We start from the raw sequence: 288,358 nt of genomic DNA, 5'->3' as shown, positions 1-288,358 counted from the left end.
TGCATTCAGATGTTTGGTTTAATACACATATGCGTCAGAAATCTGTGGTCGATATTTCTAGCATTGCTCTCCACTGTAATTGTTGATTTTGCCCTGTTTATTAACAGTAACTCTTCTATGTGAACTTCAAAGTTCGTTTCGTTTAAGACGTTCTTACAAGACAAGAAAGGAGAGCCAAGTGAAGGAATTGATTAACGGAATCAACGAGAAACATGCCGAACGACAGCACGCCGAAAGCCGACAAAAGTCGAAAGAAAACAAGCTGACGTCAGTTTCTGAGAAGGCAGGATGCTACAAACTGAAAGCACTAATCATGTCTCTAACACAGGGGCCTTCTAAACAGTGAACATTAAAAATAAAGATTAAGAGGAAAACCGTAAACGCCTCAAGGCGTTACTTTTTAAAGTTATTATAGTCAAAAGTCAGGATGGCTGCCTGGTCGTGCGGTTTGCGCGCTGGATTGACGTTTGGATTTATCGATGGTCCCGGGTTCAAACCCTGCCCGCTCCCATCCCCCGTCGTCCTGCGGGAGGTTTGGACTAGGAAGTAAACTATCTTCAACTCTGAAGGAACATCCAAAACATGTAAAACATTTTACAAACAAAAGATTAAGAAATATTTTAAAATAAAAGCGTGACAGTGACATTGATCGACTTTTTTTAAATGAAAAGCGTGACAGACGGTTCAAAGAGGGACAGTTATGCCTAAGTCGTGACGTCTGGCCAATTTATCATAAGCGACCCTTGACAAATGGTCGTTCGTTTGATCCACAGGCTGAGAACCCCTGATCAAAATCCGTGTCAGCCCTTTCAGGTGGGTGTTGGCGGGAGAATTCCTAAAAATTAGGACCAATTTCGTTGCCAAGTACACAACCGGCACGTGTAGTTTGATCGTGTAAACAAGTAGATCTAGATCTAGAATCTATATTAGACTAGGAAAAATAGCGCATACTAATCTAGCCTATATTATAATATTACCTAGATTAGAATATATTTTGTATATTTAAAAAAATGCACGACTATGAAGCTATAAGAAAAAAGAATCTAGAAGATAATAAAAGAATTTTAGCATCTTTCGGATTATTGGATCCGGTATGTATTATCATTTATTCATTTATTATGTTTAAAATGGAAAATTTAAATTAGATAGATCTAGATTTTATCTAGATACTTTAGATAGTGATAGATTATCATAGAATAGATGATAGGATAGATCTAGACTAATCTAGAGTCTACTATCTTATCTAGATTCTAGATAAAAATCATCTATCAATCAATGTTAGTAATGTTACTATCTACTCTAGATCTAGATTCTAGATCTAAGTCTAAAGACTTTACTTTAGTAATGTTTTAGTAAAGTTAAAAGTTACTAGATCTAGAATAGATAGATCTAATCTAATGTTAGTTAAACTTAGTTGAAACTTGAGACACTTGACTTCACTGACTTCAGTTAATCTAGATTCTAGAATCTACTCAATCTACTCTAACTATGACTAGATTTATAGACTAGAGTCACTAGACATCTACTATTATAACTAGACTTATAATGAATAATCTAGTCTAGTTTGAGTCTATATTATATTAGGTAAAACTTTACATGCCACCTGCGTAATATCCTTCAAAAGGGTCCTGCAATGTAAAGTTTTACCTTATATTATATGTCTTCTGTATAAGTAGAGTCCAGTATACTAGACTAGACTACTAGTAGGCCTACAGTGATTCCCAAAGTGGTCTATATAGACCCCCATGGGGGGTCTGCGAAAGTGAAAAACAAATTGAGATCTATGAGATTCCACGGGTGTTACGATAATAGATTTCATTTAAGCAGGTCATGACTTTAATTTTTACATCCCATTAATGTAATTCTTCACACTAATAAAAATAGTAATATATTATAATTTATACCTTAGTCTTAGTAACTGCCTTAGACTTAGTTAATCCTTTAAATATTATATATATCTATATCCTCCTTCTATTCAAACAAAAAATTGTTGTGTATTTAATTTAAATAATTATTTAAATAACTTAATTTTGTCTACATCTTTATCTAGAAGTAATTTAGTAATGTTTAGCAAAAAGAAATGTAAACTGTATAGCGTTGATTATTTAAAATTGTTCATATTCCTGCCTTATCAAACATGTATGCCAATTGCCTTTTTTATGACGATATGAAACTAATTACGCTGGAGGATCATCTGAGACAATGTCACCCTGATAAAAAGATTTGAAAAACTTTCGAACATTCAAAGATAATGTTCAGAAGAGACCCACAAAATATCTCTTCGACATCATATTATAGAGAAGATAATGGTTTGTGGGCGTCTTACAATATCTGTTTACTTATATAGCAAAATAGGGTGGTAGTGGTTAAGCGCTTGGCTTCTGAACCTGGGGTTCTGGGTTCGAATCTCCGTGAATTTTGAATTTCAGGATTTTTAGGGTTCCCCTAAGTCCGCCCATGACCTCCGTGTCAAAGGTGCCGGTCCACCCAACTCTAATGGGTACCTGACTTAAGTTAGGAAAAGTAAAGGTCGTTGTGCTGCCCACATGACACTCTGCTCGTTAACCGTTGGCCAAAGAAACAGATGATTTTAACATAATTAAGAGGTCTGATAGGGGACCTTTTCTTTTTTATGACAAAATGCAGAAAACGCTCTATATATAGGTAAAACATTGATTTTACCAGCCATTGTAGTTTTAAAAACTGTTTTACAGAAACCTACATCTGATATTAAAAGAATTGCTTTAAGCAACACTAGAGTTCAAGGACACGTCGATGGCATGATTTATACAATTAAAAGCTTATGTAATTCTTTTCAAATGATATATAAAATATTTATACAGTTTGGGATCAGCAGTGTCACAAGCTCTGACAGGGTGTAGTGATGTGTGCGAACTGCATTGGGGTCGCTGGCTCCTTATTTTTACTCAGGATTGACCCACAAAACCTTTCCCATGTTTGAGTTGCAAGCCAGGAGAGTTTTGAATTTAGTTTTACTTCTGCTAGGTGGGTAGCCAGCCAAGGCTAATAAGCCCTTCTTGCTCGAAGCTTACTGCCTTCACCCCTTCTCCTGTCTTCGCGGACATTTGAGCCACACTTGAAAAATCAAGAAATACACGTTAAATTGCTCTCTGGGAAAACTTTTACAATGATATTTAAGGCAAATTAATTAATATTTAATGTTTGAAGCACTACTTCATAGAACACAAATTCCTATTTGAAACATAATATCCATAGCAATGGATGATAAACCTGCAAAAAGACATTTCCAGTGTGTCTGGTGATTCCAGCAATACATATTAATTTTTATTTTAATAGGTTTAAATTTGAATCTCATCAATAAAAAAAGATACATCTCTTTAACTTAGTATGTAGCTTTAAATTTCTTTTTCACTTTTCAACTCACTACAGATAGAAATTAGTTTTTAAAAAATGTTGATGAATTTGAAAAAATTTACAAGTTAAACAGGGAGTCTACAGAAAACCAGAAAACATTGCAAGGGGTTTACAAGACAAAAAAAGTTTGGGAACCACTGGTCTAGTAGATTAAGAAGACAAAGATCTATATCTATATAGATCTAGATATATAATAATTATAATATATAGTATTTATATAGATCAATATTATTATATAATAATATCATCATATTCATATCTTATCTTATAATACTTATAATTATAATAATAAAGACATTACTTTATAGATATTAGAATACTAGATCTATTATCTATTATATTCTAATTCTAGGTCTAGCTATCTTATCTCTTAGATATTTTCTAGATTCTATCTACAAAGTAGACATAGATTCTAGATAGACTCTAGATCTAAAATTGAATCACTAATCAGATAATAAATATATAAATCTAGATTATTCTAGATTTAGATCAATCACATTGATGACACTGTAGAGTGTCTTTACTAGACTAGTTAAGACTAAAGTACTTAAAATTTGCATGTTTCGGATGTTCCGTCAGAATTGAATATAATTTACTTCCTAGTTCAAACCTCCAGTCCAGCAGGACAATGGGGGATGGCAGTGGGCAGGGTATGAACCCAAGACCATCGACAAGTTCAAACGACAGTCCAGTGCGTATACCGCATAACCAGGAATCCACCCATCTTTCTAGAGTCCAGTACTACATCTAGAGTCTAGAGTAGAGGTATAGATTTATTAATATCTTACGGAATACAGTCACTCTGGCCTCTTCGCCAGATTTTCCAGTATTGCAATACCCAGATAAGCTAACATTCCCTGGTGATCTTAAAAAAGCAATACAAAGCATGAAAAATAGAAAATCTCCAAGAAGTTATATGGCATTCCAATGGAAGTAGTTAATGCCAACCTAATACTCCTGCTCTAAGAACTTAATAATCTCCTCTGCAACTGCTGGGAATTGGATCATGGGATCATTTCCCACAGGATATGGTTGACACAAATACAGTCACAATATATAAAATATATATAATAACAAAGGAGATTGGAGTGATTGCTAAACAATTATAGAAGTAACTCTCTCCTCGGCATAGTTGGCAAAAAATATTTGCTAGAGTTTCACTATCTATGCTGCAAGTGATAGCTTTTGAGTCTACCCAGAGTCTCATTGACATGATATCCACTCCAGGAGAAATTCAGAGAGAGAGACAGACATGATCAGCAGAAGTGTAGCATGCCGTCTCAAACTACTTAAGTTCATTGTGTGTTTTCATGAGGAAACAAAATGTACTGTGAAATTCAATGGAGCCCAGTTAGCACCTTTTGAGGTCAGCAGTGGTGTCAAGCAGGGATGTGAGCTCACACCTACTCTGTTTGGCATATTCTTCTCCTGCCTACTGCATTATACTTACAGTGAAATCAAGGAAGGTGTGTTTCTACATATAAGATCCTCTGGAAAACTCTTCAATATATCAGATTGAGGGCAAAAACCAAAGGTAGGATGGTGCTAATTATGGAACCCCCTCTAGGCTGTTAATGCAGCTTCTCATCTTCAGACCCTGCTTGACAAACTAATTATATGCTGCGTGCCAGAAGTTTGGCTTAAATACTAGTCAAAGTAAGACCAAAATACTAGTTCAGAACACAAGCACTGCACCTTACTTGACCATTAATGTTGAACTACTGGAAATTGTTGACCATTTTGTTATCTTGGCTCCATCATCTCCAATGTTGTGCTACTGGATTAATACAACAATGACACAATAGCCAAGGCAATGACATTTAGTGTAGGCTGGGTGTTTTCTCAGACTTTAAAAAAAATTTATATATACATATATATATATAGTATAATCCCCGCATTTTAAGGAAGTTTTCAGTCTTGGCAACTTGCTCCAACACTGAATTAAAAGAGCATCTGGGCCTGAAACTGTAACTGGAATATCCATGGGACAAGGTGGGGTTGGCCAATGGTCCATTCTCCGCCATCCACAGAACTCTCCAAATGTAACTATTTTGCAGTAGTAAAGCTTAAGGTTGACTGTGCCCTGGGTATGCCCTGTGGAATCATCACATCCAGGATCCAGGCCCCTTCACACCATCACATTCATCAGTTCCAGAAAAAAAACTTTGTGATGGGTTTATATCCAGTAGTTGAGTGTAGTGAGACATAGACCTCTGTCTGGGGTAGTGCATTTCAGACCTCCATCAAAAAGCAAAACCTAGAGGGGGGGGGAAGCTCCACTATTATTCACCTTAGTGAAATGAAATGCAAGTGGAAAGGCAGTGGGGTTAGTATTACACTTGGTCATTTCCAAGCCCTGATACCCACACGGGGGAGTATCGCCACAAAGTTGAGGTTTGGAGTCAGAGTTTTCCTTCTCCTAGATGGGTTGCATTATTCAGGCTGACGTGCCCCATCAACACGAAGCTAAACTGGTTTTGAGGCGCCAGTGTTCCGCCTTTCATCCCTTCTCCGTTCAGTTTGTAAGAACAGGTTCCGCCGGATTTTTGGGAAAATCACACGTGAAGGCCAGGAGCTGGATTTGACTGTCAGAGGCAATTAGAGACGCAAGCCGTGAAAGCATTTCTTGGAAAGTGGGAGCTTATCCCCACTTTCACCCCCAGGCATTGGCAGTCCTTTGGAACCCTAACCAAGGCAAGGGGCACCATTTCATGGCTGCAGAAAAGAGAGTGAGACAATATCTTGCTGCTACCAATACTAAAGCCGTTGTCTACCGGACATTCGTGATGAGTACTTTGCTATATAGTAGTGAACATCTTCGACCTCCAATGCTTAAGGCCGATTTTCAAAATGAGGTGGTGAGATAAAATAATTAATGGTGAAGAGCTGGATTCCAGGACATCGCACTGTTATCAGCAGCAGTAGATGCCTTGGCTGCTTTGGTCATGTTTTCAGAATGCCATAAAGTCAACTCCCACAAGACATTCTGTACGGACATGTAACAGAAGGCAAGAGAGCTGCTGGTCACCCACTTTTAAGGCATACTGATGTGTGCAAATGCAACATGAATCCATTGACACTAACAATTTGGAAAAAGAGGAACTGGATAGATACACACAGAGAGCAAGCATAAACAAAAAAGGTTGTAGATTGCAGATGGCATACATATCAAAAGTAGAAAGAAGGGTGAAAGTGCAATAGCCTCTGGTGATTGCAGATGGCCAACCTGTAGCCACAGCTGTGTATCAAGAATTGACCCCTTTAGTAACATGAGAAGTTGCAAAGGGAAAAGATGGTCTCTAGAGATGTAAAAAGCCACAGAATATCTTAATCTAGATCTATATCTAGTCTAAAGCTAGATATAGAATCTAGAGGCTAGTTATCTAGTCATCAAAAGTTGATTAACAAAATACCAAAGAAAAAAAAAGAGTGTGATCTCTTGTATTCAAAAAAAAATATATATATGTATTTTAAACAAATCATAGTGACTATGATTTAATATAAATCTGCTATTTAGCTTGTTTTAGTTTCCAATCTAATTTTTTTTTTTTTGAGCTTTATAGAATAGCTCAGTAAAATCAGCATAACTAATAAGTGGGTTTCCTTTTTCTTGCAAACCAAAGTAGAATGATGTGATGTGCCAGTCTATATCTATATGTTTTATTCTTTATGTTGTTTTTTTTTCTGCTAGTTTAAATCATTACCAAGCATTATAAAAAGATGCAATCAGCCAACATTGATTAAACCTGCTGAGAAATCAAGGAAAAGAAAAGCTTCTTCAGACTTTGACAATTTTGTGGGTGGCTCAATTCATGGCTCAAGACGTAAATCTGCTAGACTCCAAGGAAAAGTGAGATATCATTTTATATAAATAAAAAAATTTGTCATCCTTTGGAGTGTACATGCACTGATAATTTATATTTTAATTTCATATTTTAATACAGATACAATATAATCATAAAAGAAGTAATATATGGTTTCAAAGTTAATTTTAATTTATGTATATTATAGGTGGTTAGTGAAGTTTCACAATCTTTAGATCAGGATGTAGAATCAGATGAGGACAAGAAATCTGTAATAAAAGTTCAGGCCAATAGGCCAAATTTTCATGGAGCTGTCCCAGGTATTACAACTATAATTAGACGCTATGGTAGTTCAGAACAGATGGCTAAGTAGCAAAATAGTATTTAAATAGGCTCAATTCTGACCTGGCCACTTCGGTCATTTCTTTATCCATTAGATTCTAAGGGCTACTCTTTGGTTCTTAAGAATCAGATATATGCTAATGCAAAAATAAATCTAGCTTAGCTGAAAGTGATGCAAATATTGTTTGATGATCATGCTCTAAGACACTAGTAGCCTTCAGACATCATTGTCTATATATATATATATAAACTGGTGAATCCTGCCTATATATATATATAAACTGGTGAATCCTGCTTCAGTTGCATTATGCTATGAAGGCAAAGAGGTCAATTTTTTTTTCTACAAAACTGAAGATGTGAAGTTAGGACTATCAGACATTCCACCAAGTCTATGTGTGTATTTCAGTTTGTTTGTTTTACATGTTTCGGGTGTTCCTTCAGATTTGAATATTATTACACCCTAGCCCAAACCTCCTACAGGGTGACGGAATGAAGCAGGCAGGGACCTTAGGTACAATAGTCCAGAGTGCATACCATATGACAAGACAGCCATACTGTCATTAGTTTGATTAGCAAACATCACCTGCTATATGAACCAGATGATTTCAAAGAATTATTTAACTTTTAATATTTTTTATTACATTTTTTTCTTCAATGCATTTACATACTAGAACAAAATGAAAATATTTTTTAATTAATTCATTATTATTTAGACATTGAAGTAGGCACTGTGTGGAGTACCAGGATGGAATGTTGTCGTGATGGTGTTCACAGGTAAATAAGCCTCCAAATTTTCTGAACAGGTTAATCCAGCCCCAATTATTGAATAAAATATTTAGGAAAAAAAATGACTATTTATGTGTATAACGATTGGAAGAATTGGGTTTATTTTTCATCAAGTTAACTGTCTTATTAATGTAACTAGCTTTTAAGCTGGTCACTACTTTTTCAAATTAAAAAAATTGTTTTGCAATCAATCATGTGAAAGTAAGAATTATTTCAACTGTAACATATGTACTTAAAGTCTTAGATACAAAGAGAATTTCATGGGAAATTTCAAAATCAATATTATCTTGGTATCTGTTTTCTGGTTGTAATGCTAAAAAAAATTTAATTATGGCTTTTATATAGCTCTACTTTCATGCTTATAGCATGCTAAGAGCGCTATTGTCCAATCTCATTTGTAGACCAGTGTGGGGGATTAGGCGCTCAGTAAACACAACCTAAATTGTGCCAACAACTCAAACTCAACTCTGCTTGAGTCAGGTGTTGACTCTCGAGCCCCCTTCATAGGTAGCCAAGCCAAGTTCAAACGTACTTAGTGTCACAGTCGAGTCTGTGACCTATTTCAACCAGTTTCGAGAAGCAAGTTCAAACCAGTGCAAGTGTCCAGCGTAAACAAGTTAATTTTAGGTATCCAATCAAAGAAAGAGGTTAAGGGAAAAAAATAGCACATGTCAGCTTCTAGAAGGTCAAAGTTACTAAAATAATTATTGGAGAAGGTTCCAGGATTCTGGAATGTACGATTAAGAAAGGTATAAATTAGAGGAAGGTCAGTTAGACAGGGTCCTCGCATAGTAGTAGTTCTTGTAGAGCGATGATCCTCGCTTAGTCCTTGATTAGTTATAAGTGATATAAGCGGGTCCGTTTAATTAAAGTTTTATTAGTTGAAGTAATATCTGAAGTTATATTACCTGAAGTTGAAGTTATACTAAGTGAAGTTTCGTGTATCTTTAAGTTTTAATTAAGAAGTATTAAGTCAAGTTGTTATTGAACTGAGAAGTCATTTTATGTGAAAGTTGAAGAAGTATTATTAAAGAAGTTTTAAGAAAATAAGAGAGATGTTTCTTTCTTCATTTCATTGAATTGTCAAGTTTGATAATATAATCCCCGGCAAGTGTAATCGTCACACTTAGTCTCTCGACCATGCTTCCCACTATGTTGTTCTGTAAGGCTTTTGTTGAATGATGTTAAGAAACCAGATTCTTCAGACTTACAGTAAAAATGATATATTTTGTCCTGTCAGTGCTTCATTGATACAAGTTTATTAATAGAGTGGAGTCATCATTCTTCCTTAAAGAATACAGTTTCTTGTCTCAATTTAGAACACCCCAATTTATTGATTATTGCACATTCTGGACATTTTTTAGCATCTATTTCAAAGTAAAATTTTTTGTTTCAGACCAACAGTTGCTGGCATTCATGGAGGTGAACTTGGAGCCTACTCAATTGCTCTGTCTGGTGGCTATGAAGATGATGTTGACTTGGGAGAATGTTTTACTTACACTGGAGAGGGTCAGTGTCGATACAATCTCTCAGCTACTCCTTGTCTCTGATGTTAGAGGGTCAGTGTCGATACAATCTCTCAGCTACTCCTTGTCTCTGATGTTAGAGGGTCAGTGTCGATACAATCTCTCAGCTACTCCTTGTCTCTGATGTTAGAGGGTCAGTGTCGATACAATCTCTCAGCTACTCCTTGTCTCTGATGTTAGAGGGTCAGTGTCAATACAATCTCTCAGCTACTCCTTGTCTCTGATGTTATCAATGTATAGAAGAATTTAGGCTACTTTGTGCTCTTTTCTTGAATTTTTAGACTTGAAATTATAGATTCAGGTGACGTGTGCAATGAGACTCATATTTCTTGAAAAAAATATAATTGATCCTCTTTTGTTCTATTTGACATTTTCCCTTTATTGTATCTTTGTTCATTTGTGTAAAGATATTTTAATTATTTTTTTTTCCAGGTGGTAGGGACTTAAAAGGTACAAAAGCTAATCCTAAGGTAAATATTGATAACATTGTTGTTAAGAAGCAACATACAGACCTGCCTACCGTTACGCAAAATGCGTATTTCGTTACGCAAAATCTCCCAAAAATGACAGTCAGTACGCAAATACGCATTTAAGCCGTCGCGTTACGCATTTCGTATCCTTTTTTCCCCCTCTCTTGACTAGCTTACGAGCGGTCACGGAGATCACGCTAAGCCGTCCTGTTGGGCTGGAGGGGGGGGGTAACAGAAAAGGTGGGGGAACACATTGTGTCCAGATCTATATGTTGATTGGTTCTTAATAGCAATTAGATTTAGTCTAGAAATGAAGAACGCAAGAGTGAGGGAGTGGCGGGTTGGTACCAGGTTGGTACCGTCAGCTGATCCAAATGGTGACCAACGTGACTTTTTTTTTTTTTTTGTAAGTTCATTAGTAGAAATTAATTATGTTGAATCCCTGATTCCCGTATTCATTTGTATAGAAAAAAATATCGAAGTGCTATCGATTCAAAACACATTGAGTGACATTGTAGATATCAAGTCTAGATCTAGATCTGGATTCTAGATCTAGAATCTAGATAACTTGTTATACAGGAATAGATCCACGGCATCTGTAACACTTGAGCCCAGATCTAGAGTAGATTAGTAGATTATATTCATTATAAATTATATAGACATAGATCCAGATCTAGTCTAGATATCATCTCTATTGTATTGTCGTATTGATCTAGATTTAGATTGTAGATCTAATCATGACATCGAGATCTAATATTATATATATATATATATTATATATATATATATATATATATATATTATATATATATATATATATATATATATATATATATATATATATATATATATATGACAAAATAGTGGATCGCGTAAGTGTTACGCATTCTGGTGCCAAAATACGCATTTTGACCATCAGCGTTACGCATTTGGACTTTTTTTGGTAGGCAGGTCTGAACATAAAACAATTCAAAAACAATAATGATAAAATATAATTAATAAAATACACACAATTTTATATGCTAGAACAAATCTGTTTAAGCTATCTTTCTTTCCTAGTTGCATTAATACATGGAACGTGATGCCTAAATCATCCAGGAAAACCTAGAAGAGTTTCTCTAATTAACATGCATGACTAGATTAGATTAATTACTTGTGGGGCAGAATTATCTTCTTTATTTGAAGAAATGTCTTTACTTAATAAGATAAAATCAGAAACAATTAAAAAGACCTTAATACCTACAAAATATTTTTTTTCCCCAATGTTTAGAATCTTCGAACTGCACCGCAGTCTAAAGATCAGGCACTTACCAGGGGTAACTTAGCTTTAAGCAAGAATGTTGAAACAGGAAATCCAGTACGTGTCATTCGAGGTTACAAGCTAGACAGTCCTTTTGCACCAGAATCTGGTTATCGATATGATGGTGAGTTTTACTTAAACTGTGTCTCATCCTTTGTGTTCAGAAAGTTTTTTAGTTTGATGCTGCTGGGGCTTAAGAGGACTCTTGCACTGACATAAATACAAAATAATTTGTTGTAAATGTAAATTAAAAAAAAATTTGTAGATTCTCCATTTTGTAAGTGTTATTCTAATCTAATATTAAATAATATTTATTTTGCAAAGAATTACTTTTTACATTAATATTTTCAGTGATATAAAGAGTTGTTTTTCTAGATATTTGTGTAATAGATCTGTTACAATTTAAATTCTTTGAACTTATATATTTTAGTAATACTCAATCTTGAATGTGTCAGCTCATTAATGTTACTTTAAAACATGGTATTGACTCACTGACTTTGATCACCATTTTGAGATTCAGTTAACATGTCATACATGCTTCCACTGCACTTTATTGTTCACTGTGACTTAAAACATCGTTGTTTAAATACTAATGAAATAATATTAACTACAGGTTTGTACAGTGTTGAGAAAAGTTGGTTTACAATTGGTCTTTCTGGATATGGAGTCTGGAAATTTGCTTTAAAGCGTTGTGGTAATCAGGCACCACCACCCTGGACATTCACCTCAGTAAGATAGATACACACACATACTTGAAACAAATGTTGTTGTTTTTTGTTTTTTTTTTACTTGGGGAAAAAAAAGAACTAATAGAACTTAAAAGAGTTCCTGAATTTTCTTGGTTAAATTCTTATTAAAAAAAAAAATCTGGATGCCTAAAAAAAATATAATTGTATTATTTAATTATTTAGTAGATTTATTTAAAAAATAACTACTGGTCATTGTTGATATATTTTATCAACTGGCTGATTCTGTCAACCATTTTCATCCATGTCTTTGTTATGTTTTCATAACCAGGTTGAGAAATAATAAAATGTTTTAGAGCATAAAGTAGATAATGTACTTACATACAGTGAACAATTCTATACATACAATCTGATGACATAGTCTAGTCACATGTAGTGACAAACTTAGCACATACAGTCTTGTTAAATACAGGGACAATCCTGCCACATACAAGTCTAGTCACATAGAATCTAGTTACATACTAGACAATTTTGTTTTGAATAGTTTATTTATCACATATATTATATTTAATCAGAAATGTCTTAAATTATTTCAAAAATAGTATAAATATTTAGTTCTTATTAATTTTAAATCTTAACTGATCTTTAATGATTTACAAATAATTATTGCAGGAGCCTGGGTCACCTGAAAAAAAAAACATTGATGAGCCAGATGTAGAAACCACACAAAATTCAACTGATGCTGACACAACCAAAAGTGCATTTAGAAATGCAGACTAGCTTTAGTGACACGCAGTGTTTTAAATTATATTTTGCAAGAACTTAATTTCTTATGAATTAATTGCTTGACTTTTAGTGGGTAAAATCAACCTTTGTAAAATTACCATAATTTTAAGTGATATTTCGTTCCAAAAATGATATAAGACAGCTAAACAAAAAGTTGGAAATTAATCCACTCGCCAAATGCCTTATACTTTAATCTTATTTACAATGCACCTTTTCCATACTATTACTTTAGAAAATTGTAATTCTGTAAAAGTAAAATCAGGTTAGCGTAAATTTATAATATATCATTTATAATACAAATATTATTTGTTTTAATCTTTGAAATCCAACATATCAGCTTTTAATCATCTCAAACTAGACAATACTACTCATTTCCTGGTAGAGTTAATTTTATTTGGTAAATTCTTTTTCAATCCAAAGTTAAATAATGTGAAAAATTTGTTAAAAGAATCTGTTTTAAAATTTAATTAGAGATCGAAATATTTTGACTAAACATTAAGGATCATAATTTTTCTCATGGGCTACATTGATACATCCAGATTGTTTTCATTTTACTGTCTTGATTTTGTGTTGCTATGAAATGTTAGTGATCATTTTGTTTTAACTTACTCCATGCTTTGAACAAATGTACTTAACCAAATTTGTACTAAATAAACTGTGTATATATTTTCTTTTTTTTTTTTTTAATATTTTTCTCTCAGTTGATTTTATACTACTATTTATTTGTTGGAACTTTCATTCAATAAAAAAAAAACCCAGTCATTTATGAGGCTGGTGTTCACACATTAGGCCTACTGCTGAAGTAGCTTGTTATGATAGAATAACAGAAGAGTACTGAATACCCAATCATGCATCTAATATTGTGAAGGTCCAAGAAGCAGTGCTGGGTTTTAAATCAAGGGAGATAAGAAGGAGATCAAGTTAATGTATGCTTAGAGGTACCATCATTGTGAGGAGGATTTTACCCATGAGGCTCTTAACAGAGACTAAACAAGTTTGTGTAAATTATATAGATTAGACTGGAGTGGCTGAGCAGTAAAGTGCTTGGCTTCTAAACTGGGGGTCTCTGGTTCGAAGATGGGATTTTTAATTTCAGGATTTTTGGGCACCTCTGAGTCCATCCAGCTCTAATGGGTACCTGACATTAGTTGGGTAAAGTAAAGGCGGTTAGTCATTGTGCAGGCCACATGACACCCTTGTTAACCATAGGCCACAGAAACAGATGACCTTTACATCATCTGCCCTATAGACCACAAGGTCTGAAAGGGGAACTAGACTATCCTATATCATGTTGGACACTCATGCCGTTAGGTCTAAATCTGACATATAGTGTAGATGTATAACTTAACTGAAATCTTGAAATTCCATATTATCAAATTAGTAACACTAATCTACAAGTCTTTATTACGTTTCACTTACTTGTGTCATGTATAAAGATGTTTTCATATGCCAGATTATTTAATCTATTTCTATTGCTACTATGTAATAAGCCATAGATTTACAATTTCGACAGTGAATAAATCTATTCTCTCATCAAGGAGAACTATTAAAAATTTGGTCGCCAGTTCTGAACAAATGTTTCCTGCTAATAAGAGTTATTGCAACAAAGATTAGAAAACATTTGAAGTAGAGAATAGTGAGATGAATTGTACAATTTTAATTAAACACTGAAGTACAGAATGGTAAGATAAATTATTTATAATTCATTGATGTAAGAAGTAGGAAAATTTAGAACAATTTGTGACTGTTGGACAGTTTAGTATTCTTGTACGGTATCTGTCGCTTTTATTTATTTTCTTTTAAAGCCAGAATAATGTCAAAGTTACCAATGATCTCTCAATGGTCTACAATGCAGTTCACTGCAATGTTTGTTATGAATGACAGATGCCTCTAAATAGCTGGTACTCATCTAACCTTTTTTTTTACAAAGCTTATATCAACCCTATCTGGTCTGGCCTAAAATTTGTACACATTATTTCTCCAACACCCAATCTCTGATCAAGCTGAAATTATACACAATTATTTCTTTTATCTGACAATTATGAATTTAAAAAATTGACTATTAGTAATAATTTTTGTTTGGAATTCCTTTATAAAAAAAAAATTTTCTTTGGAATCTCAAACAAGGGAAATCAAAGTTCAAATACAGGTCATTCCCTTTTTTTTTTAAATACATTTTAAAAGCGATCTCCGAGATGACTCCGGTCTTTCTCCCCATACCCCTAACTGGTCCAGACAAGTGATAGGATCATAGCATATTAGAAGGCTAAAAGTTTAAAATTGCGTTAAACAAAAACAAATTAAAAAAAAACAACAAATTAAACAGATTATTGTTAGTCTAGATCTGTTCCAAATTAATTACATGATTGAGCCAATCTAATTGATACACTTAATATGAGCTTTGTTTTTTAAATTTCGTTTGTAATGAATTTTTTCTCAATATACAACACGGCAAACAACTGACAGCCCTTTTTTTTTTCCAATGTCTCCTTTAGTAATTCCATTTTAGAATTTTAAACATTTCAAAATGTGCATTTAGTTAAATCCGTAGGAATTTGGGAATTTTGCATAACATTGTTTGATTAGATCAAACATAAGAAATGATAGCCGTAATCTAATTGAATATTTAGTGTTTTATTAGGGGATAGCGCGAACGCAGTCCCCCATACGCAAAAATTACGCACCCGAGTCACCCACATTTGGGGTGATCGCAGGGTTCAGCCCACCCGAAGTGCAATGGATAAGCCTCGACCTGGGAGAACAGCCTTATTGATCACTGTATCTCCTGTGCCAGGTAAGTATGAAGTAATGGTGCGATTCAGGGGTAGTCTTTGAAAATTTAACGTAACAAATCTAAGCTTTGCTTAAATGTTGATTTAAAAAAACCTTGACAGATAATATGTTGATAAATATATTTCTTTTTTATATTCGACTATAATTATTATATAAATATATACATTTATATCCATCTAAAAATATAAATGTTATTTAATTGAAAAGCATTATAGAAGAATACTAGATTTTCCTTTGAGGTTTTAAAAATTAAGTCCCTTAGAATAGTTTCGGGAGAATATATCTCGTTACCTCCCTTGTTGATGTCCAAGAGCTGAGCCGAAGGCTCTTCGAGCTCTAAGTTTGAAAAAAAAACTGTTTGGACGCCAAACAGTAATAACTATACTAACCTAAACTAAATGAAAGCAAGATAACGAAACTTTAGTTAAGGATAAATAAACAAAACGAAACTTTATTTACATAAAAATAAATGAATCAATAATAAAATATAATATATACACTAACTTGACTAACCACTACTACTGAACCCATCAACTAACTAAAACCCTCTAAATCTACACCACTACAAACACTAACAAACTAACCAAACCAACTATCTAACTAAATCACTACAACTACTACCCTAGACCTAGATCTACACAAACTCACTACAATAAACTAGTCTAGATCTACAATATCCTACTACTAAACAATGTGCCAAAAACCCCAAAAATATCAAATATCACATCAAAACTCATGCGTAGGATCGCAAACAAATTTTCTTGACAAATATTTTTTTTTGGTGCATATATGGTAGATTTTATTTTTACAATTATGAATATAGACTCTATGATGCGAATATTTGTCCTTAGACTGGGTAGCTTAATCTTACTATAGTAATAAACCCTAATCGCCGGATTGGCATAGACAAATGTCCATCAATCCAGGCGAAATCTGAGCTGTCAAGAGGAAGACCTCTGCAACTTGAACTCGAAGAGACTTATCTCCTGGTTGTGAGACTGTTAGCTGGTGATGACTGCGGCGCATAGGACTTTGTTTGCAACGTGGCTGCATATGAACCTGGCGAACCTGCAGCTCCCTTGAGAGGCGTCTGTCGGGAGGGTCTGCTGAAACAGCGTGCTCGATCAGCGGCTGTGTTGACGAAAACAATGCTCGACACTATCTCTTTGTGTATCAAACGTCCACGTCATCGTCTCAAGAACAGCCTGATCAACTGGAGAAAGAGAAAACGGCACCGGAGGAAAACAGGGCGGATGACTTCGTGGGATTCACGCTCCCTGCCGTCTGTGACTCACACAGATCGACCTCCACCTGAGCTGTCCAACCTCTACTGCACTGTTTCTTTTCGGGACGAAAAGTGCTAGGAAGGGACCAATGTTCTAAGCCCGCCATGCACACACCGCGGTCCAAGATAGTACAGAAGGGGCGCACGACCAGAAAGTAGACAGAAAAGGATGTTGACATTATGAGAAGAGAACGATTTCCGTTCAAGTGAGCCGATATGAAGAGGCTGTGCTCAAGGCAGATGTCCAATGTGTATGTGATGTCCCCGTGTAAATAAACATCCATATCTCGTTGAGTTGCCTCCCTACAGATATTACAATATATTTCTATGTTTCTATGTTTTCTTACTTAAATTTTTAAATAGATTTCTAGACTGTAAACCTGTAAACACTAGCGGGTCCAGGATTATTAAAGGGGGGAGGACGATTTTGTCCAAACACAACCCTAATTATAAATAAATAAATAAATAAATAAATATATATATATATATATATATATATATATATATATATATATATATATATTGTCACAGCTTTTCTATTGTATTTATAATTATATAGAATCTACCTTATGTGAGCAGGTCAGGCAGGCGCGAGTGGGAGAGACCTATTCTCTGCTCAACATTAAATGATTTAACAGTAGGCAGATGTTAGCGCTACTGGGTGGGCTCAATCTGTGCACCTCGGTATGGTGACCAAGGGGCTAGAGTCGCCTAAGTAACCAGACATAATAACTATACTAACCTAAACTAAATGAAAGCAAGAAAACGAAACTTTAGTTAAGGATAAATAAACAAAACGAAACTTTATTTACATAAAAATAAATGAATCAATAATAAAATATAATATATACACTAACTTGACTAACCACTACTACTGAACCCATCAACTAACTAAAACCCTCTAAATCTACACCACTACAAACACTAACAAACTAACCAAACCAACTAGCTAACTAAATCACTACAACTACTACCCTAGACCTAGATCTACACAAACTCACTACAATAAACTAGTCTAGATCTACAATATCCTACTACTACAAACAACTCATAACTAAAACCAAAACAAGATCATCTTAGCCTTAGTACCTTACTATTAGTATTCACTAAGAACAGAAACAGACTATAACTATTTACTATAACTATGCCACTAAGCCTTGACTAAGGCAATACTAAACTAGATCTAGTACAGAAACAAAATAAATCTAGATCTACAGCAGAGTGATTCTGAATAGCAGCAGCTAAAAGCAGCAGTGTAATGGCAGCAGCTGAAAGCAGTTTAAAACAGCAGTTACATTCAGCAGTGTAATTGCAGCAGCTAAAAGCAGCAATAATAGCAGGCCGTCCCAGGTACAGAATAATACAATAATTAGACGACAGACCACAAAGATCTTCAGCTGTCACACAGACAGATATGGTACTGACCACTGGTCAAATGTACATTCAACTGTTTTCAGACAGCATGTAGTACATCACTTTTATACTATCCAGCACTAACCTATATAAATATGCGGAAGTACAATTATAAAATCTGACACTAACCTATAAAAATAAAATATATTAAAAAAAAGCTCTGGGAACGCTAGCTCACACTTAGGTATCGATACGTCTAGGTGTCCCTGGTTCAGTTCTAGTTAACGAAATAAAACAATTAAACCACTAGATCAAACATATAAACTTTAATCAGCTTTACTGCATATCACACACGCTGGTCTCTCTCTAACAAACAACACACTTCCGGTCATTCGCGCAGATTGTAAAAATAGATTATACATACATACACACATTCATCCGTGACATATATACTAGACATATTTTACCCGCGACCCGCGGGTCTTTATTTGCGTATTACTGTCGATATAGTCACCGAGTGTTTTTAAAACATTTAAACGAAATAATAATGTAATAAATAAAGCGAATGTGTAATTGTAAAAATAGTATGAATGAAGCCATCAAATCAAAATAGCTAATCTACTTTATCCATTTTTTCAAATTAAAACATTTGCTTGTAGGTCTACATATATAATATTTGATTAAAATTTGAAATGAATAGACTTCATTTTGTATGTTCATGTGTCAAAGTATAAAGTAGATCTTGAGGTAGACTAATCTAGAGTTAAAAATTGGCTTTTATAGAGCTCATTCTGTGCTGCGTGAAGGCTTTGCTCTGCGCATGCTTGCCCTTTTTTCATGAATGAATATGGGCCTATCTCAACACGGCTACGCAGCTTTAGCGAACAGCGAACGAATGTATTAAAAATGCTTTAGAAAAACAAATTTGAATGTTAATTTGATTAAAATATGAAATGAATGGACTATAATTAGTATGTTCATGTGTTAAAGCATAAAACTATCTTTGCGAAAAGAAGTTTTATCATCTTAGAGTTCAATAAAAGTTTTAGACTTAGGAATAGACTCAGTAGAGAGATGTCTTAATGTGTAACCATTCGGTAATGTCTATTGAAAGAGTGTGCATCGGGATATCTAAATTCGCAGATATAAATAACGAATTAATGTAAAAATGCTTTTGAAACACAATTTGAAGGTTAATTTTATTAAATAATGAAATCGATAGACTATATTTTGTATTTTCATGTGTCAAAAAACAACAACACTATAAGTGCAAAGTTTAGTTCTTAAAATTAGATCTAGATCTAAATCCTTTCGATCTTTTCTCATGTCAACATTGTAAACATGGCCTAGATCCTTAAAATACTATAGCTGTAATAGAGTTGGTCTTTTTTTCTTTTTTTTTTTGAGGGTCTTAAGTTTGTTTTAGGGTTACAATACATACACTACGGTCTAAGTTGGTACCCAAGGAACATTTCTGCCAAGTTTCATCAAGATTGATCAAGAGGTTTTGATTTCTATACGGGGACATACATTCATACATACATACGCTAAACATTCTGCTTTATATAATAGATATGTGGTGACCGGTCATTTCATCCCCGGTCACTTCACCCCCAATTAAATATTTTTTCTTATTCATTGTTTCATAGTGCTGTTAAGGTTTTTAAGCCCTCATTTCATCTAATATATAAATAGGATTATGTGGAATGATTTTTGATATTTTATTTTATATTATTTTATGTTATTAATGCGTTTATAGTGTTTCCACATTCCACTTTACATTCTTAATGAGAAATCTTATAATGTATTGTAAATCTGGGTGTGTAATTAGCTATAGCGCTTCTATTGGAGGTAGGGGATATAATATTACCCTGCGCATGATGTAATGATCAAAGACCAAGGTGTGGTGGAAGTAGTGAAAATCATTTAAGATATGAGAACGGTTAGAATACTTATGCCGCTGATAACTCCTGACGACCATTTTTCACTTTATTTTATTTTTCAAATGCTCTTTCTCCTGTTATTTGCTTTAGATGGAATTTCATTCTGATATTCTTTCTGATAATGTTGAAACCTGCCTTTTTACCTTCATGAGTGGACCACTTCGGGGGGCCGATTTTGAGTTTGTGTTTCCACACAAACTGTCTTTGTGACGTTTATTTTTCTGTTTCAGTAGGGGTTATCTAATTCACTCTGCCTTTGGCCTTCAATGACCTAATGCTGGCCCTGTCCTACCTAAGACAACATGGGTTAAAAAAGGGTTTGAACTTTAGCTTTAGTGAAAATTTACCTTTCATTCGTTTCAATTATAAATCACATTCATGACTCAATCAATAGGGCACAAGAAACTATAGTTTTTAATGCAAGCAATTAGTTGTCTATTTAACACAGACATGAATATTTTCATTTCACAATATGTTAAACAGATGTAAATGTTCTTTTTTTTTTTTTTTGCTATGTGCCGAATGGTGCACTAAACACACTCTTCTGTATAATAGTTGACTCCACCATACAAATAGGACGTTTATCTAGTCATTTACTTCATATGTGTCTAACCTACATTCTTGTTACAGAAAGCGCATTCATTATTACTTATAACATTCAATATGAAAATATGATCAGATACTAAGAAAATCAATGTGTGGGTTTGTTGACCAGGTCACTCTTGACAACAGATTGAATAACGTTCATGACATCTCGTAACAGTGGTTTCACGTACTGGTTCACGCTCTCCAAGCTCTCTGGGATGGTCTTAAACTTCTCACTAAACAAAGCTTTGCCATCCTCGTTGATACTAGACACTACCAGCTCCCAGTGACCATGGGCCTCGGGATTCATCGTGCCGTAAGCAAAGTCCTTGAAGGAGTGGTGTCTCAAGCCAGTGCGAAGGTGTTTTACGTCAGACTTCTCTGCATTCTCTTGGTGTCTCAAGCCAGTGCGAAGGTGTTTTACGTCAGACTTCTCTACATTCTCTTGGTGTCTCGAGTCTGTGAGAAGGTGCTTTATGTAAGACTTCTCTGCATTCTTTTGGTGTCTCGAGTCTGCGAGAACGTGTTTTATGTCAGACTTCTCTGCATTCTCTTGGTGTCTCGAGTCTGTGAGAAGGTGTTTTATGTCAGACCTCTCTGCATTCTCTTGATGACTTGGATCTCTGAATGTCTCTGTGTGGGCGATCTTATCTGTTAATGTTTCTCTTCTAGTACGTGGTAACTTCATTATTTTGCTTTCATCGGCATTGCTTTTTGCCTGATTCTCGTGTTTACGTTCATTCAGTGAATCAGCATTGCCCCGAGTTACATTCGAACGATGCCCGAAACTCTTGAAGTGCTTAGTTCTACTTTTATCTTTCATTTTCCTTGCTTCCCAATTTCGCTTTCTTCTTTGGCCCCAAACCTTTCCCCTTTCATTCTCACTGTTGATCCTAGAAACATGGTTACTCTCTGTAAATGAGAGTTTTTTTTCAAGGCTGGCTAAGAATCTGTTGAGAAATTCTTCTTCGGATCGATTCATTTCAGCTTGTGTATTCCTTAGTCCAGCAATGTCTTTAGAGTTACTCTTCTGCTCTGCAGCTCTAGTTGCTCTTACAATCTGTTGTCCATTATCTGCTTGATTTTTTTCTTCCACGGCGTTTTGAAACATCTGTTCTTTGCTTAAAATATGCTCCACTGACCTTCTTGCGATCCGATTGTTGTTGATGTCGAAATACTGGACAATGACTTTGTCCACTACAGCTGTTTTATACCTGCTGCACTTCCTTGACGTGATGTAGCCGACGTAAGTCAAGTTTTGAACATCATCATCAAGGATGTGTCGCATGACGCGACGTATGGGTGCTATTCTGTCCAGGATAGTTCGGCACACTGGGATGCCCACTCTCATGTCTAAGAACCATGGGTACTCTTGAGGACAGCCGACGATAGCGTCCAAATGAATTTCAAACAACAAACATCTTTGTTCGTTGTGGTCCACCAAGGCTGACCATTTAGTCCTGTGGAGGAAACATGGAGAGCAGGTTAGACCTTTTTAAACAATTAAGTAGCACCCCCCTCCTCCCAATTATTTGTTTTTCTTTTCTGTCTCTTATTCATAGCAGTAGGTAAAAGTTATTGATCAGTTGCTCAAATAGACACAATTATTGGAATGGCAGCTCAGGTAATCATATTTGAATTCTGTTTCCTACATAGATCACACTCAATAGCAAGAATTACCAAATGTTTCAATCTATCTACGAGAATTGTTGACCTCTAGTAATTCTTCATTAGTCTGAGGCGTGAGAAGCTTCTTTCACTAGATTCCACAATTACGGGGTATTGCATAGTTGTTGTTTTTTTTTTATCGCGCGTAGGATAGGCGTTTTCCATATTGAATGACAACCCAAAATGACAATTTTTGTCTATATATTTCAGGAGATTTGTATGAGTTTTCTTAAGATTTTAATAATTTCCGGATATTTCCAGGACTTTTTCGTATATTATGCAATTTCAGGAGATTTCCAGGAGCTCCTGGTAAATCGACAGGAGGCCGCGGGAAATCTGTTATGAGTTATAAAAAGGTTTAATTTACTAATTTACACACCTAGAATTAGCGCGGGTCCTATGAAAGTGCGGGGCACACTGCGGACGCATAGGTTGCAGTGGCCTAAGGCCGGCCCTGCAAAATAGCGGCGTATGCTACGCCGCCGGTCGACAAGTTACTGTTATTTGTATGGGCCTACATTTGAATTCAAGAATAGAAAAAAAAGTGTTGCTTTTAATATTCATTCAATACCTTTGTTGATGTTTGTTTAAAAAGTATTTTACCTAAAAAAAAAGTAGAAAATATAATATTTCCACTCCCACTTTCACTCGATATTCATAGCTGTGAGTGAATAGTTGTCACCCGCCGCTTAGCTACGTCTAACCCGGTCACCTCATTTTGTATATAGGTCATGATAGGCCTATGTAGTACACACATACGCACGCACGCACACACACATATACATGTAAGCCCAATCTATAAACTCGAGACTAGAATATTTTAAGTTCAAAGAAGGGGCAGACTATTCTTACAAACTAATTAATTTGTAGAGCAAAAAAAAAAAAAATTATTACTTGAGGTCATGGATAATCTCAGAGTTGTAAGATCCACCTTCCCATAAGGCTCTTTGGTGAATACACTGTTGCTGCGTGTATCCGGCATGAAAATCTGGATTCTGAAGGGGAAAAGTAAAATTTTTTAAAAGTCACATTTCCATAAATTAGTTCAATGCTAAAGAGTAAGTCAAGAACTCAATGTTGTAACTGTTCTGTGAAATTGTTCTCTTAATGCAGATGTTTGTAAAGTTGGTTGACTATATTTTACTATTGATCTTTATCTACTCGTTTTTTTTTTATTATTTCTTAATTGGCAGAGTTTCTTCACTTAATAGTTAATATCACATGCCTGCCAACGTTGATGTTTTATTTGAAACACGTTTCCCCAACAAACGATTCACACAAATGTCATTTAATAAATGGTTCAATGTTAAAACTCTTACCATGTTTGATCATGTTAGACTTACGTACTAGCCTACTTATGTGGAAACCATACCTAATATAACTCGTGTAAAGTTTTTGATCTCCCATCGAGCTCCTCCCCAGGTGCAAGATAAAGAAATACCCAGCATTTATGGTGGGTACCGGAGAAAAAATATACCCGGAGTTGACCAAAATCAAGCCTGTTGCCTTGCAGGAAGCGGAGGGATCAAAATAACCTAGCCCGAAACTAACAAGCCAGTCCTATGAACTATTCTTGATGGACAAACGACATAGACCTCTATGCCTGAAACACAAGAGGACATATAGTAGAGGTAGATCTACAACAACGACAGTCGCTAAGCCGAAGAGAGATCTGAATACAAGAAATACTTCAGCGCCACTGGGATGGTTGGATGCTTTATAGAAGGACGAAAAGTAAAACATAAAATTACGTTTGAAAATGTTTGAAAGTGTTTTCAAGTCTCGTCGATTGTTTCAGCTAACTCGCCCTAAACATTTCACATTCAAGTTTCTTTTTTTTTTTAAATATTTTAAAATGTCAAGTCACTGCTCACCTGAATGTGCGTTATAAGATAATTATTTTCCTTAATATTTTAAAATTTCAAGTCACTGCTCACCTGAATGTGCGTTATTGGAGAATTATTTTCCTTAATATTTTAAAATGTCAAGTCACTGCTCACCTGAATATTTTAAAATGTCAAGTCACTGCTCACCTGAATATTTTAAAATGTCAAGTCATTGCTCACCTGAATGTGCGTTATTGGAGAATTATTTTCCTTAATATTTTAAAATGTCAAGTCACTGCTCACCTGAATGTGCGTTATTGGAGAATTATTTTCCTTAATATTTTAAAATGTCAAGTCATTGCTCACCTGAATGTGCGTTATTGGAGAATTATTTACCTAAATATTTTAAAATGTCAAGTCACTGCTCACCTGAATGTGCGTTATTGGAGAAATATTTTCCTTAATATTTTAAAATGTCAAGTCATTGCTCACCTGAATGTGCGTTATTGGAGAATTATTTTCCTTAATATTTTAAAATGTCAAGTCATTGCTCACCTGAATGTGCGTTATTGGAGAATTATTTACCTAAGTATTTTAAAATGTCAAGTCACTGCTCACCTGAATGTGCGTTATTGGAGAATTATTTTCCTTAATATTTTAAAATGTCAAGTCACTGCTTACCTGAATGTTTTAAAATGTCAAGTCACTGCTCACCTGACTGTGCGTTATTGGAGAATTATTTTCCTTAATATTTTAAAATGTCAAGTCACTGCTCACCTGAATGTTTTAAAATGTCAAGTCACTGCTCACCTGAATGTGCGTTATTGGAGAATTATTTTCCTTAATATTTTAAAATGTCAAGTCACTGCTCACCTGAATATTTTAAAATGTCAAGTCACTGCTCACCTGAATGTGCGTTATTGGAGAATTATTTTCCTTAATATTTTAAAATGTCAAGTCACTGCTCACCTGAATATTTTAAAACGTCAAGTCACTGCTCACCTGAATGTTTTAAAATGTCAAGTCACTGCTCACCTGAATATTTTAAAATGTCAAGTCACTGCTCACCTGAATGTTTTAAAATGTCAAGTCACTGCTCACCTGAATGTTTTAAAATGTCAAGTCACTGCTCACCTGAATGTTTTAAAATGTCAAGTCACTGCTCACCTGAATGTTTTAAAATGTCAAGTCACTGCTCACCTGAATGTTTTAAAATGTCAAGTCACTGCTCACCTGAATGTTTTAAAATGTCAAGTCACTGCTCACCTGAATGTTTTAAAATGTCAAGTCACTGCTCACCTGAATGTTTTAAAATGTCAAGTCACTGCTCACTTGAATATTTTAAAATGTCAAGTCACTGCTCACCTGAATGTGCGTTATTGGAGAATTATTGTCCTCTGCACGTTTTGCCTCACACGTTCCAAATGGCGTGCAAATCACTCCATCGGACATACCTGGTTTCAACCAAATGGATTGGTAAAAGAAAATAAAAAATACCAGAGCCTGGGATACATTAAACACTACACGGTAACTATTTTGGACAATAAAATGTCATGAATGTTATATATATTTCTGCCCTGATGCTTTATATAAAATACTTCAGTAATTGTGTGTGTGGAATTCCTCATTTCATTTAGTCCCCCCAGGATCTGATCGTGTGTCTGATAGGGTGATTGCCCTTTGAATTGTTGACACATTAGTTTCTGGTGTTCAATTGCAATGGCTGTTATTCCCTGCATTCGAGCAGAGACCTAAGCTCTAATCTACTAGTCAATGGAGCAAATCTTATAGTCTTGCATTTATCCAACACCTCTGAGCTGACACGGGCATAAATCTGTACATTTGGAAATCAATGCGAGTTTGTTCTACGCAAAATGAACACAAACAAGCAATAGAGAAAGATTACATTAAAAAAAAAAGGCGTATGTAATGGAAAGAACCGCTAATTACTGCCAGTTGTGGCAGTGTTTACCTCCCTTTCTCCTATATAAAACATATTTAATTAATTAGTACTAATCAATCAACTAATTGGGTAATTTTTGTATTGATTCGTGTATTGTCATCCACTATGAATAATAATGCAAAATTTCAACTTGATCCAAGAATGGGTAATGGGTGAAAAGACCTGTCACAAACGTAATAATGGGATTAAATTCATATATACATTCACATCACATTAAGTAGCATTTATTCCCCTTATTTTGATAACAAACAAAATAATTAAGCACCAATACTTAATAAGCTAATTTTTTTTTATTGATTTATGTCTTGTCAGTCTCAATGAATAATTGTGCAAACTTGTGTTCGAGAATGGGAAATGGGAGAAAACAAAAATCCTATTAAAACTTTTGACCAGACAGACCTAATGAGTTGATCTAAGCTTTTTGTAAACAGTAGATTTAATCTATTTTTGTTTGACAGTAACAACTGAAAATAAGTTTTTGATGAAAATAGTTTTTTACGTCAAAATGGTAAAACCTTTAAAAAAGAAGCCATCCTGGAAGCTATTGGCTAGGGTAATCACCACACAGACGGCCAGGGCGAACAGTGAAGAGAACAGAAGCAACCATAGGATATTTTTAAACCTCTGCTGTCGTAGGATATTGGCATCAAGTAAGATCGCTTTTCTTTTCTTTGTTCTAGCCTCCTCCTTGGTCACGTGACCACAAGCAGGTAACAGCAGCGAGTGGCTCCCCTGTGGACCAACGAAACCAAAATGGATATACAGTCACAACTATCACCATTGTTCTAAACTGACTTCTTTTAGAAAACTCAAGTCACAACTAAATGGCACGCCAACCGAAGCAATGCTTGCACGAAACAACAGGACGGGGAAATGACTAGTTCTAGTTCGCAGTGTTCTGAAGTAGCAACACAACAGTTACAACAGTATCATTCCCTGCTTCCATCAAGCAATAATTGAACAAAGGCTCCGCTATCAATGTCTCAATTATTTATTTTCTGGAGCCTTGTTCTCATGCATCTTTCTGGAGTACAATTTGCAGGCATTTCTTCTATAACACTCTATGTGTGTCCTCCTTTTTTTGAAATGTCACTGCTAATCTAGGTGTCATTCTATATTTTAAATGTCACTGCTAGTCTATGTGTCATTCTATATTTTAAATGTCACTGCTAGTCTATGTGTCATTCTATATTTTAAATGTCACTGCTAGTCTATGTGTCATTCTATATTTTAAATGTCACTGCTAGTCTATATGTCATTCTATATTTTAAATGTCACTGCTAGTCTATGTGTCATTCTATATTTTAAATGTCACTGCTAGTCTATGTGTCATTCTATATTTTAAATGTCACAGTTAGTCTACATATTTTTTGTCCGACTAAATAACGATTCACGTTTCAGACATTTATTGTATTTATGAATACAAAAAAGTTCGTTACCAAGAATTTATTGTAGGATAATAATTTCTTTGTAGAATGTATAACAACAGTGTCTCCCCACTCCCAATAGTTTTTGTACATTTATTATCTTGTTAGTTGTTAGTCTCAAGCCGGATGTGAAAAGTATGTGTGTGTTTGGGGGGGGGGGAGACATAGTGACTCACCCTGTAAAACCTCATTTGCTATAGAAATGGCAAGGGCGGCCAATTGCCTATGGTCGCGTTGACCAAAACCTGACAGGAAGTCCAACGCCCGATGCAGTGGACAACATCTCGCAAAGGCCGCAGATATTTCTGGAGACCGACTATTATGGAGACAGCTTGCCGCCGAATGCTCCGAACGGCATGGATTTAAGTCTAAGTTTACAATACACAGTTGGGTAGAAATTCTTATATAATACATTGCACAAGCTTGTTTCTACTTTAAAAACATTCAAAACACCGTCTTTGTAATTTCGTCATGGTAAGTAGAACATCAAATGTGAACACTCTGAAATAACATTGGTAAGACCACCAGAGTTACAATGTCGCTTGTGAACCAAGCGAGAGAACAATACAGGGGCAATGCAGGACATGTAGATATGTGTAGGACTGTAGGACATAATGTTTTTCTTTTATAGACATACAATTAAAACTTCAAATGTATGCTGATCTGTATTATTAAGTTGAGTAGATCTGATTCTATATTATATCAACATGGTATCAACAATTTTCACACAGTTGTGTTAAAATATTTGGGTGTAAAATTAGAAAAAAAAAAACGAAATGGCATTCAAAACTTCAAAGGTAAACTCGATGAATCCACAAAAGCGGAAAATGTAGGCATAAGGGCAGTAACTCTGAAATGTGAATATACCACAATTTCCTCCCTTCTCTCTGAACTATTCTAGGTTCTGATGTAGAATTTATATTTAGACTATATCTATATACATATATATATATATATATATATATAAATGTTAAAAAAACAAATAAACTGGCCACCTGGGAACCTGTATAACTGGGTGCCGGAGAAGATGGGAGGTCTGTACTTTCATTCTTTGCTTGAAGTACGATCACACCGATATCTCCAGAAGTTTTAGTATCCGGCGTTTTGATCACTGCCATTTTGATCTGCGCAGGCAAGAAAATAATCAAAATAATCACGTAGATATGGATAGATGATAATATTCTATACTGTGTTTGAGGCCGTATCCGGCCGCCATGTGTTAATACTTAAAATTACGCTCGAATTAGCAATGCTAGGTATATCTGAATGGTGTCTACATACTAGTGATATTACATACGTAATGGCAGTACTAGATTAATCATTTTGTTTAATTGTAGTTGACTACATAATGCTTGCAACTGACTCTCTAGAGATTTATGGAGGTCTTATATGTCTATTTCTTGTTTCAACACTTGCTCATTTGTATTTAGCTTTAGGTCTATCTGAAAGTCGTTTTCTTGTTGTTCATAATCTGCTCATTACTCAAGCACACTTAGACCTATTTAGATTTAAACATATGTCTAGAATAAATGTAGGGCCTACTCTAAATCCAAATAGCAACAGTTCCAGCTTATAAAAGTGAATTCAATAGGACATGCATTGAACAAATTATTAGGTTTTATGCGGACGACCTCAGGGCTCACCTTTAAGAGTTGGACTTGGGTCAGCCGCCCCAATAGCCAGATGAAAAAAAGTAGGGGTAGGGTGGCCAAAGAAGGAAAGAGCCTTAAAAATGAGCAACCAAAAAAAAAAAACCCCTTTAAAAACTAGGCCTACAATTTAATGTCTAAAACTGTCAAGATATAGTACAATCAAAAACTGCAAAACGTTGAAATTAAAAATCAACTTTTGTAGTGTTCAACATTGAAGCTAACATGGGCTAAAATGAGCTAACACGAGCTAGGATGAGTGAAATTTCATGAATTATTTCAACTGACTCATGCAATCAATAATCTGGGAGAAGGTTTCCGTGCTGCATTTTCAAAACCCCTTTTTTTTAAAAAAAAAGTTTTCGCAATGTCCTTAATTTTTTTTTTTTTGGTTGATTTATGTTTGCTTTGCTTTTGATTTTAGGCACATCGGCACACTTTAGGCCATGTCGTGCCCGCAGTCCATCAAGGACCACTTGATTTATGTGTTGTCATCAAAAATGAATAATCGTGCAAAGTTTCAATCTGATCCGAGAATGGGAAGTGGGGGATTTGACCAGACAGACAGACAGACGGAGTAAGTTGGTATAAGCGAAGTAAAAAAATAAAAAATCCAAAGATCTCGTGAAGCTCTGGTTGCAGCTCTGGTCAAACAACTTTAGATCCAGATCTACATTGTTCATATCCATCACTTATTTTCGTAGGCAGATTCTCTAGATTCTAGGTCTAGATATAATCTTGATCTAGAGCTACATTGTTCACATCCATCACTTATTTTCATAGGCAGACTCTCTAGATTCTAGGTCTAGATATAATCTAGATCTAGGCCTACATGACAATTTATGAATGACTGTGGGGTGGACCGGTTTAGGCATAAGCAAACTAGGCTGCCGCCTAGGGCCTCCGATTGGTAGTGGCCTCGCATACCACTGAAACGAAAATTATTTTCGAGAAAAACAAATTTGCGAAACATCAAATCTCAAACATAGTCATAGCAGAACTCGATGGCTCTATGTTTACTAGCCAGCTCTAATTCTCTACTATGAATTTATTCGCGAATGTTTAGATCTAGATCTACTTGCTAGACTACATATGTTAGATGACCATTGTCAGGATTGTTTCTTCCTTTTGGTGAAATGTCGAAACGTTATTTCTAATCTGGTGATCATGAAACGTCCATGAAGCGCACGTAGGCCTATTAGTGCTATCGGAGCTCTATGAATTGAACCTATTTGTTGAGTTAGATATATAGATCTACAATAGATCTAGGTACAGGACTATTAATAATTCAATGCGTATTTTTCAGTCTTAATTATTTGTTTTTCTATTTCATTTGGGGCCACATTCGGTCTTAATTGTTTTTTTTTTCTATTTCATTTGGGGCCACATTCGGTCTTAATTGTTTTTTTTTTCTATTTCATTTGGCGTCACATTCGGTCTTAATTGTTTTTTTTTTCTATTTCATTTGGGGCCACACGATTAATTCACCCAAAGGCTTCCTTTTGTGGGTTCAAACAACAAAATGAGAGTCGAACTTTGTCACACTTTCGACTTTGGGCCAATACCTGCCCAATAGAGGAGATGTCCTCCTTTTGCCTGACGTTTGGTAACCGTACGAAAACGTCCTCTCTCTGTTATATTGATACTAGACTATCTAGATTGGAAGTGGGGATCTAGATCTAGATTAGATAGAAGGGTTCCCGGTCATTTCATTCCCAGTCATTTCATCCCCGATCATTTCATCCCCGATCATTTCATCCCCTGGTCATTTCGTCCCCTGGTCATTTCATCCCCTGGTCATTTCATCCCCGGTCATTTCATCCCCTGGTCATTTCATCCCCTGGTCATTTCATCCCCTATTCTTTTCGTCATCTGATCATTTCATCCCCGGTCATTTCATCCCCTGGTCATTTCGTCCCCTGGTCATTTCATCCCCTGGTCATTTCATCCCCTGGTCATTTCATCCCCAGGTCATTTCATCCCCTGTTCTTTTCATCATCTGATCATCTTACAAATAGTCATTGTAGAAATCATGAAATAAGCAATTATTTAATATATTCATTTCTATTTACACGACAAAAAGTGTGACACATTAGATAAGAATAAAATTATGAAAAAAAAAGTTCCCCTTTAGGGGTAGATGTAAAGTTCATCTGTTTCAGTGGTCCACGGTTTTACGAGGGTGTCACGTGGCCAGCACAACGACGAACCGCCTTTACTTTTCCTCAACTAATGTCAGGTACCCATTAAAGCTGGGTGGGCTCAGAGGCGCCCAAGATCCCGGAATTAAAAATCCCAGCCTTCACCAGGATTCGAACCCGGGCCCTGTTCTGTTGTCACAGATTAATAATAAATTACTGTAGACGTTACTAATTAATAATGATAATAACGAGACTGTCTTTATCAAGGTAGACATATATAACTAACTTTTTATTTCCGTCTGATTCTTTGCTTTCGCATAAAACATAAACAACAAACAATGACGTAATATCTTCTAATATTAACACACGGGCCCTCGGTACAGAAGCCAAACGCTTTACCGCTTAGCCACCGCGCCTACTAAGAATAAAATTAAATGCCATTAAAACTACAAACATTTAACATGTATAAATATAGAGGTCATGTAAATAAAGACAGGTGAGATAAGATAAATAGGCTATTGAAGACGATCCATCGATTCATATTACTTAACAATGTTTTGCAATTCTCTTTGCCTATAGCACAATTTCGTAGAGTAATGTTTAAAAGAAATAAAAGCAGAACTTATATAGGCGACATGATATACTGAGGATGGGTGAAGTCAGCCTTTATTAGAAAAAAATAAAACTTTATTGCAAGACTAAAAATGACGCGCCCATTTTCAAGAAAGAGCGATTGAAAAATAAAATAAACTGAAAGAAGGTCGTCAGGAGTTATCAGCGGCATGATCATAAGCATTCTAATAGTTCTATCTCTTAAATGATTTCCACTAGTTCCACCACACCTTGGCCTTTGATGATAAATTATCAGCGGCATGGTCATAATTATTTTAATCGTTCTCATCTCTCAAAAGATTTCCACAACTTCCACCACATCTTGGCCTTTGATCATTAAGTCATGCGCAGGATAATATTGTAACATTACACCCCCACAACCAATGTAAGCGCTATGCATAATCCTATTTAAATATAAGATAGATGAAATGAGGGCTTAAAGTCAAATCGTAAACACCACAATTAAACAAAGAATAAGAAAAAAAATGTAATTGGGGATGAAATGACCGGGGATGAAGTGACCAAGGATGAAATGACCCGGGATGAAGTGACTGGGGATGAAGTGACCGGGGATGAAATGACCGGTCACCGATAGAAGATCTACTATTTAGCTATCTTACTTAATCTATACTGGACTAGATTGTAGAACTCTTTAGACTTTTACTTTTAGAATTAGATTTATGTCATTGGTTTATTAATATGCATGATTAAATGAATGACGCGTAGGACGTAATCATCTTCTTTTTTTTGAAGTAACGTCTGTATCATATAGATCTAATAAGATAAGAAGATAAGATTTATAGATTAGACCGGAATAATCTAGAGTAGGCCTAGATCTAGATAAATCCTTGTAATAAATATTTTTAGTCAGTAAATGAGTAAACATTTTGTTCAATAAATGCTTCTAGAATCCCATTGAATATTCCTACCTTAAACAGGAAATAGCTTATTTCTGTCCCATATTGGCCTCGAAATGCAAACCAATATGGCCTCTTGAAGGCCAGACTCCGAGACACAACGTTGCCAGTGTAGCGTCATGAATTTGTTGCGCTTTTTTTTTTTTCTTTTTTAGCTTTCACTTGGAGTGCGAACACTTTGAAATGGGCTACTCATCTTTTGTTAAGATGTGAACCACAGACCTATATATAGGTCCCTGATGTGAACGTTTTATAGCATGAGCCAAACTTCAATTGCGCATTTCAGATTTCCATTACACTCAGAGGAGGTTTCTTGAAGAGGCAGAGAATATTTTGCAATGTGCAAGGATTAAAGAATCGCGTCAAGTTTAAGGCGTTCTGTCACCTCTCTTGGATCTAAATTTGGAGTATTTGACATTGCATTCCATCAGAGCTGGTGGACAATCTAACAAAATCGAGCTGCCCAACCTCTTTTTGTCTTGTACCTGCTGTAATCATTGTTCTGTCATTTTGTCGTCTGGAGCACTGAAAGAGAAAACATTTTCCGGAATCTGAAAATTGGAAACATTTCCTTATGGAGCACCAGCAGATAATGCCGACCAAGTCCATCAAAGTTGAATGCTTTATCGAAAGACCAAAACATATCCCAAAAACAGACTTCTAGAAGACAAAAATGAATGAAAAGCCGCTTACTTACACCATTCTCTTTTTTTTTCAATATCCTTCTGCTAATTTTTCACGTCTGCTGTCTCTCTCTCTCTCTCTCTCTCTCTCTCTCACACACACACACACACAAACACAAATCTGTTACAAACATGTTTTATTTCACATAATTTAAAAAAAATCTAATGTACACATATACATATATCTTTAATGAATTGTATGTTCTCATTAGTAATTGATTGGCCTCTTTAAGATCTATAACTTTGTGGGTGATTTAAATCTACTCTTTAGACATAATTACATTTGATTCCTTCTTTTTAGTAGGCTTTCTAAATCAATATTTAAAATGCAATGGAAAATTGAAGTCCTCAGTTTAAAGACATTTCACCAATCCGCGCACCCAACAATGAGCTGTACATTATCTTTGTCATTTTATTTAGTTCAATGACTTCAGTGGAAATCTTAAAATAATAGTAACTGGCATATTGATATCATTTCTAATTGTTAGGTATATATGTCAGTCAATATCGTAAAGTAAAATGATCAGCATGTACTCTCATACTCTCATTATCGTCTGCATGTGTGCCTTACATTAACTCTTTATCTCCGTAATTATTTACCACATTCTGGTGGAATCAACGTTGGTATCGTTAGTTAAGTTAAACCGTGTTTCAAATCCATTGTTATCTTAAAACCCCCTTGTAAAAAAAACCTTTGAAACTCAAAGGAAAGTAACAAAAATATGTCATAATGTATTTATTGTTAGCATCAACCACATGTTGCCGCTCTTGTCTACAAATAGTCGGCAAGAGAAATCTTTACCCACATCCAGCAGTCTTTTCTTCCTCCTCAGGATCTAGTGTTTCCATCCAATGGTGCGGCTTGCTATAGTACTGCAGAGAGAATAAGATTGTGAAGAAATAGATCCTAGAGTTATAGATATTGACACTGTCTTAAAAGTTATGGTTAGGGCACAGTGAAAGACGGACATTTGAACAATTTACGCCAAAGTCTGCAGGACAAAGGACATGGCTCCAAAAATGAGGATACCTTCTCCTTTTGCCGGACTAATATTGTGAATGGGAGTCTTAGAGTCATTGATTTTGTGATAGAGACAGTATTAGAGTCAGAGGCGGCCTTAGGGGTGAAGAGTGGGGTAACTGCCCCAGGCCTTTGGGGACTCAGTGATAAATAGAATTTTTTTGTCACCGTCTGGAAGTCGTGCAAATAGTGACTATTCAATCTGTTTTTAAAAAGTGTAAAAAAAAAATGGCAAAAAAAAAAGGAGGGGGGGGGGTGTATTGACATACTCCCTTATATACGTTTTTTTTTTTATTTTTTTTTTATTTTGCTTGGCTAGAGATTTATAAAACTTCAAAACACGCGTTTTAAGTTAATAATTTTTTGTTTTTGGGGAGGTCAACGAAAAACATTTTTAATTTTGCGCCAAATTCAGAAGCACGCGTCTGTAATCTAAATGTTCTATCGCCCACCTACTACTGCTACACTTAAGCCCCATTCACAGGCACCACCACGCTGAAGTGCACTTTGACTTGTACTATTTGTGTTCCACGAAAGGGAGAGAATTAAAAACACAAGTAGTGTTAGAAATAACAGACAAGCTAAAATATGACAATAAAAATGTGTAGGAGAAACAGAAACAAAGCGCTTCAGAAAGAGAAAGAAGAAAATGATTATCATATGAGAAAGAGAAAGTAGAGAAGGATTATCAAACCAGGAAAGAAAGTTGGAAATTATTATTATATTAGAAACAGAAAGAAGGTAATGAGTATAATACTAGAAACAGAATGTAGAGAAGGATTATCATATCAGGAAAGAAAGTAGGAAATGAATATCCAATGAGGAACAGAAAGTAGAGAAGGATTTTCACAACGTGAAACGTAGGATGCTAAGTTTATAGGCCTGGATGGCAACTGGCCGAAATAGTTTAAAAAATTGCTTCCGGCCTACAGTCTCTATTTCTTACATGGATGCTTGTAATCTCGTTAAATAGCCTCTGAGTCAGACTAGTGTCTGTGTCTGTTGGTATATTGAACTTCTGATCGAGGTAACAAATTTCTTGGACTGGTAGAACAATGGACGCAGTACCGGAACCAAACACTTCCATTATCTATTAAAATTACAAAACAAAAGTCTTTCTTTTAGGCTTTCATTATCAGTGATTGAATCAAGCAACATATATATATATATATATAGTGTGTGTGTGTGTGTGTATTCATGAAATCACTAGTCTATAAAAGGAGTGTGTAATTATTGTAGCAAGTTTAGAAATAGCTAGCTTTTTGGTGTATCTGGTGTACAGAAAACGGAAGTAGTTATAAATGACATGTTTTAGAAAGCATGTATCACAGACCTATATACATGTATATTATATCTAGACTGGACATGGAGATCTTTTAATAAAAAAAAAGCTGAAATAAGGCGTTGTTTTGTAGGTTATAAGAAGCCTATATAACATAATTTAATGTTTAGATCTAGATCTAATTGAATATCGAAAACAGAGCACTCTCGTCTGACAATTATTATTTTGCAATTTTTAGATACATAATCTAAAAAGATGTCTAGGTAATCAATCTATTTAAATGTACATACGATGACTAAAATCGTGAATTACTTTGATCTAGGATTTTCAAAACGTTATCTTAATGGAAACCAGCAGGAAATGGCTTCATTCCATGTATTTGCGTGAATATATGTTCTGTAATTAATAGACCATTCTAATTAAAATCCGAGTAAATGGTATTGCATTATTTCTAAACTTTGAAAATTAAAGATAATTAATTTTCTAAGACTGAAAAGATCGATTTTCCTAGATTTGGGGCGACTTCCATTACAGCTTTAAAAAAAACGAGTTACGTACATAACAACCTTTATATACCGGTCTATAAGTTGATCAATCGCGGATAAGAATTTGTTTGTTTTTCCAGGCTAGATATAATATATATATAGGTCTGTGGCATGTACTTTTTTTTTTACTTTAAGAAACAAATGTGTTTTTTCCACGTGTATCACAAAGTAATTAGTTTATTGTTTAGTTGGCAACAATGATCTTTGTCTTATTTGCGATGCCAATATTTACAGTCAAGTTATTTTCACTGTAGAAACAACTTACACGTCCGTCGTTCCAAGCCTTAATGAAAGTTTTCATTGTAATATTTCCTTCGGTGACATAAAACTCTTTCTGAAAGAAAAAAAATTTATCTGAGAAGCGTGTCTAGATCTAGAGTTATTTTTTTTTTAAATATCAAAAATCATATATCTAATTCTAAGCTATAACATTTTTATATCGTTACTATAACTTTGTTATAAACTTAAACAATGAAATAAGTTTGAGTAGAATAAAAAATGTCATTAGAAGCGCTATTAAAATAGAACTTGAAATATTGTAGTCATAATGTTGTCTTATTGTTAAATAGAGTTTAAAGTTGACTATTGTATTTTTTTAAAAACTATCGAAAAAAAAAATCAGTGACTATATTTGTATTATTTTGTACTTGTAGCCAACATATAACAATGTTGTTTTTTTATTTTACATTTTATCTTGGACTATGATTTTGATTCAATAGCAAACAGGTCTTAAAAGGGATGCATGTTTTAAATGCTAGCCAGATTTGCACAGTCAGACCTGTCATTGAAAGAGATTCTATTCAAGGCAAAGACAAAAGGAATGGAGAAAGACGCTCGAGAGATCATGGGTGTTGCCCCAACTGTTCAACAGGATAAGGGACAAGTGAAGGTGAAGATTTTAATTGTACACATAAGTGTTGGTCTGGTGCATAAATATTAGAAGAACAAAACAAAACAAAAAAACAAGATCACCAAAACAACATGACTTTTGAAAATGCTTTTATTTTATTTACCCATTGGCGGGAGAGTTCCAAGACAGATTTGCGAGTGATGCCTGGAAGGATAAGTCCAGACTCGAGACTTGGTGTCAGAAGCTCTTTCTCTGGCAAAAGAAAAATTTACATTTTAATTGCAAACAAACAAACTATTTAGTCCATTTATTTCTCGGTGATTGTCCTTATTGTTGTGTTCAAGACTCTTTAGGCCTATCGGCATGTCTGAGCAATTGCTCTGTCTGGAAGAGATCCAAGTAGATCCAATTTTTTAAATCCCTATAACCGTTGGATTGTATCTCTAGACGCTCGGGTTAGAGGCGAGGCCAAGCACACCAGGAACCTGCCTCCCCCCTCCCCCCATTCCTTCTCTGCACCACAGTCGTGCGGATGTCCACAATAAAACGGCTCCTTGAGGAACGGTTTGTGAATAGTCACGTGGTTGTTGAGGCTCTAATCCATCCCCGTCAGAGCAATAAAACTGGCCCTTAGACACTCCAAAGGAGCGGTAAAGTGCATGGTTTCCCAAACCGGAGGTTCCGGGTTCGAATCCTGATGAAGACTGTGATTTTAATTCCGAAACTTTAGGTCGCCTCTAAGTCCACCCAGCTCTAATGGGTACCAGACATTAGTTGGGGACAAGTAAGGGTGGTTGGTCGTTGTGCTGGCCACATGAAACCATCCTTAACCGTGGGCCACAGAAACACATGACCTTTCCATCGTCTGCCCCATAGAGGTCTGACAAACTTTATTTCTGTACAGCGGATACACCAACAACAAACAGCCATTTTTAGTTTTTCCGCCATCTATGAAAATCTCCGTTAATCCTCCACTAGGTGTATCAATGGTTAACGTAGGTCTTAGTTCATTGAAGAACTATTGGAAATGTTGCAGTAAAGCTCCAGAGGATAAGTTTGCAAGGAAAAACAAACAAAAAACAAACACATCTAACCTCCTTGTTCATTGACCCAGTAAATAAAAAGGTTCATGGTTCCAATTTCAGTCATCTGATGATCATCCCCGAACAACCACAACACCTGCTGGCAGCCATATTTCTCCAAGGCATTCTTCTGAACAGCAACAGTTGGAGCATAGTTGCTGCAAGCAAACAGAACACAGGAAACAAAAGACTGACGATGAAGTATTCCATTTGGTATGTCGGAGATTTTTCACGATAAACTAAACAATGTCAAGAACTTCACTGTTGCCAACTCCATCAAGAGCATTGGGCTATAATTTTAGCAATATCCCAATGCGTGATGCAGTTGATCTTTTATCGAATCTCCTGTATTGCCCGATTTTTAGTTGCTCGTTTGATTTTAAATTAGTTGTAGGTCATTGAGTTGGAGTCTAATGCTTCCCCATATTGAGAATTATATAAAAAGAAATATTTCATTTATTTTTTTTTTTTTACACCGGATACACTCAAAAGCTAGTAATTTATAGTTTACCGCCATGTATAAGATCTCCAATGGACTCTAAAGGATATGTCATTTGAAAATGTTCCTGTATATTTGTATTGACCACTACGTAAAATGTTATTATAAAACGTAAAAATTTAAGTCTCTATCCTTATAATGTTATAGTGTTTATAATTACCATAAAAAAATCATAACACATTTTAAAACTATTTACAAAATATTTGTTAAAAATTTTACTACTGCCAAAATGCTTGACATATTACCTTCCCATCTTGTAACCACCGCAACCACCTGTCCAGGCTCTGACGTACTTTGGGTCAGCCAAAAGACTGAATGGTTTCAAACCACCAGCAAAGTATGAGCCAACTGGAGTTGTGATAACAAAAAGTTTGGCCTTGTTGGAAGCGGAGACACCTAAAGTTGGCTTATTAGGATAAATAACAACAAGCTAAATATGAAAAAAATAATTTAGAAAAAAAATATCTAAGGTAAAAAACTCCGCACAACTATATCCATCAACAATGTAATATTCGATAACCAAAAAAAAAATTATCAATAATTAATTTACTAATTGGTTAATTTTTTAATTGATTCATTATTTTGTTAGGTACAATAAATACTTGCTTAAATTTGATCCGAGAATGGGTTTGGAAGAAATAACGTGTTCAATTATCTAAAGGGATAAAACCCTATATATTTAGCCTTATCTGTGAATACTGAAGGATTAATTTCCCTTGTTCGTATGAAACACAATAATTAATAACCAGTAATTATTTAACTATTTATCACAAAACGAAAATGGAGCTGGATAGGATACACCCTGCGAAAACCAGCTACCAATGTTGAAAGGCAGGCACTTGAGTGGAACCCACAAGGAAAGAGGAAAGTGGGCAGACCAAAGAAAACCTGGAAGAGGTAAGTCATCAGTGAAGCTGAGGGTACTGGAATGACATGGGAGCAGATGAAGAAAGCTGCTCAGAACCGAGTTCGGTGGAGAGGTGTGGTTGCGGCCCAATGCTCCCCTGGGAGAGCACAGGATTAAGTAAAGTAAGTAATTATTTAACTAATTTGACAGACAGACAGAGTTGATATTAACTTTAGATTAATAAGAACATGTTTTCATTATTATCATCATTATCATGTCACCGCACAGTTACAAAACCTCTATATCAATGATAATTTTAAATAGCCTCAACTTTTTGAAAGTCTGGCCACTTTGTTTCACATGTTCCTTCTGGGCTTAAACCTTGAGCAGGACGGCAAGGGACTGCAGTTTGAACCCGGGACCATGGAGACGACAGTCCAGAATGCATGAACCAGGACCCATTGAGACTAAACAGCAACGTTTTGAAAGCGGAAGTTTGAACTGTTTACAAACTATCAACTAAACAAAAAATGTCCATCTGTTAGATATATGCCGTTGAGGTGGTTTGTTAACGTTAAGGCAGAGTGGCATTAGTCAAATGTGTAATTTGTTGAAATACTACTGTTTAATACTTGTCAAGCAAGTTCAAGTTACCTCTGTTCCAATCAGTGTTGGCCTCACATAGAGGGATTGGTTTTTGCTATCTGGAACCCACTCCTGATCAACGCTGATTAATTTTTGGATACATTTTAAAAACTCACTCTGGTCAAAAGCCTTCAAGAGAAAAACAAAACAAAACTGTTAAACGAGATTTAAAGCTTCATGATAGTTTTCATCTATTTCAGTATAGGCTTTTAATACATCAATGAATCGTTCGATGCCCACTGTCAGTAGGATGTATGGTCAGTAGGATGTATGGTCTCTAAGATGTATGGTCAGTAGCATGTATGGTCAGTAGGGTGTAAGGTCAGTAAGATGTATGGTCAGTAGGATGTATGGGCACTAAGATGTATGGTCAATAGGATGTATGGTCAGTAGCACGAATGGTCATAACATGTATGGTCAGTAGGATGTATGGTCAGTAGAATATATGGTCACTAAGATGTATGGTCATAACATGAATGGTCACTAACATCTATGGTCAGTAGGATGTATGGTCAGTAAGATGTATGGTCAGTAGCATGCATGATCATTAGGATGTATGGTCAGTAAGATATATGGTCATAACATGTATGGTCAGTAGCATGTATGGTCAGTAGGATAAATGGTCATAACATGTATGGTCATAACATGTATGGTCAGTAGCATGAATGTTAAGACTGAATGTAATGTTTTTATTAGCTTGCACACTCTTTGTGTGTAAAAGGTGGGTGTTGGAACGGTATTTCGAAAACGGCTCTAACGATTTTCCTAGAAGTTTGACTTTGTTTATGTGTATGTCTGGGGAAAAAATGACTAGCTAATTGGCCACACAGTGAAAAGTTTATTTTGACTGTTATGACTTTTCGGTCATACCACTATTTCTGGTATTGAAAGCCAACAAAATGCATATTCTGAGGTATCTACAGTGCATTATTCTGCTATTAAAAAGTTTTATTTCAAAAACCTAAGGTGCTATTCTTACTGACTTAGACCCTCCCGCTCCGTTTGGCGCATTTGCCGTCAAGCTGATTCCACAGAAATCTGTCACTGGTAATGTCTGAAGCCTCTTCCCACCTGCTCTGAGGACCTCCATGAATGTGTGGCGCCAAGTTGTACTAGGACGTCATCGCAACTCTTATTATTCGTAATTTATTTTGTCGGAGAACATGTCCCGCAAACCTCATGCGACTCTCTGTCACAATCTTACTAAGGGGTTGACTCCCAGTTCGGCATAGGATTTCCTTGATTTAGACCCGATCTCTATAACTGACTCCTAAAATCTATCTTAGCCATCTTTGTTGAGCCACATTTAGTCTTTTTCAATTTCGGCAGATAACTATTCACTGCACTTTATTAACGGAGCCCCGCCACTAGTAGAAATGTGTAACCTCTCTTGAATACGCTCTTGGAATTAGGTGACTGTAGTTTTCTTTAGATTTTATATCGAAAAGGAAGTTTTAGTGTCAAAATCATTGTCAAAATCATCTGTTGGGGGTTTTAAACTAAAAAATCTCTGGAGCTGTTGCTTTTTAAAATTCAAAACCCCTGGCTACGCCCATGGAACAGTATGTACTTTATGTGGACTGATTGTTTTTGATTTTCTACGACATGGAGGAAGGGGGAGTATGAATGATTCTAGTTATTTAGGAGTAATGGGACATACCTTTTCTTGTGATAACTGGAGTACAGATTTCATTGACTAGTATCGTTATAGGTTTATTAGCGATTTATTATTAACCTGGAATGTTATATATTGTGGTCCTTTATATCCAGCTGCTAAAGTTTTACACATTAAACTGGTGAAACGTATTTTCAATTAGATTATTTATTTTATTTGTTTTTAAATCATGTATTGTAGTAAATAATGGAGTATTATCAATAAAATAACAGTGTTCTAGTTCATCCTTTAGCCAGAAAAAAAGTTCTTTGGACGAAAAACAAAAACATGACTAGATCGTACTGGTAAGCAAGCACGTTCAGCTGTAGCAGACATACGTCTTAGGTGCTCTCTGGGTCGAAACAACCTGACCTTGCCATCAACACATCTATAGGCCTTCAAGCCCTCAAAAATCTGAAATTGTGAATAAATGTAAGTGTAAGTTAATTTCTGACATATTTATGTCAAAAGTTTGAAGAAATTGGAGTTTTTTTTTTTATCAATTAGATATTTTCATCAACGAATGAAAAACTATAAATAGCTAGCGTTTTGGTGTATCCGGTGTATAGACTAAAGGACGTGTTGATAAACTATGTTTTTTTTTTGTTTTTACTTGTTTAGCATCACAGAATCACATTTTCTAAACTCTTCCGTTTGTCGCTCTTTTTTTTTTAGATTAAGTTGGCAACATTGAAATTCAATTTAGATTTTAAAAATCTAATTGTAAAGAAAGAGGAGATTACTCTGATAGTAGGAAATCCCTAATATTTGTACATTTGTCTAACGGCAATGATATTTCTATGCCACAACGAAGCCAACAGATTTCTGTCTACTACTTACGTATTACAAAGACTATACAAACCTCAGAAGCATAGTGCAGAACTTTGGCTGCTGGGTGTATGTGTAGGGGGCTGACAGGTTTGATTTGTGGGATATCCCATCCATGTTCAGCAGTCCAGTCAACTTCAAGCATGTGGTCAGAAATATGAGCCCCAAATTTCAAATGATCGTCACCTGATGTGCGAGTGGGTGTTTTGGTGAGCGTAATCTGAAGATCTTTATACTGTAGAAGAGAAATGACATCTGAACATTTTGAAGGAGAGAACTGTTATCTGAACATATTATTACGAATCTCACTATCCAGGCTCTCTGCAAACTGCACCATACACCACCAACTTAAAGAACTTGACAACTCAGGGCTCCAAAGTAACGTAACACTTTAATAGTTGAATAAATAACAGCCAATACTGTACAATTGGCAACACGTACACTGTACAAATATCTCTCCGATAACACCGTTCCGCAGTATCAACTCTTGCACTGGCCTCTCCGTCTCGTTCCGGGCTTGCACTGGGTTCAACAGTTCAGGACTGACTTCACACACTAGGCTCGTTGTGTCGGACTCGATCGCAGACCAAGATCAAGACGCCAGTCATCTCAACTGTACATGAAAGTACTCCGCACTGAACCGTCGTAATGCTCCTTACAGTACCACACCGTTGAGCTGAGCTGTAGTCGACCGTGTTCTGCACTCCTGTCGTGAACCTCCTTTCTGAACCTTGCTGTATTGAGCCCCTTTTCTCGACCGTCTTGACTGCGACACCTCCTCTCTTATATAGGGTCCCTACTGGCCTTCTCGAACCGGACAGAACTACAACTCTCGTGACGCTCCAGAGCTCTGTTCACGACGTCGATCCTTCCCGAACCGTCGTGTTTACACTCGTCTCGGCTGACCGACGTAACTCGTCACGGTTGACCGCTCGTCTAGCGCTGGCCTGGGGCGATTTGCGTCGGCTGTCTACACACACACCACTACCCCTCTCTGTGCCACCACCAGGTTTATAACAATATTTATACAGTAAAAGAAAACATAATTTTTTTTAAAAGTCAATTTTCAACATATTTCATATATCTTAAAGAGGGAAGGGCCAAAAGAGTCTTTTTTTTTTCGTAAATATTTTTTTTATCAAATTCTCATCAGGTGCATTCAAGGATTTGATAAAAAAAAGCCTTGTTAGGTAAAAACATCGCCAACTATTTCTCTTAAAGGAGTTGGTATGATAAGTAAATGGATACGTATATTATTTCTTATGTTTGGACTCCTACAATTAAATTATTGCGATATTTTTTTTCTCTTTCAACATGTTTCCTTGATTTGTTGAAGACGAGACAGTCAGACGCGATCATTGATTAAACCTAAACGTCACAGACATAATAGCCTAGATTATGTGTGATCGTGAGACGTCTATAAGGTGGAATGAATTCATAAGTCACGTGACTTTATCAAACGATTCTATAAGTGTGCCAAGCAATACAGGCGTGTCTGATCATTACCATACGCCAAATAGATACAAGAAATGTTCCATTGACCAAACTGTTTAGAAACACAAATAGAGGCTTTTACCTGACCTAATAGTATATGGATTTCAAATACAGGACTGCCAATAATTATGTAAGCAACTGAAAGTAAGCCATTCATTTGACATAATTATGTAAGCAATTAAAATAACGAAATGTATAGCTACAAATCAGAAAAAAAAGGAATTACAAAATCTTTTGAGATATACCTTAAACTCTTGAACGATTGCTAGAAATGTATTTATATTTGTAAGACTAGAATAGGGACAAGATCAATAATTATTGATTTACAAAGTAAATATTACTATGGATCCAGGTGACGAGAAAGATGTAATAAATGTCACCTGGTACCATCATTAAGGTGGTCCTCTCAGGTAGAGGGCCGTGTTGGCTTAGTGGTAAAGCGATTGGCTTTCCAATCGAAGGATAAAATTTTTAGGATGTCTCTGAGTCCACCCAAACTCAAATGGGCATCTTTACATAGGTATATACTTGATATGGTTAGTCGTTGTGCTGGCCACATGACACCGCCGTCAATAGAAATAGGCGAGCTTTACATCTTCTGCATCTATAGGCTGCAGGGTCTGAAAGGAGCACCTTTACTTCGTTTTACTATTTTTTTCACTTTTCAAGGGTCTACAGTATTTGAGATTGTCTGAAGCGGTCTCGTCTGAAGCCAGAACTAGGATTGAGTTTACTTTCCCATACAAAAGTCATATACAACAATTAATAAGCTATTTAAACATTACAGACGGATGCACTTTAAAGCTATTAAATACAAAGTATCTTTTTTAAAATCGAAATTTGAACTTATGACCCTAAGGTTTTCTACCCTTTCTAAACAGCAATTTAATTTTACAAAAATGAAAGAAAGGTCATATTCTCTGAAAAACCCAGCCACTTAAACCTGTTTCCTAGACACGAATAACCAAAGTGTACGCCACTTAAAAGCCCCAGAAAACTTACCCTTAAGGAAGAAAGGGCGCGAACACACATTTGTAGATGACGATGTAGCCCTACTTGCTTGGAGAAGATCATTTCTGTAGAACAGATAATTTTAAAATGCTTTTCAAAACCTAAAGCAATAACGTTAAGTATGAGTATTTAGTACCAGAAGTAGCGGTAGTCTAAGTGTCAGCAGAGAATCATTTGACAGAGGCGTGGTTACTAGTACGACAGTACAACAATGTCGGTGGTTATGATTCAGAGACCTGGTCATTACTTTGACAAACTAGAAGTGACTAGAACTATTCATACGTATTGTCATTACTTTGACAAACTAGAAGTGACTAGAACTATTCATACGTATTGTCATTACTTTGACAAACTAGAAGTGACTAGAACTATTCATACGTATTGTCATTACTTTGACAAACTAGAAGTGACTAGAACTATTCATACGTATTGTCATTACTTTGACAAACTAGAAGTGACTAGAACTATTCATACGTATTGTCATTACTTTGACAAACTAGAAGTGACTAGAACTATTCATACGTATTGTCATTAGTTTGACAAACTAGAAGTGACTAGAACTATTCATACGTATTGTCATTACTTTGACAAACTAGAAGTGACTAGAACTATTCATACGTATTGTCATTACTTTGACAAACTAGAAGTGACTAGAACTATTCATACGTATTGTCATTACTTTGACAAACTAGAAGTGACTAGAACTATTCATACGTATTGTCATTACTTTGACAAACTAGAAGTGACTAGAACTATTCATACGTATTGTCATTACTTTGACAAACTAGAAGTGACTAGAACTATTCATACGTATTGTCATTACTTTGACAAACTAGAAGTGACTAGAACTATTCATACGTATTGTCATTACTTTGACAAACTAGAAGTGACTAGAACTATTCATACGTATTGTCATTACTTTGACAAACTAGAAGTGACTAGAACTATTCATACGTATTGTCATTACTTTGACAAACTAGAAGTGACTAGAACTATTCATACGGTCATTACTTTGACAAACTAGAAGTGACTAGAACTATTCATACGTATTGTCATTACTTTGACAAACTAGAAGTGACTAGAACTATTCATACGTATTGTCATTACTTTGACAAACTAGAAGTGACTAGAACTATTCATACGTATTGTCATTACTTTGACAAACTAGAAGTGACTAGAACTATTCATACGTATTGTCATTACTTTGACAAACTAGAAGTGACTAGAACTATTCATACGTATTGTCATTACTTTGACAAACTAGAAGTGACTAGAACTATTCATACGGTCATTACTTTGACAAACTAGAAGTGACTAGAACTATTCATACGTATTGTCATTACTTTGACAAACTAGAAGTGACTAGAACTATTCATACGTATTGTCATTAGTTTGACAAACTAGAAGTGACTAGAACTATTCATACGTATTGTCATTACTTTGACAAACTAGAAGTGACTAGAACTATTCATACGTATTGTCATTACTTTGACAAACTAGAAGTGACTAGAACTATTCATACGTATTGTCATTACTTTGACAAACTAGAAGTGACTAGAACTATTCATACGTATTGTCATTACTTTGACAAACTAGAAGTGACTAGAACTATTCATACGTATTGTCATTACTTTGACAAACTAGAAGTGACTAGAACTATTCATACGTATTGTCATTACTTTGACAAACTAGAAGTGACTAGAACTATTCATACGTATTGTCATTAGTTTGACAAACTAGAAGTGACTAGAACTATTCATACGTATTGTCATTACTTTGACAAACTAGAAGTGACTAGAACTATTCATACGTATTGTCATTACTTTGACAAACTAGAAGTGACTAGAACTATTCATACGTATTGTCATTACTTTGACAAACTAGAAGTGACTAGAACTATTCATACGTATTGTCATTACTTTGACAAACTAGAAGTGACTAGAACTATTCATACGTATTGTCATTACTTTGACAAACTAGAAGTGACTAGAACTATTCATACGTATTGTCATTACTTTGACAAACTAGAAGTGACTAGAACTATTCATACGTATTGTCATTACTTTGACAAACTAGAAGTGACTAGAACTATTCATACGTATTGTCATTACTTTGACAAACTAGAAGTGACTAGAACTATTCATACGTATTGTCATTACTTTGACAAACTAGAAGTGACTAGAACTATTCATACGGTCATTACTTTGACAAACTAGAAGTGACTAGAACTATTCATACGTATTGTCATTACTTTGACAAACTAGAAGTGACTAGAACTATTCATACGTATTGTCATTAGTTCCAGGACTGTCTTTTCGACTTTTATACAAAAACGTTGAAGATATTGAGGTAGGATTTTTAGAAGTCCGGTAAAAGGAGGGGATGTCCTCTTTTTTGAGATTGTGTCCGGGGGCCATGGCATTAAGTGTGAAAACGTCCGACTTTCCCTGTTGTTGTTTAACTGGTATCGCTTGGAACGCAGTGTATCCATTCATCTATCCCTCTCCATTCATCTATCCCTCTCCATTCATCTATCCCTCTCCATCTTTGAATGTCATTCTTCATATCTTCTTGTTTAAAGTACAAACTAACTTAAAAATAGCAGAAGGAGGACTTCTCGTTGACAGCCACCTACTTTCTTGAACCTAAGTGTTTGCATATTTTAGGCAGTTCAAAAGAAATCTTTTATTGAGAGATCCTCAGATCTGTTATTGCAAAACTGATATCAGCTAAATCCTCAACTTATTCCCAAATCACTCTGTCTGTGACTGTCTTTTTAGTGCAAGTCTTGAACCCGTTATTTCTGTCATTTCTAATTCTCAGATCAAGTTGAAACCATAGACATAAATAAATATAGACTGGCCGATAAAAGAGTTTTATGAAACGAAAATCTGTGACTTGCAATTTTGTGTACTTTATTATACAGCATTTATGAGCAGTATAGTTTTGTTTAATCTCTAAGACTGAAGATCATGCAACTTTTCAGAATTCGGAAATCCGACAACAATAGATGTACATGTTTTTAAGTTACATGAAGTTATTTCCTTTTTTCAGTCTATATTTATTAATGTCTATATAAGTCTATAGTTGAAACTTTGCGCAATGTTTCATTGTTCATAGCAAAACATGAATCAGTTTTAAAAAACAACAATTATCTAATTAAATAATGACGATTAATTAATTTTTTTTGATAGCGAGAACGGAAAATAAATCTTATAGTATTGAGGTATATTGGTATAAATGTGGACACAAGAGAGAAATAGTCAATAATGACTCAATATGCAATGGACACAAGAGAGAAATAGTCAATGCCATGGACACTGACTCTGCGAGGGGCATTAATCTCACAAAGTACAATTTGAAGAATTGTTAAAGAGCATTACCCGCCCTTGAGCCGATGCTTAAAGTTATACTTATAGTTCCACTAAGTAGTTTTATAGCCTTTTTGATTTATTTAAATACCCATACACTGTGCTCCTAGTTTTTACAGTTTAGCCTTTTTTTTTTGGGGGGGGGGGGTCCTCCTTTGTAAGGTTTTGTGCTCTTTTTTTTTTATCTCCTCCTAAGGGTGTAGAGGTGTCCGATAGCCCTAGATCAATGACTTCAAGATCTTTGATTTTTTATTCTCAACTTGTTTTTTTTTTCTTCGTTCTCATACATATAAAAGCAAATATAAATGTATAGGTTTTTTCTTACCTTTTGAAGTCTTGTTTTAATCTAAATTGTTGTTGTGTTATTTTAGGTCATTTGAAATTCTCTTGAGCGAAAATGTGTCCTAAAGTAAAGTATTGTCTTCGATGTCTTGTAATTAAATCTACAGCTTATTATTAGTTTTCCTTCGCACAAAATGTGGACAAAACTAAAGTGTCACACTTGCTCCCAAGCTTGCAACGTTTTGACCGAACAATTTCGCAATGGTCTCACAAAAGTATCACTTTGAGAAATGTACACAGTTTATAGAGAATTGCACATTTTAAAATCCGTTACTAAATAAAATGAGTGTTTTTTTAATTGAACGAATCTTTTATTTTCAAAAGTATGATCAGAGAAATGGTTTGAAAAAATTCTTTCTTGGAAACTCGTTTGGTAAGAGCTTAAAATATATTACAATTTTAGATTCTAGACATGACAGACAAATGTTACGCTCCGTTAGATCTTCTGTTGGCACAAGGATTAGGCTAGTGAAGTGAGTGAAGTCAAAGCTGTTACTGAAACCTGTACTCCACAGTCTCCTACGTAGGTTAATGAATTTAACATTCAACTTTGTTAAAAATAAATAAACATTAATAAATATATATATATTAGTGTTTTTATAAGCTTGATATGTTAAAAGCAATAATTTTAAAACACAGACTGGTATAGGTCTATAGAACGTAGACATATTGAACACAAATGTATAATATATAAATATGCATTTCTCTTATACATTACGAATGAATTACGAACCTTCAAAAGAGTAGATCACTAGATCTACGGCCTACGCCAATCCGTGTGTTAATCTAGTCTTGTATGCCAATTAGAGAACCAATCGTGGGCTCGCAATACCAGAGCACTACAATACAGTTACCATGACTAGAAGTTATGAAAGCATTAGGAAATTCGAGGTAATTGACAACGGCAAAGGGTGCGAAACATAGCTGGCTCGATGGAGGAACTAATGACACGATGCTCAGATGTGTCCCAGTCTGCCTGTTATTATGTTGTCACATCCATGTTGGTAGAGCAGGTATGTTCTGTTGGGAGTCCCAGGCTCACAGACTCTCACAGTTCTGTTGGGATACCAGAGTCCCAGGCTCACAGACTCTAACAGTTCTGTTGGGATACCAGAGTCCCAGGCTCACAGACTCTCACAGTTCTGTTGGGATACCACAGTCCCAGGCTCACAGACTCTCACAGTTCTGTTGGGATACCAGAGTCCCAGGCTCACAGACTCTCACAGTTCTGTTGGGATACCAGAGTCCCAGGCTCACAGACTCTCACAGTTCTGTTGGGATACCAGAGTCCCAGGCTCACAGACTCTCACAGTTCTGTTGGGATACCAGAGTCCCAGGCTCACAGACTCTCACAGTTCTGTTGGGATACCACAGTCCCAGGCTCACAGACTCTCACAGTTCTGTTGGGATACCAGAGTCCCAGGCTCACAGACTCTCACAGTTCTGTTGGGATACCAGAGTCCCAGGCTCACAGACTCTCACAGTTCTGTTGGGATACCAGAGTCCCAGGCTCACAGACTCTCACAGTTCTGTTGGGATACCAGAGTCCCAGGCTCACAGACTGTCACAGTTCTGTTGGGATACCACAGTCCCAGGCTCACAGACTCTCACAGTTCTGTTGGGATACCACAGTCCCAGGCTCACAGACTCTCACAGTTCTGTTGGGATACCAGAGTCCCAGGCTCACAGACTCTCACAGTTCTGTTGGGATACCAGAGTCCCAGGCTCACAGACTCTCACAGTTCTGTTGGGATACCAGAGTCCCAGGCTCACAGACTCTCACAGTTCTGTTGGGATACCAGAGTCCCAGGCTCACAGACTCTCACAGTTCTGTTGGGATACCAGAGTCCCAGGCTCACAGACTCTCACACGCGATAGAGTTTATTTCACTTATATTTCGTAGAAGGTCGTGAACATTGTTTATTAACAGAATAATAAAACTGTACTTTGGCTTTGGTCTTTGACTATGGCCCCAAGTCTAATCCCCTTTCTCGTTTATTTGGTGACTCGTTTTCTTTCCTTGGTGAATGGAATGGTCATTCCCCTTGCTTTACGAGATCGAGGATCCCAGCGACTGGTAAAAAAAAAAAAGGTCGATGTCTGACGTATTTTATGTCATGGATTGGGGTTTCAATTCCCCCCCCCCATTTCCCCCGTGGCTCATATCTAATGCTTTTATTAGATTGTGATTAAACGTGAATAGCTCAGATTAAGATATCATACAAGTTAGCAGCATTAATTTTGATCATGCATACTCTCCCTTTATGCTAATCAGAAATGTCAAAATTTTTCTTTTGTTATCTCCCCTTTGCTGAAAACTCATTAAACTCAAACACCTTGTCAAGCTGCCTCTCTCTAAACTAGTCTAAACTAACTCAAGGAATGCGGTGAGACTAGACTTCGTCTGCCCCTCGTGACAATTAGAAAGGTTCCACGACAAATCGTTCACAGACAACAGTTTACACGACATATCGTTCACCGACAAATGGTCCACGACAAAGGGTTCACCTACGAATAGTTCAAACGATAGTAGCATATTGTTAATACTCTCTTCGCGTGTTTAATTTGCATACATTAAAAGTACATACAGAAGATTGATACATTAAACCTTTGTAAATATTATTTTTTGTTAAAAATGTGATTGCTAGAATGACACAAGATTGAGCCTAATTCGAGTTTATTTGTTAATTTTTCAAAAGCAGGACAGTATTGGATTAAAAAATAGACATTCAAATAATAATAATGCTAATAAATTGCGATCTTACAACAAGGCTTACAAGCTAGCACATGCTTTCTACACTCAAAGCCAACCTTTTGTAGGTATGAAGTTTAGAATTATAGGCCTACCTGAATATAATTAATTGTAAAATGCACCAATGATACTTTTTTTTTTTTTACATGCCTATTAAAAGTACTATGGACAGAAGTTGCGGGCCAGATGTGGTTTGCGGACCGTACTTTTGGCATTACTGATTTAGACTATGTCGTAATTCATGTTTGTTCATTCATTTCATATAAAATCTTCATATTTCATTTCCTCGTTTAGCAGTTTGAAATGTGTATGTAAAGGGAGTTAACCGAATACAAATAAAAAATTGAAATCGTTTGAAAAAGAAAAAGACTTTTGTTTTTATTTTATCATTATTAATATTTTTAAAAATTAAAAATATATGTATAAATTAAAACAAAAATAAAATTTAATATTTGTTTAAAATAATGATTTTAAAAATTTTAATTTAACAACAAAAAGATCTGACAAAATGACCAAAATATAGCTAGTAATTTGTAACGTTTATTGACATGCAATGTAAATCTTTAAAGTTCTGGTGCAACGGTTTCGCGATATTGAAACCTGCATTGCTTACCTAGTATTTTTGCGGAGGCATCACTCGACTATTAGGTGCCTCAACCTAAATTAACACCATAAATGCTAAATGACAAGCTTAAAGCCAAGACTACATTTTAAATTTCGTAGGTAACGAGGTATTACTTTCTATTACATAACATAGTCGACCCCTATTCCCAGCCAACTGGGAATAGGTTTTAACACTATTCCCAATCAATTGTGTAAAGGCTTTAACCCTATTCCCAGTCAACTGATGACACTACATTAGATAAATGGGTACAGTATAGGTGATAATGTAGGATGGACAACTACTAAATTGTCATATATTTATTTGTTACTTCCCTTGCAACATATTGCCATTATTATAACTGTTTAAAACTATTAATATTTCCAGCCTACTGACAGGAACAAAGTTCATTGCAGTCCAATAAAAGTGTCCACTGAGCATTTTTTTAATGATTATTTTTATTATTACTATATAAAATTTTACGTCATGCCAGCACAGATTCATTTAAGTTAAACAAAATTCACTTTAGTCTTTCCATAATAATGTCCATTGATGAAAATTCAGATGACGGGGCCAGCAGCAATACCACCTCTCTGATAGCTAGCAAAAATCTTCTTTGGAATGCTCATATTCTCAAGATGTAATCTAGAAAAATGCTTGAAGATATATAATGTCATATATGCATGTGTGTTTGTGTGTGCACTAATATTTTTTAATGGGGGAAAAAAAAGCAAATAAAAATAAAAGAAAGTTAACAAAATTTTAATGGCTTTATCATAAAGAATAGTTTTTAATGAAACAAGTTTTTAATTAAAAACATGCATACGAAATGAATTTGAAATTCTAGAAAAGAGCTTACTATTTTTAAATATCTAGCTCAAAATACATTTATTAAAATTAAGGAAAGAGTTCATCAAGAAGTGAGAAAGCATCTAGTTACATTCTGTCAGGGTTAATCCTATCTGTCTTTCTTAAGAACAATGTCTCTTAACCACGATCTGTGATACTCTCTTCTTCGTCATCAACATCCTCCATCCAATGATGTGGCTTGCGATAATACTAGAGAGAGAGGAACATCTTGTAATACAAACATGGTGCGATTCAACTCCATATTTTATAAAGACACTTTGACCTCTGTGATTGTTTATAAACTGTTTTTCTTTGATGCTTTTTTTTTAATGACAAAAATTAATTAAATCACATCTTGCTTTTTGATCAATAAAGAAATTTTACATTTTTAGGTTCTAATATATATATATATATATATATATATATATATATATATATATGAGTATAAGCAAAAAGAAAGCATGTGAAAGCAGATTAAGTTAAACTAATAAGTTACACCTCCAGACAAATTGTGTATATAGACATATAGAGATTCAAGTAATCCATATGTTTGGGGAAGTATACATGGTGGGTGCCTTCCATACAGAGACATAGTGATCAAAATGTGTGCTCGGGGCAAGAAACTTTATTGGCAACTATTTGCTATTACTGGATTATATTGGACTGAGTTCTTACATGAATATCAATCAGCTCTTTGTAAATTCTCTGAGTCAGACTATTGTGTGTGTCTATTTTAAGTGAAAGTTCTTGGTCGAGATATAGAATTTTGTTGACTGGACATACAACACAGGCAGTTCCTGCTCCAAATACTTCTTTAACCTGTTGATAAGTGATATGAATAATATATAGGGGTTGGTTAATACTCGTTGATGTTAAAAGTGCCACATTAGTGTATGGAATGTAAAATGGAATCAAATTGTCAATTTTTTAAATCATCTGCTCTGCTAGGATTGTCTATTTTGACCAAAAAAAATTCTATTTATCTAGAATACTCCTAGGAGTTTTTAAAATATAATATAATATAATATAATATAATAGTATATAATATAATATAGGACCTAATAATAAATATAATAATAATAATAGAGTTAAAATTTTTAAAAAATATTGAGAAAAAAATCAGACATAAACATTTATTTGAAAGTCCTGATTAAAAAGCTGTTCAGTTATTTGTTTGTTAATTTCCTAAGCAGCAATTAATTTTTAAAGATCTTATGTCACACTTACACGTCCTAGCTTTAAAGCTTCACTAAATGTTTTCATTGAAATAGATTTCTCAGAAACTTTAAATTCTTTCTGAAAATATAATTTAAAAAAAACAAAAAAAAAGATATTAATAAAAAAACAACAACAAGGCAAGTATAGAGAATATCCTGTCAGTAAAATTAAAAGTCGTCCATTGTCGTCAGTAGAGCTTTATTTGTTGACATAAAACAGTAAAATCCAAACTATGACCTACTGGTCATATCCAGTTAGTGGTGAAAATGCTGTCAAGCTCCTCAAAACTTCTACCAATAGTGCATAATGAAGCAGTATAAGCTTAGTTCAAGTTCATAATGAAGCAGTAGGCCTATAAGCTTAGTTCAAGTGCATAATGAAGCAGTAGGACTATAAGCTTAGTTCAAGTGCATAATGAAGCAGTAGGCCTATAAGCTTAGTTCAAGTGCATAATGAAGCAGTAGGACTATAAGCTTAGTTCAAGTGCATAATGAAGCAGTAGGACTATAAGCTTAGTTCAAGTGCATAATGAAGCAGTAGGCCTATAAGCTTAGTTCAAGTGCATAATGAAGCAGTAGGCCTATAAGCTTAGTTCAAGTGCATAATGAAGCAGTAGGCCTATAAGCTTAGTTCAAGTGCATAATGAAGCAGTAGGCCTATAAACTTAGTTCAAGTGCATAATGAAGCAGTATAAGCTTAGTTCAAGTGCATAATGAAGCAGTATAAGCTTAGTTCAAGTGCATAATGAAGCAGTAGGCCTATAAGCTTAGTTCAAGTGCATAATGAAGCAGTAGGCCTATAAGCTTAGTTCAAGTGCATAATGAAGCAGTAGGACTATAAGCTTAGTTCAAGTGCATAATGAAGCAGTAGGCCTATAAGCTTAGTTCAAGTGCATAATGAAGCAGTAGGCCTATAAGCTTAGTTCAAGTGCATAATGAAGCAGTAGGCCTATAAGCTTAGTTCAAGTGCATAATGAAGCAGTAGGCCTATAAGCTTAATTCAAGTTCATAATGAAGCAGTATAAGCTTAGTTCAAGTGCATAATGAAGCAGTAGGCCTATAAGCTTAATTCAAGTTCATAATGAAGCAGTATAAGCTTAGTGCAAGTGGCCTTGATGGTTGTTGATAATGTGGCCAGGAACAAACATATTGAGAAATTTTAATCGCTGTCCTTGAAAAGGGGGGGGGGGATGAAAGTCTTCTCTATAAACAATAAACTTGTGACAAATAATAACTGTACACATAATCAAGACAATAATAAACTACATCTGCATTATCATGAGTAGATCTAAATATTTCATTCAATTCATTCTGTCTAAATACAAAAAATGGGGCATGGTGGCTGAGTGGTAAAGTGCTTGGCACCTGAGTAAAGAAGTCCCTGGTTCGAATCTTGGCAAAGACTAACTTCACCCAACTATAATGGGGTACCAAACTTTGGTTGGGAAAGTAAATGCGTTTAGTCATTGTGCTGGCCATATGACACACCATTAACCGTCTGCCAATAAAACAATTAACCTTAACATCATCTGTCCTATAGATGACAGGGTCTAAAAGGGGTGCTTTTATACTGTACTTTTTTTTTCCTAAGTACAAATAGTATTTGTTGTTATTGATTTTTAATTACCTAAATTAGTGTTCTTTGTGAATCACAGAAAGCTAGACAAGAACAAATTTTTTAAAATATTAAAATGTACCCATTCAAGACAGAGTTCTAGGATGGATTTGCGTGTGATGCCAGGTAACACTAATCCTGAATTGAGAGGTGGCGTTATAAGTTCTTTCTCTGTCCAAAAATAAACATTTTGTTTCATTATTGTAATAATAGAAAATATTTTCTTTAAAAAAAAGTTCAAACATACATTCCATAAAAAAATTTCAGAAGTAATGTTGAACATAGTTTTTGTTTCATGATCCCATTTTATGTAGATATTATTGCACATGCAACGCATTAAGGAATCATTATCTATTTCAGAGAAATAAACCTCCTTGTTCATTGACCCAGTAAATAAAAAGATTCATAGTGCCAGCTTCTGTCATCTGATGATCATCTCCAAATAGCCACAACATTTGCTGACATCCATATTTCTTGAGGGCTTGACTCTGAATTGGCACAGTTGGAGCATAGTTGCTGTGTCAGGAAAGAAATTCAAATTTTTAAACTCAAAACAGTTTTAATTATTTATACTATGTTGCAAATAATCTGTAAATTGTCTGTGTCAATTTTAACAATAAAATATTAATTTTGAAAGCATTGGCAGTCAGACTTATTTCATTGATTTACACAGTAGAATCTAGCAATATTTCCAAAATAAATATATATATTATGATCTATTTTTGTTTTATGTTTATTTTGGTTAAGAAATGTTTACAATGTTTATAGCATGTACGCTATATTTGCCTGCTGTCAATTCGCTTTTTTTTTTAATTTTTAAAAAATCTATCATTTGATAATAATTTCAAATTCAAGCTTTTTGTTTTTAGGTCAGATGTTTCCATGTTGCACAAAGTGAGGAAATGCAATAACATGTTCATTTGTTCAACATAATCCAGAATCAATCTTAAGTAGCTTCAGTCCACACAGGCAGTATCATAGACTCTATATTAGCCCCATTTTTTATTTGAAGTGAAAAAATAAAGTAAGTTTAATGGAATAAGGAATTATGTCTCAATGTACTTTCTAATGGCAATTCATTTGTTGTTGTTTTTTTAAATTTAAAACTTTAACATGACTAAACTTAAAATATGACACTTTTGAATTGATTTTTTAAAACTAAAACACTAACATGACTAAACTTAAAATATGACACTTTTGAATTGATTTTTTAAAACTAAAACACTAACATGACTAAACTTAAAATATGACACTTTTGAATTGATTTTTTAAAACTAAAACACTAACATGACTAAACTTAAAATATGACACTTTTGCATTGATTTTTTAAAACTGAATCACTAACATGACTAAACTTAAAATATGACACTTTTGCATTGATTTTTTAAAACTGAATCACTAACATGACTAAACTTAAAATATGACACTTTTGAATTGATTTTTTAAATCTAAAACACTAACATGACTAAACTTAAAATATGACACTTTTGAATTGAAAATGTTATGATTTTTTAAAACTAAAATGCTGCTCTTTCTCTCTGACCTGCTAATTTTGTAACTACCACATCCACCGGGCCAAGCTCGGATGTAATGTGGGTCTGCCAGTAGACTCAGAGGCTCTAGGGCAGTAGGAAAATAGGATCCAACAGGACTTGTAATGACAAACAATTTGGCCATGCTAGAATTGTTAACTCCTAAAGTGGGCTGAAGAAATTATAAAAAAAAAAAACTATTTATAATTTGTTCTTCCCTTCGTCTATTTTTAGTTTGATATTTTATTATCATTAATGAACATTGAGCAGACTCACCTCTGTCCCAATAAATGTAGGTCGTATATACAGTGAACTATTAATAGATTGGGGCACCCATTCATGGTCAATGCTGATTAATTTCTTCAAACATCTTAACAATTCAATCTGATCAAAATCCTTGAAAAAAATATCAAAGAGTTATCGTTGGAAACAGAATGAATGTTTCTCATTACGAAAAGATTTAATCAATGAAAATAGAAATATATTATTAATTTTATAAGTAGTCACAACAATGTTCAGTTTAAATTTGGAAACCTAAATAACATGTAGGACTACTTAAAAGATACTAGTTCTAAGTGGCCTATAGAAATCCGAGTCTAATAATGTATTGCCTTGAATGTTTTGAAAATGTTTGCTACAGAATGATTGTGTAAACACAATCATTTTTTTTTTTTCATTGTTAAAAACAAACTACAAAAATTTCTGGTTGAAATTCAGAGGCGGCGCAAGGCGTGGGCGACGTGGGCGGACTCGCGGTCCTAGGAGACTCGCGGACTTCACCGTGAACACCACAAAAAATCGCCATAAATGTCAAAATTAGTTTCTCTCGAGATGTACAATAACACAGACTAGACTATCATTGAACTGTTATCGTACAATAACACAGACTAGACTTTCATTCAACTGTAATCTTCTTATCGTATATAATACAGACATTACTTCAAAAAAGAAGATGATTACGTCCTACGCGTCATGCATTTAGTTATGCATATTAACCAATGACCTAAATTCTGCCAAATCACTGGTTTTCCTGGCTAACTCAGGCAACCCATTCCATGCTCTAATAGCACTAGGGAAGAAGGAGCATTTGTCCTGGCATATCGAACGAGGAATGTGCCTTTATCTTTATCGCCGGGAATTAATAGAAAATCAGAAAATAAACTGGTGTTTATTATTTTAGAATATTCATAACTTTGTGCCACTAGAGGACCTCGCAAAATACATCTCTCCCATGCCTAATTTATGTCTTGCGCCTTTTGCAAGTTTCCCTGCTGCCCCGATTAGCATATTTACAATTCTCTATCTTTGAAATTCAAAGGATCAAAATATTTTACCGGCAAGCCGATGCGTTGGGCGGATGTCTTTAATCGCCTACAATTCTCATTAGGTCGAAATAATCGAATTTGACCATCCACACACCTGTAGGCTTTCAAACCTTCAAAAGCCTGAAACAAAGGTGGAGGATTCATTTTTCTTCAAACATATTTTATTGGTGTGTGTGTGTGTGTATATGTGTGTTAGTTTCATATAGCAATAAAAATTGTCTCAACCTTGTCTTCGATAACCTCTTTTGAAGTAAAATGTATAAAAGCCAATCATACGTCTAGAACACACACTATTCATCCTAGTACAAAAAAAGATTACTGGTCAAATGAAGTCTAATAAAGAAGGAGGCAGCGCTAGGTAGTACTAGGCCCTATTATAAGAGGGACATTTCAAGTACATATAGCGCACATACGTCTGTACTGGAAGTAATCGACAAAAGTTCAACTTCATTTTGAGTAAGACGTTAAGACTTTTTTCTTTTTGGTCATACAAAATGTCGACGACATAACAATGTAGGAATGTGAAGAGAATTGGAACCATTCTGACAGAAGAAAGTTGAGGAGACACGTCTGCGGGGACGTTTGGAAATAAAGGCCCCCAACTCTTGCGACAAAGAAAAAATTAAATTAAAAAGCCTTTAAGAAACAAAAAAATTACGTCACTAACTGAATATATTTTAATTTAATGTTTAAATATTGGTCATTTTAGTTGGTTAAGATTCAGCCAAGAACATATAACTACATGCTTGTTTTTTTTCCTTGAAAAAAAAATTTTGATAGGCTCTTCCATCCTAATTTGTCAGAACGTCGACCCCCCCCCCCACCACCAAACATTCACTTTTTGAGTAACACTGTTCTACGGGAAGCTTTTATAATTACTGAAACAATGAGTAGAGTGATTAAAGTGGATTAGTAATTTACATTGATTGAAGATTCAAAACCAGCAAGCTGATGAGGCATGCAAAGTGTTGAGTCAAACGAGTCAATGTATTGGAACCCAACTTTCTGGGGGACCAAATTGTCAAAGTTAATAGAGCAATTAAACACTCATTATGAATTTGTGAACTCCGTTAGTTTAAAAAAAAATAATTTGGGGTCGATTGCAATGTCTATCCATAGAATTATCCGTTTCCTCTTTTTTTTGTGTGTGTATGTATTGCACTCTACCAATGTAGACAGTCTATGGTCAATTGTAACTAACCTGAGAAGCATATTGCAAAACTTTGGAAGCTGGGTGCATCTGAAATGAGGTCGTTGGTTTGATCTTTGGAACTCCCCAACCTTTCTCTTCGGACCAATTGATTTCTAGCATGTGGTCCGAAAAATGAGAACCAAATTTGATGATTTTCTCGTCTGGTTTCAGGGCTGGAGTTTTGGTCATTGTGACCTGCAAATCTTCATACTGTTGAAACATTAGACGTTAGAGTAGGCCTCAAACACTGACCTGCAACGTCACAACCTGTGGGCAGTGGAACCAATAGCTCGTTGCCACGTCACAGGTCAGTGTTGAGGCCTTCGCTAACGAAAGGTCTCGGTTGGTCCGTTGTACGCACAAGTGAAAGACATTTTCAATGATACTTTGATGATACTGTTATAAACCTGGTGGTGGCACAAATGGGGGTAGTAGTGTGAGTGTAGTCAGCCGACGCAAATCGCCCCAGGCCAGCGCTAGACGAGCGTCAACCGTGACGAGTTACGACGGTCAGCCGAGACGAGTGTCAACACGACGGTTCGGGAAGGATCGACGTCGTGAACAGAGCCCAGGAGCGTCACGAGGGTTGTAGTCATCCGACACACAGTATGGTCGAGCGACGTTCTGTCCGGTTCTAGAAGGCCAGTAGGGACCCTATATAAAGAGCGGAGGTGTCGCAGTCAAGACGGTTCAGGAAGGAAGTTCACGACAGAAGGTTCACGACAGAAGGTTCACGACAGGGCTCAGAACACGGTCGACTACAGCTCAGCTCAACGGTGTGGTACTGTAAGGAGCATTACGACGGTTCAGTGCGGAGTACTGTCAAGTAAAGTTGAGACGACTGGCGTCTTGATCTTGGTCTGCGATCGAGTCCGACACCACGAGCCTAGTGTGTGAAGTCAGTCCTGAACTGTTGAACCCAGTGCAAGCTCGGAACGAGACGGAGAGGCCAGTGCAAGAGTTGATACGGCGGTACGGTGTTATCGGAGGGATATTTGTACAGTGTACGTGTAGCCAATTGTACAGTATTGGCTGTTATTTATTCAACTATTAAACTGTTACGTTACTTTGGAGCCCTGAGTTGTCAAGTTCTTTAAGTTGGTGGTGTATGGTGCAGTTTGCAGAGAGCCTGGATAGTGAGATCGTAACAATACTTTGATGATACTTTGATGATACTTTGATGGTACTTTGATGGTACTTTGATGATACTTTGAGGACAGTGTTACATTACAAAATAAATAATTAAATGATTTAAATATCACATGAACTGACATGCGCGGTAAAAAGAAGTAAAGTTTCCGTTTCAGACATCGCGATCTATGGGGCAGATGATGTTAAGGTCATCTGTTTCTATGGCTACGGTTAACAAGCACAACAACCAACAGCCTTTACTTTTTCCCATCTAAACTCGTACCCATTCAAGTTGGGTTTGACTCAGGGGCGTCCTAAAAATCCCGGATTTAAAAATCTCCGTCTTCTCGGAGTTGTGATTTTTTTTTTAAATTAATCAATTAGTTAATTAAATATATGTAATTAATTAATTTTGTTTGTTATCAAAAAAGGTAAATGATTCTTACAGTATTGAGAGGCATGTCTGTAAATGTTGGGGTTTTCATCTTAGATAAGCTTTTTTTTTTTTAAAGTATTGTTTATATTTTGTTTGAGTTTGTTTTAAGCATAAAACTATTTGGTTTATTTATGAAATTTAGATAGATGGCAGAGTGTGTGTGTTTCTTTTTTTACTATCGATTGATTGAGAAGATGTTACCGTGCAGTAAAATGTCAGCGTGATCCAGCTTGTGCAATTGCTGAATAGATGGAGAACTGTGGATCAGTAGTGAACTAATGTCTTCAATTGTTGATGTGTAAGCATTTATTTTATGTCGGCGTAATGTAGTCATCCGTTATTCGAGTAACCTTTTCATGCCCGTCTCGTGTTCTAGTCATTAACATGCAAACATCTTTACGTGTGAACACTTTCTAGATCCAGCAGTTATATGGGGAGGGGGGTTAGCAGACGGGGAAAAGGGTAATAAACGTTTCACTAAAAGTTCACGCTCATCGTTTTAAAATTCCTCTTATTAGTTTGCTAACTCTTTATTTGTGGAAACTGGGACCTGGACACTAGACGGGTATTTCGAAAACAATTTCCCTAGAAGTTTGACAGCTTATGTATATCTTTGGGGAAAACAATAGTAGCTGATTGGCCACACAGTGAAAACTCTGGTTTGACCATTATATGGTGTTTTTTTTTTATTTAATCATCCTTAACCTGGCGCCAGACGAGGCACTGATATGTGGTTCACATATGTTCTAAGTAACTTCCTGGTCAACATATTGTGCTACATGTCCTACTAAATACGAATCAATCTGGCTAAACGGTAAACATCTTTTGCAATGAGATCGTGAAGTACTGGCTACTGCACGTCAACATGGGCATTCAAATAAGTTCTATATCATGAGTACATAGTCTTTAGAAAGAATACATTTAGAACGAGACTGACGCTTTACCCTGAAGGAAGACAGATGGCGGATGAACTGATTTCTAGACTGGCGAAATACTTGCGTGTACAGCGACATCTGCCTGCAGACGAACATGGGAAAACAATATGTTTAAACGGGGCTTTGTAACTGCTGTTCTTATTAACAAGTGTGTTCATTATAAAGGCAAATGTGTAGATAGAGCTGATCAGCCTGGTCAGGTTGAGTGGAACTCCAAACCCTCAAGAGTGAAAGGGCGAGTTGGTATTCCTGAATGTAGCTTCTGTAACTGAGTTTCTGCCAAATGTTGAACTTGTTGAACAAAGTCTTAGACAAAACTTCGTTTGGGACGACAAGGGGCGGGCTGGACTCGAACCATGGAGACGAGATATCCTGATACATGAGTATCAGCCGCAATTCAGTATCCTTATATCTCAAAGCCAAGGCGTGTGCTTTAAGAGAGAAACTAACTGGGCGTATCCATAGTCTCCTGAGAATGATTGTTATGTAGAATCTACATGGAAACCAACATTTCCATATTAAGTAGACTGTAAAACAAACAATCTAGATACAGCTAAATACGTCAGGTTCAATCTTTAAGTCACTAGATGATTTGTGTCATCTTCAAGTCAGTCTGAAGTATTAACACAATTTGTTTTAAAAACATACTTATACTTATATTATGTCACTTATATCATGGGATCCTCATATTGACGAAATTATTTTTGCAATCAAATAATACAGTATGGTTTATTAAAGAGATTTTTCCAAATTAAACAAGAACATAAAACTTAAATTTTAGTTAAAATTGGTTAGGCCAAGTGCCCCCCAACCCCAAGAAAACAAAGAAAATGAAACAGACGCAGAATATAGAAATGTAGAAACGCTTCAAGACGCAAAAGTAAAGAAGCAATTATACATAAAACACTGAACCATAATCTTCAAATACAAACTAAAACCTAATAAAAATACTCAGAAAGACACAAAGATAAAGGTAGGCCTACAATTCTTATTCCATATGCTAGGACAAATTTGTACAGATGGTCCTTTCCTAGTAGCCTACTATTAGAGCATGGAATAGATTGCATGAATCAGCTAGAAAAACCAACGCCTTGACAGAATTTAAGTCACTGATTAACATGCATGAAAAGATTGACACAGGTACACAGGTAAGACGTAATCATCTTTTTTGAAGTAAGATCTGTAACTTGTAAGAGTAGATTTCAGTCTCTGGGAATTCCAAACTGAAATGCGGTAAGTCACGTAGCAAGTTAATATTACAGTGTTTGATACGTCGCTCCAGTGTTTGATACGTCGCTCCAGTGTTTGATACGTCCCTACAGCGTTTGATACGTCGCTCCAGCGTTTGCGTCGCTACAGCGTTTGATACGTCGCTACAGCGACACGAGCTACAATTTTAATGAAATGGTTCAAGAAAAAGTCTTTCAAAAAATAAAATCAACATCAAATGTCATGTAAAAAACAATTGTGAACTGGTACATTTATAAAAAAAAAAAAAAAAAAAAAAGCGAACTATGTCTAGCTTCAAACTCACAAGAAACTCTCTTCAACAATCTTGAAATCTCACTTGATAACAATTTCTGTGCTCACACACACTGCGAATCTCACGCATGTAATGAGTGAACCTTTTGGTCAAGGTAATGTGACTTCATTTGATCTCTCTGACACATATACTGCTCACTCTCTACATCTAATAGATAACAGAGCATAATAACATTTATGCTAATGAGTCAGTAATACGATACCAGACGACCATTAGTTAAATCTACCGAGATAAATTGATGGCCAGAAATTGAAGACATTCGTTTGGTCTGAATAGGACCAAAAAAAAAAAGTGTTAAAAGACCAAAAAAAAGTAGACCTAAATATTTTTCTGAACTAAACCAAGAAGATGCAGTGGTGTATTTAAGAGGCGTCTATAAAAAGTAGAGGCGGCGATAAGTCAGGAGCAGGAGGTACCTTTAAAAATATGCTATGAAGTACATGTTGAAAGGAAACATACCGGGTTGCGTCTACAATGACAAAAGGGAGATAATATTAGACCTACAGTTTCAATGCTAAAATATAGATCTAGACATTTTGTTTGTATAGAAACTAAACAACAAACAGACAGAAACAAAATTGAGTCATGGAATATTGTGAAACGTTTTTCTAGAAAATAAAAGTGTCTTCAATTTTGCTTCATTATTTAAGAATGTTATCTCTAGCGAATGTTCCTTTTTTTTTTTTTTAAAAAAACATTCAATAGTTATTAAGAGCAAAAATAATCACTCTTTAAGATGTATAAAGAAAGTATCTTTTTTTCTTTTGGTGAATTCGATAGGGACCACCTCTGAGTTTGTGTTCACACAAACTCTCTTGATAATCTTGTTATATAAATGAATATTTTACTTGTTATTATTTGGTTGGCAACAGAGAAGCGACCTTGACAATGTTAAGTAGTTCATACAAAAAGGTATAGAAATCAACAAAATCTTATTCAAACTAGTTTATTTAGTAATACTGTACATCAAGATAATAAGACTTCAATCAATGTGTGAAATAATCAACTATGTGCTACAGAGTTTAGTGTTACCCAGAACTAGGAAATACATATTGGTACATTCTGTTTAATGAACAAGTCACAAAACTGGATCTAGATTGCTAGATCTAAGTGGATAACTTATATAGATCTAAGTGGATAACTTTATATAGATCTAAATGGATAACTTTATATAGATCTAAATGGAAAACTTTATATAGATCTAAAAGGATAACTTATATAGATCTAAATGGATAACTTTATATAGATCTAAATGGATAACTTTAGATAGATCTAAATGGATAACTTTAGATAGATCTAAATGGATAACTTTAGATAGATCTAAATGGATAACTTTAGATAGATCTAAATGGATAACTTTAGATAGATCTAAATGGATAACTTTATATAGATCTAAGTGGATAACTTTATATAGATCTCAGTGGATAACTTTATATAGATCTAAGTGGATAACTTTATATCAATACAACTTTTTTTTACATCATGTACATATTTATATGAATATAATAAGCTAATCATAAGTTGTCTCAACAGGTCAAGATATATTAAGTATCAAATTTCTGGTTAAAACATAAAAAGCATTCAGGTTTATAGTGCTAATGGAAACATCCCAGCATTAACAACAGAAATTCAAATATTCAAACTGAGTAATGATCATACATTTTTATGGCAATATTTGCATTTCATAGACAGAACATGTTGGTTTTGTTTATTGTAGGAAACAAAATGGGGAGAAATTATTCACTTTTCCAGAGTGACTTTCTTTTAAAACAGTGACCAAATGTTTTGTACAAACAATGCAATAGATCATAGCAAGCAATGTCATGGGGCCTGCAAAATGGGAGACTCTGTCTTAAGACACTGTCATGGGGCCTGCAAAATGGGAGACTCTAGTCTTAAGAAACTGTCATGGGGCCTGCACTCTAGTCCAAAGAAACATTCACACTTGTCTTTAGTGTGCATTAAGAGATGGCATCTCGTTTTGTAGATACTTGTGGCACAGTCTGAGAGCACACCAAACTAGACAGAAGAAATAGTGCCACTCCTAAAGTCAAGAGATGTCAAGTAAACTGATGTCTAGTGAGTGCCAAGTGAACAGAGCATAGGAACTGTTTCAAAACAAATATTTAAAAACTAAAAGCCTGAAGTGAAACTGCAGAACAAAAAAAAGTTAGGTGAACAACTAACATCAAAGCTGTGTTTCAAGGCAAATAAAAAAAAATTCTTTTACAATTTATTTGTTGATCAAACAGTAACAATATTGAACAAACAATGAACCAATATAAAACCTAAGCAAAATATGAAGGTCTATTAAGCGATGAAACAAAGTGAATACTTAGTAACATTGTGTTAAGTCTAAGTCTCAAAATGTTAAAAAAAAAAAACATTTTTAAAAAGCGTTTTTTGTTACAGGTAGATAACAAATTAATACTGTCAAAAGTCTAATTGACTGGATTTACATTTTATTTTGAATCAAAGTAATCATACTGTTTAACAATCAAAGTGGATAAGTTTTACTGTTCCCACAGCAATCCTCATAAGAGTTTCTTCCCAAAACAAAGTAATCAGTCATTGGAACAATTTTATTATACAAAAATTAATTTGGTTCAAATTTAAAAAGTTAAGAACAAACATCCTGATTAGTGCCACTTGAATTGAAATATATTTTAATTGTTCTCAAATTTTACCAAAATGCCCACATTTTTCAAATTTCTGAAATCAAATGCTTGAGTCCTAATAGTCCTAAAAACAAATTCTAAGTAGATGATGTTTCATTGGAAACAAAATGAATTGCTGACCTAAACTTCCAGCAGGAGCAATCCATAAGTTAACAATATCTCACCTATTTAAAAAAAAATTTATAAAGTGTCTACAGCACTCATTTTAGCTTAGAATTACATAACTTAAGTTACATCAACACAGGTAACCACATTTGTTTTTAAATTTTAAGTTGCTACATAGGAAAGAAATGGGAAATCCCAAAACACATTGACCATGACACCACATTCTGTAATATCCTGGGAAGGTGAATCAATATCAGTGTGCATGGACTGAGATATGGGTTACCAAATTGAAGATTAAAACAAAAAGCATGATTGAAATCAATCAGAAATTTCTGTTTTTGATTGCACGCTTTAATTTTTATAGGGCCACTAAAAGATTCACTTGTATAGAAACATCAACACTATAAACAAAAATTCTGTGACAATGTAAACAAAAATTATATTTAATGTGGCACTGGAATCCAAACGTTTCAATCACATATGTACAGCCAACAGAAGGTGAGTCTACCACACATCATCAAAAACAATGTTGATATGCTGAGATCCTTACTCTCAATAAGTAGATCATTTGGAACAAAAATATCAAGTTGGACGTAAATGATTTCATCACTGGGAGAAGTACAAACAAAACAACTTTGATATTTTTCTATCTTATCAACAATGGACTGCTACTAGCATTGTAATTTAGAGTCAGTTAAAAATAAATGTAAATGTTCATATATATATATATATAATACTTTTCAGCCATATGTCTATATTTGCTGTAATTAATAACCTTTTAATTTAACCTTTAACCTTCATACAGAAGATTCTGTTGGTACAATTTTGAATAGCCAGATAGCTAAAACAAAACAAAGTTTACAAAATAATAATGAATAAAATAAATTGAAATATAAAACCTGAGAGTAGTGAAAAAAATATTCAATTGGATTTGTCTTTAAATGGCACAGCAGTTTGTTAGTTCCAACTTATTAAGTCATGGTCATTGGTATTATTTAAACATGTACCGGGAAAGAGAATATTATTAATTAATAAAACAATTAAAGCCAAACACAATTAAAGCCAAACACAATACATTGTTACTTGATTAAAACAAAATGATTTGAAATCAATTAATTTTGTTTTCCTAAGCCAAGCTAAGAACAAACAATTTAAGAAAATAAAGAAATTTGAAGAAATGGTATTGCATAAAAAAAAAAAAGTCTGATCATGCTGTTGTCTCCACAATGGTTTCAAATAGTAACAATAAGAATTAACTGATCCCACAACTTGTTGTTCTGATCTCAATAACTTATTCATCATTTGGAACAGTTAGACATAAAAATAGTTTTTAATATAAATTAATTAATATAAATTAAATTAATATAAATTAAAAACAAATTTCTTTTAAAATTACAATAGCTGTCATTAATAAAGTGACATTTGAATTTAGAAATGTCTACAAGTTTTAATAAAAAAAAGGTATTAGGAAATAAATACTATGAGATTTATGGCCCATGAAAGGGTATGGAAACATGAGGATACATTTTTTTTTCATTCTTGTGTTTTATTAAATTATGAAAACAAATATGAAATTCAATTAGGGCAAGACAATTATAAATACCCAATTTGTATTTTACTTTTCTCTAGATCCATTCTACCACCAGCATCATAGGCTAAAAAAAAAATCCCACCTTTATTTACTAACAGCATACAGTTTCAGGGCCATCATCACAGATGTTTAAAAAAAAGTTATCAAGATATACAAATATACTTACACTATGGCATTCTGTCATGAGATTCTGTATACTTCAACAAAACAAAAACTCAGTTGTCATGATTGTACACAATAACTTAACATTATGCATACGCTTGCATCAATTAATATCAAAAGCAAAAAAACAATGTTTGTTACCTCCGGAAGCAAAAACAAACTTTGCCTCTTTCAGACTGAGGTTAGATAAATCATTCAAAGAAAAATTTTACTATTCAAGATATCAAAAGGGTTTCATTTTAAATCAAAGGGCAAATTAGTATTTAATCAAAACAAATTCTCCATGAATAAACAAGTTACAGTTAGCTGGATTTGTTGATCAAAAATGAAACAAAATTACAGGACAGTGAGTCTCACAGAAATCATTCAGTAAAATTCAAAGCCCTTCATCTCTGATCAGGGCGATTACAGAGTTTTCCTGTCAAAATTAAATATATGTCATCAAACATCAAAACTTTCTTTCTCAGTAAGCGCTTGATGTTGACCTCACCGTTTCCTCCACATCCTCGTCAATAGCCTCCATCCAAGGGTGTGGTTTACGATAATACTGGGAAAGGAAAAAAAATATTTTGATGATGTACAAAAACAAAATGCAAGTCAAAAGTGAATGAAGCTAAAAAACAACTTGTTAATACAATATTAAAATCTATGATTAAGGTTTATAAGCTTAAATTAATATGTTTAAAAAATCACAAATGTATTTTTTATCAGAAAAAAGGGAGAAGCATTATGGTGTTATCAAGAACGTTTTGTGACATTTAGGTAATGAACTCAAAAGGGGTTTTAGATACCACTGCTGTTTTGAATAATAACCAAAGTAGAATTATTTTCATCTGCATGTCAACATTCAGTCACACTTACTTTTTGAAAAAGCCTTGACAAGGACAGGCACAGATAGTAAAAAGAAAACTTAAATACTGCTGGAAGACAATTGTCTGCATCAGATGTGACAAAATGTGCAAGTTGCAACTAGGTCTGGGTATTTGGACTTAGAGACATTGCCTAATAATTATGAGACAATGCCTAATAATTATGAGACAATGCCTAATAATTATTCTATATCAATCAGAAGTAATAAGAGAACAGATTTCTTAAAAAAAAAAAGAAAAGATATTTAACGTCACTAAGTAAAACAGACTTTCTAGAGCGAGTTGGAAACTTCATTTTCAAATTTAAAAAGAAACAATTGTAAAAATCCTTGGTTTTCAGTATACTGAAATAGGGCATGAAAAACTAACAAGGGTACAAAAATATTCTTACATGTATGTCAGTGATCTCACTAAAAAATCTCTGTGTCAGACTATTTTCTGTGTCTGTCTTAATCAGCAGTTCTTGGTCAAGGTAGAGGATTTTACTGACTGGGCATACAACACAGGCAGTGCCAGCACCAAATACTTCTTTAACCTTTATATGAAGAAAAAAAAACAACACCACTTGATTGCTTCCTATGTTAAAGTTGACTTTCTCCTAGCAAATATTTGGCACAAGGGACAAATGGTGTTACTTACACGTCCTTCATTCAAAGCTTTTATAAAAGACTTCATGGTCATTGTCTGCTCTGAGACTTTAAATTCATTCTGAAAAATAAACAAGTTTTTTAGGGGGTGAAGGGAGAGTGCGAATACATGAAGAGATGAGAATGTTGATAAAACTAAACATTTTCATGCAAGATATGATGTCTTCACAATGTACTCTGGTAACATTTCTTTATACAACTTAAAGGCTGAAATGGCTAAAAGTAACTATCTGTGAATCAGAGACTTGAGCATGCAAAAATGTGAAACTACCCAATAAATAAGTGGTTGAAATTTTACATCTTTTTTTTAAATGTGATCAATAAAGAGTATGTACATGCTATCTTTAATTAAATAACTCAAATTTAAATTAGTCTAAATATTATGACTCAAAAGGCAAAATCATACAAAAGGCTATGGCTTAGATAAAACTAAAAGGTTTTATGTTAATGAACAGTTTATAAGATGATTTATCAAAACTATTTTTATTTAACATGAAACAAGTTACTAGAAAAAGGAGAAACAAGTTTAACTTTAATGCTAAAACTTGTATCATTAAAAAAAAAAAAAAAATTAGCATATTAGGTTTAAATCCACTCACAAGATTAGTGCTTCTATTTTATATATACACATAGACAATACCTAGATATAGAAGAATAAGCCCACCTGACATCAAGGAATAAGAGCTAAATTTTATAGTAAAGACAAATCTAGTCAAGGAATACTTAGTTTCTTTCTATACATACTGGTTTAAATTCATTAATTAATGAAATAATTATTATATGAGGTTAATTTTTTTTTATTAAAGAAAAAAACGTATACATTGGATACCACAACTGTCAGCAGGTCTAGATAATAACAATCCTAGTTCAGCTTTGTCCTACAATTACATTTTTATCAATTATTTTATATTTTACCCTTTTTTTTTTTTTCAACAGAAGATAGGTCACTTAAGTTCAAATTTTAAAAGATAGCAATTCTTCAACAAGTCTAAAAAGCACCTATTGGCAATGTTCGTTGTCTTTAGCCAGTGATCTTGCATTTATATTATTAATGAGAGCAATATGTGGCCAACTGACTTTACTTTCCAGGGGTGAGAAAAGATATTCTTAAATCCATTCTTAAATCCTAAACTCAAGCTTTTAGCAAACTTTAAACCAAAGACCCTCAGCATAAGTACCAAGTATCTTACCAATCTGCCACAACGCTGCAGTGTATGAACATAAAACTTACCCACTCTCGTGATAGTTCCAAAAGAGATTTGCGTGTCACACCAGGTAAAATAAGCCCAGTCTCCAAAGGGGGTGTTATGAGTTCCTCCTCTGTAACAGTGAAATGTCAAGTTAATATTACTGAATAGTGTCCTTGATTTTATAAGTAAGCAAACATTTAATTAAATTCACAATTATATTAAATACCTCCTTGTTCATTGACCCAATAAACAAAAAGATTCATGGTTCCAACTTCAGTCATCTGATGATCTTCCCCATATAGCCACAACACTTGCTGGCAGCCATATTTGTTAACTGCTTGGCTCTGAATAGCCACAGTTGGAGCATAGTTGCTATTGAGAAAGAACAAATTTATGTTTAACACATTTGTATTCTACTCTAGAAACAAAAACTAGACTTTAAAACAATATTACCTATGAGCAGGCAGTAAATGAATTCTTGAATTCAAAAGTTTCAACAGCTTTATAAAACTTCAAAGTCGCATGTCCTAAATTTCTAAACTGCTCTTTGTCAGAATCACAATACCTCATTTTAAAGACTTATATGATACTTAAGAATAAGCATTTAAATATTTACAACATATTGATTAAAAAAACAAACATTAAGAAACAAAGTTCATAAGTCTGACTGTACAAAACAACATCAAATACTCTTCTATCAGATCTGGGTCATTAAAAGAATATTTACTGGTAAACATACATATATATATATATATATACATATATATATATATATATATACATATATATATACATATATATACATATATATATACATATATATATACATATACATATATATATTGTTATAAACCTGGTGGTGGCACAGATGGGGGTAGTGGTGTGAGTGTAGTCAGCCGACGCAAATCGCCCCAGGCCAGCGCTAGACGAGCGGTCAACCGTGACGAGTTACGACGATCGGCCGAGACGAGTGTCAACAAGAGAGTTCGGGAAGGATCGCCGACGTGAACAGAGCTCAGGGGCGTCACGAGAGTTGTAGTCATCTGACCACCTAGAAACGTCGAGCGGCGTTCTGTCCGGTTCGAGAAGGCCAGTAGGGACCCTATATAAGAGCGGAGGTGTCGCAGTCAAGACGGTTCAGAAAGCGGGTTCACGACAGGAGTTCAGAACACGATCGACTACAGCACAGTTCAACGGTGTGGTTCTGTACGGAGCATTACGACGGTTCAGTGCGGAGTACTGTCAAGTACAGTTGAGACGAACGGCGTCTTGATCTTGGTCTGTGATCGAGTCCGACACAACGAGCCCAAGTGTGTGAAGTCAGTCCCGAACTGTTGAACCCAGTGCAAGCCCGGAACGAGACGGAGAGGCCAGTGCAAGACTTGATACGGCGGAACGGTGTTATCGGAGAGATATTTGTTATCGGAGAGATATTTGTACAGTCTTGTGTTACGTGCTGCCAATTGTACAGTATTGGCTGTTATTTCTTCAACTATTAAAGTGTTACGTTACTTTGGAGCCCTGAGTTGTCAAGTTCTTTAAGTTGGTGGTGTATGGTGCAGTTTGCAGAGAGCCTGGATAGTGAGATTCGTAACAATATATATATATATACATATATATATATATATACACACACACACAAATAGAGTTGTACAAGTGATCCCCAGACAAGACATCTAAAGGTGTTTGAAACAATTGGTTGAGACATGCCTACACTCTTGTCATTTCATGAATAGTTTAACATGTTCTCAAATCAAAGGTATAGTATTACCTTCCCATTTTATAACCACCACAGCCACCTGGCCAGGCTCTGACGTACTTTGGGTCAGCCAGCAGACTCACTGGTTTTAAGCCTGTAGGAAAGTATGGTCCAACTGGACCTGTGATGACAAATAACTTGGCCATGTTGGAGGCTGTCACTCCTAGGGCAGGCTAAAAGAAAAAAGAAATTTCATAAAAGCAATGACAAAGAAATCACTCATTGATCTTTAAGCCAATTCAAAAGTACTTCAATGTATATTTTATAGAAGTACAACTATTTTTAAACTATTCATAAGTTTTAGTTTTCACCATTGATTTGACAGGAGTGACTGTAATAATAGAAAAAATCATTTTGTAGAAAAGAAATGAAGGAAAAATAAAGGAAGAGGTGACACTCTTTTCTTAGAATATCTATAGAAATGTGGTTACACTATTTGGTAAACATATTGGAATCTTTTGCCAGAAATGTTAGATAAAAATTAGCATTCATCATCCGTCCCTTGACTTTCATTGTATGGATACTGTAACAGCACAGAGATAGGCCAGTCAATTCTTTTACATTGTCCAGCCAGTTTTTCTTTGGATGACCCTTTCTTCATGCTCCCTCCACTGTACCTTGAAGAAAGAGTCATGTCTGGGCTTTCGTCTCTTCACAGTATTGAGGAGTTCCTCCTTTCTTGCCAGTCAGAGTGTTGACTTGTAACAGTACAAACTCATTTGTTTTCTTTTTTTCTGATATCTGATACCCAGCAGTTTTCTGTAGGCTTGGATTCTTCTTTCAGCCTCAGCATTCAGTGTCCAACTTTCACAACCGTAATGAAGAATACAGTTTTAATTTTACTTGGAAGCTGATTTTCCACAGTTTGCTCATGGCAGCAGATGCCAAGTTTAAGTTTTTATCTCTTTATAATAATCATTGCTTATGACATAAAAAATACACTTATGAATTTTGAGAAGAGATTTTGAAAAAAATTATAAAAATAAATGTTTAGCCTCAAATAAACTAGGAAAGCTATAAAGATTACAAATTTAGTCAAATTGAAAGCACTTATTATAGTTTTATTATCTAAAAAAAACAACATTGGATTAGTATACAAATCAGTAATATTTTTAGATCTAAGTAAATTAATGTTAATAGTGGTTGGATATGCTTTCTATTTGTGAGATTATTATTAAATTCGATAATTAAATTCTATAAAGAAATTTGAAGTAACATTCTTTAAGTGAAATATGTCCACACAAATAGCTGATTGTAGACCTTACAATGTACACATATAATGTGCTATTTTTAAGTTCTAGGTACCTCAGTTCCAATGAAGGTAGGTCTAACATACAAGGAACAGTTCTTGGATTGTGGGACCCACTCATGGTCAATGCTTATTAGTTTTTTGATGCATTTCAAAAATTCTGCCTGGTCAAAATCCTAAAGAAAAAAATAATGTGGGTAAGTAAACTTGACAATAAACTAATGTGGGTAAGTAAACTTGACAATAAACTAAGTTTTAAAGAGACATTTATATGTTAGAAGAAAACTTTTTGTTTTTACATGTTTAATGAAACAATTATATTTCATTACTTTTCAACAAATGGTTATGTGTAGGACTTAATATCTTCTCTTTTGAAGAGTGTCTGTAACCTCTAAGATAAGTTACAAGGAAGCTACAGTACTTATTACTTTGTTTAATTGTCTATGTGATAAATACATAAAGAATGTGTCAATCAGGAAGTAAAATGGATAAAGATAACTACAGTGAATTAAAGAACTCACTGGTAAGGCTGAACGTTGAGCTGTCTTTCCCATACGCTTCATGTTCTCAGTGGGTCGAAACATTCGAATTTTGCCATCAACACATCTGTAAGCCTTCATGCCTTCAAAGAGCTATAGATATTTCAAACATTTGTGCTTCATGTTTTTGTAGAAAGATTTTTTTTTTAAACTGGTTACTTAAATTAGAAACTAAACTGACAATATAAGAAATGGGTTTCCTAAAAAGGATGGAATAAAATCCTCTCGGCCGGCCCCCTCCCCAAAAAAGGAGGGGGGGAGGACAAATTTTAGTAACGAAATCACAATATTTGTATACGAATTTATTAGTTATGTTATTAATATATGCTATTTATTTATATTTCAACCTATTTTTAGATTATTTCGCCCCCCCTCCCTCTTTTGTATGTTGGCCGATTGGGTGGGATGGGGAGGTGGCAATGGCATCAATCCCGCCCCCCCCCCAAACCATAAACTTTCAAGGGGGGGGGAAATTTATTTGTAGAAATCACAGTTTGTTAACAGAATCAGTTAAATATATAAATAATTAAAACTTGTTATTGAAATTTTATCCGATCTTTATATTATGTCGTTCCCCTGTTAGCGGATTGGGTGGGGTGGGGGGCGAATACATCTACTGCCCTTCCCACCTAAACCATTTGAGTGTGTGTGGGGGGGGGGGGGGGGGGGGAGGGGGGGGGGGTTTGCGGTCCTACTTTTCTTTAGAAATCATAATTTGTGAACAAAATTAGTTGAATGACTATCTTAGGCTATTGGGTGAGGTGGATTGATTTTACTGCCCTCCCCCACTCTAGCCCTCTTAGGGGGGCGGTCCTATTTTTATGAAGAAATCAGTTTATGTACAAAATTAGTTGAATATCTATATTTTATAAGGTACATATTGATGTTTTAAACCATTTGTATATTATGTCGCACACAAACTGATCTCAAATTTTATCATTAGTATATAAAATATAATAAAATATAAAATGAAAAAGGGTAGTACCAGGTGGTAGGGGCGATACATGCAATCGCCTTCCGCTCATCGGGCAAACCAATACTTTTTTCTTTTGTATTTTAGTTAAGAAATTACACAAAATTTAAAAAATATGTCACTAATACAATTTATATATGCTTTGAATTAAATTCTTATATCAACTCGCCCCACCATTCTTTAATGCCAAATGCAATCATTATTATTATAATTATATTATAAAAAGGAGCGAGGATCAACGTTTTCACTCTACCCCCCTCTACCCTTTCCAGACGAAAACATGACGTTTTAAAACATTTGTGCTTCATGTTTTTGTAGAAAAAATAGTCAAATATGGCAACAGAGTTTATGTAATTGCACACAAATTTTTTTAGAAAGACTTTGTTTTGGAAAATTTAGAATTTATACAAAATTTTTAATTATAAGAGATAAGTTTGGATGCAAAATATTATTTTCCTAGTCACCTTTTTCCAACCTTTACTCAAACTGATATTTTTCAATTGTATAAAAATTTTTTTAGACTATAACTCTCAATGTATACTTGAATCCTAAAAATGCAAAAAAATTAGAGTACAATCTAATTGGCCCACTTAATTTCTCCTCCTGTTTAGAGCTTTGAATTATAGTTCAGTAACAAAACAAAGTTACAAACATGCCTATATTGAACAAAATGTATCACTTACAAATGAGCTTTTTTAAAAAATATTATTTTTCGAATATGTTTTTCGGCAACATCATAGCGGCGATCCTCAAAGTCTAATCTAAATATGTGGGGTATCTTATCTTTTCAAGGAACAAATCGGTTGTATTTGCAATGTAGTAAGAGCCTGTAAATTCATATTAGAATATTTTTCAAGTAAAAATTGTTTCAAAAGGACCTTTTCTAATAGGATGAATAATGCGCTGTGCATGTCAGAAGAATGCGTTTCTGCAGTGAAGAATGCAAGAAAACGCTTTCAGCGCTCCCTCAGACAACCTAGCTGTTAAGAGAAAGGCCTCAACATGGCTTTTTTTTTTCCCCCCAAAGGTTGGGAAACACTGGTTTTTTTTTAAATTCTAATATATATGCTTTACGCGCATTTATGATTAGGGTTAGGGTTTGGAAAAAAATCCCCCCCCCCCCTTTAAAGTTCTGGATCCACTAGTGGGGTATGCTATGTTATAAAGTCTGAGTGTTGAATTTCTTTTCACATAATCTGAACTGTGCTACAGTTTTTAAAAGACCTTATCTATTGTTATTTTGATAGTACTGACATTAGTTGCATGTTGGAAGAAAATGAAAGTAGTACCATACGCTTTGTATGTTAAGGTTTTTTTTTAAACAATTTTTATATTACTGATGATAAAGTAAGCTCACTTTAATTTGCAGAATGTTTTAAAATTGTTTCTCATAAAAACAAAATTTTATATTTTTAATTCAATATATTGTATAAAGAACAAAAAAAAAATACAAAACAAAAAAAAACTGCTTTTTAATTACTATATTGAAGTTATCTCAAAATATTTTCTTAAAAGAATATGAAAAGTTTACTGAAATGATCATAAGATCCAGTTGATAAACCACATTGAAATTCTATTCAAGTTTATAGTCAGCAGAACCATTTAAAACTAGAAATACTCTAGTACTTACCTCTGCTGCATAATGCAGAACTTTAGCAGCTGGGTGTATCTGAAGTGGAGCCACTGGCTTGATCTGTGGAACACCCCAACCATACTGAGCTGACCAATCCACTTCAAGCATATGGTCAGCCGTGTGTGCTCCAAACTTGAGTTTGCTATCATCTGGCTTAGAGGAAGGACTGCTGGTGAGCGTGATTTGAAGATCTTCATACTGTGGAGACATTTTATTCAAGTTATAATTGGAATTTTATTTTTACTAAGATATTAAAGACTTTTTAAAAATTCACTCAGCTTCAATCGATATTTGTTAAGAGAAAGTTAAAGGAAGCAGTCAGTTTGCTTGCAACATAAAGGAACATGCCATGACAAGTTATGAACAATTATTAAGTCCATTAAATCTTCATTGTATTTTAGCAAAATAATTGTAATCACAAGTGAAGACTTGTGTTTTTAGTTTTAGCTGGGTGCAAAACTTTACACATGTTTTGTTTTTTCATTCATGATTGTTTATTGTTGTGTAATAAAGTCTCTTCTACATCTGAAAGAAGAACATTTTTCAGGAAGATTTTGTTTTTAACATGACTTAATTTGTCAAGACTTAATTTGTCAAGAGTTGTCTTGGACTTAATTTGTCAAGAGTTGTCTTGGACTTAATTTGTCAAGAGTTGTCTTGGACTTAATTTGTCAAGAGTTGTCTTGGACTTAATTTGTCAAGAGTTGTCTTGGACTTAATTTGTCAAGAGTTGTCTTGGACTTAATTTGTCAAGAGTTGTCTTGGACTTAATTTGTCAAGAGTTGTCTTGGACTTAATTTGTCAAGAGCTGTCTTGGACTTAATTTGTCAAGAGCTGTCTTGGACTTAATTTGTCAAGAGCTGTCTTGGACTTAATTTGTCAAGAGCTGTCTTGGACTTAATTTGTCAAGAGCTGTCTTGGACTTAATTTGTCAAGAGCTGTCTTGGACTTAATTTGTCAAGAGCTGTCTTGGACTTAATTTGTCAAGAGCTGTCTTGGACTTAATTTGTCAAGAGCTGTCTTGGACTTAATTTGTCAAGAGCTGTCTTGGACTTAATTTGTCAAGAGCTGTCTTGGACTTAATTTGTCAAGAGCTGTCTTGGACTTAATTTGTCAAGAGCTGTCTTGGACTTAATTTGTCAAGAGCTGTCTTGGACTTAATTTGTCAAGAGCTGTCTTGGACTTAATTTGTCAAGAGCTGTCTTGGACTTAATTTGTCAAGAGCTGTCTTGGACTTAATTTGTCAAGAGCTGTCTTGGACTTAATTTGTCAAGAGCTGTCTTGGACTTAATTTGTCAAGAGTTGTCTTGGACTTAATTTGTCAAGAGTTGTCTTGGACTTAATTTGTCAAGAGCTGTCTTGGACTTAATTTGTCAAGAGCTGTCTTGGACTTAATTTGTCAAGAGTTGTCTTGGACTTAATTTGTCAAGAGTTGTCTTGGACTTAATTTGTCAAGAGTTGTCTTGGACTTAATTTGTCAAGAGTTGTCTTGGACTTAATTTGTCAAGAGTTGTCTTGGACTTAATTTGTCAAGAGTTGTCTTGGACTTAATTTGTCAAGAGTTGTCTTGGACTTAATTTGTCAAGAGTTGTCTTGGACTTAATTTGTCAAGAGTTGTCTTGGACTTAATTTGTCAAGAGTTGTCTTGGACTTAATTTGTCAAGAGTTGTCTTGGACTTAATTTGTCAAGAGTTGTCTTGGACTTAATTTGTCAAGAGCTGTCTTGGACTTAATTTGTCAAGAGCTGTCTTGGACTTAATTTGTCAAGAGCTGTCTTGGACTTAATTTGTCAAGAGCTGTCTTGGACTTAATTTGTCAAGAGCTGTCTTGGACTTAATTTGTCAAGAGTTGTCTTGGACTTAATTTGTCAAGAGTTGTCTTGGACTTAATTTGTCAAGAGTTGTCTTGGACTTAATTTGTCAAGAGCTGTCTTGGACTTAATTTGTCAAGAGTTGTCTTGGACTTAATTTGTCAAGAGTTGTCTTGGACTTAATTTGTCAAGAGTTGTCTTGGACTTAATTTGTCAAGAGTTGTCTTGGACTTAATTTGTCAAGAGCTGTCTTGGACTTAATTTGTCAAGAGTTGTCTTGGACTTAATTTGTCAAGAGTTGTCTTGGACTTAATTTGTCAAGAGTTGTCTTGGAGTATAATATGCAGAGCTAAGTCGAATTATTACTACAACAAATCATTACTCAGTCATAAAACAGCCTTTGACAAGTAATTGTAAAGTTGCATTGATCTTATTCTTAGGGTCACCCAACTACCAGAGATCATGGAACCTAACAAGCAAAACTATGCAGAATTTTAGAAATAAAAATATTTGAAGAGGTTAAGTCTTTTTGCTGTGCCTTAGAAAACAAATGAGTTTTTGAAATAATGTAGCAGAGAGAATGTTGATGATACATGCCAAAGAATTCATTCATTTTGAAGGTAACACACTAAAAACACTAAGTTAAATATAGTTACCATTGCAAAAGGAGCTGTTACACTTTTGTACAGGTACACACATCATGTAAATGATACATTTATTACAGTTGTAGTACAGCTATTGTATTACAGGACTATAAGCATGTATATAGTGTACATCTATAAAACTAATAGACTTGTTTATTACAGTAATGTCTCATGTGCATCTATTACACTCAGACATCATGTACGTCTATTAAACTATTTTTTTTACGAGCTATAAGTAATGGACACAAAATGTATGTATATTGGGGGGGGGGGGGGAGAGAATATAGAGCCAATTTAATATTACAGTATTTAATTGAGAAGCCAAAGAAAACGCCAGAGATTTTGTATGTGGGACTTCTTTGTTGCTGTTGTTGCAGGAGAAGGAGAAGAAGTAACACTTGAATTAATGGACAGAAAGTGTACATGGGTTGGGGGGGGGCGTTATTAAACGGGTCGCTCCAATTCAAGTCAAGGCTTTAAATAAAATGTTCCAGAGAAGGGAAGACAGGATAGTGTTCCATTTGAATGTAACATCATACATCTTAGAACATCAAACATCTTATAAAATCATACATCTTAGAACATCATACATTTTAGAACATCATACATCTTAGAACATCAATGTAGCTAGGTCAATGAAATCCTCGACCTCCTTTACCTCCTTTCACCAATAGATGTACGTGAGTCAGTGTTCTTCTACTACTACAAGTATATAACTAGACTAAAGCGGACAGAAAACCCACTTAGCTCTAAATATATATAAACAACTCAGAAACCATTTAGTGGACTCCAAATAATGATCCTTGAGCTGACACAACATAAAGCGATCTTTTTTTTCCCCCGTTAAAAATTTGTACGTAATTATTTGAATCAGATGAATGGCTCTGTCTCAATGGATGCAGCCAGATGTATCATTGGTCTGAGCAGAGAATTCAGTTAGGAAGCAACACAATGGACAACAAAAATCAAACTCTTATTAGACAAGTTCTTGGCCTGAAGAAGGAAAAGACTTTCAGTCTAGGTCCTAAAGTTTTTCTTTTACTACTACTGTTGGGGGAGTGTGGTAAAGGGAAACATTCTATTATTGCCCCTAGTCACACTTTCTACACTACACACTAGGTGAGTGGCGTGATTGCAACACCAGTGGGGGGTAACTCTAGGTTCTCAGTCTGTGGATCGCGACCCCCTTGCGGATTGACTTGCGATTTTCCAGGCGTCTCTAAGAACAACAGAGAAATAGATTTTTTGTTTAAAAAACATGACATTGTGTACAATGTTTCAAGGTTATTTACTTGAATAAAACAACAACAATAACTGTCATTGGGAGATACATGTTGCGAACGACTAAATCCAAACATTGTCGCAGCATGACAGACTCAAGAGATATTTCAATTGGCAAATATAGAATTATGAAAAGCACATCCGTCTCAATACGCCATCATTGTCGGCAATAGTTTTATTGTGCTCATAAACTCAAGCATTTCCTTTTTTTTTAATCATGTAAAGCAGTGCTTCCCAAACTGTGTTCTACATTACATTGACTTAAAGCAGTGCTTCCCAAACTGTGTTCTACATTACATTGACTTAAAGCAGTGCTTCCCAAACTGTGTTCTACATTACATTGACTTTAAGCAGTGCTTCCCAAACTGTGTTCTACATTACATTGACTTAAAGCAGTGCTTCCCAAACTGTGTTCTACATTACATTGACTTTAAGCAGTGCTTCCCAAACTGTGTTCTACATTACATTGACTTTAAGCAGTGCTTCCCAAACTGTGTTCTACATTACATTGACTTAAAGCAGTGCTTCCCAAACTGTGTTCTACATTACATTGACTTAAAGCAGTGCTTCCCAAACTGTGTTCTACATTAAATTGACTTAAAGCAGTGCTTCCCAAACTGTGTTCTACATTACATTGACTTAAAGCAGTGCTTCCCAAACTGTGTTCTACATTACATTGACTTTAAGCAGTGCTTCCCAAACTGTGTTCTACATTACATTGACTTTAAGCAGTGCTTCCCAAACTGTGTTCTACATTACATTGACTTAAAGCAGTGCTTCCCAAACTGTGTTCTACATTACATTGACTTAAAGCAGTGCTTCCCAAACTGTGTTCTACATTACATTGACTTAAAGCAGTGCTTCCCAAACTGTGTTCTACATTACATTGACTTAAAGCAGTGCTTCCCAAACTGTGTTCTACATTACATTGACTTAAAGCAGTGCTTCCCAAACTGTGTTCTACATTACATTGACTTAAAGCAGTGCTTCCCAAACTGTGTTCTACATTACATTTACATGAACATCACTGAACCTTGGGAAGACATAGACCTAGACAGCACTACGTGGAGAGAGCTGGTGACAAAAAAAACTATGGACAATGAAAAAACATGGGCCTCAGCTCTGGAAGAAAAGCGTGCCATACGAAAAATTGCTGGCTCCCCTACCACCAAAGCGAAAGCCATCTTAACCTGCGCTAGGTATATGTGGACGAGAGCGTCTCTCCAAAACAGAGCTCCACAGTCAAAGGAAAATGTCTTCTACGAGATGAACCATAGTTGTTACGTCTGAAGGAGACCAACACATATGGACATGCGGGACAATAGCATATATAACTTTTGTTTTATTGTTTATGTACCATGTTCAGTGCAGAGGAATAGAGGACTTACAAACACTTGAGCCCCGGACCTCAATAGACGGTTACAAAAAGAAAACTATAAAGATTACGGAAGAAGTTGTTTTTGTTTACAAATGATTTCCTGTCTGTCAGAACTTAAGTGCAAGACCATAGCACACAGACTGTGTTGGGTGTCTCTATAGCAACGTTCGTATGATCACAATCTTGTAATTTTATTTAGGATTGGTTAGGAGTATAAAAAAAACAGGATTACAAAGAGAATTATCACACAAACTCAGGCAAAAACTGAACCACTCAGCTAACAAATGCTAGAGGGCAACGAAGAAAAAGAAAGGTCAATAAGTTGAACTTAGAAAGTTGGCCCAGAGTTTTATGACAAAGCAAATTTCTAGAAAATAAAATGGTACTTTAGAAAAACAAAATATAAAACATGATGTGATCATGTTAATTTGAATTTGGTGAATGACCAATGACTTTAAGTGATTTTAATGCGTACACCATATGGGGGAGAATGACAAAGGTCACAATGATGACCATAAAACTCGTATGAACATATGATTCATTTGAGAAGCCAGGATTATAGTGCTGACCACACAAGTCATGGCTTGTGTAAATTGTATGGGTCAAACTGATGACCACAGAAAAAAACAAACGAACTAGTTGCGTCAATGTCCATAAGACTATCGACTAGAACGATAAACATTCCAAGTTGAGTTCTCTATCTGTACGTACAGTGGCAATGTTTTCAGTTAGGTTCTATATTAAACACCTTCATGTAGGTTCACAACCTCTTGAGAAACATTTGTCTCAGACCATCATACTACGTCATAGAAATAACTTATGCAGACAGTAATTGTACACCCCTCCACCCCCACTTGTTGCATAATAGCCTGTGTATTATATAACCAGGTGTTTTGTTTATAATACAAATGAGATCCCACTCACTCACACCAAACATAACCAAACACACACACACACATGATAACCATGAAGCAGTGAGAGCATACCACACATAACCAAACATGCACACATGATAATGAAGCAGTAAGCGCATACCACACATAACCAAACATGCACACATGATAATGAAGCAGTAAGAGCATACCACACATAACCAAACATGCACACATGATAATGAAGCAGTAAGAGCATACCACACATAACCAAACACATACATACACACATGATAATGAAGCAGTAAGAGCATACCACACATAACCAAACACATACATACACACATGATAATGAAGCAGTAAGAGCATACCACACATAACCAAACACATACACACATGATAATGAAGCAGTAAGAGCATACCACACATAACCAAACATGCACACATGATAATGAAGCAGTAAGAGCATACCACACATAACCAAACATGCACACATGATAATGAAGCAGTAAGAGCATACCACACATAACCAAACACATACATACACACATGATAATGAAGCAGTAAGAGCATACCACACATAACCAAACACACATACATACACACATGATAATGTAGATCATCATCACTCCTTTGAGTTCCTCATGGAACATAGGGCCTCATGGTAATGTACAAAGTAAAAACAAAAACAATTAAAAAAAATGGCTTCCATTAAAAAGCTGCAATGGTAGGAGAGAAAAGTTGTTTAATTGTGAGAGTTCTTACCCTGAGTGAGGACAGAGAACGAATGCACTTGAAGTGAACTTGGCGAGTCAACTGCTGCAGTAAAGCCATTCTGTTGAAATATAGTAAACAATTGTCAGGGACCATGGCGCAGAGGTCAGGTAGCTTTTGTCAATCTAGGGAACATGCACCAATGTTTATGTAAACAATTGTCAGGGACCATGGCGCATAGGTCAGGTAGCTTTTGTCAATCTAGGGAACATGCACCAATGTTTATGTAAACAATTGTCAGGGATCATGGCGCATAGGTCAGATAGCTTTTGTCAATCTAGGGAACATACACCAACGTTTATGTAAACAATTGTCGCACAGGTCAGATAGCTTTAGTCAAACTAGGGAACATACACCAACAATGATGCAAGCATCAGCTATACAATAAGGTAATGCTTGCTGCAGGTCACAGATATAACCAATGAAATGAATAATTTACGATGCAGGACACAGGTCAGATTGTACATTTATAATAGAGGTCAGATTGTATATTTATAACAGGTCAGATTGTACATTTATGATACAGGTCACATTGTAATTTTATAATTCAGGTCATATTGTAATTTTATAATACAGGTGAGATTGTACATTTATGATACTGCTGAGATCCATTCATTGTAATGTATAAATCAGACAAATGAAATCTCTACAAATGTTGCACTGCTCATGAATTGTGCAAACATGTTTCTAAAAGAGCTATTGCTGTATATTGCAAAGTTTTTGGGTCAATTCAACGAGTAAGGTTACCAGACGTCTGACATTGGCCTAAGTGTGAAATTGTCAGGATTTCACGCGATTTTATTACCGCAATAACATATCATCCATCCACTGAATTCAATCCTTCCGATCTTATAGTTTAAACACATTTGACTAGGAAACCGTAGAAAGATGACAGATTGTTGAGGACTTTCTTCTTATACAAGTTAATACCGAGTATTAATAATAATCAGTACTATTTCACAAAGTTCCTCAAGACTTGTTTCTTTTCATTCCTGCAAAACGTTTTTTTTTTTAATGGTTTTCCTTTTTTCCCGTACAGCGGACAAGAGAACTAGAGAGTCACTAGATTTTCGGTGTGACCCCTCAACTCAAGAAAAGAAATTGGAACAGACACAAAACAAAATAGAGCAGTAGGATTCATAACAAACGAATATTCACATTTGACTAACACCTTTAGTAAAATCACTTAATTTAGAAAGCCTTCAGGATAGAAGACTCAAAAGTAAAGTAGCAATTATACATAAAACACTAAACCATAATCTTCAAATACAAAATTTAATAAATTACTCTGAAAGACACAAAGATAAAGGCACATTCCTCGTTCCATATGCTAGGAAAAAATCTGTACAAATGCTCCTTCTTCCCTAGTGCTATCAGAGCATGGAATGGGTTGCCTGAGCTAGCCAGGAAAACCAGTAGCTTGGCATAATTTAGGCCATTGGTTAATATGCATGATTAAATGCATGACGCTTACGACATAATCATATTCTTTTTTTGAAGTAATGTCTGTATTATATAACAAAACACTTTGTTCTTACAAGATGCAATGTAAAGAAAATATCGTGTATAGAGTTCCATGGGTATGTCTGCAAAAATTCGCTTCGGTTGAGAAATATGACACCAGGTAGTTTGACCACTTTTATGTTTCATCAAATCAGTCTCAGTTAACTTTTTTTTTGGTCCTCAAGACTTTGTCTTCCTGTCTGTTCATCATCAGGTATGCGTGTGTGTGGTAACCCTAATAATGACATAGTTTGGGTTGCAAATGTTTCTATTGTCTCTAGGTTTGAATCCTAACACACTAACCAAGACGGCAGACGTTAAAGGTTAAGATAGGTAATAATGGACTAGTTGGAATGAGATCGATGCTTTACAAATCAATTGACGTCATTCAATTACACATGAGAATAAACATCGCTGACTTGTAGCCACCCGTTCTCAGAGGTCATGGACTTGTACACTAAATAACCCTACCATTGGCTGTAACAACATTGACAGAAATGTACCCAGAGAGAAGGAAGTAGGTCAACGCAAAGACACACATTGTTGTGTGTTTACCCCAGGTAGTCCGCTGCCGCGACAAAAGTGAGAGATTTTTTAATTTGGTTTGTCGAGGGGGGGGGGTGCTTTAAATAACAGCCCTGGTAGCTTACTAAATTGAATGTTCTAAACAAAACTGTCGCGTGTCAAGGACTAGGCCCAAGAGTCGATCTCAAACAAGAAATGCAAGCAATACACAATACGGCCTTTTTTTTTTCTTTGTGTATATGGTTCAGGAATTCCCAAAGAAATGTGTGTTGGACATAATACAGTATTCAGCGCCATTGTGTGCTAGGTCAATGTAGCCTACCTTAGGAATACAGAAACGAACATTTGTTCGATTGTTCCCCCCCCCCCGCCTCCTCCTTTTTCTCCATAACACACATTCTTGTGACCCGTCTGTTTCATTGGTCACGTGTTGCCCCAAACTAGAGAGAGATTATTGCTTCTAACTGCATAAGAAAAAAGCATAATTGTGAATTAAAGTAAAATATAGCTAGATCTCGCTATGGAAGGGCACAAAGATTATTGACTTCACAGCTCATTAAAGATGTTAATGAACTCCAATTGCGACAGATTCCCATGCAATCAAGTGATAGTTGCACTCACCAGCCAAACGATTACAGCACACAGTGAGAACATCGCTGCAGCGCGTGATTGGTCGCGTGACGCTGTGTCAACACAGTTACATCATACACTATTTTCTACTCGCGGCGGCAATAACTTACAGTAGTAGAACTACACGAGTTGAGATTAGCCTTCGCCTAAGTTCATTAAGCCCACATGACATATTATAGACAAGTGTCAAGCCAACAGACACTGAATAGAACGAAAGCTGACAAAATTGCGGTCTGAGTATGCTATGTGTAATCTATGACTGTGTGGGCTAATTCAAAGGTAGACATTACATGATCCTTTGTTCCAGAGTTGAAGAAAATAAGATGGAAGGAACCCGTTGGGTGAATCGGTGTTTGATCTGTTAGTCAGTACAATGCTTACTTTGAAGGCATCAATAGAGTGGTGTTTAGTGGTGTGATTCGATGGTCCCCAAATAAAGACATGTGGATCAGTGGTTCCCAAACTACAACACCTAGATGAATGGTCTCCAAAGGGTACGTTCGGATATTACTTAACATCAAAAAGCACGTACCCCTCCCCCCCCCCTTTATAACACATCGTAAGAAAACTCTCCCCCCCTCCCTTTTCCCGTAGCGTAACATAACAAGAAAATTCGAATTTTACTATAGACTTGTTAATCAATTTCCCAAATAACATTTTTCATCACGGTATCTATAGAAATGATGGGAAAAGTCTCTTCTATCGGCACTTCGATGACGTATTCAGTTTTTTCCCCAATAGTGTACATATACATCGGGTGGCCGCCGAATAACCCATCAGAAAACCAGTGGTGTTTAAAAAAACCGGGGTATTTTTTCCTTTAATATTTAAAAACAAAACCTGTGTGTGATGACTTTTAGTTGTTATTGAACAAAAAAACTTGTAATGGAAGTAAGAAACTCGTATAGCTCTGTTCAATATCAATCTGCAGCACTCTAGTCACGTTTGGGAACGTCCGGAGATAATGTCTCACAAACTACACCGACAGGCCGTTCAAGAGTGGGTCTGCAGTCCTCACGTTACCCCCGCTAGGTTGACCCACTCGTGACCTATGTCGAAGGTGCCGACTGGGCAGGAACAGGACAGGGGCATAGCTTAAGGATGACACTTATACTCCACGACAAACACACGTGCACTGGCATCCTGTCACAAAACCGTGGAAAGTGAAAGTCGGACCCGCGAAAGAAAGAAGGGACCACTATGTTATATTTGAAATCTAGAAATCGCGTCACAGGGTAGACTGGAGACGCTGTGATAACATAAACACGAGAGTTCTAATGACAAAATGATCTAAAAAATTATTTCAATTAAATACATTGTTGCTACGTAATAAATCTTAAGACCCCCCTCCCCCTTGTAACAAATTGTATCAAATTTGTATACCCCCACCCCCTTTAGCCGTTACGTAATCTCCAAATGTTCCCAAACTAAGATACCTAGGGGAAGCTTAAAATTAGCCAAACTCATGGTTCTTTTTTTTTTTTTTTTGTTATAACTCACTTAAGACCCTAAAAACATCTGAGATAGGCTCAAACTCGTGGGAACCCCCTGACCAGAATGGGGGGAGGGGCGAAATCGGCAGTAACGATAGCCTATTTAATACGATTTTCATGACTTGTGATCTTCCTGACAGGAGTTCACAGTAAAAAAAAAAAATGAATTTTAAAAATAAGTAATGTGATAAAACAACCGGACGAAGTTTACGCCGAATGATTTATTCCCTCCCTTTCTTCCTATTGGAGTGAGAAACCCAAATGAAAATGTTACATTCAATTTGGTGGACACAAAGAAAATGTTTGGGAAAGCAGGTTCGCAGTAACCGAGATATTTTGTTTTTACATATAGGCCCAAGAATCTGTAGAGTTATGCCCCATTGATATCTAGTTATTCGTAAACAAGATAGAAACATCAAGGGACCCAATCGTCTCGTGTTTATGTTAGTGGGTTCGGTCGAATGTGGACTGCATAGTTTAAGCACTTGAAATTGCCTGTTGTAGATGTTTCATCACCACATGATATCCGCAAAGGACAAATGATTATAGATACTGCTGTATCCTGTTTATCAGTAGGACTTTGTGAAGTCCTTTTTTTTTTGTCATACCACGCTTAAGTATTTTAGGTAAGCCCCATTATTTTAATCAAGTAAATGTCTCAGATTAGAGCGTCACAGAGTGAGGAATTAAACTACTTGTACTAAAGTCATTATGAGGTCATTGTTGTTGTTGGGGTTTTTTTGGCTGTTGTGGTAAAGTTAAAGTGAATATATAAACCTTTCAATTTGTGTTTGTTACTTTCATAGAGTCATGTCAGCAGATACTTCAACAACAACTGGAAGGGCTTAAGTTGTCCACCTAGTCTGAAGGGCGATAGAATAAAATGTTGATGGAGAATCTACTCAACCTAGAAGAAATATGTCAACTTGTACTCAAGATTATATAACTTTAATCAAGACCTTTCAAAACAAAATCTCTAATTTGTTGTTGCTTTTTATAATGTCACTTGTGTGTGATTGATTCATGTAGCGGGGGGGGGGGGCAAGTTTTAAAATAAACACTATTTAAAAACTACTTTGATGCCCTCTCAAGTTCACAGCTGTACTTGCACTGACGCATTCAGTGGCAGCAGCAGCAAGAAAATCTAAGTTTGTTAACCAAACAAATAAGAATCTTCACTACTGACTAGTTACAATGTAACACATGGACTGGTTGAAGAAATATAAAGCTGTAACCCAAAGTCTGGATTCAATTTTTTTTTTAATTAAATACTGATTTCTTTTTGTCTAAAATAAAATGTGTCTAATAAATATAATACACTTGAATACAACCATCATTATTCTTAGTAACATGGACAATACTGGTCTTTGTAACAGACAAGTCACTTCTTTCTGGCCATAATGAAACTACATCTTTGATGGCTGCAGTCCAATGAAACTACAACTTTGATGCCTGCAGTCCGGTGCTTCAAAGTTTACTCATCAAATAGTTGCTCATTCAAAGGATATTTAAGGACACATCCGTTGTTACACAAAAATAAAGTTTTCCATTTGAAATTTAGACCCAGTGAGACCTAGATCTAGTCAAATTTGTTTTTGTGGCCAACTTAAAGAGTGTGCCATATGACCAGCACATAGAAAACTATCTTGTCAGGTTCCAGAATCATCAGATACACTTGGAACCAAGCCATTTACTTTCATATGCATCAACATTAAATCACTGAGCAGTTAGATTTTAGCATTGATTTGTATGAAGGCACTACTGCACTTACTTTCCATTCCCTTCCAGGAAGTGTTTTTACTCAAATTTATTTCATTACATGTTTTATAAGCAGATCTTAATTCGGTTAAAACAAAACAAAAATCTTGCAGTCTAATGAAAAGAACATACATTAGAAGTGAATATCTAAAAATCAAAATATTTACAGTAGATTACAATAAGCATGTGGACCACAAATGTAAAATGTTATCTAGATTCATTTGCAGGCTTATCTCAAGGTCATTCAATGGGGAAAATTCCATTCCGTAGTCTATTTATAAATGCACTAAACCAAGTATGATGCAACGGCATAACATTTTGAAAAATGTTTAACACAGCTAGTTTACACAATTTCTATTGGGTTCATTGAATTTGAAAAGCATTCATCATCGTCTTGCTGAGTGGGGTAGATTACTTAGATGACCAAACAAGGATCATGTAATGTTTAAATATTAATGGAATTTATATATATATATATTTGAGATTTGGCTTGTAATTTTAAACCACAAAAAGGGTTAATTTAAAAAAAATAGAAGCTCTTTTTAATACTTATAGTGTTAAAGGTCCAAGGCAACATTTTCTTTTTAAAGTGGTTCATGTTAGATTTAATGAGTGCACCTCAGGCACCTGTAACTGTGATCACTGGCTAGTGAGAATGTCAAGGGACCAGGAAACTTGTCACTCGCCTCTCTCCAAGTTACATGCTACGGGCCGCAGGGAAACATCTGCACGAGCTGAACTCATGGGTTAGCGTTAGGATTATAACTGAAATCATGATTTTAGAATCAGTCCAGAATGGTACTCGAGACATATAGTATATCCCTTCAGATGTAAATCTAGCTAAATTTAGAATAACTTGATAACATGTATGATAACATAGATAGGGGTGGATCTATCTAATTTAAATCTGGATCTAGATTCTAATGATAATTTAAATCTAAATCTAGAATAATTTTAAGTTTCTAGATCTAGTGTATATTTATAATAAAATCTGGCTAGTTGACAATTTGGACTAAATCTAGATCTATGTCTCATAAAATAAAGTTAGGCAATCAACTACTGAGTACCGGCACCTATTTTTTTTTTATTTTTTTTTTACGGATTACGAAATTTAGCTAGATTTGACCTAGATTTAGATTCTATCCTATCTAATTAGTACTGGATCTATATAGATCTAGATTAATTTAGATCTGTTAAATATTATTATTTTTCTAATTCTACTGTAACTCAGTAACTTCTCTTATATAATATATATATATATATATATATATATATATATATATATATATAGTAATATAGTATATAGATATATAGACCTAGTGTAAAAAAAAAAAAATAGGTGCCGGTACTCAGTAGTTGATTGCCTAACTTTTAACTACTAAAAGTTAATAATATACGTTAAAATACAAGAAAAGTAATATTTTTTTCAAAAAGGTGCCGGTACACCGTACCGGTGCGTACCGTCACAACATATTATAGACTATATAGTTATAGGTATATAAATAATGTATATAACTAGATTCTAGATCTAGTCTACAAGTAGGGCCTACAGCCCCAGTACAGGGCCTACAAGAATCTACTGATGTAGACTAGAAATTTAGATACAGAATAGATTTCAATAGATTAATAGATCTAGTCTAGAATCTACTAGATTTAGATTATTCTAGATCTAGAATCTAGATCTAGTGATAAATGTATAACCTAGTAAGACCTAGTAACTATTAGATTAAATAATAAAGTAGATCTATCTACACATACTTATCGACGTATCTAATCTAATATTGTAAAATATAACAGATTCTAAATAGATCTAACTAATCTAGTCTAGATCTAGATAATAATATTCTAAAACTGTTGGGTATACCAATTTAAGTAACTGTCGTCGACTCACCTTTTAGATCTAGATTAGGCCTATTCTATACTATGTCTATAGTTATAGACTCTATATTTAATATATTATATAGGTCTAGATTCTAGATCTAGACAATCTAGATATATATCTAGATGTAGACTAGATCAAACTTTTTTTTTTTTTTTTTGCGAAAGCCTAGCCCTAGATCATCTAATCTAGTCTATAGTGACTCTATATAATAGTATATAGCCAGTAGATCTATTCTATAGTATAGCCTATAGATCTAGCAACTTCTAATTCTTGACTTCGATGTAACAATCAATAAGAAGAAAATATACGTTATATTTATTATATTAGTTATAAGCCTATAATATAATCTAGATCTACATTATTATAAAATATAATTAGGACAATGATGAAAAACTACACTACACTCTACACGTCTAGAATAGTCTAGATCTACAGACTAGATTAGTTATGTAACGTTGACTATTGGCGAAAAAAAAATGTAAAAAAAGATTACGATTAGATCTAATCTAGATCCTCTAATTTCTAAATGTATGAAATTTGTTGAGTCTACTCTACTCTAGTAATCACCTAGATCTAGATCTATTTAGTTTTAGTGTCAAGAAATTTTCACAATTTCAATATCCTCACACACTGACACAATACTCACACTGATTCAAGGTCACAATATGAATATAAATAATATAATTTGTACTCTGTAGTAATCCAATCCAAATGATATGAATATGGTTAGAATCGCAGTTAGTCAAGGTTTAGACTGGAATAAAACTATGTCGACAATCGAATGAAAAAATGCTTATATCTGTCTCTATATAGATCTAGAACACGACTCACTAGTCACTAGACCAATAGTCTAACACTAAACAAGAAATAGTGGATCTCGAGCTATAAGATCTAGACTCTATAGACGTTCTGTTCTGAATCCATCAAATGATCGAAAGGTTCTGAAAGAGCTTGCCTTTTTGTTACACTATTTTGTTTAAAATTGCACTTATTCAAAGTCAACAGTTTGAAAGGCAGAATATTACCCAAAAAGTAGATTATATATATTTGTACCAGTTTTAGTCTCTTACTTCACTTGTCAAATTAGATAACTGGAGTCTAGACCTAAAATGTAAAATTAACTTTTTGGCTTGCAAACTAAATTGTATTTCGTTTGGAACGAATCGGAAGCGAATCCCAACGATCTCAAGTAGGTTAGTGGACTAATCTATTTTATATAAACTAAAGGGTGATTAGCTTTAGTCTTGTTATTTATTTTGCATTTAAATAAAGCCAACACTTGAGTTGAGCTCAATTATAGAATATGTAAACATCGTATCAAAACAAAAAAGATTTTTATTAGCGAAAACAAAGTTTCTGATTTAATAACATTTTCATGTGCACACGCTGTTTTTCATGTTGAAATAAGCAGTGCTTAACCCAAGCACACCCCCATCACACCCCCAGAGCTAGCCAATCAAAGAATCTCATGATGTAAAAGTTCACGATAAAAAATTAGACCAAAGTTCTACCTTCGTCATTCATTTTTTTCCCTTCGCACACCGCATCACATGCTAACGATTACATGTTTTGAGTAACAAACAATCGTATAGACTAGACTTTTAGATCCTGTTTCTGGGTACTGTATATCATTTGATTTTTATTTTACATTAATTCAACATGAACATTTAAAAAATCTAGAGTTCCAGCAACCTAAAATCATTAATGAAAACAGCTACTCACTATATATTTTGTAGAATTGTTTTGTTCAACATGTATCAGATGTTCCTTCAGAATTAAAGATTATTTTATCTTAGCCCAGACCTCCCGCAGGACTGCGATGGGTGGTGGCGGTCAGGGTTCGGCTAACAGTCCAGAGCGCATACCACACTTCTTCGTTCACATTTAGGCTTATATGTTGGGGGTTCGGAAACGAATTCATCAAATATTTCCTAAGTGTAGGACAAATAATAATAATAAACGAGAGTAGAAATAAGACGTAAACATAGAAATCCAAGGGAAAAAAATAAAGATAACAAACCAGTTTACTTCACGGAAATGATCACAAACCTAAAAAATAATGCGCTAAATGAAGTCCAAAGATCCTCAAAACAAAACAAGCCAGGAAACATCTAGAAAAAAAAGCCATCATGATCCCTAGCTATACTAAAGCATGTCAAGCAAAGAAATAAACTGGGAATCTTCACCTACTATACATGCAAACTTATGGAAAGAGTGGTGAATAACAGACTCACTTGAGTCAAATAATCTACTTACTGAAGCCCAGGCTGGCTTTAGAAATGGAAGATGTACAGAAGATCAAATCGCCTTCATCACACAAGAAATAGAAGACGTCTTTCAAGAAAAGAAACCAACAACAATTGTGTGGGTTGACGGGAACAGCATTTGACAAAGTCTGGGAACAAGGCCTTTTAGGCCTACTCAAGCTAATCCACCACTGGACATCTGGGAACAAGGCCTTTTACTCAAGATAATCCACCACAGGACATCTGGGAACAAGGCGTTTTGCTCAAGCTAATCCACCACTGGACATTTGGGAACAAGGCATTTTACTCAAGCTAATCCACCACTGGACATCTGGGAACAAGGCATTTTACTCAAGCTAATCCACCACTGGACATCTGGGAACAAGGCATTTTACTCAAGCTAATCCACCACTGGACATCTGGGAACAAGGCATTTTACTCAAGCTAATCCACCACTGGACATCTGGGAACAAGGCATTTTACTCAAGCTAATCCACCACTGGACATCTGGGAACAAGGCCTTTTACTCAAGCTAATCCACCACTGGACATCTGGGAACAAGGCATTTTACTCAAGCTAATCCACCACTGGACATCTGGGAACAAGGCATTTTACTCAAGCTAATCCACCACTGGACATCTGGGAACAAGGCATTTTACTCAAGCTAATCCACCACTGGACATCTGGGAACAAGGCATTTTACTCAAGCTAATCCACCACTGGACATCTGGGAACAAGGCATTTTGCTCAAGCTAATCTACTGCCACACAAAAATCGAAGTGGCCCACACTGGCAGGTAAAAATGCAGGTTTCAATAATTTCAGAAAGAATATCAGAATGAAATTCTATCTAAGGCAAATGACAGAGAATCTTTATATTATGTCGTTCCCCTTCTTGTATCTTGGCCGCTTCTGTGGTGGTGAGGAGTGGGGGGAGGGCCCTTCCAACTCCGGTCCAATTTTTAAGCAGAAATCATAGTGCTACTTATTGATAGTTAAACCCATTTGTCTATTATGTCACACCAGACTCTAATTAAATCATAGTGCTATTTATTAATATTTGAACCCATTTGTATATTATGTCACACTAGACTCTAATTTCAAATTAAATCATTTTTAAATATAAAAAATGATAGAGGGTTGTACCAGGTGGTAGGGGCGATAGATGTAATCATCCCCTCCCCACCGGGCAAACCCATACTTTTTCTTTTATAGTTAAAAAATAACACAATTTTCACAAAATAATCTGTCCCTAATATAAGTTATATATGCCATAAATTACATTCTTATATCGAGTCACCCCAACCCCTATTCTTTAATGCCAAAATGCAATCATTAGCAATAATTATAAAAAGGAGAGAGGATTCTTACTTCATTATCGTTTCCACTCTACCGAACCCCCCCCCCCCCCGAATTCATGACGTTTAAAACAGTCGAATAGTGAAATGGGTTTAGGAGTCAGTTATAGAGATCGGGTCTCATTCAAGGAAATGCTATGCCAAACTGGGAGTCGACCCCTTGTTAAGGTTGTGACAGAGCATCGCATGAGGTTTGCGGGACAAGTATTCCGACAAAATGAATTACGCGTAATAAGAGTTGCAATGACATGGAGGCCATTACAAGAAATCGCAATGGTTATGCTTGCCCTGGATGTGGCAAAATATGTAGGTCACAGCTGGGGCTGCGTAACCACGGGAAATACTGCATTCCACATTACTCTTCGGACTTGAAGACAAGCCTTATTACTATCTATCTATCTATCTATCTATCTATCTATATATATATATATATATATATATATCATGGGCATCGGAATTTAGTGACTGATTTTTTGCTTTCATTTTGTTTATTTTATAATACTATATAATACTAAACCATCAAAACCTCTATCTTCAATATTATTCTAAAGCAAACTACAGTTACCAAATTCTATGACCGTAGCTAAATGGGGTTTTGAATTTAAAAAAACAATAACTCCAGAGATTTTTTAGTTTAAAACCCCACAACTGATGTTTTTGACGATAGGTAAAACTTCCCTTTTCGATATAAAATCTAAAGCAAACTACAGTCACCTAATTCCAAGAGTGTAGCCAAGAGAAGTTACAAATTTCTTTAGTGGCTGGACTCCATTAATTAAGTGCAGTGGATAGTCATCTGCCGAAATTGAAAAAGACTAAATGTGGCTCAACAAAGATGGCTAAGACGGATTTTAGGAGTCAGTTATAGAGATCGGGTCTCATTCAAGGAAATGCTATGCCGAACTGGGAGTCGACCCCTTAGTAAGGTTGTGACAGAGCGTCGCATGAAGTTTGCGGGACATGTATTCCGACAAAATGAATTACGCATAATAAGAGTTGCAATGACATGGAGGCCATTACAAGACATCGCTAATAGGAACATCCGAATACAACTTCACCCCACACTTTCATAGAGGTCTTCAGAGCAGGTGGGAAGAGGCTTCAGACATTGTCAGTGACAGATTTTTGTGGAAACAGCTTTTCAGCAAATGCGCCGAACGGCGCGGGAGGATCTAAGTCAGTAAGAATAGCACAGGGTTTGAAATTAAACTTTTAAATAGCAGAATAATGTTTTGTAGATACCTCAGAATATGCATTGTTTAGGCTTTCAATACCGGAAACAGTGCTTGTGTTTATATTTAGGGTTAGGGTTTACTGGCCCTTAGGGTTATGGTTTGGAAAACAAATCTCCCCTCCATTCAAAAGTTCTGGATACGCTAGTGCAGTGATGCCCAAAATACGGCCCGCGGGCCAGATCCGGCTTGCGACGTGGTTTTATCCGGCCCGCCGACACGTCGGCACAAAAGGTAGAGCCTCCTCCCTCTTTTTTTTTCGTGAAGAAAAGGTTTTTAAATCTATCTTACCTACGGATTTGTACGTTTATGAAATGAAAGAGCCGAAGAAACTACAGGTGGACTCTAAATTTAGAATCTACCAGGAAAAGTGAACGGATCTTTACTTCCTTTTTTTTTTTTTTTTGTGGAACATGAAAATAAGTCATGTTTAACCAAAATATTTCATTTGTAAATAAAATCAACAAGAAATAAACGGCTTATTAAACAAGTATGACGTCATTCTTGGTTTGAGACGCGAATATAGTTGGAAATATTTAGCTAAAAGAGACAAGAAAATGAGTCGTTGGTAAAACTAGTTCTAAGTTGCTCACATTTTAAATAGAGAAATGAAGCCATTTTCCAAAGTATATTTTGTATATTTAAAAGACAAATTTCAAATATCTCATGAATTAATGTAATTACTAGATCCACACGTATCTAAAAATAAAAAGTTTCAGGTCTATTTCAACTCATTGTTGTAGCTTGTCCGTCATGTGGCCCACGACACGAGTGTCGGAACATAAAATGGCCCTGCAAGTCGAATTAGGTTGGGCATCGCTGCGCTAGTGAATCTCCGCCACCGTGTATTAGGGCTACCCGCTGCCTCCGAGTGTCTCCTGGTGACTGACAATAATGTAATGTTCAATCTATAGTATATTGTACTAGATGGGAGATGGCTCTTTTGTGGAATAGTTTGACAAGGGAAATAAGCTCTATTAAATAACTCTTATTGTGTGGTGAAAGGAGAGTTATCTATTCTTTAGAAGGAAAAACGCTGTCGGTGTTTTTTTTTTAATGTTCAAATAACTCCTTCGTGGTTATCAGTCCTACCTTTCCTAAAAATTTCATGTTATAAATTTCAGGGTGTAGCCAAGTTTCTGTTCCTGCAATTAAGTCGGGCTTCTCTCTTTATAATAAGTCTGCTGATTCGTTATTAATACTTGGAAAGTTTATATAGGGTTTTGAGGTAGGCCTACTTTGGTACTACTGCTTTAGTGGGTTTATTTGATAAGAATGTTGCTTTTTTTTTTTTTTTGGGTGATGGTGTCGGTGGAGGATACTTTTTTCTCTTCCCAGCCTTATATATAAATAAATAAATAAATAGTATATAGGCCTGTTATTTATAGATTTTGGTAATTCTAGTTTGCATTAGAATAATACTAAAGAAAGAGTTTTTAACCTCATCTGTAGGGGGGTTTTAAACTCAAAACCATCTGGGGGAAGTTTTATACTTAATGCCCTCTGAAATCGGGGTTTAAAATTTTAAAAAATCAAAAGTCCCCTTTGCTACGTCCATGGGGTGTTGTATTAGTTTTAGGGGAGGCAAAGGTAAACATCATTTTGCTGTTAAGTGCAAAACTAAGAATAAAATACATATGCATAATGCTATGGTAAATTTGACCAAGAGGAACAATTAAACTCAATAAATGTGTTGAACATCAATAGGGACAGAATGACAGCACTATTCATGATAAATGGTCAACAAATAAGATTTTAACTGGACACAGGAGCAGATGTTAACATGATATTTAAGAAATATGTAAAAAAAAAAAAGACCCAAATTAAAAAGACTGTTCAAACATTAACAATGTGGAATAATTCCAAATTAAAAACAGAGGGCACTGCTAACTTAATAATAACGAATCCTAAGAACAAAAAGAATTATTTGGTAACATTCACAGTTGTAGAGAACCACTATCAATGGAAGTTGATAACCGTCTGGCCAGGGCCAGTAGCGCTTTTGGACGCCTTCAGGCGAGAGTTTGGCGGAACAAATCGCTCCGCCTGCCTACAAAAATCAGTGTCTACCAGGCGGTGGTTCTCCCAACCCTTCTGTGTGGTTCTGAGACATGGATATACAGGAAACATCTAAGATTTCTTGAGCGCTTCCACCAAAGATGCTTGCGCTCCATCATGGACATGCGGTGGCAAGACCGAACTACAAACAGCGATATCCTTGCGAACGCCGGTATGGACAGTATAGAGGGACTTCTTTTGGTCCGACATTTACGCTGGGTAGGGCACGTATCCCGTATGGGAGATGAACGTAAGCCAAAGGCAGTCTTTTTTGGTGAGCTAAAGTGGGTCGACGTAACAGAGGCGCCCCACGAAAACGCTTCAAAGACCAGCTTAGGCGTCAACTTTCCTTGGCTGACATATTAGAGAGCACCTGGCAGGGGCGGACTGGCTATATGGGCAAACGGGCAAATGCCTCGGTGGGCCGGTACCAAATGGGCCGGTCTGGTCGCGACCAAAGAAAAAAAAATTAAATGCAGACAACTTCAAAAAAAATGTGACAGCAGCAAGACACAATTTAAAGGCCCGAACACGTTTTCTTGTTGTTGTTGTTCTTTTATTTTTTAAATTATTATTACAATTAATTTTGTATGAAATTCAACAAGAATAAAATTTAAGAATTACACTGTACGTGTTATCATTTGTAAAACGTTGGACCGTACTTTCTGCTCTGCATGAGCGGCATGGCCTTCAACACTACTTTGATGTCTTCAAGACTGTGTTTGGCCTGATCATTTTGCTGGTCGGCATGGGCCTTTGATGGCACTCCTATTTTTGTTTTGCTCCTTCCTCGCCCGTCTTTTGATGGTTCCATTTTGAAAGTTAACGAAAAAGAGGGATGGGAGAGGTTAAGTTAGAAAACATTGATATAACGCGGCAAAAGTGGAGACAATTAGCGCTTTAACAAAACTTAATAGAAGTTAACTTAAACACATACACACAGCCGCGAAATTGCAAACCACGCAACTTATTCATAGATCAATATGGGTATAACCGTATAAAGTTCTAGTTTCTGCGATTTGAAAAGAAAAAAAGTAAGTTTCTTGTTGTTTATTTGTAATAACATAGATCTAAAAAACTAAACTTAAGGCTTCCAAAAAAAAAAATTATTTAATTAAAACATAAATCTAGATCGAAATCAATATTTTTACCGTTATGATTAATGGCAAACTTATGCTTAGTATGAAGTCATTAATAATGAATGTTATTACAATAATTTATATAGCGCTGTCACATACGATATTTAATGAAAGGGGATTTAGAATCATTTATATTTTAAATAATCTTATATTATAAAGTAGAATGTGAGGTGTATGTATGTATGTATGTTACTTATAGACATCAAAACCGCTTGACCAATCTTGATAAAACTAGGCAGGAATGTTCCTTGGGTACTTAGACCGTAGTGTATGTATTGTAGCCCTAAAACAAACTTAAGACTCTCAAAAAAAAAATAAAGTTGTCCGACTCTATTACAGCTATAGTATTTTATGGATCTCGGCCAGTGGTTCCCAAACTTTTTTGTCTCGTAGACCCCTTGCCATGTTTTTAAGTTTTCGGTAGACCCCCCAGCATTTTTTTGAAAATTCATTAACTTCAGATGTGCTTTTCTCACTGATTACTATGCGATATATATTTATTGATGACATTCAAAGCAAATTAAAGCAAAATAAAATTTAATATGCATTACAAGAAGTAACTAAGCAACAACAACAACAAAAAAAAAACGCCTATTGGTGGGCAGCTTTGATAATAAAATGTCAATCTTGGGCTTCTATTTAGTTCGGGTTAACATTCTATCTTCTCGATTAGATGATGTCTGACTGATTTAAATTTGGAAAGTAAGAAAATGTATCATTGTCATTGTATGCTTCATTAATTTAATCCTCACATGAAACACTGAGATTATGCCTTCGTGTTGATCAAATTTAGGTTATCACATTGAAGTTGCAAGTTAACCTCATTCAATTTATGAAAGTTTGTGATTATGAAACAAGTTTGTGAAATAGACTATGTCCGATTCCCTTTTAATGTCTGTGTTTTAAAATAGGATCTTAGCAACCAAGAACTCAGAAAAAATAGTGTCAAAGATAAGCCTTTCGAAAACTATCGTACTTCAGTGTGAAGGAGCAATTGATCAAAATTTCAGGCAAAATGCAATTCTTTATGAATTTCTTGATTCATAACAAAAATATAATAATACCACTAAATTATCAGGCAAGGTTAACTAGTCCAGCTTTTTAAAAAAGTAAATCGTAATAACACGATAACCATTCATTGTCCAAAACTCATTACACCTTTGAACCGTATTGTTGCTTAGAGGAATTTTTAATGATATCAGATATAGGATTGTGTAAAACAGATTGTAAAACCTCTTCAATGGTTGGCAAAGTCAATATTTTGCTTATTGTGCAGTTTTTTAGAGTTTGATATAAGCCTAAGTAAATATATTGTAAGACGCTCACAAACCTATTCTCTTCTATGATGTTTAATCAACATTTTTCTACTGTGGCTTAATTCTGAATTTAAAAGTTTTCAAAAGTATTTCAAATCTTAATCTATTTTATTTCATGTTGACTTTTCTCGATGTTCCAGCTTCGATGGTTTCATAGCGACATAGCTTCAAACTTTGTTACATAAAAATAAAGAACAAATGCAATAGTTGTTCAACAAAGAAAGAATGAAGCCAAATTTTTAATAACCAACAATTTAGGGTCAACATTTTATTTTATAGACTCGGCCATGTAAATGATTACTTTCATGTAGACACGATTAAGGTATTTAAAATAATACATTAAAATCTTTAAATAAAAAAAAAAATCATTCCACTAACAGGGTTGAAATTCAAAGGATTAACTAAGGTACAAATCATGTGTGAACGAGTCAATTTCATGAATGGACATGCTTCAATGAGATCCGCCTTCGTAGACCCCCATTAACAGGCCATAGACCCCCAATTTATTTTTTCACTTCCGTAGACCCCTTGGAAGTCCTCGTAGACCCCTGGGGGTCTATATAGACCACTTTGGGAATCACTGATCTAGGCCATGTCTACTATGTTGACATGAGAAAAGATAGAAAGGATTTAGACCTAGATCTAATTTTAAGAAATACACTTTGCGCAGATAGTTTTTTACTTTGACACATGAAAATACAAAAGAAGATCCTTTGATTTCATTATATAATAAAATTAACCGTCAATTTTGTGTTTCAAAAGCATTTTTTACATAAATTAGTTCCTGATATCTGTGACTATAGATTTCCTGGCGAACATTCTTTCATTAGACAATACCGTAATGAATCGCGTACTAAAAATTAATTCATTTAATTGTTTACTTTATAATCCCATCACTAGATCTAAAACTCTAATTCAACTCTATGATGATAAAAATTCTCTTAGCACAGATAGTTTTATACTTTAACACATGAACATACTAATTATAGTCCATTCATTTCATATTTTGATCAAATAAACATTCAAATTTGGTTTTCTAAAGCATTTTAAAGAGACTACATTCGTTTACGAAAGCTGCGAAGTTGAGATAGGCCTAGATCTATATTCATTCATGAATCGCGTACTAAAAATTATTTCGTTTAATTGTTCACTTTATAATCCCATTCATTTAACAAAGCTATCGCTCTTTTCGTTTTTAATAGATATGAATGCGCAAACCTAATTTTATTTTCGTAGCGAAAGAGAAAAAACTTGAAAGGATCATTAGCAAAGTTTAACATACATCTAAATCCAATCCACTAGATTAGTAAACAAAAACTTAGGCCCGCAGGCCGCGGGTAATGTCAGGCTAGTATTCATATATAAATCGCGTTTTTGAGAATGTAATAGGACGAAGCAAGAGCTTTTCACATTTAGAAGTAGGCTACCTCTGAAACCGTTCTGCTTTCTCTTATCTTGTAAAGGAATATATATATATATATATATATATATATATATATATATATATATATAGTTCGTCCATCGTAGTTCGATTATGACCACTTTGTCATCCAGGGGGCTGAGGGCTTTGCGCTGGGGTTTTATGTCTCCTCGTGTGGCTGGTGAGACCTATGTGAGCCCGGAAAGTTCGGCCGCACACTAGGCAGATTATTCCAGCTGGAGCTAGTGTCATTGGCCTTGCTTTTCTTCTCTGGCGTTTTTCTATTGCGAGCTTTGTTCTCTTTTTCTCAGCAACCTGTGTGCCGGTTTTCACAGCGCGACGTCATGATGCTCTGTCATGTGGCTCTGTCTCCCAGGTGGCTGGGTCTATGCTGAACACCTTCAGAGAAGCTTTCAGGGTGTCGCTGAAGCGTGTTCTTTGACAACCTTGCGAGCGTTTTCCTTCGCTTAGTTGGCCATACAAGAGTCGTTTATGGATGCGGTGGTCTTCCATTCTGCATACGTGTCATGCCCATCGCAGCTGGGACTGCATCAGGATTGTGTGGATGCTTTGCAGACCCGCTCTTTGAAGAACTTCAGTATCTGGTATTTTGTCTTGCCATTTGACATTTCGTGGTAGTGATTCAGTTTCTTTGCATGTTAACTGTACACTATCCATGTTTCTGAGTCATAGAGCAATGTAGGGAGGACGACGGCTCGATGGACCCCTAGTTTTGTATTTGTGGTGATACCACTTTAAAGGAATGGGTTGCCTGAGTCAGCCAGGAAAACCAATGACTTAGCATATTTTAAGTCACAGATCAACATGCATGACTAGATTGACACGTGAAATGCGTAGGACCTAATTATTTTATTTTTTTGAAGAAACGTCTGTAATCTATAAGTAATACCAAAAAGTTTGAAACTCATTAAGGCTGCTATTGTAGTGTTTATAGTTTTCAGGCTACATACATGTATAAATAGAATACATTATATAAGCCTACGAAAGCATACATCCAGTTTTCGATGCGTTATCAAACTTTATATATTTTGAATAGAATTAGGCTTACACCTATGATAAAACACATGGGCGTAGACGAGAGGGGAGGAGTTCAAACTATCACCGGCCTCAGATCTCATTGTCTGAAAGGGAAACTTTACTTACTTCCCCAGTGCAGCCAACTTAAGCAAACTACAGTCACCAAATTTTATGAGCGTAGCCAAAAGGGGCATATGTGGTTTCCCCCCCCCCCCTTCCAATACAAAAACTAATGCATTATACCTTTTTCTACCAGTCGCTGGACTCCACTGAATAGAAGATTTAGTTTTTTTGTTTTTTTTTAGCGGAAGATTAGCAGGCTAATTGCACTGTAGATACCTCAAAATATGCATTTTTTAAAGCTTAAAATAACGGAAATATTTCTTGGAGCCGGGGCTTCGCTGGGGGAGCTTACAGCGCTCCCCCAGACTCCCTAGCTGTCCCTTGGCGGTGTATACTGCCTTTCACTAATTATAGGAAGAGAGTATTCTAGGGTAGAAAAAACGTTTGAAAGAATTAAAGATAAGAATGTAATGAAGATTAATTACATATAGACACACACTAATATATATATACCGTCTTCCATGAGTTAGTGGAAAAATTGTAGATTCCCCGCCAAAAGTAGCACTATTTCTGATATTGAAAACCAACAAAATGCATATTCTGAGGTATCTACAGTGCATTTTCCTGCTATTAAAAAGTTCTATTTCAAAAACCTAATGTGCTATTCTTACTGACAGACCCTCCCGCGTCGTTTGGCGCATTTGCCATCAAGCTGTTTCCATAAAATTGTAGACTCCCCGCCATTACTAGCTAGGAGCTCCCCCAGCGCGGCGCAAAGCCCGCCGCCAAGCACTATTTCTGGTACTGAAAGTCAACAAAATGCATATTCTGGGGTATTTATACTGCATTTTCTTGCTATTAAAAAGTTTATTTCAAAAACCTAATGTGCTATTCTTACTGACTTAGACCCTCCCGCGCCGTTCGGCGCATTTGACGTCAAGCTGTTTCCATAAAAATCTGTCACTGGTAATGTTTGAAGCCTCTTCCCACCTTCCATGAGGACCTCAATGAATGAGTAGCGTCAAGTTGTACTAGGATATCATTGCAACTCTTCTTACGCGTAATTCATTTTGTCGGAGAACATGTCCCGCAAACCTCATGCATCGCTCTCTCACAATCTTACTAAGGGGTCGACTCCCAGTTCGGCATAGGATTTCCTTGATTTAGATCCGATCTCTATAACTGACTCCTAAAATCTGTCAGCCATCTTTGTTGAGCTACATTTAGTGTTTTTCGATTTCGGCAGATGACTATTCACTGCACTTTATTAATGGAGCCCTGCCACTGGTAAAAAATGTGTAACCTCACTTGAATACGCTCTTGGAATTAAGTGACTGTAGTTTGGTTTAGATTTTATATCGAAAAGAGAAGTTTTTTCGTCAAAATCATCTGTTGCGGGTTTTCCACCTCAAAATGCTCTGTAGGGGGATCTTAAACTCAAAACCATCTGGAGGGGTTTTAAACTTTAAAAAAAAACCATCTATAGAAGAAGGGTTTAATCTCAAAACCCCCGATTGGATTGGCTACGCTCAAATAATTTTAGTGTGTAATTTGCTTTTTTTTTTATATAGAAGTATTTTTAGCATTAAACCCCTCTGAATGGGGGTTTAAACTCAAAACCCATTTTGGCAACGCTCATAGCATTTTGAGTGGAAATTTGCTTTTTTTCTTACACTGAAGATGTATTTTTTATCCTCAAACCCCCCTAGCGGGGGATTAAACTCAAAACCCCTTTGGCTACACTCATAGATTTTAGAGTGAGTAATTTGCTTTTATTTATATTGAAGAGGTACCTTTTAGCTTCAAACTCCACTGGAGGGGAGTTTGAACCCCAACCCCCCCCCTGGCTACGCCCATGATACATATATATATATATATATATATATATATATATATATATATATATATATATATATATATATATATATATATATATATATAATTTGTTTATTTATAGAGATGTATGTAATATGTACTCTAGTTACATCACACTGACATATATATTTCAGTGACAATCTTCTTTTGTGAGAAGAGTTTAAGTAATTTGGTCCTCCATGCAAAACCGGAAATTCGTCCCCAAGCGTGTTTCCTTTTTTGAGCCGTGATCCAAGAGGTAATGTTGTGCTTTATTCGATTGAGCAAGTTACATGCTTTTAAAACCATTTTTGTGACCTATTAATTCCAGGAGTCATTATTTTTTAACAGTAGTTCTATATTTTTAGCATTAAAATATATTTTAGATATCTAAAGAATTACGTTTTACGCTGTAATGTAAAATACGCTTTCAACTCGTGTTGTTAGAAATACTTTGAAATAGCAAGTTACCTTTTTTTTTCAGTTCACATTTTATGATTTTTTACATGTCAGTATTGTCTGTGTCATGTAATGATTAGATCTAGAGTCTAGAGAGTCTAGTAGTGCGTGAGTGTGACGCCTGTCAAATAATTTAAATGTTAATTATATTATAGACTCTACTAGTCTCTAGTATCTATATCTAGAAAAAAAGAAAGCTAATCATCTTACTAATCTTAGTCTTGGAATTAATCTTGTTAGATCTACTCGTCTCTAGAATCTAGATTCTACTTGTTACTAATCACTAATGTTAGTCTTGTTACACAGTTATCCTTAAAAGTTCAACACAAGTAAGTTAGATTTAGATAAAATGCTCTATCTAGATTTAAAATTCTAAACGGAGTATATTCTAGCTAGATCTAGTCTATTAAGTCTATATTAGGCACTTCAACAAAAAAATTTGTTTTGATCATATTGTTTTGTAATTGATATCATTAAATAGAGCTTGGTGTCCCATTTACAAAAATATCAAATTTATGTTTCTATGATAAGTAGAAGCAAAGTTATGATTTTTTTTGTATTTATTTTTTTTTCCTTCTTTGGCTTTGTATTCAATAAAAAATTTTGGTACCCGAAAAATGACTTTTTGTTATTAAAGCATGCATATCTTTCTTATTATTCAATATTTTTGGTTCAAATTTTCAGAAGACTTTATGTATGTTATTTAAAACGTAATACTACCCCAATCTTTCATCTAAACCGATTTTTCATACTTTTCCAGCCGGGCGAAGCTGAAAATAGAGACGACAAATTTAATCGAAATTTGACTTAATTAATGCACAACTTTTTTATTTGTCAATATTTCCATTTCAAATTTTCAGGAGACTTTACATGTTCTTTATATCATTTTATAACCCCCAAATCTTTCATCTAAATCTATTTTTTACACTTTTACAGCCGGGCGAAGCTGAAAATAGAGACGACAAATTTGGTTGAAATTTGACTTAATTAATGCACAACTTTTTTATTTGTCAATATTTCCATTTCAAATTTTCAGGAGACTTTACATGTTCTTTATATCATTTTATAACCCCCAAATCTTTCATCTAAATCTATTTTTTACACTTTTACAGCCGGGCGAAGCTTAAAATAGAGACGACAAATTTGGTCGAAATTTGACTTAATTCATGCACAACTTTTTTATTTGTCAATATTTCTATTTCAAATTTTCAGGAGACTTTACATGTTCTATATATCATTTTTTAACCCCCAAATCTTTCATCTAAATCTATTTTGTATACTTTTATAGCCAGACGAAGCTAAAAATAGAACCGACAAATTCGGTCGGAATTTGACTTATTCAAGCACAACTTTTTTATTTATTAATATTACCATTTCAAATTTTCAAGAAACTTTAAACATGTTATTTGCTACAAAAATAAATAATAATTTTAAAGAAAAAAAGCAATTCAAAATTGTGACATTTATTTTAAAAATTGTACTATGGGAACAGCTAGATTTTTTTCAAATATTGACGAGAACTTGTTTTTATTTCTTAATATTTAATCATAAAATTAAAAGGAGACTTTAAACAGCTGGAGTATGAAAAAGTTATCTTTAAAAAACATTTTTAAAATATTGACCTTTTTTTTTATTTAAAAAAAAATGCAGATGTAAAATTACAAAATATTTGGATATGGGGGGGGGGGGGGAGCGAGGCAAGAGGCAATAGAAATCAATACAATTAGTCAAATTGCCAAGATTAGATATCAGAATGTCTCTTTTATAAAGTTTAAAATATACTGAGTCTATATATATATATATTATATATACAGACATAATCTAAACAAACTTATAATAAAACATCTAAATTATCTAATTTATAATATATATTGAAAAGCTGTTTTAGTTTTTAGGCTATTTCTCAGATTTTCTCCCATTAAATTTCACATAAAAAAATAGATCTAAATTTAGTCCTCAACATTCTAGATCTAGAAACTAGTATTAGTTTATTAAGACAATTAAGTATAGACTAGACTAGTATATATCAAATCAATTAAAGATCTATCTATCTTATCTAATTCTTATTCTAGATTTCATTCTAAGTAATCTAAGCATCTCTGTTCCTATTCTAGAAAATAGATCTAAGCCTAAATCTAAGTATTAGACCTAGATCTACACTCTAGTGTATGATTAAAACAATAATTTGATTTTTCTACATTATCTGTTGCTTCTCTAGATCTATTACTAACTAAATCTAGATCTACATTAATACGAGTTTTTTTGCTTCATTAACTATATTAATAAACAAGGAAACTTCGTTTTTATTATATTTTATAAGTATTTTATTACTACTTCCGGTAGAATTGATAGCAAAATGGCTACTTTCGATTTGGTGGTCATTTTGGCATTCATATACCAAGAGTGCCATCCAAAATAGCTTTATAATCACACGTGATTCTTATGTAGATATGGATACTACAAATTACTAACCAATATAAATAATTACAAAACAAAAATAAAAAAGTAATCATATCTGGAACACACCCTAATTTTGGAAACTTAAAAAAAAACGATCTAGTAAACCAATCCCGTCAAATTTGGTATCAAAAGAATCGCCATTTTCTCCCCGACAAAATGATACTCTAATCTAGAAGATCGGTTCAAAAATAATGACGTTTTACGCACTTTTCCGACGGTAACCGGGGACGCGACCGAAACCATGAGGACCAGAATTTAAACACACTTCCGGCGTACAAAAATAGCGATGTTGAAGTACCTATCTATATCTATAATTTTACAATCATTTGAAATGTTTTTTCTTAGTTTTGTATATCTTGATCTACACCAGCTGTGCTTGCAGGCCAATTTATCTGAATCACTGGTTGATAGCTAATGCATTTTTTATCCTTACAATATCTTTTCGTACTCCATAAATTAAACATAGACATAAAAAATACTTTAAAAAACAAAATAATAAAGCATATACTAGCGATGTTACAATATCTGGTGACACACCCCTTTTTTAGTCAAAAATTTTCCTGATATTTTTTTACCTCACCTCAAAGGCGCACAAAAAAACAAAAGACCTATTAATTCAATACTTCTTTGTAAAAGAGTTATATTTTAATTGACCAATAAGAATGGCGACGGGAAACGAAATTACGCAATCCCACATGGAGTAGGTTATTTTTTATTAGACTTTAATAAAGGTTCGATTTCCCCGTGTATAGTTTAAATTTAAAAACCTCCACGCCTTTTGACTCTCCAGCTTTGTAGAGCATTTTTTCTGGCTAAATTTCAGTGTTTTACTTTTCAAAAAACTCTAAGCACTTTGGATGCTATTAATAAGTACTAATTTTTAATATTTAGCAGTTGAATCCAATGCTGGAGGCCATTGTTATCCATTGTAATTTTAGCCATATTGTTTACATGCCAAGATAATAGTGATTGGTCAGGTGATCATGTGATATCAAATAATTTTCTGATAGGTTGAATTATTATAGCAGTTAAAAAAAAACTTAGACTGAAATTATGACAAAATGGCTGACATTGATTTATTTCTGCAGTTACGCATTTTAAAATAGATGTAGATTTAGATCTAATGAGTATATAATATGCAGCTTTGAGTTCACATATTTTAATAACAATAAACTTTCCTTTGAAACATGTTTTTGGACTAGTTTAAAAATAATTAATATATAAGAAATGGCAAGCATATTTATTCAACACATTCAAATCTCCTCACATCGTGCCCATTGGACTTGCTATGATAAGGACAAGCACACATAAATAATTGTAATTCTTTCAACCAGGAATCATACAGAGATAATTCATATAAATTTTGAAGGCTCTTTCAAATCTACAACATACCAAACAAGATTCTTAAAGTAATTTTTGTGGAAAAAAAATTGTAACATCCCTACATATATTAACTTTTAAGTCAAATTGTATCATTAATGTATTTGTAGATTAGACTAACAATAATAAATCTGTGTGATTTGAAATATTTTTAACAATTGTTTAGCACAATTTCATGCCTTTTAACTTTTAGCTTTCTCAATGGCCTATGATCCTATTACTTGTCTGGGCCAGATGGGAAAGGAGGAGGAGGTATCTTGTGGAAGTTTAACTACTTAAATGCGAACTTAATCATGCTCAAGCCTCCTCGGGGTAGGGGGTGATTCAACTTATTTCACCACGGCTGTCAGTAACAATTTCTTTTCCTATTTAGTCAGGAACAAACAAGACAGTTGAGTTGATATAAGCTTTGTAGAGAAAAAAAGTAGCACCAATTGCTCTAAAATTTTCTCAAGTAGAACTTGCTTGCTGTTTGATTATTTTAATTTAAAAATAATTAGTTGTACTTAGGACACTTTGAAATGTTTGACTTTAAGAACCATGTCTCTTTGAATATTTTATTTTTATATATTGCTGAATAATGCCATATGCATATCAGACATGCCTACCATCCCGCATTATGCAGAACCGTCCTGTAAAATCAATGAAATATCTCACATGTTCCACATTCACGTTTTGTTCTGCCAAGTCCGACCATACTTTATTAATAATGTGAAATGAAAATACTGAATGCGTAATAAATTATATATAGGTATCTGTTTATTTTTTACATTTCGTCTCTTCCAGGACCTGGTGTGTCATGGAATTACAAAGAGTTAAACTAGATTAGATTTAGATCTATAGATCTACGTAAATCAAGATCTAATTGTCTAGATACTAGATCTTTTCTTAGAATTAGAATCTATTCTAGTATGCGCTAATAAGCTAAATGCTCCATTAAAATCCTTTATTTTCCTGACAATGGATCTAGAATAGATTAGCTAGATTAGATCTAATCTCTAGATGTATTATTTATTTTTATTTCTAACCTGTTTCTAAGACAAGAAAAAGGAATTAACGATGCGTTAAAATCTAGTCTAGATTTAAATGTAATCAATTAAGGTACAGTAAGGCTATGGCGCCAAAATAAGGCTATAGATCTACTTATTACTTAGTCTTAAGAATCCAGAAACTGAGAAGTAAGGACTAGAATTAGATCCAGAGAGGTAATAAAAAATTTAGTTCTCAATAAGTCCGTATATCTAGATTAGAGATAGACTTATTTATAACTAGACATATGTTACCCGCGGGTCTTTATTTGTGCATTACTTTCGATATAGTCACTGAGAGTGTTTTGTAAACAATTAAACGAAATAATAATGTAATAAGTAAAGCGAATGTGTCAATGTAAAAATAGTGTGAATGAAGCGATCAAATCAGAATAACTAATAGGCTTAAATCCATTTTTTTCAAATTAAAACATTTGCATGTAGGCCTACATATATTTGATTACAATTTGAGATGAATAGATTAATTTTGTATGTTCATGTGTTAAAGTATAAAGTAGATCTTTAGGTAGACATAGATCTAAATCTACACTAATCTAGAGTTAAAAAATGGCTTTTATAGAGTTCATTCTGTGTTGCGCATGCGTGACCTTTTTTCATGAATGAATATAGGCCTATCTCAACACGGCTACGCAGCTTTAGCGAACAGCGAACGAATGTAGTAAAAATGCTTTAAAAAAACAAATTTGAATGTTAATTTGATTAAAATATGAAATGAATGGACAATAATTAGTATGTTTATGTGTTAAAGCATAAAACTATCTTTGCGAAAAGACGTTTTATCATCTTAGAGTTCAATAAGAGTTTTAGACCTAGGCCTAGGAATAGACTCAGTCTCAGTAGAGAGATGTGTTAATGTGTAACCATTTGCCTTGGTAATGTCTAATGAAGGAATGTTCGCCAGGAAATCTGTAGTCACAGATATCAGGAACTAATTTATGTTAAAAATGCTTTTGAATAATCTAGTGGATTGGATTTAGATGTATGTTAAACTTAGCTAATGATCCTTTCATGTTATTTCTCTTTCACTACGAAAATAAAATTAGGTTTGTGAACATGGGTTTACCCGAAGCCGATACATTCTTATCTATTAAAAACGAAAAGAGCGATAGCTTTGTTAAATGAATGGATTATATAAGTGACCAATTAAACGAAATAATTTTTAGTACGTGATTCATGAATGAATATAGATCTAGGCCTATCTCAACTCGGCTTCGCAGCTTTCGTAGACGAATGTAGCTTTAGAAAACCAAATTTGAATGTTTATTTGATCAAAATATGAAATGAATGGACTTAAATTAATATGTTTATGTGTTAAAGTATAAAACTATCTGTGTTAAGAGAAGTTTTATCATCTTAGAGTTGAATTAGAGTTTTAGATCTAGGGATAGGATTATAAAGTAAACAATTAAACGAATTAATATTTAGTACGCGATTCATTACGTATTGTCTAATGAACGAATGTTCGTCAGGAAATCTGTAGTCACAGATATAAGGAACTAATTTATGTAAAAAATGCTTTTGAAACACAAAATTGAAGGTTAATTTTATTATATAATGAAATCAAAGGATCTTCTTTTGTATTTTCATGTGTCAAAGTAAAAAACTATCTGCGCAAAGTGTATTTCTTAAAATTAGATCTAGGTCTAAATCCTTTCTATCTTTTCTCATGTCAACATTGTAGACATGGCCTAGATCCATAAAATACTATAGCTGTAATAGAGTCGGACAACTATATTTTTTTTTAGGGTCTTAAGTTTGTTTTAGGGCTACAATACATACACTACGGTCTAAGTTGGTACCCAAGGAACATTCCTGCCTAGTTTTATCAAGATTGGTCAAGCGGTTTTGATGTCTATAAGTAACATACATACATACACCACACATTCTACTTTATAATATAGATATAAATATTACATTCTGTGTCCTTAAACTTAAGCTGACTGTAACTGATTCTAGATAGACCTATTTCTAGAGTAGATCTAATTAATTCTAGAATTAGATTTAGAACTAGAGTAGAGCCCTAGATAATCAAGTAGATCTAGAATAATCTAGACTAGTCGACCTGCGGCGTAATTATGGAAATCTCCAGAAATTATTAAAAATCTTTTGAAAAATGGCATTATGCATTGGCTGTAATTGTGTAATCTGATGAAAGAAGCTTCTCACGCCTCAAGCTAATGAATTACTTGAGGTCAACAATTCTCATAGATAGATTGAAACATTTGGTAATTATTGCTATTGAGCATGATCTATGTAGGAAGTAGAATTTTTATGATATACTGTATGACTTAGCTTTACGCAAGGCTCGTAAAGTAGTTCTATACGTAGTAAAGAATAATAAAATGCAAAAACAAATTTATTTTCTAATACAAGCTTTTAAATTTACTTGGCCCAGCGAAATCTGTTTCGCATAGGGCCCCACAACTGTGAACTGCCTTGCTTTTTAGGGATGGGTGAATACAGAGTAGATTACTTGTTCCCCCCCCCCTTTTTTTTTTTTTTCACCGCTACGTGAGGTAGTGATCTTTCTTGGTCACAACGGTCCGGCCCTACTGTTTAGTGACGTGTGAATACTACTTGTTCTCCACCACCCCCTTTTTTTCCCTGGCGTAACTCTAGTTCATCCAACTTGCAGAAATAAAAGATTGATCTTTCCTTTACTTCTTATTTACGTGTCTTGAGCCATGAAGAGAATATATGTATATAGATTCTAGATCTCGTAGTAAAAAAGAAAAGTAGATAGTAACATTAAAATATTTAAAATTAGATCTAAATCTAGAATAAATTCTATAACTCATAGAATATTCTACACCTAAAATCTAAAATAAATAATCTATTTCTGTAAAATAATCTATTTCTGTAGTATAGATCTATAATGATTTCAGATTAGACTCAATATTTGTTGGTTTTTTTTTAACCTCTAGATCTTGTGTAAAAAAAAAAGCAATTGAAATCATCCTATAGACCTATTGATTTCCAATAAAAGACATTATTATAACTAGTTTCAATTATACTATTTACATCTAATGTACAAGAAGCAAACTGGCATTGTTACTCTAGTAATAATTGAAGTTTTATTTTTATTACGCGCAATATGGCTGCTGAACGTAAACATGTTTATATTCTACATAGGGGCCCAAAATTATGACTAGTTTAAATTTTCAACCTGAGTGTTTCACATTCTGGGTATTGGGGGTAGGCATGTCTGACATATATGTGTATATATAAATGTTACTAATTAGAATTTTACTTTAATGTTTGAATTATAAATAAGCTGGCTTTGATACTTAAAACTTGTATTGGTTTTATCATCCCATTGTAGTTGCCGAGTAGAGGTGTAGAATACTTAACTCTTTCTCTCCTAATTGGCTATATCATCGTTGATTTTACTCCATTCTGCAGCCTAATGGACAATATTTTCGTCGATGCTTAAAAAGTTGTTTGGTTTTCTTTCCTCCCAAAATATTTTATTGCTGGTTTTCTTTCCTCCCAAAATATTTTATTGCTTATAATTTAATCTTGAATAGTTTCCATATGGAAAAAAATTTTATTATTTTTTTTTTTCATTTTCAATGTTTTCACCAAAATAACGTTTTTAAAGAGTGGGGGCTTAAACTTTTATTTTGGTTTGGTAAACATTATGAAATGAGCCTGCATTCTCCTTAAACCCTATAACAAGTATAACATTTTCTAATAACAATCAAAAAAAGTTATTAAAGTTTAATCGGAACAGGGTAGTAAAATACATGTGAGCAAAATGAATAATTCCATCGGAACATGGAAAATAATTACAGAGAGAAAGAGTTAAAGATATTTGAATGTGTGTGTGTATGGGCTAAATCTCTATATTTAAAAATAAATATAGTATATTTATATATTTTAGGTGAAGCATTTTAATCATGGCTGCAACTGAAGAAAACTGGGCAGAGGAGTCTGCTGTTGGAACTACAGGTGTAACTGTAGCAGAACTGCCAGAAATTAAACTTTTTGGTAAATGGTCCACAGATGATGTCCAAGTCAGTGACATCAGTTTAACTGTAAGTAAAATCACAAATGTTTTATTCTTTTTAAAGGGTTGAGTAATAAGAAAAAAATTCTTTGTCCCAGAGTTAAATATGAGTTGTTGTTTCAGCCATATTTTAATATATGTGCACATTAAGGCCCTTACATAACCACTACCAATGTGAAAAAAAAAGACTATTATTTTAATAAATGTAATTATCTTTAACTTACTAGTAAATTGTGTATTTTTGCTGAACCCACCAATGTATCAACTGCCTCATTACTTGTAAAAGTTATAAGATCTAAATATTTTAAAAAATTACATTTTGACTTTAAGGTTTCAAAAATTAGCAAACTGTTATATTCATAAATTAAAATATAGGCATACTAAGCACATCCTTAACCTTATATCAATGAGCTGTGAATTTTTCATTTAGGACTACATTGCTGTCAAAGAGAAATATGCTAAATACCTGCCCCACTCTGCTGGCCGATACCAAGTGAAACGCTTTCGAAAGGCCATGTGTCCCATTGTGGAGCGCTTGGCTTGCAGTCTTATGATGCATGGACGTAACAATGGAAAGAAATTAATGGCTGTCAGAATTGTCAAACACAGCTTTGAAATTATTTACTTGCTTACTGGAGAGGTATTGATGTTTGTGATAGATATTATTAAAAAAAAAAACTTTAGTACATCACTTAAAGTTATGAATGCAAAATTGAATTTTAAACTATTTTTTCTTTAATACAGAACCCACTGCAGATCCTGGTAAATGCCATCATTAACAGTGGTCCCCGTGAAGATTCCACTCGTATTGGTCGTGCTGGTACAGTTCGTCGTCAAGCTGTTGATGTTTCTCCTCTCAGGCGTGTCAATCAGGCAATCTGGTTATTGTGCACAGGAGCTCGTGAGGCTTCATTCAGAAATATCAAGACCATTGCAGAGTGTTTGGCTGATGAGCTGATTAATGCAGCAAAGGTACTTTACATTTAAAACTTAAGACATGTATAGTAAATGAGAACACCAGGGTTGTGACTTTTCTGTTGCTTTTCATTCTGAGCTCAGACCTGCCTACCGTTACGCAAAATGCGTATTCGTTAGGCAAAATCTCCCAAAAATGACAGTCAGTACGCAAATACGCATTTAAACCGTCACGTTACGCATTTCGTATCCTTTTCTCTCTCTCTCCCCCCCCCCCCCCCCCCTTCTTTGCTAGCTTACGAGCGGTCACGCTAAGCCGCCCTGTTGGGGTTGGAGGGGACAGAAAAGGTGGGGGAACACATTGAGTCCAGATCTATACGTTGATTGGTTAATAAAGCAATTAGATTTAGTCTAGAAAAGAACGCAAGAGTGAGGGAGTAGCGGGTTGGTACCAGGTTGGTACCGTCAGCTGATACACCAACGTGACTTTTTTTTTTGTAAGTTCATTAGTGGAAATTAATTATGTTCCCGTATTCATTGTATAGAAAAAAATATCGAAGTGCTATCGATTCAAAACACATTGAGTGACATTGTAGATATCTAATCTAGATCTGGATTCTAGATCTAGAATCTAGATAACTTGTTATACAGGAATAGATCTAGCTAGAGTCTAGCTAGTCATTACGTTATGTCATGATTCTCTACATTACTCTACAATCTAGATCCAATTTAGTTGTACTGTTGTAGTATGATTTAGATTGACTAGATCTAAATCGATAACATCTACTACCATCTAGTCTAGATCTAGACTAGATTCTTAGTATAGAATAGATCAAGGATGAAGGTAGGCCTACGAAAGTTTGGAGTAGACCTAGATCTACGTTTGTAGCGGATCCACGGCATCGGTAACACTCTTAAGCCCAGATCTAGAGTAGATTACATTCATTCTAGTCTAGATATCAATCTCTATTGTCGTATTGATCTAGATCTAATATTATATATATACTAGACATATGTTACCCGCGACCCGCGGGTCTTTATTTGCGCATTACTGTCGATATAGTCACTGAGAGTGTTTTGTAAACAATTAAACGAAATAATAATGTAATAAGTAAAGCGAATGTGTCAATGTAAAAATAGTGTGAATGAAGCTATCAAATCAAAATAGCTAATAGGCTTAAATCCATTTTTTAAAATTAAAACATTTGCTTTTGAATAATCTAGTGGATTGGATTTAGATGTATGTTAAACGTAGCTAATGATCCTTTCACGTTATTTCTCTTTCGCTACGAAAATAAAATTAGTTTTGCGAAAATGGTTTACCCGAAGTCGATACATTCTTATCTATTAAAAACGAAAAGAGCGATAGCTTTGTTAAATAAATGGGATTATAAAGTGAACAATTAAACGAAATAATTTTTAGTACGCGATTCATGAATGAATATAGATCTAGGCCTATCTCAACTCGGCTTCGCAGCTTTCGTAAACGAATGTAGCTTTAGAGAACCAAATTTGAATGTTTATCTGATCAAAATATGAAATGAATGGACTTTAATTAATATATTTATGTGTTAAAGTATAAAACTATCTGTGCGAAGAGAAGTTTTATCATCTTAGAGTTGGATTAGAGTTTTAGATCTAGGGATGGGATTATAAAGTGAACAATTAAACGAAATAATTTTTAGTACGCGATTCATGAATGAATATAGATCTAGGACTATCTCAACTCGGCTTCGCAGCTTTTTAGCTTTAGAAAACCAAATTTGAATGTTTATTTGATCAAAATATGAAATGAATGGACTTTAATTAATATGTTTATGTGTTAAAGTATAAAACTATCTGTGCTAAGAGAATTTTTATCATCATAGAGTTGAATTAGAGTTTTAGATCTAGGGATGGGATTATAAAGTAAACAATTAAACGAATTAATTTTTAGTACGCGATTCATTACGGTATTGTCTAATGAAAGAATGTTCGTCAGGAAATCTGTAATCACAGATATAAGGAACTAATTAATGTAAAAAATGCTTTTGAAACACAAAATTGAAGATTAATTTTATTATATAATGAAATCAATGGATCTTCTTTTGTATTTTCATGTGTCAAAGTAAAAAACTATCTGCGCAAAGTGTATTTCTTAAAATTAGATCTAGGTCTAAATCCTTTCTATCTTTTCTCATGTCAACATTGTAGACATGGCCTAGATCCATAAAATACTATAGCTGTAATAGAGTCGGACAACTTTATTTTTTTTGAGGGTCTTACGTTTGTTTTAGGGCTACAATACATTCACTAAGGTCTAAGTTGGTACCCAAGGAACATTCCTGCCTAGTTTTATCAAGATTGGTCAAGCGGTTTTGATGTCTATAAGTTACATACATACATACTCCACACATTCTACTTTATAATATAGATATATATATGACAAAATAATGTATCGCGTTACGCATTCTGGTGCCAAAATACGCATTATGACCATCAGTGTTACGCATTTGGACTTTTTTTGGTAGGCAGGTCTGTGAGCTTCTTTTTTTTTTTTTTTATCAAAGTTCCCATGCTTGTTAAATATCTAGATTTATATTTTATCTCCTCTTTCCATTTGTTTACAACATAATTGACCTTTATTTCTCGTGACCTGCAATACTTTTATGTTCCATGCGCACTTAGCATATTTTTTAAGAATGTAAAAATTCTACACATAAGATGCTTAGATTTAGATACAAATCTTGATCTGTATTGAAATAATCGTACCTGTGCTGTGGATGGCTAGATTTGAGATCTAATGCTCCACTCAAATTCTAAAAATCTAAATCTAAAATGTTAACTGTTAAGAACTGAGACTGAGAAGTTATAGATTAAACCATGCAAGTTTTATTATCCATTGAAATAAATGTTGTTGATCTTCTTCATTCGACTATAATTCATAATTTGTTGACTGTGGTGCCCTATTTTGGAGAGATACCCTCATCCACATATAACATGTTAAGTTGGCTTTTTGGTTTGGTGTAAGATGAGCCAGCCATTGTTCATTTGGCGCACTTTTCTTCCAGACCTGCTGTCCATAGCTTTTTCACCCTCTCTCCACACATTGCAGTCTAGGGCTGTGTCTTCCCAGTAGTCAGTATCAATACAGACTGCTTTGACGTTCCGTTGATTATTCACATAGAAGAGGTTGGGATGACCAGTTTTTCTTTAAACAAGTCTCAAGTTGTCCATAAAGGATGACTTTTGGGATGCAATTGTCCTTCACCTGACAAACATGGCCAAACCATGCTTACTTAAAGCTAAGGAAATACTTGATCTACAACTAAACCCAACATTCATAACAACAGCATAGTAACTAAACCTCGCAGGTCACTTCTCTAATGAAATGTGGACTAATACTGCAACAATTTTTTTGTAGGAGGACAGATTTGTTGACTAAGTTTATAAGTTCAAGTGTCAGAATGGGCTTAGTACAAAGCCAGCAACTATTAATAAAAAGTGACTAGTAGGTGTGTGGATGGGGGGGGGGTGGACATAACTCTGGCAAAGCACTCATGATAAAGTTTGTAATATTGCATTTTCTATTAGTGTTATGTAAACATTTGTCTAACGAAACCTTTTTGTTTCAGGGCTCTTCAAACTCTCATGCCATTAAGAAAAAGGACGAATTGGAGAGAGTTGCCAAATCTAACCGATAATATGTTAATTTTACTTGTTATTGTGATAACAAGTTAATAAAAAAATATGGTTTAACTAAGAAGTTTTTATTTTTTTTTTTTTTTTTGTCTAGAAAATTTCTGTCTGGTTGGTATTAAAGTTAAATATTATGAAACACAAAAAACAAAATGTTTTTACATACTGGTACACAATTTAATACATGGTACTACTAACATGGACTAATTTTGTATAGAACAAGAAAAGTATTTTTTAAAATTCATTTTATGTCAAATAAAATACAAAAAAAAAAACTTTGGCACCATCAGTTCAATGAACCATCTCTCCATTAGGACACAGCTGCTTTGTATAATTGTCGTTGTTTTATTATTTATTGGCACTTTCATTATATTGACATTTAGATTTAGTTAGAAACTGCTGATTTAGAACTCAATATCTAGATTTTATCTGTAATAGATTTACGTATATTTAAAATAAATACACAGCTTAGATCATAAACAACTCCCATCATTTTACTGTGGTAAACTTTGACATGCTCTTTTTTTTTACATAATTGTCTTACATTTCTTTAAAAAAAAATTGTCAGAGCCATTTTGAAATCAGCTTTCAAGGTTCCACCTTCCATGAAGTGCTGACTTGGTTAGGAGTATTGTTAAAATGAACATTCCGAATCATCATCAGGGCATTCAGCTTTTTGACTTTTGATAAGTCGTATGTTACACAAGCCGTGTGATTTGTCAATAGAGCTGAGCTGTAGGCGTGTAAGCCTGCCTTAACCAACGGTTCTGCCTGGAAGAGATCCAAGTCAATGCCATTGCTATTTCCGATATATCCGGCACTCCGGGCATGGACTAGAAAGCATGGTCGAAGGCCGAGTACACCGGGAACCTAAAAAAGCAGTGTGGGTGGGGCGTACCACTTGATGAAACTAATAATAAATTTTAAAAAAAAAAAAAGGGGGGGGTCCATTAAGTTTTGAAAATTGTTCCAATGAAAATAAAAATTAACCCATTTATCGACGCAGCGAAGCACATGTATAGATCTCGCTTATAAAGTAATAGTAAACATAATAAACACTAGCGGATCCAGAACTTTGGGGGGGGGGCGATTTTTTTCACAAAACCTAACACTATGCATAAACACGCATACAGTGTTTCTCAACCTTCGGTGAAAAAAAAAGTCTTTCTCTTGACAGCTAGGAGGTCTGGGGGAGCGCTGTAGGCTCTTCCAGTGGGGTTAGGGCCAAGCCCGACGCCAAAAGCGTTTTCTTGCATTCTTCACTGCAGAAACGCATTCTCTTGAAATCTAAAGCTCATTATTGATCCTATTTTTAAAAAAAAAGACCTTTTGAATAATGTTTTACTTGAAAAATATTCTGATATGAGTTTATAGGCCCTTACTACATTGCAAATACAACCGATTTGTTCTTTGAAAAGATAAGATACCCCACAGATTTAGATTAAGGGTGTGAGGATCATCACAGAAAAAAAAATTCGAAAAATAAAAAAAAAGCTCATTTTTAAGTGATACATGTTGTTCAATATGCATGTTTGTAACTTTGTTTTGTTATTGAATGATTGAAATATAATTCTAAGCAAAATTTCGGAAGTGGGAGGAGAAATTGAGTGGACCAATTAGATTCTACTCTAAATGTTTTGCATTTTTAGGATTCCAGTATAAATTTTTGAGTTAAAGTCCCAAATTTATTTAACTAGAAAAATATCAGATTCAGTAAAGGTTGGGAAAAGGCGACTAGGAAAAAATATTTGGGTTCAGAACTCATCTCAATTAATACTCTTATACCGGAGTGCGGTATTGAAAAATTTCGTATGAATTCTTAACGAAAAGAGGTAATAATAGAAGATGTATTTATTTACAATTAGGCCTATAAGTTACGCAGACATGGAATTCACTGTCTTAAGCATTAAGTAACTGGGAGTCTCAAGTTCTACAAGTCCTTTTCTACCTAAACACTAGTACAGACTACCGACACACTTCCCAGTGTTGCGCCAGGTCCTCAATACAGTTCACTGGTAGCACGAAGGTAGGCTCTTGGTCCCAGACAGCTCAGACTCCCATAACCTGCAGATCACTTCAGCCGGATCTACAACATGCCTTCTTCTAGAATCAGTATGTCTTATATTCCTCGTGTGACCGGAGTGCTGGTGCGTAGCTATGGATTTGGGGACCCGGGGAGATTGACCTCTTTGGGTGCCCCTTGCATTTTGGCATTGAAACAGTATATCAGTAAAATTAATCATTAGGACTCTTTTAATGAATAATACCTTTGTTTCTTGGCGAAATAATGAACAAGTGACAAATCTCAATTCATATCGCTTCATGTCGTGCTTTCTGTGCAGCAAAGGCATCTATAACATCATCTACATCGATACTGTCTAGTATTTGTGACTCCACTGACATTAAAACCATGTTAAGCCTATCTTGCGTCATTGAGCTCCTGAGATAGTTTTTGATGAACTTGAGCTTTGAGAATGATCTCTCACAAGACGCAATGGAAGTGGCCTGAGTTAGCAGTATTCGAATGGATAATTGAAGGTTTGAGCACACATCATTACCATATGAAGCCAGCTTCCTCAATATGTCAATTGGTGAGTGTGGCACTGGTTTGTTGATAAAAAGTGCTCGTGCATCAATGACATCACATAACAAGCGATTTGCTGTATTTCATCAAACAGGAAAAAGTAAATTTTTTCATCAGCGTGTCATCATCCATAGAATCCGAACAGGTGTCTTGTTTCTAGAAGAAACCCAAAGGTGCCCACATGGTTTTGCAGCCTTTGGAATCTGTCCTTCATCTCCATATGAAGTCTGCCCAGCACTTTTGTCACAACACGTTTGAATTGCAGTTCTATTGACAGTCCTACATCAGAACTCAACTCAAGTATTTTCGCTGCATCTATCTCAGCAGAATGAAGAGCTGCCAGGTTGAGAGAGTGATTATCACAGTTCAGAAATGTTGTCTTTGGATTTATGTCTAAGAGACAGGCGGCCACTCAATGTGGCTGCGTTATCATAGGTTTGACCTCTGCACAGATCAAAGTCCAGTCCAATGTCTTTAAGAGTTTTCAGGACAAGTTCTTCATAATGTTGTCCATCAGGTTTCAAAATGTCAAAGTAACCAATGAATGACTCTTTTATTTCGAAATTATCAACTTACAAGTAACTATTAGGAATACCTGTTCTTGATGACTGTCACAACGTGTGTTGTGGTGCCGGGGATTTCACATGAATTAAAATAGTTGAATAAATAACGATCTAGGATTCACAATAAAGATTCTTTGTTAAAACACAACTCTGGAACTTTATTTAAATATAAAACATAAGTACAGCTTATGTACAAGTTACAGATCAACAAGCACAAATAACATTACAAAGGCTTTAAATCAGAGCTCTTAGAAAACGCGACTGTCTACTAGGAAATTCTTTCATCGACTGGCGTTCTTTCTACTCTCGTCAATTCTCTGGCGCTAAAATGTCTTTATTTATTTTCAAATCAACCAATAGATTTGCAACATCGTAATTACGTCTCGGGTAAAACCTGAGGCGCTGTCAAGGATCTAGATTTGTGGGGTAATTCCTGAGGCTCAGTCAAGGGTTTATATTTCTATTTACACATAAGCTTTTAAATGTGAAATATACAAATAAATCTATAATGGCATCTGTGACAATGACAAACATCTGAGGTGGAATCAGGCATCAGAGAAAAGTAACAAACTCAGTGGCGTAGCTACCAATGTGCGGGCCGCACAGGGCACCAAGTGGAGAGGGGCACCAAAATTCCCCCAGTGTGTATTAATTTCCTATTTCCCTGAGCTTTTCAGTAAAAACGACTAATTGTATGGACACGAACAAACATAAACTACTGTATTTTAAACATGAACTAACGATTTATAAACTAGTCATGTCGCTATTTTGTTTCATCTCCTAGACTATTTCTTCAATACAATGTAAGCTATAGAACAGTTTGAATCTAATTTACTACATTTATTTCGGACACACGGTACACTGATCAATGCTCTGTAATATAAAGAAGAAGAAGAAGATAGGCCAACCTTTTTTTTTACTTCATTGTTTAGTCCATTGGTTTAATCTAGATATTGAGTTTACAAATATATTTCTAAACTCTAGCTCTAAACAATTGTCTTAGTTTATTCATTTATGATTCTTAATAGTTTAATTTTTGAAATAATTCTATTGTAATGTCAATATTTTTAAATAAGCTAACCTTTGTTTTCTACGAGTTTTTTTTTTTTTTAACTAACTAGATAATTGTAATACTGTAACGTAAACAAAATGATGAACAGTGCTCAAGACTGACTAGTCTGGCTGGCGCCTCAAATCCTTTTAAGCTCAGACGGAGAAATTGGCATCTCTGGTTCTGTCCAGTCTGTGTAGTCTATAAGGGCCCCATACCCAGATCTATTGGGGGTGCCTCATTACCGACCCATCTGTGTAGCAGAAAATGGCATCTGATGGGTAGGACTTTAGTGTAGCTGATGCCAAGTTTTGGAGTATGGCAGGTGTTAATCGCCTCTTGGTGGCTCCCTCTTGCCCTATAAGGGACATGTTTATTTGTGGGGCTGGCAATCTCCTCCACGGAGGGCAAGTATTAATACTTCTAATAGGAATTCTATCAGTGGAGAGCCCAGATGATTTTGACAAATTGGCCGCAATGTGGAGGAACGATCGCATTTTTATGCGGTTCCTCTCTCTCCACTGTTGCACTAAGATTGTGGTGGGTAGCCTAGAGTCGCCCCTTTTGTAGCGCTCGTAGGCCGTAAGTACCGCCCTCTCCCTCCTTAAATGTAAAGGGGCCACGTTTTGTAAGATTTCATCATCTTCATTTAAATCCAAAGATGGATTCAATGAGTGGTGGAGGTTATCCCCGAAAATAGAAAAACATGAGACCAGCAGAGCTCACATTCAGTCATCGCTTGCTTGGAGGGATCACGCTAAAAAACAAATCATACAGCAAGTAAAACAAGCCAAATATTTCTCTATTATTTTTGACAGTACACCTGACATCTTAAAGCTGGATCAAACTTCCCAAATTTTACGGTACGTTGTCATGGAGAATGACGGGGTGCAGGTTCGTGAGTCTTTTATTGACTTCATCGACACAAAGGACAAGCATGCTGCTTGAATCGCTGAGATGATTCTAGAGAAACTGCGTTCGGATGGCTTAGACATAATGGACTGCAGGGGTCAAGGCTATGATAATGCTGCGGTCATGAAAGGTCAAAACTATGGTGTCCAAAAACGTATTCTAGAAGTCACTATTCGTTGCTGTTCAGTCTTTTAATTTTCTCACCTATCTTGGATTTTGGGCTCCTGTATTAACTGAAATTAGTGATGCGCAATTCTACCTTCAAACAAAAAGGATTGTCTATTCGAGACTGCTCACTCAAACTAAAAACATTAGAGACATTTTTATGTAGTAATCGAGAGGACATCGCTGAAGCCAGAATTACCTTTGCCGAAAGCGTGTGTTCAGATCTGAGAATCAGTACACAACCTCAAAAACGTATTGGCCATAAGAAAAAGATGCCTGGTGAGAAAAGAAACTACTCTGTACTTACACACAAAGAAGAGCTACGAAGGGAAATTTATTCTACCTTGGACAGGATTGTTCAAGAAATAATCACCCGATTCGAGCAACTTCATGATGTAGCAGATAGATATGAATTTTTGTCGCCTTCCCAGCTATTAAATCCTCAGGTCGAAATCAATCTCGATAGTACTCCTAGCGACATTGATAAAAACAAATTTCTGCTGGAGCGAAAGAGGCTTCAACGGTTTGTCACAGTTTCATCAGAAGCCTCCGAACTTCCAAAACCTGTTGAGCTCTTGAAATTTATAAATAAATATCAGCCTGATGATTCAGTCCCGAATATCGTCATCATGATTCGCATATTTTTTACTATTGCGGTAAGCGTCGCTACATGCGAGAGAAGTTTTTCCAAACTTAACTGATCAAGAATTACTTGCGATCAACGATGACTCACTAATTTGGCCTTTTTGTCCATTGAACAAGAGCTGGTGGAAAAAAAAATGGATTTCGATAAAATTATTGATACTTTTGCCACCAAGAAAGCTCGTAAAATTCATTTGTAGTATGTTTATGTAAAAGTGATTTTTTTTTTTGAATTAACAATATTTGATTTATGAATACATATTATTTTGAACAGGTTTGCAATGTTATTAATTAGTTAGTTTTTTTTTTGTTTTTTTTTTTGGGGGGGGCATCAAGATGAGGTACCGCACCAGGCATCATATACTCTAGCTACGCCACTGAACAAACTTGCTTGACTTTCCCAACTATTGATTCCCTAACTTTATTGCACAACAAGTTTATGAACTCATTTTGAATTTCTGGTGACAAATAATGTGTCTTCCCATATTCGATTCTATGTAAACTGGTGTTTCGTAACTTCAAATTCTGCAAGAAATTTCAAATATGCTAGGAAGTTCCCAGGATTGGAGGAATTCAGTTTTTCGTTGTGACCACGTAAGCTTCTGTTTGTTTTTGCTTAGTATTTAATAGCTGCTGCTACACGCTTCAGAATATCTCTCCAATACTGCTGATTTTTTAAAAATTACTCTTGTTTGAAGCTTTCTAGTGAACCATGATGTCAAACTTCGTGATTTAATTTGGGTAAACTCTACTGGAAACAAATACCGTTCATCTTTGTTTTGGAAAAAAAAAGCTACCTTTTAACAGAGTTTTGCTCGCATTTCCTCATTTAAAATTTCAGGCTGGATATATCCGAAGTCTTAATTACAGCTTCTTCCACTTATAGAGAACGTGATTTTGGAAAACCATCACTCGACTCATCATCTGTATCACTTACTTCAGATGTTTTCTCTGACTGTGGTAAAAGATTTTCCCCTGAAATTTTTCTTCAGCACTATGTCTACTTCTCTCATCAAGAGACATTTTCACTTCTTCGGCTGCTGTATCTTTGTATGAATCATCTGAATAGTGATACTTTTCTTTGACACGTTCATGGTCTCCTTTGTTTTCATGTTTCTTCTTAAATGATAAGGATGATGAAATAAACTGGCCTATATACCAAGTTACTTCCTGGCACTAGTCAGAGCTATGGAAGTTACTCCATTCAAATTGAGAGTAACCCCGCACGGAAAGAGTTAATTCTCTGTGTGGAATCATACAACAGGGTCGCTGACTTATATAACAACGTGAAAAGCAGGATTACATGGCAGTGACGTAATATTTAATTTATTTAAAAATTTCGGGCACCTATTTGGGGGCCCCCTCAAGTGGGAGCCCGGGGGAATTTTCAAATTCTCCCCTTTTCTCCCCACACCCTAGCTACGCCATTGCTGGTGCGCACCATCAGAGTCTGCGCGGGAGTAGGGTTATAACAGTATGTTAATTTAACACCTGGACCGCAATTAAGAACGATAAGCACATAGGGGTGGGGCGAACAATTTAGATTTATATATTAATTTAGTACCGTACACTATCTCATGTCATGGTGTCGAATGTCAAAATGCAAGGGTCCCTAAAAAGGTCAAGCCCCCCCCCCCCCCCCCCCGTGTCACCTAATCCCGGGGTCGGCAACCTGCGGCTCGCGAGCCACATGCGGCTCTTTGGATGTGAAGCTGCGGCTCTTTAGTTTTATGCGCAAATATTATTTATTTTATCGAAAATATTTTTTTTGTTAAGTTATGAATCGTTTAACGAAGATTAGGCACTGATTCTATCTCTCAACCACTTGTACTCGCTTTTCACCACACAAGCTTCGTCACCTTCGACAGTCCGTCGGATTTTCCTATGTAGGTTTTAATTCGCTTTCTACGCCAGACGAATTGGTATCTTCACCACTCGGTTTGGGTGAGACGTATAGTTTGTTGTTTTAAGTCAATGAGTTAGAAGCGATTATCTTCTCAAAGATAGAAGCAATGTACAAGTAATGCTAATATGGCGAGCTTTGCGGTACCACTAGAAATTGCACAAAAAGGCAAACCATTTACAGATGATGAGTATGTCAAAGAATGCTTCCTACGTGCATCTGAAGAACTGTATCGTGATTTCAATAACGAACCAGATATCTTGAAAAAAAAAATCGAAAGGTTTGCCACTACCCACTAAAACAGTACAAGATAGAATAGCTCAATTGTCTTCAAATGTAACATATTTGCAGGTGGGAAAATTCAACATTCTTCTTTCTTATCACTTGCTATACATCAGTCTTACGACATAAAAGACACGGCACAAGTTGCCCATTTTGTCAGGTATGTGTCTTCTAAAAGGCCCAAGAGAAGAGCTTCTAGGATTGCTACTGCTCTCATGGCAAACTAAAGGAGATGATGTAGAGCATGCCGTGCAAAAATTTCTTGCATACATTAAGCTCGATGTAAATAAAATATTTTCAAAAGTAACAGATAGAGCCGGAAGTATGATAGGAAAAAATAAAGTGGCGACAACGATTCTTCGGAGCAAAATACACCACAAAATTCTTACGTTTCACTGAATAATACACCAATAAGCGCTGTGTCCAAACATTTCGGCCGAAATAGTTGAGTTCATAAATTTGGTAATCAAGATTGTTAACAGCATCTTGTCAAAAGCACCATCATCGGTTAAATGAATTCTTAAACGAAATGTAGACTCAGTATTCCGACTTCATTCTTTCCAATAAAATGCAAGGGATTTCCATAGGTTGAAACGTTTTTCTTTGTGCTTGAATGAAATAAATACATTTCTAAATGACAAAGGCATTAATCTCCCTAAATTAGAGAACGATAAATGGTTGCTAGGATTCTACTTTATGGTGAATATATCAAAGAAATTAAATGAGCTGAATCTAAAACTGCAAGGAAAGTAAAAATCCAGCTGATGTTTTGGTGGAAGAATTGTTTTGGTTTGAAGAAAAAAAAATCTTTTTGCAGAAGATATTTAGAGCGGCTGGTTACTTCATTTTCAATGTCTAAAGTAGTATCACGATAAAATCAGTGCAACTTTTGACACGAATTACTTCAGCACAGTTATAAAAAAAATCTGAGATTAATTTTTTGACAGATTTGAGCAGTTCATAACCAACAAAACTATTAGGGCATTCCTGGTACACGATCTCAACTCAAATAGTAACGAAATTCACATTGATTCATTTAGAATTGATACTGGATCTCTAGAAATGTAATTGATCGATTTAAAAAGTAAAGTTTTGTGGGATAAAAAATGTACAGACTTGAAAATCAAGTTGGAAGAATTGGAGGTCCAGACATTTTTGTACGTAACACAACAAAAGTGGACAGCTTTAAAAGGAATGCCGAGAGTTGATGAGTTGAATAGTCGTGTTTGAAACTAAAAAACTAGTTATGACCGAAATGTATCCAAACTTTCTAAAACCAAAGCCATCGCTCCCATTGACTTTGTTTACTAAATTTTGTTATTGAAGTACAAGTTAGTATTGTAAGTAAATGTTTAACTGCTTTAGTTGTTTTTTAAATTTATAAATAATTATCTATAAATGCCATTTATATACGTTTGTATTATCTAATTTGTTGCAAAAACACTATTTATAAAGGGATAAAAAGTATAGTTGTTGTTGTGTGAGTGCTTATTGTGCTTAAATGTTGTGGCTCTTTAAAACTTTAAAATTGTGTAAATTATATTTTTTGGCTCTTCCGACTCAAAAGGTTGCCGACCCCTGACCTAATCCCTAACTACGCCACTGCAAAAAGGCCAGATTAGACAGAATGGTGACCTGTCTGATCACTTCCCAATAGAAAATGGCGTGAAGCAGGGCTGTGTATTTGCCCCTACTCTGTTCGCTTTCTTCTTTGGTGTGATACTGGGTCAAATGAGGAAACGACTGCACGATGGCATCCACGTCATTTTCGCTCAGATGGCAATGTGTTAGATCTTGGGAGTCTTCTGTACCATACAAGAACAAAGAAAATGGTCAGCTTCTCCGTGACCATGCTCTACTAGCTCACAATGAACATGACCTCCAGTTCGCGGTCAACCTGCCAGAAGTCACCCAAATAAAGCCTTCTAAGCCCCAAAGATCACAATAAACGGACTCCCCGTTAACGTGGTAGACCATTTCACATATCTAGGAAAGCTGATAACTGTTTGGCCAGGGCCAGTTGTGCTTTTGAACGCCTCCTCCTGACTACCAAATTTAAATTTAGAGGAGAGGGGTCTACCTAGAAGTGGTCCTCTCAACCCTCCTACATGGATCTAAAATCTAAGACACTGTTACTATAGCCCTACAGAAAGCAACTAAGACTTTTTGAACGCTTTACCAAAGATGCTTGCGCTCCATTATGATTCATGGACAGACGGTGGCGAGACCGCTGCATGGGCAGGGTACGTATCCCGTATGGCGTACGAACGTACGTATGCCAGGTTTGTTTGTTTTTTTAGCTGAAAGGTGGTCGACATAACAGAGGTGCTCAACGGAAAAGCTTAAATTAAAAGACCAGCTTATGCGCCAACTTACTTTAACTGACATAGAAGAAAGCACCTGGCTGCAGACGGCTTCAGAACCCCGAGAAAAAGACAGTTGGAGATCACTAACAAAGGCCGCGGGATACACATTTGCGACAAAAAAAAAATCCACTTTCAAGAACAGTCGTAGAGAATCTAAATCGATAAACGACGGACAATGGTTATGTTCGTTCTGCTTGTAGCAAATTATGTAGATCTAGCTCTCATTCTCAATTAGGTCGCTTAAGATAGATCTAGCTGCCCTAAGATTAGGCCTATTTATAGTAAGAAACAAACTCTTTTCAACTTCTAGATCTCTTGCGTCTGATTTGGCCTTTTTGTCCCACGTGAAACTGCTTGAGAATGGATAGGAACGTAGGTGGGCCTGGCCAAAATCCTCCACAAGCCATCGCGACTGACCGTGTCGAAAGCCTTGGTGAGATCCACAAAGGCAGCGTATATAGTGTAACGAATCTCACTATCCAGGCTCTCTACAAACCAGGGGCGGACTGGCTATATGGGCAAACGGGCAAATGCCCGGTGGGCCGGTGCCAAATGGGCCGGTCTGGTCGCGACCAAAGAAAAAAAAACTCAATGCAGACAACTTAAAAACAAAAGTGACAGCAGCAAGACACAAAGGCCCGAACAAGTTTTCTTGTTTGTTTTTTTTTAAATTATTGTTACAATTAATTTTGTTTGAAATTTTAAGAATTACACTATACACTGCACGTATTATCATTTGTAAAACGTTAGACCGTACTTTCTGCTATGCATGACCGGCATGGCTTCAACACTACTTTGATGTCTTCGAGACTGTGTTTGGCCTGATCGTTTTGCTGGTCGGCATGGGCCTTTGATGGCACTGCCGTTTTTGTTTTGCTCCTTCCCTCACCCGTCTTTTGGTGGTTCCAATGAAAGTTAACGAAAAAGAGGGATGGGAGAGGTTAAGCTAGAAAACATTGATATAATGCGGCAAAAGGGAGACAATTAGCTCTTTAACAAAACGTTTATAGAAGTTAACTTTGAACACATACACACAGCCGCGAAATTGCATACCACCCATCTTATTCACAGCTCAATATGGGTATAAAGCTCTACTTTCTGCGATTTGAAAAGAAAAAGCAAGTTTCTTGTTGTTTATTTGTAATAACATAGATCTAAAAATACTACACTTAAGCCACTTAAGGCTTACAAAAAAAATTATTTAATTAAAACATAAATCTAAATTTATAGGCAGAGGCACCGGTATGGTACTATGATTAATGGGAAACTTATGCTTATGCTTAGTATGACGTCATTAATAATGAAAATTATTACAATAATTAAAATAATTTATATTTATATAGCGCTGTCACATACGATATTTAATGAAAGGAGATTTAGAATCATTTATATTTTAAATAATATATTCATATACAATTGAGAATGTACTAGGAGGAAGCAAGAGCTTTTCACATTTAGAAGTGCCTCTCTAACCGTTCTGCTTTCTCTTATCTTGTAAAAGAATATCTATCTATCTATCTATCTGTCTATCTGTCTGTCTGTCTATCTATCTATCTATCTAATAGGCCTATATATATATATATATATATATATATATATATATATATATATATATTGTTACGAATCTCGCTGTCCAGGCTCTCTTCAAACTGCACCACACGACACAACGAACTTAAAGAACCTCACAACTCAGGGCTCCAAATTAACAGTAGCAATTTAATTTCAAATACAATACAACACTGTACAGTTGGCAACAATATTACACAAACTGTCCAAAAACCTAGCCTTGCTCCGCCTGAATTCACACACCGTACTGTTTCTAACTTCGCCTCGTACTGGTCACATTGCGAGGTAACGTGAAGTCCAGTCTTTCTGACACACTCGCTCTTATATACTGTCTCTACTGGCCTTCTAGAATCGGAAGGAACGTTCTTGACCACTCAGAATGATCACAATCGCAGTGACTTGCGTGCGTAATATTTACACACAGGTCGTTGCCGAACTGGCATGTACTGTCACTGGTCACAGTTGACCGCTCGTCCTGCGCTGGACTGGGGCGATTTGCGTCGGCTGACTACACACACACCACTACCCCCATCTGTGCCACCACCAGGTTTATAACAATATATATATATATATATATATATTGTTACGTATTTCTGATCTTCTGGCTAAATGTACTAGGCACACAAATAAAAGAAACACTGCAAAGAACTTGACGACTCAACTTTCAGCTTTATATAACTTTATTGAATTATAACTATAACAATTCGTCACTGTAACATGTAGCGTATACGTCTTACATCGACTGTATCGACTGTAACGGCTCAAGTCCACTCTCTTCTACTGTCTCGCACAGTAGACAACAGTATCGACGACTGTACTGACTCTTTTCACATGAACTCTCTGGTTTATAAAGAGTCCCTAATCGCTTGTCTATTGTTGCAAAAACACTGCTAGTATCCTCTGGAACAACATGGGAGGAAACATCACATCCTGTTGTTGTTTATACATGTCGATTCCAGAGGATATCTGCTGCAGTGTCATCTCGCCGAGGTCACACGTAGTGACCTCTAACTGTCACTGTTCATTTGTCACAATGCCCCCCTTCGTAAATCTGTTCGTCCTCTGGAACAACACGTGAGGCACGTCCCATCCTGTCTTTGTTTACATGCATAGATTCCAGATAACACTCGGTGCTGTGTCATCTCGCCGGGGTCACACATAGTGACCTCTACCTGTCACTGTTCATTCGTAACACTGCCCCCTTCTTAGATCTGTTCGTCCCGAACAGATTCTATTTCACAACGGTACTGATGGAGTCGGTCAACGTGGACAACCTTCAGCTTGGACCGTGGACTTTTCTGTATCCGGTAGACCACGTCGTTTATTCTTTTTACGACACGGTATGGACCTTCCCAGTCTCTTTGGAGTTTCGGGGATCTGCCTTTTCGTCTCTGTGGGTTATAGAGCCACACTAGATCATTCTCATGGAACCCCGACGTATTGGCCCGTTTGTCATACCTCGTTTTCATCAGGTCATTGTTGGTCTTGATGTTTCTGCGGGCCAATACATGAGCATTCTCCAATCGTCTTCGGAGATTGGTGACATATTCAGTTGAAGACACTGGCGTATCTCTCGGAATCCCAAATAACAGGTCACATGGTAGACGAAGCTCACGACCAAATAACATCATCGCTGGGGTATATCCTGTGGTGCTATGAACGGATCCTCTGTATGACATGAGGAACATGGGGATATGGGTGTCCCAGTCGTCTTGTCGGTCATCAGTAACCTTAGACAGATGTTGTTCTAGGGTTCTGTTGAATCGCTCCACCATCCCATCAGATTGCGGATGGAGAGCTGTCGTGTGAGTCTTTTCGATGCCAAGTGTCTTGCACATCTCCTGGAAAACTTTGGACTCGAAGTTCCTGCCCTGGTCAGAGTGCAACTCATTAGGTACACCAAAGCGACTGATCCAGTTATCCACGAGTGTTTCGGCCACTGTGATAGCTTCTTGATTTGGTATGGCATAAGCTTCTGGCCATTTGCTGAAATAGTCCATGACTACCAAGATGTATTTGTTTCCTTTCTTGGTTTCAGGAAATGGGCCTGCTACATGGATCTTGTCATTACTGCTAAACATTTTTGACCTTGCTCTATGGCATTTGTCCATTCAGTAAGTTCTTGAGGAGTGCATTCTTTAACTCCTTCTATGTTTCCAATGATTAGGTCCACTGGTAGATTGGGTGTTACTAATGCTTTTGTTTGACCACTGAAGAATGGTGTAGTAACATAAATGATGGCTTCAGGTAACTTGCTGACAGTTCCGTTGAATGCAGTGACTTGGACGTGGTTGTCTGTGAAACGGTTTGCGTGTACGAAGCGTTCATGTACTAATGTGGACGTGCTTCCGGTGTCACGAAGAACTTCCACCTTCTTGTCTCCTACAAAGCCTGGATAAAATTTGAGACCATTGGATTTTGCAATGACTGTCATAGTTGAATGCTCATTGTAATAGCTTCTGTTATATGGGCTTCTGTTTGGCATATATTGTGGTCTGGAGTCTTGTGAATGACTTCTGTAGCGAGGTTTGTTATCTGGTTTATTATTTCCAGGTGCTTTGTTGAGATTGTATTGCTCTCTATTGCTGTATCTTTGAGTTGGTGATGTGGGTCTATCAAAATTTTGATTTTTGGAGACTGCCTGTTTTTTCCAACATTCATGAGTTTGGTGACCCTTTTTATGGCAATATGAACATTCTGTGGTTCTGCTGCGGCATTGAGACGTGAAATGCCCTAGTTTATGACATTTGTTGCATTTGATTTTGTCATCTGACTTATATCTTGCATTTTTGTCTTGAGCAAAGCAGACAAAATTTTCTTCAACAGATGGTTTGACTGACTTGTTTGGATAGGCTGCTCTATATTGTCTGATGATCTTGGTTAATGTCTGGATATCAGTAGGATTTCTCTCTATAATGTAGGATTGAATATCTTCCGAGTGAGCATGGGTAATGTTGTCGATAATAATATGTTGACGAAGAGCTTGGTAACTTTCTTCTATTTTGGCCATGGATACCCATCTATCAAACCACATTGACATATTAGCTACAAAAATTTGAGGATCATCATTTTGCTGTGGCCTTTCATTATAGAATTTCTTTCTATAGTTGGCTGAAGTTGCTCCGTATTGGCGCAGTAGAGCTTCCTTGATATCAGAGTAAGTGCTGCGTTCATTGATGGACAGTTGTGAGCAAATGTTGACAGCTTTGCCAGTCAAAAGGGTGAGGAGTGAGCTCGACCAATGTGCTTCAGGTAGACCGGATGTTGTAGCTATTTCTTCAAATCTTATGAGATACGAGTCCATATTGTCAATGTTTTCGTTGAAAGCCGATATTTTGTTCATTAATCTGTATTTGTCAAACATATTTGAGTGACCTTGAATTGGAATGCTTTCTTTATTTTCATTCTTTTGTTTTTCGAATTCCATTTTTTCTTTTTCATGTTGCCTTTGTTTCTCGGCGTCTTGTAATTTTTTTTTCTTCTAATTGCATGCGTTTTTCAGAATCTTGCCTTTGTTTTTCAGCGTCTTGCCTTTGTTTTTCAGCGTCTTGCAATTTTTTTTCTTCTAATTGCATGCGTTTTTCAGATTCTCGCTCTTGATATTCTTTCTTTTCTTGTTTCTCTGCCCACTGGTCTGGCTTTGAAATTTGCTTTTCTTTGGCAAATTCTATTAATTCGAAGAATCGTTGTGTTCTAGAACTGGAAGCCATATTTAATTTTTTGTTAGTTTCTTGTATTGGAGCAAAATGTTCAATATCTGGATTTTGGCTTTATCTCAGATATAATAATAATATAGTGACAAAGTTCTTGAAGCCTCAATTTGCTAATAAATTCTTGACAGTAGACTTGTAGTTACTGGAGTCGTATGATTGAATATATAGATCTATTGAGCCGATGTACTTTTTACTGGTTTAACAGTTGGTTAAATCTGGTCTTCTGTTTACTTTGTGCTGCACAAATGATTATTTACTGGTCTTCTTTATAATGACTATAATGCCAGTTATTTGCTTTACTGGTCTTTTATATTGCCAGTTATTTGCTTTACTGGTCTTTTATATTGCCAGTTATTTGCTTTACTGGTCTTTTATATTGCCAGTTATTATGTATATTGGTCTTATTCCTTTTGGCAATTACATATAATAATAGATTTCGTGAGTTAGACGTAACTCTAACGAAAATCTTTATAAAAGAATTATCGATAACCAACTGACCTGTTAAACACAGAAATTCTGTCCTCCGTTAAATAAGAATGAAGTTCCTTTGAAGAGTTTAGAAATTGGTCCTAGATCTTGAATAAATTTCGTTAAAAGTTGTCCATAAACTTTTATTAGTCGGAGAGTGCCAGATGTAACAACACAGGTGCCAGATGTAACAACATTTAGATGTCTCGATGTTACGATGTGTTGTTATGCCGGGGATTTTACTTGAATTAAAATAGTTGAATAAATGACGATCTAGAATCACAATTAACGATTCTTTGATAAACAAAACTCTGGAACTTTATTTAAATACAACGTAAGTACAGCTTATGTACAAAATTACAGATCAACAATGCTTCATAATATTACAAAGGCTTTAAAACAGCTCTCAGAAACGTGACTGTCTACAAGGAAATTATTTTATCGACTTGCGTTACTTTCTTACACCCCGCCAATTCTCTGGCGCTAACTCTTTTCAAAAATGTCTTTGTTTAATTTTAAATCAACCAATAGATTTCAAACATACTAATCACGTCTCTTGGGTAAATCCTGACGTGTTGTCAAGTGTCTAAATTTGAGGGGTAAATCCCGAGTCTCATGTCGAGGGCTTATATTACTTTCAAATGTGAAATGTACACACAATTCTATAATGTAATCTGTGACAATATATATATATAGTTTCTTCCATCGTGATGATGACCACTTTGTCATCCAGGGGGCTGAGAGCTTTACACTGGGGTTTTATGTCTCCTCGTGTGGCTGGTGAGACCTATGTGAGCCCGGAATGTTTGGCCGTACACTAGGCAGGTTATTCCAGCTGGAGCTAGTGTCATTGGCCTTACTTTTCTTCTCTGGCGTTTTGCGTTTTTCTTCTGCCAGCATTGTTCTCTTTTCCTCAGCAACATGTGCGCCGGTTTTCACAGCGCGACGTCATGATGCTCTGTCATGTGCCTCTGTCTCCCAGGGTGTCCCTGAAGCGCTTTCTTTGACCACCTTGCGAGCGCTTTCCTTCGCTTAGTTGGCCATACAATAGTCGTTTAGGGATGCGGTGGTCTTTCATTCTGCATACGTGTCCTGCCCATCGCAGCTGGGACTGCATCAGGATTGTGTGGATGCTTTGCAGACCCGCTCTTTGAAGGACTTGAGTATCTGGTATTTTGTCTTGCCATTTGACATTCAGTATTTTTCACAGACATGTCATGTGGAAGTGATTCAGTTTCTTTGCATGTTAACTGTACACTATCCATGTTTCTGGGGCGTAGAGCAATGTAGGGAGGATGACGGCTCGATAGACCCCTAGTTTTGTATTTGTGGTGATACCACTTTAAAGGAATGGGTTGCCTGAGTCAGCCTTGAAAACCAATGATTTAGCATATTTTAAGTCACAGATCAACATTCATGACTAGATTGACACGTGAAATGCGTAGTACCTAATTATTTTATTTTTTTGAAGAAACGTCTGTAATCTATAAGTAATACCAAAAAGTTTGGAACTCATTAAGGCTGCTAATGTAGTGTTTATAGTTTTCAGACTACATACATGTATAAATAGAATACATTATATAAGCCTACGAAAGCATACATTCAGTTTTCGATGCGTTATCAAACTTTATATGTTTTGAATAGAATTAGGCTTACACCTATGATAAAACACATGGGCGTAGACGAGAGGGGAGGAGCTCAAACCATCACTGGCCTCAGATCTCATTGTCTGAAAGGGAAACTTTACTTACTTCCTGAGTGCAGCCAACTTAAGCAAACTACAGTCACCAAATTTCATGAACGTAGCCAAAAGGGGGTTTGTGGTTTCCCTTCCCCCCCCCCCCCCCCTTCCAATACAAAACTAAAAGCATTTTACCATTTTCTACCAGTCGCTGAACTCCAGTGAATAGAAGATTTAGTTTTTGATCTTTTTAGCGGAAGAGTAGCAGGCTAATTGCACTGCAGATACCTTAAAATAAGCATTTTTTAAAGCTTAAAATAACGGAAATAATGCTTGGATCCGGGGCTTCGCCCCGGACCCCACTGGGGGAGCTTACAGCGCTCCCCCAGACTCCCTAGCTGTCCCTTGACGGTGTGTACTGCCTTTCACTAATTATAGAAAGAGAGTATTTAAGGGTAGAAAAAACGTTTAAAATAATGAAAGATAAGAATGTAATGAAGATTAATTACATATACACACACTAATATATATATATATATATATATATATATATATATATATATACATATATATATATATATATTGCCGCGTAGGGGGGTTAAAATCCTCCCCCTACACCGAAAATATATGACATGCCATTTGTGGGCCGGTTTATAAGGTAATGCCCGGGCCGATTTTGATACCCAGTCCGCCCCTGCTACAAACTGCACCACACACCACCAACTTAAGGAACTTGACAACTCAGGGTCCAAAGTAACGTAACACTTTAATAGTCAAATAAATCTGAGCCAATATTGTTTGGCGACAAGTAACACAGGCAGTACAAATATTTATCTTGACAACACCGTAACGACGTATCAATTCTGGCACTGGCCTCTCCGTCTCGTTCCGGGTTTGCACTGGGTTCAACAGTTCAGGACTGACTTCACACACTGGGCTCGTTGTGTCGGACTCGATCGCAGACCAAGATCAAGACGCCGTTCGTCTTGGCTGTACTTGACAGTACTCCTCACAGAACCGCACCGCTGAACCACACTGAACTGTGCTGTAGTCGACCGGGCTGTAGTGAACCGTCTTGACTGTGACTCTCCGCTCTTTATATAGGGTCCCTGCTGGCCTTCTAGAACCGGACGGAAAATCGCTCGACCATTCTAGTTATCACGAATGACTACATCCCTCTTGACGTTCATGAGCACTACTCACAACACAGATCCTTCTTGGCTGACCGTCGTAGCTCGTCACGGTTGACCGCTCGTCTAGCACTGGCCTGGGGCGATTTGCGTCGGCTGTCTACACACATACCACTACCCGTGACTACCCCCATCTGTGCCACCACCAGGTTTATTACAATATATATAGGTTTAGGTGCTGCTCTTTGCATTTTTCTTGTAATTGTCTTCTTATCTTATATAATACAGACGTTACTTCAAAATAGAAGATGATTACGTCCTACGCGTCGCAGAACAAATATCATATCAAGGTGTACCTCTACCTAGCCACATTGGCTCTCAGATAACACCTCGTCCACTAAAGAGTGGGTTAGTCGGTCGAGCAACACTCGAGCAAAGATCTTTCCTGCTACTGACATATATGGTAGATTCTTATAACTGAACACCGACTTTCGGGAACTAGGTCAATTTTTTATTTTATTTTTTTATTTGGTGAAGGTTTAATTTACAAAAAAACTGAAAGCAGATTCTTATTCTGCAACTAAAGGACTATAAAAATAGCTGTGTTCCTTTGTATTACCACCCATAGTCAAGATTTTATTTTAAAATAAATTGGGTCACCTCATGCTCCTATTTTGAACGCAGTTTTGGGGCTTTCTCCTTTAGTTGAACAGTGAGCACCGGTGTTGAACACCACTATGTAATTGCTAATAAATTATATCTGTGTTACTTAAAAATTATTTAGATTGTAGTAAAAGAAGTAGATTCACTTTTGCAATATGTATTTATAGTCTTTTTCCTCATATACACTCTCTCTCTCTCTCTCTCTCTCTCTCTCTCTCTCTCTCTATATATATATATATATATATATATATATATATATATATATATATATATATATATGATATATATATATAGTTTGTTTATTTAAATACCTATATAATCTATGTGTAGAAACAGACAGAAATAAATTTATATAGATTATAGAGCTATACATTAATTATTTTAATTTAATAAACATGATATTTTCTACTAGGCTACTTGTATTTTCTCCCTGTCTTTCTTTTAACTCCCATCCAAGGACCCTCTTCTTGTTTTCATAATTTGGATGTTCGTTTTGTGAAACCTTAACATCCCCTCCCTCCCATAGATGCTTATAATTCTTTTCATGACTCTCTCCCCCTTCCCTCCACTGCCTGTTGGATAGTTTGTGACACTACTCGCTGAGTGTATACCTCTCCTCACCGCCAGCTTATCTTGCGTGATCACCTGCAGTGGGCATGGTCTCTGGCTTCAAATTAGCAGCCCACACTTTTTCTTTCATTTATAAGTTATATATATTCTAGATATCTCTATCTAGGTCATGTTTATTCATTGAAAAAATCATAGATTTATTAATCCCAATAATATTTCATAATACGATTTTGCTGTGTTCAAAAAGGAGAATGAGCTGAATTCATTATTATTTGTTTGGACACCCCCTTTTTTAATTTTATTTAACAGCTAATGGTATAAATGTGATTGGAATGTCTTTTTAAAGATGTTTGGAAGCTTATTTTGATATGCCCATCAGCCTACGATCAAACAGGCTCATGATATAGCCTTCATCCCTTATATGGGTATGAATTGCCGGGGGAGGTTATAACAACAGCTTTACATACATGGTTACCACGAATCTAAATAACTGCCACCTGCTTTGGAAAAACGGAACAAAATTACCGGAACTTATCTAAAATTGGACATGCGCAGTCCCGAAACGTTGTTTTTAGCTCCAAACATCAAAATAAATGAATTACAAACAAAAAAAAAGCGACCCGTTCAAAAAGGAGAATTCAATGGGGTGTTCAAACTACAAGAGCCTCCTCTTCTAGATCTAGAATCAAACTAAACTAAATTATTCAAATGAATATATTTTTAGCTTGTGACATAATCTTATTTTCTACTTCCGTTCTTGGGTCTCGCAAACTTACGTAGTAGTCAGATGTAAGTCTAGATCTATTTCTAATTCTAGATCTAGATACAACTTACAACAAACGGATTAAAATTAAAGGTGAGCTTATGACTCCTACTACAGTTCTAGACCTAGATCTACTAGTAACTTAACTAGAGTTTACTCCTAGATTTAATTATAGAATCTAGACGTCTAGATATTATGATCTATAGTGGATTAGTGGTCTATTATAGAGAAAGAGTCTAGTCTAGCTAAGGGGCTAAGGCTAAGATTATGATAAATGATGAGTTAGAATGACATGAGCGTCTCCCAGTCTTAGTCTAGTCTCTGTAACTGTAAACTCATACCACCTGGGGGGGGGGGGTTACCACTGTTAATAGTATTAATCATAATCATGTAATCACCATAATCATATGCTAGTGAAGTCAAGTGTTAGACTAGATAAGATTATTCTAGTCTAGATCTAGAATATATAATATATAGTTTAGTCAGTTTAGTGTTATGTTAAATGTTTAAAAGTGTAGTAAAAATTAATTTAAAAATATATTTTATTACTATTGACAGAGTTACCAGAGGCAGCCTTATCAGTATCAGTATGATTTGATTATGATTTATGAATATGATTATAAGGGGTCCAAGGCGTGTGTCATTCATGGGGCTCCGGTCTAGCAAACCCAGAAGCCCACCTTTGACTACTGACAAATGATCTAGACTACATCTAGTGCTAGATCTATTAATAATTTAATAATAATCATCTATAGTCCTACTTAACTAGACTAAATTGATTAAATCTATTTAAATACTCTATAGATTATATTATACATATATAGATATAGACCTAGATCTAGATGCCAGTTTTAAATTAACACAATGGACCTCTTTCACCAATCGTAAACAAACAACATTTAGCCACGTGGTTCTTTATTTCTTCTATACAAATTACGTAATACACACAGGCTGTCACATGACAGTTTTTTTAAATTGTTTTATCAAAATTATCACGTGGCTAAATGTTGTTTGTTTAGGATTGGTGAATGAGGTCCATTGTTATCATTGGAAGATATAAATAAAAGAAATTATAAAAATTATAATTAGATCTATTTGTAAAGTTTGTCACATTTGTTTCACTAGAGTCATGTCCAATAGTGAACTACCTCCTGCATCAGGGCAAGGTGGTCGAAGTGTGTTCACTGTGTTCGGATTTACTGGAAGCCACTATATAGAAGCGGATGATTTTGATCATCCTTTAGAAACTGCCCCTGACAGTTGTAACCCTGCTGAAGTACCAGAGACCCTGAGAAGCCGACAAAGAGCTGCTAAGTTTGAAGAGGCTGCTGTGGAAGCAAGATCTATATCTTATGATGCTGGTAAGTGATTTTTTTTATTTACTATCTATTTGTTTGAACAGTATGACCTCATTGGCTTCCTGTGAAAGCAAGAATTGACTACAAGGTGGCCACACTTTTTCATAAGTGCATCTACAATTAAGAAATGCCCTTGTACCTTAGTGAACTAATCACTCCATATGTCCCTCAGAGAACACTGCACTCCATGGACTCAATGCTTCTAGTGATGCCACGTTTCTCCCTCAAAAGTTACGGTTTGCGGGCTTTTTCAGTGCACTGACCAAAGGTATGGAACTCACTCCCCATTTATTTCAGGTAGACAATATGCGTCACTACATTAAAGAAGAACATTAAGACCTATCTGTTCAAACTTTTTTAGATCAGTTTGTCTTTTTAGCTCTGGTTTTTATGTTTGTAATGTTGTCACATCGCCTTGAGCCTACATCATGTTTATCAACAGTGCTCTATAAATTAAATTATTATTTGGTGTAAAGGTTTTTAATTTTAAAATGTTTTATCATTCAAGAGCTTCACTCATGAAACATTTCCTTTCTTATTAGTAGTTTGATATTCTTACTTGTATTATGACCATTACAATCCAGAAAGCTTTAACAAACATTTGTTAGATTTGTAATGATGGTCTCCATAAAAAATGGCAGGACAGTCTATAAAGAATAATATTGTGTTACCTTTTGGGGGCTTATACTGGTCTTCATTGTTTTACCAGCTACTCATATTTGGTGTGCAGTATAAGCACTTAATTAAAGTAGGGAAGTTAATCCAAAGAGCTTCTTGTCCAATCATGTACAACAAAGTCTATAGTGTAACAAGGAAAGGGATGATAATTAAAAGTGATCTGTACTGTTTGTCATACATCATAACTTGTGGACTGTTTTCTAATGTAACTTGTGTTATTTTGTAGTTTTGATTTTAGATTTATTTGCTTAGTTTACATATCTATAACTGATGAACCAAAGGAATGTCATATAGTGTATTCTCTTTAACTGTACTCCCGCTCACTGTATTCATTTCATTCTTCGTTGTCTTAATAAGGGTCTAAAGAGATCTTTGTGCAAAATTAAAAGATTTTAAATCCTTATTGACTACATCTGATGGGTCAAAGATAAGTGCATATTTGTGAGATGGAAGATCTAAAATTGTGAAGACGGAATTCATTTTGGGCTGTTCCATGGAAGGTGCAAAGTATTTAATTCCTAGAATATTAGAATTCCTGGTCCAAACATTTTGTGGTGGGAGGGCATTCAAATATTTGTTGATTGGAGGATGACAAAAAGGGTTCAGTTTTGTAAAACCGTTAAAATGTTTGAAAGGCTAGACTTAACAGTGCAAGCCATTCCACTGGATGCTGAAAAAATGGGTTGCAGCAAAATTAAATGCTCCAAGCTTTTCATTGTGAATTATCAATTAAAACTTATGGGTAAAAACAAAATGCACTTGTAAAGAAGGGAGAAGAATAAAGAGTGGGGACAGACTTTTCATATCATTGGTTTGGGTCTAAAAACAACAACACATACCAATCATTTCAATGTAACAAAGCAAGGGTAATTGCTAATATAAGAGTGTGATGCAGGAAAGTGTTTGATTGCAATCATTTAATATTAAAACCTAGAAGCAATACAAATATTGATCAGTTTTGAATGTGAAATACCAGTAGGCTTAGTTAATCTAAGTACACTGTAAGGTAAACATTTCATACATTTTTTTTTTATTTATCATGTCCAAGCTGGAGAGTTAATGATGAATGAGCCAGTCAGTGAACCAGGGCTTTGTCCATTAGTACCCTCATAATGAAGCTAAAGTTGCCTGTCTCTTGTTTAGCTATCAACCCTTCACATTTTTGTTTCACTTTTGACTAAGTTTGTCTGTATTTTAGACCAACAACCATTTTTAGTGACCCCCGAAAGGGGAAAAGTTGCTATTAGTTTTGTGTGAAATGTCTGTCCGTTCGTCCTTCCCGTTTAGATCTGGTAAACTAGAAAAGATAGTGAAAATCTGACATCATAATATTTTAGACCATTCAAAGTTTTGATGCAATGGCTACTTTTTTCTTTTCTAAAAGCGAAAAATTTAATTTTTTAAATCACTTATGCAAGCAGTTTTTTCATAAAAATACACCACTTTTACAACTATTCACTATTAATAGTAACAAGCATGCAAGGCTCTTTAGTAGGGGAGATTACAATTTACCATATTTTTAACATATTTATTCAAATGGTTTTAACCTTTTTTGTTAAAAAATTATTTTTTTTACATTTGTATTGCTACGTTATGTAAGTTCTGTCCTACTAACTACTACGTTTACCCAAAAATAATGTATAGTTTTTTTTTAAAGAGAAAAAAATCTATTTAGTATCCATAAGTTGGGCATAATTTAAAACAACAATTAATAAGTAGGTTTTCATATTATCTCGTGAACTGTAGTTCTACATTGCAGTTAAAGAATACTTAACTAAAGGAAAATTTTTTTTTTTTTTTAACGAAAATGTTTTTTTCTTTTTTTTTGAGGATTAGAGTAAGAGATTGACCCTTTACAAAACAATTAGATCAATTAGATATTCATTATAAGACATCAGTTAGGCCAGGTTTGCATTTAATTTCACATTCACTTTCACCTAACCTTTGCTCTGCTGGACCGCTGGGGCACCACACAAGATCTGTCAACCTTCTTTCTCTGTCATTTGTCTTTGATAGAATTTAATTCTGATATTCTTTCTGAAAATATTGATACCTGCCTTTTTACCTGCCTGGGTGGACTACTTCGGGGGCCGATTTTGAGTTTGTGTTTCCACTGTCTTAGTTTGTAACCTTGTTCATTGTCATGTGAGTAACTGGCCACTCAACTCAGTTTATGTTTACAGAAACCCAATAGTGAACATGAACACCTGAGCACATTTCTACCAGTTGCCCCTGCATTGTTTCCAAGTGTTAGTGCAATACATGAAACATTGTGACAAAGAAATAAGGCACCAAATGATGATTACACTTTCTTATTCAGTACTCTACACCATACCATTTACTTGTATGTTCACACTGAACCCCTACAGAACATCATGTATACAAGTGTATGCTGTCAAATCTAAAATGCCATAGCTTACAAATGATTTTTGTTAAGTACTATTCTTTTTTTATCAGTCACTTAGTTTTCTTAATTAATTACAATTGTAATTTAACATGCTAGTTACTAAGGCCTCAATTTTAATTTTAAACATCTCTCTCTCTCTAGGTTATTCTTAATTCTTATCACAAACAGACATTTGAATTTTAACAAGACCTTAGATAAATAATTATGCAAGTCAGCATAAATCTATCAGACATATTTTCCCATTTGGATTTGTATGTGTGTGTGTCTGGTCAAAGTATTGTGTTTCTTTGTTTATTTCAGTTCTTATAACTTGTGATGGTCCATCACATCATAATTATTTTTTTTTCGATAATTTTAATTAAATCTAGGAGTCTTGCAGAACTATGAGACATATGGTGTATATCTGATGTTATTAGGGGTCATTTTTAGTTGTCTTGAACTAAATGTAATCTATTCTGTTCTTTTATTGTTTTATTTTTGGTTCAGCTGTCAGTGTATATCTGCTGTGTCAGGTTTAATATAGTAATGCTTAGAAAAAAAATGTTTGAGTCTTTAGATAGAAGAATACAAATACTTTTTTCTTTAGTGTTGTGGCCATTAAAGAGATAACATACAAGGATACTTTTAATTTAACAACATACCGGTACAGAATACTAAAATTCAACAAGATACTGGTACAGGATACTTTAAAACATACAGAATACTAAAATTCAACAAGATACTGGTACAGGATACTTTAACAACATACAGAATACTAAAATTCAACAAGATACTGGTACAGGATACTTTAATTTAACAACATACAGGATATGTAACCCTAACCCCTAAACTTGTATGTTTGAACTTTTAAGTGCAGAAACTAACATCCCAGCCTACTACAGTACAATCCCTAGATTACTAGAGATGAAGACAAAAACCTTTATTTCTTTTCTTTCAACCAGTGCTACCATCAATGTATGTCCCTGGTACAGCTTCTTAAGCCCATTGAAATACTCAGGATTGGGCTTGTTTTATGGTCTTCCACTTTATACAAATGATTGTCAATGTATTTATGTTTTTCCTACAAATGATTTGCCTTTGCATTATGTGTGTTTGCCCTATTAGTTGAAGTGAAGTAATAAGATCTAAATCTGTTTCTGATCACTGGAGCAGAATTGAACTGACTAAGTATTGCAACAGTTCTGTCACTGTGTTGCTTGTGTATCTCAATACCAAAGATCACTCAAGTGGCATACATCATACAAATTTGATATCATAATGACATATATTAGTGTAACAGCAGGCCTGATATTGTCCGTAGTGATTGGTAAATGCATTGTGCTAGGTCAAGGCCACCTAGATTCGTCCGGGGGGGGGGGGAGTACATTCTTTGCCTCCATGGTTGAAATGTTTGAGGACTAATGATCAACTTTCAACTACAAATTACTTACGACCAAACTAGTTTTTGGACAACTGATAAGTTGTTTTGTTATCCAAAGGTTAGCCTTGGTTCCAAGGTCGTTCGTACCAAGGTGCACATTGATTTATAAACACGCTAACTTGTTTACCACTGTTTCCCTTCGCTTGTCCTTCGTTGACGTCAAGGTGATAACAGCATTTCATTGGTTGATGTTGGAGGTGTGTCTTGCCAAACGTGCTATTTTTAGCAAATCAGCTGCGAAGTAAAATAAGCAGTCTATTTTTCTAGCAGGATGTATAGACCAACCTAGATCTAGATCTGAGCGCAATATTAGGGAAATGTAGTCAACATCTTCTAGGTGCTCTCAGTCACTGGTAGACATTTTGTGGACTTTGTATTTCATTTGTTATTTGGACACTAGATTTAGTTTAGTCCAGTCTGATGAACAGTATATTGGTATGTCACTAATTCTGTAAATAACAATCAAGTCTATGTCCCCCCCAGCCCATCATTCCTTTGTTCAAGTTTAGCGTCATAAGAGCAGACACTTAATTCACAAACATTTTTTTGTTTAATACCGTGCTATTCTCAATCAATAAATCTCTGGTTTACTTACAATAATATACGGGGGTAGTCTATTACTATAGATCATTCCTTCAATTTGATTATGTAACATCTGATGTGAGTCCTTTGGTTGGCCAACGCTCAGCATTCTATACTATTTCCCTGTAACTGTAACAATGGAATGACATTGTCCTAGATACTAGGCGAATCGTGTTGTCTTGTTGATTTCGTTTGGGATGAACGAGTTTTGTTGGCTCCGCGTAATGCTTGGCCCCGCCTCTCTCGGTAGTGACATCCAAGGCCGGTAATCAAAACTCTTACATTTATATCGTCTGCTTGGTCTAGACTTCTTCAGTCATCGGTTAAGCATCAGTGTGTGCTGTATGTTTGGTTCATTACCTAAGTTGAATTAGTGAATGGCATCTGTGAAGACATCGATTGGTTCGCATGAGGAGTTGTCTTATGAAATCCGTAATAGACTGTCAGCTATATTTAAGTATAGCATGATCGGTAAGTTTTTTAAATTGTCCATTTCGTCTAATCTTTTAAAATAACTTGCTCCGCGTCAATTGTAATCATAGCAAGAACTATGTAAAACATAAGTCATATTTGTTCAATTTAAGAATGTATACATACATTATACAAGTGATATGGGAAAAAATAAATGGAAGTAATAATCTAGCACTGAGCTGTCAATGCCAAGGTCGTCTGCTTAACGGAATCAGCTGATCCAGGAATAGTGCTGAAGTGGTTCCTCCGATTATGAAGGAAAGTAGACGCTAGAGCGGCGTTCAAACAAATGATGCGTCTTGTGTATATTTAATTCTTGTGTCATTTTGAAATCAGATTTAATTCTATTTATACAAAATGAACAACATTTCCCGGTGATGTAGTTTTTAGACCTAGGTTTGTTAGAGTGTACATGGTGTACAAACTGGCTCGTCACTTTGATACACAGTTCAAACATTGTAGAGCTATGTGCTTACTTGATGTGCTACAGTAGAAGAAGGTTAGTGACTATTTTTTTGTCAACAAGATGTACATGGTGTACAAACTAACTCGGATCAAAGAGCGAAAACATTGTCTGTAGTTACTTGATGTGCTACAGTAGAGTAGATGTGAACACGTTCTTCAATTCAATGTTTATTTGAAATAAAAATGTCTTTAACAGCAATCTATTTTGTGATGTGTAATGCTGGACTTAGGTATACATTGAACTTGTCATTATAATTATATCATATAATTGTCTGTCAGTGGATTGCTATTGGTGGTAAAAACTGAAAATGTAGGCCTAGGTTTATCTCATCGAGGAAATTGACGTCATTTTCCTTCTCAGTAACATACATGTATCATCCTACATTTGAGCTACGTCATATATAGTTCGCCCATAGTGGTTCGATGATGACCACTTCTGACATCCAGTGGGGCTGAGAGCTTTGCACTGGGTTTTTGTGCCACCTCATGTAGCTGGTGAGGCCTGTGTGAGCCCGGAATGTTCGGCTGCATATTGGGCAAGTTATTCCAGCTGGAGCTAGTGTCATTGGCTTTGCTTTTTTTTTTACGCTTTTTGTCTGCTGTGCAATGATACATTTCATTGTATGTATTGGACAATTTTAATTGATTGACAGGTTTTAGACCTTTTTGTTTTATGTTGGGTTTTTTTTAATGGCGGCGTACAATTAGGCTCCAAATTTTTTACTTTTTTTATTTCAGTGTGGTGGTCCTATGGTCTACACGTTGGGCCAGTGGTGGTCCTATGGCCTACACTTGGGCCAGTGGTGGTCCTATGGCCTACACTTGGGCCAGTGGTGGTCCTATGGCCTACACTTGGGCCAGTGGTGGTCCTATGGCCTACACGTTGGGCCAGTGGTGGTCCTATGGTCTACACGTTGGGCCCGTGGTGGTCCTATGGCCTACACTTGGGCCAGTGGTGGTCCTATGGCCTACACGTTGGGCCAGTGGTGGTCCTATGGCCTACACGTTGGGCTGATGATCCTGAATTCGAACCGTGCCGGCTGCCTGTTTGGGCTAGGACGTAAGAATCGACATTTCTAAAGTCACGTCCGTTGTCATAATAAAGTCCATGCTCTATGTCCTTGAGTATCTCTCGTGCTGCTCAAGTTCTGTCGTTGTAGGTCGGAAACACTCAACATGGGACTTGTGGGGTTTGAGCCTGTAGTGCTCCACTGCACTCTAGGCACGCTATTCATTGCTTTTTGCTTTTACTGTTACGAATGCGCTGCATAAATAGCCGTTACTTTTGTCGTTCATATTGTGGCATGGCTACCTCGTTATCTAATGCCATTCTTGCGCCATAGCTTACTTCGTGACCACACCAAAATGTTGTCTTGTTTCTGCTGACGTCACCTGTCTGCCGCAGCCGAGACTGCATCAGAGCTGTATGGCTACTTTGGTGGGCCCCCTTCTGAAGGACTTGTGTGTTACGTCTGTGTGCCATAGATTCAAAAGTATCTTATCAAGTATGGACGTGCCTTCAAAAGAGAAGATAACTCTCTCGTATTGACTGGAAACAAAAAAATCCGGTTGATTGATATTCTCTGCTTCAGTCACTTTATTTTATACACATCCGGGCTGCAAGCAGTGAAATTAATGTCATGAAGACTTGTATTTGGTCGACATCTTTAACTTGAGGATTTTCTATCAATGCCGTGACCGTTGTGTGTACTAAACAATCGCCAATGCTTATTTGAACTCATAAGAGATCTTTCCTTCCACAAAAATATTTTCTTTATTGATCTTAACTGTTGAATCAAGTAGATATCTAAATTGTTGACACAGGAACTCTTGTACAATTTAGAGTTGTCTAAACCTTCAAATGACGTCAGCGTTTGTTTATAATTAACATTTTTTGACCACTGTAGACGCACATCAAAAGGAGTCGCAATATTGGATTGTCAGACATGTTTTTCTTTAGTAGCAAATAATTAACCCAATGTGTGTCAAGTAAGCCATACGTTGATACTACAGGTTTGTTGTGTAATTGTCTAATTTGTTGTTTGGTTACTACCACTTGGGCTAATTTAAGCACATTGTCAATGCCAACTTTTCAAGATCTAGTATTTAATTGTTTACTTTTGACGCTGAATAGTCATTGTTTACAATAGTGGTGGTTTTGTTTTTTTTCAAAGGTGTTGGCACGACCTTTGACCTAGTACTTCTGGCGCATTCTTCGCTTTAAATATAGATCTACCAGTTGACCTATGGCTAATACCAGTTTGAGCTAGTCAAGGTGGACACCAGTCAACGGGAAGGGGGAAACAAAGGAAGTTTCTCTGTCTCGCTTTCCTTGTCTCGCTTTCCTTGTCACTGCTGACCTGCCTTACAGGCAAGCGCGAAACAGGGCTTTTGGTCACGTGGGGTTTTATGTTGAAGTTGTGTACCGTGGCCACCTAGCCTATGGTGGCCAGCGCCCTCCCACGCATTCTTCACGTGATGATGCAATTGTTATCATGACCTTTGACCTACTTCAAGGCTATGATCAATTAAAAAAAAAAGGCAGTTGTAAAAAAGAGATAATAAAACCCAGCTTGCCGACTGGCCTGCCTTGATGTGTGTACACTGCTGCTTTTCAGAGCTTTCAGTGTGCTGTCTGCTTCATAGACTATCGCATATGACTATGATATAGTGCGATCGTGGAGTTTATTGAGAGATTTTCACAGCTAACGAGATAGTCTAGACTTTATGTTACGTGTAATATAGATCTAGGTCTAGAAGACTAGACGTAGATCCAGAGCTGATTCGAACTGAAGGATTAGATAACATTTCGTGTCGTGTTAGCCTAGTTTATCGGTGAGTAGTTGAATGTTTTACTTCATAGTGAGTTCATTTATGACTAGAACAGATTGACACCACTCATCGACTCCAATAAGTATTTCTATCTTCGGATGTTTTTGTGTGCAATGAACACTTTTGAACTGAGGAATTAGACGTAGACATAGACATAGGCCATGATTATAGACTGGCTCCATCGATCTAGAGTGTATGAACTTGTTTTCTGACACTTGTGTTTTAAATGTATTAGTAAGCATGTACATTGTGTCACACTTGTGAGCAACAGAGATTCTATTCTAATTCTATCTACTAGATCTAGAGCTGATCAATACATCATTATACTCATGTCTGATAGTTATTGATTCGGTGGTCGGTATGATACAATTCTAGATCTAGATTTGGCATAGAAAATGATAGTATGTAGTTTATTGATAGATCTAGTTTCTTTACGTTAGACTACAGTATTGCAGAGATGCAACTGAATTTAGCAGAATTTAGCTAAATCTATTATTATTATATAGTATATATATAATATACTGGCAAGGGAGTCCCTTTTAATTGTATAACGTCTGTACTGTAGTGATGGGTTGCATAGATCTAAATTGTGCTAAATCCATTAAGGCATTATATTTTATTTACTAGCCAAGGAGTTGCCTATTGGTTTCATCATGACTTCTGTATGAAGTAGTGTGTAGTAGAAAGTAGGTCATTCATGTGTATGTACACACATCGATCAGGATGTAGATCTGTTAGAAACAAACCATTTCATCCTCTAGGTTTTATTGTTGACTAGATCCAGAAATTGGGCCCTGTAATGGGTCTGGAGCCATTCAATATCATTTTGACTTGTCAGTTGTACATACCGGTATCTCTTATTGAAACGATTTTGTCTTATTTTAATAGGAGGCAAGTCCTACTTTCAAATCATTACTGAATCCTTCCACAGGTTAGAGGCAGTATAATTCAAAACCTAGCTCAATACCTAGCTCAATAGAATGTGTGGTTCTTGGCATCAATCCGGTAAATCAAGCCTAATGAAGGCTAATGTGATAGTGTAGGAAACAAATATCTGATCTATTATAAACTTAGAATCATTGACATCTCAACAATAATGTTGAAGTGAAAGTAGTTGTCCCTTGTGACATTCTTGGCTTAGTAGATGTCTCTACATGGTGTGTGTCTCGTTTGCTAACTCACAAAGTGAATGATGTAGATGTAAATAATCATTTTAAACATTTTTCTTTCATTTTTCAGAATTTCTACATATCATCTTTCTATGTCTCAACAATTTAGAGATTTATTGTAATCTAGTCTAGCTCGTATATTTGTATGTAGGCCCATTGATAAACTCTTTTGTTTTCTTCATCTTTTAGCTCATAAGATGAGATTGAACTTGCCAGACAATACAAAGTTAGTGCTTCAGTCTCTTGGACATAGTGGCAGTAAAGCCAACCCAGGACATCACCACCAGCAGCAACAGTCTACAGCTTTAGAGAAACATCAACATTTCACCAGGCGCTACTCCAACCCACAAGGAGAAGAGGTGGAGGACACATTTGACACAGAGGCCATTGAAAAGTTTAGAACCACTGTGTCAGACTCCTCTAGAGTCCTTCTGTCTCAGCACCATAATACACAGAAACACCTTTACAGGAACTGGGCAGCGTGTAGTAAGGACGACTTTCTCACCCAGGATTCATCATCCACATCGGCATCAGGCTTGCCACGCAGGCAGTCCTCACCCAACCTTGCAGGTCTTGGCACTTTGCAAATTTTGAACACTAGTAAAAGCTTTTGCCTGAGCCCATCAGAGTCTAGTGTTGACCCAGTCTCACACAGCGGTGCCCTAACAGCCTATATAAGTGGCCAAACAGCTGACAGCAAAGCTGTCACCAACTTTGTTAAACAGATGGATAAAGATTCTAATAAAGATTCTAACAAACCAATTAGTCAGAAGCTGACAGTAGATACCATTGACTCATCCCATTCTGGAGGCTCAGGATTAGGTATTCTAGCCCGCACTAGACAGTTTGGGGCCTGGCTGACCAAAGCTACAGAAGGAGAAAAAGTCAAAGTTACAAAAAAAGATTTGAACGTTTTAGCTCCGAATTCATTTTAAAAACAACTTCAGATCCTGTACACTAATGTTTCATCTCTTCATTTCATTTCTGATCCATCATTGATCCATTTGTAAATGTTACATATAATGAAATCTTAGCATTTTTTTTTTTTTTTTTGTAAATATTTTTTTGTTTGCAATAGTTGCATCCAGAACTTTTTGTGTCCAACTTTCTCTCCATTATTGATGAGTGTTCAATGTGTACAATAATGTAAGTCTTTCAAACATTTGTTTCAGATTTGTATTTTTACCTCATTCATCTGTAGAATTAGAGAAATTGCATTTAAGAATCCCATACATTGGAATCTCAAAGTAGTTTTACAAAAATGTACATAAAAATGCAAGTCTATGAGAAACAAAGTCATTGCCATATTTACAATGCTCTAGTCCTTGGCTTGAAATAGTGCAACTCCATTTCAAAAAATAAAATCTTTACACCGACTTTTGTGTGGTCCACTATGACACAGTCTGTGCCAAGATCTGCTAACATAAAAAACATTGCATCTTTGAACTTATTTGCTATATTAAAATAACTTTATATATATGTACATGTATATATGTGAATTTTGTTTAATAAATCTGTTAAATTAAAAAAAACAACTGGTTAGTGTTCTCTTGATCCAGATCATTAAAAGATTTAGTCTAATTGCACCTAAGACAAATGTTAACAAACACAGAGTAATCATCTCAAGTTTTATTTTGCTTTTAGTTTCAAACCAAATGGTGTGCATGTAAGAAATAACCTGAGACATCACTCCATCCTGTGGAAGTTTAACAGTCGCATATACACAGTCTAAAACAACAGAATTCAGATGTTAGGTTATTGCAACATTTGCCAATTTACTTTTGGTAGTACAGTTCATTAAATGAATTTGTTAGTTTTGCTAGAAAACATTAACACTGAAAACATTTCACAAACTGTGGATCACTACTAATAGCAACACAAAATAGAAATACTGGGTACTCAAACGTGGTGTATAATTGTGCTCTATAAAACAAAAGGAATGACCTTAAAACTTAAACCCACTGAGAATGTAATTAAAAATAGAAAGAAACTAAGAGAGAAGGACTACATAGAAATGACTCAAGAAATGTTGAATCCTTTGTGCTCAATTCAACAGAACCATTACACTTGCACTTTAAAACAAAAGTCATGTCCAGTAGGTACACTTTTTTTTAACATTCAGAATGTTTGTTACTGGTAACAATTAAATGCAAATATGTGACCAGTACATACTTTCTGTAACATTTACATTTCTGTCACTTTTGTTGCTCATGTCTAAACTTTTTCAGGGTTTTGTTTTTTAATCAATACTAATCTGATAAACTGCTACTGGGAAAGATATGTCATGTCTGAAATGTTGCTATTATAATGTCTGATGCTGGTACACATTTTTTTTCTTGTGCTTGTCTAATAAATGGGGTAATACAAGTGTAAAAAGAACTAAAAGCTTAGTTGTCCAGTTCAGAGGATTCTCATGACAATGAAGCAGCACAAGTACTTGATTCTCTGGATCTAAGAACATATTTTTGTATACACACTAGAAAAGAATCTTACTTCATAATAATTACATTTATGACTAAAATAGATTTACATAAAAAAATTGACTCCAATAAGTGTTTCAATTTTAATTACTTGTGTTACCACAAGCAGATAATATTAGCTTCTCTTTCTTTCCCCAAGGACAAACCAAAAAAAAAAAAAATCTTCCATTAAAATTATAAAAAAATCTAATTCCAACCTGTGCCACTCTGATTAAACTGAAAAATAGTTCTTGAGAAATAACTCAAATCATCATATCATCAGTTAAGCCAATACTGTACATATGATGGTAGTGTGGACAATTCAGGATTTTACTTTTCTATAACAGAATGCTCAACTAGCAGCAAAAGGCTAGCTTGTCAACAAGCTTAAGAATTTCTTGTATGTGTAACAAACATTTTAAAAATTATTTTTTAAGGGAGTACGTTTTGTTTTCTTTTTAATTGACCATGTCTTTAGAATCATCTTTCACGCTTTAATATTGTCATTGGGCTCCTGTCTTCTCTGGGAGAAGGTTTCTGTGCTGCTGGTGCTCTGCCAACACAAATCAGTTTGTTTTGGTTGGGATGCCCCTTAAATAAATAAACTATGCAGTTGATGGCACACATCCAATAAGAATAATAAACAGGTCAGTTAGTACACATTGGTCAGGATGCATATGGTATTGAATGACTTGGTAAGTTACTTAAGAGTATACTGGACTATCATCAACAATTAGATCTTCACTAATTAAGGATTGCAACAACCAGACAAAAAACAACTCACAAAACAAGTTGTCAGCAGGTATGCAGGTTTTTTTTTTTTTTTAGACTTGAACAAGTTACTAATTGAAGCTAGGTCATCATGCTCTAACAGGTTTACACTTTCAGAACTTCTTCTTAGGTTTAAAAAAGAACATCCAGTATAGTCAGCTTGATCTTTTTCCCTTGCTGATTAAATGTATTTGTTTCCTAAGTTCAATATAACTAATACTTGCTAGGACTTAAGTCCCCACCTCAGTGCTTCATAAACTATGGATGTTTAAAAAAAAATATTTTGTTCTTTTTAAGAACTTCAAAAGAGACCTTTATGTGTAACTTATGAAATCAAGGATGTGCATATTTATAACAAATAAGATAAATCCAATAAATACCATATAAAATAATTGTAAAAGCTATAAAAAAATGTCCTAAAATATATTAGGGTCCTTTATCATGAGAATGTGTTCCAGAACCAACCACTTTGAGAATCCCTAAAACAGAAACTCTTATTTCTGTAAGTTTTTGTACACTATAAAACGTTTTATAATCCCACACATCAAGTTCAATTTGTGTAAACAACAGCCCACTGTGTAGAGGTGCTGGGACACCACACTTTCAAGCACTCAATTTGCCAATTGTATGTTTATTACAACTGTAAATATGTGCATAGGGTCTCAGGCTGGTATTTGGTTCTGAGAGTAAAATGTGCACTTCATTGTATTTATTGTAATTCGTATCAACTTTTAAAATTATAACATTAATTGTTAATTTTTCCCCAATAATTTCTAAAAAAGAAACAGCAAAAGAGTGAATTTCCAAAAGCTGAAGCGCAGGATCATTGTAATTCAGCAAGAAAGCAAACTTGGTGCATAGCATCATTTCTTAGGACAGAAATAGTGCTTTCTTAAAAAAAAACAAAAAAAAACAACCCTTTAAATTAAAAAAATGGAACATTTTTTTTATTTACATTTGTGGCTTATCTCCCTTATAATGTTGGTGGAACAGGTGACAATTAGTGCGGTACCATACCAATAAAAGTATTCTCATTTGTTTCCCCAAGCTTTCACCTCTCCCAATCTATATATATAATTCTCTTCATGGCTCAAGAGTTTGGGCACCATGTAAAGAAAAGATCACTCTTTTATTCTGCAAGTCGGATGGAGTAGAGTTACCCTACGAAAAAAAAAAAGAGGGGGAGGAGAACAAGTAGTATTCACCCGTCAATAAATAGACTTAACCATTCTGGGGCCCTATGCGAAACAGATTTCGCAGGGTCAAGTTTGGGTAGGGATATGGATAATATGTGAAATTTAGAAGCTTGTATTAGAAAATAAATTCGTCTTTGCATTTTATTCTTTCTTTACTACGTACAGAATTACTTTACGAGCCTTGCGTGTAGCGAAGTCATACAGTATATCATAAAAATTCTGTTTCTTACATAGATCATGCTCAATAGCAAGAATTACCAAATGTTTCAATCTATCTACGAGAATTGTTGACCTCAAGTAATTCTTCATTAGTTTGACTAGCGAGAAGCTTCTTACACTAGATTTCACAATTACTGGTATTGCACAATGCTGTTTTTTTTTATCTTACAGGATTGGCGTTTTCCATATTGAATGACACCCCAAACTGACTATTTTTGTCTATAAATTTCAGGAGATTTGTATGGGTTTTCAAAAGATTATAATAATTTCCGGATATTTCCTGGACTTTTTTGTTTGTTTTGCAATTTCAGTAGATTTCCAGGTAAATCGACAGGAGGTCGCGGGAAATCTGTTATAAGTTATAAAATGGTTTAATTTAATAATTTATACACCTAGAATTAGCGCGGTTCCTATGAAAGTGCGGGGCCCACTGCGGTCGCATAGGTTGCAGTGGACTAAGGCCGGCCCTGCAAAATAGCTACTCAGCCGGTCGACTAGTTCTTAATATCCTAACAATTCTCTTTTTCTCTAACAAGCTCTCAATGGATGCTCTACTCACATTACAAATCAGCAATGTACCAAATAATTCAACACACAACACAGGATAAGCCTTGGGGCCTAATACTAAAGAACTTCAACACAACCACACAAGATAAGTCTTGAGGTATAGGTTAAAAAAGATGTAACATACAAAAACACAAGAAAAGGAGCTTGTATAAAGGAAAAAACTATACAATAATTTTAAAGCTATACTAAAGAACTTTAACATAACACAAAATAAGGATTGGGGCCTATGCTTAGCACTACAACACAAGGTAAGCAGTAAAAAGAAATGACTCCTTAAAAGATTGTGTACATCAAATACACCAAGCAATACTGTATATAAAACTACTCTGACCATGGAAATATAACTGTACTCTCATGAGTAAATATAGATCTAATTATGGAATCTTTGTATGGTATCATTTAAACAATCACATTCGACAAATGAAATTAAAAGGATACATAAACGATATATGTACAAGAGATATGGCTTTAAAAAGAAGTTAGAAACAGTTTACGATTGTCAAAATAAAAATCTGAGGCCATAAACAAGTCTGAACAGTAGTAGAAATATATGGCAGTGTAGCCCCCACCTATATCATATAAATATATAAATTATATATAGATAGATTTAAATATACAAGTGTATAGTGTTTTGTTTCATAAATAGTTGTACAAAAATAGAGACATCTTTCTGATCTTTTCTCTCTAAATTTGATATCAACAAATATTGATATAAGCAGTAAATGACATGACAAAAAGAAGAAATAATTCTGGTCCTTGAAGCCCAGAATCAAGTCAAGAGTCCCATTGAGCAGTGTTTTCCAAAGTGGGGCACGCATACCCCCAGGGGTACAAGAAGAGTTTGAATGGGGTACATATTAACTATGGTTCTCCTTCTCATTGATGCAAATTAATGTTATTTATAATATAACATTTATTTACATTTTTTTAGAAAAAAAAATATTTTTCATTTATTACTTTTGATAATTATTCTTTTTGGAGGGAGGGGGGCGAGTGGTACTCAGAGTTACTAAATTTATTGAAGGGGTACGCATATGTTGAAAGTTTGTGAAACACTGAGCTAGTGGTAAACATTTCACAATTTACTCCTTGCAGAGACACATGGCTAAATAACCTTGTTCTTTAGTGCATTAATTGCTGATAAAAATATCTGTAGAAATGTTTTTAATATCAAGTCAACATTTTCTAAACGGATGAGTTAAAAACAATCAATGGCTTTAGCTCTATCTTTGGATGAATGCAAACTAAGAATAATTACAAGCAAAAATGTTATACCCATGGAAGACATCAGTTGAAATGCTAGGACTGGCAATGGAGAAAGCAAATAGTACCGGCAACAAAAGACTAATTAATGTACAGATAACAAAAAACTAATTGATGTACTGATAACAAAAGACTAATTAATGTACAGATAACAAAAAACTAATTGATGTACCGATAACAAAAGACTAATTAATGTACTAAACAAAAGTGTATAAAATGTCATATAAACAATCTACTTGAATAAATGGAAAGGGGGGGGGGGGGAAGGTTGTAAATTGAGCTCAGCTTCATCCTGCTGTTGGTCTTCCTATGGTAATATAAAATTATTGCAGATCTAAATTGTCACTTTCAGGAATATAGTAAATTGAAAAATTGATTGTAACTATGCCTCTGTTACATGAGTTTGTGCTTCTTTATGTTGATCACACAAAACAAGTTTTACAATGTCCAACAAATACAGTTTTCATTAGATAGTGCCACAAACATGTGCCATGCTGTACTTAATAAGTTTTAAAATCAAAATTTGTGTTTGCAATGTGGTGGACAACAAAACCATAGTTTCTCACTGATCTTCATAAACACCACTAGTTACTTCCCTTACCCTGCAATAGATACACAATTTAAAATAATCTTTTGTGTATTTGTTTTTAAACCACTGACTATCTCACAAAGTAACAATGTAGACCTACCACAAACTCTATATACATTGAGTAACCTAAGTGTGAAGTAGAAATAACTATCTAGCACATGTACATTTCGTAGATATTCCACAAGATTTTAAAATGTAACAATTGAACTGAGCATTTAAGTTTCTAACAATAATTTGATAATTCAAAAGCACCAACTAACACAAATTGTTTAAGGTTTAAGCAGTGGAACATATTTCTCTTCTTACAGCAAAAACAGTAACTGAAGTAAGTGACAATAATTAAAAAAGAAACAATTCATGTCCATATTCAATATAATAAAAAAAAAAGTAGAATCACAAGCATGTGTACAAACCACAAAGAAAGAAATATTATAAAATGGATTGAAGCACATTTGGGTACAAATAATTATTATGGCAATTTGTTTTGTAAAACAAAAACATCAAATACATAAAAGGTAAACCATAAAAAAACAACAGTTGCCAACATTAAAAATCCCGCTGTATAAACATGTATGTCCAAATAAAATATTCTTATAGAACAGAATCCATAACACGGTTCCTACACATTTTATAAAAACCTAATATGCTGATTGCTCTTGCTTGTAATACACCTCCGGGCCTGCTGCTCATTCTCAATAATTTTACCGATGTAATAAATAGACAGGATGCCCATTGCCCCAGCAGTTACCATATAGGACACAATGGTACCTGTGATATGGACGATGGTACCCATGGCAGCGGTCATGATCACTTGCGACAAAAAGTAGGACCAGTCTAGGACAGCAATGTCTGAACCAATGCCACGCTCTGTGTCACACAGTAATGCAGGAGGTAAGTCAGCAAAATAAACCTGAAAAGAAAGTTGAGCTTAATTAGAGATTCACAAACTTGAGATAGATCTAAGTCTGTACATACTTCATTGAGTCTTGGACTCTAACAGCAGAATCAAAGATTTGGATAAAAAGTGGGATAGTTATTGGACATCACAGAGACTGCATCACAAAAAAGTTTGTGATAGGATAGAAAAGTTATTGGGCTTCTTGGGGACCTCTTGGTCATTGTTGAAAATTGCAATATCAGATTGCAAGGCCATGTCAAAAGAGCCCTTGGATATGGCTGAGAGGTTAAGCCCTTGGATATGGCTGAGAGGTTAAGCCCTTGGCTATGGCTGAGAGGTTAAGCCCTTGGATATGGCTGAGAGGTTAAGCCCTTGGCTATGGCTGAGAGGTTAGGCCCTTGGATATGGCTGAGAGGTTAAGCGCTTGGATACTGAATTGAGGGGTCTTGAGTTCCAATCTCAGTGAATGCTGGGATTTTGAGCTTTGGGATTTTGAGCACCGGCATGAGTATACGCAACTCTCATGGGTACTTGACATTAGTTAGGGAAAGTAAAGGCAGTTGGTGTCATGCGGCCAGCATAACAACCATAACAAAGAAACTGATGGCCGTTACATCATCAGCTCTATAAATCGCAAGGTCTGAAAGGGAAACTTTAATATTTTTATCCTGCAAGATAACATCCAAAGAATAAGACAACATAATACTTGAAGACAAAATAAGAATGTCAAAAAAAACAAACTGAGAGGAATGAATAAAAGTAGTTTGAAGATCACTTGTGGAGCTGAAAATAATCTCACCAAAAAATGAAGGAAGTTTAAAAGAACAACATAACCAATAAATGCTGTGTGACCAACATTGCAATGCTGCTCATGTACAAAGATAAAAACGAAAATAACAGTTGGACCAAACTAGTTGATATTATCTTTTTATCTACCCGGTACATGATACATCAGTTGGACCAAACTAGCTGATATTATCTTTTTATCTACCCGGTACATGATACATCAGTTGGACCAAACTAGCTGGTATTATCTTTTTATCTACCTGGTACATAATACATCAGTTAGACCAAACTAGCTGGTATTATCTTTTTATCTACATGATACATCAGTTAGACCAAACTAGATGGTATTATCTTTTTATCTACCCGGTACATGATAAATCAGTTGGACCAAACTAGCTGGTATTATCTTTTTATCTACCCGGTACATGATACATCAGTTGGACCAAACTAGCTGGTATTATCTTTTTATCTACCCGGTACATGATACATCAGTTAGACCAAACTAGCTGGTATTATCTTTTTATCTACATGATACATCAGTTAGACCAAACTAGCTGGTATTATCTTTTTATCTACCCGGTACATGATACATCAGTTGGACCAAACTAGCTGGTATTATCTTTTTATCTACCCGGACATGATACATCAGTTGGACCAAACTAGCTGGTATTACCTTTTTATCTGCATGATGCTTCAGTTGGACCAAACTAGCTGGTATTAGATTTTTATTTCCATGATACTTCAGTTGGACCAAATCAGCTGGTATGACCTTTTTATCTACGTGATACATCAGTTGGACCAAACTAGCTGGTATTACCTTTTTATCTGCATGATACATCAGTTAGACCAAACTAGCTGGTATTACCTTTTTATCTGCATGATACATCAGTTGGACCAAACTAGCTGGTATTACCTTTTTATCTGCATGATACATCAGTTAGACCAAACTAGCTGGTATTACCTTTTTATCTGCATGATACTTCAGTTGGACCAAACTAGCTGGTATTACCTTTTTATCTGCATGATACATCAGTTAGACCAAACTAGCTGGTATTACCTTTTTATCTGCATGATACTTCATGTGACAAGTCAAAAACTCGCTGTCAGAGTCACTCTAATTTATCACAGCATTAATTATTATTTTTCATTATTTATTTATTTTATTTTAATTATCTCCCCATCCTACCCCTAAATTCTTCACCCACGCCACCTTTTCCGCTCCAGGCTAGACTTAGTTGACCACATTGGAGATAGCTAGGCCACGTCTTTCGAGTTATCTTCCCTTGACCGGGGCAAAGATACGCACAGACTTTGATCTTATCGACAGGATGTCTGACAGCCGCAGTGGACACCACCTTGTGTGGAATGCAAGTCACTCCTCCCCCCCCCTTCTCCTAAGTATCTCTTTGATCTAAGAGATTACTCGAGTCAACACACCGCGTGATACTCCAAGGTGCGACTCTTGTCGGACTTCACCCACGTGTAAGATAATGCTAAGCCTAGGACATTTCCTGTGCCCGCCCGCATTTTCCAGGCTTATATAAAGTAAACCAACTTAAATCAGACTCTCTTTCATTCTCATTCGAGCTGAGCTATCGAGTCTGGACTACGTCATACATTCTCTCTCCTAGAGGAATACCTGGTGGTAAGCCGAACTTAATCACAAGTTCCATCCTAATTACTTTGTGTATATTTCCATTGGATTTTATCATGTGTATTTTGCCTAGTTCCTTTATATTTAATTAGTGCATTGTGTATTTCTCACTGGCGTAAGTAGAAAACATAAACATGTCCTATGTATTTATTTATGTATTGCATTAATCTATTAATGCTACGTTGCTCAATTGATCGTTGATGCAACCATGTATATATTTGTACATCTTAGTCTATTTCCTTTATCTCGGCTGACAACCGTGATAATTTTACTAGCGCACTAATACTGCGTCTAGAAAAGAGATACGAGTTATCTCCCCTGTAGTGAATTGTCTCCCCTGTACCCATTTTACTCTAAGGAGAGTCGCGCCGCTTGAAGGGACACCCTCTCCATTCAAGCGCGCTTCATTGTTCTCGACCCACGGTCATATGTAAACAAATCGTCTGGGTCGCTGACCTCCGCCCATTCCCCCCCCCCCCTTCTTTCTCTATCCACCTGTGTTGTTTATTTGAGATTATTATTTCCCCTTCTATGTACATTTTTATATTATTATTTCCCCTTTTATGTACATTTCTATATTGCTACTATCTGCCATCTATTTTCCCAAATCCCATTTGTCATCATCTCCTCATTGTGCTCTAAAGCAATTTCACCAATCTGACGAATGCACCTCAGTCGAGGGCATCGATAAGATGCATGAGAGACATGTCCTAACTTGTCTTTATTTATCCGCAGCCTCCCACAGGTGTTTGCCTATTTATTTGCTATCGAGATTCACCTACTGCCTATTTGCCGCTTAGTGTCTACTCGACACTACTCAACTATTTACCTGCCTATTTATTGGATCAACGATCTATTTACCTGCCTATGTATGTGCTTAGTGCTATTCAGCACTGCCTTTGCCTACTGAGATCTACTCAACTCTACCACTTGGCGCTATCGGTATTGCCCGCCTATTTGACAGCCCACCTGTCATCTTATTAGGTGCGACGTCCCTATGGACTCAGGTCTGTGTGAGACGTCATAGCTACGCCAACCCTCTGCAACTCACTGGACATATCCTGTCAACTACGCTGCCCACGGCAGATCAGCTCTGCCCGCAGTATCCTTGTGCCCACGGTAGCTGGCCACCCGCCCTACTGTGCCCACTACAGATATTAGATTTTGGGGATTGAGACTCCACAAGAACTATATCACCGGCGTCCCTCTATCCGCTAGAGCGCCACCTCCAGCTGCAGAACCTCAAGCCAGGACACAGCCAGCTGCGACATCAATAGGAAAACCAGCTAAGTCAGAGGACAAAGTGACATACTCTCTTATTAGGTGCAGGAGTGATGATTAATCATAGAATATACTAGAGATAGATGCAAACCCTCCCCCATCTTATTCTTATATGTATATTTATGTAAATAAATATTCTTCATTTTTAACTTTTGTATCTATCTTTCATTGCTTTGTCCCGTTGTGTGTCTGCTCCCGATTTATATGCTGATAGGTTGGTGTGTGATAGCTTTAAAAATAATCATCCCCTAGACATTAAACGCGCCAAACACACATCACATTTCCCCACCTGTCACACTTCAGTTGGACCAAACTAGCTGGTATTACCTTTTTATCTGCATGATACATAAGTTAGACCAAACTAGCTGGTATTACCTTTTTATCTGCATGATACATCAGTTAGACCAAACTAGCTGGTATTATCTTTTTATCTACCTGGTACATGATACATCAGTTGGACCAAACTAGCTGGTATTACCTTTTTATCTGCATGATACTTCAGTTGGACCAAACTAGCTGGTATAACCTTTTTATCTACGTGATACATCAGTTGGACCAAACTAGCTGGTATTACCTTTTTATCTGCATGATACTTCAGTTAGACAAAACTAGCTGGTATTATCTTTTTATCTACATGATACATCAGTTAGACCAAACTAGCTGGTATTACCTATTTATCTGCATGATACATCAGTTGGACCAAACTAGCTGGTATTACATTTTTATCTGCATGATACTTCAGTTGGACCAAACTAGCTGGTATTACATTTTTATCTGCATGATACTTCAGTTGGACCAAACTAGCTGGTATTACCTTTTTATATACATGATACATCAGTTAGACCAAACTAGCTGGTATTACATTTTTATCTGCATGATATTTCAGTTGGACCAAACTAGCTGGTATTACCTTTTTATCTGCATGATACTTTGAGACCAACATGAATGGAATGGTGGTGATTGTGGAGTAGGCAAACCCTGTCACAGCAGCCATGAGGTTGACAAAGTAGATGTGGCGTATGAGCACCATCCCCATCATGGAGAACACAAAAGATACCATGCCCAGGCTGAAGGTTGTCTTGTAGCCATAGGACTCGGTCAGGCGCTCAATGAAGAAAGAGAAAACAGCAGAGCAGATGCAGTGAAGGAGCAGACCCCAGCTGGCCACACGAACTCCCTCGTCATAGGCTCTTCCTTCAACACTCATGGGAGGAGCATTTGGGTTGCCTCCATATACAACCTAAGAATATGTAAAAAGAATTGTGAACAAGTTGAATTTGCTTTATATACAAAAACTGAGCAGATTAAGAAAGGCTTAAAGAAGCTTGAATAAATTAAAATATAAAACATTAAAATGAAAAGTTTTTTTTCTTTCAAATAGTAAGTTGATGACATTTATTTATGATAACTGAAATAGTAAGTTAATGATTTCTATCTATGATAAAGGAAATAGCACGTTAACTACACAGGGCTCAGGTCCTCTTCCTGACAGTCAAGTGAATTTAGTTCCACAGGTCTTTCCCACTCTCCCAGAGTCTCCCCCATCTTTTAAAATATTTTCCTACTCTATTAGATACTGAAAGAGAAATATTTGAACTCAATAACTGCACTTGTGTAGCCAAATGTCCGTAGAAAAAAAAACTAAAAAAAAAATGGATACAATACAAAGATTAAATTAGAAAAACTTTTACAGGATGAACAGGAAAAAAAAAGGTGTTGGGGGGGGGGGGGTTAGTCAGTAATTCAATTACAAAGACAAAAACTTTTTAGATGTTTAATCTTAAAACAGTCATCTTTAATCAATGTTATATTTATATTCTTTCTTACAACTGAACAATGCCATCTTATATCAATGTTCTATTCCTTCTTACAACTGAACCATGCCATCTTATATCAATGTTCTATTCCTTCTTACAACTGAACCATGCCAATCTTATATCAATGTTATATTCTTTCTTACAACTGAACCATGCCATCTTATATCAATGTTCTATTCTTTCTTAGAACTGAACCATGCCATCTTATATCAATGTTCTATTCCTTCTTACAACTGAACCATGCCATCTTATATCAATGTTCTATTCCTTCTTACAACTGAACCATGCCATCTTATATCAATGTTCTATTCTTTCTTAGAACTGAACCATGCCATCTTATATCAATGTTCTATTCTTTCTTAGAACTGAACCATGCCATCTTATATCAATGTTGTGTTCCTTCTTAGAACAGTGTTAAGTTCCATACCACAATTCTGGCCAATACCTGGTAATATCAACACATACATGCTATAGTGATCAATGCATTAGAATTACAATATCTGGCCAATTATTATAGCTTGGTTCAAACAGGCCAGTTACAATTATTGACAAAAAGCCTGCTTTAGATGTAAATGCCAACATCTGTGACATAAATTAACATTTGGGCATTTCCACACTATGAATTACAACCCATGGATGTAGCTGTCAAAGGCTTGGAAAAAAAAACATCAGTAATTGTGTGCATAAGGAATTCAATAATATACAGAGAAAAAAAAAGTATATTCAACAAGAGCATGGGCATAGCTGGAAGGGAGGCGGGGGTGGGTTTTGGTGGTTCACCCTCATACTCCATGGTGAAATTTTGTGACTGTTGTTTTGCTTTAACTTTTTTTTTTATTGTAGGTGAGATTTTAATGTTAATCCATCATTTGCCACAGCGCAACCAAACCGGGGTTTTGAGCTTAAAATTCCCCCTCCATGGGGATTTAAGGTTAAAACCCTTCTCTTCAATAAAACCAAAAATAAAGCAACTGACAGTCACCGAATTCAATGAGCAAAGCAGGAAAGGGGAGTTTGAGTTTAAAACTCCCTCCAGAGTTCTTCAACATTACCCCCCCCCCCCTTTTCATAAACCATTAAAGCAAACAACAATCACCAAATTCTATGAATATAGCTAAGAGGGGTTTTGAGTTTAAAACCTTTTCCAAAGGGTTTAGAGTGTAGAACCCCCCTCCAGCAGGTTTTGAGGTTAAAAATCCACCTCTACAATATAAAACATTTGGATAAAAAATCTAAAGCCAACTACAATCTCTGAATTCCATGAGCAGGGGTTTTCATGTTACCATCCCCCTCCTAAAGCAAAACTAAAGTAATCATTTTCTACCAGTCGCTAGGCTCCTAGTGCAGTGAATAGTAGATTGGTTTTTTGACCTACAATTTTTAATTGAAGACTAGTAGGATAATGCACTGTATATATCTAAGAATATGCCCTTTTAAACAGTTTTAAATACCGGAAATAAATGGCGGGGTGTCTACTGTATTTCCACTAACTCAAGGGTTCAAAAAACGCCTGCAAGAATGAAGCCTCAGAATGTAATGAAGATTACTTATGCAAACACACACACATGTGGGGGAGGGAGGGAGAAACCTGCCCCCCCCCCCCCAAGGGAAAAAAATCCTGGCTACGCCAATGAACAAGAGCCCTTATTAATTTTTTTTATAATGCATACATTCATGATAAGCAACTGCCATTTTTTTAAAGCACTATTTTAACTGTGAATAGACCTTGTTTTTAATGACTTAACTGTATAGAATTTAGCCCTTGTTATGTAAAGGGAGAGTGATCTTTAAAGGATTACGGGCACGACATGGCCTAAATTGTGTAGATGTGCCTAAACTCAAAACTCAAACTCATTTTTTACAATTGACCTCATTCATCAATTGTAAACAAACAACATTTAGCCACGTGGTAATATTGATAAAACAATAGAAAAAACGTATCACGTGACAGCCTTTATGGATTACTGAATTTGTATAGAAGAGATAATCACCTGGCTAAATGTTGTTTGTTTACGAATGGTGAATGAGGTCAATTATAAATGAATACGTTGATACAATGAATCTCTTAATGTGATGCAATAAATGCATTTCACCACACTCTTAATGCACCACACCCTCATTGTATCCAACTCTTATTGCACCACTCTCAATGCATCACACTCGCAATGCATCACACCCTCATTGTATCACACTCTCAATGTATCACACTCTCAATGCACCACACCCTCATTGTATCACACTCGCAATGCACCACACCCTCATTGTATCACACTCTCAATGCACCACACCCTCATTGTATCACACTCTCAATGCATCACACTCTCAATGCACCACACCCTCATTGTATCACACCCTCACTGTATCTCACTCTCAATGCATCACACTCTCAATGCACCACATCCTCATTGTATCACACTCTCAATGCACCACACTCTCAATGCACCACATCCTCATTGTATCACACCCTCACTGTATCTCACTCTCAATGCATCACACTCTCAATGCACCACACCCTCATTGTATCACACTCTCAATGCATCACACTCTCAATGCACCACTCTCTCAATGCATCACATCTCATTGTATCACACTCTCAATGCATCACACCCTCATTGTATCTCACTCTCAATGCATCACACTCTCAATGCACCACACCCTCATTGTATCACACTCTTAATGCACCACACTCGCAATGCACCACACTCTCAATGCACCACACCCTCATTGTATCACACTCGCAATGCACCACACTCTCAATGCATCACACCCTCATTGTATCACACTCTCAATGCACCACACTCTCAATGCACCACATCCTCATTGTATCACACTCTCAATGCATCACACTCTCAATGCATCACACTCTCAATGCACCACACCCTCATTGTATCACACTCGCAATGCACCACACTCGCTATTCACCACACTCTCAATGTGCCACACCCTCATTGTATCACACTCGCAATGCACCACACTCTCAATGCACCACATCCTCATTGTATCACACTCGCAATGCACCACACTCTCATTGTATCACACTCTCAATGCACCACACCCTCATTGTATCACACTCTCAATGCACCACATCCTCATTGTATCACACTCTCAATGCATCACTCTCAATGCACCACACCCTCATTGTATCACACTCGCAATGCACCACATCCTCATTGTATCACACTCTCAATGCATCACACTCTCAATGCATCACACTCTCAATGCACCACACCCTCATTGTATTACACTCTCAATGCATCACACTCTCAATGCACCACACCATCATTGTATCACACTCTCAATGCACCACATCCTCATTGTATCACACTCTCAATGCACCACACCCTCATTGTATCACACTCGCAATGCACCACATCCTCATTGTATCACACTTGCAATGCACCACATCCTCATTGTATCACATTCGCAATGCACCACATCCTCATTGTATCACACTCTCAATGCACCACATCCTCATTGTATCACACTCTCAATGCACCACATCCTCATTGTATCACACTCTCAATGCACCACATCCTCATTGTATCACACTCTCAATGCACCACACCCTCATTGTATCACACTCGCAATGCACCACATCCTCATTGTATCACACTCGCAATGCATCACACCCTCATTGTATCACACTCTCAATGCATCACACTCTCAATGCACCACACCCTCATTGCATCACACTCGCAATGCACCACATCCTCATTGTATCACACTCGCAATGCACCACACCCTCATTGTATCACACTCTCAATGCATCACACCCTCATTGTATCACACTCTCAATGCACCACACTCTCAATGCACCACATGCTCATTGTATCACACTCTCAATGCACCACACTCTCAATGCACCACATCCTCATTGTATCACACCCTCACTGTATCTCACTCTCAATGCATCACACTCTCAATGCACCACACCCTCATTGTATCACATCTCATTGTATCACACTCTCAATGCATCACACCCTCATTGTATCTCACTCTCAATGCATCACACTCTCAATGCACCACACCCTCATTGTATCACACTCTTAATGCACCACACTCGCAATGCACCACACTCTCAATGCACCACACCCTCATTGTATCACACTCGCAATGCACCACACTCTCAATGCATCACACCCTCATTGTATCACACTCTCAATGCACCACACTCTCAATGCACCACATCCTCATTGTATCACACTCTCAATGCATCACACTCTCAATGCACCACACCCTCATTGTATCACACTCGCAATGCACCACACTCGCTATTCACCACACTCTCAATGTGCCACACCCTCATTGTATCACACTCGCAATGCACCACACTCTCAATGCACCACATCCTCATTGTATCACACTCGCAATGCACCACACTCTCATTGTATCACACTCTCAATGCACCACACCCTCATTGTATCACACTCTCAATGCACCACACCCTCATTGTATCACACTCTCAATGCACCACATCCTCATTGTATCACACTCTCAATGCATCACTCTCAATGCACCACACCCTCATTGTATCACACTCGCAATGCACCACATCCTCATTGTATCACACTCTCAATGCATCACACTCTCAATGCATCACACTCTCAATGCACCACACCCTCATTGTATTACACTCTCAATGCATCACACTCTCAATGCACCACACCATCATTGTATCACACTCTCAATGCACCACATCCTCATTGTATCACACTCTCAATGCACCACACTCTCAATGCACCACACCCTCATTGTATCACACTCGCAATGCACCACATCCTCATTGTATCACACTTGCAATGCACCACATCCTCATTGTATCACACTCGCAATGCACCACATCCTCATTGTATCACACTCTCAATGCACCACATCCTCATTGTATCACACTCTCAATGCACCACATCCTCATTGTATCACACTCTCAATGCACCACATCCTCATTGTATCACACTCTCAATGCACCACACCCTCATTGTATCACACTCGCAATGCACCACATCCTCATTGTATCACACTCGCAATGCATCACACCCTCATTGTATCACACTCTCAATGCATCACACTCTCAATGCACCACACCCTCATTGCATCACACTCGCAATGCACCACATCCTCATTGTATCACACTCGCAATGCACCACACCCTCATTGTATCACACTCTCAATGCATCACACCCTCATTGTATCACACTCTCAATGCACCACACTCGCAATGCACCACATGCTCATTGTATCACACTCTCAATGCATCACACTCTCAATGCATCACACTCTCAATGCATCACACTCTCAATGCACCACACCCTCATTGTATCACACTCGCAATGCACCACACTCTCAATGTGCCACACCCTCATTGTATCACACTCGCAATTCACCACACTCTCAATGTGCCACACCCTCATTGTATCACACTCTCAATGTACCACACTCTTAATGTTTGCCTTTGTAAAATTAACACTGGTACAAGAAAATATGTTTCGAGTTTCTCAGCGCCCATAGTTACATCCAGAGTTAACTCTCTTCATAAGTATTTAGAATAACTAAAAAGTGTAACCAAAATAGAATCTGACATTGCGAGGCCAAAACTGCAACTATCAAAATGAATAGAAGAAAGACAGGAAAAGAAATTGTCAAAGAATCAGCACTGGTGCCTCAATCATCTCACTTGCATACAATTCAAGTTACTATTAGCACACAGGTATTTGTAAAAATAAATGTTTTTTACTACAAAGTTCTTACCTGCCCCACATAGTCAGTGTAGTATATGTTGAAGCCCATGATAGCCGTCCAAGCACAGTAGTCTGCCAAGGCCAACATCTTCAACACCAGTGGCACCTTAAAGAGCTGAACCAGCTGCTGTGGGAGGAGCTGCCTCCCTAGCCAACGAAGACACGTCACTAAATTGTTCAGAAACCTGCTCTTGGTGAAGCAGTAGCTAGTCACTAGGCTGCAGTACCTCTTGAGCGGCCTGAGGCGCAGGTCGACGCTTTCAGAGTAGCCTCGCCCCCTAGAGCCTCTTGAAATGCCCTGCTCACTGAAGGGCAGCCCTTCTTCTGAAGAGTTCCCACTGGACTCGTAGCCGCTCTCGTGGGCGATCACCTGCTTGGGCACGGAGTGATGATTGGTGGATGATATAGTGGAGATGTCGACGGGGATCATGGACAAAGGTACTTCCTTGGCAACCATAAGAGTCGCCGACAACATGGATGTGAACACAATTATAAGCACTGAAAATATAGTGGCTTCCTGTCCGCCAAAGTACTCCCCCAGTGGAGTGGAGGTCCAATCTATGGCGGTCAAGGCGTATCCAAGTATCCCACCAGAGCTGATCATTAGAGAGTAGACAGTGAAAATCTTCTCGTTCTGTTCCGAGTCTTTGGAAGCATCGTTGAGCAGAGCCTCGCAAGGGGTCAGTGAGGCCTGGGTAGTGAAGTCCAGCAGCACCACTCCCACGGTCAAGCTGATGAAACCGATTTTCTTGCTCAGGGCTGACACGCCCACCACCAGGGAGGCAAAATATTCGCCGAAAGGGATTAAGTAGAGGGAAAAGACCAGCATGATGGCCAGGGCGACGATGAACGGCCTTCTCCGGCCGAATGGGCTGTAGCACCTATCGCTGGCCCTTCCGATTATGGGGACCAAGAGAAACCCGAATAAAGGGCCCATGCCTAGGAGGAAACCCACGTTCTCCTCAGAGTAGCCAGCCTTGAGCAGCATGGGAGGGATGTAGGTGAAGCCGGCGCAGGCTACGATCTCAATGCCGCACACCACTGCATTCAGCAGCAACATCTGCACCATGGAGATTGTCTTAGTCGGCACCCTGGCGTGAGAGCCGTGACCGCCGTCCAAGACGACGGCCGAGAGAGACTCCATGGAGACGCCTCTGTGTCGAGCCTAGAACTTGGACATCATAGAGTCTGTAAGAAGAACGTAATAAAGACATACTATAGATTACAAACACAAACAAGGATTCTATACAAAAAACATTTCAATAAATCAATGCAATGGATGTGACAGTCTCGATTTTTTAACTTAACTTCTGAATTAAATCATTGTTCGAGATATGGAAACAATGTCACACGGACACCCCACAGCTCACTTCGCTATGAAACCCATTCAAACATTTCAAATGTTAGATGAGAAACACTCTTGGTTGTTTACATGAAGTTCTGGGTTAAATCGTTGTTTGGTATATAGAGAGACCGTGACACAAACATCCCATAGTTCACTTCGCTATAAAACCCATAGGTTAGATGAGAAAAGATGAATGAAACAACTAAATTGGACATCACTAGGTAGGTAGCAAGTGGTGACCAATTAAGCCTCGAGGTCCTATCATGACGGTGGCAGGGATTATTAATTCAGGATTTAGAAAATCCACTCAGCTCTATTGGATAATTGACCTTGACATTTGTTTGGGTGAAAAGAAAGGTCAGTTGGTCATTGTGATTCACAACCATCGCTGACCGATTGGCTTTCTCCGCTACGTCCTTAATGGTATCATGGATATCCACATATTTTATTTTATTTGTATTTTATATATATATATATATATATATATATATATATATATATATACATATATATATATATCATGGTTGTAGCCAGGATTTTTTTCGGAGGGGGGGGATTTTTTCCGCCCCCCCCCCCCCCCCGTTTGGCGCCAAACTGTACTAGGATGTCATTGCAACTCTTATTATGCGTAATTAATTTTGTCGGAGAACATGTCCGGCAAACCTCGTGCGACGCTCTGTCACAACCTTACAAAGTTCTATGAGCGTAGCCATATGGGGTTTTGAGTTTAAACCCCCCTTCAGCGGGTTTTGAAGCTAAAAAAAATACCTCTTCAATATAAAAAAAAGCAAATTGCACACTCAAAATTCTATGAGCGTAGCCAAGCCAAGGGGGGTTTTGAGTTTAAATATCCAATACAGAGAGTTTTGAGGTTTAAAACCTCTCTCTTCAATTTTATTCTAAAGCAAACTACAGTATCAAATTATATGAGCGTAGCTAATGAGGTTTTGAATTTAAAAAAAAACAACGAACTCCACAGATTTTTTAGTTTAAAACCCCTGAACAAATGATTTTGACGATAAAAACTTCCCTATTCGATATAAAATCTAAAGCAAACTACAGTCACCTAATTCCAAGAGCGTAACCAAGAGAGGTTACATATTTCTACCAGTGATGGGGCTCCTTTAATAAAGTGCAGTGAATAGTCATCTGGCAAAATTGAAAAAGACTAAATGTGGCTCAACAATAATGGCTAAGACGGATTTTTGGAGTCAGTTATAGAAATTGGATCTCAATCAAAAAAGTCCTATGCCGAACTGGAAGTCGACCCCTTAGAAAGGTTGTGTGTGACAGAGCGTCGCATGAGGTATGCGGGGCATGTTCTCCGACAAAATTAATTACTCATAATAAAAGTTGCAATGACATGGAGGCCATTACGCGGAAAGCGCAAAAGTAGAAATGTTCGTCCACGAACTAATGTTCGTCCAGAAACTAAGTCCAAGTAGAAATGTTCGTCCATGAACTAATGTTCGTCTGGGACTAATGGTCGTCTAGGAACTAAGTCCAAGTAGAAATGTTCGTCCAGGAACTGATGTTCGTCAATGAACTAATGTCCAAGTAGAAATGTTCGTACATGAACTAAGTTCAACTAGAAATGTTCGTACATGAACTAAGTTCAATTAGAAATGTTCGTACATGAACTAAGTTCAATTAGAAATGTTCATCCAGAAACCAAGCCCAAGTAGAACTGTTCGTCCACGAACTAAGTCCAGGTAGAATATAGTCAAAGCGAGCAATAAACTTAACAATACAACCCAAGTCTCCTCCAAATAAACATTGGTATTCAAATGAAGATGTGTGCAATGGATGGTCTGTGTGTCTCTAACATTTTACCTTCTGCAAGTAGACTACTTATACACAAGTCACAGCCTGGCATACATCCATTGGCTTCGAGGATCTGATAAAGATACATGCATAATCTGGGATCACCTGGTGAATTAATGTTTTAATGTATTCATTCCTCTCTTCCACACTGTCGTCTAAGCTCGACATCGATGTATATGTGTGTTTGGGAAAGAGGAAGATGGAGAGTCCAAGAGTGAGAAAATGGAATAGAGGAAGAAGAGGGCGAGACAGAGAGAGATAGAGAGAGACAGAGAGAGAGACAGAGAGAGACAGAGAGAGAGAGAGACAGAGAGAGAGACAGAGAGAGACAGAGAGAGAGAGAGACAGAGAGAGAGAGACAGAGAGAGAGAGACAGAGAGAGAGACAGAGAGAGAGAGACAGAGAGAGAGACAGAGAGAGAGACAGAGAGAGAGAGAGAGAGACAGAGAGAGAGACAGAGAGAGAGACAGAGAGACAGAGAGAGAGAGAGAGAGAGAGACAGAGAGAGAGACAGAGAGAGAGACAGAGAGAGAGAGAGAGACAGAGAGAGAGAGAGAGAGAGAGAGAGAGAGAGAGAGAGATGGTTGCTATATATCTCCTTTAAAGGTTTTGTTTCTCCTCAAACTTTGAAACAAACAAAAAAAGATGTACTTGTTGAGTTGCCTCCCTATTTTTTAAATTACCGTGCCCACTTTTCTGGTGATACTGCCCAGACAACAGACATCACAATTCAAAGCCATTTAAAGACCAGATTGTATGAATGTTAATCTAAATATACGAACATACAAGTGCTAGATTCTAGGAAATGTATTCATAAACCATGTACTTCGGAATATAGGTCAGACACACATGTGGAAACCAGAGAGGTAGAATATCTTTTGTTTCCTTTTTTGTGGTTTTAATTTCACCGCCGGAAGTAAAAGGTCGTGAGTAAGTATGTCTATCAATTCATTGCACTAGCTTTCCTATCCTAATACCTTGTTGCAGTATCCTCAAGGAGCACGATGGTTGCAGAGGTCGGAGCCAATCCTCAAAGGCTGGTCTTTAGATCTAGTAGCACACTGAAAACCTTCCTTTTTTTTCCTTCAAAAAGTAAAACAGATTTGAACAGGATTTAAAAATGTCACTGGAATGTTCTCCATCTCAACCATCTGGTTTAGTGGTAGAGTGGTACATTACGATAAGTAACGCTTACCACTTGGAGATACTATTTGTTTCAAGGCATTTTGGTACAAACTAACATAAGAACAGATAGTCAGCCTTAAAAAAAAAAGATGAAATCAAACTATAATTGTACTAGTATTAGACTTGACTTACAGATTTATCATTATGTAAGTAAACATTTGATGATTTAAAATAAAAATGCAGAGCCTGGATTTCGCTGCGTTACATACAAGGTCAGCGCGACTTCAACCTAAATGAACCACTGTATGATACTGTAATGCAGTGATATATGTGGCTATCTTAATGCATTACTGTCTGTATAAAACTAACATCTCATAAGAAAAAAGAAAGACTAGGAATACAATCGTATTAAATCACTACATATGTTATAATCGTACATCAATTAATAGATTTTCATAGTTAAATAAACTACAGCAAACTTGCGTTTGACCATTTAGGATCCGGTGACTGTTGTAACGACATCTCTTTTGTAGTAGTTCGCTTCATTCAGACGTAGAGTGACTATGGTTCATCTAGTAGAGCACTTGTTTCCTGTGTCTGTAAAGTCCTATTCAGGAGAGGCATTCACGCCCAAAAGAGCCTGGGCAGTATCCTTCTATCCACGCAGCTTATGTGTCCAAAGGCAAATATCCATACAGTTTGGGATCAATAGCGTCGCATGTTCTGCCAGGTTGTAGCACTCTGTGCTGTAGGTGCTGCCTGAAGTTCGCCAGCTCCTCATTCTTCCTCAGTGTCATCTCCCGAAGCTTTTCCAATGTTTGGATATAGCTTCAAGGCAGCAGAAGTTTGGATTCAGGTGAGTAGCCAACCAAGACTAACGACCCCCCCCCCCCCGCCCGAAGCTTTTCCAATGTTTGGATATAGCTTCAAGGCAGCAGAAGTTTGGATTCAGGTGAGTAGCCAACCAAGACTAACGACCCCCCCCCCCCCCCCGCCCGAAGCTTTTCCAATGTTTGGATATAGCTTCAAGGCAGCAGAAGTTTGGATTCAGGTGAGTAGCCAACCAAGACTAACGACCCCCCCCCCCGCCCGAAGCTTTTCCAATGTTTGGATATAGCTTCAAGGCAGCAGAAGTTTGGATTCAGGTGAGTAGCCAACCAAGACTAACGACCCCCCCCCCCGCCCGAAGCTTCGGTTTAGGTGCCACTTACCTGCCTTTATCCCTTCTCCAGCTAGCGACGACAGTTCCACAGGGCTCAATCTCTTATTCAAAGCCTCAAGAAAATAACTTTTCAGTAAAAAAAATTTTTTAAAAAATTCCTATAGTTTTGTGTTCCACGATGGTACAATTGCGCTACAGTTCACGCCTCCAGTGTTTGTTACTTTTAATAGTTGTAAAAATGGTGTTTTATGGAAAAACTGTTTTCATAATTTAGATTAAAAACATTTCCGAGGTTATTCCCGGTTGCAGTTGGTGAACTATTTACCGCAACAAATCATATGGCAGTTCACGCAATAATATAAAAAACTACTTGTTATATGCATACTAAATATATTTTTTCTCTTTAAAAAATAATAAATATTTTATTGTGTGTAAATATAGTACTTATTATAACAGAACTTACATAACTTAACAATACAAATATATTATAAACAAATTTTGACAAAAAATCTATAACCATTTACATAAATGTGTTAAAATTAGGGTAAATAGTCGTCTCCCCTACTAAAGAGCCATCCATGTTTGTTACTATTAATAGTAAATAGTTGTAAAAGTGGTGTATTTTTATGAAAAAACTGCTTGCATAAGTGATTTAAAAAATTAGATTTTTCGCTTTCAGAAAAGAAAAAAGTAGCCGTTGCATCAGAACTTTGAATGGTCTAAAGTCTAAAATATTGTCATGTCGGATTTTCACTATCTTTTCTAGTTTACGAGATCTAAACGGGTCGGACGGACGGACAGACAAAACTAATAGCGTATTTTTCCTTTCGGGGGCCTCTAAAAGAGAATATTCTTTACTCCGGCCTAATTCCCCCCCCCCCTTCTTTTCGAAATTCTGGTTACGCCCATGTATAAATCTACTCAGAGTATAGCAAATTGAAAATCTATATAGATCCAGACTTTAAAAGACAGTAGTCTAGACAAGAATACTGGATCTAGTTAGATATAATATTGATATTGTGTATTACTAACTTGTATAAGTATTATAAAGACATGTATATATTGTGACCAATGACTTCTATCAGAGTCCACAGGACAGGATGGTGAGGTGTCCCTGGACGTCTAGTTAGCGGTTCAGCTCTTTGCGGAGAACCTCACGTGACGTCTGCTCAAAATACAAAGACGTAAGCCAAATTTAATTTTAAGAAGATATTTTGACAAATTGTAACTGTCAAACCAGAGTTTTCCTGTGTGTTAATTAGATAGTATTTTTTTAAAATTTAATTATATACAAAAACTGTCATATTTCTAGGCAAATCGTTAGATCTCCGTGTCCAGCTCCTACCTTGTCCTCCACCCATGAAGAGTTAGCAAGCTAAACAAAGTGCCAAAAATAATTATCTGCTTTTAAAAATACATTCCACACTTCCGTATTCTGTACACCGGATCTAGCAAACATCCAATTATTACACATTTTACCTTCATTTATGAAAATGTACGATAATGTTCCTTAGACACACATTTTACAACGCTGGCCGATACACATTTCAGCTGACTGCGTTAGAGACACATAAAGTAGAGACCAATACGTATCAGGAGGAGGGTTGAGCCAGGGCTACAACGACCTTACACTAATTGTTGGGCTTAGTTTCCCCGAAGGTGCTTATAGAACCATCAAAGTGAACAGCATGATCTAATGTATTAAGTTAATGTATTAATCAATGCTCTCACACCTCTCCTCCCGCCCGCACCCTTCACTGGGTGAGTTGCACTAATGGAGAATCTATGCTTCACACAACCATAAACCATTCAGTCATCGTTGCTGCTTGGACATAGATTGAAGTACAGGTCACTCGCGTCTGCTTACATCAAGTTTGTGTGTTGAAATGCAGTTCGTGCATCTATTTCAAACAAAACAAAAAACATTTTTGCTCTTTCACTGAGCCTACCACGTGACTTTTTCGACCAATCTGAAACGCTCAGAAACAGACTAGGTTGTGTTCACCAGTTAGTAGCTTACAAGTACGGCCAGCACAAAGACTATCACTTGGAAAACGATTATCTACCTAGTCCTAAATCTCAATGCAAAAGATAACATTAAACACATTCAATCATCGATTCAATCATCAAATACATCTTACCATCAAATACATTCAGCCATCAAATACATCTTACCATCAAATACATTCAGCCATCAAATACATCTTACCATCAAATACATTCAGCCATCAAATACATTCAGCCATCAAAGACATTCAGCCATCAAATACATCTTACCATCAAATATATTCAGCCATCAAATACATCTTACCATCAAATATATTCAGCCATCAAATACATCTTACCATCAAATACATTCAGCCATCAAATACATCTTACCATCAAATTCATGTACAGGCAATGAACATAGAGTATTTCATTTTCTATCGGATCTGTTTCCTAGAGACTTACATCTACGGCGGAAAGAACTACATTTGGTTTTGGTGTAGGCGGTGTCCAGGAAGTGTTTTAGAGAGATAGAGAATCATTCGTGTTTGGCAGACAGTAAAATCAAATGTTAGAATCTCTTCCGTCTGTATATCGTGTTTACACCATTCTCTCCCCCCCCCCCTGAAATTCAAAGCGTTTCGTTGAGTTGGTTCAGATCATGAGCAAACAACAAATTCTGCAATCATACTTCCCATTGGCTTACACATTATTCATATAAGAACATTCACTTCTCAAATGTCAACACTCCAACAGAACACGTACACACAGAATTTAGTGTTTTTTTTGTTTTTTTTTGTTGAGTTATTGGCACATCTGCACAATTTAGGCCAATGCGTCAGAATCAGTCTCCCAACTTGTGCGTGACAGAAACAATACGTCGTAGTTAAGTTCTAGCTTTTAGAAATATAAGCTCAAATTTCAAGTTGCAATATTTTTATTTGTAATTTTAAAGAAAACATTTTTTGAGGACAACGTTTCTTTGTAGAAAGTTACGTTTAAAATGTAAATGTCTGATGAGAATACATTTTTAGATCTACAACAAAGTCATTGTGAGTGGACTCATGAAAAGCGTAAGACGTAATTATCTTCAATTTTTGAAGAAACGTCTGTAATTTATAAGATAAGATTGTAGACTAAAGAAATTGGCTGCAAGATAGCATAGTCTGGACCTCGAGTGGAGATGTTGGTCTCTAGGTTTGAGTCAATTATGATACTAAGAAAGATATACTAAACACTTAATAGAGCCAAACTAAACACTTAATAGAGCCAAACTAAAGACTTAATAGAGCCAAACTGAAGACTTAATAGAGCCAAACTGAAGACTTAATAGAGCCAAACTGAAGACTTAATAGAGCCAAACTGAACACTTAATAGAGCCAAACTGAAGACTTAATAGAGCCAAACTGAAGACTTAATAGAGCCAAACTGAAGACTTAATAGAGCCAAACTGAAGACTTAATAGAGCCAAACTGAAGACTTAATAGAGCCAAACTGAAGACTTAATAGAGCCAAACTGAAGACTTAATAGAGCCAAACTGAACACTTAATAGAGCCAAACTGAACACTTAATAGAGCCAAACTGAAGACTTAATAGAGCCAAACTGAACACTTAATAGAGCCAAACTGAACACTTAATAGAGCCAAACTGAAGACTTAATAGAGCCAAACTGAACACATAATAGAGCCAAACTGAACACTTAATAGAGCCAAACTGAAGACTTAATAGAGCCAAACTAAACACTTAATAGAGCCAAACTGAGCACTTAATAGAGCCAAACAAACACTTAATAGAGCCAAACTGAACACTTAATAGAGCCAAACTGAAGACTTAATAGAGCCAAACTGAAGACTTAATAGAGCCAAACTGAACACTTAATAGAGCCAAACTGAACACTTAATAGAGCCAAACTGAACACTTAATAGAGCCAAACTGAACACTTAATAGAGCCAAACTGAACACTTAATAGAGCCAAACTGAACACTTAATAGAGCCAAACTGAACACTTAATAGAGCCAAACTGAACACTTAATAGAGCCAAACTGAAGACTTAATAGAGCCAAACTGAAGACTTAATAGAGCCAAACTGAAGACTTAATAGAGCCAAACTGAAGACTTAATAGAGCCAAACTAAACACTTAATAGAGCCAAACTGAGCACTTAATAGAGCCAAACTAAACACTTAATAGAGCCAAACTAAACACTTAATAGAGCCAAACTAAACACTTAATAGGGCCAAACTAAACACTTAATAGAGCCAAACTGAACACTTAATAGAGCCAAACTAAACACTTAATAGAGCCAAACTGAAGACTTAATAGAGCCAAACTGAACTGGAGGATTCAACGAAGCAAAAACACAACATAACATCACTTATCACCTAGAGGATCCGTAAAGAGAAAAACACAACATGACATCACTTATCACCTAGAGGATCCGTAAAGAGAAAAACACAACATGACATCACTTATCACCTAGAGGATCCGTAAAGAGAAAAACACAACATGACATCACTTATCACCTAGAGGATCCGTAAAGAGAAAAACACAACATGACATCACTTATCACCTAGAGGATCCGTAAAGAGAAAAACACAACATGACATCACTTATCACCTAGAGGATCCGTAAAGAGAAAAACACAACAGGACAGCACTTATCACCTAGAGGATCCGTAAAGAGAAAAACACAACAGGACATCACTTATCACCTAGAGGATCCGTAAAGAGAAAAACACAACATGACATCACTTATCACCTAGAGGATCCGTAAAGAGAAAAACACAACATGACATCACTTATCACCTAGAGGACCCGTAAAGAGAAAAACACAACAGGACATCACTTATCACCTAGAGGATCCGTAAAGAGAAAAACACAACAGGACATCACTTATCACCTAGAGGATCCTTAAAGAGAAAAACACAACAGGACATCACTTATCACCTAGAGGATCCGTAAAGAGAAAAACACAACATGACATCACTTATCACCTAGAGGATCCGTAAAGAGAAAAACACAACATGACATCACTTATCACCTAGAGGATCCGTAAAGAGAAAAACACAACATGACATCACTTATCACCTAGAGGATCCGTAAAGAGAAAAACACAACATGACATCACTTATCACCTAGAAGATCCTTAAAGAGAAAAACACAACAGGACAGCACTTATCACCTAGAGGATCCGTAAAGAGAAAAACACAACAGGACATCACTTATCACCTAGAGGATCCGTAAAGAGAAAAACACAACAGGACAGCACTTATCACCTAGAGGATCTCTAAAGAGAGGAACAATGACAAGCACTTATCACCTAGAAGATCCATAACGAGAAAAACACAACAGGACATCACTTATCACCTAGAGGATCCGTAAAGAGAAAAACACAACAGGACAGCACTTATCACCTAGAGGATCCGTAAAGAGAAAAACACAACATGACATCACTTATCACCTAGAGGATCCGTAAAGAGAAAAACACAACAGGACATCACTTATCACCTAGAGCCGGGGTCGGCAACCTGCGGCTCGCGAGCCACATGCGGCTCTTTGGATGTGAAGCTGCGGCTCTTTAGTTCCATACGCAAATATTATTTATTTTATCGAAACGAAGAATAGGCACCGATTCTATCTCTCAGCCTTATAACACCCCCCATTACACGCGTCGTCAGTGTCGTTAGTCGTCGGAAGCTCTCAAATGACGCCGTCGTTGGGTGTTTCTATGTAGGTTTTAATTTGCTTTCGACGAAAGACGAAACGACATCTTCACTACGTGCTTTGACTGTGACGTATAGTTTGTTGTTTCAAGTAAATGAGTTAGAAGCCAATGATCTTTTCAAAGTTAGAAGCAATCTACAAGTAATGCTAATCTGGCAAGCTTTGCGGTACCAATTGAAATTGCCCAAAAAGGCAAACCATTTTCAGATGGTGAGTATGTCAAAGACTGCTTCCTAAGTGCGTCTGAAGAACTGTTTCGTGGTTTAAAAAAAAAAAACAGAAACCTTGGGGAAAAAAAATCCGAAAGATTTGCCACTATCCGCTAAAACAGTACAAGATAGAATAGCTAAAATATCTTCAAATGTAACATATTTCCAGATGGAAGATATTCAACTTTCTTCTGCCTTATCACTTGCTAGTCTTGCGGCATAAAAGGCACGGCACAAGTTGCCCATTTTGTCTGGTAAATGTCTTCTCTTAAGGTCCTAAAGAAGATCTTCCAGGATTGCTACTCTCATGACAAACTAGAGGGGAAGATAGAGCAAATGCCGTGCAGAAATGCCTTGAAGACAATAAGATCGAGTTAAATAAAATCGTTTAAACAGCAACTGATGGAGCCAGAAGTATGACAGGAAAAATTAAGGAGCGACTACGATTCTTCGAGTCAAATAAACCACCAAATTCTTACATTCCACATACACCAAGAAGCGCTTTGCGCCCAAATATTTATGGCCGAAATAGTTCAGGTTATAAATTTGATAATCAGGATGGTAAATATCATCTTATCAAAAGCACTCTATCATCTTCAGTTTAAGTTTAAAGAAGTCTTTAACGAGATGGAGACACAGTATTCCGACATCCTTCTTTACAATGAAGTGCGATGGCTTGAGGCGGTTTGCTTTGTGATTGAATTAAATAAATACATTCCTAAATGAAAAAATCATTAATCACCCTGAATAAGAGAACGACAAATGGTGCAACTATTGACACAAATTACTTCAGCACAGTTATAAAAAAAAATCATAGATGAATTTCTTGACAGATTTGAGTAGTTCAACAAAACTATTCTAGCATTGCTAATAAATCCTCTCAACACAAATCGTAACGAAATCCACATTGAGCCTTTTGGAATTGATACTGGATCCCTAGAAATTCAATTGATCGATTTAAAAAGTAAAACTTTGTTGAGTTGAAAATTTACAGTCAAAAAGCAAGTTGGAAAAGTTGGTTCAGAAATGTATGTACAAATGTGACAACTTTAAAAGAAATGTCTCCAGTTGAGGCACTTAGCCTATATTCGACGCATGGAATAGTCTTCCAGAATGCTACAGTGAGGTAAAGTTGGCATTTGACGTACTGATTATCTCCGGATCGACATACTCGTGCTAGCAAGTGTTATATTCATATATAAATAAAAGTACAGTAAGAAGTCAACTAACAAACGAAAATTTAGACTCGTGTTTGAAACTAAAAACAAATTATGAGCCAAATGTATCCAAACTTTCTAAAACTATGCAAAGCCAACCTCCCATTGAATTTTCTCAATTGTTTGTTATTGAAGTACAAGTTAGTGTTGTAAGTAAATGTTTAACTGCTTTGGTTGTTACCGAAGGAAAAAATAATTATCAAATAAAACCATATATATATTATCTTATTTGGTGTGGAAAAACACGTATATATAATTAATATATTCGTTTTTGTTAAATTAAAAACTTAATTGTGTGAGTACTATTTTTTTTGGCAAGAAAAAAAATTGTGGCTCTTTAAAAACTTTAAAATTTGGTTAATTGCAATTTTTGGCTCTTTTGACTCAAAAGGTTGCCGACCCCTGACCTAGAGGATCCGTAAAGAGAAAAACACAACAGTACATCACGTATCACCTAGAGGATCCGTAAAGAGAAAAACACAACAGGACATCACTTATCACCTAGAGGATCCGTAAAGAGAAAAACACAGCAGGACAGCGCTTATCACCTAGAAGATCCATAACGAGAAAAACACAACAGGACAGCACTTATCACCTAGAGGATCTCTAAAGAGAGGAACAATGACAAGTTTCAAATGAAGAACTAGATCTAATGCAAAACTTTTAGAGAAAGTCTAATGTATATCCCAAGCTTTAAACTGACCCGTTATAAGCATTGGTAGAATATTCTACTCACTTTGTTTTCAACAAAACTTTTAAAGAACACAATTTATCTCATGGGCCTGATGGCTGAGAATAAAAGCAACTGAGATTCCGAATCGAGGCATTGAGTTCGAATCCCGGTAAAGAGTCGCATTTAGAAAGTTTTAGGACGCCCTCAAAGTAATGGTGGATAGTTGTTGAGGTGGCTAGGTGACACCATTGTTACTCGTCAGCGTAAGATATATTTAAAAGAAACATTTAAAAAGAGCCCAATATATCTTACGATGCATTCCCCCCCCCCCCGGCCACGGGTCTAAACAGAACTGGGCATTAGGTGCCAGCTAAACGCTATTTACCAGGACAAGTGTTGATGCTTCAAGCCAGAGTGTTAATGACATCTTAGTAAAGCAGCAGCCTTGCAGATACATTAGGACTCCTCTCCCCACCCCTAGAATTCAAAGTTTCATACATAGAAAAGAACAAAGTTTCATTCCGCTACAGTTCTACACCAGTACTTTGAGTGGCACTCTTTTGTCCTCACCTGACCGTGAATGGATCGATAGTTGTGTCCGCTTTAATGCGCGCTAGGTTTTTTTTTGTTTCTTCTTTGCTATTAATGAGTCTCTCTCTAGGGTCTAAACAATAATGCACACACGTGGAACTAAAACTGTCAAGCAAATAGAGACCCACTGTTAGAAATCAGATGAAAGACTTGTGGGCATGTTTATTAGTTGTCAATAGCAACTTTGACATTTGACCTTTTTAAAAATCATTGTGCCAACTTATTCTGGTTTGTTTTTTGATGGTCAACGAAGCTGCTGTATATTAACTTACTACAGAAAGTTTTGAGGTAGACCTCAAGTCAACATCAAGTTTGTTGATCGATATAAAACACATTCTACACATTGAAGTGAGGTCAAGTAAACAAATGGGAAAGTTTGTCGACTTGAACAAGTAGCAAATGTGAAACTCAACAGATGGAAGGAAATAAGCTTCAAGTCTTGTAACGTTTCTCTTGACATTGGGAAGACAAATGTTCTGCCCAATTCTCTAGACACAAATGTTCTGCCCAATTCTCTAGACACAAATGTTCTGCCCAATTCTCTAGACACAAATGTTCTGCCCAATTCTCTAGACACAAATGTTCTGCCCAATTCTCTAGACACAAATTCACACAATGAAAGTACACTAGTTCACTTATATACTGATTGGACTTTTACAAAACGACAACAATGAGCATCATACGTTACTGCGGGACTGTTGTTGTAGGCGTAGTGGAGATAATGTAGAACGGTAGAATCAAAGTCATTAGTATTCAAAAGGCTATATAGAGTTAACAGGTTACGTAGAGTTAACAGGTTATGTAGAATTAACAGGCTATGTAGAGTTAACAGGTTACGTAGAGTTAACAGGTTATGTAGAATTAACAGGTTATGTAGAATTAACAGGTTATGTAGAATTAACAGGTTACGTAGAGTTAACAGGTTATGTAGAGTTAACAGGTTACGTAGAGTTAACAGGTTATGTAGAATTAACAGGCTATGTAGAATTAACAGGTTACGTAGAGTTAACAGGTTACGTAGAGTTAACAGGTTACGTAGAGTTAACAGGTTATGTAGAATTAACAGGTTACGTAGAGTTAACAGGTTATGTAGAGTTAACAGGTTACGTAGAGTTAACAGGTTATGTAGAATTAACAGGCTATGTAGAGTTAACAGGTTATGTAGAATTAACAGGTTACGTAGAATTAACAGGTTACGTAGAGTTAACAGGTTACATAGAGTTAACAGGTTACGTAGAGTTAACAGGTTATGTAGAATTAACAGGTTACGTAGAGTTAATATGTTATATCAGGAAGTTGTTAAGAGCTGTTTAAGTCAGCCCATGGGCATTAGTTAGTATCAGACCATTTTGCACCAATCGAATGGCAATCTCCTCTCTATGCAACATTTGTCGAATTTGAAAAAGCTTTTGATAGTGTCGACAGAGAATCTATCTGGTCTGTAATGAGACATTATGGGATCCCAAATAAAATAGTAACCATAATCAAAAACCTTTATGATAGTTTCACCTGCCAAGTAACCCACTGTGGCAAGCTGTCAGAGGAATTTCCAGTCACAACAGAAGTCAAACAGGAATATCTTCACTCCTGTTCCTTCTAGTATTGGATTGGGTCACAAAACTCACCTGGAGGATCCATAAATAGATAAACACAACAGGACAGCACTTATCACCTGGAGGATCCATAAATAGATAAACATAACAGGACAGCACTTATCACCTGGAGGATCCATAAATAGATAAACACAACAGGACAACACTTATCACCTGGAGGATCCATAAATAGATAAACACAACAGGACAGCACTTATCACCTGGAGGATCCATAAATAGATAAACACAACAGGACAACACTTATCACCTGGAGGATCCATAAATAGATAAACACAACAGGACAGCACTTATCACCTGGAGGATCCATAAATAGATAAACACAACAGGACAGCACTTATCACCTGGAGGATCCATAAATAGATAAACACAACAGGACAGCACTTATCACCTGGAGGATCCATAAATAGATAAACACAACAGGACAGCACTTATCACCTGGAGGATCCATAAATAGATAAACACAACAGGACAGCACTTATCACCTGGAGGATCCATAAATAGATAAACACAACAGGACAGCACTTATCACCTGGAGGATCCATAAATAGATAAACACAACAGGACAGCACTTATCACCTGGAGGATCCATAAAGAAAAAATACAAAACAGGATCACAATGGCTATTGGGCCCCATGATGACCTTCTGACCACTGTCAAATAACGCAAGTTAGGATTGCGCATCATGTAATAAGTGTCACGTCCCTGATGACACCTCATAGAGTTTTGTGACTGTAGTTTGCTTTAATTTTATACTGAAGAGGTGGTTTTCAAACCACCTGGAGGGGGATTTTAAACTCAAACCCCCCCTTGACAAGTTAAAGCAAAAAAAAAAAATCTGTCACAAAATCCCCCATGAATCCAATCACTCATGGGCGTAGCCAGGGGGGGGGGTCCAACCCCCCCCCCCCCTGCCGGCGGATCGGAATTTAGTGACTGATTTTTTGCTTTGATTCTATTTATTTTAGGTGAGATTTTAATACTAAACCTTCACTTGCCCCAGCGAAGCCAAGGTGGTTTTCAGTTTAAAACCCCTACCAGGGGCTTTTGCAGTCAAATCCCCCTCTTCTATAAAACAAAACCGAAAAAAAAAGAATGCAAACGAAAATCCCCAATTTCCAAGAGCACAGCTAACGAAAATTTTGATTATTAACCCCCCTCTGAAATTAGCGATAAACCCCCTCTTCAGCGGGATTTGAAGCTAAAAAATACCTCTTCCATATAAAAAAAAAAGCAAATTACACACTTAAAATGCTATGATCGTATCCATAGGGGGTTTTGAGTTTAAACATCCCTTCAGCGGCTTTTGAAGCTAAAAAATACCTCTTCAATATAAAAAAAGAAAATTACACACTCAAAATTCTATGAGCGTCGCCAAGTCAAGGGGGGGGGTTGAGTTTAAACCCTCTCCTGAAGAGTTTTTTTTTTTTAAAGTTTAAAACCCCTCCAGAAGGTTTTGAGTTTAAATACCCCCATACAGAAAGTTTTGAGGTTGAAAACCTCTCTCTTCAATTTTATTCTAAAGCAAACTACAGTCACCAAATTCTAATGGGGTTTTGAATTTAAAAAAAAATAAAATAAACCTCCCCAGATTTTTTAGTTCAACCCTTCTCGACATGATTTTGACCTTTTTGATATAAAATCTACAGCAAACTTACAGTCACCTAATTCCAAGCGCGTAGCCATAGAGGTTACACATTTCTACCAGTGGCTGGCCTGCACTAATAAAGTGCAGTGAAAAGTCATCTGCCGAAATTGAAAAAGTCAAAATGTGTCTCAACAAAGATGGCTAAGACGGATTTTACGAGTCAGTTATAGAGATCGGGTCTCAATCAAGGAAATCCTATGCCGAACTGGGAGTCGACCCCTTAGTAAGGTTGTGACAGTAATAGCAGGATTATGCACTGTAGATACCTTAGAATATGCATTTTGTTGGTTTTTGATACAGGATATAGTGCTTGGCTTCGCCCCGCGCTCCCCCAGACCCCTTTGCTGGCAATGGCGGGGAGTCTACAATATTCCAACTCCAGGAAGAACCTATTCTAGGCTACAATAAACGTCTTCCGAAAGAAGGAAGGGATTAATTATGTACATACACCCAAGCACACACATTTTTTTCGGGGGGGGGGGGAACCCCTTACCCCGAAAAAAATCCTGGCTACGCTCATGCAATCACTTACTAAATCTCCCTCAATTACTTATACATTACTAGGCCACTGTTTCAGCAGTAAATGTCACACACATCTTTATTGAAACAACGTCGATGTCAAGAGAAATCATTGAGTGTATCAGCTCAAGGGAGAGAACTGATATTAGAACCGCTGTTTCAATACATAGCCGCGTGGCAATCATTGACCATCTGATAAAGTGCATGACGTCACGCGTATACGAGTTAAGGTTTTTTTTTTCCAGTAAGAAGTAGAAGACGACACGGGGGTGGGGGGTGGTAGTCCATTTGATCTTTTAATCATCTTTATCTTTCAATCTAGGTCGCCTCTTGGGCCAGAATTTCAATGTGTTAGTGAGTAAAATAAGGGAGTAGGGCGGTGTCATGTCTTACACAAGTAGAGAGGTGTGGCTTAAGAGAAGGGGAGGTGTGGATTACCGTTTCAAATCTATTTTGAAAAGCTCTGATTGATCTACCAACTGACTTATCACTAAGTCTGACTTGAAAAGAGGTATTGTAAAAATCCTACAAATTCTCACAGTGAATGTGAGGCAAATATTAATTTAGATCTAAATTTTTTTTTTAATACTTCAATTTTTTTTTTTAAATTAACAGTTGATGTTTATCTGGGAAATTCAAATTTGGCTAAAAAAACAACAACAACGTGGCATAGTCAACCGTAGTGTACTGAGATGTTTATTAAATTTTAAGTTGCTTTCAGTTTATTGACAGAATATCCAAGCTTTGCTTATATTTATTTTACGTAAATCTAATATAGAATACATCTAGATCTAGAAGTAGACCTTAAGAGTTCTCTATAAGATGTATAGTTAGACCACGATCTAGATGCCTACAATAAATAATTACACAGTCGTAGCTTTCTTAGAAGGAAGAACACAAAATGGGAGAGATCCACGACTAAATAAACGATACAGAGCCTGGGAGAAAATCAACGGGCGTAGCCGGTGTGGAATGCTAGTAATATCTAAAGGTACCCCTTTCAGACCTTACAATTTATGGTGGCAGATGATGTACAATTCATCTGCTTCTATGCTTCTATTTGTGTGTTAGAGAACTGCCGATCAACCTTTGTGTGACCTCGATGCAAAACCACTGCCTTGGTAAACCATAGATCAAATCAACACTATATCGATATAACTCAAAGCATGAGACTCCAAGATCAGACTATGCTTCTTGAACAGACCATTGGGTCATGGACTTGAATACATTGGAGATATATATATATATATATGAGAATTTAAAAAAAAAAGCAGTTTCTCAAACTTCGGCGAAAATATAAAAAAATATTTAAAAAAACCCAGTCATGTTGAGGCCTTTGCCTTTGGGGTTCGCCAAAAGCGTTTTCTCGCATTCTTCGCCGCAGAAACGTATTCTCTTGACGTCCACATCTCATTATTCATCCAATTAAAAAAGGACCTTTCGAATAATGTTTTACTTAAAAATATTGTAATATCAATTTATAGGCCCTTACTACATTGCAAATACAACCGATCTGTTCCTTGAAAAGATAAGATACCCCTCAGATTTAGATAAAGGATCGCCGCATTAAGGATCGCCGCCGAAAAAAAAAATCATTCGAAGAATAATATTTTTTTAAACACGCTCATTTGTAAGTGATACATTTTGTTCACTAGCTGCATGTGTGTAACTTGGTTTGTTACAGAACTATATTCAACGCTCTAAACAAAAAAGTGGGAGGAGAAATGAAGTGAATCAATTAGATTCTACTCAAAATTTTCTGCATTTTTAGGATTCAAGCACAAATTGTGAGTTATAGTCCCAAATTTATTGAACTAGAAAAATAGCAGATTGAGTAAAGGTGGTGAAAAAGCGACAAGGAAAAGAACTCATCTCAATTGTTACTCTTATACTGACAAAAAGGTATGAATTCTAAATTTTCCAAAACAAAGTCTTTCTTAAAATAATTATGATAAATTCATGTGCAATGACATAAACTCTGTCGCCATATTTGACTATTCTGTTTTAAAACGTCATGTTTTCATCTGTGAAGGGGTGGGGGCGGTAGAGTAAAACAATTAATCCTCGCTCCTTTTTTTATAATAGCTGCTCATGATTGCATTTGGCATTAAAGAATAGGGGTGAGGTGACTCGATATAAGAATTTAATTTATAGCATATATAAATTATATTAGTGACAGATTTTTGAAAAAAATTAGTAATTTCTTAACTAAAATACAAAAAGAAAAAGTATTGGTTTGTCCGATGGGTACCACCTGGTACAACCCTTTTTCATTTTATATTTACGAATAATAAAATTTGAGATTAGAGTGTGATGCGACATAATATAAAAATAGGTTCAAGTATCAATTTGTAGCCAATATTATATAGATATTCAACTAATTTTGTTTACTAACTATGATTTCTCCATATATCGCTACTACCGCCCCCCATGGATCCGCCAGTGAGATGACCTGATGGTTAAAATAGTAAGACTCGGGAGGGGGGGGGGGGAGAAGATGTTACGGCCAAGTCACAGGACGATCCACCTACAGGGCACATGGCAGAAAAAAAAATGACTGAGAGAGAATCACACATCTACTTCGATGCAGAATGACAATCTAGTTCGATGCAGATCGACAGCTAGTGCCTTCCACTGAATCGACTCGCCACAGCCTCATATCTACAACGAAGAAATGCCCTTGTAACTTAGCGAACTGGTCACTCCATATGTCCCTTGGTGAGTTCCATGGACCAAAGGTATGGAACTCGCTCCCCATTGATCTCAACCAAACATGTTTCACTACATTCAAGAAGAACATTAGAACCTGTCGGTACAAAACTTGTTTAGATTAGCTTTTCCTTTTAATTCTCGTGTTTATATTTGTTATGTTACCGTTGCACCAAGAGCCTACATTATGTATGTTATGTTACCATTGCACCAAGAGCCTACATTATGTTTGTTATGTTACCATTGCACCAAGAGCCTACATTATGTATGTTATGTTACCATTGCACCAAGAGCCTACATTATGTTTGTTATGTTACCATTGCGCCACGAGCCTACATTATGTATGTTATGTTACCATTGCACCAAGAGCCTACATTATGTTTGTTATGTTACCATTGCGCCACGAGCCTACATTATGTATGTTATGTTACCATTGTGCAACGAGCCTACATTATGTATGTTATGTTACCATTGCACCAAGAGCCTACATTATGTTTGTTATGTTACCATTGCGCCACGAGCCTACATTATGTATGTTATGTTACCATTGTGCCACGAGCCTACATTATGTATGTTATGTTACCATTGCGCCACGAGCCTACATTATGTATGTTATGTTACCGTTGCACCAAGAGCCTACATTATGTTTGTTATGTTACCATTGCACCAAGAGCCTACATTATGTTTGTTATGTTACCATTGCGCCACGAGCCTACATTATGTATGTTATGTTACCATTGCATAAAGAACCTACATTATGTTTGTTATGTTACCATTGCGCCACGAGCCTACATTATGTATGTTATGTTACCATTGTGCCACGAGCCTACATTATGTATGTTATGTTACCATTGCGCCACGAGCCTACATTATGTATGTTATGTTACCGTTGCACCAAGAGCCTACATTATGTTTGTTATGTTACCATTGCACCAAGAGCCTACATTATGTTTGTTATGTTACCATTGCGCCACGAGCCTACATTATGTATGTTATGTTACCATTGCACCAAGAACCTACATTATGTTTGTTATGTTACCATTGCGCCACGAGCCTACATTATGTATGTTATGTTACCGTTGCACCAAGAGCCTACATTATGTATGTTATGTTACCATTGCACCAAGAGCCTACATTATGTATGTTATGTTACCATTGCACCAAGAGCCTACATTATGTTTGTTATGTTACCATTGCGCCACGAGCCTACATTATGTATGTTATGTTACCATTGCACCAAGAGCCTACATTATGTTTGTTATGTTACCATTGCGCCACGAGCCTACATTATGTATGTTATGTTACCATTGTGCCACGAGCCTACATTATGTATGTTATGTTACCATTGCGCCACGAGCCTACATTATGTATGTTATGTTACCGTTGCACCAAGAGCCTACATTATGTTTGTTATGTTACCATTGCACCAAGAGCCTACATTATGTTTGTTATGTTACCATTGCGCCACGAGCCTACATTATGTATGTTATGTTACCATTGCACCAAGAACCTACATTATGTTTGTTATGTTACCATTGCGCCACGAGCCTACATTATGTATGTTATGTTACCATTGTGCCACGAGCCTACATTATGTATGTTATGTTACCATTGCGCCACGAGCCTACATTATGTATGTTATGTTACCGTTGCACCAAGAGCCTACATTATGTATGTTATGTTACCATTGCACCAAGAGCCTACATTATGTATGTTATGTTACCATTGCACCAAGAGCCTACATTATGTTTGTAATGTTACCATTGCGCCACGAGCCTACATTATGTATGTTATGTTACCATTGCACCAAGAGCCTACATTATGTTTGTTATGTTACCATTGCGCCACGAGCCTACATTATGTATGTTATGTTACCATTGCGCCAAGAGCCTACATTATGTATGTTATGTTACTATTGCGCCACAAGCCTACATTATGTATGTTATGTTATCATTGCACCAAGAGTCTACATTATGTTTGTTATGTTACCATTGCGCCACAAGCCTACATTATGTATGTTATGTTATCATTGCGCCACAAGCCTACATTATGTTTGTTATGTTACTATTGCGCCACAAGCCTACATTATGTTTGTTATGTTACTATTGCACCAAGAGCCTACATTATGTATGTTATGTTACTATTGCACCACGAGCCTACATTATGTATGTTATGTTACCATTGCGCCACGAGCCTACATTATGTATGTTATGTTACCGTTGCACCAAGAGCCTACATTATGTATGTTATGTTACCATTGCACCAAGAGCCTACATTATGTATGTTATGTTACCATTGCACCAAGAGCCTACATTATGTTTGTAATGTTACCATTGCGCCACGAGCCTACATTATGTATGTTATGTTACCATTGCACCAAGAGCCTACATTATGTTTGTTATGTTACCATTGCGCCACGAGCCTACATTATGTATGTTATGTTACCATTGCGCCAAGAGCCTACATTATGTATGTTATGTTACTATTGCGCCACAAGCCTACATTATGTATGTTATGTTATCATTGCACCAAGAGTCTACATTATGTTTGTTATGTTACCATTGCGCCACAAGCCTACATTATGTATGTTATGTTATCATTGCGCCACAAGCCTACATTATGTTTGTTATGTTACTATTGCGCCACAAGCCTACATTATGTTTGTTATGTTACTATTGCACCAAGAGCCTACATTATGTATGTTATGTTACTATTGCACCACGAGCCTACATTATGTATGTTATGTTACTATTGCGCCACGAGCCTACATTATGTTTGTTATGTTACTATTGCACCAAGAGCCTACATTATGTTTGTTATGTTACCATTGCGCCACGAGCCTACATTATGTATGTTATGTTACCATTGCGCCACGAGCCTACATTATGTATGTTATGTTACCATTGCGCCACGAGCCTACATTATGTATGTTATGTTACCATTGCGCCACGAGCCTACATTATGTATGTTATGTTATCATTGCGCCACAAGCCTACATTATGTTTGTTATGTTACTATTGCGCCACAAGCCTACATTATGTTTGTTATGTTACTATTGCACCAAGAGCCTACATTATGTATGTTATGTTACTATTGCACCACGAGCCTACATTATGTATGTTATGTTACTATTGCGCCACGAGCCTACATTATGTTTGTTATGTTACTATTGCACCAAGAGCCTACATTATGTTTGTTATGTTACCATTGCACCAAGAGCCTACATTATGTATGTTATGTTACTATTGCGCCACGAGCCTACATTATGTATGTTATGTTACCATTGCGCCACAAGCCTACATTATGTATGTTATGTTATCATTGCGCCACAAGCCTACATTATGTTTGTTATGTTACTATTGCGCCACAAGCCTACATTATGTATGTTATGTTACTATTGCGCCACAAGCCTACATTATGTATGTTATGTTACTATTGCTCCACGAGCCTACATTATGTATGTTATGTTACCATTGCGCCACGAGCCTACATTATGTATGTTATGTTACCATTGCACCAAGAGCCTACATTATGTTTGTTATGTTACCATTGCGCCACGAGCCTACATTATGTATGTTATGTTACCATTGTGCCACGAGCCTACATTATGTATGTTATGTTACCATTGCACCAAGAGCCTACATTATGTTTGTTATGTTACCATTGCGCCACGAGCCTACATTATATATGTTATGTTACCGTTGCACCAAGAGCCTACATTATGTTTGTTATGTTACCATTGCACCAAGAGCCTACATTATGTTTGTTATGTTACCATTGCGCCACAAGCCTACATTATGTATGTTATGTTACCATTGCACCAAGAGCCTACATTATGTTTGTTATGTTACCATTGCGCCACGAGCCTACATTATGTATGTTATGTTACCATTGTGCCACGAGCCTACATTATGTATGTTATGTTACCATTGCGCCACAAGCCTACATTATGTATGTTATGTTACTATTGCGCCACGAGCCTACATTATGTATGTTATGATTGCACCAAGAGTCTACATTATGTATGTTATGTTACTATTGCGCCACGAGCCTACATTATGTATGTTATGTTACTATTGCGCCAAAAGCCTACATTATGTATGTTATGTTACTATTGCGCCACGAGCCTACATTATGTTTGTTATGTTACTATTGCACCAAGAGCCTACATTATGTTTGTTATGTTACCATTGCGCCACGAGCCTACATTATGTATGTTATGTTACCATTGCGCCACGAGCCTACATTATGTATGTTATGTTACCATTGCGCCACGAGCCTACATTATGTATGTTATGTTACCATTGCGCCACGAGCCTACATTATGTATGTTATGTTACCATTGCGCCACGAGCCTACATTATGTATGTTATGTTACCATTGCGCCACGAGCCTACATTATGTATGTTATGTTACCATTGCGCCACGAGCCTACATTATGTATGTTAACAGCGCTATATAAACTCAATAATGATTCAATGACATAGCTGATGAACACTTCCAAAGGTCTGTACACGGGATACACCAGCCATCTATTTCTAGTTATCCGCCATAGATACACCTCTCCATTAGTTTGAATAGGACATAGATTACTAAATGAATTTTGTAACAAACACGAGGCTGAAAGTTGTAAACAAAACAAAAAAAACAACAACAACAGCAACTTATTGTTAATCTTTACTTGCATCATAGTAGCATGAAACCAGCGCCATACAGCTCAATTCAACTTCTAGGGCTCTAGAACATCTGAGATGATGAAGATAAAACCACACTTACATGAAGGTAAAACCACACTTACATGAATGTAAAACCACACTTACATGAAGGTAAAACTACACTTACATGAAGGTAAAACCACACTTACATGAAGGTAAAACTACACTTACATGAAGGTAAAACCACACTTACATGAAGGTAAAACTACACTTACATGAAGGTAAAACTACACTTACATGAAGGTAAAACTACACTTACATGAAGGTAAAACCACAATTACATGAAGGTAAAACTACACTTACATGAAGGTAAAACTACACTTACATGAAGGTAAAACTACACTTACATGAAGGTAAAACCAAATTTACATGAAGGTAAAACCACACTTACATGAAGGTAAAAAATCTCTTGCCACACTTTACTGCACTCACAAACAGGTTTTACATTTCACCGACCTCAGTCACAGTGGAGGGAGGGATCGAATCATTGTAATGGACAGAATAGCAATAAACTGTGACCTCCTTGGAGGCTACTAATAAACATAAATGTTACATATAGAATGACAGAACAGGGTACATAATTTGTATGCATAATTAAGAGAAAAGTGTCAATTAAATATGGCGGATAAATAGAGGCCTGGTAGCACCTGCCCTGGTCGGAGAAATCTATTTACGTTCTCAGAAATAAAATATTTATATAAAAAATGAGTGTCTTTAAATGTCAAACGCCGGCATTATTCATTATATCAGAATATTTACGAATAAACTACTCGATCTACGTTCTACTACGGTCCATAAACAACTGGTTCATTGACATTCGGTTCACAAAATATAGTTCCCAGGGGCCACCAGGGCTATAGGTTCACCGTTCAACTGCTAGGTTCAAATCAGCGTAATGATAAATACATTTTATGACTTTTATATAGCGCTACTTTCATGCTTATAGCATGCTCAGAGCGCTTTGGTCCAATCTCATTTGTGGACCACTGGGTGGATGGGGTATCTGGGAGAAGGTTAGACGCTCAGTAAACACAACTCTGCTCGAATCGGGTGTCGAACCTCGAGCCCCATTCATAGTTAGTCATCAAGTGCAAGCGTATTTGGCATCTCGACCACGTTTCCCACTGATACTAAATTTGTTTTGTTTTCTAGTGTTGGTGCGTACCTTTGTGTCTCGTCCACGTTTTGTGGGTGTACGTTGTTGTCCTCTTGTTTTCCCTGGTCGTGGTGTAGCTGTGGTTTACAGCGTGTAACCAGTTGAGGGGGGGGGGGCCAGTTAGGAACTAGTTTGAACTAGTGACTAAAACATGGATGAGATTCGATGCAGTTTGGGTCAGTATTGGTCGATATGTAGGTACCGCAGTGGCGTTTCGTACCGCAATGCTATGGGTTTACTGTTATCTATTAAACTGCATATTGTTGCAAATATTGTTATTATATTATAATGGTATTATATCTCGACATAATATCATGTATTCATTCATTATGCATTCACACAACGTGTTAACAGTTCAACTGTATCCTTATATTCATTATTCATATGATAAGTTCGAGTGCCTGACTGAGAGGCTCTGTCGGGGGGGGGGGGGGGGGAGGCCATCGAACGAGCATACCGATTTTTAACTATTACCTGACATCTAGATTCTAGCAGAGGCCCATTCAATTGCAATACCGAAACCCACATTGATCATAAGTTCATAACAACACTACACATCAAGGTTCGGTCATTATTTGTAGTTTCCAGATCTACAGTAGGTATCTTAAGGCGGGGTGTGTCGCCTGCTTCTGATTTATAGAACAAGGGGTATGCCCTAAACATGGTGACGTGGCTGGGTGGGAGGGAAGGGCTGTAACAAGATATGTCCTTCATTAGTGCTGGTGTGTGCGGCCTTACAAAGACCAATACCTTGTAGCTGACACATTTCTTTGCACCTTAGAAAGGGTGGGTGGCAGTCGGAATGAAGCACGCGTGTGTATTTGTGGGTGTGTGTGTGTGTAAACACGGGGACAGATTAAGACATTTAAAGGTACAGTGGTGATAAAAAAAAAACTAGGGGAAATGGAGGCTTAGGTGGGGTATTATGCCATGTCAAAATGTCATCAACGAAATCACCCTAACCGCCCTGTTCATGTGTCATCAACGAACTCACCCAAACAGCCCTGTTCATATGTCATCAACGAGCTCCCCCAAGCAGCCCTTTTCCTGTGTCATCAACGAACTCACCCAAACAGCGCTGTTCATATTTCATCACCAAGCTGCCCCAAGCAGCCCTTTTCCTGTGTCATCAACGAGATCCCCCAAGCAGCCCTGTTCATGTCATCACCAAGCTCCCCCAAGCAGCCCTTTTCCTGTGTCATCAACGAACTCACGGTCATCTAAACAGCCCTGTTTATATGCCATCAACGAACTCACCCAAACAGTCCTGTTCCTATGTCATCAACGAGATCCCCCAAGCAGCCCTGTTCATATGTCATCAACGAACTCACCCAAACAGCCCTGTTTATATGTTATCAACTAACTCACCCAAACAGCCCTGTTCATGTGTCATCAACGAGCTCCCCCAAGCAGCCCTGTTTATATGTTATCAACGAACTCACCCCAAGCAGCCCTGTTCCTGTGTCATCAACGAACTCAAACAGCCATGATAAGATATAAAAAAATATATCCAAACAGCCTTGTTCATGTCATCAATCAACTCACCCAAACAGCCCTGTTCATGTCAATGAATTCAACAGTTAAACAATATAACAATAGGATTGACTATGTAACAGTAAGTCTGTGCAGCATTAGGTCTTTACAACAGAAGGTCTCTACAGCAATAAATGTCTCCAACATCAGGACTCTGCGACAGTAGGTGTCTATGACAGTAGGTAGGTCTTTACAACATCAGGTCTCTATGGCAGTAGGTAGGTCTCTACAACACAAAGGCTATAAGGGACAGAACGATGTTTTGATTCCAAATGCTTACCTTTCAATGAACACCACCACTCACTTCACTGACTCCTTTGGCCTGGTTGGAAATACGTTTGCATTAATGGACGAGTTTATCCCGTGTCAGACATATTTTCAACATCTGACCTAAGGCCTACTTAAGTTAAAACATGTTCACTCTCTCTCTCTCTCTCTCTCTCTCCATATCTATCACAAGTTCTTTCTTCTCATTTTTCATCTTTCTACTTCTCGTTAATTCTCTTTTGTCTCCCCCCCCCCCCATTCCTCCTTCTATTTTAAATCTTCTAACTTCCGTACCGGCGAGGTGGGGCGAGGCATGAAAAAAGAGCACATGTTAGAGGGGGGGGGGGTCGAAGAAAGGTTTCTAAACACATATATAGACGGAAGTAATCAAATCGACACAAAAAATGAAAGCAACTATTCTATAAGTAAGGCCAACACACTTTTACGTCAACGTTCTCTGTCCATTGGACTGCTCCATCTCTACCTTACCCCGCCCCCCCCCCCCTTTTTTTTTGTTTAAATTAGATTTCTAAATTTGTATTATTTGAGCTGTGAGTGGATCTTAGTTTTCATAGCTCAGTTGTGTAGCACTTGACCTAGATAGGGGAAGAAACCCTTGAAGGATTATGGGCATGCCATGGCTTGAATTGTACTGATGTGCACAAAATCCAAAACCAAACCAAATAGACGCTTAAAGACTTTTTTTTGTTTTTGCAAAGCTTCTATCAGCTCCCTGTGTCTGGTCCAAAGTTTGACCACTTCATTTCTCCCACACCCGTTCTCGGATCACATTGAAACTTTGCACATTTATTCATTGGCGTAGACAAGACACGAACCAATAAAAAAAATAATAAACCTATTGGTCAATTAATTACTGGTTATTAATTATATCGTTGATACCAACAAGGGAAATTAATCCTTAGGTATTCACAGATATGTCTAAATATGTCGGGTTTCGTCCCCTCAATTTCTCCAACACTCATTTTCGGATCAAGATGAAACGTTAAAACATTATTAATTGTATCTAACAAAACACGATTCAATTACAAAACTAACCAATTAATTACGGTATTGGTAATTAATTATTTTATTTGTTATCAAAAAGGGAATTAACTTCTACATTCTTGAGTGATATAATTATAAGTTAGGAGTTCTTCCCCTGAGATAGGCTTTGTTTTTTTTTTAAAGAATGTTTTATAATTCGCTTGTTTAACTCTCTTTCAATCGTATTATTGTATAAAGTGATTAATGAATGTGATTAATGAATGTGATTAATGAATGTGATTAACCTCCCCACCCCCCATCACTTTTTACTTTCAACTTGACACAAAATCTGAATAATAAATTGTTTCAACAAGGCGCAAATCCTAAATGTCACATGTGGCATAAAATTAACACCGCGACATCAAAAAATCACAAGAAAGTGACATCTTCATCTCATCGAGACATAAGCTGGGGGTGGAGGGTGGGTGGGAGAAGACAGGGGGATGCCCGCGGCGATCGTCGCTTGAGTGATTTTCAGATTTGACAAGGGCAGCCTGACACTAGGCCGACATTGCTGTTGTTTCTATCTTGTGTAGTGCAATGTCAGTGTGTGACCTGCAGCAGCACCTACATCTTTTCGATGAAGTTGTCTCGTAATAGAACATGTCCATGGTTGCCAATAACTAAATAAAATAACATCATAATCCATTGCTACTAAAACTAAACATCAATCGCAGATGAAGCAACAGATTTAGAAATTAGAATTGTGGACACTAAAAATGAACAGCCTTCTATTTCTTGCTGATGTTTATACAAACAAAGGATGTCACGGTAACGCACTTCTACGTATAACGCAACTACAACTTGATGGTAAGGTATTGTAAAGAAAAAAAAAGTCCCACCGCAGGAGTCCAGATAAATAGTATAAAACCACAAAACAACACAGTACCCTAATGTTTGTGTTTATTTTAAATAAGTCTACCACTAATGACAGCTGGCGTGTAGGTATGATGCGGTCAAAAAGAAATGTTAACGATTTCTAAAGGACGGAAATATTCTATCTGGCATGTTTTTAGGCAGGGATATAGTAGCTATGCATAATAGAACAGGAGCTGTATAACCTGTTCTCCAGACACTAAAGTCCCACAAGAGGAGCATGTCACGTGACTTGACGGTGTGACATACCAGAGAAACAAATTAGATAAAAACTAAGGACAGCACAAGTTTACAAGTAGCTCTACAAAGATCTACATTCGAATGGGTGTAGGCACACACACACACACTTCTAGTCATGTTAAATGTGTGAGTGTGTGAGGGAATGGTAGAAATCTTTCCTAGAGAGCATGGTATAAAGCATAGGAGGCGCGGTGGTTGGGCGATAAAGCGCTTGGCTTCCGAACCGGGGTCCGGGGTTCGAGTCCTGGTGAAGACTGTTTTTGTTTTTTTTATTTCGGGATCTTCGGGCGCCTCTGAGACCACCCAGCTCGCGGTTGATCGTTGTGCTGTCCACATGACACCCTCTTTAACAGTATACCACAGAACCAGATGACCTTTACATCATCTGCCCTATAGACCACAAGGTCTGAAAGGGGAACTTTACTTTATGGCATAAAGCACAGACCACTGTAGTAAGGGAATTGATTGATATATAAAGTTGTAAAGCATTGATGGATGTATGTTAGTATAAAAACATAAACTACTATAGAGAATAAATAAAGCATAGATTTGTATACATAATCTACTAAAACAAAGAATTCATTTATACAGAGCATAGATTGAAGTAGAGAATATATTCAATAAAGGTAGGCCTAGAGATGAATAGAAAGCGTGGCTAAACAAAGATTAATAAAGATCAAAGATTCAAACTCAAAATCGCATGATTTACTAGGGATGGGAATTACTTGCCCCTGTCTCAATGTTATTTACAAGTTTAGTTTCAAATGAACATCTGTGCTCCTAGGTTTCGAAGATATTTCCATTCTTATTGATACACTATCTCTGTTTGGATTATAGGAAGTCAATGACGCATCCTTAGGTCTACACATTGATGTATACTTAGGTCTACACATTGATGTATACTTAGGTCTACACATTGATGTATACTTAGGTCTACACATTGATGTATACTTAGGTCTACACATTGATGTATACTTAGATCTACACATTGATACATTCTTAGGTCTAAACTTTGATGCATACTAGCCTAGGCGTAGATGTGGATCTAGTAAGTTGAACAATGTAATTGTTTTTCCTGCCAAAGATTTATGTCTGCTCCTGACTTCCAGTTTCAGGCACAGAGACACACTCAGCTCCTTCTCTGTCCCTCCCATCTATCCCTTGCCCTCTCTTTCTCTCTGATAGTACTGTCTCAAGATTCCAGAGATATACAACAACTAACAGAGCGCTAACAGATGTACAACTTAGAGAAAACTTTGTTACTGATCCACAAAAGATGTAACAGGGGAAAAGGACAAAAAAATAAACAAAATGGATAGAACAACAGAACACATTAAATACACACACACAAAGTTTAAACTAACAAGAGATAAACTTATCAGTTAACTGCAATCAGTATACTAAAAGATGTCACACATGTATAAAGATAAAGCATCAGTCACAGACCCACAGGTCAGTCAACAAATAAATCAAGCCTCTTGAGGTCAGTCACAAGCAACTCTAAGAAGTAAATGACTCTTGTTTCCTAAAGATAGTTTTGTGCTAGACATCTTGGATTTGAAAGATCACAACGAAAATGAGCAATAATGTACAGAAAAACAAATTCCTTATGGCTAAAACTTACAAACCTCTTCAAAAACATTTTTTTAAAACATTGTACAATATCAGAAAGTAAAAGGAAGATCAGATATGGCTTAGTTATTGTTAAAAAAAATAAAATCTTTGTCAGCTTTTTATCATGATTTCTGCTTATTTCTAATTCAGTTTAAATCATGAAACCAATTTTTGAAAAGAGTAAAGTCCTATATAGACACACCTGTATAATTGTTAGTTAATTCTGCCCACACTTTGATAATTGCCCCAACAGACAGCATTGGAGAAAAGCTCCAAGACCATTGCTACGCAGACTGTCATTCTCTCCTGTAGTTATTTGTAATGATAAACTTATACTTACCTTATCAGTTTAAGAAAACAGTCTTTGGTCAATAACACCAAAACTTTCTTTTAAAGGAAGCAACACATCTGTTGCTCGAAAAAAATGAAATCCAAGAATATTTTAAATCACCAATGCCCTCCACAAATTGTAGTCACAATAAAACAAATCCTAGTCCACTGTTCAATCAATTGTTGTTGGCCATTTTCCCTTCCAGATGTTGACATAGCCAGAGATATAATCATTTCAGAATATGCCTAAGTGAACACACAGCCTGATCTGCAATTCTTGTTATGCACAAAACTTCTGCTTTCTTTGGGAGTCATGCAAATGTAAACTGAAAAAAAAAAAGTTTTTATTTTTAAAAATGTCAATTGCTTCACAGGATCCTAACCCACATTGTGGTGATTAGTTGTAAGGTTTTTGTTTGTTAAAAAGTAAATAATGCTTTTCAATCATGTTAATAATTTCTTCCAAAGGAAATAATATGCTTTTCAATCATCTTACTAGTTAAAAAAAAAACGTTTTATGACATTATTGAAAAGAAATACAATAATTAACATAAAGTTTTTCAATTATTATTCAATCATTTCTAAACTTTGCATTTTTTAGCAACACATTGATAAATGAGAAAAATCTCAGCTAATTTTAAAAGCATCATGAATGTTGAAAGGCTGAGATTGTATTGTGGTGTGTGATGGATTAGAGTTAAGATGTTAAGGTACATCTCATCATGTGAGTTAAGAAGCATTTCCCTTTTTACTCAAGCATTCTTGTGATTTCATTAAGTAATTTGAAGCAAAAATTTGACACTCCAGCCTTCCTTCTCCCAGATTTTAGAGTTTGGAACTCTATAGAATAAGCAAAAGAAAACAAATTTAGGTTCATAACATAACATACTGTAGTTTCAAGGGATTCAAACAAGTTCAATAATGTGAGCATAGAGAGCATTTTTGCAACTTTTGATTCGGGATGAAGCTATTTTTTTTTATGGTTTTTGATCATTTTGTTTTGCTTAAAACGTTGAAGCCTATATATTTCTAGCTATAAACTGAATGGTTCAAAAATGCATGCTATCAAGCAGAATTCAATTGATTTTGGATAATCCAAATTGGAAAGTCAAAAGAGTCCATATCTAGCCCATTTGAAAAACAAAGGAGCAAGAGTCTACCAGCAACAGATGTACTGTCATCTGCTTTATTTAAACATAGGCATGATGTTAACACTTCATAGTCAATAACTCAAACATCAGTGTTACATTAAAGTGTTTGTGTTCTAGGCAAGAAAAACATTAAAAAAATATACTTTAAAAACCAAAACAAAGCTTATATAAAGTGTAGTTGTATCAATGAGTTTGGATCAGTCATGTCATTTATATGCATGATTGACCTAGATATAATACATCTGTGTGATTAGAACTACTTTTATCAATTGTTTTTTTTTTAGTTTTCAGCTTTCTCAATGCGCTATGATCCTATCACTTGTCTGGACCAGTTGTGAAAGGGGGAGGGAAGAAGGGGGTATCTTGGTGAATGTTTACAAGATCGTTTTTTTAAATGCATAAAAAAAAAATTCACTTGGCTCAAGAGTTCTCAGGAAGACTAATTCAACTTATACCACCACATTTGTCAAGTACGATTTCTTTCCCTAGTTCAAGATACCAGTACTAAACAAAATAATTAATTACCTAATTAATTAACTAATTGGTTAATTTTTTTTTATTGATTCTTAGGTTGTCAGGTAAAACAAATAATTGTGCAAAAATTTCAGCTTAATCTGAGATTGGTTGTTGGAGAAATAATGTGTACAAACTTTTTACCATACAAACAGACAGAGTGAGTTGTTATAAGCTTTGTAAAAATGTATAAGAAACTAAAGTCTATCATGCTATCAAAATAACTCCAAATAGACATTGAAACAATCATTGTCTCATAAGTACTCTCAGATCAACCATATTTATTGTAATTTTCATCACTAAAGCATTTATGTTTAAATTACTATCAAACTAAAGAAAAATTACGTTAATACTCCAACATTTAAAATTTTTAATATATGACATTTAAAAAAACATAAACAGTTTTTTTTTTTATATTGTTTTTCCAAAACAGAAGACCCTTTAAACATTATTTAAATTATGGAAACAAATGTACAAAAATCCTACAATTCTAAAAATGACACTGGCCTATATTATAACATTACCCAAAATCAATAAAGCAATAAAGAATGAAAGCACAGTTTAAAAAAAAAAGTGAGCACCCAGACATCTGCACACATGGTCATTAAAAGTATTTAGTTCATATTTCAATATGAATCAATATAACACAAGGTATTTTTTCTTGTAGCAGATGTTATCTTAAAGGGAGATAAATATTTAAATCTAGGTCTATGCAACGTTACTGTAGAAACAGTTGATACCTCCTTAGTTACCCCTATCTATTATTCAAACTATTATTACCGGTAACCTTTGTGTTCTTCTCTAAACTCCTTTAAAATATTATTCCCTTATGCACAAAATAAAATTTGTAAATTTTATTAGACTTCTATAAGGCTTTTGACAGGTTTACAAATTAGCTTTCTTTAAAAAAAAAAAAAAAAAACTTTGTAAATTTAAATGTATTTGAATGTCCTAATAGATATAGAGACAATTGTAATCATAAACATCTCTGAATCAACACAAATAACAGGAAACCCAGACATCCTGCAATGAATAGTCTTAGGTCCCCTTCTGTTTCTAATTTACATTTAAATGAACATCTAATTGGATTAGTTCATGAACAAAAGTTGATTATATGCAGATGATTGCATAATTTAACAACATAGAACAAAACAAGATAATGAAATTAAAAAAAAAAAAGATTATTTACAAAACTTGGAATCAAATTGCAGCATGCATTACCACCTAGAACCACAGAATGTTTAGGTTCTGGATCTCTACTGTCTCTTGTCTACTAAAATAGATTTAGTAATTTAGTGATACTCCCAAAAGCAGTAAATTATGATAAACTTTATCTACATAGTTATATCTAAGATATCATTCTGATCTAAAAAACTAAAGAGGCAGGTTTCAATATTTTTAGCATGAAGATCACAAGCTCTAAACTACAAACTATCAACAATCACAATCCTACCTCTCTTAATGTATACATGCAGAGCCAAAGTGTTGCAGCATGATTTTATTGTTGGCTGGCTGATGGGAATATTATTATGACATTGTTCATATTCATAAGTATTCAATGAATTGGTGGCTATGAAGATATGGTTCATGGTTAGTCTGACTTAATGGATGTAATTTAATAATCATCTAATGATGGTTGACCTACAGACAAATGGGTTGGTGAATGGCCAATCTCTCCTCGTGGCTTCTGAAAGAACAAGCTCTATGTTGCTTTTTTGGTTGAACCATTTTTTTTTGCACCCTGTGAAATCTATTATCCTTTATCTCTACCTCTCCCCCCCTTCCCCAAAGAACAGACATTTTTTGTTGAAACTTTTAATAGGGCCTCATACTCCCTGTGAGAACTTAAATTTTAGACCTAGAATACATGTTGATCTAGATCTAGCCATAATAAAACAGTACTTCAAATGCTAAAAACTTCATAAAGATACTGTTCTCAAAAGAAAAAAAGAAATGAAAATATCAATTTGATTGTATTAATTGCTTTTGTTTATTTAACTGCCTAGTATAATGAAAAACAAGGAAGAGGAAATTAAACATTAAATGTTGGAGTGAAAGAAAATGTCAAAACTAAAAGAAATTTGTTTTTGGGAAAATTAACTGCAGCTATTTTGATTATGAAATAAAGTTGTTTTATGCTTTCTGTAAGTAATCAGTTTAAATTATTCATATTTTTTTAAAATCCAGACCTTGTTGCTAAGTTTCTTGGCATTTGCATTCTCCATTCAAGGTGCCACACATACAGTTTTTGCTAAACATCCATGTGCATATATCGTTTCGAGTTTCCCTCATAGATACTGGAAGAGAGACAGAGGTCTTTAAGGTCCACAGCAACAGACTTGGATGCAGACCCATCTTGATATGTCCAGCTCATTTAGGTACTCGTGGCAGGTACATCAATAGTAAAACCTTCAGTCACATAACCAACTTCTTTTCTTGTTTCTTCATCTGTCTCTTTCCTTTCAGGTCCGTACTCATTGTAGGGATCTTTGCAGTAATCATTGTCACATTTCTTGTTTTGAAAGTCACATTTCTTGTCTTACCAAAAACACAATTACAGACAGCGCCACAATCCCCAGCGCCTCCATCATAACTGTTTGTACAGCTGCAACCTTGATTAGGTAACAGCTCTTTCATCAGCAACTCTAATCGGCTTTCCAGTGTACTCACTTGTGACCCAAATGTACTGGTACCTATTTATTCCAGTATCTTGTTCTTCATGTCCATTTGTTACTGCATCTTGTTTCTTACTGTGCCCATTTTTACCTCCATGAAGTCTAAATGGCCAAGGAGCTCATCAGGGTATATTTCAAATTGGCAGGACGCCGGATCCTCATCTTCCTCAATCAGAGCTTGCAGTAGATGTTTCCTTATTCTTTTAGATGCATCTCAATCAATCCTTGCCATCTAAACTCATTTCAAATCTAGCTCATTAAGCAGTGTTACAAATGCAATGGACTTTGACACTAATGTAATAAATCTAAGGAAGGCAACTCAAAAAGGACAGGTGTTTATTTACAGGACATCACATACACATAATGACAAGGTCAGCCTTATGCACAACTTCTTCATAAGCTCCTAGACTTGGGATGAACTCTACAATGTCAACATTCCTTCCAAGTCTAGTCTCTAACAGTGAACGAGCAGAAGCACACCTTCTGTCCTAACTTGGATGAAGGTGTGCTACACTGTGCAAAGAAGGGTCATAATAAATAAACAATTCTAAGACTAAGTTAGTAAGTATATAATTTAATTATAATTTATAAAAAGACTATTAAAAGTCTATTCTAAATAATAATTACGACAGATCTTGATCTATTATATATGCACACTAGCAGTACACACTTGCAACTGTTACAATGAAATTTCAAGACCCGCTCTCTTTTTCCTGAACATCTTATTCCTTTTTTTTTTTATAAATGAGTCATGTTTTAACAATCAACCTAACATACTTATTTTAGCCTGTAAACTAGTGTAACTGTTACAGTGAAATTTCACAGCCCACTCTCTCTTTCCTTCTCACTCTGGAACAGCAATTTTTAAATATTTGTTTACCTGCACATCGTAATTTCTCCCACAAACTTTTGACTTGATTTGAAAATACTCACTTCATAATGCGCCCCAGACACTCACACGCTCTCATATTTTGGGCCCATTTAGTAGCACTTTGACTTATTCTTCCCTCCACCTCTATCTCCAACAACAAAAAGTCAGTCCTTCGAACACATTCCTGTTCCCATTTCTACATTTCTCTCTAGAATCCTTGTAATCACAACAAATTTCCGTAAGGATCAATAAAGCAGTCTTAGTCTTAGTGGTATTTTGTTCTCTAAATAAAAAGAAATATCAATTTAGTTTTATTAATTGTAATAATTTATTTGACCACTTTTGAATTTAGCAAAATGACAAAGATCTAAATTGATCTTTTTCAATGCTATTAGGATTAGTTGTTTGTTTTTTGACAGTGTTACAAAAATACCATTATTTGCACTCTCTCTCTCAAAAAATAAAAAGATTAGTCTAGATCTATCTCATTGAGGCTATTAGGAATGGTTGTTTTTTTTTTATATATAGACTGCTTCTAAAAGGAAGTGGAAATGAAGTAAGGCAAATTGAAAATAAGTTGACTCAGGGAAAAAGAAAAATATTGCTTTAAAAATAGGGAATTCGTTATATGTAATAGTTTTTTAACATGCTTTATATGTAGACTGAAAATAAGATACAAAGGTTTGATAGAGCTTGTGTTTTGTTTTTTTTTGCAAACCAGATGGCTGTGCCGCTGTCAGTAGTAGTACATAGATCTACTAACTAGTATTAGGGCAGGAGTAGGGTATATAGATCATTAGTAGATAAACTTTCATAAAGTATATTTATTAGTATTACTATTATTCTATGTAGAGCTAGTATCATCTACTGATCTAGTTTTAAAGTTTTAAAGTATTGACATTGATTTGATTCTTCTTCTTCTTCATCATTCTCATTGTTATGTTGGAGTGTTCATATGACTAGACCAATACATGAGATGAACTGCACAGTGGTTTCCAAATCCAAATGCCTAAATATAGAGACTGTCTGAAATAAATTATGGTGTCCAGAATCAAATAATGTGGGTCAAATTTGTCCGAATTAAATGAAAACACACAGCCTCTTAGACCTTAAATTTAAATATAATAACAAATATAGGTTAGGGGTACAAATATAACTTTAAAACTTATAAGTCTAAGTAGACATCCTTATTTTCCTTAAAGTAAACTAAAGAAGATTTTGATGTACTTCATTTTCTTTTCTATGTCGAACCATTGTCAAATAATGCGCTGTCAAAGTCAAACTTTGAACTTTCAAATTTGGGCCTATACTCTTTGGTACTCTATACTAATAGTAGTAACTAGTACTATTAGTATACTATAGCCTATAAGTTACGATAGCCCACTATAGTCTATGACTATATTATATAGGTAGGTGTCCGAATAGCATACCATAAACCATAAAACTAGTCTACTCTAACTCTCTAGACCTAGATCTATGTGATGTCTTTCTCTATATGTTTTATTATATACAATACAATTATAGTTTATACTTCAATTTCAATACTGAATACATCATGATGATCATGACCATGATTTTGTAACTCAAATGTAAGCATGTAACATTTAAACATTACCATGATTTTGTTTCCGTGAAAGTAGCTTGCTATAAGTATAAGGTAAACTAATACCGCTTTAAGGCCTAAATAGATTGGATTCTAGGCCTCTAGTTCCATCTCTAGACGTCTAGATTTTAGATCTATTCTAGATCTAGAATCTAGATCTGAATCTGGGATTGGTGAGAAAGTACAATATTAAATATTACGAAAAGAAATATAAACAACAATAACAATGCGAGTGCTCGCCCATTGACAAATAATCCTGGTCAACTTCAAACCAAATCTATGGAAAAGTTAACTTATAACTATACCAAAAAGTCAACATCCCGTTATTATTAATTTTAAAAAGAAGTTATTATATATTATTAATGTTTATAGAATATTCATCTAACAGATCAAGATCTTACTACAGCCCTAAACTATTCTATATATTTTCAATTGACATTGTCGTCAAATCACTAAATAAAATTTAACGATCTGATATAAACTTGTCACATGTAAATTATGACTGTGTCTGGACTGGAGTGAATATATATTTTGGTTTTCTATAGTTATCATATTTTGTTTGGTGAAATGCACAAATTGTAAGACAAATTTCCATATGGATAATAAAGATTATTATTATTATTATTGTGTGAATTTTGAAGAAATGTAATGTCATTTTTTAACGATCTTATCTGGCACACAAAAAAAAAACGAAAACAACGGGAAGTAAATAATGGGAGGGCTTTATGAACTAACTTGCATTGACAAAAGAGTCTGATAGGAGTATTATCAATTATGAGAGTGTTAAAATGACCGAACGTCGTCCAATAAGGTATAACTAGATTTTGGTAGATCTGCAATTAAATTATTATTAATTATACTAATTATAGGTTAGCATTTATCCAAATTATTTAGAATTTAATGGAAAAATTCAAGTACGGTATTCCTGGGCTGGGGCCCAGGCTGGCCCTTGCTCGCCAACTAAGACTAAGCAACTTCACAAACAACACTAGCTAAACACACGGCAATCGGCATCAAGGGCAGGAAGGCGACACTCCCATAGCCCCAAGCCTAACACCCTGAAACGAAAGAAAACCTAGTTCTAGCGATGCCGCTACAACAAAGAACTTGTCATTAGCGGCACCTGTACCGAAAGATCAGCCTACTTAATAAACTACATACTTACGTACCGTTAAAACGGGGAAGCAGAAAACCAGTTAACACAAAAGCTGTCTCCACTGGAGGAACTAAGAATGATGTAAGCATACACAATATTCTAGACAACAAAATGCGCCTAATACAACTAATTACAACTTACTGCCTATACATTAAAACAAAACTATTAAACACGGAAAGAATACTTCACATGCACGCGACTCTGACCTAGGTTCGAACATGTGACCCTGTAAACGACAACACTCCCTAGCAGTAATGCACTGCGAAGTGAACTAAATCTCTAGACCACCGGAAGGTCCAAAAAAAAACATTTTTTATATTAATATATCATATAATTATATCAACTTGAAATTATCAAGGCTTCAAGATACATCCTAAAACATTATAGAAAATTTAATACCAACTAAATCTTGATTAGATATAGATCTAAATATTCACCATAGCTACTGTTTAGACCAGTATTTCCCAAAGTATGCGTACCCCCAGGGGTATGGTAAGACTTTGGAAGGGGTATGCATTGCACCTCATTTACTATAATGTAATTTTTGTAAATATTTGTTTATTATGTTCTGTTTATAAATAAAAGGGGAGGCAAGAGATACTCACTTTTACAAAAATTATAAAAGGGGTACACATAGGTCAAAAGCTTAGGAAACACTGCTCTAGACTGTACTAGATCAGCCCAGTGGTTGTAAGGACTTCTGTAATTTGTTTTCCCCTTTTGTGCCAGTGGCTACTTTTAATTCAATTTTGAAAGTAGGCTCCACTTTATACTCTTAATTTTTAGTTTATTTTCAAGTGAATGATTAATTTTGTAAAAAGAATTAAGCATTATCTATTATCAGAGGTGGGAGAGTGATGTAATTGGAAGAGAAAATAAATCAACTTTTAATTCTGTGGTGGAATAGGGGATATGACTATTCGTTCTATTCTCCCGACATATCATTCACAGACAATGCGTTCACAACAATTAGTTCTCTGACGTAGCCCTGTATGTACTTTTAATGTAAACAAATTAAACACATGACGACAATATAATAAGTCATAATTTGTCATGAACAAGTTTCATGTAAACGAATAGTCAATGAATGCAATTTCAGTGAACGTGTTGTCGTGGATCCAGAGGAATCTGGGGATAATGTGAATATCCATGGCTGTGGTAACTTATTATAGCAATCTGGATACGTCTTTTGGTACTTGAGATTTTGACTTCAAAATTTGGGAAATATTTTGTCTACTCGTCTAAGTGTAGAAAGTAAACATTGTGCTGGCCACACAGTTCCAAATTAACCACTATCAATGATCATGCTGTTAAAATTCTGAAAAGTCATATATATACCCTGGTACCAGTGCTTTTTTTTTAACATTTGTGTAATTTCATTATGTTTATTCTATAGGAATCGTAAATCTGTCGACTACTCTTTTGATAGTGACTCAGATGGTATGTGTTATCTTTTCATTTCTTTATAGTGCTACTTTACTTAAAAATTTAACTGACTAATGTTTTCAATAAAAGTATCATTGATAAAGGAATTCAAATTGTAAATTTTTAACAGTAATCTTTCACACTATAAATCTATTCACTACTTACTTTAAAAATGCATATATAGATAACCTATTTTATAATTAACTAACATTTTTGTTCTCATATTTTGATTCTGTGCTATTTCCTTTAGTTCTCTAAAGTTTTACCTTTAGATACATGTCAGTTATTGTGTATTATGATGCCCTGTTTTAGTGGTTCTATATTTTTTTAAAGACCAATCATGGGGATGGCTCTGAAACTTTCTTTGTCATGTTGTATCTACTATTTCATTGGTAGTTTGATTGTAAATCAGAAGACCACGGATATGATGGCTTAAGATTAAAACCTCCACCAATGTACAAAGATTTTCACTTTGAGATTATTTTCATTTTAAAGAGTATATACACATTATTTTGTCTATGAAAGACAGAATAACTTTATTTATTTATGTTGACATTAATTTGTGATATATTTCAGATGATTTTGCTAACAGCACACCTCCACCACCTAAAAAACAGAAAGCAACAAAAACGTCAGACAAAAATACTAAAATAAAAGATCAAAACTTTGCCACTGAAGTTGAGAAATTAGCAACAAAAAGTTCTGATCCTTCCAAAAAAATGTAAATAATTTACATATTTGTTAGGCTAACATTTTTGCTTTCAATTTTATTTTAACATATTTTAAATATTAAACTTTGTTTCTCTTTTTTTTTTTTTTTTTAGAAGAACTCCATTGTCTGAAAAGGTTTATGAAAGGGAGTTACAAAAGGCATTACAGTTGTCACTTTGTGATGCCAAACAGATTGAAGAAGTGGCTGTTGTTCATACTTATAAGAATTCTGACCACAAAAATGCCAATAACATTAAAACAAGGGAGACAAATTTACATCCAATTTCAACTATTTTAGAAAAAAATCTTATGTCAGAAATTTCATCAACTCATGATGAATCATCTTTTATAAACACTAAAAGTCAACCTTCTTCTAGTACAAAACTAATTGGAACTGTAATGGATGAAAGTATTGAGGTCCTAGAAGAGTCCAATTCTAAGAAGCTGCCACAGAGACAATCTAAAAAAACAAACATTGCTGCAACCAAGAAACCAGTATCATCTGAAGGTAATGAAAATGTTTACAAAACAAAAAAATATACTTAATTCAACCCATTTATTTGTTGGTCAAGGCCATTCGTTATGTACGCTTGAGAGCCTGAGATGAAATAGTGAATTAAACTTTTATTCCTAAACACTGACTTAAATAATACAGACGTTACTTCAAAAAAGAAGATGATTATGTCCTACGCGTCATGCATTTAGTCATGCATGTTATCCAATGACTTAAATTCTGCTAAGTCACTGATTTTCATGGCTGGCTCAGGCAACCCATTCCATGCTCTAATAGCACTAGGGAAGAAGAAGCGTTTGTACAAATTTGTCCTAGCATATTGAACGAGGAATGTGCCTTTATCTTTGTGTCTTTTTGAGTATTTTATTAGATTTCATTTTTGTATTTGAAGATTATGGTTCAGTGTTTTATGTATAATTGCTACATTACTTTTGAGTCTTCTCTCCTGAAGGCTTTTTAGCGGCCCCCGAAAGGGGAAAAGACGCTATTAGTTTTGTGCGAAATGTCTGTCCGTCCGTCCCGTTTAGATCTCGTAAACTAGAAAAGATATTGAAAATCCCACATTGCAATATTTTAGACCATTCAAAGTTCTGATGCAATGGCTACTTTTTTTTTTCCTGAAAGCGAAAAATCTAATTTTTAAAATCAGTTATGCAAGCAGTTTTTTAAAGAGAAAAAGCTAATTAGTATGCATTATAAGTTAGACCTAATTTAAAACGAATAGTAATCTCATAAACGTCATTTTCTTCAACTTTTTTCTTAATGTACTGTTTTTGAGAATTCAAATAAAAGATACAGCCTTTTCCAAACAATTATATTATGTCAAGACCGGGAGAGGCTCGGTAAAGCTTAGCTTCCAAACCGAGGGTCCCGGGTTTGAATATTGGTGAAGACTGGGATTTTCAACTTCGGAATCCTTGGGCGCCTCTGAGTCCACTCAGCTCTAATGGGTACCTGACATTAGTTGGGGAAAAGTAAAGGCCGTTGGTCGTTAACCGTAGACCACAAAAACAGATGAACTTTACATCATCTGCCCTATAGACCATAAGGTCTAAAAGGGGAACTAATTAGGCCAGGTTCACATCTAACTTTGCATTCACTTGCACCTATCCTTTGATCTGCAACACCATTGGGGCGCTACACAAGATCTGTCAACCTTCTTTCTCCATTCTTATCTCTCATTTGTCTTTGATATAATTTCATTTGGATGTTCTTTCTGAAAATATTGAAGCCTGCCTGGGTGGACCACTTCGGGGGCCGATTTTAAGTTTGTGTTTCCACACAAACTGTCTTTGTAACCTTGTTAAATTTTGTGATTTTACTAAAGGTGTAACTCTAGTCAAATTTGAATATTCGTTAGTTATGAATCTCACTGCTCTATTTTGTGTCTGTTCCAGTTTCTTAATATTTTTTTGAGTTGAGGGGTCTTGACTTTAGTGTAAAATGTTTGTGAATATTTTCAAAATTAGAAAGTCTATCTATTTATTACTAATTTCTGATTATAGTGGAATATCTTTTTTTTTTAAATTTTCATTACCAATGTTATAATAGGGGCAAAGTAATTGGATGTAAGTTTGAATCTCAGTATAGATTGTTTTTTGATTCATGATTTTTTAGGATGCCTTTGAGTCCATCCAATTCATATGGGTATCTGGCTTACATATGAGAAGTAAAGCATTTGGTTATTGTGAAGGCCACTTAACACCCTCATTTATCTTCTGCCATAAAAACAGATGAGCTTTACAACATCTGCCTTCATAAATTGCAAGGAATTAGTGTCTTTTAAACATTGGAAATGTCTAATTCAAGATTCAGTTAGAGTTGACTTCCTGAACGTGAGGTATGGTCTTAGCAGTGTCATGATGTCACTAAATCTGAACCCTACCCATTGTGCTGGAAGGTAGGGCTAAAACATAATAATCCTCATTTTGAAGACATGTCCAAAATACATAAAACATCTACTGTTCACTAGTCTTGGCTCTTCGTTGTAATAATCTCACAGTTTGTTTGTTTTTAAGATGACAGTGAAGAATTTGAAAATGAGAGTGATGAGGAAAGTGATTATGATGAAGACTTGAGTGATGAAGACTTTGGTAAGAAGAAAAAAACTGCATCAAAAACCAAAGCTCAGTCTTCAAGGTCAAAGTCCACAAAGACTATAAAAAATGTAACGCCCACCAAGTCAAGTATGTTAGAAAATGTATCACTATATTATAGTCATTTTATTTATTTTTTTAAATTGAAAGAGAGCTATATATAGCCTAATGAGTTATAGCTTAGATGTGACCAATTTCTTTTTACACAAAGGGAAGTTGTAGATACAATTAAGTGACACAAATATGTTCTGTCCAGATTAGGTATTATTTATGTTTTATTATTTATTCCAATTAATTATTTATTTTTTTACACAGAAAAACCAAAACAGTCAAAGCCCATAGAAATTATGACGAACACTCTATGTTCTGAGACTAATAAAATAGCAGCTAGCTCAGTAGTAGTTTCATCTGAGATCAAGTCAGAGTCCTTCAGTTTATCTCCAGCTAGAAGAAAAAACACCCAGACCTTTGCCAGTATGCCAGCAGTCAAACTGGTCAACCCACCAACCGTTCTCAGCTCCAGCTGGAAGCCACCAGGTAAATTACTAATGTACCGTTGTTTAAGAATAGATTAGTATAACTTAATACAGAAGTTAAATTACAGTTATTCCTTCAGAAAAGAAGATAATGATGTCCTTAGTTTGATGTGTAGTGTTCTATAGTTATATATGCCTTCTTTGAAAGGGAAAAGTCTCAGTAGAAAAAGCCTTTAAAATGCATGCTAAATAATTTGAAATAGTATATTTTCTAATACTTTTTTTGGCTTACAACTTTAAAAGGTTATATTTGGGATTTATTAATGTATACATATATAATGTAAAATTCTTTTGGCTAGTTAATATCACCTTGTCTTTGGCCAACACAGTGACCAACATAATTATAATCAACAAATTAGAGGGGGGGGGGGGGCTGTTCTAAATTCTTATATTAAAAATTTCTGCTATTACCAAATTTGAATTAGAAGTTGCAAGCATTCAACCATTTAGTCACAATGACTTTTTGTTTACAATGAGTTATTCAGGGATTGGGAAATATCTCAGCATCCTTGTCAGAGACAATAGAGGGTTCTGAGATTGTGATTCTTTGGACACCAATATGTCAGCATACCTGCAGTGTTCTTTGCAAGATCATATAAGTTTGAAACAACTCTTTTCTTTGAAAAAGTGTCCACGGAGAAAGAACAAGGTCTAAAACCTTACTATGTTTTAATTAAAGTGACAAAGAAAAATGTAATACACCTGTTGGTCACAAGTACAGGTGAACATTACCTGAAAGAATGTTAAGTCTCGTAAAAAATATTTAAATGTAAGCTTCAAATTGTTTTTATCTTTCTTTTTTTTTTTTTGGTCCTCCAGCCTTAGCCAGTAAAGGATGCTCTAACAGTGTACCCACAGTTAAGTCACCTACAACAGGGCTACGTCTCGGCCTTTCCAGAAATCAAAATCTCAAACCTTTGCACAAATCTTTTAAAGTTATGTAAACAAATGTTTAGTCAATAATTTCAAAGTTTATGTATAAGTTTATTATCAATGGTGAAATAGATGGAAGAAAACAAGAGACTAATGACCTCCAAATGATTGTAGTTTAGAATGTTTAGATCAGAGTGTACAGAAACTGTTTTAAGTCTTTGTCTTACATTTTTAGACTGTATTCATTTTTCTTTACAATGTTCATTTGAAATGGTTAAGTGTTTGTTGATTTTTTAAAAGAAATAACCACTTCATTATCGAGATTGAGATCTTTTTTTATATAGCGTAGAAAATTTTATTTTCATTGTTTTACATTATGAAACATTTTATTTTTTAAAAATTTGTCTTTCATCTTATTTTTATGTAATACTTTTGTTTTTAATGACCTACTTTTAGTAATCCAAATGTTAATTATTGTGACTTTTTTTTTAATTTGTGACAATAAATGTCCACTTTTTGTCCAAAATTTATTTCTCTGTTTACACATCTCCTACAATTCGCTGTTTTCTAGATTATGTTTTGAAAAGGAAAAGAATTTCCTTTAAGTTTAAAACTTGGAATTATTTAATTACATTAAAGTAATACAAAGCTTTGCTTTTCATTTTATCCTAGTTGAATATACTTGTGTAAATAAAGTTGCATTTTTTTTGGTACAAATGTAGAGAAATGGGAAAGTAAGATTAGAATGTTTCCTTGCTAAGTATTGTTCAGCTATTCTCATTTAATTTTGAATTTTATTTAGGCATAATTGTAATTTTCTTTCTATAATATTCATGTTTTTGCCATGTATAAAAATGACAAAGTTATCAACATACAGCGAGCATTCTATGCCTGGGGACAGAGCCTTTATAATGCTGTTGATTGAGGAACGGATAGTGGATTTCTTCTTCTCCGTGCACTGTGCCATTTGTTTTGTTCAACGAGTCCCTCAGCTCTTCATGTAAGAACGGGATGTCTTTCCTCCCTGGTTTTAATTTTTTGGAATTCTGTCGTGTAGTGTGCAGTGTATGATTTATCTGCTATTGAAGATGCAAGGCAGTCAGCTATATATCTGGGTGATGTAACAGTTCGTCCTTGGTTTTTCAAATGTCTTGTTGCATTTGATTCTTTCCCTTTGATCCGCCTTACTGCCTTCCAACCCGTTCAAGCTGAATGATTGGCATCCAGACTGCCGACAAAATTTCTCCAAGAATTCCCTTTGGCTCACTGTATGGTTTGTCTAGCCTTCGCTTTAGCTATCCTGAATGGCTTTAGATTTTCATGGGAAGGATCCTTTATAAATGCAGCCAGTCGTTTTTCCTATCGCCAATAGCATTTTTGCAAGCTGCACGAAACCATGGTTTGCTAGGCCGTTTTTGGATTCGCCAAAAGGGGTACAACTTTCCTAGCAATATCAAGTAGCTAGCTAGCAAAAATATCAGCTGGATTCTGTTCATTAACAATATTTCTGTGATATCCTGGGAGCATCTTTCTTGAAATTGTTCCCAATCAGCTTTATTCAGCTTCCAACGCTGAGGTCGTTCCAGTGAGGGGAGATTGTTAGCAATGATGATTGGGTTGTAGTCACTTCCCCATAGGTCATTACTTTCTGGCTATTTGAAGTCGTCCAGGGACGCATACGGTGTGGTCAATGCAGACGACAGATCCCGTTCCTGGATGCAAGTAAGTCGATGATCATGTTGGAGGAAGATATCCTCATACGACCTCTTGTGCAAGTATTGATGGATCCTCACATAGTGTTATGGACATTGAAGTCTCCAAGGATTATATAGGGCCGAGGGAGCTGTTCTATGAGATTCTCAATCTATTAGATTCAATGGAGCGCCTTGAGGTACATACAAGCTGCAGAAAGTGATAACCTTGTGTGTAGAGTCATTCTAGCTGCTACGGCCTGTAGTGTGGTTTGCAGCTCTACCCTCTTATGTGGGATGCTGTTCTTCACAAGGATACAGACTACACCTGATGCTCTCTCCGAATCTTCAACAGTCCTGTTGTATGTAATGTAACTGCAGAAACGAATACTGTCTGAGTTTTTCAGAAATGTTTCCTGTAGGCAAACAGCTACAGGAGTCTCAGAGTCCATCAGTAGATGCATTTCCTCAAAACTTGATACCTCTAAAATTGCACTGCACAATCCTGGAATCCATGGCTTATTCAAAATGGCCAACTTGATTAGGCCTTGGAAGACCCTTGGAGGGGTTTTCCTCAGCGCCTTGTAGATGAGAAAAGGGCTCATCTTTGTCAGGCTTTTCCTCAGTGCACCTGACCACCACTTCTACATCTGGGGCAAGTAGTTTTTTTTTTTTTTTAGGGGTGTTCGTTTTTACGAAGCTTATATCAACTCTGTCTGGTAAAAAAGTGTGTACACATTATTTCTCCCACACCGATTCTAGGATCAAGATGAAACTTCAGACAATTATTCATTGGCATAGACAAGACATGAATCAATTTTAAACAAAGTAACAAATTAGACAATTACTGGTAATTCATTATTTTGTTGAATAACAAGGGAAACTAATAATTCAGTATTCACATATATGGCTAAATGTGTTGGGTTTAGTCCCATTTAATCTATTCCTCCCTCACGCATTCTCCGAACAGGTTGATACTTAAAACAATTATTTATTGTACCTAATAAAACATGAATCAATAAAAAAAATACTCAATTAGTCAATTAATTATTTTGTTTGATATCGAATAAAGGTAATAACTTGTTCTTTATTAGCAGATATAGTTTTATGGACGGAGTTCTTACCCTTTAAATAAGCTTTTTTTTTTTTTAAGGATCTATCTTCTATATATATAATTCTCTTCTTCCCTCAACAGTTTGGACCAGAAGAAGTAAAGGAAAGATCACTTTCTTATTTCTGCGGATAGTCACCCCACGAAAAAAACAAGAGGGTGGGGGGGGAAGCACGTGGGTATTCACACGTCGCTACGGATGGCTGCGCGCTGGACTGTCAAACCCTGCGCGCTCCCACCCACCTTCGTCCTGCGGGATGTTTGGACTAAGAAGTAAACTATCTTCAACTCTGAAGGAATATCCGAAACATGTAAAACATTTTACAAACACTAAATAGCAGCGCCGACTTAACAATTGTGACCAAGAAGTCATGGAAAGAGAACAAGTAATCTACTATGTAAATTCACCCGTCACTAAATAGCAGGGTCGGACTTAAGCATTGTGGAGCCCTATGCGAAACGGATTTCGCAGGGCCAAGTTTGGGTAGAGAAGCGGACAATAAGTGAAATTTAAGAGTTTGTATTAGAAAATAAATTCGTCTATGCATTCTATTCATTCTTTACTACGTACAGAATTACTTTACGAGCCTTGCGTGTAGCAAAGTCATACAGTATATCATAATAATTCTGTTTCCTACATAGATCACGCTCAGCATGAATTCCCAAATGTTTCAATCTATCTTTGAGAATTGTTGACCTCAAGTAATTCTTCATTAGTTTGAGGCGTAAGAAGCTTCTTTCACCACATTACACAATTACGGCATATGCATAATGCCGTTTTTACTTATCGCGCGTTGGATTGGTGTTTTCCATATTGAGTGACACCCAAAAATGACAACTTTTGTCTATATATTTCCGTATATTTTAAGGACTTTTTCGTATATTTTGCAATTTCGGAAGATTTCCAGGTTATCCTTGTAAATCGACAGGAGAGCGCGTGAAATCTGTCTTAAGTTATAAAATGGTTTAATTTAATAATTTATACACCTAGAATTGGCCCGGGTCCAATGAAAGTGCGGGCCCACTGCGGTCGCATAGGTTGCAGTGGCCTAAGGCCGGCCCTGCAAAATAGCGGCGTATGCTACTCCGCCGGTCGACTAGTTTTTTATATTTTGCTTAGTTCCATGTATTTTTATGTCTATTCAGCACCTATGCTCCCCACCCGCCAGGAAGTCCAACAAGGGTACGAGTCAGTCGGACGTCCAGAATGAGCTCGCCAGAGTTGCACAGGTGCTATACTCAATCAGTTGCTTCATTGGGCATGTGTCCGATACAGCAGCTCCCTGACTGACCCTCTAGCCTCCGCCCTCCAGCATATGACAATGACCCATGCTGGTAGCTCAGCGTGACCAGCCTGTTGACCCAAAGCGGGTCATCTGGGCCTCAGGTCTAGAGGAACTTAGAGCCAAATTACTGTATTGTAATAACTTATCCTCGGATAGGCACCTACTCAAATACCAGGATCTCTTTATCCCCCCTTACCTGTCGCAGTTCACGGCAAACGGACTGGTCTAAGACATAGGGAGATTTTTGAGGTAAGGAGATAGTGATGGGTAATGAAGGCAAAAATGAAAAAAAGTAGGTTACTTTTGAGATCCAAAAGTGCCAGAGGAGCGCAGTTTAACGCCATGTCTCGGGGCGTAGCTTCAGTCTGGTGTTTGGACATAAGTTGTAACCAAATTGAATGCTTCTATTTTCTATATCTTCTTTACTGTTGTAACTTAAAAAAAGAGGGCAAGCTTAGAGATGTTGTTTTTATGTTTGCCAGGAAGTTAGCATTTGGTTTTAAAGCTACATCTATCACAAACTCCCTCTGTCTGTTCTGTCTGGTCATTATTTCTTCCACTTTCATTCTCGGATCAACTTGAAATGATTATTTAATGTACCTGCCCAAACATGAAGCGATACAAATTAACCAAAAAATTATTTTGTTTGATATTGAATAAGGGAAATAAATGATAATTGTTTTTTTTTTCAGTGATGTGGCAGCTTATATAAAGTTATTCCCCTCCCACTTCCCATTCTCGAATCAAGTTAAAATTTTGCATAATTATTAGGCCTAATAGGCGATGGCAATAAATTAATCAGTCAAAAAATTTACCAATTAATTAATCACAATGAACATGAGCTCCAGAACGCGGTCAACAAATTTGCATACGCTGCCGCCTCTTTCGGTTTATCTGTAAACCTCGGGAAAACAGAAGTCATGTTCCAGAAGTCACCTAATAAAACCTACTCAGCCCCAAAGATCACCATAAACGGACAACCCGTTAACGTGGTAGACCACTTCACATATCTGGGTAGTATAGTGTCAAATGACGCCTCACTTTCAAGGGAAGTTGATAACCATCTGGCCAGGGCCAGTAGCGCTTTTAGAAGCCTTCAGGCGAGAGTTTGACGGAATAAATCGCTCGCCTGCCTACAAAAATCAATGTCTACCAGGCTGTGGTTCTCTCAATCCTTCTATATTCACCAAAGATACTTGCGCTCCATCATGGACGTACGGTGTCAAGACCGCACTACAAACAGCGATGTCCTTGCGAACGTCGCTATGGACAGTATAGAAGGACTTCTTATGATCCTACAGTTGCGCTGGGCAGGGCACATAACCCGCATGGGAGACGAACGTATAACAAAAGGCAGTCTTTTTGGTGAGCTAAAAGTTGGTGGACGCAACAGAGGCGCCTCACGGAAACGTTTCAAAGACCAGCTTAGGCGCCAACTTGCTTTGGCTGACATAGAAGAGAGCACCAGGTTGCATGCGGCCTCAGAACGAGACAGCTGGAGGTCACTTACAAAGGCCGCGGGATACACATTTGGGACCAAAAGAAAATCCGTTGCCGAGGACAAACGCAGACGGCAAAAAAATATATATATATAAATCGACCACCTACGAACAATGGTTATGCTGCCCTGGATGTGGCAAAATATGTAAGTCACAGCTGGGGCTGCGCTGCCACGGGAAATACTGCATTCCTCACTTATCTTCTGACTCGAAGACAAGTCTTATTATGAATTATGTTTCCAAACTGGGATTTCTGCCAAAAAAACAATTTGACCGCTCCCCAATCGGTTTGGGGGGGGGGGCGGAATTTATGCTATCGCCCCCAACAATTCGGCCAACATACCAAAATGGGGACGTCATTATATTAAGCTTGGTTAAGATATCAATTCGTAGATTTTATCATTATGGGTCCGCCAGTGATATAGTCTATATATATTATTATATGGTACAATCGGCACCTTCGACACGGAGGTCAAGGTACAATGCCTGTCGGACTGAATCAATGACGGTGTCAGAAACCAAAAGTAGAAAGATTCACATCCGTTCATATAGATCTACACAGGAAAGAAAACAAAGCTGTAGATAACTCTACCAAACAGTAGACTACTTCCGCAATGATCTTATAGATACGGTTTACGATTAGACCTTTATAATTATCTAGATCTAGGTGGTCTAGACTTGATCTAATTTATATTAGATCTAATTATAAAGATCTAGAATTTTAATCTGAATCTAAGACTAGGTTCTAAACGGTAACATTCAGCGAATCTGAATACTGAATTGGTCTGAATGCTTTCAATTATGAGTATGAATACTATGAATAAAGACTAAACTCTAAACTCTAAAGTATGATATAAATAATAAAGTAATTAATATAATAATAATTATTAAATTATATTATAATTAGATCTATATTTTATATACTATATTATATATAGTAATACTACTTTATAGTTCAGACACAATTATTTTTGTTTCTGTTGAAAAACAAGGGTTTTAAATTTACACAGGTTCAAGACGAGCACTGGTAGTACCAGTGCTTTTTTTGTGACCGTATCAGCATATGCACCAGTCAGTAGTGCCAGTACGCCTACCAGCACCTTTTTCAATGTGGGGAAAAAAAGATTACTTTTCTTGTATTTTAATGTTTATTATAATTTATTAGTACCCGGTAGTTTAAAGTTAGGCAATCCTTCACTGAGTACCGGCTCCCATTTTTAACAAAAAAAAGTACTGGGTAGGACAATGCCATTTTTTTCCTTTTAGGACAGAAGGGGTGTACGTCCGGGGTTAAGGAGATTTTTTTAGAAAATTTAAGTATCAGCTAAACATGAACTATCTAAAATGCTTCTAAATATTCCTAAAAACACACACGTCATAGTCTTTGTGTAATTATGGGGTGTTCCATAATATTTATTTGTCACAATCAATGACACTAACCAATGGTCTTTATCACTATCAATGACACTAACGAACACTATTTTAATGTTGAAAATGCATATCAAGGGGATGTAACTCAAGGCCGGGAATGGACATTTCTTTGATTTATTTTGTAAAAATCTAACATTTTCTTACTTAATGTTGTTTTTGTCAAGATGTTAAACCAAGTTTGATGTGAATGGGCAAAAAGAAAGGGAATATCGCTAAACAGAGTGTTAATGAGGGGCAGAGTTGGATATAATAAAAAAAAAGAATGTTTTTATGAGCAACACAATCCTGCTCTCTCTCTCTCTTTTATTCTCTCCTTGGCGCCCTTATTATTGATTGACCAACCTAGCATGGTATCATCAATACAGTACCAGAAATAAAAAGTAGCAGGAGGGGCAATTATTGATTGATCAGGTACCAAATTAGGTCACAATTACTGAGTGGAGTGAACGGGCTAGACGTTTGGGGTCAACTAGATCTAGGTAGGTCACAGTATATGGCCCTTTGTAAAGTTAAGGGGTTAGCAGAGAAGGAAGCAATTAAAAGAAGGAAAAGTGACACTAATCTGTCGGTCTTGAGTTGGTGTAAAAAGAAATTGATATTAAAATTTTAAAAAATTGCTTATAATAATATTATTTTTAAATACAATAACATGAAGTGTTCGTTAGTGTACAGAGAGGGCTTGTTAAGTTACAAATCGGGGAATGGTGTTCGTTAATAATAGCGCTGGACCTCATTGACCTGAACCTCTTCAACATCATATTTTATTGTAACTATGCGTACGGTAACAAAACAATATATCTAATTTTATTGAAAAATGGATGACGAGTTTATAGATGTTTCCAGTTTATTCCTAGGACTAACCATAAGGGAGCTATAAACATTCGAACGTAAAAATTGTGGCAGTGGCGGTTAACTTGTTCAGAAGATGAAAATTACCATAATCATTAAAATCATAATGGACATACATACATGGACATACATTTTGATAAATCGATCATGGTAAAATAATGATGTGTTTTAAGTCAAGACTAAGACATTTAGATCTATATTTATTAGATCTAAGTCTTTATTACAATATAAATTATTACTTTACTTACTTTAACTTAAGTCTTAAGTGAGTATGTATGGACACTATGGATGAACCTTTGTCATAGGATGATAGGCAGGTCCTATCACCTATGGATTGGTAACTGACTCAACTTTATGCTCAGCAGTAACTGTTTAAGACTGGTAGATAATAGATTACATACAGTGCTAAATCCTGGCAGAGCCTGCAATGCCACTGTATTGGTGCTTGCCTTTCGTTTGGATACATCAGCTGCATGGGGATGGAGAAACTACTGGGCAACATCATTCCAACCATACTACCCCCTTAGCTTTTTTATGGCTTGCCTTATGCCCAGGCATTCAGATTCATTTTCATGAGTCCCTTATTTTACTAGTTGCATAATTTGTCTCTAATGTGATCACCTAGTAATACAATAAGATTAAATCATTTTGTATTTGTCTTCACATACATATATATGCCCAACCTGCAACTGCAGCTGTGTATCAAGGATTGGCCTCTTAAGTCACACAAAAGTTGCAAAGGGAAAAGATCGTCTCTCGAGACGTAAAATGCCATAGATAGTTGGCCTAGTACAAATCTTGGTTTGAAACATATGTCTATGTTCTCTCAGGACTAGATTGTATTTGGATAGCGAGCGATTTCAGCCAATCTAATCAAATATTTGAGTACTTTTTTTCACCTCCTTCATGATGCCCACTGAGTGCCAGATTTTCAAATTATGGAAAGGTGCTTGAGACTTGATAAATCAGGCTGATCAGTCTTTTTACATGCAGACTGATCAATTGGGATCCTGGGTTTAAAGAAATAATACATACTGGGGGAAAGTTTGATGTCCCTTGCAGATTACACCATGACACATTGCTAGATATTGTATGTCTCTTCTTTACTCTCTTTAGCTTTATGTCTATGTCATATATCTTTTTTTTTTTATATCAGTATTCAAAAGGTTGACTAGCTAAATCAAAACAGTATAAAAGAAAAAGTCAATAAAAGAATGATAGTTTCAGGATTTACAATGAAGAAAAAGTAAGTAGTCTTATTAAAATATCTAGATATATACCGGTAAATGATTGATAGATCTAGAAATCTATTTCTTTATTCTCATCTATCAGTACATCATGCATCAAAAGATTTAGGTGCCCAAAGTAACAGCCCTTAAATAATAATTGGTAGTAAATAGCCATTTGTTGTTCTTGCTGAACAAAAAATAAAATGCTATTTGTTTCAAGACATTTTTGGTTCTAAAATGATGAACCTTTTAAATAAAAAAAATATTGTAAGCAGTTGCCCTGTATTACTGGAATAGGATTTAGGATCTGAAACAATCTATATAATTCTCTTCATGGCCTAACACTAAAGTCATAGAAAAATAACTCTTTTATTTATGCAAGTAGATTAGAGTTAACCCAAATAACTTTCGCGGTGACAGAGAGTGAGGCTCAGAAAAAAAAAGAGGGGGGGGGGGAGAACAAGAAATCTTTCTCTTTACATATATTATATATATATATATTTTGCCCCTTCGTATTGCCCTTTGTTTCCTTACCATGGCCACAGCTTCACATATATTTTGTGAAGTAAACAAGTCTTTCAATGTAGTCGAAATTGAGGTAACTGTTTATTTCTAACAGATGCATATTTCTGGAAAAATTCTTGCTCTCGAACTTCACTAGATGGTTGTAAGCTTTGTTTGCGAACACTGGAATAACTATGGCCACACCTTTTCCACACTCTGCTCGACAATATGCTGCCTACATGAATACTTCCGGTGTTTATGATCAAGTTTACAATCCAGTTCAATGTCTCTTCATATCCCTGTTATTTAGTGATTGCATTCACCGCAACATACTGGAGTGTAAAACTATCGAAACTGCTACCTCACCTACTGTTCTTATTCCCCAGATATCCCTGGCTCAATCAGATTCAAATTTGCCTTTTACCTTTACGTGCAGACAATTCCCTGTTAGATTAGCCTTTACTATGACAATTATTAAAGCACAAAGTTCAAAAAAAATATGCCTGTATCTTCCAAAACCTGTTTTCAGTCACGGATAGGTGTATGTTGCTCTCTCCAAAATTCCTTCTTTTCATTCACTTAGTTGTTTGCCCAAACCCACCCCATATGGACAACTGTGTCTTTCAGGATGTGTTCACCCATCACTAAATAGCTGCGTGTGCTTGGACTAGCATTTCTAAATCCAACAAGTGAAAGTCGGTCACATAATCTGACATTTCAGTCACGTAATCTGACTTTTCTCAGTTTAAATTAATGAAAATTTAGCATTTTAAAATAAAATTACTGTTCAAATTGTTTTTTTTTGTCTTGATTAGATTTTATTCTGATGAGTGCAATGATCTGGCACCTGGACAACATAGTCATTGTATTCGTTGTCGTCAAGTCAACTGCACCCAGTTTGCGGACAATGTAACTGCATGTGTCATAGTGACATGCGAACTATGTGGCTGGCGCTGCCATGAGTGTAAGCAAGGAGAGCACCAACTTACATGTCCAGAAGAGCGAGTCCAATGTGTCAACAAAGAGTATGGCTGTCCACATGTGCTGAAAAGGTCAAGGATGTCAAGTCATTTGCCAGTATGTCCAGCTAGTGTTGTATGCTGTGCTGAAGAATGGAGCAGGTAATTTTTAGCAATTTCCTATTGTTTACAATTTAAAATTCTTTCTTATGCTTTGATTTTTACAGCTAGTTTTTAAACAAGCATTTTATTTTTTATGAATAAGTTCCTAATTAGTTTTATTATTACATTTCCTTTTTATTAAGGTGGCCAATGCATGCTAAAGACAAAGGCATGCGCCTTCCTCTTCCAAATGTAAAGACCTACCTTGATTGTGGGCAATTAGACGTTGGCCTCGCTATGCGAGATCAGAGAATGCTGATTGACTCTCTTCGAGCCCCTCATAAACTGCGCCGCACCTTGAGAAATCATCTAACTCAAAAGTATCCTGCAGCCCCTCTTACACACCGCAACTCTTCCTTTGATTCAGATGCAGCTGCTTCGGCTGACACATCCCAGACTGTTTCAGATGATGAGACTGATGCACCTTGGGATTTGTCTAAGCTTCATCCAGGATTAAAAGAAAGTATAAGAAGCAGGCTGTTTAAAGTAACCAAAGAGACAACAGACAGTTTAGCCAGTGCCCTAGAGGTAGCTTCCATGGGCATGCACTCATCACCAGCAAGAGTTTTGGGGGTTACAGAAGGGGGAGACAGTCATGATATTTCTTGTGCTCTGTGCAGAGGGTCTCCTGAGACAGACCTGTCAGTAAAATCGGTGATTAATGAAGACACCACAAGTGATAATAAGCAAGATTTACCAGAAAGCATTAAGAATGGGGAGTGCATTGAAAAATTTACTTCATTTGACTCAGGAGACAGGTCAACAAGGGCATCACAGTCAGCTGATAGGTCACTGAGGAGCAGCCGATCCTCAGACCGCTTTAGTGACACCAGCATGAGATCAAAGTCCATCCTGCAGGACTTTGGGGGTACACAGCTGTACAAACTTTTAGGGTATCTACCTGAAGAAGGACCAGAAATACATTTGGGCAAAATGTTGGGTGTCAACATTGGCTTTGAGTGTATTAACAAGTATGTTGCCAAGCCAGCCAGTATGTATACGTTTATCTGTGCTCAGAATTTTAGACGAGATGAATACAGGTGGCATTTTAAGGTAAGTTACATTACTATTTGCAGATAGTTTTAGATATTCTTTTTTTGTTTTTTTTAACTGTAAGGATGTTGTGAAATTTACTTTTTAAAGTTAAAAGTTGAAATCTTATCTTTTTTCTTCTTCATCGTTCTCATTGTTATGTTGGAGTGTTCATATGACTAGACCAATACATGAGATGAACTGCGCAGTGGTTTCCAAATCAGGGAGCTCTCCATATAGTTTTCTTTCTATTGGGGTGATTTGGGGCCAATGTCTTATACGGGCCTCTTGGTAGAGAGAGCAGTTTTGGAGGACGTGGTCGGCATTTTCTGGTGATACTCCACATGGGCAGATTTCACTGGTTCCAATTTTGAGCTTCCGGAACATGTGTTGTCGCATTCTGTTGTGTCGGTCCTGAGTCGAAAGATTAGACGTTGGTCTTGTCGGGATAGCTTATAGTAAGCATCATCTTTCTTGTGATTTGGATGGGAGCTCGTCCATTTCTCATTTATTTTATCTACAATTAATTTCTTCATTTCTTCTGGATAGAGTGCAGAGTTTACTTGTGAGTTTGTTCTCCCACTCTCGGCGAGTGTGTCAGCTTTCTCATTTCCTGCTAGTTGTATGTGAGCTGGTATCCATTGAATAACAGTTTTTTTGCTGTTGTGGTTGAGCTTTGTGAGTGCTGTTCTGAGGTTTTTAATATAAGGGGAATCAGAGTTTTGCAGGCTTTGGAGGGTTGTTTTTGCGTCTGTTAGAAAGACAATCTGACTGTGAGGGGAACTTGGATGATTTGCTAGCATGGTAGCAGCTAGTGCTAGTGCTTCCCTTTCTATTCTGTGACTGTCAGAGAGCTCTCCAGTTGCAAAGGATTTTTCTAGTTTTCCTCCATCTGGCCATTCGATAAGTATTCCAGCTCCTCCATTTGTGGTGGCTTTATGGGATGAGCCATCCGTGTAAACTCTGATCCACTGATTGCTAGGGTAATTGGTATGTAGAAAACAGTTCACTATTTCCTTGAGCTCTGTTGGTCTGTAATCAGATTTTCTTTTTATGTTTTCAATATGGTCCCTTATAGTAGGAAGAGGGCTTTCGTCCCAGGGTGGAGATTCATTATAGTGTATCGAGGATTCCAGAGTAATTTTTTCAAGTTGGTGTTTCTTTTTTAGGTTTAGAGATTCCTGTATGAAATTGGTCCTTTTGAGACGTTTTTTTGTGCCAGTTTTGTGGATTTTTGTTCTGAGTGGGTGCCTCTCCAAGGTTTCCAATTTAGTGAATTGGGAAAGGATTTTTATTTCTCTTCTTTCATCCAGAGAGATCAGGGCAGCGGTTTCCTCCATAGCTCTTATGGGTGTTGTTTTGATTGCTCCTGTCATTATCCTTAGACCAATATTTTGAACCTTGTCTATTTTTCTTAGGTTGGTTTGGGCTGCTGAGCCCCATGCTGTGGCACCATATTCTAGTACAGGTCTTACATAACTGGTATAGGTCTTTTTCAGGATGTTGTGATTAGCTCCCCAATCTGTGCCAGCTAATTTTTTCAAGAGGGATAGTCTCTGGATGCCTTTACTCTGTGTTTTATCTATTTGGTTTTTCCAGGTTAGTCTCGGGTCATAGGTGACTCCAAGATAAGTAGGGCTGTCATTTTTGTCTAAAGCTTCCTTATCTAATGTTAATTTTATTGTTTGTTGTTTTGTTGACAGTGAGAATATGGTATATGTTGTCTTTTTTGTGTTAATGGACATGCCCCAGTCTTTGGACCAATTATTGAGTTTATCAAGAGCATCTTGTAATCGAAATTTCGATGTTCCTACATATTCTTCTGTGCTAATTAAGGCAAGGTCATCTGCATACATGCTGCTCTTAACTTTTTTGGGTAGGTTTTGATTTAGATCGTTTATGAATATTAGGAAAAGTGTTGGGGATAGGACTCCTCCTTGGGGGACACTTTAATAACCTATCTCTTTCAATTTGGCCTAGACAGTTTTCTAGGATATATTGTGGTGGTGTGGTTTGAGGTTTACTTCCAGGAGTTGGATTGGTATTGTGGTATGGAATTAGATATTAGTTTTTGCTTAGTATTATGTAAAAGTTTGTTCCCACTTGGAGAATCTGACCATGTATTAGTCCATCTTATACCAAATTACAAACCTACTCTTAAAACTACAGAGAGTTATAAAAACAGTCAAGATGTGGTCTGAAGAGGCTGTAGAAAAACTACAAGGATGCATTGAGAAAACTAACTGGGAAATCTTTATTGAGAACTGTCCAGACATAAACGAACTAACAGAAACTGTTAACTCGTATCTATCATTCTGCGAGGAGTTAACAATTCCAACAAAAACAATACAAGTTTATGGAAACAATAAGCCCTGGATGACCAAAAAAATCAAACACCTTATTACTGAAAAGAAAACAAAGTATAAGGCTAGCAACGAAGAGTTTATAAATGCTAAAAATAAACGGAGAAAAGCAATAATTGAAGGGAAAAAAACATACAAAGAAAAAATTGAGAATTTCTTTGCAAATAACAACTCAAAAGAATGCTGGGAAGGATTAAAGAAAATAATAGGCTGCGCCTCAAAACGAGATCGAATTTCAGTGGATGATGATGAGAAATTCGTCAAAGAACTAAATTATTTTTATTCTCGCTTTGATAAAGAAGATTTTGTTGATCTACACAAAGAACATTTCAACACTCTGTCCAAAGGAAAACAAGAGCCCTACGTCCATTTTGTAACTGAGGATGAAATGACCTTGTTATTTAAAAGAGTAGATGTAACAAAAGCTTCTGGACCAGACAAAATTAGTGGCAAGCTGATCAAGCTATGTGCGGTGCAAATTTCTTTTATCTACTGTCACATCTTTAATCACTTGTAAACGTGCGTAATTCCACACATCTGGAAAACTTCAGAGATCATACCAGTGCCAAAGAAACCAAAAATAGATTGCTTAAATGATTTCCGCCCAGTAGCACTAACACCTATTGTTATGAAATGTTTTGAAAAATATATGCTTAAACAACTTGTAGCAAAAGTCAATAACAGCCTCGACCCTCACCAATTTGCATACAAAGCAGCTAGAGGAACTGCGGATGCCATTCTATTGCTTTTGGACCAGCTTTATAAGCATCTCGATATACCCATCTCCTCGGCTTTCAATACCATACAGCCACATCTAATGATAAACAAACTGAGTAAGTTAAATGTAAGCCCTTACTTACAAGCATGGGTTCTAAACTTTTTAACCCAACACCCCCAGTATGTTAAAGTCAACAACACCAAATCATCAACTCGAGTACTATGTACTAGAGCTCCACAAGGTTGTGTACTTTCTCCTGTACTGTACACTCTTTACACTAATGACATAAGAAGCATCTGTGACTCAGTTAAACTCATTAAAGGGAAACTCCGATGGTTTTTCAAATTTGAGTTATTGACATATTTAAATTCTGCGTAAAAAGTTGTAATAGTAAACATTTTACCATTTTTTATTTAAATGCTTAGAAACATTTATATTTAATAAATTAGTCAGTAAATTCTTGACATCTAAAAAAAAACGGGGTTCTATGAGATTTTGTTTTAAGCTAGTTCATACGTCACTTCCATCAACAATACTGAAAGAGAAACTAGATTTGACCAATCGTATCGCTTCATTCTTATAGTAGCTGTTAAGCTTAGTGACGGCCTAGACCAGAGCTATGATACAGTTATATATATGTATAGATAGATCTAAAAGCATTAGGATAATCAACTCAACAAAAAGAGTAACATTTTCATCTAAGCCTCTCTCTGTCCCAAGAAGTAAATAGATCGTGTGTCTGACTGATACGAACAAACTGGTCAGTGTAAGGCTAGTCTACGTTTAGTCGGTCATGACAAGACAACCAAGCGATAGTGTTTGTTGTGTGTTGAGTGGTCTGGCAAGAAAATACAGACTGACGTGGTTAGTCAAGCATGTAAATCTAATTTTAATACGTTTTTTTTCTTTGCTTACAAGATCCTAGATCTAACTGCATAGACCAAAATATATTTATTTTACGAGAATGTAAACTTTGCTGTATGGTCTCCTGTTATACAATAAGTCAATAGATTAAAACACATTTGTGACGTCACATAGAAACCCGCTGAAAGTCTGACTGTTTTGGATGCACAGGAAAATTACGTCAGAAAAACATCAATTACTAAGTTATTATTGCAAAGAAAAAAAAAGAATCATATATTCATTATCTGTAAATCAAAACACATATTATATCAAAAATTGTCAAAACCATCGGAGTTTCCCTTTAAATTCGCTGATGATACTGCCATAGTCGGTCTTATTTCAGGAGACGAAACTCAGTAACGAAGCTCGATAGAAGAGTTTACAAACTGGTGCACCGACAACTTTCTAGAACTGAATGTCACAAAAACTAAAGAACTTATAATACATTTTAGAAAGAAAAAACAAACTATACGTGAACTGCAAATAAACACTACATCTATAGAATAAGTAAAGGTATATAAATATCTAGGCGTTATCATCAACAACAAGATTTCATGGGAAGACCACCTTGGAACTCTGACAAAGAAAATAGCCCAGCGACTCTTTTTTCTATACAAACTCAATAGCTTTAAACTAAACAAGAAGATTCTTGAGACTTTTTACTTCGTGACTATACAAAAGGCAACACCTCATCTAAACTTTTGAGACGTCTAGAAAACATCATAAAAAATTACACTCACAACATTACCACATTTAAAGGAACTTTTTGAACAAAAGTGCCTAAGAAAAATCGAAAAAATCTTGGAAGACAACGGCCACCCGCTCCATCAGAACTACGTCAGGTCGTCGTGAAGTGGGGGACTGCTGTCAATCAAAACAAGAACGGAGCTGTACAAAAACTTGTTCGTACCTCACTCGGTCAGACTCTATCACCACCACTCATTGATCAGGAAACATGAAATGCACCAAGATAACCTGTGTGTAGTCGCTGAATGAACTCTTTATGTTGTCTGTTGTATTTATGTGTATTTTTCTGTTGTGTTGTCTTTATATGAGAAAAGAGTCCTTGTAATCACAACAAATTTCCGTAAGGATCAACAAAGCAGTCTTAGAGTAAGGTTTATTAGTATTGTGGAGTTGATTTGGAAATGAATTAAATTTCTTAAGAAATTATCCTCTTCTTCTACAATGCAGTTGAAAATGAATTTTTTTCTTCATTGTTGATTCACTAAAAATTGTTTATTCAGTTTTTAGTGGTGAAACTTAATTATTGAATTTCAATTTCTTTCAGAATGTTCACTTAGAAATTCATCAAGGTTTTAGTGGCTGGCTAGAGCAACGATGTCCACTAGCCCAGTTGGGATGCACATATTCTTTCCACCGAATGGAACCCACTCAACCCAATAGACAGCTTCATCATTCTCCATTGCTGGAGAGTTTTGGTCTCAAAAGTACTGTTCAACCTATGCAAGTTACCAGGTCAAGGAAAGTTGCTCCAGATAATCATTGTTCTGCCATTTCTAGCAAGATATCCAAAGAATGCCAAGAGGCCACCATTAAGAAAGATACCATACAAGAGGAAAGTGCATGCAACAAAAAGACTCCAAGCATTAATGACTTGGTCTCAGTAGACAAGGACTTCCAACTTTTAACTCCGGATCAGTTCAATCTGTGCCACACAATTAGTGAAGATGCAGGGAATAAGTCTGAGAGCAAAACTGCACCAACAGAGAGCCAGCACAGAGATGGCAATTCTTTGATGAGAGTGAAACCAACTGTTTATACTGCTGTGAATTGGGATTCCAAAGTTTTGTTTCAGTACGATGTAGAGGAGGACAATGAGGATAAGCAAGATGAACAGCACACCTCACTCAGTTTGGCCAGTTTACCTTTTGAAATTTTACAGCACATAGGTAAATAGAAAACCTTTCTAGTCATCCTTTTAAAGATGGGCTCATCAATATACATTAGAATAAAGATATTTCATTACATTTGTATTTATTTATAGATAACTGATTTAAACATAAGTAAATTGTTAAGTTACAAAACTGAATATGCCTTGTCCTTTATTATTATGCTTAGGGCTAAGATAAATTAAGTTGTGATTATAATTCTAAGCAACTATAAGTCTCAAACTTATGCACATGTTTAATTAATCTGAGAATTATGTATTCCTGTTTCTAACATTTTGGGAAAAAATAGTCAATAAATCTTTAGATGCAGATGTTTCTGTAAAAAATGACTGGTGTCAGCCTGTCAATGTGTGACTGGTGTCAGCCTGTCAATGTGTGACTGGTGTCAGTCTGTCAATGTGTGACTGGTGTCAGTCTGTCAATGTGTGACTGGTGTCAGTCTGTCAATGTGTGACTGGTGTCAGCCTGTCAATGTATAGCTGATTAGCTGAGTTACACTGAGGGGACTCAAATTCGAATCTTGATGTAGAATAGGAAATCTGAGATTCGACTTGATTTCTGTTTCTGAGCTCTATCTCCTCCTCTCACTAGAGATTGGACCAGATTTCTGTTTGTGAGCTCTATCTCCTCCTCTCACTAGAGATTGGACCAGATTTCTGTTTCTGAGCTCTATCTCCTCCTCTCACTAGAGATTGGACCAGATTTCTGTTTGTGAGCTCTATCTCCTCCTTTCACAAGAGATTGGACCAGATTTCTGTTTGTGAGCTCTATCTCCTCCTCTCACAAGAGATTGGACCAGATTTCTGTTTGTGAGCTCTATCTCCTCTCACTAGAGATTGGACCAGATTTCTGTTTGTGAGCTCTATCTCCTCCTTTCACAAGAGATTGGACCAGATTTCTGTTTGTGAGCTCTATCTCCTCCTCTCACAAGAGATTGGACCAGATTTCTGTTTGTGAGCTCTATCTCCTCCTCTCACATGTCCACAAGACTGTCAAGAAATTCGACTTGATTTCTGTTTGTGAGCTCTATCTGCTCCTCTCACAAGAGATTGGACCAGGATTTGTGTTTGTGAGCTCTATCTCCTCTCACAAGAGATTGGACCAGAATGCACTTAGCAGGCTCATAGAAGATTAAAAACAGTTTGAAGTCTGCATGTTTTTCTTGCTCTTTTGGTGACTCTTCAAAGTCCTTTTGTCACTTTACATTACCAGTACCCAGAATTCCATCTTTATTTAAATATCTAAAGTATTCTTACACATCTTTCTCTTCTATTTATTGTGAAATAGTTTCTATTTCTATTGCAGCTCAACATTTAGATAGTTTCAGTTTATGTAACTTGTCGCTGACTTGTCATCTATTACGTGATGTATGTTGTAGTCTACTCAATGACCATGGAATAGTTCTTTTAAACTGGCAGAGACAAAAGCTTGCAGAAGGCTCAGGATACACTTGGCGGGTAGCCAGTAAGGTCAGTGGAATTATTTTTCTTCAAGAAATATTTTATTTATGACCTCAAGGATTTTTAATAGATTGGGGGGAGGGGGTTTCCACAGTGGTCTATGCTTTATCTGAGTGCAAATTAATAAGACCAGTCACTATGAGTTTATGTTATGAAGTTAAACTATTGTAATGAAATTATTATTTACATGTCAAATTTTTTTTTTCTCATACTTTCAAAGTTAACTTTATTAGACCCTTCTGGTGTTGAAATAATAGCCCATGTTGTAAACCTATAATCAGATAGGATATCTATATTATCACCTCTCATATCATTATATACAACATTTCTCAAAGATACCAGTAAAGCAAATTTTTCAAGTAAGTTGTATATTTTGTAGTCAATCATTCTCTTCTACTTTCAACAGCGTTGGTTGTTCAGTACCAGCTTTGAACCTATACGTGCCTGGAAGTTTACAGACAATTACCTTACTATGGCAGATCATCTCAAAGTCTGTGCTTACAATAAAGATATTCTGTCACATGCCATGCCATTCAGGGTCACAGAGCTGCCTTCTCAACTCCCAGACGACTCTCAAAATAAAGCTTTATCCTGGCTTGTCTCCCACTCAGCTGCTGAGGAAGCACAACCTCACTCTCATTGATGTTGCAATGAGAATAGAGAGTTTAGTAGTGATACTTGTAGTTATTTATTTATACTATTGTTTTATGTGGTTGACATGATTTAAGTAACAGCCTTGAGTTTCGACTAAATGTTCTGTAAAATTACTCACTGTTTAATATATTTTGTCTTACCAAACACAAACTTGGTATAGCATAACATTCAACAAATTATCTTTAATAAGTAGTAGAAAACAGATTCATACTAAATGCATATAATCGTATAAACAAAAGTAATATAGTATATTAAAACTATATAAAGAAATGCTAGTTACACAAACGCAATGCATTGCTTTATATTGCTATTCAGTGATAAAGTTCATTTTGTAGTGCTCAACATACTGCGTTTTAGTTCTTTTGAAAACAGCAAGTGGAAAGAAAAGAAATCTAGAAACATTTAATTTTAGAAATCATTTAGTGGACTCTTTCTTCTTTGTGTTTTTTATTTAAATTTGGTGATTAATTTTCTTAGGGCAGGGCTCACAACCCTGCTCATGTGATTTTTAGAAATTTTAATTTGCAGGCCTACATGCTTGATATTAATTTACCTCATTCCATACTGGTAAAAAAAAAACTGTCCATATCTTTTACAGCCAAGCCAAAGCATTTTTTTGTTGTTCATTTATAAAATAGAGGATCAAAGGACTGGGTTCATAAGTTTAACAAAACATTTCTTGCCTTATAAAATTTATTTTACATGTTTTAAATTTTTTTTTGTTTATTTCATAAGTTATTAATGCTAACTAGATCTATATTATTTTAAACCATGTCCCATCCATGGTGAAAGTAAAATGCAGGTTTGGTTGGGGCTCCTGGAAAAGTAGCTGCCTCTTAGAGGCTGAGCTCTTTGAGTTCATGTAACCTGATCAATCGGTGATATACCTTTGTGCCATATCCAGTCAGTGATGCTGTGCTACCTGGCCTTCTGTCCTAAAAAAAAAAGATAAAGCATCGTTGTGATAAATGGAACCTTGTTATATTTATTGGGTCAATATGTGTCTTCACTCTTTCAAAATCTCTGAGGCATGAAATTATGTTCCTGGGTGTCTGGGGACAATAATTTGTACAGGTCTATGTAGTGAGAAGAATGTCCAGCTAAGTTTACTCTCTCCCATAAAATCTCAAAACGGCTATTAGTGGCATTAGGCTCAGATTGTACTCATGAAGATTTGCTTCTTTTGATTATCTTCCATGCAAAGTTTAACCATATTAGAACAGTTTTGTTTAAGTTTTTGTTACTATTAATGATTGTGTTATATTAATATAGACCTGTGTTTAAATGTATTTTGCTTCTCTTTATCCCTGGGTTTATTTTAACATACTCTAGTCAACTTCTATTGGTGCATTCTGTCATTGTAAAAGAGAAATTTAAATGTACAATAGTTTCTTATCAAGTCTCAACTAATAGTAACCCTGAGGATAGAATCTAGTAAGCAAGGGGAAAAAATTCTTAGCAATGAATCTTCTGACCTATTCACCACAAGTTTATTTTATTCAAAAGGTTTTTTAATAGTGTTGGCCTAATTTGTCAACCTGTGGAGCGCATCTTCCCCCTCCAAAAGTGGCAAGAAAGTTGTGGGGTTTTTTAAGGGATAAAAATTCTGTTGTTTGATTTGAATTATTATTGTTTTAGATACATTCTTAAAAATTGATCAAGTAAAAAGGTAATTGTTTCAACATTTAAAAGTTAAATAAATATTTTTACTTTTATTAAATAAATAGACTTCTTTTTATCTTTGAAGAAAAACTAGTTATATATTGTCTTTACCAAGATTGAGATCATTTTCATCTATTTCCACCAATGTGTTTCTACTACTTTCTACATATTACTTTCAAGTCAGAAGAGTCAAATTTTTCCTAAGCACTGTACCATCATTCTGTTGCCTTTTATGTCCAAAACAGGCTGGTTACTATGTGTTGTATGTTACCCGGACCTCGAACAAGACAAGCTGTCAGGCGCATGCGGCCTTGCTGCATGTAGCTTTGACGCAGAACTCACTACGATAATCATGGCACTACGCCATATAGGGGGAAAACTCCATAAAAAGGAAACCGTTGCGGCTTCTGTTGTAATGGTTACCGATTATAGCTTCTGCCTCCAAGCCATGGCTGGCTTGAGGGGGAAAGTCACCTTTGGTAGAAGAGGCATTAGGCGCTACAAATAACATCCACCTATTTATTGGAGCTGTCAACTTTATGCTGTGGGTGCCCTCGCACTGCGGTGTGCGGGGTAACAAGGCGGCTCTAGCACGAGAAGGAGCGCTGGCCGTGCCCACTTTCAAGGCCCCAAGTACGTTTAACCAAGCTACGACATAAATCCGAGAGTGTGTACATGACAAGTGGTTGAAATCTTGGGATAACTCCAACAAAGCCCGTGGAGTCTGGCAGCATTTGCGTCACTCCATGGTGGAGGCTTTAAAGGCCAGAACAATCAGTCATTGGGCACTGCCCTGTTGGTGCTTACTTTGCCTGGTTCCAGACAAATTTTGATGCCCGTTGCCGACACTGTGGAGAGTCAGTGGAAACAGTGGTGCATATCTTGCAAGAGTTTCCGCAGCTCAGAGTTAGTCTGCAGAGTCACTCGACTTGTATGGGATCTTAAAGGCACTACGCCTAACAGCAGAGTTTCTTGCCAAGACTCTACGGGAGGACTAATCCTTCCAGCCTTGCTACCAAATGGAGTTCATCTCAGGTTACTATGTGACTTTTTCAAATCTCACATTGCCCTTCTTTAAAATTACTTCTGCAGCTCTTAATGCAGGAAATGGTTTGGCACTGGGGCTCAGCCTTAGACATGAAAAGTTGGAGGGGGGGATGATAGGGAAAAGGTTGAGAAACATTTATTGGGTTAACATTATAAATGAAAAAATAGCAAAGGACTTGAGGCAAATTATGTTTTGTTTTACATAATTCGGATGTTCCTTCAGAGTTGAAGATAGTTTACTTCCTAGTCCAAACCTCCCGCAGGACGACGGGGGATGGGAGCGGGCAGGGTTTGAACCCTCGACAAATCCGAACAACAGTCCAGCGAGCAAACCACACGACCAGGCAGCCATCCATGTCTAACAATACTTTAAATAATAATGTATTGATGACCAAAATGTTTGGGTCATATCATAGAATTCTAGTAGAAGCACAATCTATTTATTTGTAGCCTAAATTTGTACTCTAATGCCAAATATATTTTTGAATAAATACACTTTGTATAATTTAATAAAAAACTTTATTCAATTTGTACTAAGCATTTTGGTTTTCATTGAAAGATATCATCTCACAATTTTTATCATTGCAAGTACAGGCCTATGCATAGCAGAGTAATAAATAACACACACAAAGAAAGGATAGAGAATGAAATCTAAGATTATTGATAGTGATGGGCAAAAGTTAACTAAAAAGTTAGAAACTAAAAAAAATTGTTTAACTAGAAACAAAGTTTAGTTTAATTCGTAGTTTAATATTTTTTTTTTTAGTTACTAACTAAAAAGTTTAATTAAACTTTTTACAACTTTTCAACATGTGGTCAGGGTTGAAACACACATCAATAACTTTGATTATCAGAAAAAATGATGCAGTTAACAACTATTTAGTCAGTCTGCTTTTGAAGAAGGTAAAGTAAGATGCTGGTAAAAGTTATGGGAGTAAATATTTGCAACTGAAAGTAGCCAAAGTATTATAAAATGTTTTTTGCCAAAAGCTTCTATGCAATATTATGAATGGGGTTGCTCCGAATTTTTTTGTGAGCCTCGTGGAGGTGTTCAATTTTTGTTTATAGAGGGAATTTGATTAGTGAGTTAGGTCAATATTTAGTGGTTTTAATCAATTCATTAGCAGCAAACAATTTTTTTACTGCAGGAACATCAAGTACTCTCTTTTTATAGTCTTAAGACTTATTATTGAGTTCTAAATCGACAGCTAGGCCATTCTTTTCTTTCTAAAGGTTTTAATTCAAGGCAAAAATACAAGCACACATATTTATTTAGACATCTTTTTTTTTATTTTATTGTGCATTAACATTTATGTTAGAAACATATTCCTTATTACTGATTTTACTATGGATAAATATTTCTACAATGCTAAAAGAATAAGATCGAACCGTAAAGCATAGAGCTGGATGATTATATCTATATAGATCTAGTCCTAGTTCAACCCTGCCCCACCTCCCTTCCCCCAAAACAGTTATGAAAATTTTTTTTAGTTTAACTACATTTTGAAATTCATGATAAAATTTTAGTTTTAAAAGTTAGTTTAGTTCCCATCACTAATTATTGATGGAAAAATTAAAGAACCTTGCAAAAATCAATAATAGAGAAAGAAGGCCAAAGAATTATATTTAATTTTTATTGCTTAAAAAGAACCAGTACATGAAGGATCTGCAATAGATATCAGTGTGGTTGAACTCATTGAAAAGATTAACATACACTTGTGTAACATTTTACTGATGCAGACAATTATCTTCCATTTCCAGTATGGGTATAACACATCAGTTGTTTTTAATTGCACATGCAGTCTACTGTATTGAAAAATACAATTGGAGCTTTGTTTCTCAACATGTTAGTTCTTATTAATGGAAACTCAGTTGAGTGCATTGAAACAAACCTTGAATGTATTGCTCATCTGGGAATGCTTTTCAATTGGTACCGTATTAAAAGTATTGAAACTTCAGTAGAATTTTTTTAAAAATTATTGTTCATTGTGCTGAATGAAATACTACTAGGGCATGAGTTGAGTATAGTAATGCTGAGTACACTAAAAAAGAATCAGACATTTTAATAGCCAAGCTTATAGTAGAGATAAGGTTACAAACTATTTCTGTTACACCTCATTAAAAAAAAGATTCTGTAATTCTAATAGGTTGTTTTTTTTTAGTTTTTGGCACATAAAAAAATAAAATCACAAAAAGTTCTTATTTTTTAGGAACTGTTAATACTGTTATATTTGAGTTATGATCCTTTGTTGTGAACAAGAAGTTCTGCCCAAGATGGTGTCAGATGATATCAAATTAAATGTTACTGCTCAAATTCTACATTTGTTGTTTTGATGCTTCAATAATAATTAACAGAGTGGCAGCAATGGGACTTGAACTCTTGTTCAATAAATCTTTAAAAAAAAAAAAAAAAAAAAGTTCCCCTTTCCGAGCTTATGATCTTTGGGGCAGATGTGTAAAGCAAAAAGACCAACCTTAACTTTTCCCTAACTAATGTCAGATGCTCATTTGAGTTAGGGAAATTACAGTAACTACATTTCAGTAAATGAAGAGTATTCTTTAACCAAACAGGTTATTTTTAGTACAGGATGCTTTTCTCATTACTGGTTATTCTAAAAAGAATTTTCTTTAGGAAAGTGTTAAAACATGCTATCTAATAGTCAATCAACACATAACTGCTGGCAAGCATTGGTATGATTACTTTAATCTTATTTAAAGAATACATAAATGCTCATATCTTTCATATCAATATTTTTTTTCCATTTAAAACTCATTCACAGCAATCAACATGAATATCCACCAAAGAACATTTGACTCCAGTTTTCAATTTGAACAAATCATTGACATCACTAACATAATACAAAGTAACACTAAGATGTAAACAGATCCATCAAAAATATATAATATTTCCATCTCATGAGTCAGCAATTAAAATAAAATGAGGCAACAAGAACAAGTCCTAGTTTACAAAACAGAAATACTGTACATGTTGATTTAGGACTGCCACTAGTTGGATGGCCAGCTTATGATATTCCCACACTTGATTAATTGACAGCATACAGCTGCTGGCTTGTATTTATAATTATTTTAATCATTAGACAAAACACAAAGCTCTATCCCACCCACAATCACTCTACCATTCTCTCCACACTATACTGAACAGAAACACAATTAGTAAAAGCTCCTGGTATAGTTTTTAATAAACTACAATGCAGTGGTTTGATGGGTGGATCAAAGTTCTTATCTCCTCACATGACTACACAGTAGTTCATTCTTCTGAGTGCAATTTGTTGTTGCACTGAATCAAGTATCATACTTTATGTACACATTTGATTAGATAATTTTTAGAATAAATAAAAAAACAACGAAACAAGTTAAAAATATAAAAAAAAACATGTTCATGTTGTTGAAAACACAAACAACTAAGTGATTCAGTTGACACAACACTTTTCTGATGAATAAATCTAGAGCAAAAGATCATACAGCTTTCATCAACATCAATTTATTGCCTTGCTTTTTTACTTTCAGCTATTTGTTCTTCCAACCCATGAGACTGGTCTGTTCATTACTTTAGACTTTCCAAAAGTTGAACAGCCAGTTGCTAGAGAAAACATAAACTAGTGTAATCAATGGTATTTTTTAAGTTCTAAAAAAAGATTTGAAAACTGCCTGATAAGCTTATGTCTCCATTGAATCCTAACAATGTTATTTCTGGGAAAGATGTCAGTTTCAAATTATATGTGATATAGCCTAGGTAGTCTCATTTCCTATGAAATGACTGGATAGGAAGCATCAAGTTAAATGCCTTGTATGTATGTATGAAAAAAAAGTGATTGAATGTCAAGGATAAAAACACATTTCACTGTCTTAGCTAAACCAAAAGTTAAAAAATTATGGGAAAGGTGACCAGCATTACCTAAATCTGTTCCAACTGAGCTGGGTCCATGACTACAAATACTTGGTGACCATTCTCACCTAGAGAAAGACCAGGTTGTTGAAGGTTCTAAAAATAATTTGCCTGGTGCCTATAATGTAAGAAGGGTACTGCTTGGCTCTGTAGAGGTAGAGTGTTCATGACATCATCTGATCAGGAAAAACAAAAATTACATCCTAAAATACTTTAGGAAAAAAAAGCTTTATATTAAGTGTTATTATATCAATTAGTTTGGATCGGTCATATGATAAATCTGTGTGATTGAAAATATTTTTACCAATTGTTTTTGCTTTCTCAATGTGCTATGATCCTATCATGTGTCGGGGCCAGTTGTGAAAGGGGGAGAGAAGAAGGGGGTATAACATGAATTAAGAAATATTCACTCAGAACTTAAGTCCTCAAGGAGACTAATTCAACTTGTAGCACACCTGTCTAGTACATTTTCTTTCCCTTGTTCAAGAAAATAATTAATTACTAATATTTAATTAACTAATTGGTTAATTTTTTAAATGAGGTAGTTCTGTATTTCTGACCTACTTTAACCAAAGTCACGTGATTGTTGGACAACAAAGAGGAGAATGGCCTTGTCTTCCGATATTTCCATTGCTGTTGCACCTCTAATTTTATGAAATTTTACATTTACAAACATTTTAAAATATACAGAGTACATCAAGGAACTCCCTGAATGTTCAAATAATTATACGAATGTTTTCATAAAGGGCTAAGAACTGTTTAAGGATGAGTTTAAATTATCAATGATATTTCCTTTATAGTCCACAACAAGCGTCAACACATTGCTGATGATACATTCACATACAGAAGAAGATGTTTTTACAAACGTTCTAGTAAGATTAAAAAAAAGGCTTGGTATAAACTACACAAAACACACACACACACACATATATATATATATTTATTTATTTATTTATATATATAGGCCTATATATGAGATAATATGCATATTAGTTGAAACATTGTTATTTTCATAAACTTCAGCTATTTTTTAACGTTATGTATTTCATATTCCGCTAATTGTTAATACATTATGCACATCGATAACATTACGAATTATTTTTTTGTCTTGGATACATGATGTATTATTATGTTATTAAAAGTTCTATCATTTTTAAGAAATTCACAAAATGTTACATTAAAGTTTCAAAAATGCGTCGACGAAACAGATCTAGATCCATTTTATTACTTAGAAACCAAATTTAACAATGAAAGGGCGGGGTAAGACACATTTAGCCTGTATAACTGTAATAGTAGATCTAGATTAATCCTTGACTATCAGATGTGTTATTTGTTCGCTAAACAACTGAAGCCTATTATGCACAAGGAAAACACATGGCAGTCTTTTTATCTTTTATAACAACTAGTCGACATACCGACTACACACTAGCCCTAGAGCTATCTGACCAATACACACTGGTCTGCTGTCCAACTTTTAGTGTTCTACTCAAGTTCAAGCTTGTTTACTTTTGGGCAGAGAGGAAAGGGGGGGGGGGGGGGGGGGGGGGAAAGAAAGTGTTACTTTTTTTTTCTAGGACTGGTTACCCGAATGCTAAGAGCTGTAAGTGTAGTCATTCATTGTAGATCAAGAAATCTTGATCTCAGTATGGCAGATTATAGGCCAACACTTCGGTACTTTCTATCAAAGGTTTAACTATTTGTTTTAGTTGAAACTATTAAAAAAATGTATCTCTAGATTCTCCTGTTATTAACAAATTATAGTATAGCGCTAATGAGTAAATTGAAACCACTAAATATTGACTTACAACGCTTCAGACTCCCACTACAAACTAAAACTAAGCACGGTGCGTGTTGTATACACACAACCACGCGACTCGGGGGAAATACGAAACTACCTCATTGATTCATGTAATCAGGGTTAGTAGCACTTTTCCATGACAAAATTTTAGGAGATTTTAGGAGGTTTTTTAAGGATGAAATGTATGATGTGTGTGTATGTTTCCTATCCGTTTGTGTGATACATAGTAAAACATACACAAAACTAAGCATTTATCAAATCAATTATTGTTATTTGATTTTAAAAATAATAAATATCTTGCCAATATGCCACAGAAACAATGTTATCAGCTGTGGTATGTCCACAGAAAATGTAATGAAAGTTATCTTTTAATCTAGCAAACAACTTGACTGTCATCCCAAAACCTCATACAACCATTTTTTTTTCAGAGATTTATTTAAAAACATTACAAATAAGAAACATTCTTAGAGTGGCCTTATTCATGATGTATATTCTCTGTGATGGAAATGTACATTTTTAGTTCCTATGTGTATCTTATATATACTAGAGTCATGGTGTGCATTTGAGGTAATGTTTTATTCTTCTATTAGTTAACTTAAATCCTTTTCATAAACAGAGCCAGTAATATATAGGGCAATATTGGCCTATTTGAATGTTGACATTTGCTTACTAAAAAATGGCTTTTTGGATTGGAAAAGGGAGGGGGGGGGGGGTTGTTTTTTTTGGACCTATTCGCGTTTTTTTTTCCTAGCAGAATCTTTTTCAACCATCCATATAGTTTCCCTGGCTTTTAAAGTGAAATAATTTTTACGGAATTTTCACAGCTGTATGCGAAATATTTTCGTTAAATCTACAGTAGATCTAGACTCTTGATCTAAGTCACTTAAAATGCGCGGACTTTCACTGCTGTGAGAGAATTATCTTCACTGAATTTACAGTAGATCTAGACTAAATTTTGCGGACTTTTTACGGCTGTGTGCGAATTATCTTCACTGGATTCTAGTGATTTAGAGTAAATCTAGAGTCTAGATATAAGTCACTAAAATTTGCGGACTGTTCGCAGCTGTGTGCGAATTATCTTCACTGAATATACCGTAGATCTAGAGTCTAGATCTAAGTCACTAAAATTTGCAGACTTTTCGCGGCAGTATGCGAATTATCTTCACTGGATATAGTAATATACCGTAGATCTACAGTCTAGATCTAAGTCACTAAATTTGCGGGCTTTTCACTTCTTTGTGCTAATTATCTAGCGTAAATCTAGAATCTAGCATATTTCTAGAGTAGGTGGGGTGAAATGTCACAAGGGTAAGTTGTCACAAACACTATATCGATATAATGTGATGCGCTATTAAAAATGTGAAACTACAGCTGAGATGTTTACCGAAACATTTACAAATAGTTATAAAATGAAGTCGATACCTTTTCGCATTTTAAAATTATCACGATTCATTGTTTTTGACTGTTCGGAAAGTAGAATTTTATTTTTGTGTAATTTTGTTGAAAAACACTTATAATTTTGAGATGATTGTCTAACATTACACTGTTTCATATCTCTGTGTATTAGTTACACATTAAAATTAGTTTTTTTCAAAAAGCTCGACCCAATAAAATGTTATTAAAATAAATGTTCTGAAAATTGTTGTGGGGCAAGTTGTCACACAGGTTGGGGTAATTTGTCACAGTTGTGACAACTTGCCCCAATGAAGATTAAGCATTTTGAAAACAAATTTTAATATTAATATTTGTTTATTAATAATTATTTGTTTTATTGATTCCTTTTTATGGTGATACCTAATAGATACCTAAATAGTATTAAGCGACTTTCTCTTTAAATAATGCTGTTTACAAAGGTTATGCCAGCATCAACATACAGAAAAGATGTTCTCCTAGCGCAACATTTATTTTAGGAAAGAAGTTACCTAGTCTTACTATTTAGATAGGTTGGAAGTGGGTGCATTGCTGGAAGAAGTGAACAGATATTTTACAAATATTATATAGAAAAAAATAAACATTATTTTGAAGAAAAACCTACAGCTTTTCTTGTTAGGTCCAAAACTTGTCAGAACCTTCACATATATATCATTATTTCACGACGGCCAGTCAAGGAAACTACTACAAGAACAAAGTCTTGACTTAATATGCTATTTCTTTTAGACATAGCAAGATATGGGGATTTTTTAAATGTGTGACATTTTACCCCATGCCTGTGTCAACTTACCCCGGTGTGGGGCAAATTGTCACAACCTCAACCCAGCCACTTTTTTGTTGTATAACTTTGATAAATAAAGAGATAAAGTTTATTTCATTTACTCTAATTGTTGTCTGAATGTTTAAGTTACAGCATGTTAAGTTTGGTGAGAATCAATGAATTCTAAATATGTTTAAAATATCAAAATCTGAAAACTGTGACAACTAGCCCCACCTTCCCCTAATCTAGACATTAGATGTATCGATATCATTAAATTGACAAAAATTCACGGAGTTTTCATGTTAGGTGCGAATTATCTTCACTAGATCTAACTTAGATCTAAATCTAAATACTATTACAGGTACTAGATACTAGCTAGATCTAGAAGATTTACAGACTTTCCACACGAAGTCAGTCTTACACTTACAACAAGAAGATTTTAGGTTAGGGAGGTCCCGGAGGGGTGTAGCCTACAAATTAGTCTGGTAATTGCTCTAATTATAGACAATAGTCACTACAGACTAGATCTAGCGCGTCTTTAGTGGTAACAATAAATGGAAACAAACATTTCTACGTTGACTTCAGAAAAATACTGCCAGGTGAAATGCTTGCTTGAACCAAGGCCATCTTCAATCACGGGGTCGCGCTTCACAAGTGGGTAAAAGGCGGTGTAGACGCGTCACTGGTCAGCTCATTAACACAGCCAGCCCGTAAGGTCATGCGATCAGAATGCCTAGTTACGCTGTTGTTTTCCCCCCGCATTTTTAGCAAGAAATAAGCAAAATTATATTTTTAAAAAAATATTGGGTAAAAATTTTAGGAGAGTGGACACAATTTTAGGAGACTTTCGGCTATTTTTAGGAGAATTTTAGGATTTTAGGAGACTTTTCATTTTTTAGGAGATTTTAGGAGTTTTTAGGAGCGCTACGAACCCTGTGTAATGTCAGGTAAAAGAAATAATTGTGCAAAATTTCAGCTTAATCTAAGATTGGTTGTGGGAGAAATGTGTACAAACTTTTTACCATACAGACAATGACTACAACATTGAACATTTAGAGCTAAGTTTAAATGAAATAAATACCATAAGTCCTCTAATGAATCTAGTTCAGTCAGATGGCTTGACTCTTCAGATTCATATGTTTTTATTTGCAGATGGTTTTAGCACTCTTCTAAAGTTGCTGATGAGCTAGATGCTTTCATGAGACTGTGTAGCTTTGTTTTCTCCTTACTGTTGTGCTCCAGGTTTAAGGATTTTGCCTTCAGCTGAGATAAATGAAAGTTCAATGAAATCTGACATGATTAATGACAAACTAAAGCAAAGTAAAAGTAATGTAAAATGTACAAAACTAATTGGCTATTTGACTTACTTCTTTTTTTTTATCATCCTTCTGAATATTTCTTTGATATACATAATTTTGTTTGCTGGGTTTGGCACAGAATTGAACAAATAACCAAGACAACATGTAGGCCCATTTCACCATTTATTCCAGATAAAAAAACCTGCCAAAGGCAAACATAAAACATTGTTACATAAAAGAAAAATATAAAAAATAAAGACATAAAACAAGATGAGCTTGGCTCAGCAAAGCCACATTGGAACTAAAGTTCCAATGTAGGCCATTTTAAATTAAAATAAACTCTAGAGCGAGCTTTCCTTCTAAATACATACAGAAAACTACATAATATTCAAGCTTCATAAATATACAGGCAAATGAGATTTCCGAATGTATGTAGACAATCCAATTTAATTATAGCCAAAACTCGATGGATCTAAAGATCTAGCATGGAAAATATATACAGTACAAACACTCCAATGATGGACAAATTAAAGAAATGTAAACTTATTATCTCTTAATAAAAAAATATGGAGATGTGAACCATGACATTATACTACTAGGGAAAAAAAGTTATTACATACCAAAAATAAAACCAATAGAACATATCCTCATACTGATAGTAAAAAAATACATTTATAAGAAGTGTGTGCGGTTCATAGCTCTAGATCTTATGATCTAGTCTATCAATGTGGACAAAACCAAAGTATTCTAGGTACAAAATACTTCTAAATAATAATAATGAAAACAAGAAACAATAGAATATATTTACCTGCAGCCGTACACGAACACAAATTGTAAAAAAACACAAAGGGAGGCAACACAATGTGGCATCAAGGAGCAGAACCAAGCCTCAGCAAAGGGTGCCAGCTGAAAGGGACAGTGACCACAATGATTCTTTCTTTTAAATCTGTGATTTGGTGGCCTTTCCGGGCAGAGGTCAACTTGTTCTTTGCGGACCGGTGCTTGGTCGAGTTTGGCCTCCCAGCAGATTTTATCTTCCTTACAACATTTGATTTTTTCATAGGCAGCTTTGGAGTCTGAGAAAAAAAGGAAAAAAAATCAAAAAATAAAAAACACACACATAAATCAATCAAGCTTATTTTTTTTTTTTAATTATTTGACTTTTTTCAGTTTTTGAATTCTCAGTTTATAAGAAAAAAGAAAAGACAAATATACACATTTCATTTGATATTTTGAATACCAATTCATCTTCTGCTAGTTTTCATTTAGCGGAACAAAAAAAAAAGTATGAGCTCCTATGTATCACCTGAGTCAGTGCCAGTGGAGCTCTACTTGGCTAAGACAGCTTGTCCATGTGCACCTAGTCTGTCTTTAACAATCAGGCCAGTTGTCTTTTTTTTGACATTTTCCCTCTAGCAGACACTTCTGTTTTCTTTTTGTGTACAACAGGTTTTACTTGGACTGATGAGTCAATGATGGTTGCTTTCTTTTGGGCCTTACAGTCTAGATTTAGCTACTGCTGCCTTTATTTGTTGTGTTAATCTCTAGAATGATAACATACCAAGTTTATTCATCCCAACTTTTTAATTTCACATTTTCATTTAATTTAAATTAAATAAAAAAACACAAAAATGTTACAACAGTATCCAAAACAGTCTACCTTAATTGATTTCAAGTGAAAGTCTATAAAGATATAGCTAAATCTTATAGCCCCAGTATTCCAGTATTTAATTCAAACTGAGTTCTAAACTCTAGAGGAGTTTATATCAAGACTAAGATCAAACAAGTGAGGGGCTATTTCTACTTTATTTTGTAAAAAATAAAAATAAAAAAGGGTAGGGAAGGGTAATTTTTAAATGAAAATGCAAAATATTTTTTTTATTTCAATGTATACAATTTTCTAATTTTAAATGTGTTAGAAATCCTTTAACATTTGTTTGTATACAGATACATTAGGAAAATAAACGATAATCAGCTTCTTTTTAGTAAGAGATTTTGTTCAGAAACAGCAAACCAGACACTTAACCTCATGTCAAACTGAAAACTTTTTAAAATATTAGACCAATAGCTTAATACCCATTCTGAGAATTATAAACTGGTTCGATAATCATTTATTTCTAGGTAGCAAGGTGTATTTTATAGTATCCCCTATTAATTAACAAGTAAGATATAAAAATTCTTTTTTTTTTGGTTGAAAAAAGGACGATACCTCCTTCATGCAGCCGATGACTTTTAGTACGAGCCATTACTTTACTTTTAATAACTTAAGACTTTAAAAAAGTGGAAACATTTTTACCCCTCCCTTATTCCCCAACACAAATCCTGGTTATGACAATGTATAAATCTACTCATAGTATATAGAATTCTAGTTTAGTGCAGATCCTATCATGAAGGCAACATTAAAAGATAGTAGTCTGAATAATGGATCTATATATATGGTATAGAAGATTCTAATTTGGTGATAAACCTATGGATACTGACTTAGAAGACAGTGCTTTAAATATTCCTGAACTTCTATTTATTTAGTTAACTCTGAATACATGAAGGAATACTTGCTGACATACGTGTGTTCAAGATATAGATAGTCTAGACCTCAAGACCAAATTTAATTATTTTCTTATAATATTTTTAAAATTATAATATGCCAATTGTGGCCAATTAGCTAGTACTTTTTTTTTTAACCCAAAGGCATTACAAATACTGTTAAATTTCTAAGAAAATTGTTAAAGCTGTTTTTGAGATCCATGTCTAGACACTCTTTACCCATAAAGAGATAAGAGGAATTAAAAAAAAAAAATATTAGATTCCAATCCCAAAGTATATTCTGCTTCAAATCTTACCTTTGAACAGATAAGTAGCAATCATCACCAAGTGTCACTATCACCAAGTGAACTGTGTCACTATCAGAGGACACAGGAAATAGTCTACGGGAATGTCCAACATGACTGAGTGGATAATGTGGTTTTGGTGTTTTTCTGACTTTGAGATTCAACTGCCTGAAGTTCTAGGAATCAATCTTGAGAAGAACACAAATTATAGTGTTTCTGATTCATCACAACACTGATTAAATAAAGAAAAGTAATCCAAATTTAAAACAAATTTAAATATTGTATATTCCAAAGCATTATTTGTATTTCTGTTTAACAATGAAATGAAAACTTAAACTAAAAACAAACAAAAAATAATTGAAACAAAAAAACTCACCTTTTCTTAATTCCTTTATTCTTTTGATCCAAATTCAAAACAACATCCAGTGAAACTAATCCTAACCCTAATCCAGAACAACTTTTTAAACTATGCCAAAAGATGACTTTGAGTCTTATTGAACATTGTCCTTTTCTTTTTAGTCACTTTAGGAAAGATTCTAAAACTTCTCATTGAACAAAGAAGAGTTTGAGTTTTTGGCACATCGGCACAAAGAAAATTGTAAGATATAGAAAATTGAAAAAGAAACAAAGGACAAGAAAGATTCCTGCTCCAAAAAATTTCACTTGTCAAGAAATACACAGGAAATGAATGACTAAAGTCATTTTTAATACTTCTAAAAATGAAATAACTCTCAATAGAATAAGAATACTGCATTAGCTAGAATTAGATTTTTAAAAATACCAAAAGATAACTTACAGTTTTGATAATGATATACAAATGGTGTAAGAATAATAGATCAAGTATTCAATAAACTCCAAAAAAAAAATGAGCAGCTTGCTAGATTGGAATAACTACCTCAGTTATTAAAGACATCTATTAAAAGGACCCAGGATATGAAAGTGAACCTCTCCAAACAGAGCTTTACAGCAACAATAACCAAAGTTCCACAAGATGAGTCACATGAAAAATAACAGGGAAAAGCTGCAGAGAAGAAGTGTTTGCCATTATCTTAAAGGTAATCCTTAAGAATCATTTTTAATTTGTTTATAATACATATTGAATTTGACGTCGATAGCATAGTTCAAAACCCGAACCTCATCCAAATTCAATTATATCCTGAATTCAAAATGCTAAGAGAAGTGAAGACAGGAAAAAACTCGAGAATGGGCGGCATGGCTCAAAATTAAGAAAGGGACAGAAGTCCCACATTACATTAATCTCAAGTATGAGGATGATGGTATGTAAAACAAAGTCCTAGTTATCATTCCAGGGAGGAGACAACAGTGCTGGCACTGATTAAACAAATGCCCTAATAAATCCAACTTCAAGGGGAGAAAAAAATCACAGTAAATCCAAGAAACCAACAATATCAATAAAGTGGTGAGACCTTGCCCAATGAGCCTGGACTAGAAAGAAAAAAAGACAAAAAAAAAAACCTCAAAACAATGGGGAACAACTCAGCCCCAACTACACCAAAAAAACAACAAAAAAAAACAAAAGGCAAAGAACTCTCTGAGGATCCAAGTGAGAATGCTCAGTCAGAGGAAAGGAGAAGAGGAAGGAAAGCTAGAGTTGAGCTCTCTCGACTCACCAATCTACTTAGAAATAGACAAAGAGAGGATCCAAACACATCCGAATCTCATTTGTAGAAATCCATTGGGGAGGAGAGTCACATTACAATTGAGATGAGTCCTTTGGAGGGAGAAAAGTCTACATCACTCTCCACTGGGTCTCCCACAATCAACAAGACAAAGATCAAGGATATTTCAAAATCCTTTGTGTGAACCAGACTTTGTGGTGGAAGCAATCATCCTGGGTGTGACAGATGAATGGGCCACATGGCTAAAGTCAAGAAAACCTTTAAGATACACCATAAGCATAGAGTGGAGGGTAACCCCAGAGTTTACAATGTTCTGGTAACATTGTTGGCATGAGACAGCATTGATGACTCTGTGGTCAGAAATAGCACATGTCAGAGGCTCCAGCAGAAAAAAAAACTCCCTCAAGCTATTCTTTGTAAGCATTGATAAATAAAGAAAATATAACAGTGCCTCTTAGCTAATGATGTTGCTATGATTGACTTGAATAATGCGCATGTAATCACAAGTAATTAATAAGGTAAAGAAATATGTGCAGTGTCACAAAATACAGAAGTATCTAAAGAAATACCAAAGGAATTTGAGGAATCAAGCAGCTACTAGTAGAATACGAAGATGTCATCACTAAGGAATTAGGCCTAACAGACATAATAAAGCACAAGATTGAGCTACATCAGCTATGAAATGTTCTGTTCCAAATTAAATGGATACCAATCCCAAGGTTGTAATGATGATGCCAACAATTCCTGAAGTTGTTGCACACCTAGGATGACATGTGCAAAGTAAAGTGACATCCCAGCAATCAAGCAACAATCACTAGTGACAAAGTGTTCCAACTGTCCTTTTTATAAAAGGCAAAGTGAATGGCAAGAGAAATCTAGACAATGCCAAGTCTTATAAGTGGTGAAGAATTTAGGAAAGTGAGGAGAAAGTGAGTGGCCAATCTAGACAATGCCAAGTCTTATAAGTGGTGAAGAATTTAGGAAAATGAAGAGAAAGTGAGTGGCCAATCTAGACAATGCCAAGTCTTATAAGTGGTGAAGAACTTAGGAAAATGAAGAGAAAGTGAGTGGCCAATCTAGACAATGCCAAGTCTTATAAGTGGTGAAGAACTTAGGAAAGTGAGGAGAAAGTGAGTGGCCAATGCCAAGTCTTATAAGTGGTGAAGAATTTAGGAAAGTGAGGAGAAAGTGAGTGGCCAATCTAGACAATGCCAAGTCTTATAAGTGGTGAAGAACTTAGGAAAGTGAGGAGAAAGTGAGTGGCCAATGCCAAGTCTTATAAGTGGTGAAGAACTTAGGAAAGTGAGGAGAAAGTGAGTGGCCAATCTAGACAATGCCATGTCTTATAAGTGGTGAAGAATTTAGGAAAGTGAGGAGAAAGTGAGTGGCCAATCTAGACAATGCCAAGTCTTATAAGTGGTGAAGAACTTAGGAACATGAAGAGAAAGTGCTAAGAAAAAGAAGATATTGAGAATAGATAATTAGGTAAATGGATGGAAAGAGAAAAACAAAAAGGAAGAGGAGAAAGAATAAAAGAAAGAACAAGTAAAAGGAAAAACAAGCTAAAGACAAAAAGTTTGAAATGTAGCAGAAGAGGATGCATGGTGGCAAACCTAATGCACACAAATTTAATAGAATAGAAGTGGAAACATTTAATTTTTATGAACATTAAATAACATAAAACACATTTTTAAAATCAGGCTTTGAAGATCAATTAACATAGATGTCATCAGTATGTAGAACTTTTTTTTAATGGGTCAATAACTGTTAATCTTTGTTATTTGCAAAGAGCATGTATTTTTTCTTTCAAGTAGATTTTTTTACATGGGATTTAACTTGTTATCATTTTTGTCATGCTAGACCAGTAAGTGACCTACTACTGTGTCTTTGAAAGAAAAACCATCAGGTGGTGGAAAAATTGTTTTATTGGCTGTTTGAAATGTGTTAAGCCAACTCCTATATTTTATTTTGCCTCAGCCATAAACCTGGTACAAGAAAACTGTCTCTTAAAGACTAAAAGCATGTTCTTATTTGTCAGCTAACACAGAATGTTGTTTTAAATGAACATGTCACCCTGGTACACAACAAGAGAAAAGTCCAAGAATAATCAACATAGAGTGGACTACAGCAAACAGAGACTGCATTTTTTGTTCAACAAGCATCAACGGGCCAGAACTCATTTTTTTGCCCTGGATGTGATTTTTAGTGATTGCTGGAAATTGTACATGACCTGGGGATTTTGGGGACAAAGGGGCAATTGGCGTGGGTTTTGTAGAGCGGACAGTCGCATTTCCCGCTTCTTCGTGTTTTCCTAATATTGTACTAGAATACTATATTGAAATCTAACGTTCACAGTCATTTAGAGATCTTAGTTTAGTCGCCAGTTTTATTGATGTACCTGTATTTAAACATTTTTGGAAGATTCTATATTGCATGTTAATAAAGTTATACGCCTTTGTGTTTCTAACTAAATTCTGGTGTTTAGTTTTATATGTTAATTGTATAAACAAACACCTAAATCGCGACCAGCTAAAGCCACGAAAAATTAATAACCTACACGTTCCAGCGTCAACAGTCGGGCCTCCAGAATTGCCCTAGACAATGACCAGTTGAAGCAGGCACCAGCACACTGCTAGCGTCCTGTGACAACTAAAGTGGATCTCAACAGGCAGTTGATTGTAAGAACTGACGCATCCGATCAGGGGCTAGGGGCAGTCCTGTTACAAGAATTTCCAGATGGGAAATTCCCAATAGCATATATTAGTAGGAAGTTATTGGACAGGGAAAAGAAATATGCGGCTATAGAAAAAGAAGGCTTGGAGAGAATGTTCAATGCAGTTCAGATTCATGTCAATCCAGCATCAAGGTCAACAAAGAAAAGAAAGCATTGACAGTTTTTCTCCTGAAAATTTAACAAATATTGTTACAGAGCAGTATGAAGCAGTAAAATTGTTAAGTATGGAGAAACATCAGTTTTAAACATTATTCACAAGAAATGATTTTAACCAAAAGTGAGCAAAAGTGGGACAAAATTTCTTAAAATAAAATGACAAAGAGGTCAGAAAAATGAACTAAAACAATTCATAACATTTGAACCACTTATCTGATTTTCAAAATTCTTTAAAATGTGTAATTTATATCTCATTGGCATCTAGATCTATTTACTTTTAGTCTTATAATGGTATTAAGTTACGTTACAACGTACGCAAAATTAGGTTTCTATATTATTTTAAGAATCTGCAGAAAAAATTGCGATTACGAAAATGTAATTTGATTTTTCTGAAGATAAAGAGATATATTTTAGAAACTATTTAAGTTTAATTTTATATAGCGTATATTGTTATTGGAAAGACAGGCTGCCATGTTTTTGAAGCATATTGAACTTTTAATAACTTTTTAAAGAGTTAAAGAGATCTATTAAGTCAACAACCAAGCAAAATATGGATAAAAAAAATGCATGAATAAAATGAAACATGCATCTATATCTACAAAATTAAACATTATGACTTAGTGTCATAATAGAGCAATGACAATAAATGACAATAAATAAAACATTTTATGTCAGAAGGTTACCAGTATCTTAATACTTTTATTTTTATCTGTTAATGATTAAGACTACTGTTAGATTCTAAACATTTCTAATGAATTTCAAGCGTCCTTAATTTTTGTAAAATTACACCACGAAGATACTTAATTACCACTACCTCTGGCCCCAACTCTCTTGGCGGACAGATAGGTCTAGAGTAGCTAGATCAAGAAAGTCTTTGTTAAACATAACATAGCAACTATTAAACTGTTATCTGTTTCACACTATGAAATTTTGTTTGGGTAGGGCAGGGAAATTATGTTTAAGAAAAAGGTAAGAAGCATAAACACTACTATTTAGATAATTTATGCATCATTATTTAAACAAAACTGCTCCCCTATTACACAAAAATTTTAAAATATCTCAACACATAGGTTCTTGGTTTGAAAAAGTAAAGATATTGTTTGTAAATTTGTTGCCTTTTAGGTAACTATACTGTGTCCTCATGGAGACTTTCTGCAACTAGAACTAAAATTATCAAGGAAACCCTTCATAGACTGGTCACCCTTTTTTAAAGGGAAATGTGCGAACACAATGTTTACAGTAATTTTGAAATGCTAGAAGGTGAAGGAAATATTGTAGAAATAGATGAAGCAGAGTTTAGAAGAAGTAAGAACAATAAAGGACGTTTTTTTAAGAGGTGTATGTGGGTCTTTGGAGGTATCCAGTGAGATGCAAAAAAGTATTTTTAACTGAGGACCAACATTGAAATATCAAAGAAAATTTTGAGATGTTTGTCAATTGTGGATGGTGACTTCATGGTAAGCAGCTATTGATTTTTTTGCTTTAAAAAAAAAAAAAAAAAAAAAAAAAATTAATTAGTATGTAACATTTATTACTAATATTTTAGATTTGATTATAAGTTACATTAATAAGAGAAGGACAAAGAACTTGCATTTATAGCTAACATATATCCTTTTTTTAACGGCAGCATATGGAAATTATGAAACAAGAAACAACATGGGCCACAACTACAGAAATGCTTGCAGCTGCTACAAAGAAACAATTATACATTTGTGCTTCTGATTCCACTGTGGATACTTGTTTTAATTTTTCTCACAGTAAGTGCACAGGTTGTCTGTCAGCTGACACAAAAAGGCTTTGACTATATTTTAAATGATGAAGAGAGACGATTTTTATATGACCATGACGTTTTAAAAAAGACTCGACAGTGTGATCAGTGTGACAAGACTGACTTTATGCGACTCGACTTCCTACTGTAACAAAAGGACGTTTACTAAAAATAGGAATAAATAAAGTGTATCTGTCCAATGTTTTCAAATCTCTCAAAACTATGGAACATGGTTTGACAATGCATGTATTCACGCGGACTAAAGTGTGCAACTTAGTTTCTATGTGGATGCTGCTGAACCCACCTAGAATTGTTATTACGGCAATCGAGCTAAATATCTGGGGGGAAAAAACATGCTTCGATTGGTGCCCATTTCTTCGTGAGGTATGTGGGTCTTTGGAGGTATCAAGTGAGATACAAACAAGTGTTTCATTATCCCAGTAAAAGACAGAACCAAGGAAACTGTTAAAAACCATTAAAGAGAGAATTTTACCAGGTACCATCATCATGAGTGATTGCTGGCATTCATATGATTGCCTAAACAGTGAAGGATATAGACATCTAACAGTTAACCACTCTTATAATTTTGTCAATTCAGAGACCAAAGCACACATTTAACATATTGAGAGGCTCTGAAAAGAAGTTAGATGGAACACACCAAAAGCTTGCAACTAAAGACATAACATGTTTGGACACTTAAAGGAGTTTATATTTCGATTTAAGCACACTGTATATCAAAAAAGATTTCACAAAATATTTAAAAACATTGCTAGTTTATACAGGCCAATATCTTCTGACTTTTGAACCAATAGCAACACAAGAACCTACACCACCTGAGACAGAGCCTGCAGCTACAAAAGAAATAACACCATCAACAACCATCACAACCCACTAGTTGCACCCATTTTGATAGCAACAGAAATTGTAGGGCCTAAGTAATTACCATTTTTAATGCACACGCTAAAAAATTCTGTTAAACTTTAGCTTCAGTTCCAGCCAGTTACACTCAAGGCCTTTGATTAGCCGACTTAGATCTAGGCCTCTGTTGTTTACTAATTAGTGCATCAAGGCTGCCAATTCAATTAGTGCATCTGATTCTACTGTATATACTTTTTTCAATGTTTCTCACAGTAAGTGCACAGGTTGTCAGCTGACACAGAAAGGCTTTGACAATACTAATTAAATCGAAATTTTTCATTTAGTTATCGATACTAATTGGGCGTCATCTGAATCAGAAAGAAAAGACGATTATTTTGATACCAACTTTACTGTGCGGTTTTGTCAGTGACTTTTCTTGGACCTGTTGAAAATAAGGTAAGTTTGAATATTGATAACTTTTTTGTTTCTTCTCTGTAATTATATCATACTTCTAAGTAATTTGAAGCATTGATAGCTACAGACTAATCAATTAAGGATAATATGGTTTGGTTTGTGATTTGAGGCACATCGGCACAATTTAGGCCATGTCGTGCCTGCAGTCCCTTAAGGACTACTCTCTCTCTAAACAACAGGGCCAGATTCTATACAGTCATATCATTAAAATCAAGGTCTATTCACAGTTAAAATAGTCAAGGTAGTAAAAATTTAAATATTTGGTAAAAATCTAATGTAAATAGTGCATGTTCAAAAATTCATAGATCAGATCTTCGTAGATAGCCCCACTTCCCGGATAAAGCCCAGTACCTTCCCAGGGTCGACATTATCAAATAGTGTATTTAAATTAGTGACTCTAAAATATTTCGCTCTGACATCCTGGTATCTGGGGCAATCAACGAGGATATGTTCCACGGTGAGGCGAGAGTCACAGTACTCACAGAGTGGGGGCTCCTCTTTCTTCAGTACAAAAGAGTGCGTGATGTAGGTGTGGCCAATCCTAAGTCTGGACATGGTCGTGCTACCACGCCTTGTCAGACCCTTAGATGTGGGCCGCCACCTGACATCCGCCACAATCTGCCTGAGTTTACTGTGAGTCTCAGCCTCCCATCGGTTCTGCCACTCTCGATAGGTGGCAGAGGCAATACTTTGTCTCAGGTCCGAGTAGGGAATTTGGGTTCCTGACACCGCATGATTTAGGGCTCTCTTTGCTTCTCTGTCTGCGGCTTCGTTTCCCTCAATGCCAACATGGGAGGGGACCCAGATGAAGGTGACATCCCTACGGTCGGCTGTTATTTGGTCCAACAGCTTCAGGCTCTTATGTACCAATGGGATGTCAGTCTTCATCCGCCCCAAAGCTTGCAATGCAGATTTGGAGTCGGAGCAGATTATAAATTTCCTCCTTTCTGATGCTTTTACGGCCATAAGTGCAAGCAATATTGCGTGCAATTCGGCCGTAAAGATGGAGCAGCCATCGGGGAGTCTACGGGAGATTGTTTTGTTCCGAAAGGAGCAGGCACACGCGACCTTTCCCTCCATTTTGGATCCGTCTGTGTAGATGGTGCCACAATCTCCGTAGCTCTCCTGCAGTTCCCTAAAGTGGACTTGTAGTATGCTTGGGTCTGTATTTTCTTTTTTGGAATTAAGGAGGGATAAATTTAATTTGGGTTTATTCATTAGCCAAGGAGGATTCTGAGGGGTTTCTATTTTAGAGATTTGGTCAATGGGTGGGGTTAAATTTTGAATGGGTTCTCTCATTCGAAGGCCCAACGGCTGTATGACGTTAGGCCTTCGATTGTATAATTCTACCTCTGTGGGGTTAAATATGGAGTCAAAAGCAGGGTTCGTGGGGTTGGATTTTAGCTTGACTATATACTGCATTGCAAGCTTTTTCATTCTTATATCCATGGGGAGTTCTCCAGCCTCCACATGGAGACTTGGGATAGGTGATGTACGAAACGCGCCGAGACAGAGACGCAGGGCAGCATTTTGTATTGGTTCCAGTATTTTTAGGTATGACTTCCTTGCTGCTCCATATATTATGGATCCGTAGTCTAGCTTGGATCGAATTAGACTCCGATAGAGCAGCAGCAAGGTATCTCTGTCAGCTCCCCAGTCCGTATGGCTGAGTACTCTTAGTATGTTTAATGACTTTTGGCATTTCTTCTTAAGTTCCTTAATGTGGGGGAGAAAATTAAATTTGGAATCTAAGGTGAGGCCTAAAAATTTTGTAGTTTTCACGACAGGGATCTTCTTTTTGTGTATAAATAGTTCAGGGTCTGGGTGGAGTCCCCTTAGATTACAAAAATGCATACTAACTGTTTTGGAGTCTGAGAATTTGAAACCATTATAGTTTGCCCAACCCTGAATTTTGTTTAAACATAACTGTAATTTTCTTTCTAAGGTGTTCATGTTTTTCCCATAAGTAAGAATGACAAAGTCATCAACATACAAAGAGCACTCTATGCCAGGGGACAGCGCATTTATGATGCTATTTATTTTAATGTTGAACAGGGTGACTGACAGAATGCTGCCCTGGGGTACACCCATTTCCTGGTCATGAGTGTCAGAAGCGGAGTTGCCCACTCGAACCTGAAATTTTCGGTCTTTCAGAAATTCCTCCACAAAACGGGGGAGGTGTCCCTTAAGCCCCATAAGCGCCAGGTCACGTAGAATGCCATGTTTCCAGGTTGTGTCATAGGCCTTTTCTATATCGAAGAATACAGCTACTAGATGTTCTCTTCTGAGTAATGCATTTCTAATATAAGCTTCCAGCCTTACCAGGTGGTCAGTTGTTGTCCGCCCCTGCCGGAATCCGCACTGGTAGTTTGAGATCACTTTATTCCTTTCCAGGTACCAGACCAGCCTACTGTTAATCATTCTTTCCATGGTTTTGCAGATGCAGCCTGTTAGTGCTATTGGTCGATAGTTAGCTGGGTCAGAGCCGTCTCTTCCCGGTTTAGGTATCGGTATAACTGTGGCTTTCCTCCAGCTGTTTGGGAAAGCGCCTGTTTGCCACACACAGTTATAGACCCCTAGCAGGACTGCCAATGAGGGTTCGGGAAGGTGCTTGAGGAACTGGTAATGGATTTCGTCTTCTCCAGGTGCTGTGTCATGTGACTTGTCCAGCGATTCCCTCAGTTCCTCAAGCGAGAACGGTTTGTTGTAGTCTTCATTGTTCTCTGACCTGAAATCAATGGGGTGTCTTTCCTCCCTGGTTTTGACTTTTTGGAACTCTGGCGTGTAGTGTGCAGTGGATGATTTTTCTGCTATTGAGGATGCAAGGCAGTCAGCTATTTCTCTGGGGGACGTGACAGTTCGTCCTTGGTTTTTCAAATGCCCTATTGCATTTGATTCTTTCCCTTTGATTCGCCTTACTGCCTTCCAAACCGCTCTAGCAGAAGTTTTGGCATCCAGACTGCCGACAAAACTTCTCCAGGAATTCCTTTTGGCTGACCGTATGGTTTGTCTAGCCTTTGCTCTAGCTATCCTGAATAGCTTTAGGTTTTCCTGGGAAGGATTCTTTATAAATGCAGCCAGTCGTTTTTTCCTATCACCAATAGCACTTTTGCAAGCTGTATCAAACCATGGTTTGCTAGGCCGTTTTGGATTTGCAGAGGTTAGGGGTACAACTTTCCTGGCTATACTTAGTAGCTTGCTAGCAAAGGTATCAGCTGGGTTCTGTTCATGGAGGATATTTTCTGTGATATCCTCAGAGCATCTTTTTTGGAATTGTTCCCAATCGGCCTTATTCAGTTTCCACCGCTGAGGTCGTCCCAATGAAGGGAGATTGTTAGTAATGATGATTGGGAAGTGATCACTTCCCCGTAGATCATTGCTAACTGACCATTTAAAATCGTCCAGAAGTCCGGGGACGCATACGGTGAGGTCAATGCATGTGAATGATCCAGTTCCTGGGTGCAAGTAGGTCGGTGATGCATCATTAAGTATGCATAAATCATGTTGGAGGAAGATATCCTCCAGCATACGACCTCTTGTGTCGGTATTGTTGGATCCCCACATGGTGTTATGGGCATTGAAATCCCCAAGGATTAAATAGGGCCGGGGGAGTTGTTTCAATAGGTCCTCCATGTCTGTTCGGTTTAATGGAGCGCCTGGTGGTAGATACAGGCTGCAGCAAGTGATAACCTTGTGAAGGGTTATCCTAGCTGCTACGGCCTGTAGTGTGGTCTGTAGTTCTACCCTCTCATGGGGGATGCTATCCTTCACAAGGATACAGACTCCACCTGATGCTCTCTCTGCATCCTCAACATTCTTGGTGTAAGCACGGTAGCTTCGGAAGCTGATGCAATCTTTCAGAAATGTTTCCTGTAAGCAGACAGCTACAGGAGTCTCAGAGTCCATCAGTAGCTGCATTTCCTCGTAATTGGCCTTGAGGCCTCTACAATTCCACTGTACAATTCTGGAATCCATGGCTTATTCTAGATGACCTACTTGGAGCTATTTGGCCTTGGGAGGCCCCCGGAGGGGTTTCCCTTTATTCCAGTGACCTTGGTATTTTTATTCTTGGGTTTGGATGGAGAGGAGGACAACCCCCTTTTGGGGGAAGTCTTTCTCTCTGGAGAGGGGAGATCCCTCTGGTTAGAGCGGAGGTTATTTCTTCCTCTCTCACCTCGGGCATCCTCTCCGCTTTGATTTCTCCCCTTAGGGAGTTGGTCAACCTCTAACTCGGTAGAGGTTGGGGTGTCTGGCTGGGTTCTCTGAGGAGAACCTGTGTCAGACATGATGTCTCCGGGTTCTCCCGGAGTATTGGTTTTGACATGCTGCTCAGTCTCCATGCTCTCATCAGCGAGCACAGAGAACCTGTTCTTTAGCATGACAACAGGGCTTTCTTGTTTCTTCAGAGGTGTGTTCTTTGGCGGTGTTTTCTTCTGAGTTGGGGGAGGAGGAGGGGGTGGTGGGGTCAATGTGTCCGTCTGTGTGGCTATGGATCTTCCTTTCTTAGCAACAGCCTGGGCGTAGGTCTTTGTCAAGCCGAATTGGCCCTTGGGTAGGGCCAGTACAGCCGATTTTGCCTGGCTAAAGGTACATCCGTTTCTTGCCTTGTACTCCTGCACGGCAACCTCCTGTTTCCACACAGGGCAGTCCTTGGAGTAGGCTGAGTGGCCAGCTTGACAGTTTGGGCATTTGAACTGGGCTGTGCAGCCCTTGTCCTCATGACCCTCTCCAGCACATCTGGCACACACAGTGTTCCTCTTGCAGACTGCCGCGCCGTGTCCATAACCCTGGCACTTGAAGCACCTCATGGGGTTAGGTATGTAGGGCCTCACTGGAACTCGTAGGTATCCTGCCTTCACATACTCTGGCGGTGTCCTAGTTCCGAATGTGAGGATAATAGTGGCGGTTTTGACCTCCTCACCCTCCCTGCGCCTGGTAATGCGCCGGGCATGGGTGACTCCTTCAATGCCCTCCACTATTTCCTTCTCGGAACATTCCAGTAGGTCCCTAGAGCTGATTACACCTCTGCTGGTGTTCAGACTCTTGTGTGGCATGACTTCCACTTGGAGATCACAGAGTCTTCTGCATCTTAAAAGCCCATCAGAGTGTGTCTTGCTGTCTACTTCTACAAGGAGTTCCATTGTTTTGTGTAGCTTAGACACACTCATGGGCTCTCCCACTACTGACTTGAGTCCCTTATAGATAATAAAAGGGCTCAACTTGGTCAGGCTTTTTCCCTCCTCTGTGCATCTAACCACCAGAAATGATGGCCAGGTGGCACAGCTTTTTGGGACCTCCTCTTTTTTATCGTCAATTCGTCGTTTCTTGCCCAGACATAGGTCTGGGGCAAGTATTTTTGTGTGTGTTTTTTTGTCCATATATATTTTGGTTAATTCGGCACCTGTGCTCCCCACCCGCCATCGAGTCCAACAAGGGGACGGGCCATTCGGATGTCCAGAATGAGCCCGCCAGGGCTACACAGGTGCTATACTCAGTCAGCTGCTACATCAGACATGTGTCCGATACAGCAGCTCCCTGATTGACCCTCCAGCCACCGCCCTCCAGCATAGGTCGACGACCTATGCTGGTAGCTCGGCATGACCAGCCGGTTGACCCAGAGCGGGCCATCTGGGTCTCAGGTCTAGGGGAACTTGGAGCCAAAGTATTGTGTTGTTGTGGTTTATCCTCAGATAGCCACCACTCAAACACCAGGATCTCTTTATCCCCCCTTACCCGTCGCAGTCCACGGCAAACGGACTGGTCTAGGACGTAGTGAGAATTTAAAGTTAAGGAGACAGTGTGATGATCAATGAAGGCAGACTTAGGAAAAGAGGAGGCAGACACAATGATAGAAAAGAAGTAGGGCACTTTTGAGCTCCAAAAGTGCTAAGGAAAGAGGAGCGCAGTTTAACGTCATGTCTCGGGACGGAAGGATAATATGCATTTTCTACCGGTACTCTTGTGGTATGAATGCCAAAATTGCTATCAAAATGAAAGTAGCCATTACTATTTTCGAGCCAACCGGAAACAGTAATTAAATCGTTTTTTAATTAAAATAATTCAATTTTTTTGTTTTAAATAACATTCTCAGATATCTTCATAATCTTGATAATTAAACACAGATCTATATAGATTTTTCAAAATCATTTAAAGATAATTACTGTTATTTTGGCTATTTTAATGTCTACTTTTCTTGACTAATCAGGCCTAGATTTTTCTTTTTTTTTACTCCTTAAAATTAAAATCTTGTCTTCTCATGTCTCAGACGGCTCAGTAGACATGAGTAGGAGTCTAAAATCTAGATTTAGACATTTCATATTAAAAAACATTATATGTCATAATAAAATTAGTTTAATAGTTTTGAGTTCTTACTAAGTCAAGCATTTTTATTTATATCTTGTTAAGCTCTTTGCCTTTGGAAATGACTTCATCACCTGATTTGGATAGTTTCATATCTACATTTGCCAATGATGCTGAAAAGGGAAATGTAAGGAATGGGTATGAACTTTTTTTGTACCAATGGAATGAGGCCAATTTGAATGTAACTGATACACAGATTGACCAACATTTGCAGAAGACGGATAGCACTTAGACATCAAAGCAGCTGACAGTATTACAGAATCTGAAATATATGATAAAGCAGATAAATTCCTGGAAAAGGCAGTTGAGCTCCAACTGGATGTGGATTCAAGACCTTTTGGAATGTCCTGTACAAGTGCCAAGATCAAGAAAGAAGCAACAGATGCCCTGAAACAGAAGATGTGCTGGAAGATGTAGACCAGGTTCAAGAGATCTCGGCTCCTGTTCAGAAGCTACGGAATGATTGTGAACGATGTGAGACAAGACAAGAATGGATAGATAAGTATAATGTACTGGATAGTAAGTTGAAGAAGATGAAGGTAAGTTTCAAATCTCTTTCTGGTCTTTATAAAGTTAAGTTGTAAATAGGATGAAAAAGAGGAAATATGAGGTGATACGGAAATTGAGACAAGAAAATCAAAGATTGAAAGTAGAACTAAGAGTGGCAAAAAGTTTAAACCAAACATATTTCTTGTAAACAAATCTCATTATAAAGAAAAAAATGCATTGCTTAGGAAGGAGTTTAAAAATGTTAAGGGTAAAGTGAACAGAATGGCGGCTAAGTTAAAAATGTTAGAAGAACAAAGAAAAGAGTTTGAGTTGGATACCACCAGACTAGAGCATGTAGAAAAAGACGTTGAGTGCCTAAAAAAACTAAAATGTTTGACCCTTCCACTAGGAAATGTATATATAGTTGTATTTTACATCAGGTTCTTTTTGAGAAAATGTGTTCATTAATTAAATTTGTCAATGAACTAACAGGACTCTCTTTTACAGCTCTACCATGTATTGAAGACTATATCTAATATGGCATTAGACATAGAAATCCTCTCTGACATTCAAGTTGGTGAGCTAATGTTCAAAGAAAATTAGTTTACACTCTCATGGGACTCGACACCACTTGATGGTCAGCAAATTAATTCCTGACATATTTCCTCAAAGCATCAGAACCTGACTCTGCAAACTTTTGGAATTCCTGGCGGAACAACAGAGGATTATCTAGAGCAAATCCTAAATGCCATACATGATATTGGTTGTCAGTGCTCTACCTACCATGGAATACAGCAACATGTACTTTACACTTTATTCAATTCTTTGACAGACCCAAGGCGAATAAGTGTGTGTCTGACAAGCTGGAAAAAATGGTTGATAGGAAGCACCCTTTAGATCAGTGATTCCCAAAGTGGTCTATATAGACCCGCAGGGGTCTAAGAAAGTGACAAAAAGAATTAGGATTCCACGAGAGTGGATCTCATTTGAGAAGGTTGTGATTTTAATTTTGATTTCACATCAATGAAATTAACAATAATCTATAACTTATCATAGTTAGTCCTCTAATTTTGAATTCTATTATTCCAACAGGAAATCATTGTAGGGGAAAGGGGGGTAAAACGTACCACTGTTTAATTCGTACCACCGAAAATTTTCATATTTAGAAATGGTCTTTAAAAATAAAAAACCTGGCATATTGACCTACAACTATAGCGTCATCATTCATGTTAATTTTATGGAGCTTAATCAAAAGACACCAAAACGGTAAGGTTTTATTCATTTTTACCTTTTTTGCACATGTTAGAAATCGTATAATTATCTAATGAGGCAACCTATCATGTTCCAAAAGCTATTGCATTGTTAACCAACCTTTCCTCTTGAAAATAATGCCTCAGTACATCAGTTATTTTAAGACGTTAATATGATAAACCGTTATGTGGGCTGACCCCTTGAGGTAAATCGTACCGGCGCCAGGAGGGTAAAAAGTACCGGAAGTACTAATTATCCGACATTCGGTACTATTTAGCCCCACAGTTGATCTCGACATAATATCTAGATGTAGATCGAATAACTTTCTTATTTTATGTTTTAAAGCTAGAATCTAGATCTAGTAATTGCTAAAGATCTTTCTACTATCTAGATCTAGATTTATAATATAATCTAGTTCTAGAATCATATTCTATCATCCTCTATACTCTACTCTATGTCTATGTAACAATAACTTTCTTTATAACTATAGACTATAGAGTCTAGACTAAAAAAAGATAATTAAGGTACTAAATCTAGTAGATTTAGATTTAATAAAATTAAGGCTATATCTAAATTTTAGACTAAACATAATCTAGCCCTTAACTATAAGTAGATCTACATTTAAAAAAAATAAATAAAATACCATATAGACTATAGCAATCTATTTAATAATCATTTACATTCATTATTTTTTTTACCCAGGGGCAGAGCTTCAACCTGGTCCCCGGAGGATCTTCAGAAAGCCTTAGAGGCATTGAGGAATAAATATGGTCTCAATGAAGTGTCTAGACTTTACGGTATACCTAAACAACTCTAAAAAGACACTTAGATGGAAAAAACAAGTTTGCGATTGGGAATGTAGTACAAAGAGGTAGAATGACAGTTCTCCCAGCAGAGCTTGAGAATAAACTTGTCAGTCACATCAATCAACTGGAAGGAATGCTGTTCGGCCTGACCAGAAACGATATAAGATGTCTTGCATACCAAATAGCAGAAAAAAATGGCTTGTCTCACAGATTTAATAAAACAGAAGGAATGGCAGGAAAAGACTGGTTTAGAGATTTTAAGAAACGTCACAATCTGAGCTTGCGACAACCTGAAGCAACATCTCTTGCGCGTAGTACCGGTTTTAACAAGATAGCAGTTAACAGATTTTTTGACAAACTTGAAAGCATCATTACAGAAAATAAATTAGATGCTCTTAGGATCTTCAATACCGATGAAACAGCGCTCTCAACTGTCCAGAAAAAACAGCAAAAAGTGGTGAGCTTGACAGGAAGGCATCAGGTGGGGAAGTTGACCAGTGCAGAAAGAGGTCTTACCACCACAGCAATATTTTGCGCTAATGCAGCAGGAAATGCTATTCCACCTATGCTTGTCTACAAGCGAAAACGGATGAAGGGCGAACTTTTAGATGGTGCTCCTCCAGGAACAATCGCTGTATGCAATGAAAGTGGCTGGATGACTGCAGATAGCTTTTCAGAATGGATGGATCATTTTATAAACAGTGTAAAACCATCAAAAGAAAAGCCTGTTCTTCTTATCTTGGATGGACATACCTCTCACAGCAAAAATTTGCAAGCCATCACTGCTGCAAGTAACTCTTGTGTTATTATGCTCAGCTTGCCCCCTCATACTACACATAAGCTTCAACCTTTGGATGTCTCGTTTTTTAAGCCTCTGCAAAGCTGTTATGTACAAGAGTCAGATAAGTGGCTTTTTAATCATCCAGGTAGAGGAATTACTGTATTTCAGGTGGCTACCATCTTAGGTAGAGCATACCCAAGAGCAGCTTCGGTCGCAAATTTTGCTAATGGTTTTTTGAAATGTGGCATATGGCCTTGCAATCGACATATATTCACTGAAAGTGATTTTGAAACCTCCATTTGCTCAGTTATAAATATTCCTGTAGAACCCATCCCTTCAACCTCAAATTCCCAACATGATCAGTTGTTAGTGCAGTCATCATCAGACTCCTCAACAATAGTTGCAACATCCCCACTCACTTCATCAAATGAACCACGATTTGGTGCAACTACTCAAAGCTCCATAAATTAAAATTATTCTCACCTAGAACTTTCTATATCTGCGTACAATGCAATTCCAACAGAGCCTGACGGCAGATGCTTTTTTAGAAGCATTTGCATTTCATTACATGAACATCTCCAGCTAACTGACAGAGATTCAAGTGGAGTTGTATGTAGCCTGCAAGTTAAAATACAAGAAAAGGCATTGGCAGACTCTCTTAGAGCACAAGTTGTTGACTATATTTGTAAAAACATTGAGCATTATACTGACCTTGATGCAGCAACATTGTGTGCTGACATGCCACATGCAAAATTTGACAATATTTTTGAAAGGCTAGATAGTATTTCTAGACCAAATACTATGGTTGGCGAGCTAGAGATAATAGCAACTACGAAGCTGCTCAGAAAGCCAATTGTCATTATGAATGCAACTAGTAATGTTGTTTTAAAATATGGCATGAATGATTTTCCTTCCTCCCCTGCAGTAGTTATTCGATTTACAAATATTGGAGATGATGTAGGCCATTATGATTGCTTAATTCCTTCTCGGCAATCAAAGTCTAAATACATCCCTGTAACTGCAATCTCTCCTATCCTAGTAAAAGAAAAACCCCATGTTAAACAGAAAAAAAAATCTTTTCAATCTGAAATTTTAACTTCCAGTCCCTATAAAAAAATTCTTGTGGATGCTGCAATTGCAAAAAAAAGTAAAAAACAACAAACTCAAATTATTCCTGCAACACAAAAGAAAAAAAAAAGTAAAATTTCTATTCAGTTTGGTCAGAATGAGAGTGAGAAAAGTCAAAATTGGTATTGTTTTATATGCGAAGAAAACCTTAAAGAAGATATGATACAATGTTTAATATGTGCTTCTTGGGTGCATATTGCATGTGCAGGTTGTGAAAATGCTGATACTTATACTTGTGAGTTATGTTTGTGAATCTTTCTGCATTGTTATGTATATATATAGTTGGTACTTATTACCCTCCATGCTGGTACTATTTAGACTCTTGGGAGGGTAAATAGTACTCTTTTTTTTTTTTTTGTGTTTTTTTCTATTTTAATATAAATAACTCAGTCTTTGTACATTTGTAGTATGTGTTGTTGTAAAGCTATGACATAAAACTTAAACATTCTTTTTGCCAAACTTTTTTTTTTATGAATTTTCTCCCTTAGGGGGTACGTTTTACCCCCCTTTCCCCTACATTTTAATGCCTCGTGTAAATTACTTATTTTAGTCTACAGATAACTAATATTTAGTAATGCAGAATCTAAATATAAAATGTAGACAGCACCGGTACTGTAGTGCAATTTTTTTTTTTATTTGTTGAACTTATATTGCCTCTGAGTATTTTATGTAACAAAGTTTATGCAATGACACTATAAAACCACTCTAAGCTGGAGAGTCCTTTGAGACGATGCCACCGTGATAATGTATTAAGATTTGAAATACTTTTAAACAGTCAATGATAAAGTTGAGAAAAGACCAAAATCTTAAAGTATCTTTTACTTCTTGTGAAATTTGGAAAACATCAAACAAAAAGGGAAAAAAAGAATGATTTTGCCAGCAGCTGAAGTTTTAAAAACTATTTTGTACACAAACCTTCATCTCGTATTATTAAAGAATTCAACTAAGCAATAAAACAGTTAAAAGGCCAATTGATGAAATAAATGAATAGTAACATTGAAGGCTTCTTATGTAATTATTTGCAAATGACTTATTTCTTTATGCAAGTGGACAAATAAACCCTATTGAACCATTTTTATTTGCATATGCTCATAAATCCAAGAAAAACTTCTTTTTGTGAAAACGGATAACCGCGTTTCAATATTTGATTTTTCAAGGGCTACTTTAAAGAGAAAGCAATCAAATATAATATCAATAGCAACGAATGGAGCACCTTTCATGGTTGAGTCCTACTGTTGATATAGTGTAAGCCTACCTGGATTGTTAATAATACAGTGAGTAATCCATTGAAAACTTAAGATCTGAGTGGTGGATTGCATGAATATCTTTAATTTGTTAGCACTGCAGTTACCAGAGCAACTTTAATACAAAAATTCTTGCTCAAATGTGTTCAGAAAATGACGATAACAATATCCGTTGCTTCTTCACACTTAGTTCAATGGTTGTCAAAAAGCTTTTGTTAGATAGGAAGATTTTTTTCTTTTTGACACTATAGGAGTTCTTGGATGTTAAAGATCTCATTTTAAAATGAAATTTAATCGAGAGGAAATCGGATTTAACAGACTTGTTTCATAGGCTTCATTCTGTGAGATTAACTGTTAATTTACTTGATGGGATATTTATTATTGTTTTCAGTCTTCACATTACAAGGTTAGAAATTAGTGAAAAATACATATGAAGTTCATGAATCAGTGAATTGCAATATTAGCTAAGCAGGGGGTCTACCGAATATCGGAAAACATTGCAAGGTGTCTACGAGCTAAAAAAACTTTGGGAACCACTGCTTAAGATGGAATGGCTTCTGAAACCCGGAAAGAGCTAAAAAAGTTGAATATCGATTGGAGTGTCAGTACCTCATTGTATGGACAAGAAGGCCCTGTCAAAGTTAAGGTAACTATGTAGACCATAAATTACTTTTAATCAAAAGAAATCATCTAGCCTTAAATATAATCACAGTTCAGAATTTTTTTAAACTCATACACTAAATATTGTTCACAGCTACAAGGAGAACTCAAGAGACCCCGAAGGCTTTCAGGCATATCCGCTGAGGGAAGTTCTTTAAAAAACTTACATTCTTCGATATGTTGGAAATAGATTGCACATTTTATTTCTACTTGCTGGGATTAATCTACAAGATAAAAGATTCCGTGGCAGTCTATTTAGAAAAGTTCTGCAAGTACATGAAACTAAGAGAGGCAATAGAGAAAGATTTGACCAACCCAGATGTAATGGTGCAGATAAGAGTCTTAGGTAGAATGTTACACATTTGTTTATAATTCTTTGAGCTTGTCTAAGTAATGATAAAATTAAATATATAATTTTTAAAAATACATAGATTTACATATACCTTTATATTATACATATAAGGTCCTTGGATGAAACTATTTTATAACAAGTCCAGTGGTTTGAGAGAACTGAGCCATTTGGAAACAGTAAAGATTTTTTTATTTCATATTTCTAGCTGCTTTTTTAAATTAGTAATTATAAGGTTAATATGAGAAATTTTCAGTGTTGTTACAGACGCCTTTAGTGAGACAATGCCTCACTACATTGAAGGAGCTTCAACTAAATCCTGCTTCGATCCTCACCCTGGAGTTTGATGTTTTTGGACACCCCTTACTCGATGATGTGCTTGTTGTGCTAAGGGATGTGCAGCTTCAGCCTGGAGAATGGTTCTTTAGGACAGTATCTATCTTAGCTTCATGTTTTGTTATGGTTCTAGAAAGGCAGTTAGATGACTATCTAATAGGGAAACTGGCTAACCCGACAGAAGTTATGATGCAACAAACGCCATCTGCCCTTTTACATAATATTCATAGTAAGAGGGCCCCTAATGCTTCTATAGGTTTTGTTGATGCTAAGGTTAAGTGCCAAGCCAACAAAACAATGGACTGGTTGCTGACAAAAGCTATTAAGGAGAAGGGCAGATTGATAAAATTTGCAGTTAAGCAGGCTAGGAAGAGAAAGGTTTTTGAGGAGAGGGTGCAAGTTATGAGCAAGGCTTTAATGTCTAGACAGAAGAAGATATCTTCAAAATGCCTTCTTTCAAGGGAAGGGAAGGGGAACCATGTCAACCTCACCTAGCCTAGAGAGTGGGGAGGAGTTCAGGATGTCTTTAAAAAGAAAAATGATGGAGAAATAAGAAAAACCTAGCAAACAAGTTGAAACGTGAGGAAAATAAAAAGAAGAAAGAAGATGAACTTGTTCAGAAAAAGGTGCAAAGAGAATTAAACAAACAAGAGATGCAGAGAAAAAAGAAGAGCAGGCAAGAAAGAAAATAGAGGCAAAACAACTTTAAAAATTGACAAGTGTGCCACAAAATACATCTAGTGACAGCAACGATGACCCCATAGTTTGGAGACAGATGGAGGCAGAAATGATTGATGACAACGATGACGAATTGGAAAATGCTAGCATTCAGACCGAAGACTTTAGCTTGGGATGCCAATCAAGAGAAGGGGATGGCCTTAAGGTACAGTGCAATATATGCGATAGTTGGTGGCATACAGGTTGCAGACAATCAGTAAAAGGCTTAAATGATGAACCTTTGAATCTTTGATCTATTTAATTTAAATTGTAGATATATATTTTTAGCAGTGGAATTAGATTTAAAATAGATCTAGGTCCAAAAAGACTGGATTCATAAAAATTAAATATAATTAAGATCAGACTGGATTAGCAAAGCAGGACCCATCTTCTAAAGAGACTGATTTTTATTTTTAGAATACTAGGTGTAGGTCTATTTAAAAGTATATTATTAGTATAAAATATGCTAGATCAAAAGCTAGGAAAATGTTTGAAAATAACTTTTCTAAAATAAATCTAAATCTAATAAATTTTGTTAAATTATGAATATGATAATTGAAAATCAAACTAAAGACAATAAATAATTTTTTTTTATTTTCACAGAAAACGTCATCATGGGCTTAATTGGTAGTAGTGTGCCACTAGGTGGTGAGTGTGGTGACATGATAGATGCACTGATGATGCAGAGGCAGGGAGCAGCAGTGGTGTAGTTGTATTGGATGATATGCTAACTTTTACGCCTGGCAACATCACATAGCTCAAGAAGTTCATAGCAGATTTCTATTTTATTGACTTGTCTACTGCGGCGGCTGGTTATGAACTGAAGTTTGGTAACATCGAATATCTTCTTAGTCAAGGAACTGTTATAAAGGTGAAGGGTGATATTTATAACTTTTGTATGATGGGAGGTACTGCGACTACTAAAAATGTTGTCCTCTAGATAAGATTTTTTGGCTAGATACTTATACAAACAGAGACATTACATAGATTTTTATACAGGATCAAGTCCAATAAATATTCTTTTAAAATTAAAGTTATTAGTGCTGATATGGTGTTAAATCAAGCTTCAATCATGACTTAGACTGAGAACTAATTTATTTTCTCCGCAGAGAACATCATTGGCGATGGGCATAACTTAAGGAGATGTGGCTGCGGTGTGACATGATTGTCGTACACACTTATAGTAGATCTATATATATCTTTATTAAAATTTAAATTTTATTCATATATCTCTGAAAGTTAAAAAAATTACAGCCTTTTTAACAGAAAAAAATAAGAGTATTTTTTCTGTCATTTTTTTTACACGTGGTGCCTTGTCTTGAAATGTAAAATATTTTTTTTTTACTTCTATCTATAATTTCAAAGAAAAATAAATATCAACAGATAATCAAGCATCTCTGTTTAAAATTGTATTCCATTATCTCTTACGGTTCAAAAGTTACTGTCTTTTAAATGTGAAAAAGTACTACTTTGTCAATCGTTTCTTTCTTACAAGTAACCTTACTTTAAAAATGCATAAGAAAATTTTGTCAAAGTCTATCCCTTGTTTGAAATTAAAATAAATATCAGGACATAATTATGCAATTCTGGTGAAAATTTCATGCAAATAACAGAATAGTTATAAAGTTACAGCATTTTTAATGCAAAATTTTCCTTTTTCAGTCACAAAGTTTTTGTTTTAAATATAGGCAAAAATTTTTGCCACTAAAATTGCTAGATTACTTCTGTTCTAATTAACTTAGAAACATAAAAGAGGTATCAATAAACTCAGTTTAAAAAGTTCTATCTAACTATATTAGTTTTATTACAATATATTGAGTTTGAAATTTTTATCAAAGTACCTAAATATAATGTAAATAGATTGTAAATATAAACATGTAAGTAGAAAAAAAAAAGCCTTTTAATAATACTTTTCTGAAAAGCATTAAGGACAAGTGAATGGAAGGTTGGGTATATAAACTACCAGGTACATGTAAACTACATGTAACCTAGTGACACATAGACTATACAGCTCAAATAATGAAGATCCAAATGTAGGATAAGCCTAACTGTCAATTAATCAATGACAATGTTGGGGAAAATGTGTTTAATTATAAGAATTTGAAGACCATAAATAGTTTTATATATATTTCTCAATAAATTATAGAGTAAAACAGGGTCAACAGACAGCGACATTTCGTAAGGCTAACCAGACAAACCACTTGTTATAAACATAACTTCTTTATTTTAATGTTTATACCGGAATTGCTATATTGCTACTGATCAGCCACCATTTTCTCATTTCCGACACGTGGTGCTTCCTTTTCCTTGAGATGGCAAAGTTCATCTTCATGTCAAAGCAGACATACGAAAAAAAATAATTTTTCCCTCTGGATAACAAGGGGAAGGGTTATGGGCTTAAGGCTATTTTTAATTTGATGACGCATCATCTCAATGAGACTTCTACTTTTGGCTTCTAAATAGATGAGGAAATATGTTATAAATTGAGCCTGAATTTTTTTTAAGGGGGGGGGGGGTGTCTGTTGTTCATGACGGATGTTAGTCTGTCAAGCTATACAGACAACATAACTTTTTCTATTGATAAAAGTGCAAACTAATGTAATGTAGTTTAAGATAATCTGGATGTAGACTAGATTAAAGTAATCTAGATTAGTTATAAAAGTTGTAAGATGCCAATTAGATTAACTGAGGAATTTTTTAAATCTTCACTTAGTGTAACAAGCTACAGGTAAAACTAGTGTCTAACCACCTTGGTGTGACATCTGTTACAAGCCTAGAATAAAGATCTGTGGACACCTCCCCCCAGGTCCCATCCCTTTAAGTCCACTGAGCATGCTAGAAGAGTAAAGACACTATAAAAGTAAAAAAAAAAAAAAAGACAGAGGGAGGAGTGGACTAACTATTGATCCTATCTGGTGTCAGGCCAGTTACATGCTCTGAGCTAGTTAGATGGGGCACTTTACCTATGGAACCCCTCCCTCATGTCCACTAAGCATGCCAGAACACTGGAGAGGGAGGAGTAGACTACCAATGTTGCCAATGTGTTACCTCGGTTGTACTGCTTGTAGGCACTGAGCATGCTTGTTAGATGGAGCAGTTGACAACTTTTATAACTAATCTAGATTACCATCCAACCCTCTAGAATTGAATGTTCAACAAATCAATGCATTGAAACAACATTCAACTTATCATCTTTGATGAGATGACAAAATCTGAGTTAGTGATATTAAATTAGCAGACCCACAAAATCGAATATTTCCTGATCGTCAGTATTTGAAGGTTTAATTTGCGCTGTTGCAAATGCTTTTAAAATACTGGTACCTGATGATCTTACAAAATGATTTGTCGCTCAGTGATCTGCCTATTTAGGCTGTGGTACCTACGACCAAAGGGACCCCTAGATTCTCTGTGACTCATGTGACTTGGTGGCACACTGCCAGCACATATAATGCAAAACAAAACTTGACTAAAGCACAGCTGAAAAACTTTAAATTTGTGTGCAGCTGTTGTGGCCCCGGTCTTGCGTTGTAACAGTGAATTTAGAGGTTCCTTACATGCTGCTATATATTAAAATTTTAGTTTGATAATGAATTAATATGTATAAAATGTATACAAAGATATAAATTCAATCTATAAATAGACCATCTTTTGTTTAAAAATGTAAACATTTTGTTCAAAAATGTGTAGATCTTTATCGTTTATTAATATTCTTATTTTTCTGTAATCAATAGCAGTGTGTATATTTATTTTAAAAAGGTATATAAAATGTTCTATATATCTTTCTTAAAAAAAAACTTGTTTGTTTTCTTAATTTTGTTTTTAATTCTGTATATATAGTCAAGGTGTTATGGTGTTATGCCTTTGCATGCACTGATCTTTGTAGTGTGGCCAGCTACAGGTAAAACAGAGTGTCTAGGGACCTTGGTGTGACATCATTTACAAGCCAAGAATGGAGATCTGAAATCCTCCCCCTAGGCCCCCTTCCCTTCACGTTTATTGAGCATGCTAGAAGAATGAAGGTGCTTTACAAAAAAAAAGAGAGAGAGGGGGGGGGGAGTGGACTAACAATTGATTGTATATAATATGGTGTCAGAACAGTTACATGAAGACAATTTACCCATGTACCCCCCCCCCCCATGTCCACTAAGCATGCCAGAACACTAGAGAGGGAGGAGTAGACTACCAATGTTGCCAATGTGTGACCTCAGTTGTACTGCTTGTAGCCACTGAGCATGCTTGTTAAGATGGGGTGCTTGACCTATGTAAACCCCCCCCCCCCCCCATCATCCATGTCCACTAAGCATGTCAGAACAGGGAGAGTAGACTACCAATGTGATTTGTGATTTGTGATTTGAGGCACATCGGCACAATTTAGGCCATGTCGTGCCTGCAGTCCCTTAAGGACTACTCTCTCTCTAAACAACAGGGCCAGATTCTATACAGTCATATCATTAAAATCAAGGTCTATTCACAGTTAAAATAGTCAAGGTAGTAAAAATTTAAATATTTGGTAAAAATCTAATGTAAATAGTGCATGTTCAAAAATTCATAGATCAGATCTTCGTAGATAGCCCCACTTCCCGGATAAAGCCCAGTACCTTCCCAGGGTCGACATTATCAAATAGTGTATTTAAATTAGTGACTCTAAAATATTTCGCTCTGACATCCTGGTATCTGGGGCAATCAACGAGGATATGTTCCACGGTGAGGCGAGAGTCACAGTACTCACAGAGTGGGGGCTCCTCTTTCTTCAGTACAAAAGAGTGCGTGATGTAGGTGTGGCCAATCCTAAGTCTGGACATGGTCGTGCTACCACGCCTTGTCAGACCCTTAGATGTGGGCCGCCACCTGACATCCGCCACAATCTGCCTGAGTTTACTGTGAGTCTCAGCCTCCCATCGGTTCTGCCACTCTCGATAGGTGGCAGAGGCAATACTTTGTCTCAGGTCCGAGTAGGGAATTTGGGTTCCTGACACCGCATGATTTAGGGCTCTCTTTGCTTCTCTGTCTGCGGCTTCGTTTCCCTCAATGCCAACATGGGAGGGGACCCAGATGAAGGTGACATCCCTACGGTCGGCTGTTATTTGGTCCAACAGCTTCAGGCTCTTATGTACCAATGGGATGTCAGTCTTCATCCGCCCCAAAGCTTGCAATGCAGATTTGGAGTCGGAGCAGATTATAAATTTCCTCCTTTCTGATGCTTTTACGGCCATAAGTGCAAGCAATATTGCGTGCAATTCGGCCGTAAAGATGGAGCAGCCATCGGGGAGTCTACGGGAGATTGTTTTGTTCCGAAAGGAGCAGGCACACGCGACCTTTCCCTCCATTTTGGATCCGTCTGTGTAGATGGTGCCACAATCTCCGTAGCTCTCCTGCAGTTCCCTAAAGTGGACTTGTAGTATGCTTGGGTCTGTATTTTCTTTTTTGGAATTAAGGAGGGATAAATTTAATTTGGGTTTATTCATTAGCCAAGGAGGATTCTGAGGGGTTTCTATTTTAGAGATTTGGTCAATGGGTGGGGTTAAATTTTGAATGGGTTCTCTCATTCGAAGGCCCAACGGCTGTATGACGTTAGGCCTTCGATTGTATAATTCTACCTCTGTGGGGTTAAATATGGAGTCAAAAGCAGGGTTCGTGGGGTTGGATTTTAGCTTGACTATATACTGCATTGCAAGCTTTTTCATTCTTATATCCATGGGGAGTTCTCCAGCCTCCACATGGAGACTTGGGATAGGTGATGTACGAAACGCGCCGAGACAGAGACGCAGGGCAGCATTTTGTATTGGTTCCAGTATTTTTAGGTATGACTTCCTTGCTGCTCCATATATTATGGATCCGTAGTCTAGCTTGGATCGAATTAGACTCCGATAGAGCAGCAGCAAGGTATCTCTGTCAGCTCCCCAGTCCGTATGGCTGAGTACTCTTAGTATGTTTAATGACTTTTGGCATTTCTTCTTAAGTTCCTTAATGTGGGGGAGAAAATTAAATTTGGAATCTAAGGTGAGGCCTAAAAATTTTGTAGTTTTCACGACAGGGATCTTCTTTTTGTGTATAAATAGTTCAGGGTCTGGGTGGAGTCCCCTTAGATTACAAAAATGCATACTAACTGTTTTGGAGTCTGAGAATTTGAAACCATTATAGTTTGCCCAACCCTGAATTTTGTTTAAACATAACTGTAATTTTCTTTCTAAGGTGTTCATGTTTTTCCCATAAGTAAGAATGACAAAGTCATCAACATACAAAGAGCACTCTATGCCAGGGGACAGCGCATTTATGATGCTATTTATTTTAATGTTGAACAGGGTGACTGACAGAATGCTGCCCTGGGGTACACCCATTTCCTGGTCATGAGTGTCAGAAGCGGAGTTGCCCACTCGAACCTGAAATTTTCGGTCTTTCAGAAATTCCTCCACAAAACGGGGGAGGTGTCCCTTAAGCCCCATAAGCGCCAGGTCACGTAGAATGCCATGTTTCCAGGTTGTGTCATAGGCCTTTTCTATATCGAAGAATACAGCTACTAGATGTTCTCTTCTGAGTAATGCATTTCTAATATAAGCTTCCAGCCTTACCAGGTGGTCAGTTGTTGTCCGCCCCTGCCGGAATCCGCACTGGTAGTTTGAGATCACTTTATTCCTTTCCAGGTACCAGACCAGCCTACTGTTAATCATTCTTTCCATGGTTTTGCAGATGCAGCTTGTTAGTGCTATTGGTCGATAGTTAGCTGGGTCAGAGCCGTCTCTTCCCGGTTTAGGTATCGGTATAACTGTGGCTTTCCTCCAGCTGTTTGGGAAAGCGCCTGTTTGCCACACACAGTTATAGACCCCTAGCAGGACTGCCAATGAGGGTTCGGGAAGGTGCTTGAGGAACTGGTAATGGATTTCGTCTTCTCCAGGTGCTGTGTCATGTGACTTGTCCAGCGATTCCCTCAGTTCCTCAAGCGAGAACGGTTTGTTGTAGTCTTCATTGTTCTCTGACCTGAAATCAATGGGGTGTCTTTCCTCCCTGGTTTTGACTTTTTGGAACTCTGGCGTGTAGTGTGCAGTGGATGATTTTTCTGCTATTGAGGATGCAAGGCAGTCAGCTATTTCTCTGGGGGACGTGACAGTTCGTCCTTGGTTTTTCAAATGCCCTATTGCATTTGATTCTTTCCCTTTGATTCGCCTTACTGCCTTCCAAACCGCTCTAGCAGAAGTTTTGGCATCCAGACTGCCGACAAAACTTCTCCAGGAATTCCTTTTGGCTGACCGTATGGTTTGTCTAGCCTTTGCTCTAGCTATCCTGAATAGCTTTAGGTTTTCCTGGGAAGGATTCTTTATAAATGCAGCCAGTCGTTTTTTCCTATCACCAATAGCACTTTTGCAAGCTGTATCAAACCATGGTTTGCTAGGCCGTTTTGGATTTGCAGAGGTTAGGGGTACAACTTTCCTGGCTATACTTAGTAGCTTGCTAGCAAAGGTATCAGCTGGGTTCTGTTCATGGAGGATATTTTCTGTGATATCCTCAGAGCATCTTTTTTGGAATTGTTCCCAATCGGCCTTATTCAGTTTCCACCGCTGAGGTCGTCCCAATGAAGGGAGATTGTTAGTAATGATGATTGGGAAGTGATCACTTCCCCGTAGATCATTGCTAACTGACCATTTAAAATCGTCCAGAAGTCCGGGGACGCATACGGTGAGGTCAATGCATGTGAATGATCCAGTTCCTGGGTGCAAGTAGGTCGGTGATGCATCATTAAGTATGCATAAATCATGTTGGAGGAAGATATCCTCCAGCATACGACCTCTTGTGTCGGTATTGTTGGATCCCCACATGGTGTTATGGGCATTGAAATCCCCAAGGATTAAATAAGGCCGGGGGAGTTGTTTCAATAGGTCCTCCATGTCTGTTCGGTTTAATGGAGCGCCTGGTGGTAGATACAGGCTGCAGCAAGTGATAACCTTGTGAAGGGTTATCCTAGCTGCTACGGCCTGTAGTGTGGTCTGTAGTTCTACCCTCTCATGGGGGATGCTATCCTTCACAAGGATACAGACTCCACCTGATGCTCTCTCTGCATCCTCAACATTCTTGGTGTAAGCACGGTAGCTTCGGAAGCTGATGCAATCTTTCAGAAATGTTTCCTGTAAGCAGACAGCTACAGGAGTCTCAGAGTCCATCAGTAGCTGCATTTCCTCGTAATTGGCCTTGAGGCCTCTACAATTCCACTGTACAATTCTGGAATCCATGGCTTATTCTAGATGACCTACTTGGAGCTATTTGGCCTTGGGAGGCCCCCGGAGGGGTTTCCCTTTATTCCAGTGACCTTGGTATTTTTATTCTTGGGTTTGGATGGAGAGGAGGACAACCCCCTTTTGGGGGAAGTCTTTCTCTCTGGAGAGGGGAGATCCCTCTGGTTAGAGCGGAGGTTATTTCTTCCTCTCTCACCTCGGGCATCCTCTCCGCTTTGATTTCTCCCCTTAGGGAGTTGGTCAACCTCTAACTCGGTAGAGGTTGGGGTGTCTGGCTGGGTTCTCTGAGGAGAACCTGTGTCAGACATGATGTCTCCGGGTTCTCCCGGAGTATTGGTTTTGACATGCTGCTCAGTCTCCATGCTCTCATCAGCGAGCACAGAGAACCTGTTCTTTAGCATGACAACAGGGCTTTCTTGTTTCTTCAGAGGTGTGTTCTTTGGCGGTGTTTTCTTCTGAGTTGGGGGAGGAGGAGGGGGTGGTGGGGTCAATGTGTCCGTCTGTGTGGCTATGGATCTTCCTTTCTTAGCAACAGCCTGGGCGTAGGTCTTTGTCAAGCCGAATTGGCCCTTGGGTAGGGCCAGTACAGCCGATTTCGCCTGGCTAAAGGTACATCCGTTTCTTGCCTTGTACTCCTGCACGGCAACCTCCTGTTTCCACACAGGGCAGTCCTTGGAGTAGGCTGAGTGGCCAGCTTGACAGTTTGGGCATTTGAACTGGGCTGTGCAGCCCTTGTCCTCATGACCCTCTCCAGCACATCTGGCACACACAGTGTTCCTCTTGCAGACTGCCGCGCCGTGTCCATAACCCTGGCACTTGAAGCACCTCATGGGGTTAGGTATGTAGGGCCTCACTGGAACTCGTAGGTATCCTGCCTTCACATACTCTGGCGGTGTCCTAGTTCCGAATGTGAGGATAATAGTGGCGGTTTTGACCTCCTCACCCTCCCTGCGCCTGGTAATGCGCCGGGCATGGGTGACTCCTTCAATGCCCTCCACTATTTCCTTCTCGGAACATTCCAGTAGGTCCCTAGAGCTGATTACACCTCTGCTGGTGTTCAGACTCTTGTGTGGCATGACTTCCACTTGGAGATCACAGAGTCTTCTGCATCTTAAAAGCCCATCAGAGTGTGTCTTGCTGTCTACTTCTACAAGGAGTTCCATTGTTTTGTGTAGCTTAGACACACTCTTGGGCTCTCCCACTACTGACTTGAGTCCCTTATAGATAATAAAAGGGCTCAACTTGGTCAGGCTTTTTCCCTCCTCTGTGCATCTAACCACCAGAAATGATGGCCAGGTGGCACAGCTTTTTGGGACCTCCTCTTTTTTATCGTCAATTCGTCGTTTCTTGCCCAGACATAGGTCTGGGGCAAGTATTTTTGTGTGTGTTTTTTTGTCCATATATATTTTGGTTAATTCGGCACCTGTGCTCCCCACCCGCCATCGAGTCCAACAAGGGGACGGGCCATTCGGATGTCCAGAATGAGCCCGCCAGGGCTACACAGGTGCTATACTCAGTCAGCTGCTACATCAGACATGTGTCCGATACAGCAGCTCCCTGATTGACCCTCCAGCCACCGCCCTCCAGCATAGGTCGACGACCTATGCTGGTAGCTCGGCATGACCAGCCGGTTGACCCAGAGCGGGCCATCTGGGTCTCAGGTCTAGGGGAACTTGGAGCCAAAGTATTGTGTTGTTGTGGTTTATCCTCAGATAGCCACCACTCAAACACCAGGATCTCTTTATCCCCCCTTACCCGTCGCAGTCCACGGCAAACGGACTGGTCTAGGACGTAGTGAGAATTTAAAGTTAAGGAGACAGTGTGATGATCAATGAAGGCAGACTTAGGAAAAGAGGAGGCAGACACAATGATAGAAAAGAAGTAGGGCACTTTTGAGCTCCAAAAGTGCTAAGGAAAGAGGAGCGCAGTCCAGAGAATTGACGAGAGTAGAAAGAAAGGAGTCGATGAAAGAATTTCCTAGTAGACAGTCGCGTTTTCTAAGAGCTCTGATTTAAAGCCTTTGTAATATTTTTTGTGCTTGTTGATCTGTAACTTGTACATAAGCTGTACTTACGTTTTATATTTAAATAAAGTTCCAGAGTTGTGTTTTAACAAAGAATCTTTTATTGTGAATACTAGATCGTCATTTATTCAACTATTTTAATTCAATTGAAATCCCCGGCACCACCACTCACGTTGTGACATCTGGCACTCCGACTAATACAAGTTTATGGACAACTTCTAACGAAATGTATTCAAGATCTAGGACCAATTTCTAAACTCTTCAAAGGAACTTCATTCTTATTTAACGAAGGACAGAATTTCTGTGTTTAACAGGTCAGTTGGTTATCGATAATTCTTTTATAAAGATTTTCGTTAGAGTTACGTCTAACTCACGAAATCTATTATTATATGTAATTGGCAAAAGGAATAAGACCAATATACATAATAACTGGCAATATAAAAGACCAGTAAAGCAAATAACTGGCATTATAGTCATTATAAAGAAGACCAGTAAATAATCATTTGTCTGGCACAAAGTAAACAGAAGACCAGATTTAACCAACTGTTAAACCAGTAAAAAAAAGTACTCGGCTCAATAGATCTATATATCGAAGCTTACGACTCCAGTGAAATACAATTTTACTGTCAAGCATTATTAGCAAATTGAGGCTTCAAGAACTTTGTCACTATATTATTATTATATCTGAGATAAAGCCAAAATCCAGATATTGTACACTTTGCTCCAATACAAGAAACTAACAAAAAAATTAAATATGGCTTCCGGTTCTAGAACACAACGACTCCTTGAATTGATGGAATTAGCAAAAGAGAAGCAAATTCCTAAGCCAGACCTGTGGGCAGAACGCCAAGAAGAGAAAGAATATCAAGAGCAAGAATCTGAAAAACAAAAGCAAGAATCTGAAAAACAAAGGCAAGAAGCTGAAAAACAAAGGCAAGAAACTGAATTTTGGCAAGACATCAAACTCAATTCAATGACACCGCAAAAGCAGAAAGAACTGACTACCATTCTCAAAGAAAATTCAGACATATTTACAGATGTTCCAGGCAAAACGTCAATTACGGAACACAATATAATACTTACTGATTCCAAGCCTACAAAAGCAAGACCTTACCCATTACCAGTACACTACAGAGACTTTCTTAAACAAGAAATTAACCAACTATTAGAGCAAGGAATCATTGAACATTCCAACTCTCCATATGCCGCACCAATAGTTCTTGTCAAACGGAAGCAAACGACAACTCCAAGAATGTGTGTCGACTTCAGACAGCTGAATAAAATAACCCAACTCGACTCATATCCTATGCCAAATCCTGAAGATCTTATGACCAAATTTTCAGAGGCAAAGTTCTTCACCAAAATAGACCTGTCCAGAGGTTATTACCAAATACCAGTCAGACAAGAATGCAAACAGTTTACGGCATTCACCACAGCTTATGGGCTATTCCATTTCAACTTCATGCCATTTGGTCTAGTCAACGCCAGCAGCACCTTTAATAGAGCCATTCACAGCATACTAGGCAATCGCTCTGACACAGTGTCATATATAGATGACATTTGCATATTCCATAAGACATGGAACGAACATATCAAAGGACTACAAGAAGTTTTCAGCATACTGAAACAACATGGTTTTACCATAAAGCCTAGTAAGGTAGAACTAGCCATGTCAGAAATATCCTTCCTGGGTTATAGAGTCAGCTACAATTCGCTGAGACCACAAGAGAACATTATTCAACGCATACTAGACATCAAAGTCCCCACCAGTAAAAAGCAAGTGAGAAGTATTTTGGGTCTGTGTAATTTCTACAGACATTTCATACCAGGTTACACAGCACTCATAGCTCCATTGATTGAACTCACTAAGAAAGGACAGCCAACGAAGATTCCATGGTCTACAAAGTTACATACCACTATTGAGAACATTAAAGCTGAATTCTCAAGAGACACTATTCTCAAACTTCCGAATCCAGAGAAGCAATTTTACCTCGCCACAGATGCTTCATCTTCAGCTATAGGTGCATGCCTAATGCAGAAATACCAAGACACTTCACAGAAATGCCAAGAGACTTTGCACCCAGTATTTTTCATCAGCAGGAAGTTGTCACCAGCTGAAACCAGATACTCAACCATCGAACGTGAATGTCTAGCCATTGTATGGGCCATAGCCAAGTTCTCCAGATATCTACTAGGTGCTCATTTCACACTCCTAACTGATCATGCACCACTAGCATTTCTGAACTCAAAGAAGTTAGCGAACAGTCGTTTAACTCGTTGGAGTCTACAACTCACAGACTACCAATTTGAGGTCAAGACAATTCCTGGACGTGAGAATGTTTTCGCTGACACACTTTCCAGATGTATTTAATTCTTTACATAATTGTGTATATATTTTTCTTCCACAGGTGTAGTATATCAGTTTTGTATTGTCATATTTTAATTTTATCATGAAGCACCATGAAGAGAAGTAACTCATTCAATTCAAGATTTAATCTATTCAAGTATTATGCTTTGTACAACTTTTGATATTGTCTCATTTTCATAACCACTTGAATAGTGAAACAGGTGTTCTAAGTCATCAATAATTTTGTTCTCATATACCTGACACTGCATTTACATTTTTTTTTTAATGTCATCTTCAAGTTGACTTTATATATGTTACCTCAACCATTTTTCTATAATTTCATGTATCTTGTGTATATTTAAATATTTTTAATACATATGAGCATTTCTATTACCATACAAATGCTAAATGGAGGGGGGGGGGTAATATGTCACAGATGCCATTATAGATTTATTTGTATATTTCACATTTAAAAGCTTATGTGTAAATAGAAATATAAACCCTTGACTGAGCCTCAGGAATTACCCCACAAATCTAGATCCTTGACAGCGCTTCAGGTTTTACCCGAGACGTAATTACGATGTTGCAAATCTATTGGTTGATTTGAAAATAAATAAAGACATTTTAGCGCCAGAGAATTGATGGTTTGGTTTGGTTTGTGATTTGAGGCACATCGGCACAATTTAGGCCATGTCGTGCCTGCAGTCCCTTAAGGACTACTCTCTCTCTAAACAACAGGGCCAGATTCTATACAGTCATATCATTAAAATCAAGGTCTATTCACAGTTAAAATAGTCAAGGTAGTAAAAATTTAAATATTTGGTAAAAATCTAATGTAAATAGTGCATGTTCAAAAATTCATAGATCAGATCTTCGTAGATAGCCCCACTTCCCGGATAAAGCCCAGTACCTTCCCAGGGTCGACATTATCAAATAGTGTATTTAAATTAGTGACTCTAAAATATTTCGCTCTGACATCCTGGTATCTGGGGCAATCAACGAGGATATGTTCCACGGTGAGGCGAGAGTCACAGTACTCACAGAGTGGGGGCTCCTCTTTCTTCAGTACAAAAGAGTGCGTGATGTAGGTGTGGCCAATCCTAAGTCTGGACATGGTCGTGCTACCACGCCTTGTCAGACCCTTAGATGTGGGCCGCCACCTGACATCCGCCACAATCTGCCTGAGTTTACTGTGAGTCTCAGCCTCCCATCGGTTCTGCCACTCTCGATAGGTGGCAGAGGCAATACTTTGTCTCAGGTCCGAGTAGGGAATTTGGGTTCCTGACACCGCATGATTTAGGGCTCTCTTTGCTTCTCTGTCTGCGGCTTCGTTTCCCTCAATGCCAACATGGGAGGGGACCCAGATGAAGGTGACATCCCTACGGTCGGCTGTTATTTGGTCCAACAGCTTCAGGCTCTTATGTACCAATGGGATGTCAGTCTTCATCCGCCCCAAAGCTTGCAATGCAGATTTGGAGTCGG

The 288,358-nt window shown here is 36.2% G+C and overlaps 10 protein-coding genes, 2 long non-coding RNA genes and 1 other non-coding gene across 35 annotated transcripts; 6 read left to right on the top strand and 7 right to left on the bottom strand.

Annotated features, from left to right (window-relative positions):
- The first annotated feature begins 845 nt into the window (after positions 1 to 845).
- Positions 846 to 13,769, top strand: LOC106052094 (uncharacterized). The gene is made up of 9 exons (XM_013207331.2): positions 846 to 1,091; positions 7,088 to 7,246; positions 7,408 to 7,519; positions 8,255 to 8,315; positions 9,724 to 9,836; positions 10,286 to 10,323; positions 11,594 to 11,747; positions 12,237 to 12,352; positions 12,982 to 13,769. Exons 1-9 carry the CDS (start codon positions 1,011 to 1,013, stop codon positions 13,087 to 13,089), a joined length of 942 nt encoding a protein of 313 aa, XP_013062785.1. The 5' UTR covers positions 846 to 1,010; the 3' UTR covers positions 13,090 to 13,769.
- A 1,964-nt stretch (positions 13,770 to 15,733) lies between these two features.
- Positions 15,734 to 15,897, bottom strand: LOC129928871 (U1 spliceosomal RNA). Its single transcript, XR_008780402.1, has one exon. It is a non-coding gene; the product is annotated as a U1 spliceosomal RNA (small nuclear RNA).
- Positions 15,898 to 20,860: 4,963 nt separating this feature from the next.
- LOC106052100 (uncharacterized) lies at positions 20,861 to 33,422 on the bottom strand. The gene is made up of 6 exons (XM_056043869.1): positions 33,270 to 33,422; positions 28,934 to 29,062; positions 27,027 to 27,243; positions 25,914 to 26,002; positions 23,617 to 23,717; positions 20,861 to 22,514 (listed from the first exon to the last, which is right to left on the bottom strand). Exons 2-6 carry the CDS (start codon positions 29,054 to 29,056, stop codon positions 21,161 to 21,163), a joined length of 1,884 nt encoding a protein of 627 aa, XP_055899844.1. The 5' UTR covers positions 29,057 to 29,062; positions 33,270 to 33,422; the 3' UTR covers positions 20,861 to 21,160.
- Positions 33,423 to 34,062: 640 nt separating this feature from the next.
- LOC106059303 (branched-chain-amino-acid aminotransferase, cytosolic-like) lies at positions 34,063 to 49,706 on the bottom strand. Of its 2 annotated transcripts, XM_056043873.1 has the most exons (11): positions 49,395 to 49,701; positions 45,690 to 45,763; positions 43,228 to 43,428; positions 42,669 to 42,779; positions 40,721 to 40,840; positions 39,465 to 39,625; positions 38,733 to 38,878; positions 37,802 to 37,890; positions 37,054 to 37,122; positions 35,908 to 36,051; positions 34,063 to 34,813 (listed from the first exon to the last, which is right to left on the bottom strand). In XM_056043873.1, the coding sequence occupies exons 2-11, from the start codon at positions 45,759 to 45,761 to the stop codon at positions 34,739 to 34,741; spliced, it is 1,188 nt and encodes a 395-aa protein (XP_055899848.1). In that variant the 5' UTR covers positions 45,762 to 45,763; positions 49,395 to 49,701; the 3' UTR covers positions 34,063 to 34,738. The 2 variants fall into 2 exon arrangements, with proteins under 2 accessions (XP_055899848.1, XP_055899849.1); XM_056043874.1 differs by lacking the exon at positions 35,908 to 36,051 and having other exon boundaries at positions 49,395 to 49,706.
- A 3,561-nt stretch (positions 49,707 to 53,267) lies between these two features.
- Positions 53,268 to 65,325, bottom strand: LOC106071029 (branched-chain-amino-acid aminotransferase, mitochondrial-like). The gene is made up of 10 exons (XM_056043872.1): positions 63,006 to 65,325; positions 60,504 to 60,704; positions 59,312 to 59,422; positions 58,254 to 58,373; positions 57,989 to 58,149; positions 56,816 to 56,961; positions 56,528 to 56,616; positions 54,841 to 54,909; positions 54,289 to 54,432; positions 53,268 to 53,823 (listed from the first exon to the last, which is right to left on the bottom strand). Exons 1-10 carry the CDS (start codon positions 63,090 to 63,092, stop codon positions 53,752 to 53,754), a joined length of 1,200 nt encoding a protein of 399 aa, XP_055899847.1. The 5' UTR covers positions 63,093 to 65,325; the 3' UTR covers positions 53,268 to 53,751.
- A 146-nt stretch (positions 65,326 to 65,471) lies between these two features.
- LOC106071031 (branched-chain-amino-acid aminotransferase, cytosolic-like) lies at positions 65,472 to 93,762 on the bottom strand. Of its 5 annotated transcripts, none has more exons than XM_013231058.2 (13): positions 93,131 to 93,749; positions 84,685 to 84,754; positions 77,932 to 78,132; positions 75,311 to 75,421; positions 74,846 to 74,965; positions 73,553 to 73,713; positions 72,008 to 72,153; positions 71,823 to 71,911; positions 70,584 to 70,652; positions 70,336 to 70,479; positions 69,566 to 69,622; positions 69,080 to 69,103; positions 65,472 to 67,931 (listed from the first exon to the last, which is right to left on the bottom strand). In XM_013231058.2, exons 2-13 carry the CDS (start codon positions 84,751 to 84,753, stop codon positions 67,929 to 67,931), a joined length of 1,194 nt encoding a protein of 397 aa, XP_013086512.2. In that variant the 5' UTR covers position 84,754; positions 93,131 to 93,749; the 3' UTR covers positions 65,472 to 67,928. The 5 variants fall into 5 exon arrangements, with proteins under 5 accessions (XP_013086512.2, XP_013086511.2, XP_055899846.1 ...); XM_013231057.2 differs by having other exon boundaries at positions 69,080 to 69,110; positions 93,131 to 93,747; XM_056043871.1 differs by having other exon boundaries at positions 65,472 to 69,103; positions 93,555 to 93,762.
- A 12,594-nt stretch (positions 93,763 to 106,356) lies between these two features.
- LOC106066105 (40S ribosomal protein S5) lies at positions 106,357 to 120,224 on the top strand. 2 transcript variants are annotated; one of them, XM_056043875.1, is made up of 5 exons: positions 106,357 to 106,466; positions 115,439 to 115,592; positions 115,995 to 116,204; positions 116,309 to 116,536; positions 120,094 to 120,224. In XM_056043875.1, the coding sequence occupies exons 2-5, from the start codon at positions 115,455 to 115,457 to the stop codon at positions 120,160 to 120,162; spliced, it is 645 nt and encodes a 214-aa protein (XP_055899850.1). In that variant the 5' UTR covers positions 106,357 to 106,466; positions 115,439 to 115,454; the 3' UTR covers positions 120,163 to 120,224. The 2 variants fall into 2 exon arrangements, with proteins under 2 accessions (XP_055899850.1, XP_055899851.1); XM_056043876.1 differs by lacking the exon at positions 106,357 to 106,466 and adding an exon at positions 114,883 to 114,991.
- Positions 120,225 to 141,138: 20,914 nt separating this feature from the next.
- Positions 141,139 to 154,104, top strand: LOC106071515 (uncharacterized). 2 transcript variants are annotated; one of them, XM_013231640.2, is made up of 3 exons: positions 141,139 to 141,272; positions 142,305 to 142,540; positions 152,751 to 154,103. In XM_013231640.2, exons 2-3 carry the CDS (start codon positions 142,309 to 142,311, stop codon positions 153,494 to 153,496), a joined length of 978 nt encoding a protein of 325 aa, XP_013087094.2. In that variant the 5' UTR covers positions 141,139 to 141,272; positions 142,305 to 142,308; the 3' UTR covers positions 153,497 to 154,103. The 2 variants fall into 2 exon arrangements, with proteins under 2 accessions (XP_013087094.2, XP_013087095.2); XM_013231641.2 differs by lacking the exons at positions 141,139 to 141,272; positions 142,305 to 142,540 and adding an exon at positions 147,530 to 148,095 and having other exon boundaries at positions 152,751 to 154,104.
- Positions 154,105 to 158,487: 4,383 nt separating this feature from the next.
- Positions 158,488 to 211,003, bottom strand: LOC106071516 (solute carrier family 45 member 3-like). 6 transcript variants are annotated; one of them, XM_056043018.1, is made up of 7 exons: positions 210,737 to 211,003; positions 209,184 to 209,404; positions 203,922 to 204,237; positions 175,943 to 176,225; positions 171,807 to 172,984; positions 165,155 to 165,484; positions 158,488 to 160,535 (listed from the first exon to the last, which is right to left on the bottom strand). In XM_056043018.1, the coding sequence occupies exons 5-7, from the start codon at positions 172,938 to 172,940 to the stop codon at positions 160,254 to 160,256; spliced, it is 1,746 nt and encodes a 581-aa protein (XP_055898993.1). In that variant the 5' UTR covers positions 172,941 to 172,984; positions 175,943 to 176,225; positions 203,922 to 204,237; positions 209,184 to 209,404; positions 210,737 to 211,003; the 3' UTR covers positions 158,488 to 160,253. The 6 variants fall into 6 exon arrangements, with proteins under 6 accessions (XP_055898993.1, XP_055898991.1, XP_055898989.1 ...); XM_056043016.1 differs by lacking the exon at positions 175,943 to 176,225 and having other exon boundaries at positions 209,131 to 209,404; positions 210,737 to 211,002; XM_056043014.1 differs by lacking the exon at positions 175,943 to 176,225 and having other exon boundaries at positions 210,737 to 211,002.
- LOC106063703 (RAD51-associated protein 1-like) lies at positions 210,682 to 220,769 on the top strand. 3 transcript variants are annotated; one of them, XM_056043022.1, is made up of 7 exons: positions 210,682 to 210,710; positions 213,277 to 213,320; positions 213,882 to 214,026; positions 214,130 to 214,524; positions 216,549 to 216,716; positions 216,942 to 217,163; positions 217,982 to 220,769. In XM_056043022.1, coding segments are annotated over exons 1-7 (1,101 nt in total). In that variant the 5' UTR covers positions 210,682 to 210,708; the 3' UTR covers positions 218,107 to 220,769. The 3 variants fall into 3 exon arrangements, with proteins under 3 accessions (XP_055898997.1, XP_013077598.1, XP_055898996.1); XM_013222144.2 differs by lacking the exon at positions 210,682 to 210,710 and adding an exon at positions 211,375 to 211,535; XM_056043021.1 differs by lacking the exon at positions 210,682 to 210,710 and adding an exon at positions 211,940 to 211,961.
- Positions 220,770 to 224,208: 3,439 nt separating this feature from the next.
- Positions 224,209 to 242,901, top strand: LOC106063700 (F-box only protein 30-like). Of its 3 annotated transcripts, none has more exons than XM_013222142.2 (7): positions 224,209 to 224,374; positions 227,059 to 227,148; positions 228,451 to 228,756; positions 228,900 to 229,809; positions 235,064 to 235,685; positions 236,991 to 237,154; positions 237,552 to 242,901. In XM_013222142.2, exons 2-7 carry the CDS (start codon positions 227,117 to 227,119, stop codon positions 237,786 to 237,788), a joined length of 2,271 nt encoding a protein of 756 aa, XP_013077596.2. In that variant the 5' UTR covers positions 224,209 to 224,374; positions 227,059 to 227,116; the 3' UTR covers positions 237,789 to 242,901. The 3 variants fall into 3 exon arrangements, with proteins under 3 accessions (XP_013077596.2, XP_055900131.1, XP_013077595.2); XM_056044156.1 differs by having other exon boundaries at positions 224,209 to 224,427; XM_013222141.2 differs by having other exon boundaries at positions 224,209 to 224,468.
- A 291-nt stretch (positions 242,902 to 243,192) lies between these two features.
- On the bottom strand, positions 243,193 to 258,333 carry LOC106063701 (uncharacterized). 4 transcript variants are annotated; one of them, XR_001217040.2, is made up of 7 exons: positions 252,907 to 258,333; positions 252,543 to 252,762; positions 251,009 to 251,246; positions 250,511 to 250,778; positions 249,772 to 249,904; positions 249,486 to 249,667; positions 243,193 to 244,591 (listed from the first exon to the last, which is right to left on the bottom strand). It is a non-coding gene; the product is annotated as an uncharacterized LOC106063701 (long non-coding RNA). The 4 variants fall into 4 exon arrangements; XR_001217039.2 differs by having other exon boundaries at positions 252,543 to 252,718; XR_001217041.2 differs by lacking the exon at positions 251,009 to 251,246 and having other exon boundaries at positions 252,543 to 252,718.
- Positions 258,334 to 267,013: 8,680 nt separating this feature from the next.
- On the top strand, positions 267,014 to 277,158 carry LOC129928704 (uncharacterized). 4 transcript variants are annotated; one of them, XR_008780184.1, is made up of 4 exons: positions 267,014 to 268,003; positions 272,611 to 272,865; positions 272,974 to 275,152; positions 275,391 to 277,158. It is a non-coding gene; the product is annotated as an uncharacterized LOC129928704 (long non-coding RNA). The 4 variants fall into 4 exon arrangements; XR_008780185.1 differs by lacking the exon at positions 267,014 to 268,003 and having other exon boundaries at positions 271,375 to 272,865; positions 272,974 to 273,225; positions 273,343 to 275,152; XR_008780186.1 differs by lacking the exon at positions 267,014 to 268,003 and having other exon boundaries at positions 271,375 to 272,865; positions 272,974 to 274,447; positions 274,885 to 275,152.
- Positions 277,159 to 288,358: the final 11,200 nt, after the last annotated feature.

This window comes from Biomphalaria glabrata, chromosome 10 (assembly GCF_947242115.1).
Source record: "Biomphalaria glabrata chromosome 10, xgBioGlab47.1, whole genome shotgun sequence".
NCBI classification, from domain to species: domain Eukaryota; kingdom Metazoa; phylum Mollusca; class Gastropoda; family Planorbidae; genus Biomphalaria; species Biomphalaria glabrata.
The sequence above is the reverse complement of the archived record's forward strand: the minus strand, read 5'-3'. Positions and strand labels throughout refer to the sequence as shown.

Excerpts from the sequence above, each read along its gene's own strand:
- LOC106052100 (XM_056043869.1), bottom strand. The coding sequence starts at position 29,056 with ATGGCAGTGATCAAAACGCCGGATACTAAAACTTCTGGAGATATCGGT. Across the intron at positions 26,003-27,026 it reads GGATGGCTTCTTTTTTAAAG|GTATGTCCGATGGAGTGATT; the intron begins GTTTTACCATTT and ends GGTTGAAACCAG. Across the intron at positions 23,718-25,913 it reads CTCCAATAACGCACATTCAG|AATCCAGATTTTCATGCCGG; the intron begins GTGAGCAGTGAC and ends TTTCCCCTTCAG.
- LOC106071516 (XM_056043018.1), bottom strand. The coding sequence starts at position 172,940 with ATGGAGTCTCTCTCGGCCGTCGTCTTGGACGGCGGTCACGGCTCTCAC. Across the intron at positions 165,485-171,806 it reads ACACTGACTATGTGGGGCAG|GTTGTATATGGAGGCAACCC; the intron begins GTAAGAACTTTG and ends ACATATTCTTAG. Across the intron at positions 160,536-165,154 it reads AGTATCATGCAGATAAAAAG|GTTTATTTTGCTGACTTACC; the intron begins GTAATACCAGCT and ends CTTTCTTTTCAG.
- LOC106052094 (XM_013207331.2), top strand. The coding sequence starts at position 1,011 with ATGCACGACTATGAAGCTATAAGAAAAAAGAATCTAGAAGATAATAAA. Across the intron at positions 1,092-7,087 it reads CTTTCGGATTATTGGATCCG|TTTAAATCATTACCAAGCAT; the intron begins GTATGTATTATC and ends TTTTTCTGCTAG. Across the intron at positions 11,748-12,236 it reads ATCTGGTTATCGATATGATG|GTTTGTACAGTGTTGAGAAA; the intron begins GTGAGTTTTACT and ends TATTAACTACAG.
- LOC106063703 (XM_013222144.2), top strand. The coding sequence starts at position 211,513 with ATGACCGAACGTCGTCCAATAAG. Across the intron at positions 213,321-213,881 it reads TTTTGATAGTGACTCAGATG|ATGATTTTGCTAACAGCACA; the intron begins GTATGTGTTATC and ends GATATATTTCAG. Across the intron at positions 214,027-214,129 it reads TCTGATCCTTCCAAAAAAAT|AAGAACTCCATTGTCTGAAA; the intron begins GTAAATAATTTA and ends TTTTTTTTTTAG.
- LOC106071515 (XM_013231640.2), top strand. The coding sequence starts at position 142,309 with ATGTCCAATAGTGAACTACCTCCTGCATCAGGGCAAGGTGGTCGAAGT. Across the intron at positions 142,541-152,750 it reads ATCTATATCTTATGATGCTG|CTCATAAGATGAGATTGAAC; the intron begins GTAAGTGATTTT and ends TTCATCTTTTAG.
- LOC106063700 (XM_013222142.2), top strand. The coding sequence starts at position 227,117 with ATGATAGTTTCAGGATTTACAATGAAGAAAAA. Across the intron at positions 228,757-228,899 it reads TGTGCTGAAGAATGGAGCAG|GTGGCCAATGCATGCTAAAG; the intron begins GTAATTTTTAGC and ends CTTTTTATTAAG. Across the intron at positions 235,686-236,990 it reads TGAAATTTTACAGCACATAG|CTCAACATTTAGATAGTTTC; the intron begins GTAAATAGAAAA and ends TTTCTATTGCAG.
- LOC106066105 (XM_056043875.1), top strand. The coding sequence starts at position 115,455 with ATGGCTGCAACTGAAGAAAACTGGGCAGAGGAGTCTGCTGTTGGAACT. Across the intron at positions 116,205-116,308 it reads TTTACTTGCTTACTGGAGAG|AACCCACTGCAGATCCTGGT; the intron begins GTATTGATGTTT and ends TCTTTAATACAG. Across the intron at positions 116,537-120,093 it reads AGCTGATTAATGCAGCAAAG|GGCTCTTCAAACTCTCATGC; the intron begins GTACTTTACATT and ends TTTTTGTTTCAG.
- LOC106071029 (XM_056043872.1), bottom strand. The coding sequence starts at position 63,092 with ATGTTCGTCTGCAGGCAGATGTCGCTGTACACGCAAGTATTTCGCCAG. Across the intron at positions 58,150-58,253 it reads CTACATTTATTGGGACAGAG|CCCACTTTAGGAGTTAACAA; the intron begins GTGAGTCTGCTC and ends TAATTTCTTCAG. Across the intron at positions 56,962-57,988 it reads GGTAGTTACAAAATTAGCAG|CAACTATGCTCCAACTGTGC; the intron begins GTCAGAGAGAAA and ends TTCCTGACACAG.
- LOC106059303 (XM_056043873.1), bottom strand. The coding sequence starts at position 45,761 with ATGATCTTCTCCAAGCAAGTAGGGCTACATCGTCATCTACAAATGTGT. Across the intron at positions 40,841-42,668 it reads CTGAACGTGCTTGCTTACCA|GCTTTTGACCAGAGTGAGTT; the intron begins GTACGATCTAGT and ends TTTCTCTTGAAG. Across the intron at positions 37,123-37,801 it reads TGGAACTCTCCCGCCAATGG|AAAGAGTTTTATGTCACCGA; the intron begins GTAAATAAAATA and ends TTTTTCTTTCAG.
- LOC106071031 (XM_056043871.1), bottom strand. The coding sequence starts at position 84,753 with ATGGCTTTACTGCAGCAGTTGACTCGCCAAGTTCACTTCAAGTGCATT. Across the intron at positions 72,154-73,552 it reads GGTGGTTATAAAATGGGAAG|CAACTATGCTCCAACTGTGG; the intron begins GTAATACTATAC and ends CTTTCTCAATAG. Across the intron at positions 70,480-70,583 it reads AAGCTTTGAATGAAGGACGT|GTTAAAGAAGTATTTGGTGC; the intron begins GTAAGTAACACC and ends CTTCATATAAAG.